We start from the raw sequence: 288,358 nt of genomic DNA, 5'->3' as shown, positions 1-288,358 counted from the left end.
ATGTTTCCTCCTCCAGATGCTCCAAAGCTTCCCTCTGTGTCAGTGAGTCCCTCTGCTGAGATAGTGGAGGGCAGTTCAGTGAATCTGACCTGTAGCAGTGATGCTAACCCAGCAGCTAACTACACCTGGTACAAGGAGGATGTCATCAACCCTCTCAGGTACCAAAAACAACATGTTTTCAGCTCCATCCTGCCCTCTGACTCTGGAAAGTATTACTGTACAGCTGATAATGACCTGGGACAAAAGAGATCTGAAAGCAGAAACATTGATGTGAAATGTGAGTAAAATAAATATATTTTTTAAGTACATTGTCTTAGTTTAACATGTGGTATGTTTTCTGTGTTCTGATGATTTGCAAAACAATATATTGTATTTGTATTTTATTTATATTTTACACAATTTTGTCACACTTTTTTGGACTAAAGGTTATTTAGGATTTTTTTTTGTTCTGTGAATGTCTTTTAATAAATATAACACATCAATGTACTCTTTTACGTATGTAACTTAGTTTTTTCATTAACAGTGTGTGTGTAAGACACTGATAATTTACATTAAACTCTTATATATTAACAGATGCTCCAAAGCTTCCCTCTGTGTCAGTGAGTCCCTCTGCTGAGATAGTGGAGGGCAGTTCAGTGAATCTGACCTGTAGCAGTGATGCTAACCCAGCAGCTAACTACACCTGGTACAAGGAGGATGTCATCAACCCTCTCAGGTACCAAAAACAACATGTTTTCAGCTCCATCCTGCCCTCTGACTCTGGAAAGTATTACTGTACAGCTGATAATGACCTGGGACAAAAGAGATCTGAAAGCAGAAACATTGATGTGAAATGTGAGTAAAATAAATATATTTTTTAAGTACATTGTCTTAGTTTAACATGTGGTATGTTTTCTGTGTTCTGATGATTTGCAAAACAATATATTGTATTTGTATTTTATTTATATTTTACACAATTTTGTCACACTTTTTTGGACTAAAGGTTATTTAGGATTTTTTTTTGTTCTGTGAATGTCTTTTAATAAATATAACACATCAATGTACTCTTTTACGTATGTAACTTAGTTTTTTCATTAACAGTGTGTGTGTAAGACACTGATAATTTACATTAAACTCTTATATATTAACAGATGCTCCAAAGCTTCCCTCTGTGTCAGTGAGTCCCTCTGCTGAGATAGTGGAGGGCAGTTCAGTGACTCTGACCTGTAGCAGTGATGCTAACCCAGCAGCTAACTACACCTGGTACAAGGAGGATGAAGACTCACCTAAAGCATCAGGACACAACTTCACCATCAGCAACATCAGACCTGAGCACAGTGGGAGTTATTACTGTGTGGCCCACAACAGCAGAGGACGTCATAATGTCACCTTACAGCTGACTGTCAGGGAAGGTACATTTTTTATTTCACTTACTCATTTGCTCATAGATGTCATAACCCACTATATACAATAATGTGTGTGGTAGTAATGAGCAGCTCATGGCATTGTTTATAATCAGTGCATGGACACACTAAACAATAATAGCAAACTATTCACAATCACTCGGAGTTTAACTTATACAAATCTATTAATATGGTGAGATAACAATAATGCTCACAAAACAAACAAACAAATCAAGCAGTCCATCAATTACAACTTAAAAACCAGCAACATTTATATAGAAGAGAAAACAAAGCAAGGATTATTGTCTGTAATCCGTAATCTGGCTGCATATAAATACATGTTTTTATTTTTTATATTTGTTTTTAAATCACAGATTTCCCGCAGGCGGCAAAACTAGCTGTCACTGGAATAACTCTTGTGGTTTTCCTAGTTATTATATGCCTCTTGGTCTTTTTCCTGCTTGCGTGAGTATCTGCTGCACATTAAAAATCACCTTTGTTGGTGCTCAGATTGCTTACTTTTAATTAAGTTTTTCATTCCTCCCCCTGACCTAGAAAAAAGAAGCCCTCAGCATTATTTCCTGTGCCTGGAAACAGACGGGACAACAACAACAAGGTGAGCATTTAATAACTGAGTGTGAAATCCTGTGAAACTGCATTCTGGTTAAAATTCAATTTGAACAGTCAAAGTGAAGTTTAAAATTCCAAAACACCTGCAGAAGAAAAGAGTTGAGCCACCCCAATTAGACTCATCCTTAACAATGTTTTTGATAAACTCAAATGTGGCTGTAGTTCTCACAATATTCTCTGTAAATCAGAGTTTTCTGCTAAAAATGTCATGAGCAACTGAGACATTAATAATGTCCATTCAGGTGACATCACGACTGATAAACCACCCAGTGGTATCAGACCCCCTGCTGTCTGTGGCCATAGACGCACACTGATTTAAAACTAGCTTGGAATCTCTGGATGTCTAATCTAGCTGGCTCCATAACATTTCCTTGAACATTTTCTTGAACAGGTTTCCTGCACATCTCCAAGTCAGCACACAGGGAAGACAGAGGTAAGACTGAAAACCAGATCTGAACTGCAAAAGAACTTTATACTGAGAGTCAGGGTTGTTGAGGGGGAGCTCTGGGCAACGTTACTTATCTTACTTTAAATATGAGTATGAGTATGCTTACAGTGGGGCAAAAAAGTATTTAGTCAGCCACCGATTGTGCAAGTTCCCCCACCTAAAATGATGACAGAGGTCAGTAATTTGCACCAGAGGTACACTTCAACTGTGAGAGACAGAATGTGAAAAAAAAATCCATGAATTCACATGGTAGGATTTGTAAAGAATTTATTCGTAAATTAGGGTGGAAAATAAGTATTTGGTCACCTCAAACATGGAAAATCTCTGGCTCTCACAGACCTGTAACGTCTTCTGTAAGAAGCTTTTCTGTCCCCCACTCGTTACCTGTATGAATGGCACCTGTTTGAACTCATCATCTGTATAAAAGACACCTGTCCACAGCCTCAAACAGTCAGACTCCAAACTCCGCCATGGCCAAGACCAAAGAGCTTTCGAAGGACACCAGGAAAAGTATTGTAGACCTGCACCAGACTGGGAAGAGTGAATCTACAATAGGCAACCAGCTTGGTGTGAAAAAATCAACTGTGGGAGCAATCATCAGAAAGTGGAAGACATACAAGACCACTGATAATCTCCCTCGATCTGGGGCTCCACGCAAGAGCTCATCCCATGGGGTCAAAATGATCATGAGAACGGTGAGCAAAGATCCCAGAACCACACGGGGGGACCTGGTGAATGACCTGCAGAGAGCTGGGACCAAAGTAACAAAGGTCACCATCAGTAACACACTACAACGGCAGGGAATCAAATCCCGCAGTGCCAGACGTGTTCCGCTGCTGAAGCCAGTGCATGTCCAGGCCCGTCTGAAGTTTGCCAGAGAGCACATGGATGATACAGCAGAGGATTGGGAGAATGTCATGTGGTCAGATGAAACCAAAGTAGAACTTTTTGGTATAAACTCAACTCGTCGTGTTTGGAGGAAGAAGAATACTGAGTTGCATCCCAAGAACACCATACCTACTGTGAAGCATGGGGGTGGAAACATCATGCTATGGGGCTGTTTTCCTGCCAAGGGGACAGGACGACTGATCCGTGTTAAGGACAGAATGAATGGGGCCATGTATCGTGAGATTTTGAGCCAAAACCTCCTTCCATCAGTGAGAACTTTGAAGATGAAACGAGGCTGGGTCTTCCAACATGACAATGATCCAAAACACACCGCCCGGGCAACAAAGGAGTGGCTCCGTAAGAAGCATTTGAAAGTCCTGGAGTGGCCTAGCCAGTCTCCAGACCTCAACCCCATAGAAAATCTGTGGCGGGAGTTGAAAGTCCGTGTTGCTCGGCGACAGCCCCAAAACATCACTGCTCTCGGGAAGATCTGCATGGAGGAATGGGCCAAAATACCAGCTACTGTGTGTGCAAACCTGGTAAAGACCTATAGTACACGTTTGACCTCTGTTATTGCCAACAAAGGTTATGTTACAAAGTATTGAGTTGTATTTTTGTTGTTGACCAAATACTTATTTTCCACCCTGATTTACGAATAAATTCTTTACAAATCCTACCATGTGGATTCATGGATTTTTTTTTTCACATTCTGTCTCTCACAGTTGAAGTGTACCTCTGGTGCAAATTACTGACCTCTGTCATCATTTTAGGTGGGGGAACTTGCACAATCGGTGGCTGACTAAATACTTTTTTGCCCCACTGTATTTATCCCTAAGTTGGTCAATCTTTATAACATGAATATTTATAAACATAAATAAGTAAAATGACTGTAAGTAGAGCAAATGAAGGAAATCAGCCAAAGTTCAACAGGTTTCTGAACTCTGTGTTTTTTCAGTCTCCACCCAGTCACTCAGAGGAAGATGAAGAGCTTAACTATGCTAGTGTCCGATTCTCAACGAACCAGACTGATCCCATTTATTACAACATCCGATCAGCTGGATCCCGCAGACAAAAGGTGAAAGAGGAGGATGAGCATGTAGAGTACGCTGCAGTCAACTTCAGTCCTGCCCTGAGGTAACCAGCACTATAGATGCATGCATCCATGTAAGGAAATCCAAGAACGTAACATTTACAGTGGGAAAAACATTTCATCCAACTGACTTCATAGCCTGAGGGTAACCGCTGTGGACTTTAGTGATTCTCTGACCGACCTGGCCTGCTGCTTTATACACTAGAAACATGAACTTGGGCACACATATTACAGCACGCCTCCTTCATCCATCCTATTTTTTTTTCTCCAGAACTGTACACCAGGACAGTGAGGAGGATCCGTCTGAATTGTACAGCACAGTCAAGAAAATCTGATAAAAGCAAAAGGAAGCCGAACTGTGGACCATTCTTTAATTGTCAGTTCCTAATAGAGCTACTGGACAGTAGATATGATTCTACAATATAATTTTGGTCAGGCGTTCATTGTCCCCTGAGGGTAACTGCTGTGGACTTGATTGTCTGATTTCATCTGAAGTTTTGTACTACACCTCTAGTTTTAACTTCAACTGATATTTCTTCAAAAGAGTGTCCAGATGTTTGGGGAGTAGAGGTTATTTTGTCATTTTCTTTGAAACTACTTGTTCAACACTGGAAAAAACAACAAGTCCATTCAAGATTTTTCAGGTTCTTAAAGTTTGGTACAAATATGCAGGTTATCTGTTGCTGTCTATTGCCAAGATTTAGTGCAAACCTTCATGTCCACCTTCTGATCCACCATCAGGCAAAAAATTCATCTCATACGTTTGTTGGAAGTCATGTATACTTGACTAAAATGTATATTTCTTTTAGTTTCATGAGACATAGGAAATGTTTTTGCACTGCAGCACTGTATGTAATAGCTAATACATGGTAAGCTTGTATTTATTAATATTATTAATATTATTGTTGTTGTAATACATCAGTATGCTGAGTTAAAGAGCACCGAGTTATTGGAAAAGAACATGCGTCCTGTTTCCACTCCATAGTAGTACAGAATAATATTTTACACATTTTCCACGATTCACTTTAGTTCTGTCTGTTTTATATTTTGTCTGCATCATTCCTGCTCTCAGTTGTTTAATTGTAATTTGCTTAAAGTAAAACCATCATTATTTAAAAGAACTCTTCTGTTTCCTGTTGTTAACTCTGATGGTGGTTTTGAATGTTGTTTTAAATGCATTCTTTTCACACTGATTGTTTATAACATGCTTTACAAATAGAATAATCTTTACATCTGAGTTCCCGAGTTCATGTTTTTGTGTCAGATATTTCTGTTTCAAAGCATTTCTTGTGTTATTTCTTGTATTATATTGTAACCATGTGCCTTTGTGTGCTCATGTTAGTTTTTACTTCATCTGTTAGCTTTTGTATTTTGTATATGGTGGTGCAGTGGTTAGCACTGTGTACTCTGGCTTCCTCCTACAGTCTAAACCATAGGCCGAGAGGCAGGGTACACCCTGAACAGGTCACCAGCAGGGCTAATACAGAGAGATAAACAACCACACAGCTAAAAAACCCATCTTTTTAAACTTGCTTTTAGTTGATTTTTATTTTTAGGTTTTAGCTTCTGTGAAGCACTTTGTGATTTTTATCTTGAAAGGTGCTATATAAATAAAGTTTTACTTACTTTTTACTTACTAAACACATGCAGTAAGCGGGGTTATGGTGATTTGAAATTGCTCCTAGGTGTGAATGGTTGTTTATCTCTCTGTATTAGCCCTGCTGGTGACCTGTTCAGGGTGTACCCTGCCTCTCGGCCTATGGTAGCTGGTATAGGTTTTAGTCCCCTTGTGACCCTGATAAGGGTAAGAGGATGGATGGATGTTAGTTTTCTGTCATTGTTGTTGACCGTCCTGAATAGTTTGTTGCTGAATACTCAGCTCCATCAGATCATCACTTACCCCAGTACTTCCTTGCCACCCTGTTTCTTAATTTGTCGTCATTTTTCATTTCTTATCTTCCATGTCTAGAGGTTGTTTTTGTGTCTGTGACTTAGGTTTTTTTTCTTTCTTTTTCTTTTGTTCATTGTTCTGCTGCATGATCACCAGTACGTGACCACTTCCTGGATTTGACTAAAGGTTTGGAACCACACCTGTTCAAGTAGATGGAACAGTAGATAAATAAGAAGTCGGGGGAAGTCTAATGTCAAACCCATGTGTTATGCAAATGAATAACAGATAGATTTCAGTACACCTATTAGTAATGCAGCACATTGTTAAAGGGCATAGGGCCAAGTATAGAGTCACAGATTCATTTTTTCTAGTTGTGAAACTATGTAAATACAAATCTAACAAGACGTTTCCTGTACAAAAAGGGCAGGAAAAGAAATGTTATGAAGCTTGCATCTCTTACCAAGTTGCCTTTTACTGGCACGTTGTTTATTCTGCAGAGAGGTAAAGAGGAAGGATTTAGCAACATCTTAATCTCTTTGAGTGTTTGAAGTGATTAATCATTTGTTCACTGTTTACTTTTAACTTCTTGTATTGTCACTAAAATCACAGAGAAAGCAGCTGTAAGTCTGACAGCAGCAGAGAGTGGATGTATTGTTCTTGTCCTCTTAGTGTCCCGTCAGTCCATCCATATTTACACTGAAGAGCACTTAGCCTTGTTATTCACAGCTGGTTTAATGTAGATTACAAAAATGAACCAGCCCCGTTCTATGATGACTGCTGAGCAGGTGTGTGTCTGTGCATTACTGCCTCGTTCATGTATCATTACAGATTATGTTTAATCAAATATTTCATTCAAACTGTTTATATATATCTGTGTGTGTGTGTGTGTGTGTGTGTGTGTGTGTGTGTGTGTGTGTGTGTGTGTGTGTGTGTGTGTGTGTTCACATGATGTGATGGCTCCTGACAGCAATCACAAATACAAATAAAAATGCAATCAGGTACATCCCACAGTGGATTTAGTTCTTGTATTATGAAGATAAAAGTATTAAAATAAGCGTCGGTGGAGAGTTTTCTACAGTCGCTGGTTTTACTGCAGGCCTGTGCATGTTATCATGTCTGTGGTCTTATTGAAAATTGCACAAACAAGTTACAAATCACTTCCTGTTGCTCTGCATGCATCACTTTTCTTCTTTCACCACAACGAACATGACATGTTTCTAAGTCACACATCAAGCATGTCTCATTACTATCTTGTTAATCTTCCCTTTCACTCTTGTTGTTATTCATCTGTCACAAATTACTCCACCCGGCCTGCACTCACTTCTTCATCTCTATTGGGCAGTGTTCATTTCATGGCTGACCCCAGGTGTTCATATTCATCCACCTTCACTATTGCTTTTGTGATTCTTGCACGTTCACCTTTCTACCCGTCTCCCTCTCATTTATACATGTATTTTGTCTTGTCTCCACTGACTTTGATTCCTTTTCTCAAACCACCAGCATTAGGGCAGGGATAGCTCAGTAGGTAGAATGGTCGTCCCTGTGATCGGAAAGTTGGGGGTTCGAATCCACTGAGCGGCTACCCTGAGGTACACCTGAGCAAGGTACCATCCCTACACACTGCTTATTGGCTGCCCACGGCTCCACTGAGTGACTGGGTCAAATGCAGAGAAAGTAATAATTCAAGCTGGTCCACTCGTTTCTCATGTGTTTATTTTCTATGTCATTAAAGATGTTTGCCGTACAAACATTCCACCGTTGAAAAAGAAAAGTTGGACCAGTACTCAACTTTGATCTCTCAAAGGACTTTTTACATTTTAAGTCTTATTCACACACACACACACACACACACACACACACACACACACACACACACACACACACATCTTCATTACACTGCACTTGCTTGTCCTTTAAGATAAATTGATCTTAATCTGTGTTAAACAGCGAGACAACTTTAGAGGTGAAAATAACATCATTCATGCGGTTATCTACCAAGTCAGAGCCAACAAGAAGAGCACTGAATCAAGAAATCATATAAATAGAATCTGTCAGACAAAGTGAAGTAGGCTACAAGATCAAAGAAGGTCAGAAACCATCTAAAGAAATTCAAGGACAGATTTAAAATACAATCATTCATATCTATCGGTTTGTTAAGCTTTACAAAGCCTAGGGCTTTGGGACTCAAGTGAACCACAGAGAAAACCATTATCTACACACAGAGGAAACTGGGAAGAGTGGTGAAACTTCCCAGGAGTTGCAGGCTAAAATGACTTCATGAGTGCACTGACTACTCATCCAGGAGATCATGAAAGAACCCAGAGAAACATCTGAAGAACTCCAGACATCATTTTTGACCAGGACATGTCCTTCAACGCACATATTAAACAAATATGTAAGACTGCGGTCTTCCATTTGCGCAACATCTCTAAAGTTAGAAATATCCTGTCTCAGAGTGACACTGAAAAACTAGTTCATGCATTTATTACTTCCAGGCTGGACGACTGCAAATCATTATTATCAGGATGTCCTAAAAACTCACTGAAAAGCCTTCAGCTAATCCAAAATGCTGCAGCAAGAGTCCTGACAGGGACTAGAAAGAGAGAGCAGATTTCTCCTGTTTTGGCTTCCCTTCATTGGCTTCCTGTTAAATCCAGAATTGAATTCAAAATCGTGCTCCTCACATACAAGGTCTTAAATAATCAGGCCCCATCTTATCTTAATGACCTTGTAGTACCATATCACCCTATTAGAGCACTTCACTCTCGCTCTGCAGGCCTACTTGTTGTTCCTAGAGTATTTAAAAGTAGAATGGGAGGCAGAGCCTTCAGTTTTCAGGCCCCTCTTCTGTGGAACCAGCTTCCAGTTTGGATTCGGGAGAGAGACACTATCTCTACTTTCAAGATTAGGCTTAAAACTTTCCTTTTTGCTAAAGCATATAGTTAGGGCAGGACCAGGTGACCCTGAATCCTCCCTTAGTTATGCTGCAATAGACGTAGGCTGCCGGGGATTCCCATGATGCATTGAGTTTTTCCTTTCCAGTCACCTTTCTCACTCACTATGTATTAACAGACCTCTCTGCATTCAATCATATCTGTTATTAACCTCTGTCTCTCTTCCACAACATGTCTTTATCCTGTCTTTCTTCGCAGCAGATGGCCCCGCCCCTCCCTGAGCCTGGTTCTGCCGGAGATTTCTTCCTGTTAAAAGGGAGTTTTTCCTTCCCACTGTCGCCAAAGTGCTTGCTCATAGGGGGTCATATGATTGTTGGGTTTTTCTCTGTATCTATGAAGCACCTTGAGGCGACTTTTGTTGTGATTTGGCGCTATATAAATAAAATTGAATTGAATTGAATTTTCCTCTGTTATGGTCAGATTTCGTGGTTCAACAATAAGAACGAGACTGAACAAAAATGGCATCCATGGCAGAGATCCAATAAGAAAACCACTGCCACAATAACTTGTCTCACATTTGCCACAAAACATCTGACTCCAGGGAAAATATTGTGTGGACTGACGAGACAAAAGTTAAACTTTTTGGAAGGTTTGAATCCTGTTACATCTGGTGTCAAATTAAAAGCATGTTATAAATCAACATCATAAAAACAGTCAAACATGGTGGTGTTAGTGTGACGGTCTGGGCTGCTCTGCTGCTTCAGCTTTCTACCAGAAAATCCAGCCATCATTTTGTGCCTGAAAACACAAGCTAAGTTTGGTCATGTAGCAATGACCCACAGCAGACCAGAAAGTGATGGCATAATGAAAGTCCAGACCTAAAGCCAATTAATATGCTTTGGATTGGACTTATTGGCCATTCATGATCGTAAAAACTTCCAGTGTGGCTAAATTAAACAATTCTGCAAAGAAGGGTAAGCAAAAGAATTCCTCCACAGTAATGTGAAAAACAGTTTATGGGGTTTTCAAATAGGGTCAGGTAGGTTTGAATAGCCTTTTACCCCTTAATAAAAAGATAATTTAAAAAAATGCATTTTATAATTACGTGTATTTTCTTTGTCCAGCATAAAAATTAAGTTGATCTCAAACATGTAAGTGTGACAAATATTCAAAACAAAGAATAATTACACATCTCTCTCTGCGGTTTATACTTCTTCATTCTTGTTCAAAGTTATGGTAACTGGCAAGACTCTCACTTCCCTTTTCACAGAGAAAACTAAATATAGATTGAAAGAATTTATCAGGAGTCCACAGTAAGTTGAGCATACAAAATGATTTCCTTTTTTTTTTTGCCACAAAATTGTGTGCGACAGCTGCCCTGACACCTCTACAGCCTGCAGGCGTTGACCGACAGTTCGTTGGCAGTGTCGCTTAGACTCCTGCATTTGGCTTGCAGGCTGGGATGGCTGGAGCACTCTGCGGGTGAAGGCCAGCGCTCCACCCAGGTGTCCTTCCCCAACACGTAGATGAACCTGACACACAAAATGAAAAAAGAAAGAAAGACAGATGGCAAGTTAACAAGTAAGAGCACCCAAGTGTCTCATAGTAAACTTGTCCTGTCATAGTTCCGTATTTGAATCAACACAAAATTATTTGTAAGCATTTATTTTTCCTGTTCTGCTCACTTGTTGGTTTCAGTATCAACATTCCACTGGTCGTCCTTGGGGCCAATGATGAGGTATTGGGAGCCCTGCTTCAAGTCTAGTCCATCTCTGCAACCTCCGTGAGACATGAAGATCCTCGTCTGACCCGCTCCAACTCCACCCTCCAGACCTGAGTGGGAGAAGAACAAATATAATAAGCCTTCATTTGTCTTTGAGTTACAAGAATGCACAAGCAGCACTTCATAAATGGGGTCACCAAATAATGAAAAAGTTAACTGGACCACATCATTCCTCCATTGCTCACACTGAAAAGACTGAGAGGTGAAAGCCAGTCACTACTAGGACTCACCCAGTTTGATAACTTGTGTGATCTCCATCTCATATTTGTCGTAGTAACTCTGGATGACATTCAGCACCTTCACCTGGAAAACTAAAACACAGTAGCAACCAAACCTGAGCATCATGAGCAAATTACTGTAAAATTAATCGGACTCTTAAATGGGTGAGGCACTGTTTCCATAAATTAATAGTAACTGTTTCCACGACAAAATAATAATAGCATTACTAACAAAAGGGGGAGGTGACAGTTTCCCACCCTTTTCCAGTAAGATACTAAACTGAAATTCTGTATGATGCCCTGGGGAGTTGCTATATGAGCGATTCATGGTCCACATGGTAAATGAGAGAAAAATAAAGCAGGAGAGCAATAGTGCCATCAGCTAAACTTTCTTTACAATGTTTTAAATATTACAGTTTCTGTGAATGCTCACATTATGCTTCCATTTATTACTCAAACAACATATTATTTGTTCCTACTCTAACAGCTGATTCGCTGCAGGGCTTATGTCATTGTTACTGCTTGAATAAGGGCATTTAATGTGGCTTCTTTTATTTCTATAAATATTAAAATCTTAATTTCTTCATCTAGCGGCAGTTTTGACAACGTACATCTGAATATTTTTAAATCATTTGAATGGCAGTCAGCCAATGAACATGCAAAAGTGTAAGCCTCCAGTGTGCAGGCATGCATGTTGAAGGCGCCGGAGTGTAAAAGCACATGTACCATGGTGTAAGCTCTTGCAGGCAAACGTCTCTCTTTCTTTGCTGGGGAAGTTTTCACTGTCCGCTTTGGAGATGCAGCAGTCACCTGGAGGTTTTGAAACCACGGGAGGTCAAATGTGCAGAGGTGGAAAAAAAATACACGCATCCTTTAATGCATTGTTGCAAATCCCATACTTTACCCTGTGTGCAGCGGCAGACGTTGTTTCTGCAGATCTGGCTGAGCTGCTCCTTGTTCTCACGGGGGGTGTAAGTACGACTGCAGCGGCGGTCTGTGACAAAGTGAGAGGGGAGAAATCTAAAAGCTTTAATGTTATTATTATTATTATTTATTTATCTTGGTTTTATGCGAAATATAAGGACGCAGTACAACTTGGCCACTTGGTTGGCTGCTCTTAGCCATGCAACATATGGTCACCTGCTCATCCCAGTGAGCTAAACTGCCGTTCCTTTTATAAGTATTTCTTATAATACTGTATCGCAGAATCTCTGATTTTTATGTCTACAGCTGTATTTCCCAACCTGGGTTGTAATACTCGTAAACAGTCACTGAGGATGGCTGCAGGAGGCCAACTTTGAAGGTCTGCTGGAGTCTGAATATTAGGATCTCAGGCTCTTTGTGAGAAACCTACAAAGAGAAACAATGCAGAGCAGGGGGAATGTTATAAGACATACTTCTTAAAAATGGTACATAAAACTGACTTAAACTGGACAGATTTTAACTCCTCATACTCTTTCTTCCTGTAATCCAATAAATGAGACAGTGGTCTACAGCACAGTTACCTTAAACAGGTGGATGATCAGGGATCCCCTGTCACTCAGGTTATCTACTATCTGGAAGTTGTTGATGTAATGATCCACTGAGTTGGACAACTAGAGACAAACATGTTCAGAATTTATTAGTTCAATTTAAACAGAAATAAAATGCTGCCGTGTAGAAAACATTCTATAGAATTGTATTTAAAGTGTAAATTCACAATGCAATGCTGTATTTATTACCGAAATATGTTAAACCCATTACAGCCTTAGGTGATGCAGGGGTCAAACAAGTGAGCTGAGGTGTGCTTTTTGGTGTGATACTGATAAATTACAGTAAAGAAAACTGAGCTTGCAGCTTAACTTTTTCACAACACGCACAGAAAAAAGTTTGAATAAAACAAAATAAAATAGATGTAAAATAAATTCAGGTTTACTCTGTGTAAGAAAGCTAAAACTAAACTTGGATCATTTCTTAGCCATGAAAGCTTTGTTTCAGATTTTTGAAGCACTGGCCTAGAGGCTGATTACCATCTCCAGGTCTGAGTTTTCTGGGGTGAAGCCAGTGGGCAAACTGATGTCAAGAACCACCATCCTGACGTCTCTGGGTCCTAAAGCCCTGCGAAAGAAAAGCAGAAAGCACTGGCAAAGGATATGAAATCTAAATCTGAAAGGACCCAAATGATCTGATTAACCTCATGAGAAATGTGAGCAGCTGTTCTGAATCGCTGGATCAATAACTCACATTCAGTGGACCAAATGTTCAAAGAAAATTTATTACGGTCAGACAGACTCACATTTGGCAGTTTTTGTTTAAAAATGTGGTCGTCCCATATTAAAAAGTTGACTGTTTTTGCTGTTTGCTACACTTTGTATGAAGTAAAAGATATAAAAATACACTTTTTTTTCTTATTCTCTAAAATTTAGCAAGTAATTGTATCTTACCTCACTTTGATGGTGATCTGATAGGACTTTTCTACATCTGCTGGAGGCTTTTCTGTTATGAGATGGAGGAAAAGTGTTATTAAATATGTAATCCATAAAGCTTGCTGAAGATACTTGGTGTGTATATGTATTGATAGTTTTTTTATGTATATGTTTGTCATATTGCAGTTGCTGTCTTTTCTACTGTTTTTAAAAAAAAAAAATCAGATGTTTGATTTCACACTACATGCCGTTCATGATTGAAACCTCCCATTTACTAGCACACTGGCTTTTACCTCCCAAGGTAGGGTTTGTGTCCCCTCCAGGTCTTGAACTGGGGATCTTTCATATAAGATAAGATAAGATAGAACTTTATTAATCCCTCGGGTGGGTTCCTCTGGGAAATTCGACTTCCAAAAAAAGCACAGCAACGACCGAAGAAAGTAGAAAGTTTTAAAATTATTTTTTAAAAAGCCACATAAATGGTCCTCCTTGGGGCCTATGATGTTTGTATTAATGTACATACATCAGTATTTTAAATGGTATTTCAGCCATTCCCAAAATTAAGAATAGAGAGATTTTCAAAAATCTTCTCCAGCCCACGTACACCTTAAAATCAAACTCTGACCACACACCAGCCTGAGAGGAGTTTCCTTCTTTGTTTTTATGTGAAACCTCGATCTGTTGATGACTGACTGTTTAAAGCTGATTCTCCAGTAACAGCTCTCTTTTCCCACCTAAAAGCTACTGTACAATTTGAATTCTTTCTGTACCAGTAATGACATATATAACATACACTCCAGATTCCATTAAAACATTAAACAAATAACATGTTTGTGTTACGGCAGGCTTGTAGTTTACAGTTATTTAAGAAAAGTTAAATTTGTATCTTTTGAACTAAGTCCTGTTTTATCTTATTTCAAAATATCAAGGAAATGAAACGTGCTGAAATGTGTTTCATCATTGTTTGACCCTTTCATTGACATGAAATTATCGCCACATGTCAGTAACATCCCAACACACCAACTGACATGTATTTAATGCCTCAAACAAAATTCTTTGTTGGTGATGAGAGCTTCAAGACGCCTCCCGAATGGACACGCTAGTCACATGCAGTGGTCAGGTGTGATTTGTTTCATTTTTCCACACAAACAGTCTTCAAATCCTGAGGTCTCTGTGGGCTCCTTCTCTGAACTCGTTCAGTAGATTTCTCAGCTGGATTCAGGTCAGGTGATTGGCTGAGAAACCAGCTGAGAGTTTCCTTGGCTGTGTTTGGGACGATTGCCTTGCTGAAACATCCACCCTCGTTTCATCATCATAATCCTGGTGGAGGGCTGCAGATTTTTATCAACAGTGTTATAGTACATGTTTCTGTAACATATTGGTCTAATGTTAGCTGTATAATTCATCTCATTGTTTGTTGTGTGAAGTTGGCACTGGTTTCGTGTGATTTTATGTGTCACATTTGCTGTGAGCCAATGGCTGTGATGGGGTTGGATTAATTGAAGGCCCACACTACAAACACTGCTGTGATATTTTGTCTCTGAGGTATGTTATATGGCCAGAACTAAGATGACTTGATTTAAATATGTTGATGGTGGATAGTGTGCTGCTCTGTGAATTGTATAATGAAGATGGGGTGATATTGTGTGTCTCTGTGCAGGCCAGGACCTACTATATGCCACAGCCTAAAGGCAGAGTTGGGTTGCTGAGGTTGGAGTAATTACCAGCCTTCTACTTACAGGGTGGGTCTTGAAGGACAACTACTAATCCCAGTTAAGTAGTTGGCATGTAAAGTGCAACTGACTTGTGCCATCGCAGGCTCGCGCCTTCAACTGGTGTGTTTTATACCTTTAGCAAGCGGGGCGCTGGACTGTGTATCTCTTCATTTTTTTGATCATTGTACTAATAAATTATGTCAGAATTGTATTAGTTGTCATCTTTTGCCCACAGCTGAGACAGCTGGTCAGACCCAGAATATGTCTGTGTTCGATTTCCATTCATCCTTCCTGAAATTACATGAAGTGTGCCAGTGCCGTATGCAGAAAAACAGCCCACACCATGATGTTCCCAATTCCAAGCTTCATTGTTGGTATGGTGCTTTTGGTGCTTTCTTTTTCCTCTGAAAATATGCAGTGCCCTTTGACCTCGTAACATTGTGTGTATTATGGTGTCAAAGGTCAGTTTTGACCACACTATAGTCTCCCAGTATATCACAGGCTTGTCTAAATGCTGTTCAGCAACTTTGAATTCAACATGCTTTTTCTTCAGAAATTGAGTGTTGCATGGTGAGTGTTCATGCAGGCCATGGTGGTTGACCGATTTTCTTTTTTCTGTAGGTCTCTGTAAGTCCTCCTTGGCTTTTAGACAACTCTTCTGAATACTTTTCACTCCTCTGTCTGAAATCTTGCAGGGAAGATCTGGTCCTGGCCGGTTTGTTGTGAAGTGGTGTTCTTCCCACTTCCACATTATGGCCCCAGCAGTGCTCACTGCATTCTTCAGTAGTTTAGAAACTCTTCTGTGACCAATGCCATCAGTATGTTTTCCAACAATAAGGTTGTGACAGCCTCATATTGTTTTAACCCATCATGAGATGTTTCTTGTGTGACACCTTGGTAACGAGACACCTTTTTATAGACCATCAGCCAGGACTGAACCAGCTGATATTAATTTGCAATAAGTGGCATGATTAGTTCCTAATTACTAACAGATTTCAGCTGGTGCCTTTTAGTACCTCCACTTTTTGTTCAGTATTTTTCCCCTGTGTCATTTCTCATTATAACGCGTAACATCATTTGATTTCTTTGCATGTGTAGATGTCAATTGCACCTTTAGAGATACATTTAGTTAAATTGGTGACACATTCAACACTTATTTTATCTGCTGTATTTGAGACATATAAATGGAGTTACCCTGGGACTCTTCAACAGCAACACTGAGCTCAAAGTGCTGGCAGGGCATTTTCTCATCCACCTCATGCAGCTGGTTATAATGGGTCACAACCTTGGGTCAAATTTCAGGAAGAGAAATCGATCAGTCAAAAACGATTGTACAGCCAAATATAGGTACTGTCCTACTATTTAATTTAATTATCTCTAATGAGTTTTATTAATAATCATTCAGTGCATTTATACCTCAAGTATTCCCTGTCCGTTTCCTTGAGCTCTGACTTCCAAATCAAGGTTAGCAGGCAACTGTGCAACAAAAGCACCGCAGAAGAAGAAAAATATTGGATAATGATGTTATTACACTCAGTGATGTTCTTAAATCCCAAATCATCACAGTTCAAAGTTACGAAACTCCGCTACAAGCCTGGATTCTGTTTATATTTCTTTTAATGTCTCTCACCTTGGATGAGCGAGCGCCATAGGCTGTCCTTGGGTCAAAATGGTAGCGGATGTCTCTGCGTCCAGTGATCCTGATGTCTACATTCAGACTGAGGTCATCAGGAGGTCTCTTGATCATATACTCTGACAATGCCTGAAGCACCACCATGGTGGACTGGAAGAGTAGAGAACGAAAAAACCTAACTGGCAGCCTTCTGACAATTAAATCTGGCATGAAATATAATATCAACAAGTGAAATAAATCTAAATATCCTTTAACTGACCTGAGTAGAGCCAAAGCCGCCTCCTCTTCTTCGCTGGCTGTTCAGCCATTTAAAGGCTGCTGCTGCTTCCTCCATGTGACCCAACTTAATAAGAGCCAGCAGGGCATAGCCGGTCGCCTCCAAGGTGAAGAAGTGGTTTTCCCTGTCAGGCCAGTGGCTGCCACCTGCAGCAGCGACAGAATTAGAGGGATGTTTTACACTTATCCTCAGTGGCTTTTTGATACTATTTGAATGCCGGCTTTAAGAGCACACAGCTTTAGTCCGTACAGCAAAAGTGCAGTGATTAGGGCTATGTCATACCATACTGTCTGCCATAACATCAGTACAAACTTTTACGTGATTGAAAAATAGTGTTATATGACAATATCAACGATATAGCAAGTAAACAGAATCCTGCTAGTAGACAGAAATTAGTTAAATTCAAATATATTGTATTTTATTTATGTAGCACTAAACCACAACAGTTCCTTTAAGGTGTGTTTTATTTTCAGGTGAATACCTTATAATAATACACAGAAAACAGCCAGATGACTCCCTAGGAGTGATTTGGCGACAGTGGGAAGGAAAACTCCCTTTTAACAGGCAGAAACCTCCAGCAGAACCAGGCTTTTTGTTTTACTGATGCTTTGCATGATGATAAACCAGGACTTTAAGCAAGTTTTAGTTGCTTAAGGTACACTTACTCTGGTAACTCAAATGAAAACAAGAAAACAAAACAAATCAAATTAAAAAACAGAACTATAATCATTCTGATTGAGGATACCTCGGGCTGCAGCTTCGAGTAACGGTTGATGAACATTGTGAGGTGCCCCCACAAGAGCCAGAGCATAAGAGGTGATGGCCACGGTGTACGGTCTCCTCCCATTTCTAGTCAGTGCATTGGTCAAGTACTGTGTCGTCTTACCCATGGCATTCTATACCACATGAGTGGGTAGATGATGGGTTAGTATAATTACAATTACAACAAGTGTTAAAGAGACATTGCTGCTTGTAACTTACCTCCATCTCCAAACCAGGAATGACACAGGTGATCCCTGCCTGCTTGGCCTCAGCTAGTGCGATGTGGACAAAGGCGGTAAGTGTTATCTCTGGGTCATCGCCACGGAGACCGCCCTAGAGGCGATGAGAGGGAGAAGGGCTTTATCGCAGTTATCAAAGATTTTGGGCAGAAAGCACCTAAAGTAAATTTCCTGGTTCCTTTATAGCACTTTTCTTTCCTACTGAGCACTCAAGGAGCTTAGACAACATTACCCAAAGAACTTCTATCTAATATTTGTCGATGATATAATCTAACAGTGATGATCCGATGAACGCATCAGAGGAACTCAGTATCTTTCCGAAGGATACTGTGCAAATTGCATGCAGACTGGAACAGTCCACCAACAACCATTCAGTTAGTACGGGACCTGCTCTACCTTCTGAACTAGAAACTTTTTAAGGGGTTATTCAGTATTTGAGACCTTCATCATCTCTTTCTCCCATGCCTTGTAATTTTGTATTACAGTTTTTTACAGACGCTAGGACACATTTCTCAATACTTAGGTCACGTTTGCAAAACTCCTCACACAGTGAGCACAACAGAAGTCTATGTGGGCTAAACTGAGGACCAGTTATCATTGTTTTGGCACAAAATGCATTCAATGACTACATCTCTCAAATTTAATGAATCATCTTCTCACTCAGACACAACAACTGCCAAAAAGCTTTGTACGGACAGGACATTTTGCATGTGCTTACATACTGTTTTCAAAACTGTTAAACTTATGGCCAAAACAATAACACAATGCAAAACTTGAAAAGACAGCAAAATTCAACAACAATATTTTATTGAAACATATTTTAAATCTAAAAATGCAGTTTAACCAGCCACAGCTTGTTCTCATTGTAGATGAACATCTACACAGGTGTTACTCCTTCAATTTTTCAACTCCTTCAATTCTGGCATGCCAGAAGATTCTTTCCTAGGTGTGTTGCCCTAGATGACATAAGATGTGATGTGGATGAGAACCTGTGGCCAAATGGAGAAGACCGAGTAGATTAGCATTACTATTGTATGTGTATCAGTGGATGGTGTGTATACAAATTCTTGTATTTTGGGATTACTTAGTGCAAAAAAATAAAAAATACATAAACAAATATTAACGAATTCTGCATGATGTCTGATTCATTCCAGTAACATATATTGAAATTATAAACAGAGATGTGTCCTTGTTTTACACAAGTAAACACTGTGTAATGCTACATGTTGTTAGTGTTTTTTAGGTCATTGTTTTGTGGGTGACAAAGTGTGTTTGTCGGCTGTCAACCTTTGCTAGTGTTCTGGAAGAATGAGTTTATTTGAGACCTGAATGAAGTGTTTTGGTAGTTGTAGTGCATTTTGAATGTGAAATGAACTGCTTTGCCAAGCTGACGGTCAGTTAGGAGGATTGTGTGAAGTGTTTTGCAAAAGTGACCTAAGTATTGAGAAATGTGTCCTAGCGTCTGTAAAAAACTGTAAAACCATCGGAATAATTCAAGTATTTGATTATTTAGAATTTTAATCACTGAATAAAGTGTCTAAAATAATGGAAACTATTTTAAATGAGTTAAATAAAGTTGTTTGTTAGATTTTAAAAATGTACAAATGCTTAAAGTTAAAGAAAGAAAATATGTCATCAGAAAATAGTGGCATGCTACATGACAGCGTGCTTTTTCTGTTGTTCATCAGCAGACAAAAGGATTATAAAGACTGGGCCTTTTTGTTGTATTTATATTCTACTTTCATAATAATCTCTTTCTTTTCAGTTTATTGATTTGATTTTGTTAGTCTTGGAAGTTGTGATTGAATAATAAAGCAATCATTTTGAAAGGTGTAGTTTTTACTTCATATTTGTATTTTATCCATCTATCCTTATGGGCTCAAATTGTGGTCATAAATATTTTGTACAATGTGAAAGGACCATAAAGCAGCTCTATAAAGCACCCCTCCAATAGCCAAACCCATCTGTTCTCCGATTGGATTGTTAAATTTGTGATTGACATGACATGGTGTCTCTCTCCCCTCCCTCCAGGACATTTACAGCACCCGTCTCACTAAAAAAGCCCTTTGCATAGCGGCTGATCCCACGCACCCAATGCAAAGCTTCTTCAAGCTGCTGCCGTTGGGGAGGAGACTGCGGAGTCTCCAGGCCAGGACCAGCAGGCTGAAGGACAGCTTCATCCATCAGGCTGTCAGGAAGCTTAACTCCCTCCCGATTCTGCCCCCTCTCCCCTCTCTCCTCCACGGTCTCACTGAACTCTGTCACACACACACAAACACACACACTCTCTGACTCACTCACTGGCCTGCACCAGTTACCAGTCACTTTGTGGAGCATTGGACTGCCATTACCTCATAAGACTTTGTTGTTACACTTTCTCTTACCGTACATTACTAAATCTCCATTTGCACTATTTGCCTATTTGCACTACTCTGCCTGGTTTACACTCAATGTCACTTACCCATTATATTGTATATTGTATAGCTTTCTTGTTATATGTAAAATTGTATTTATTTAAATTTTTACTTTTTAATTATTTTACTTGCATTTTTAATCACTTTTATATTTAAATATATTTAAATGTTCATTTGCTATTTATCTAGGGATTGAGAGTAACGCAATTTCTATTCTCTGTATGTCCTGTACATGTGGCAGAATCGACAAATAAAGTTGATATTTGACTTTGACATTGGCCAATCAGATGAAAGGAAGAAAAATAGGGTCAAAATTTGTACTTGTAACTTGAAACTTGAGTGCAGAGTTTCACACGTATTTTTTGGCTAAGTCCACACACAAATGTTTTTTACGCACACACAAATTCTTTTTACACATACAAATCCTGATTTACAAGTACAAAATATTTATGACCACAATCTGAGCCCATATATCCTACCGACAGTACAGATTCAGACAACAATTAACACTCACATTTACAGGTGTAAGCGATGGTACAACAGGCCATCTACCAATCAGAAGGTTGGTGGATTGACTCCCAGTTCTCCATAGGAGAGTCCACGCTGTGGTTGAATCTCAGATTCAGAGGGAACAATATAGTTTTTGCCTGGGTTATGGATCACAAGAACAGCTCTTTAATCTGTAAAGGATAAGGGATTCTGCCCAACCAGTCTACATCTTCTTGGAGAAGGCATCAACCGTGTCTCTTAGGGGATCATGTAGGGAGCACTGTGGGAGGATGGATATCTAACCTGTTGTGCCATCTGGTCATGAGCTCTGGGTCATGACTGAAAGAAAGAACGTCTGGGCTTCTCTGCTTAGACGACTGCCCACAAGACAGACGGACGGATGGACGGATCAATAGACTGATGTTTATTTTCCAAGTTACAGTTTGTCTGAATGGTTTAAATTTGATAAACTTAGCTGTAATAGCTATCATAATGAAACAGCTTATTTTGTTATTACACATTGTGGTGGGGCGTGGTTTGCGGTGCCGTGCGGACGCACCTGCACGGCATCCGCAATCACGCCGGCCGTGTTAAAACACTGGGACTCAGGGGTTGGTGTGTGTGTGGTGTGACGTGAATTAAATAAAGTTGGCTCTGAACGTTGCTCCGTGGTCCCGCCGTGCCTTATTCACGCCACATTGGTGCCGAAACCCAGGAGGCAGCACGGCGGGTCCGTATCGGAGTCAGGGAATGGAGGAGCTGGCCCGGAGGGTGGCCGAAATGGCGGCCGCCCAGCGGGAGCAGGCGGCGGAGGTGCGTCGCCAGCAGGAAGAGCTGCAGGACCGGTCCGAGCGCCACCTGGAAAGGATTGGGGAGCTGGTGGCGCTGCTCTGGGCCTGGGCGCCACCCCCACAAGTGTGTCCCGAGGACAGTGAAGCGGTGGAGGAGCCGTGTGGGGCACCTCGGCAGCCGGAGGTGGTGGACGAGTCACGCGGGGGTCCGAGCCTGCCGGAGGAGGAGGAGCAGCCGGGTGAAGGGCTGCTCCTGCCGGGAGCGGTGGAGGAGCCGCTCCAATCGGAGGCGGAGGACGAGGCGGGCGAGGGGCTACACCTGCCGGAGGAAGAGGAGTCGCTCCACCCAGAGGTGGACGAGGGGCTGTGCCTGCTGGAGGCGGAGGCGCAGTGCGGGGAGCCGCTCCAAACGGGAGTGGCGGAGGCGGAGCAGCCGTGCGAGGAGACGGAGGTCCCTGCTCCAGAGCAGCCTGCGCAGCCGGAGTTGGAGGCAGAGGAGCGGGATAGCCCCGCTAAGCCGGGGGTCGGCGGGCTGGCTAGTCCAGCCTCGCTGCCACCAGTCGATTCTGCGCGCCTGACGTCTGCCCAGCCGCCTGTGTACAGGAGCTCACAGCCATGCCTGTGGGGCCGTGTCCGTTTGCTACGCGGCCGACCTCCGGACCAGCTTCGCCGTTGCCGCTGGATGCGCGGGCGGCCACCAGAATGGACGCTTCCCCGTCGCTTGGGCTGGGGCGCCGATGTTTTGGGCCGAGTCTCGCCCCAGTTCGCGGGGGGGGGGAGTAGGTTCGGCCAGATTGCTCCCCGGCCTCAATCGGGCGATGGGGGTATGTGGTGGGGCGTGGTTTGCGGTGCCTTGCGGACGCACCTGCACGGCATCCGCAATCACGCCGGCCGTGTTAAAACACGGGGACTCAGGGGTTGGTGTGTGTGTGTGTGTGTGTGTGTGTGGTGTGGCGTGAATTAAATAAAGTTGGCTCTGAACGTTGCTCCGTGGTCCCGCCGTGCCTTATTCACGCCACATCACACACACACCAACCCCTGAGTCCCCGTGTTTTAACACGGCCGGCGTGATTGCGGATGCCGTGCAGGTGCGTCCGCAAGGCACCGCAAACCACGCCCCACCACACACATTTATTGCAATTAAAGTTTTTATTTATTCTGTCGCACTCCATAAATTCTACATTTCTGTGGCTGCACTGAATAAATTTGTCCTTTTTCACATCTGATTTTCAGTCGTGTGTTCAGGCTGAGAGGTTATGCTCGTGAAGACGTGTAGTTTACAAGAGAAACAATACAAGGACCAGGAAATGAAAACTTTTCTCTCTTTGAGTGGAAACCACATGGATTACCAACCTCACAGTGTGAGTGTGTGGCTGTATACGTGCATGTGTTTCTCACCGTCATGGTAGTGCTGTAAACTGGGTTGTCCTCTACATACATTCCTTTATTTTCTCTGAGTTTGTTCATCACCAGGTAGACCAGAGGGTCGCACACTTGTTGCTTCTCAATGCCCATGATGGAGTGAGCCATGGAGAACACCTTTACCACATATGCTGTGATCCTGTCAATCACAATCTATGTCATATATATGATTTATCTAACAGAATAAATTTTATCTATTTATGAATCTCAAACTGATTTTCCTCACTGACTCACTTCTGTACAGTTTAGCACAGTAAAACTGAAATAAACATGTATTGTTTTTGTTATGTGACACATGTAAGTTGGAAAATCACTACCGCAAAGACTAATAAAAATAATATTTTAGTGTTGTCAAAACTGAAATACTTGAAAGCTCTAAGAATGTAAGGATTCGTCAGTACCAGGTACTCGCTCCTTCCCTCCTGTAGGGCGGGTAAGAGCCGTCACGCCTTCTGTATGCCAGCTGATTGTCATAGCCTGAAAACACAAAAGAATTTCCTGTTTTAACCACAAAGACATAGACAATAACTAGGTGTTCATATTCCAGCCTTTTGTGCTTAGAAAGTTTTTTGCAAACTGGTTTTAGATTTCTTTTGCAAACCTCAGCTTTTATTGTAGAATTAAGCCATAGAAAATAATAAAAACAGTAAATCCCCCTTTCCTTCTTTTTTGTTCTTCGCTTTTTGCTTTCGTCTCACCTCTCTTGATGTACTGGAGAGCCTCTGCTCTGCGCTGCACGCCTACGCTCTCCCAGTTGTCAGTTCGGTCTAAGTAGAGGGTGGCAATGAGGGGCAGAGTAATGGAGGCTAGGTTCTGCTCCACACAGCCACCAGGCATCCTGATCAGAGATCCCAGAGAGTCCTCGTTGATGGAGTTCTCAATACTGTCTGCTAACACGCTGCCTAGTAGGGAAAAAGAAGTTTCATGAACAAGCCTCCTTCTTGGTTTCATTTTTGATCCTTCTCACCACTCTGACAGTTACTGACCTCTGACATTGATCAATGACTCAGGTTGAGAGTTTGGCACTACTGACTCCAGTTCAATCTTTCCAACACGGACTGTCTGCGTTCCTGTTTTGGATGCAAACATATTGACACCGAATTAAAAATGAAGAAACTCAAAGGGAGCAGATATAAATGTGAAACCTCATAACTTTGGTAAACTTTAGACCCAGTTCCATAAAATCTAAATAAAAACAGAATGCAAAGATTTGCAAATGTCACAAAACCACATTTTATTCATAATAGAAAATATCAAATGTGAAAATGCACCATTTTAAGAAAATTGTTATTTCATTTTGAATTTGATGGCTGCAACACAATACAGGACAGGGCTGTATTTATCGCTATGTAGCATCCCCTCTTCTTTTAACTACAGTCTGTAAAAGTCTGGTAACTGAGGAGACCAGTTGCTGAACTTTTGGGAGAGGAATGTTTTCCCGTTCTACATCCGAAATAACAGTCTGCAATGCTGGGATCCACATGGCCTGACCAACAACCCCAATGCCAAACGATGGCACCTCTCTTTGGAGAGTTTTTCAGTCTATCCCAGACCCTAGCTGTTCAACGGGTGTCCTGGGTGTTGGATTTTTTGTTTCACGTGTGGTTAAAAGTAGTTGTGGGTTTAAAGAATCGATTTTCCTGATTCAAATCGATTTTAGTTTTAGAAATCGCTCCCAAAACTATTTCAACAACCACCAAACAGCTAGTGTCAGCTTTGTTTTTATACATAGGCTAATTATAAAAACATGGATATGTCCTGATAAATGATCAGAATTATAACATTTCTGACTGTCTGAGTCAAATCAAATCGGGACCTTGTGAATCAGAATCAAAGCAGTTATAGAAATCGAGTCTCTTTTGAATGAGGTTTGGCACAGAGAAGATGAGGCAGGAACTAGTATGTGTGGATAGCTAAATGTATTCACAGACAGTGAGTTCGGGGACTGATCACATGCCAGTTATTACTGCAGTGCTGTCTGAGAGTCTAAAGATCAAGGGCACCCAATTTTTCAACCCTGCCCCCTTGCACGCAGAGAGATTCTTTTTTTAGATGATGTTATGTATGATAACTGATGATAAATAAATGAGGGATACTAGAGCAAAATTTTTCTGCAATTTTTAGACTCAGTTTGTGAACTCGGTGAGCCTCCGCCCTCCTAATCTGTTCGTTTTAGAACTATTCATGTTACTGAGCTGCTACCAATAAACCCAGTTAGTCTCCAGCTGTTCCTCCAGCTGTTTTGTTTAGTACCACATACTTTTCCCACTTTTTTTGAACTGTGCTTCTGCCATTAAATTCAAAATGAGCTAATTTTCCATGAAGTACTAAAGTGTGTCATTTTAAACATTCGATGTTCTTATTATAACTCTATTGTGAATATGCATCTATGAGATTTTCAAGTCATTACATTCTGTTATTATTTACATTTTACATATTTGTCACAACCTTTTGGGAACTGTGGTCATAAAATAGGGAATGACACATTATCATACCTCACTGCTTACTCATCTACTTACCCCCCTCAGCGGATGGGTTCAACACCACACTCCAAACTTCAGTCTTCTGCACTCCATCGAGCTGTTTGTATCAGGAAAAAAGGTTTTGATTCAAGAAGATATGTGTTACTTATTAATTATCTTCTAAGCACACAGAAAATGCCAGTTTCATCACACAGTCACTTACCACTACCCGTAAAAGCTTCTGGATACGGTCTCCTCCCGTCATGTCTCTCCCGAGCACCATCACCTCCAAGGGATGTTTTCCCACCACCAGCGGTACAATGGTGTAGGGCACAGCTATCGAAGAGCCAGCTGGCACTGTCACTTCCTGTGTGTGTCTGTCCTTGAAAGCAATGCTGCATATGCCTTCAGTCTTCATGAGCACCACCCTGACCTGAGCAGAAAGCGATCAGCCGTTACAGAAGAAGAAGCTGGTAATTTATGAGAAAGAGTAAAAGTAAGTCAATAATCTTACATGTAGTTCCTCAGAGCCGTAGTTATGGACCACAGCTTTTATTTCAACCTGTTCGTGTCTCGCCACTGAATATGGCAGCTTCAGCTCCACAAAGAAACGTTTCCACGCTCTGAAGTTGTAGGGCTCCGCAACACAGAAACCTGCAGATTCACAAGATGGTGAAAAACGTCTGTGAGGGATTAGGATTCTGACAATTTCTCTATCATTCGGGTTGATGATAGAAAACAGGATAGTTTGGAAACTTTTAATCGTGGAGCATTGTTTGCCACTGTTTGTTTTCACCTGGAGGTGATGGAGGTAGAGCACATTCACTCTGTTGCCAAGTGTGAAAGTATATTATTTTCTTTTGCTCTGAGAAATTGGTGGTTGACAGAATGTGAAAAACGTTGTCCTTAACTTTTAGTTAAACATAGAAAAGCAAAACGTATTTTTTTAAAATGGTTAATTTAAGAATTGGGTTAATTTTTGATTGTTGCCAGGACACGATATTTCTTATTAATATAAGACATCCCTACAAATCATGCTTTAATCTTACATGGTAGTGTAAAACTTGCTGTCATTTCCTCCTGATTAAACTACTGTAACTCCTTATACACTTGATTGAGCCAATAAAATACACACTGTCTGGAACAACCTCATAGAGGAAATCTGATCACAGTATCTTCCAAAACACTCTTAAGTTAACATTTGTATACATTTCTCACTGACTCTTGTTTTATGTTGTTTTTTTTTATAATATTTTATCATCTCTCCTCTCCAGATCTCTCCTGTCTCTCTCACTATGTCTATCTCACTTTGTAAAGTATTATGTCAATGTGTTTTGAAATACACTATATAAATATTGTGTATTATTACCACTATTACAAAAAAAGTGTTGTAACAGTATATCCATAATCAAACATAATGATAATTTTTAGATAACATCCTTTTTTGGGATTACACAAAATAACCGTTTTTTATCTGGAAGTTTAAACGTGTTTCCCATTAAAGCCAGACTGCATCAATTTCCAAAAACTGAGTCCCTAACCAGTTAAGCACTTTGATTCCCAGTTCGCTGTCATCTCACCTGTGTGGGGTGATGCACTGACAGCCAGAAGCCCCCATTCTGTGATGCTATCAGGTAAGGGGTCCCCCATTGTCAGCGAGGCCAGCCTGTTGATAAGATCCATGTTATTTTTTTTTTTTTATCTTACAATAGATCCAAGCTCAAAACTACAAGTAGACAATTGCTATACTATATTATACTATGTAGAAATTTTGCATACTCAACAGAAAATGTGTACAGTATAGATGTCTAAATATATATTTAAAGTAAGATTTTAAAAAAATAAACCTTTTACAGTTAATACACAGAACATTTAATTTTAAGTAAAGTTTTTCTTTTTTGTTTGTTTGTTTTTTGCTGTTAACAAACAACAAATCAGTGTTTAATCACTAACTCCATCCCATTAGTTTGAGTCTGATCTATCATGAAGTCTTTATTTCAGAAGAATAACATTTGGTAATGATTAACTAATGAATAATGGAGTACACTGAATTTTACTTTCCACTAATGTCATTAGACTTAAATTTATTTATGAACTTACCACCTATGACACCAAACATGCTGTATATAAAAAATAAAGCACTGACTAATAAATTAACATGAATTAGATATTACTAATCACCTGTGTATATTAGTTATCATTGTTAGCTGAAACATAACTAGCCAATAACAATTCATTAACTACCAGTTTACTGTAGTACGAGTTATGATTATGGCATAATAATGTGCAGTTTAAAAAATGACACTTCTCACTCTCTTTTATCTCTATTAAACTGCAGTGAAGGTTTCTGAAGTTTCAGCAAACAATCTATAAAACATTAACTTGGTTCTAGACACTAGCAGATGGTTTTCACAGAGCAAGCACGACACAGATACAGTGCAGGAATTTGTGTTGCTACATTGTGAGTGTACGCACACACACCGATGGTCACGATGGTGAAACACAGAATGATGTTGTGTTCATGTTTTCTGCACTTAGAACTGTTTGTTCTGCTGTTATCACTGACCGAACAGCACGATCCCGCTCGCTTAAAAAAATGTTTTTTTCTTTTATCAGACAGACAGATTGAGAGAAATCAGTGAGCGATGATCCTAATTAGTCCATTAATCTGTGGATGTTGACAGAAGGACAGCATTTCAAGCCAAGTCTTGTAAACTTTTCAAATACTGCGGACATTTAAGTGTTGCAGCAACACGTGTTTAAAAGTCTATTAGTTCAGTTCGATTTGATTTACTGTATCACACCAAAACACAACAGTATTCGCCTCAAGGACCTTTATATTGTGAGGTGCAATAAAAGTCTTTAAAGGTCAATGGATATAAAATACTGTGTTCCTGCTAACCCACAGAAACGCTGGTTTACTGTATATTTTTATCAGTGACGATGAATCATGATATTTTACAAACCGAGTTACACACTGCTAGTAGAGTGTACACCGCAGTCAAATCAACCCACTGAACTTGAGTTCAGTTTTTTCCCACTGGAGCCCACATGATATTAAAGCATCTGTAACTAATACTTTCAGTTTACCTGTTTCCTCCACCATGCTTTCACACTGTGATAAATTTGGTTTAATATGAATTACATGCAAGTGGGAACAATCACAAAGGCTACACTAAGGGCGGATATTTGCATTATTGTGATGCGGTAACTGTGGATTTGCCTAGAGCTGATACTGATCTGTGTTTGTCTCTGTGCTTGATTTTTAAGATTTCATTCAGGTGGTTTATCACTAAAGAAAAAGCTGTTACCAGTGTCCATGATGAAGGGGTGAGAAGTAAGTGTAGGAGAGAAAGGCAGTATATGACGATGCTTTAAATATCGGACTAGTGGAAAGTTAAAAGTATTAATGAACAGAGATGGGCAGTAACACATTACAAGTAACACGTTGCTTTTTTCAAAGAACAAGTAAAGTAAGGGATTACTATTGCAAAAAAGTAATTAGATTCCTATTACTTTCCGGTAAGCACGCTGCGTTATGGTTACTAAAACGTCATTGTGTTTGTGAGTATTGTTATGATATTTTGATACCACGGTTAGCATTTACAGAAGATTGTTTTATACAGAAAAGAGTTGCTCAATAAGGCCCATCTACTAGTTGTTTTTCTCTTTCTCTGTGACCCAAGAATTAATGTGTAGGACTCACAAGCTGGTACCCCAAGGTCGAAAACACCACAGAGATGAGACCACTTCCTTACTCCCATCCTCCCTTTTTCTTTATCTCCTGGAAAAGGCTCGTTAAAGGCTAGGTGGTTTGTTTCAGAATTCACTGATGAAAGAACTCTGTATTCTATGTCTAGGAGTGTATTTTGCTGGGATGATCATAAATTGTAGCTGAGCTGATAAACTACACACAGGATACTTCTTTGCTCACAAGGCAGGAAGACGTTTCCTTATTTGGTCTGTACCGGTTTGAACTGGGAAAGCTGACACACGAACCTTTTTTTCATCTATATAAACTGCTGTGTATCAAATAAACCTTTGAGTCGATTGGGAAGGCAACCTAAAGCAGTCTCTGTTTTCTTGTTCTCCCAAGCTGCTCCCGAGCTCGTACTAACACGCTGAATGGCATACCTGAGTGTTACTTTAAATAATTAGGAATCTTAGAAGGAAAGGACAAAACTCTGCTTATCGCTCACGCCACGGAGGAAACCCGGGATGGCAATTTCCTTCAATTTTGGTGTCAGAAGTGGGATTACTGACAGAAGGTAAATATGCGTCTTTCATATTTATATAGAGACCTATTATACCTCTCTCAGTGATCGATCCATAAAAAAACGGGATATGCTGACGAAGTTTCACTTAGTGATCCAGAGAGATACACTGACTGACTTCCTCAGTCCCCGAATAAAGTAAATTAACCCTTGTGTGGTGTTGGTGGACACAGGAAGTTGCCTGTTGTCTTGAATATTTTAATTTTGTTTAAGTTGCTCACTCAGAAAGAGTGACACAGGAAGTTGCCTGTTGTCTTAAATACTTCTCGTTAAGTGAGAAGTTGCTCACCAAAGAGTGACACAGGAAGTTGCCTGTTGTCTTAAATACTTCTCGTTAAGTGAGAAGTTGCTCACCAAAGAGTGACACAGGGAGAAGTTGAACGGGTCTCACAGACCCGATTACCATACAAGGGTTAAAAGCAGTAAATTAAAAGCAGAAAGACACAGGAAGTTGCCTGTTGTTTTACGAGAAGTTGCTCGTTAAGCGAGAAGTTGCTCGCTAAGTGAGAGTTGCTCACCCAAACAAAAATTGCTAGCAATAAATTTAAAGTGACCTCAGCTGTGCCGCAGCGAAAATACTAACATAAATCCTCCTAGCGTGTAAACCCCTCTGGAAATCACTGAACATGGGTCAGAATAATTCAAAGACCACAGACAGGTCCGATAAAAAATCTAAAGTACCTGTAAAACCAAAAATTAATAAAATACAAAATAAAGTCTCAAATAACGGCTCAGTATAACTCCCATTTCCGGTTACGTGTAACCTACGTCCGCGAATCGGTGAAGACGTCCATGATCACGTATCCAGAACATGCGGGAGTGCTTATGTGACTGACTTTGTTTACAACTTAAGAAGTTCAATGCATTCTAATTTCTTTTCGGAGCCTTATCCCGAACGATTATCGCCAGAAAACAGGTCAGTAGAAATGTTGAATATCATTTGTGATAAGAAAAGTAGTCTGCTTAAAAAGTCCTGTAGAAAATATATGATAGAATGCCGCGACGTGATGCATCAAATGTTACCGCTATGGACAAAAGGAGGGTAAATAATGACAAAGTCGCCGATTTCTTTAAGAATCTAAAGAAATTCCTGCTAACAATGTCCAGAGACAAAAGTGACTTAAATACAGTAACTATGTGTAAACAGAAGCCTGATGAATCTATCCTAGTATTCATGAAACGCTTTATGCACTGTTGGACAAGCTAGAGGTGCAAATTTAGCTCAGTTTTCCAGCAGCCGCAGACACCCAGAGCAAAAATGAATTTGTGTATTTAATTTAACACAAAGGGTGAAATGTTTGCTGACACTGATAACAGCTTATGTTTTCTCTGCCCTATGTACCGACATGATGGAGAAGGAACATCCTCTGTGTCAGCTGGACCCTCAGCAGAGAATGAACTCAACATCCTTTTTGTCCGGTACTCTATGTCACACACTGTGCCAAAAAAACGTGTACAGACGCCACTAACAGGTAATCCCATGACTGGGAGCCACACTTTTGTTTCTCTCACACTGTTCAACAACATGATAACTGCTCACACAAGTGAAGGTCAAACAGTGATTTTGTTACATAACTCAGACATAGGTTACGAAATATGTCGACACATAGATCTAACCTACCCTATCCACTGTACTATTTCTGCAGTTACATTGCCAGCTGAATACCAGAATATGACATTATGGTCTAAAAGTGAGAATGATATAGGATTTATTGACTGTACACTTTATCACGTACACCTATTAAAACACAACAAGCAGTATATGTCAAGCAACATCCCACTTCTGACACCAAAATTGAAGGAAATTGCCATCCCGGGTTTCCTCCGTGGCGTGAGCGATAAGCAGAGTTTTGTCCTTTCCTTCTAAGATTCCTAATTATTTAAAGTAACACTCAGGTATGCCATTCAGCGTGTTAGTACGAGCTCGGGAGCAGCTTGGGAGAACAAGAAAACAGAGACTGCTTTAGGTTGCCTTCCCAATCGACTCAAAGGTTTATTTGATACACAGCAGTTTATATAGATGAAAAAAAGGTTCGTGTGTCAGCTTTCCCAGTTCAAACCGGTACAGACCAAATAAGGAAACGTCTTCCTGCCTTGTGAGCAAAGAAGTATCCTGTGTGTAGTTTATCAGCTCAGCTACAATTTATGATCATCCCAGCAAAATACACTCCTAGACATAGAATACAGAGTTCTTTCATCAGTGAATTCTGAAACAAACCACCTAGCCTTTAACGAGCCTTTTCCAGGAGATAAAGAAAAAGGGAGGATGGGAGTAAGGAAGTGGTCTCATCTCTGTGGTGTTTTCGACCTTGGGGTACCAGCTTGTGAGTCCTACACATTAATTCTTGGGTCACAGAGAAAGAGAAAAACAACTAGTAGATGGGCCTTATTGAGCAACTCTTTTCTGTATAAAACAATCTTCTGTAAATGCTAACCGTGGTATCAAAATATCATAACAAGTATGTCTCATGACAATGACATGAGTACGTGCAACAACTGTGGCAGCAACAGACGTGTGTAGATCAACATGCAGCGTTTAAAGCTTGGAGGTACTGACATTACTTTTAGTTTGATTCCGTAAAAAGTGGCAAAAACATTAACGTCTGCTGCACACTATTTTCAAGTAATTTGACCAACATTGTTTATGACTCAAGTACTCAACAGTGGTTTAATTGCATGTCCCGCTTTGCAGCTGAAACAACCAAGTTACTAACTAACCAATCAGACTTGTCTTCATTAGATGTAACCTCTGGTCTAATCATTTACTCACCCGTCTCTGCTGTCTCTATCTGCCTGATTGGGCAGGTTAACATCCATCCACATCCAAGACTCATAGAACTTGGAACGCAGATATACGTCAGCCTCATCTGTATACTCTTCTTCCTCTTCGCCTTCCTCGATGATCTCTTTTGCAATTGAACTAAGCACATCATATTCGTCCTCTGCTTTCCTCGCATAATTCTCAAGGTACACTTCACGCCCAATTGGTCCAGGCTGGCCGGGAAATGAACGCAATACTTCAGTTTCAGGTCGTCCTGGTAGTCCAGGTTGTCCTTGTAGTCCAGGTTGTCCAGGTCGTCCTTGTAGTCCAGGTTGTCCAGGTGAAGGATATCTCCAGTCTGTAATATTTGAATATATTCACACAGTTATGCACATAGTGTTTTAGACAACACCCAGCAGATTGTTAATCAAACAATCAAGATGTGATTAAAGTATAAGCGTTTAGCTTTTACTGGTGTTGACTACATCCATAGTTATTATTGGAGAAATTAGTGAAATGTTTTTTTGTTTCTTTTTTTTACATAATAAATAAAATGTTTCTGTAGAACATGAGGTGCTCTTAAACTCCAAAAATCTATTGGCGATCTCAGTAGATGGAGCAGGAGATGCCTTCTGCCCTGATCAGAGAGTTTCAGTGCTGTGAGTAAAAGAGGACAAAATGCCGCAACTGGCGCTCCACAGGAAAACAGTAAATGTCAAGCAGACTGTTTTCCTAAGAAGCAGCTCCCAGTAAGCTAGCAGAGGTCAATGTCCTTAAACTGATTTGAGAGGACCCAAAGTTTTAGATTTGTGCCAAATCTAGAAATGTCTTTAAATAATAATATGAACTATTTTTGATTAACTATTTTATTGTTATACTGCTAAATTTTAAATTAAATGTAAAAAGCTTTGACATATCAAGCTAAAATCAAAGATATGAATGCCAAATTGATGAGAAAGAAGTATAGAAATTACTGAAGTTCTCTTGCGAGAGATGTATTCTCCGATGTGGCATAATAATGTGAGCAGCAGTGGTGGTGGGAACAGGTGTTGTAGTGGGTGATGGTGTCGTAGGAATCTCTGTATTAAACGGCTGGTCCCTCAATGTGGCGCAGCAATAGCGGAACGCCCGGATGCACTCCCATCCCTCAGTGATGTAGAGGGAGCGTCGTGTGCAAGAGTACGGCATCGGGATCTCCCGAAGGCCATCTTTACAGCAACGATACTGCAGCTTCTCCTTGTAGTGACTCTCTGGAGGCAGAGGGGTGGAAGAGAGGTAAGCAGCAGGGTCAGCACCAGTTGTATGATACTCTGTATTTTGCCATTTCTATGTTAATGAAATGCCAAATTCTAAATGTCTAAAAGTGCGTATAATAAAATTGTTGATAATGTTGCCCTGCATCTGCTGTTTAACCATAACATTTAATGAAATTCACCTTCTCTTAACTTAATTATTTATTTGATGCCATAAATTTCACACTAATGTTACAAGGTGGAAAAGCATAGAAAGCAGAGTTAAACTGCAGGCACAATTTATACGAGCTAATCTCAGCTGACTAAAAAAACAGACAGCACTCACCCAGCTGTGCTTTACGTCGCAGCAGTTCAGCAGAGCGCCGCCTTCTGGCATTGCCTGGACACTGCATGGCTGGGGGAAGAAGAGTAGAATAACACTATTAATCTTTGTATACATAATCAGGGTTTAAGGTGGGATTTGTGAAGTGTTGAGACATCTGGCATGGTGGTGTAACACAGGGAGAAGAATAAGATGCGCAACTGCACTGAGGTTTACTGCTTTGTATGGGTTTAATTCAATTCATCAAGACATATAAGGGGACAGATTGGCTTAAATATAAACGGATGCCTGCTACACTTAATGTAAAAAACTGAAACTACTTGCCAGTTATACCCTAATTTCAAAACAACTGTGACATTGTTTAAAATAAACATAAAAATGCAATGATTTGCATTTTTCATTGTGAATAAAATATGGGTTTATGTGATTTCCAAATCATTGCACTGAATTTTTATGTACATTTAGCTAAATGTCCAAGTTTTTATGGGACCGGATTTGTATAAATCTTAGTTTTAAGTCAGTTTTAGTATACTAACTTTTAGCTAAACCCATGCCTAATAGAAAGCACTGTAATATACAGCACTGTAATAGACAGCACTGTAATAGACAGCACTGTAATATACACCATGATGGCCCAAGTGATGAGCAGATTGTAGAAGAAATGGCCTTAGTAGATGTAGAAAGGTCTGATTTGCGGCAGAAACATGGTCTTCAGCTGCTATAAAGGTAAAGAGGGACTAAAAAGTTTAAACTTTCCACAGATGCTCCATGCTGATAGATACCTTTCCTATTTGGGGTTTGAAAGCCACGGCTGGAGGAGAAAAGCAGTCCTGCATCTTGAAATACCCCATTGGCATCTCGGCCTCCCCCTCGTGTGCAACCAATATCACCGTGCTCGACCACATCCCAAATCTGAGCAGAGGGTTCCATTAACAAAAGGTGAAAGGACTTCTGCATTGCAATTGTCTTTTTCAGTCTATTATCAATATTATAAAACAGAAATTTTCCAAATCCAAAAAAGCACACCTTCTTTTGCGTAAGTCTGTCCCTGCTGAGAAGATACACAGCGTTGTCCACGGCCACCAGGCTGACCTTTGCCCCCGGGTCACCTCTTATCTTAAAGCGAAACATCTTCCCAGGAAGGTAGTCTCTGGGTGCGCCGTCCACTGGCCCCACTGTGAGCTATAGCAGAGAATGAAAGCAAAAAAACCCAAAAACACACAAACAGAACCATAAAAGACTAAAGAAAAGAAAAAAAAAACTTTTGTTTGTTGGTTTTCTTGTTATCAGAAACATTTAAGAATGCAATAAAATCATAATTTAAGACTAGTTTAATAATGGTTAATGAACACACCCGGAGTAACTGGGGGTTCAGTGTCACGCCCAAGGATACTCTGACACGCAGACTGAAGGTGGCAGGGTTTAACCACCAACCCTCCAGCTGGTAAACACTGTACCTTCTGAGTGAGTGAGAGAGCTGAGGACTCACCCCTCCTCCAAGACAGGAATCCACCACATCTATCCAGAGGGAGTCGGACACCACCTCCTCTGTGTCCATCCAGGGAATAGTGTAATACGCCACAATACGAAACGATGGCATCATGTCTGGTGTTACCATCAGCCCGATGCTGGTGACCAGCTGACCAGTTATATCCATGCGCCCGGCTTGTATGATTTTTCCTTTACTGAGAATCTGAGAATCACACACACACACACACACACACACATATTTAGTGTATCGAGGAAGTATTCAAAGTGCTTCACTTTTCACTTTTATTTTGTCGTGTTATTTTAAAATGGATTACATTTATTTTTCACCTTAAACTTCTAAACACAACACTCTATTATTAAAAGATGAAAATATATATATATAAAACGTATACAAAGGTAATTCCAGCCTTCGCCATGCCATTTAGAATTGAGCTCAAGTGCATCCTGATTACACTCATCATCCGACAGATTGTCCTGTTGTAAATTTCTTAGATTTTTGCATATTTATCACACTTTTTTATTGCCTCTATCAGTTTGAATAGGGTTACAAAACCATTTCTAAGGCATTACGACTCCAGTGAACCACAATGAGAGCCATTATCCGTAAATGGATAAAACTTGAAACAGTAAAGAACCTTCCCAGGAGTGGTTGGCCTCAACAACTCAGCATCAACGGCTCATCTGTGAGGTTACAAACAAAGCTAGAACAACATATAAAGAACTGCAGGTCTCACTTACTTCAGTCATATTCAGTGTTGATTCATCAATAAGAAACACACTGAGCGATAATGGCATCCATGGGACAGTTCAAATGAGAAAACTACTGCTGACCAAAAAGAACACAAAGGTTCATCTCACATTTGGATTCACAAGACAAAATGTGAGTGCTGTTGCATCTGGTATAAAGCTAGCACAGCATCAAACAGTCATGGTGGTAGTGTGATGGTCTGGGCCTGCTTTGCTGCTTCAGGACCTGGATGACTTGATGGAGCCATGAATTATACAAGACTTTCCTGAAGGAAAATGTCTGACCATCAGTTTATTTCCTGAAGCTCACGAGCACTTGGGTTTTGCAAAAGGACTATAATATGAAACAGATGAAGTCCACCCCCAAAGACTCAAAAAAAAGAGGTTTTGGAATGGCTTCATCAAAGTACGACCTTGCCATTCATGCTTGAAAGCGGAAGAAGACGGCTGTAGTGATATATTTTTTCTTGATAGATAGATAGATAGATAGATAGATAGATAGATAGATATTTGTATTTGCTTTATCTTTGACTGTGTGTTTTATTTTTTATTTTTGTGGACAGCTGATTGTCCCACATTCTTTTTTATGTTCACGTGTATTAGAACATGTCAGCTCACCAGGTAGGTGATAAATTTGATGAATCCTCTGAACGACTCATCTGCAGGACTGACTGTGAGCTTCACGGACAGTCTTTCTCCTAAAGACACTGTGGTAGTTCCTGTGGAGACATGCAGGTAGTTCTTTTCATGGTCATGGGTGCTGTAGGAATAAACAGTGAACTGCTGCTTTGCCTGCTGCTCTGGTCTCAAGCCATCCTGTGCTGTTTCAGCCTGCAAAAGAGGAACAAACAAGTAGAAAAGAAAAAAGTATTAAACTAAGACCAATACCTGTAGCTAGAAATGTAACTAACTTATTAGCCTTCATGACTTTAAAAAAAAAATAGATCACACACACAGGTAGAATCAGTGAGGTAGAACAGTCATACTAACAATGATGGTTTGTGGTTGATCATTCTTGGGCATGTTGATGGCAGCTCTGGTGGTTCCGGAGGGCACGAATAATGGGGTGTCCAGCAAGTTCAGCTTAACCAGGACGTTACGAGCCATGGAACCATCATGGTGGCTCACCTGAATCTGGAAAAGATTGCTCTATCTTTTTAGATGCTCACTACAATATTTATTTGAACTTCAATAATTAATTCAAATAGAATGAAAATGCAGAGAATGACCCTTACTGTGAAGTCAAAAGGCAGGCCTGGCTTGAAGTACTTTGGTATGTTTTGGAACAATAAGACGTAGGGAGATTCCACAATTTTAATGCCAGACTTCTCGGCCTCAACCAGATCACTTCCTGTAATGATCATCAAACAATCCAAAATATATATATATATATAAATAACCACTGACGTAATTAATGTTGTGAACAGAGAATCTAGCCTGCATCAGACTAGTGACATGTCCAGGGTGTACCCCACCTCTCACTCTATGATAGCTGGTTCTAGCCCCCCTACGCCCCTGATAAGAATTAGTAAAAGAGAAAGGATAGATGCATGGTGGAACACAGAATCAAAAGGTTCTTGGAGAAAAGAGTTCTGTGCAGTGTGGAGGTGCACTAAAGGTGAACCATTTCATGTCCATTTTCAGTTATTGTTGCTTGAGCTGTTAGTTAGTACTGCAGCAGATAAACAGGATTTTGCTTTTCAGCATTTTAACTGTTTCCCCCCAGCAGCAGCAACATGACCTACATTTCCAAATAATATGATACTAAAGAGAGTCAAAGGTTTTGATTACTTTGGTTTATCCAGAATGCTAAAGGGCATGTTGATACAATTCAGAGCGTAAGTTGCGTCAGTTTGGAGTTTCACAGCAGACATTATTGATCCTGGCGAGCAGTGGTTAATTACAACACACCGGAGAGTTTGATCTTACTAGGCTATCAGAAAAGGAGCAAGGCAAAGTTGACAAGCTGATCATCAACTAATGTGAGTAGATAAAGCAGTTACAAAGCCAACTTAACACCATGTCCAAAATTCTGAGTTAGTTGCATTAGAAAGCACACGAAATTAATCTGCTCATTTACAGCACATTTTATCGTTGTGTTAGATTTGCAGGATTTTAAATGTGCTTATTTTATTTTATTTTTTTTATTTATTGTTTTATTTATTTGTGGTTCAAAATGTTGACTTTCTTTAGTTTGTCTGAAATTCTGGCTCACACTTCATGTTTACCTGTCTTGGTGAGCACAGAGGCCTTGACATACACAGAGTTCCCGATCAAAGATCGAATGTTGGGGTAAGCACTTTTGATCTCCTCCATGCTCAGTGTAACAGTTCCACCATCAAGCTGCATGAAGAGAAACAGTCATGACAACACATTTAGCAGCTATAAAGGCCATTTAGCCTACCCAGTATGTAAAATTATTAATATAAACTCTTGGCTCAAGCACCTCTTTACAGCCACTATGCTTTATGAAGACATTTGGCAAGGATGCTTCATCAGCAAGCTATTGTCTGTACACAGAGTACGCAAACTTCATACATCAAAGAAATATTTGAAATTTAGTTGAAGCAAAGACTTTGGTGGTTTCTTTGTTTGTTTGGGGGGGGTTATAAGAACTTTTTTAAGTTCTTATAAATTACTATTTTTGTTCTCCAGCTGCACTCACACCGTATGTTTGAGTCCCATGGCTCTCATCAACTTCCTTTTTAAAACTACTTGCAACTATTTTGCATATAGATAAAAATGACTTAAGCATTGCGGTTTATGGAATAAGCCGGTATGGTCTGAGTCACCCAGCCCTAGTGACCAGTATGTGACCCCACTGAGTTGTCTGCAAATACTTCCCATTTGCTTTCTGAGTCGTAGTAAAACTTGTAAAAGTGCAACACAAACCAAAGACAGAGAATGCTATCTTGAGAGCAGAAGTTGTGTCTTCCAGTTAGCATTACTCTGTTCAGAGTTTCACTACTGCTAGGTGAGTAGGTTTTTGCAGGTGAGCTATTGTCTTTCACATGACCTGCAAGCAACCAAAGCAGTCACACAGAGATTTTTCAAATAGCAGGCCCAGGGGTCACTGGCTGGTCTCCAGGCCCATGTTACTGGGGCTTTAACAACTGATTTCACAGTGAATGCCACCAACCACTCACACCTGATTAAAGCATAGATATGTTATCCTTGCAACAGGTGGTTGCCAGATATGATGCTGCAGGCCTGTGTGACTAAGGCCTAAGTGTTATTAACAGAAGTAGCTGCTAACAGTGTCTCTTTTTGTCACCTTTTTTTTTTTTTACTGTCCCAGTATGGTTGTTTAACACCAGAGCTAAACAAAAATAATAGATAAGTAAAAGGAAGCAAATAAGCACATTAATTTTGACATAGATCTGAAATACAGAGGCCAAAATCTACAGCCATAGTAATGTAAACGTTTAGAGTAAACTTACATCTGACACCTGCTTCACTGAAGGTAATCTTATCATTTCTTTATTGAGCTTGACTCCAAACACAACATAAGCTGTCCCCTGGACTGGCTCTCCATACAGGTACCTGAAACACAGTCCTCAAAACAGTTATCCACCAGTCAATGGTGTGTTTATAATACCTATCTAACAGTTCCCAAGCCAAATGAAGCCAACACAGAAAATGCAGTTGCTCTAATGACCTCTTGGACAGACAGTAAAAAACATGGACGTAACGTCTGGGTCAGAAAAACTAAGGCATTGCAGATGAGCCTTAAATATGTATTTTGAAGCCCCAACGTGCTGCTTCAGAGAAAATACAAAGTCCAGAAAATGATGACCATGAATGTTCTTATGGCTAAGAATGTCATTACATTTGTATTTTTAAATTCTAGAGTCTGTTTACAGGGTAGGACATCATTTCTAAGGAAGAGTTTAGAAGAGTTTATACTCAACTCAGCCCAAGATTAAATAAAATAACCTAAAATTCATTGTGATGGAAATAACATTTCATCATTATCATCATCATTTATTTATATAGCACTTTAAAACACACCTGGTAGACCAAAATGCTGTACAATACAAATATAAATATAATAATAGAAAGCAGAAACCAGACATAGCAATAAAATTAATAAAAATGTCAGTTATCCACAGAGTTAAAAGCCAGGGAATAAAAATAGGTTTTTAATAAGGACTTAAAAACTGGAACTGATGAAGCCTGTCTAATATGGAGAGGAAGGTTATTCCAAAGCATCGGCGCTGCGACAGACAACGCTTGGTCTCCTCTAAGTTTCAGCCGTGACTTTGGGACCGAAAGCAACAACTGCTCAGCTGTCCGAAGGGAACGAGTGGGGACACGGGGCTTCAACAAGTCAGACAAATAAACAGGTTTCAATAGCATTGAAAGGCTAGGATTTAGTTAGAGACTAAATATGACCAAAGGATGTCACAAGTAAGAGAGTTTGTTGGTGTGTTTAAGTGTAATAAACAAACCTGGCTGAGATTTCTACTACCAGTTCACTGTCATCCAAGCTAAGGAAGGTCTTCTTGGGTGTTAAGGTAACATTGAAGGCAGGAAGCACTAAAAAAGAAACATTACAATGAATGTGACATTCAGAAAACACAGGGAAAGATATTATTCATTTGATTAGCATAATAACTCCACCTACCATATTTCTTCACCTGAAACTGAGAGGTGAAAGTGTTCTCCTCCCAGTGGTCAAACCTTGCTTTAATAATCCATGTTCCTTCACTATAAGACATAAATGTTGCTCAACACCCAACGCACTGTTCATCCCAACAATGTAAAGGTCAAATAAAATGTCTTTGCTTTTGTTCTTCTCTTTCCTAACTGAGATTCTAACATTCTGCCATGTTGTTCGTCTTGCTGACTCGCTGCACATATTAAGCAGCAAACAGGTACTCTGTGTGCCACCCAGTCAGCATTTGTAAGATACTCTAAAATCTAAACTGGTGCAGGTGGTGGCCTAAAGTAACCATGTGCATGAGATAAAATCATACTGGAATGATGACTTCCTAAAAATTTGATAAGACGACTTAGAAGCCAAGAATCTATCAAACATCTGTGTTAAACTTTCACACAGCTTGTAATATAACGAAATAGTTACCAAATGAGTCGATACTTACTTGACGTATTCAGAGAGTGGAAATGTTTCTGAAAAGATCCCATCAACAGCCCTGGTCCTGGAGACCTGTTTAACCACCACACCATCTGGATTCTATAACACAGAAACTACGTCAGCATTTGAGCTGATACATTCAGTACATGACAGGGTTATCACCAAAATACTGCCAGAATCCAGTTTCTACAAAAGCTACCAAGTTATGTAGCTACAGGACAATCCCTCTTGTACTGTCACATGGATGGTTTTAACATCTTTTGGCACAACCATTTTATATTTCAGCATTCACAAAAAAAATTTTTATATTTGCAATCAATGGTTTGTTCACCTCAGTATCTATTTCGATGGAGTTGTTGAAGGCCCTAAAGGTTGGAGAAGACACAAAGGCTCGAAGTCGAACTGGAGACGAAAGGAAAAGAAAGTGGACATTTCTTTTAAATCAGTCAAACAAAATTATTATTTATGATCTTTGCTACTGGAAACGTTTTAGCAACCACTATCACTATCATCTCAAAATAGTCCTTAACAAATACGCTATTTAAGATTCAACCTGAAAACTATCTCGTCTAGTCATGTTATAGTTGTTTTAATTGTTCGCATCTTTATTTTGAAGTTTTCTTTGAAGTTTTAATGAATATCCTCTGTTCTCACCGGTATCTCCTGGGTTGTAGATGGGTTTGTCTGTCTGGATAAAGATGTACCCAGAGTGAAAGGTTACCATCAATAGCCTCTTCTCAACGTGGAAACCTCCAAAGGTCACTTTCAAATTCACCAATTTCTTCTTCTTTTCTTCGCGATTCAGTAAATCAGAGGAAAGCTGCGATGAGATGTGATTGTGATATAGAAGACAGTTACTCTCAAAAGCTGCTCTCAGTCAGTGAATTTTATCAGTATTTTATTTCTAATTTCTTTCATTCACTTTGACTTTAGCATTTATTTCAATTTGAAACAGTTTGGATTACATTCTGTCAACCAGAATGTCAAAGATGATTTTGCTCAGGATCCATTACAGTTGACAGGTTACTACAATGTGTGAAGTACAGAAAGACAGTTATGTTGGCACTGGTTGCCTGTACGGCACAAGGTAGTGAGAACCTAAATTAACTGAGAAGTCAAGGAAGTTCACAAACATTCATATCCAAGACAAGCTGTACAAATTAATCTCGTTCCACAACAAACTGACTCTCAGGGGGACAAATTCTTGGGAATTTTAGGAGGGGCAACGTCTTACCATCGCATTAGCTCACTGGTGCTTTGACTGGATGAGCTAACAATAAATAAATATGAGCGAAGGCGGCTGCATGCAACAATGAGAATGACTTCTTTTTATTTTAAGAAAAAACAATCAACATCTAAGATTTTGCACTTCTCCTTTTGTAACTGTTTGAGGCTATTTAGTGAACATCATATCACAAATAGTTCACACATTTTTCAGATGTAGGTTAGTAGCTTCCGATAAATGACACTTGTGCACGTATCCTCTGTTTGAGTTGAATGGGTAACCTTAAATATGAGCTTGCTGAGTCACCTGTATAGGCTTGAGGGTGCTGAATCCATTTGCCTGATTTAGTGTGACTGAGTCCTGTAATAACGTGACAGCCTCGTTGAAGTTCTGGATCACGATGGAGACAGCAATGGGGTCAGACACACTATCAGCCTGTAAGTAGATGTTCTCATCGCTGTCTGTCCTCAGCACATCTGGAGCCAGCAGAACGAACCTGGAGGAGAGCAACAAAACATGGATTTCAGTAATACTACTGTCACCAGTGGTTCAGTCTTTATTGTGGCTACTGCAGCACCACTGTTATACAATTTCAGCACTCCTATGTTACTCTGGTGAACAATTCTAGCAAAAAACCAATTTCATTTTGAACCGACAAGCCAAAGCATGAAATATGAATATCTAACAGAGTAATAAAATTAAAAAAAAACAAAACAAATAAAGATAGAACACACTTTGGTAAACATAATATACAATTTGGTTTGACTGATGTATTAAGAGAAGGCATTTGGTGAGCATCTGTACCTTGGTGAAGGATTAATTGTTTTCTGTGGTTTTTCTTTCCTACAAATGAAGAGGAAACGTATTAATTTCAGTCATCACATAGTGCTGCTAACTGAGACTCGGATAAAACATATTTTGCACATATAACAATGTACGGCTCATGACACTGCATTTTTCTATTCATCTTCAGTGTGGGAACATTTACTTATGTAATACCAAGTACCATATTTGTTGCATGAGATTTTGTGAGATTTTGAGACGTCTGCATCAGCAGCGGGATTTTTTTCTTAAATAAAAAACCTAATTAAAAATGAATTGTACAAAATTCATTTTAAGAAATAAGATAAGATAAGATAAGATAAGATAAGATAAGATAAGATAAGATAAGATAAGATAAACCTTTATTAGTCCCACAGGTGGGAAATTGTTTGGTCACGGCAGAAAGTACAAGTTTAAGATCAGTAAAAGTTAAGAAAAGCACAATAGAATAGGATAAGAAAAAATAGAATAACACACTATACAACAAGAATAAAATACTTTATACAATAGAATAAAGTGCTCTACAAAATAGAATAAAATTCTTTGTCATAGTAGGAAAAACTGTACTTGGTAATATTGCAAATCAGTTACAATTGTGTATGGGATGTGTGTGTGTGTGTGTGTCAGCACATGTGCTCATCTGCAGAAACCATGTTATAAATAAACTGCACAAAACATATGCCACATGCAGCAAATATGATACAAATTTAAACTGATATACAGTATTTCATTTCTTCTTCTTCTTTAAATGTCACCAGGTTCAATAAACTCTTTTCAAACAATGCAAATTTTTGGCAATTATTTCAGACTGGCTTAACAGGGTTACAATTAAAACGGAGAGGGGATAATGACATGCAAGTTGCAATAACAAATGTAAAAAACAAATGAATAAGAAACAGCATGCCTTAATGATATTTTTAAAAGGGACATAAGAAATTCTCAATCATTATAGCAGAAAAGGCCACACAAAACCATGATGAGAATATGTTTGATAAGGAAATGAGAGCAAATATCCAAAGATTGAGGGTAATAAATATGAATTGATATTTTAAAATACATGTTAAAGAAAAACAGTGAATCAACACATCTTAATTTCTTAACTTATTCCTTTTTTTAGTTTATGCATATTTTGCTTTCTGTTAGGCCGAATCCATCAAAGGTTACTTACTCATGAAGATGCCAGTATCGGTCAATTGGTACAAATCTGGGGATGAGATTCAAAAACAATAACTGAAGCTACCAGAGGCTTAACCTTGTCTGTACTATATGATTCTTGCTCACAGACCTCCTGTGTAAGCATGTTTGTGCACACACATACATACCTGTCCCTCCATGGATGCCTGTAAAGATCACAGCACGATTATTATACAAAACCTCAAAGATGTAATGTCCAACACACAGCAGGTACTGAGTAAGTAAAGCCTCTTACCTCCTAGAATGGTCAAATTGTCCATTTGAGTTGCAGAAAAGTACAAGGAATAAAATGTTGTGTAGCTTCAGTCGAACCATAACGATTGTCTTGGAGTTTCTGTGGACTATGGCTACCAGTCAGTCACCTAATTTGAGAGACCCAAAAACTACTGTAGTCAATAGAAAGGGGAGGGATGTAGCTGCTGATCAATAAAACAAACTATAGACTTGTTTGGCAAAGAATGATGGGGAGGTCTTAACCAGGGCAAAGGGTCATTTTGTTTTTAGTTCACTTATTTTACTTACTAACATGACGAATGAAGCTCAGCTGGAAGTTGCAGTAGCACAAACCGTGCATTTCATTGTCAACTGAATGTGCACGCAGCAGTCATGTGGTAATGAAGAAAATGTGTAAAGTTGTTGTATTATTTGTGACTGACACAGCACTGGCTTGGCTTTCTTGTTATCTGTGTCTGTTTTTTTCAAGCAACTGGTGGGTGGACCTGACCCAGTTTCAGATGTTGGCCCCATTGGGATCACCCATTTAAGCTGCATGCAGATGTCACATATCAACTCCTATCAGGTTTAAACTCAATGAAGAACCCAAATCACAGGCTCATCTGGTGGGCTTTCTTTCAGTCTGACAATTTGGACATTCAGCATATCAAAGATAATGTCATGGCAGATGCTTTGTCCCGTGTCCCTCAGGCATTTGTCACAGCTGTATCATTAATATGCTTTGTACTAGTTCCTCTTCAGTATTCCTTCCTCTGCTAGGATCCAAGACAGCTGAGTCTGGAGATGGAAGCGGTTTGAGCATATATCAACATGCTTGGCAGTGAGATTGATTATGAATAAAAAATCTGTAAAATGCATATGTTACATGTGTTAGGTTTATTTATAATGTCAATACAGGGAGTGCAGAATTATTAGGCAAATGAGTATTTTGTCCACATCATCCTCTCCATGCATGTTGTCTTACTCCAAGCTGTATAGGCTCGAAAGCCTACTACCAATTAAGCATATTAGGTGATGTGAATCTCTGTAATGAGAAGGGGTGTGGTCTAATGACATCAACACCCTATATCAGGTGTGCATAATTATTAGGCAACATCCTTTCCTTTGGCAAAATGGGTCAAAAGAAGGACTTGACAGGCTCAGAAAAGTCAAAAATAGTGAGATATCTTGCAGAGGGATGCAGCAGTCTCAAAATTGCAAAGCTTCTGAAGCATGATCATCGAACAATCAAGCGTTTCATTCAAAATAGTCAACAGGGTCGCAAGAAGCGTGTGGAAAAAACCAAGGAGCAAAATAACTGCCCATGAACTGAGAAAAGTCAAGCGTGCAGCTGCCAAGATGCCACTTGCCACCAGTTTGGCCATATTTCAGAGCTGCAACATCACTGGAGTGCCCAAAAGCACAAGGTGTGCAATACTCAGAGACATGGCCAAGGTAAGAAAGGCTGAAAGACGACCACCACTGAACAAGACACACAAGCTGAAACGTCAAGACTGGGCCAAGAAATATCTCAAGACTGGTTTTTCTAAGGTTTTATGGACTGATGAAATGAGAGTGAGTCTTGATGGGCCAGATGGATGGGCCCGTGGCTGGATTGGTAAAGGGCAGAGAGCTCCAGTCCGACTCAGACGCCAGCAAGGTGGAGGTGGAGTACTGGTTTGGGCTGGTATCATCAAAGATGAGCTTGTGGGGCCTTTTCGGGTTGAGGATGGAGTCAAGCTCAACTCCCAGTCCTACTGCCAGTTTCTGGAAGACACCTTCTTCAAGCAGTGGTACAGGAAGAAGTCTGCATCCTTCAAGAAAAACATGATTTTCATGCAGGACAATGCTCCATCACACGCGTCCAAGTACTCCACAGCGTGGCTGGCAAGAAAGGGTATAAAAGAAGAAAAACTAATGACATGGCCTCCTTGTTCACCTGATCTGAACCCCATTGAGAACCTGTGGTCCATCATCAAATGTGAGATTTACAAGGAGGGAAAACAGTACACCTCTCTGAACAGTGTCTGGGAGGCTGTGGTTGCTGCTGCACGCAATGTTGATGGTGAACAGATCAAAACACTGACAGAATCCATGGATGGCAGGCTTTTGAGTGTCCTTGCAAAGAAAGGTGGCTATATTGGTGGCTGATTTGTTTTTGTTTTGTTTTTGAATGTCAGAAATGTATATTTGTGAATGTGGAGATGTTATATTGGTTTCACTGGTAAAAATAAATAATTGAAATGGGTATATATTTGTTTTTTGTTAAGTTGCCTAATAATTATGCACAGTAATAGTCACCTGCACACACAGATATCCCCCTAAAATAGCTGAAACTAAAAACTACTTCCAAAAACATTCAGCTTTGATATTAATGAGTTTTTTGGGTTCATTGAGAACATGGTTGTTGTTCAATAATAGAATTATTCCTCAAAAATACAACTTGCCTAATAATTCTGCACTCCCTGTAGTTGTCCAGGTTTGTAGGAACTGTTTTATGGAAATGAGCAGGTCAGGCTAAGACGCTCTATAAAGAAGCCCTGCCAGGGCCTCCTTTCTTTTCCTAATGGGTGCTGCTTGGTTAACAAAGCATTTTGGTTTTTGGTGTTGGCACATGCTCACTCATACACCAACGCTTTCAGACATGGCATGTATATGCTGACAATTACTCAAGCTTTTTTTTTAAGTTTCTTTATTTCATGAAAGTATTTAACAACCTCCCAAGTCTACATATGGTCTCACACCTCATTGACATATACTTTGAATCTGCTGCTAAGGGGTTTTTTTACACTGCTGTAATTGCAGCTACTAGAGCAGCAAACTGATCTGGGTGTTTATCACCAAAGATAAATCAATAAAATTAATTGCTTTTCAATCTGGCAATAAACTACAGGGATTTCACCACAGCGCCTACATTAACCTTTAATGTTGAAATGTATCCACTTTAAAGCTTCAGAGCGCCAATGTGCAGCTGTCACTTTAAAAATAAACTCCAATACTGAGAATTAGCGATAAAATAATGATCTACAAATAATTACTTTCCACTTTGCAGGTTAAATCCTAAGAGCAATGATTTTCTGCAGTATTCATTTCCTATGTTATTGCAACAGTGTTCTGTTTCTTATATTCTTTATTCATTTGTAATCCCTGTTTCATCATCATCTGATAACATCAACGATTGGAGTAGGCAGCGCTCATAGAGATCATTTTGTGCCCCTTTTTGTGTGAGTGCACACAAAGTCTGAATCAGAAAACCTGGCTGGTAACCACACTTGTGACTGTGATTATCTTCAGCTGGGATTTGTAAAGCCAGCCGAAGTCAAAGGACCGGCTGTGTTGAAGCTCCTTTGCAGTAAACCCCTCAGGCCTGTGATAAAAATGAACTTTGCATCTGGTACAAGTTATTCTACTGTGGATGGATAATTTCAACACTTTGAGCCAACATACTGAACTAAAATTTAAACAAAAATGCAGCAATACTAGATGAAGCAGTTGACATTTAATTTTACAAGCTTTTTGGCTGTTTTATTACTGGGACACATGTTTGGGAATCTGAGGGATGTAGATTAGATAACCAAATACCATATGCTGGGTCAAGTTCTAAACATTTTTTCCAACACATTCACACATGACACTGTAATCTGCAGGCCACACAGATCTTAAAGATGAATGCAGCACTATTACTTCAGCAGATAAAAGAAGCATATGTTAGACGTCTGCAGCTGTGACAAATATCTACAGTTTGTTTTTATCTCCATTTTTCTTGTGACTCTTCACTGAAAACACAAAGTGTCCCATTTATCATTCAGTCTCACTGTCCAGACTCTGAATCCGAGTCACTGTAGTCTGCCACCAGAGATGTGACTCCTCCTGAGCATTTACTCCGGTCCTCCACCTTTCCATTTGTCAGTTTTTTGTCTGCTTCCTCTGTAGGTCTGATATGTACTTCCTTGAAACCATCACCATTTGTCTCATTCTGAACCATTTGTTCCGATACTATACATGGGGTTTCCACTGTGGGTGTGGCCAATGAAATGTCCCCATCGCTTGTGCTGACATCATGGTGTGACTTTCTGCGGGTGATGGTGGCACACTGTTCAGTCTTGTTTCCAGACTGTGATGTCCGTTTGCGGATTAAAGGACTGTGTGAGGAACCCAGGGCTTTGGCCACAGCTATTTCTTTCCCTTGGAGTCCAAGCTTATGGAGCAGGCTGCCTGCAGCACCACCTGGTGGTGTTGACGCAGAGTTAAACCATGAACGAGAGGCGATCTCCTTCCTTTTGCTCTGCTGTTTGTCCTCATATGCTAATCGGAAATGAGGAGAAAATGATGCAGAAATTGTAAAGGATTTCAGACATTTTCAAAGTGAGACGGTAAATAATTCACTATACGCTCTTTAAATTTATATACTTGTGACAAAATATGTTGCTTACAGTCAGGTGCCTGGTAGGTAAGTAGTGCTGCCAGTTTCTTATCCTCCTCCTTCTCTGGTAACAGTGGGATGGATAAGTTGGTTCTCATCCTCACCGCATTATCCTTCTCCTCCTGATCAGCCAGAACTTTCTTCTCTTCCTATACAGCCAAGCAACACGACAAGGAAGACATTGTATGAAACTTTTAATTTTGTCATTAAAATCCAGAGCTTGAAGGAAAATTTGAAAACAAAATCCAGTCACACAGGCCTAGAGACTAGGTAGTAGCTGCCTGGCAACCACCAAATACAGGAATGTGTATTCCCTGACCAGCTGAGAGTACTATAGGTTGACTCCTGTTGGTCTGTGCAACACCGTACACTTCAAACAAGTGTAAGCTGTTGCACTGAAAACCTGTCTGTGATTACTTCAGTCAGTAGCAGATTGCCACAGTCAGCCATGGTTTATAGGAAAGGCGCAGACTTATGTATAAGCATTCGCCAACTAGCAGTAGTAAAACACCCCAAAGTGTCATGCAAACTGGAAATGAAGCTTGTTTACCTTTACAGTAAAAGTTGTGTCCTTTGAAACATGCTGGCTTCAGCAGTGGGGCACAAATTTTGTTTTAACAATGAAAACTGTCAATTTTAAAGTTCTGTGGGACAGTGGGCAATCCTACAAACTATGAGCACTAAAGTTTGTACAGCACCCGCTTTCTGGACAACTTTACAGTGACAGCCAGAAACCCACAGCAACCAGCCAGAGAACGAACATTTTGGTCCTGATGTCCAGAGGCTGCCTGGTGGGGTCGCTGACAGACGTCTAGGCCCGTGATAACACAAAGGTATGTAAAAGGATGAGTAAAAGACTATTACAGAGAGTGTTGAGGAAAATGCAGTTACATGCATATTTTATTTTCACTAGCAGTAGTTTAGGTCTTTAATGTGAATATCAGTTCACAGACACGTGACTAAAATAAATGAAGAAAATGCTTGATTTTTTTGAAAACACACAAAAGAAAATATGAAAAGTGCCGCTGTAGGGGGCAACAAGATTTAGCTTTTCATTTGAAACATGCTATATTCTATGCATTATAAATTAACACAGCAGACATTAAAGTTTTACTGGCATGTGTTGTATTTTTCTTTTGAAATGTGTAATGACTGAGTGAAAATATAATAATAATTTACAATGGTGTACTTTATTTTATAATGTCTTAATGTTTTCTGCAAGCAAAGGGTGTCATTCCAGCCACCGACCTTAATTTTAGGCCTGAGTGAAACATTTAGAAAATGTTACTTCTGAATGTCTAAGCAAATGAGAAAAGTAGTATTACTGCAATGGCCAAAAGGATGTCAATATCTTACTCTGAATTTCCTACGGAGGGTGCTGTTGAGCTGGAAGTCATCCTTCTTCCCGGCCTGATAGTCCTGGATCTCTGACAGAGACGGCAGAGCCTTTTTTAGCTTCTCCTTGTCTTTCCCACCGTGGTCCAGTTTGTACATGGCATCCGTCTCCAGCTTCTCCTTCTCTGCCCGCTCTGTCCAAAGAGGAACAAGGAAAGTTACATTGTATCGAGTAGCAACAAACAAGCACTTTTTTTGTAAAAATGACATCAGATTACATCAAGTATTCAAACAACCATTTGTGGAGATGTCTTTTGATGTGATATGTGCTGTCTATATGATTCTGTCCAACACAGAAAAATGATTATTTTGTGCATAATATTTACACACAGTGCAGGTAAGAGCACTGACCAAACCATTTATTTGTTTGTAAAAGCCACAACTGTGTTACCTGTAGTGAGAATCTGTTCATTCTCAGCCATGTCCCAGCGCTCCTCCTTCCTGCGAGCCCCGCTTACTATGACATAGTCACAAGTGGCTGGGTCTGTCTGCATCTCAATGTAGTTCACACAGAGATGGCACTTCATCCGAAATCTGGTTAAGGAAACAAGATTTTAATTCGAGGACAGCTTCAAGATGAATTTTACTGTGATACTGTAAAGTGCAGCATACAAACACACACGTTTATAGTTCTGATTTAAAGTTTGCACAACAGCAAAAGCTTTTTCTTTTAACAGCTGACCTGATCCCCCGTTTACCTGTAAATTGGCGTGGTGTAATAGTTCCCCACTTTCTTCTTCTCCGCGTTGTACCGAACCCCTGTGCAAACAACACATCAGTGTTGTGGAAATGAAAAGCAGGACTGATTGTACCTCAAAAAAAAATGATACAATCTTATCATTCATTCATTCCAAACTTACCCATGCCAATGTGATTTTTGCAGCCATCACACCAGATGTTGTAAGGCATCTCAAACCTTGATGGAACCAAAATAGATCATTAAAACATGTAATTTGGGTGAGTTTTAAAGAAAAACCCTTATATACAAAAGCTCCAGGTTCTGTTCAATGTTTCTGCCATTAAAAGGAAACGCTTTATTTTAATAGATTCACCATTTGGCTATTTTCTGTAATTTAACACAAAAATGATAATAAGTTATTATAAAACAATAAAATTAAATCCATACAATTCTAGACAGAAAAAAGCTAAAGCTGGAGAAAAAGCCAAACAAAAATGAATACTAATCAAAAACACACAAAACTCTAATAACTATATAATACACATATACACGTACATGTATCATTTTTCTTATTTTTAATCATATGGTGATGGTGGTGGTAGAATATCATTCATGAAGCCACAGCTATACTGTGGCGTCTGTCATTTGAATGTACAAATATTTTTGTGGACGGTAACTCATACAAGACTGAAAATGTAATAATTTCCCATCTCCGGCCTCAGTTCATTACTACTCTACAAGTGTGCACTAACCTGATAATGAGGATGCCCTGGGACAGTTTCCGGGCTCTCTCACGCAGGGCGTGGGTCTTATGGTAGCCGTTGAGGGATCCATGCTAAAGATAACGAATGATAAAAATGTAAGCCGTGCAAAAAAGTAAAATTAAAACAACTGACACCCATAAAGTTTGTGTGATCTAACATACCTTGGCCGGATCAAAATCTGGAGGATAATACTTGTTTGTTCCCTTTCTTTCACCCTGTCAAGAAAACAATGCAGAAGACTTTATTAATAAAGAATACAAACTATTATTCTTTAGCTAGTATTTCCAATTGTGTGCATCCCTGGAAACAGCTGAATTAAAGCTTACCATTGTGACAACTGGAACGCTGCCCCAGGAGTGAACTCACTCCTTTTCACCTGACAAAAAAAGAAGGTCAGTCATTGACACCACACTGTAACAGTAAGGTTAATGTACCTTTCATTGTAGCAATTTAAGCGCCCTCCTTAATTATTTTTAAGAATATTTGAAAAGTATCCTGTAAGTTAGGAAACATACTGATTTCGCAAGGAACACATAGCTTTGCATATGTTATCGTAGTTTCACTCCCCGAGTATCTTCTAAACCACAGACAGCATAAAACACCGCACCTCGCTACCTAATATTTCAAAAGCTGGTGAAACTGATTTCATCTGAAAGCACGTTGAAACAAATAGCCCAGTAATCTTTTAACAAACAGCTAAAGACAAAATGAAGCTCTGATTCGGATGTATAACAAAAGAAACCAACTGTCTTCGAAGCGCAAAACGTCGAAATTAGTTTGTTAAAGAGCACGTGAACACTGAAAGCATTTCTGTTACACTAGTGTCGTGTACATTAAACACTATATCAAAGGGTATTTTGACAAATTGCTGGAGAGGATGAGCTATCGCAAGCTGGCCGAAGGCTACGTAGCCTTAGCAAAGCTAGCTTGCTACTTAATGTTAGCGCCTGCTACTAGCGTGAATGAGAAGAACGTGAACACAAAAACATCCATAAATAAAAAATCACTGCAGTGACATTTGAAAGATCCAACAGCTGTGATTACTCGTGGACGAAAATCTAAGGTATACTCACAAACAACCTTGGAACTGCCGTTTGTACTGCTGCTGCACAACAACAACATCAGAGGGTTGATGGGTAATGAAGACGTAATTTCCTGGCATCGGAAGTGGCGTCACGTCGAAAAGCCCTCTGGGAAGCGCCGGTATCGGGAGAAAAAACGTGTTTTTGAGCGAGCTAAAAACAATTCGCCTGTCAATGCCGCAGAAATGGAAGCGAAAGTGGACTCATACAAACGTTATATCTGTTCGTTTAGCGGCTGCTCGGCTGCCTACAACAAACAGTGGAAACTGGACGCTCACTTGTGTAAGCACACGGGGGTGAAGCCTTACTCGTGCGAGCGCGACGGCTGCAGTAAGGCGTTCTGTAGTAAGTACCACCTAGCGAGGCACGAGCTCAGTCACAGCGGAGAGAAGCCTTTCCGGTGCACCGTGGACGGCTGCGCGGAGGCCTTCACCACCAACGCAAACCGGGCCCGACACATCGGCCGCATCCACTGCCTGGAGCCGAGGAAATACGTCTGCAGGTTTGAGGGCTGCGGCCTCGAGTTCAAGAAGAACAAACAGCTCAAATCTCACATGTGTGAGCAGCACACTCAGCTGCCCCCTTATCAGTGCACTTATGAAGGCTGCCAGATGCGATTCAGCTTCCCCAGCAAACTGAAGCGTCACGAGAAGGTCCACAGAGGGTACCCCTGCAAAGAGGAGAGCTGTGTCTTCACGGGGAAGACCTGGACCGAGTACCTGAAGCACAGGAAGGAGCAGCATAGAGTCACCCTGAAGTGTGAGCAGTGTAGCCGAGTGTTCAGGGACACCTGGTTTCTGCAGCAGCATCAGCACATCCACTCTGAAATGAGAGTGGTCCTCAAATGTCCCAGGGATACCTGTGACAGGTCGTTCACCACTGCCTTCAACCTGCAGAGCCACATCAGCTCCTTCCACGAGGAGCACCGACCCTTCGTCTGCACCCATGCCGGCTGTGGGAAGACGTTCGCCATGAACCAGAGCCTCCAGCGTCACAGCGTCGTCCACGACCCACAGAGGAAGAAGCTGAAGAAGCCAAGAGCCAAAAGATCTCTTGCTTCGAGGTTAAGCGGTTACTGTGAAACAAAGAGAGTGGTCTACAAAATGCAACCCGAACATGCAGCGCATAGACAGTCTTCACAAGAGAAAGCTGACCAGCCTGGCCCTTTTGAGCTGGTGTCTCTCCTACAGGACGCATCCTTGCTGTGCAGCCCTGCTGTGGACAGGCAGGGACTTACAAACACCCTGGCTACACCATTATCAGTGTAGCGTCAAATGAAGAGGAGCACCCCAGTTTTGTGTGGACAGCAGGCACTTTTAACAGAGCATTTATAATATATATTATTTGTGACATGGTTGTTGGGAGTCTTGGTGTTGAACACTGGTCATTGGTTGATTCATTATAATTTACAGTCTTTCGGAAAGGGAATTCAGAATGAAGAAGTGGAACGTGATCCTGGTTGTCTGTCCTCTGGGTTATGTCCGCTGCAGTGTTTCATTGTAGAAAAACATTACACTGTTTTGTTTTTCCCCAGAGCCATTCAGTTATTTATGTTTGGTGTTTGTATTTAAGAAAATATTTTTTTTTACTGTATAAAACTTGAAAAAATGTGATGGGTGTTTTGTTACTACATAATGACAGTATTTCAATAAAACCTGTGGAATGTATTTGTTTTTCTTGAGTGCTCTTATATGTTCATTTAAATAAGTGGGTCATAATATAACCTGTCCAGGAGTTCAGTACAACTAAAATGCAGAGCTCGGTGTTGACATTTATCTGTTGGTAATTCAAGTCTTAAGACTAATAATAAAACAGTCTTCAAATCCTTTGAACTCAGGGTTCGTACGGGTGCTTGAAATCCTTGAAAATGCTTGAATTTCAATGTTGTCTTTTCAAGGTTTGAAAAGTGCTTGAATTTCAGATGTGGTGGAAAAATGTGCCGTGTTGACCAATCAAAAATGATATGGCAACATGTGGCATCTGGTTGTTTGGGAAGAGGGGGAAGTTTTAGGAGTGACCGGCGAGAGAGAGAGAGAGAGCAAGAGTTTTGAAACCTGAGAGATTTGTGACGTTTACCGTGTTTGGAGTCTCTTTTAGTGTGTTGTCTTGTGTGGTTAGTGTGTAGTGTAGTCGTCGTTTTGTTTTGTGTGTCAGTTCTACTAGTGAACGTCACAGTTGCTGCCTTAAAGCCACCAAAGGCAGATTGCAGTGTAAACGCTGAGTGACACACCTGCTGTCAGACCTGCAGGTTTATCCCTGTGCTGTTCTCATCTGTGTTATAGTGGACACAGACTATTTTTTGGAGTTGCATAAATAATTTGTGTGCCTTCTTCTTTGATGTAGAACACCTGATTGTTCTGTAAATAGTTTTAAATGGTTATATAAAAAACGTCTGAGCCTTGGCTGCATTTTTAGGTAAATAGTACCATATAACTTTGTTGTTTGCAAAACTTGTGCACATTTTTAAAAAATGTACAGTTTCTATTTGCATTTCAAGTTATGAAAATGATTCGTTAAACATGCTTGTGGTTTTTACAGTCAAAAATATCACTTTCTACTCATGTTTTATGCACAATATTTACATATTTACAGTATGTCAAAATGAGTAAATAACAGATTGGCAAGATAAACAGTTTTTAAAGGTGAAACATAGAGGCCAAAAGTAGTCAGAAACGGCCAATTATTCCCTGGACCCCAGAGGGTTAGACGCTAAAAGCAAAGTTGTCACCAAGTACTTTTTATATTTGTGTGTATTGCAGCTTTTTTGAGTATTAACTTGGTGCCTTTGGGTGAAATAATGGTAATATGAGGGACCGATCCATATGGTCACAAAGAATAGCCACTTGTTTCTGTGCTACCAAAGTTTCATTCAAACTGTTTATCGTCAGCACCGACACATTAAACTACTTAAACATTATAAATGTCTTCAAGCTCACACTGAGGCCTGTGGGGCACTATCAGCCGCTCAGACAGTTCACACATTTATGTGTGTTTGTATATGAATATTTCATACTTTAAGGCTGCCTGTTTATTTAAGGGAGATGAACAAAATACATTAGAATTCTACATAATAATATGACAGATGATAAATTCAATAGATTTTAAGTAGATGCTTGTGCATTCTTAAAGTCTTATATGTTGAATTGAACTATGTGATGTGTTCAAAGCCTCCCAGTCAGTGCTGTTCTCCATGCCTGTCTGACTGTACATGATGTTATTAGCACAAACACTTTAAAGGTGATCATTTAGGACTTCAGCAATAATACAGACAGCAATGTAGTTAGCAATAAAACAGTTTTATTGGGAATTAACTTAAAAAACAAACAAACATCTGTCTCCTATTTTCTGTCACACAGGAAAGAATTTCTCATCAATATCTGATGAGAAGACTTATTTATTTCTCTTTGGGGGGGTTTTCAACAGGAGAAGAATATCTAACAAGTTGATTTGTTCACATCTTAATTTTTAAGTGAAATGTGCATTTTGAGTTTATACACTATGTATATAAGGCGCCCGTCCTTTTGCAGTATTTTTGTGTGGTGTGTTTTTCTGTCTTAACAAAAGGGGATCAAAGGTATTTAAGTTCACCTGGGATGATTTGTTTTAATTTTCACATGGTCTTACAGAAGTGATGCGAATTGAAACATGCACTTTTTTGAAGGGGGGGGGGGGGGGGTGCTGGAAAAAAGCTTGAAAAGGGACCTTGAAAGTGCTTAAATATGTACTTGAATTTCACCCTGTGAACTGCAGCATAATCTAAAACACTAAATTTTTCACAGTGATGATAACAGTGGTATTTATTTGGAAATAATGTCTTGCTGTTTAGCATTTTTGTTCACATCCCAGTCTTTAAAGAGTTTAGGAATGAAAACGAAACTTTCACCCTGACACTACATGGCTAAACATAACAATAAAAACATCTGGACACGCCTGTCTATAAAATACAATAAATGAATTATATTCCGTTTTGCTTTAGAAGTGTTTCTAAGTTTCAGCTGTGTGCAGGTATCCCAGAAGTCTTAAAAATATATTAATTACATCTAATAATAAAAAGCCTTGAGTACTAATTTGTTTAAAAGGCTTTGCATCGTGATGCAACTTTGGTGCTCTACAGTTCCAGCTTTTTTTTCTATGTGAAAACCGATTACATTCTCTAACTTCAAAGTCTAAAAACCAGCTTAAAGATGGTAAAGTGCCACAGAAAAGGCCTTGAGGATGATGAAGATCTTGCTCACCGACCTGAATGTCAGTCTGCAGAAACAGAAGAAGCGAGATTAACAATAAATTGAGAAAATCTCTGAAGTCGGTCTCTGTATTTTTAAGGTGTTTTAGAGTCAGACTCAGACAACAGCATAATAATATGGACAACTTTGGTATGTTGGTATTCAAAGGGGTCTTCAGTTGAACTTTTGGCTACTAATAGACACCCTGAAAATGTTGAAAAACAGCAGTATCCTACACCCTGTGTTCAGTATGAACTTTATCTCACCCCATTCATCACGTTTGGGAAAACTGGATGAGTGTTTGGACAGGAGCAGATATCTGCAGCCAGGTTCCAAAATCTAAGAGCAGATTAATGCCAATGATAATGGAACTGCCTGCCTGTCTTATCACGTACAGGTGAAATGTCACTGTGTCATCATGGTCTAGGAGTTTTCAGCTGATGCCAACAACCTTGCACAGCCTCAATCACAGGAGAGGTGTGTGTGTGTGTGTGTGTGTGTGTGTGTGTGTGTGTGTGTGTGTGTGTGTGTGTGTGTGTGAAATCACCTGCTGCTCAGATTAGCTGGAATGAAGCCCTGTGCATTCTTGTGCCTTGATGACAAACGATAGAGCGTCTCCGCTTGGACCAACAGATTTACGGCATGAATAGGAGAAGCTCCGTGCAAGTTTGACATTCCAAGGCTAAATCCTCTCTGAATATTTCCAGTTACAGGAAGGCTGCTCCCTTCATTCCTGACCCGCTCAGCTCAGACGAGCCCTATATGGACTGACTGTCTGACCAGCTCCTCCAGGAATGCACCAGAGACTGCAGCCAATTAGTATTCATAGAATTCTTGGGGGTAACTGTGACCGAGGACCTGTCCTGGGGCAACCATATCACCTCAGTTGTACGGAAGGCCCAACAGCGCCTCTACTACCTGAGGAGACTGCGGAGCGCACACATTCCCAGATCTCTGATGTTGAACTTCTACAACTGTGCCATCAGCAGCGTTCTGACGTATGGATTTCTAGTGTGGTTCCCCAGCTGCACCAAGGCCGATCAGCAAGCACTCCAGCGGGTGGTGAAAGAAGCTGGCAGAATTATTGGAACAAGTCTGCCAGAGATTAGTAATATCTTCCCCACTCGCTGTCTGAGGAGGGTGCACAGTATCCTGCGGGACCAACATCACCCTGCGCGCCACCTTTTCCATCTGCTGCCCTCAGGGAGAAGGTACAGGTCTATACAGGCCAGAACATCCAGACTGGCCAACAGCCTGTATCCACAGGCTGTGAGGCTCCTGAACTCTCTGCCCCCCTCTCACGGACAATAGCCATATCAAACTTCTTAATAGCAATGAACTGGTCTGCATTGGTGCATCATATCTTTATTCTCTTCCCCCTCCTGCCCCCCCCCCCCCCCCTTTCTTAAATAGATAACTATCATATCTGATATCATATCTCACAGTACAATAATATTGAATGGGTTGCATTGTTGTATTTTGTCATGTTTCTCAGGTCTTTGTCTGAATTTCTACGAACATTATTGCTAAGGATTGTCTTATTGCATTGGAGTCACACTGGGTTAAATATGTACACTTGGGTTTTAAGGGGTATTTATTATTTTCTTCTTTTTTTTGGGTTGTATGGAAGCCCCAAACGCAATTTCATTGTCCTTGACAATGACAATAAATAAATAAATACTAAAAATATGAGTGTAACATGTCCTGTTATCAGTTCCTATTTTAAGAGCTTCCTACATGACTATTAGAGTGATAAAAGCCAAATTCATCATGTAGAACTAATTCTTCTTGGATGACACAACTGCAAAACCCTGTGATAGCTCTGCAGTCATCAACACACAGATGCAATATAATACACACGCTCTTACTTTGAAATGGAATCACACTCTTTTTCTTTGATGAACATTAGTTTCTCTGTTTTGGGGGCAGGGGTTGTTGTGTTTGTAGGTTTTGAAACCTACACTGCACACTGTGTATTAAAAAACTTTCCCCATTACATGTATGATGGTGAACTTCATCAAATCAGTTTTTGCAAGGCCACAGTTATCCCAGTTTCTGTCTGAACATGATTATAGGCTGATGGCACTGGTTTAAAGGTAACTGCTATACAAACTTGTATTTGTAACTCAACACTTCACTGATACTTGAAAATGTAGTTAGATTGTGGATAATTATATATTAGAAGCACACTATGTGAGTATATTCAGTCAGTTGATACAAAAAGCACAAAAAAAGTATAATTTGTATAATTTAAGAAGTGTTACAATTTAAAAAAACCTTGGTGACTAAACTCGCTTTGGTACTAACAATTGGTTTAGGCTAAAAAACTAATAACCACATAAAAGCATCTCTGAGTCCATCCTTTAACCTGCTACAGCATGGAGTGTATTGTAGGGCAATGAGGTGTCTTTCTTCGTGTTGGACTGTACAACATTTTCCCACATACTGAGACAATTTCTCACAATTTGACTTGTTCTAGTTTTTCTAAAAGCCCACTTGCATATAAAATTAACAGGTAACAGCAATTTCAAGTGTCATTAGGAGAAAATGTAGAATATATGACAGGAAGAAGACTTTAGGTCCACTGCACTTGCTTAGTGAAGGAGGTAGGAGTATCACAATCAAATGTTTAATGCCTCTCCTTACCCAGGTAGGATAATTTTCCTCATTGTTGAATGGACAGACACTAAGGAACCAGTACACTCTAAAGGAAATATATCTTTGATTGTATGCATGTGCTTCACAAGATACAAAAAACAAGGTGCTCAGCATGTAGGAATGCAGAGGCAAAGTGTTATGGAGGGCAGTGATTTTCACTTTAAGGATTTACAATGCTTTGCAAATGTAAAAGTAGGCCAGGAACCAGACAGTTTATTAAAAACCTAGAAGTCAAAGAAGCTGTAATGTGGCCTCTGCAAAATTAGGCCAGTCTAAAGAAAATAGAAAAATACAGGCAAGCATTGTTTTTGGATTTGAAGAGGCCACCAGTACATGACCAGTGGCCATGGCTTATTGGAAAGATGTAGATTGTAGATTTCCTGTGTTTAGGATTGTTGTCATGCTGCATGCAGGACAATGACAACTTGACCAAGTTTTACCTGTCATACAGATGGCCTTACATTTGATTCTACAATACTCTGGCATACAGAGGAGTTCATGGTTGACTCGATGAGTGCAAGGTTCCCAGGTCCTGTGTCTGCAAAATAAACCCAACTGACCATGCCACTGTGCTGACAGTTTGTATGAGGTGTTTGTGCTGATCTGTTGTGTTTGGTTTTCACCAAACGTGGGAATGTGCATTATCTCCAGACATCTTCATTTTGGCCTCGTCTGTCCAAAGGACATTGTTCAAGAAGTCTTTTAGTTAGTTCAGATGAAACTCTCCAAAACAAAGCTATGCTGACATATTCATTTTAAAAAGGATTTGTCTGAATAAGGCATACTTGTTCAGTCTTGTTCTAATTGTACTCTCATGAACCTTCATGAACTGAGATGAAGCTCTTGGGGTTTATTTTGCAGTTTCTTCGGATATTGCACATCTTGGGGTGAATTTGCTGGGGCGTCCACTCCTGAGAATATTGTGGCATTGTGTTAGAACGCACCTGAATGCTCCAGGACAGCAAACGGACAAAAACTGCTAACACTGCTGAAGATCATTTAATCGAGTAAATGTGATTATCAGCACATGACTTACCATCTTATTTCCTATGTAAGCAGTAAGTGTACTCAGTTTTCCAGGACTCCATAGAGCCTGCCTACAAAGTAGAAAAAGACCTTAATGGCAAGAGGTGTTTGCAGTGGGATGAAAACAAGCAAACAAAAAAGAAAAAAACTATTCAAGGTTTGCCTTCGTTTTTAAGTGGGGCGTAACAGTTTGCACAGTGCAGGGCTCCGTTTTATTCAACCAAATAAGAAAGAGATGTTTCAAGCACCTCTGCTCTACATCAGGTCATTGGTTCTCTGTGGTGCATTAAAAACAGCTAGAGACATTGACTCATTTCTTTTGAAATTTTTCTAAATTAGAAACCATGTGTAAACATCAGCAATTGGATCCACAAAATTATATATATATATAAAAAAGCACAGTACTTACAGTGATATCAACCTACTTTGTTTTATTTTGACATACAGGTTTTGATACTGCTTTAAATGCTGGGTTTCTAACTTTAGAACAATATCAGTCAGTGTGCTTGATGATGTCTGATAAATAGCATCAGATTTCTATCTTTTCTGTTTTTGTTCATTTACAGAAACTGATGCCACGTTCTTTCCATTCCTGTCTTTTGACAACAGTGGAATTCCAGACGGGCTCGTCACCCTGTAATCCAAAAGGATTGCTCTTGCTCCACTGTATTTCTCCCACCACCTTCTCCCCTTTCCCTGTCTCTTCCTGTCTCTTTAAGAAGTGGAAGGAATGTGTTGGGTCCTTTGCCCTTTTGTTTTCTGGTTTTCTATGCAAATAGCTGGGAAATGGAAGCTTTCTGTAATAAAGGTCTTAATATTCTGAGGACAGCCAACTGAAAGTTTTGTCCAGGCTACATATACATTTACAATAAGACCAAAAAAGATAAGCAAGAATGGCTGGACACATTTAAGTGGTGTCTAGCTGTGGTATTGTGGTGTTTTTCTCTACTTGACTGGTCCTGTTCCAAGTCCTGAATCCATATGGCAATTTAGTCATATGAGAAAGATTTAACCTTTCACCTTTGGTTTTAAAAGAAATTGTTTGTTTTTCAATCGCATTCAATGGTTTTCATCAGAAGATGGAAGCAGCAAGTGTTATTATGTAACTAAAAAGTGGAACATCACTTACCACGTGTGACAAATATGGTCATAATGAGGGGGAGAGGGTCTGCGTACAAATAAGACTCCTGGTGTCAGATGTGAGCGAGCCTGTTGATTTATCCACATCAGTTCAGTGATTGTTGGTCATACACTCTCTTCTCCAGATCAGGAATTCATTTTAATGCCCAAATCCAGTTTCTGAACTTTGCAGACATTTTCATGTTTAAATTTAAATTCCACATACCAAAATACATAAAGAATAAGAGCTAAAGAATTACAAAAGATAAGACGTGCAAATCGTGCTGTGCTGATAGCAAGAATTACAACACAGCAATCACCAGAAAGAACATTAGTTTTACTGAGTCTTCTTAATATTAGAGGTCTGGCTTCAATCCTTTGGACAAAATGAGTGTGTCCAAAGAGATTTTAAGTGTATTTATTACTGCATTAAACAGCACCAGTTCTCATCTATTATACCACTGTTGATATGAATTACTGAGGACTCATCCGTAAGTCTTGAACTAATAATGGCCCACAAAAATTATTGCCAGGAATTTCAATAATTCTTTCAAGGATCAGGCTTTGAAGCCTGAGTAAATTTCTCGATTGAATGAAAAATGAGTATATTTTTAAATAAGCTCTTTAATGGTAAAAGCCTTGTCTATTCATCGAAGACTCAGGCAAATGTAATAATATATAATATAAAATAATATCATATTTTTTGCTCCTCCTGAACTGACTGTTACAAGTTTACCACTAATCATTTTGTCTTCTTCTCGTTTAATTTCTCTATAGGTAGAAGTCGCCACATTTAAACTAGATTTGGTTTAATTCCGTTTTTAAACATTTAAACGCTCACATAAAAACAGAGAGTACAGACTGTCCTGCGGGAAGTAATAAAATCGAAACACAAGGACATTATGTAAACTCCTCGTCTGCTAATTCTGTGTAAAAGCACTTAAAATGTTTCCTCCTGACCTGCTCACAATAACTTTAGTGCATTGGGTCTGTGCACATTTTTACTGCCGTGCAATGAAAACTTACAGGCCTTTTTCTTCGCCTTATATTTTTCAGAGCATTTCTGAATGCTCACAACTTCCGTAGTGCATGTTCAATATTTTGAATATAATGTTGTCATTCATTTGGGATTTTCATGGCATTAACTCTCTTAATCTCATATTAAACATTTACCAAGTGTATAAAATATGACCATGTTCATATTAGAAAACAATTTGGATACAATATGAGCCTTGTGTCATAAAAAGGAGACCTTTTTATAAGATGTTGCTGTTTAGACCAGCCACTTATCCCAAAAGGTGATATGACCCTTCAAAGTTTAGTCAAAAAATTTGCAGAATTAGGAGAAAACATCCAAATTAACAACGCCTGTCTCTGTTACTCTATGTCACGGATACTAGGTTTGCAGTGAAACTACAACATATCCAATCCCCAAGTTATCTCCAATGCATCCATTCGAGTATCAAAGTCTATGAATAATAGATAGAAAGCACTTAAAAGCATAGCAGAAGGTGCTTGTATGAGTGGGTGTAAATGAGGCAAGATGTATAAAGTGCTTTGAGTCTTCAGGTAGAGTAAAAAGTGCTGTATAAGAACCAGTTTATTTACTATTTGTTTTTCAGTGCTGGATTTTTGAGATAATGAGGACTCAAAAATGCAGGACTGAACAAGGCAACTTCAAAGTGGCACATCTAAACATACTCCTATATACTGTACTGTATGTAAATAATCATTGTATTTAGATACATTTTTTTAGGGTTCATTAAATTCGCTAAATTTGCTTTAGCCCAGAGAATATGATATATATACTTTCCGAAAGGAATTTTGAAGCGTTAGAGCACAGGCTTTCCACATCACCTCAGTCCATCTCTAATAATGGATGTCCCAAGCAGAATATCTTTAGTGGGAAGCACAGAGAAAGGCCAAAATAAATGCACAAAGTTTGGTAACTTACAAATGAATTTGAGCTGATTGCATATCTTCAGAATGATAAAGATCATTTGCTAAATAAGGACCAATCGGGCGTTCGCCCTGCATGCGGCTGGCAGAAACTGCCCCCAAATACGAACTTTGATGAAAACGTGAAATTCCAATAGCACTGCCTGTTTGGGCCCTATAACTGTTACATAATCCACATTCTACATATTCCACTTGTCAGCCACACATTGCTGGTGAAATCCCTCAATTTACAGACCAGCTCAAGAGAAGTCACCCAATGTGGAATGTCTGTTGAAGCAGCCCTGTTATGTTCTAATTATAGCCTCCTCTTGTTATTCTTAATGTGTTTCACATTTTCACGTCTCTTGCATTTAATCAAGAAGCAGAACATAAGAGGGCCCAAATATGAGACATTCCACAATGACTCAGTAGGTCTTTTTTATTTCTCAGCCCGTAACACTTCTCATGCATTTCCTCCATTGGTTATTCCCTGTATTTATGTTTGGATAAATTACTATCTATGAATGTTTGACTATTTGCTTGTCTGCATATCTACTGATTCACACAGTCGCACATACCTCTCAGCATTACCAAAGTGACATCACTGTCCACCACTGAGGAGCTTTTAAGAAGCCCTGAGCCTTTGGGAATCCATATTGCTAGGGGCCAGCATCCTCTGGAAAAACATCTGGGAGAATCTCAACAATAAACCAGTGATTTACATCAATTAGATAATCCCAACAGGACAAATTCTGGGTCAAGCGCCCGCCTGCCCTCCTACGCTCCCTGTCAGGCTCAGGTGAGTAGGATAGTCTGTTGGCAAGTAACGGGTTAGTGTCTGTCTCCCCGCTACACCTCCTTGCCTCATCCCTTCACCCCCCCTTATCTCCTGGGGCTATATATTGGAGGTCGCGACTCGTCTGCATCTTAGGCATCACTCGCAGACATACAAACCCACCCCACTTTGATCGACAGCGAAAAACGAAGACCAGAACATAGAGATGAGGTCCCTGTTGAAGTTTGTGGTGATTCTTTTCTGCGTCGAGAGGGGACAAGGCCACTTGCTGAGATCGCTGATTGGTAAGTGAAGACTCAAGTGACGGTTGGAACCGATGACTTTTCGCTTTGAGAATGTGAAAATGAAAGTAAATATAGTTGTAAGTGGGTTTATCAGTTGTATAAATGACTTTGTCTTTTCCAGATCTGAAACGACAGACAGCATCTGCACACATTTCTCCAGATGAGGACAAAAGGAGCAGTTATTCAGCTGTGGAAAACAGCCACATGGAAGCTTCTGGAGTCGGACCATCTTTGAATCCCATCGTACCGATCCCAGTTCGATCACGCCGCTCAGCTCTGGACTCCCAGTGCGGCCTCCACTCCATCCTGCTGCAGGTTCGGGACCTGGGGCTGGGCTACGACTCAGATGAGACTATTTTATTCAAGTATTGCAGCGGCACGTGTCCCCGTGTGCGCTCCAACCACGACCTCACCCTCACCAACCTGCTGCTCACTGGACTTCTCCCCAGCCCAGTGCTCGGGGAGCTGTGGCACAATGCACCGTGCTGCAGGCCCACCCACCACGAGGACGTGGCCTTTCTTGATAACTCGCACCGATGGCACAAGGTGGAAAAGCTGTCAGCTGCCGGCTGCAGCTGCGTGGGCTAGATGGCTGAGAGTAAACGGGTACTGTAAAAGGGGGACATGAACTTGGCGAACCTTCTCTTGTAATCTCTGTAAATGAATGAACTTTTGTTCTTTCGTGGTGTGCAGTTAATGAAGCGGAAATCAGTTCTTATGAAATGAGAAACTCAATAAGCTGAAAATAAGCTGTTTTCTTTATGACTTCTGGGTGAAAATATCAAAACTACTTAAATGTTTGATTGCAGTTGCTGTTCTCATTGACTCAGTTTTAATGGCATGTCCGCTAATAATATGTGTTTATGGGGCATTAGAAGTTATCTGTTCAAAAGTGCATTGATCGTTTTTTGTCTTTTAATGAAAGCTTTACTATTTTATTATTGCTAACTGATTTTTGTTGTAAATATTTTCTGATCTAAAAGGGTAAACTAAGCTTACGTGTCAACGCAATTCTTCAACAACAACGTGACCATTTTGTAAATACACTCATATGTATTTATTTAAACTCTTTGGTGCGATGTTGGGGTTGAATAACAGAACTGACATGTACAAAGCTGCGTAGACACGCCCAGTGGTTCGACAATCACTGCGGATTGCAGTGGACAGTTTTTTGTATGTAAGATAAAATGTATGTATGTAAGATAAGTTATTTATTTATTTGATACTTTTTTGTCATTCTCATTATATTTATTTTACAATTACAAATTACATTGCAAATCTACGATGTCCACAATCTCTGATAAAAATAAACTCTTGCTGACCACATCTGTATTTATGGGAGTTTTCTTAGTTGAAAAAGACACATGCAGTAAATGCGTTTGTGTAATTTACACAATGTTTATTATTGAAGGATTTTATATATATAAAAAAGAATGGCACAAATACAAAAATCACTCATTTTGCAAGCTTGTCTGTTTAACTTGTGGATTTGAAGTGGATTCACAATCACAATGTTTATGTCTGTGAACCAAAGCCAAGTATTTTTCTTTCTTTACTTTTTGCCTCTATATGAGTTGGCTGGTTTGTTAAGGATTCACTTGTCTTCTCGTCAGACTGATTACAAATTAAGAATTTAGTTTACTGATGTAACTCAGCTTCAAACAAAAACAACTCTAATACTTGGAACTTTTTAAGAATTAAACAGTTTCTTTTTAAGATTTTATTCAAGCTGAACCTTTTTCACTTTATTTATTTTTGAGTGGAACACAGAAATAAAATTAAATGGAGGAACATTTCTATTTAGCTCTGATAAAAAGCTTGGTTTCTCAGGCATGTCCATTATCACTGGGTGCACACCTAATCCCATTTGATTAGTATGCCAGAGAACAGGTTCTCCTGGTAAGACTCACATAACAAACACTGGTAAGACTCACATAACAAACACTATAGTGATAACTCCAGCACCAAATCCAGTGTTTCCAGGCACAACATCTGGCTGTGGGAGGAACAGGTTTGTGCGCTTCTCTAAGGTCCGTAAGATAGACTGTATGTACAGACAGCAGGTTCTTGTTTTCACCCTCTACGTGGCTATCACATCCTCCTCCATCTCCTCTTGCTCTGCGCCCCACACTTGGACACGCCCCTCCATAGCTGTGAGGAGACGGGTCTCTGTAGGGTGGAAGGACAGGGACTGGACAACTGCTTTCCCCACCGGCAGCTTCAACGACAAAGACCCCTGAAAGTAAAACAAGCAAAAATGTTAGTTTGGATGCTAGACTGTATGCTTTTAGTAAAGAATTTTTGTGTGGGTTTGACAAATAACCTCCACTATTCATTATTTTGTCACAAAAAATCACACAGGTTCTACATGATAATGATCTGCTGGGGGTTTGCACTGAGAACGCTCTATTTCCACCCACTGTGGTTCTGACTAACTCTTGCATTTCACCTATTATTTGAACAAGACATGCAATGTTTTTCATGTATTAGACGTTTCTGAAGACGACATTTTCAGACCATTGGTTGCCATCATTTTCTGTGAAAATCCAAAAGATGTGTTTCTTATTCAGTACTTCAGTGCTTCAATCCATCCCTGTGCTCTCATTTCCAAAAGTGGGCAACATTTTGGTGGCAATCAGATTAGCAAATTAGCTGAGATTAGCCAGCCTGCTGCTAAATTTATAATCCCAAAATATATCTGCATTAGCAGTAAGGCTAAAATAAGACACTTGAATGACCAAGTGGGAACTTAACCATCAGTGGAAATGCACAGTCAGGATTAGCAAGGCTAGTTGTGCATATTAAATCCACCTCTACGCAGTCTTTTTCCAGTAAAAAGTTAGTATACCAGCTAAAAAAATATTGTTTTTGAGCCTTTAAACTCACAGAGCTGATCTGGTAACTTAGCGGGCTATTTTGAAATTCAATTCATCAGCTAATGCTATAAGCTAACCATCACTAGATTTGTGTAGCAAAGCTAGTTTACACTCTGGATCTTGCCTGCTTAAGATATCATTTATAAAATGATACATGTGTCTGGAAATGCTACTTGATTATCTTCCCTGGTTACTACACCTAACTGTGATACTAACAAATGATTACAGATGTAAAACCACATTGATGCAAAAGTGACTGACAGAATGCAGATGTTGTTCACTTCATTTAATAACAGTTGTTTTCTGCAGAGGCCCTTTAAGTACCCTTTGAAAATCAAATTGATAGTTACCTCCACCAGGTCCCAACAGTAAACGTGTCCGTCCTCTGAGCAGCTCAGGACGTGCGTGTCTTTACTGGACAGGCAGCAATCCAATTTGTAGCCCTTCATCTTGTGTCCGGTATACCTATAAAAACAAGTATATGATAAAAACACGAGTTAAAAAACGTATTTATATCAGTAAACCGTACCATTTAGAATCTTGTAATGATTCACTATAATTTAACTGCGCTCTGTGGTAAATTTCTAAATTTCATTTTATGTCATTTGGACCTGAGGTTATGTTAAATGTTGAGGTATCTCGAGTGATGTCATTCGGACATTATTCAAGAGCACAACCAACGGTCGCGAGGGACAAATGTATGTTCTCTGACAAGCTGATGGGTGGTTCCTGGCTGCTGCTGAGCGAAACTTGTTGCAAAGAAAATATTGCAACCAGTCAGCTTGTCAGGGAACAAGTTTTCAGATTTCAGTTAGTAACAAAAAGGTAACAAAAAAACAATACTTCTTGTATTGCTTTTACTTTATGAAGCCATATTGGCAGCACATCACACTCTAAGTGAAAACAATCAGCACTCACTCTCCCAGCATTTCACCGGTGCTCTTGTCTAGAAGTCTGAGTGTTGAATCCAAGCTGGAGCTCAGGGTGCACTGACCATCTTGACTGAAACACACACAGGTAATAGGACCTGGAACGCAAGGATAAAAACACTTCAGTGGTTTTATATTTTCAGTGAAACTGTTTTGCTACAAAAATCAGTTTAAAACAGTAATATCTGCTGAGATTAAACTTTAGAGTTAGATTACTAACTGCTGATGAAGTCAACATGTAGCTGTCCCATTCTCAGGTCGTAGCGCCTCACTCTGCCGTCCACCGACCTAAAACACAAGATCATTATTATTATAAGCTGCCATAGCAAAAATGAACAAAACAGTTGAATAAACGAATCAAATCTCTGTTTTTAAATTGTGAAACTTTTAACATGCAGGTTGTTTTTTTTTTCAACTATGTCTGAAGTGCTGACCCGGTGAGCAGCTCGTGTTGTGCCACCTTGAGGCTGCTGATGCCGTCCCGAGCTTCGTCTAGAACCTGGATTGGCTCATATCTTCTGGATCTGGTGTCCCAGCACCGAACCGTCCCGTCTATGGACCCTGAATGACGAGAATACATAAAAATGAAATGCAGTAAATACAAATGTAATAGTTTACACATTTGCTAGGCAAATACGAGAAATACTAAAAAGAGTTCCATTAAAGCATGGAAACTTTGAGAATTTACAGATAACTGACTTTGACATAAAGCAGACACCGGTTAAAACATCCACATTCCATAAATAATTTAATGTCATTATGACTCACCAGACAATATGACTGTTGCCTCCTCATTAAACTGCACGCAGTTAACTTTCTGCAAAGGAAAATTTGAAAAGGAGACAGACAGTAAATATTACATAAAACAAGTACACAGGCACAAACAACAGTGCAGCCGCCATGAAAACATGCAGATGTTTTTCAAATGAAATACCACGATGCCCAAAGTGAAACAGAGCTAAAAAGAGAAGGACCCACCCCGGCATGACCCCTGAGTTTGCGTGTGACCTGGCCAGTGGCAACGTCCCACAGAATCACCGTCTTATCTGAGCTACATGAGCAAATCTGGCTGTTGTCATAGGACCTGTGCAAAGAGCCAACGAGAAAAGGTCATTCATTTATATTACTTCTGATCCTATATTCCTGAGACTAAAACCCTGTGGACAACCCAATGGTAATTCTCTCACCCATCTGCATCCAAAACCTCATATCCATGACCACTGTACGTCTTCAACAAGGTGCCTCGGCTCGTACTCCACAGTTTTAAAGACTTGTCACTGCCACAAGACAGCAGGTAGTTCCCATCAACTTAAAAGACATGGCACAGAGACAAGCTGATATAAGTGGATAACTCAGAACTGAGGAATAGAGCTTACATACTTTGAACTAATGAAATAAAGAACATATTTTATTGAGTTGACCTGAACTTGTAATATTTTATTATGCATATATACATTACAACCAGATTTAGCAATTGAGTCTGTTCAGTCTGTTCAGCCAGCAGCTGAACAGACTGAACAGATAATTTTGGTGGGGCCTTTTCTTACTGTTGAAGCGAACAGCCCTGACAGCTCCTTGCTGACAGTCTATGGTCCTGAGAAGATGTTGAGGAATTTGAGGAGCCTGAGGTCTGGGCTGAGGAAATGCCATCACTTAACCTCTGTTTAAAACACACACATACACACAAACATTTTAGCTACCCACATTAACATCTCCTTCTAAAATGAAAGTCAGAAGCAAGACAGAATACATGTGTATGAATGGGAGAGAGGCGGGTGTTATGGTGATGATGCAAAGAGTAGTAGTGGCACTGCAACACTGGGGGAGATTAGAATTAGATTAGATCAGAGAGACAGCTCAGGTCGAGCAGTTTGGAGACAAAGTCAAAGAGCCAAAGCTGAGGTGGTTTAGACCATAGTATTGAACAAAGGATGTGGAGGTGCCACGTGTGAGGGAAAAGACGAAGACCACAGAGAAGACAAACTGATGATATGAAGGACATGCTGTGGCGATCCCAAACTGTTAAATTCTTCTGAAAGTAGTAGTGTGCTGTAGATTTAAGACAAGAGGTTTACACGGCTACAAAAATTTAAGCTGGTTACGAGTATGATATTACGGAGTATATGATATTCATACAGAAAGGACAGGTTTTTTATTAGCTTTCACAAAAGCACTACATACCAACAGAAGTATTTAAACTATTTAAGTTACATCACGGATACATTTTGTCAATTTCTCCTTATTCCATGGATGACTTAAAAGACCTCTTGACTAAAAGCAGTCAATTTTATTTACTTCTATGTAACTTATTTCGCTCACTTACTTTTACTAAGACACAGTTTCAGGGACGTGTCATGTTTGCATTCTTGATTAAAAGCAACGTTTCTGCTCAGTTTGTAGCTACAACCGGCTCCTTTAAATCATTTCTTCCATGTTTGTAGCACAGACACGCAATGCATCATGGGAACACTTATTCCCGTCAAAATAAAAGCTCAAATAGCATTTACCGCTTTGATATTGGCCTATGGATTGGGTTAAGCTTTTATTGTTAAATACACCGGAAACGACTCTCTCTGTCGACGCTTTTCCTGAAGTGGCTGGTCAGCTGTCTGTCGGTTTTCGGTGTTTAAACTTATTTTCATTTGCTTACAGTAGGAACACCTTGAAACATACTATGTCATCCAACAATATGGCAGACCCGAGGAGGCAAAATAAAATCTTAAGGTGGGCGTTTAAATCAGTAAACAAGTTTCTACGTTATAGAATAGAGCTAACAGCTAGCTAACCTATATCATTTATAATGAGTGAAGCCTGAAAGGATTAACTGGGCGAATTAGCTGTAGGACTTAATATATACTGCTCTTGGTTGTTTAATTTTTTCCATGACACAAAATCGTCGTGACTAACCCAACCTGTTCCCATTTTGGTTTAACCGTTATTTACCATTGTGATTGTCAATGGGTCTCTTTTGAGTTAGCTGTCAGTCAGTAGCAGTTTTCATAAAGATGTACAATGGTTAACTAAGAGGTTGTTGTAGGGAAAATGTTAACAGCTGCAAATCAAAAACAACCAGTACCAATAAATTAGGCAATAACTTGTAAAATGTGTGTTTATTTATATAAACTTAAGACCAGAGATTTTAACAGTGACCAAGAAACAGTAAGTTTCCCTTTTAGTTGTCTTTGGTTAAAATACGTTTGTGTTGTGACAGGTACAAACCTCCCAGCACAGAGACCAACCCGACACTGGAGGACCCCACGCCTGACTACATGAACCTGCTCGGCATGATCTTCAGCATGTGTGGACTTATGCTCAAGGTGACCTACACACACACAGCCCTCCTCACACCAAAACTCTGACTTCCATCTCCTTTGTTCTCTGCATGTTTGTGTGTCCACATAAACATGTGTTGCCCAGGAAGGATAGACCTTAGTCCCATTCATTCCATTTAGAAGATTAAAAGTAAACCTGCCTTTTTAGATGAAAGGATGAACAGCAGCTATTGACGTGACCACAAAGGACACGATGAGTGGGGGGGAAAAAAGACGATAGAGCTGAAGTCATTCATTCAAGGTCCAAGGAGAACATTTTTATAACTGACTTTCTTTCAATCACCAACGGGTCATTTTTACTCATTTTTGATTCAAGTCAAAAATTTTAGAAAGAGCATCTTAAATTTTAGGCAAATGCTGGGAATTATTGCATTTGGTGTTTTTAAAGATGGTGTACAAACAGTGGCAACACCTAAAAATGTACTCTCTTGCTGTTTTCACATTTGCACTTAAGCTCTGAACTTTTGTACACATTACTCAAAGGATCCCTGTGTGAGAATGCAGCTTTCTGAATCAGTTGGAGCAGGCATTAAACACACTTTACTCTCTTCCAGCTCCTCAGTATATAAAACCTGTGGTCTTATTTTGAGCCCATGTGATTCATGTTCTTTCTGTTCCATTCTCTACTCAATACTGTAACTAAGGATTTAGTGATTTAGAGGCTTGTTTGAAAACAGATTTCAGGACCACCCTTGGCTTCAGACTAGATTTTTCCTGGAATGCTGTTATCCTATTTGGACCTCTGTCCAAATGGGATAACAGATGCTCAACACAGCATAACCCCCACACGGGTTATGCTGTGTTAAGCATCTCTGTATGCTTTCTGTGATACGAGCACTTCCAGACCACATAATTGTTCCTCATGTACTTCATGTACCAGTTAAGAGCAATTTAGGAGCTGTGCTGTTAGATGCCCCTCTATTTCTTTAGCAGATTTCAGCCTTGCAACTTTTTCACCTTTTTTTTTTTTAAAAAGGTGAAAAAGCTAATAAGCTCGTCAGAACATAAAGACAGTCTAAAGCTGACTCATGTGTTTGTGTTTCAGCTTAAGTGGTGCGCATGGATTGCAGTCTACTGCTCGTTCATCAGCTTTGCAAACTCCCGAAGCTCAGAAGACACCAAACAGATGATGAGCAGCTTCATGTGAGTGTACCATCCCATCTGTGGATGCACTATAAACACACTACGCAATGCATGTGTGGCAGTCCTTCGTAGATTGTTTAATATTTATCGATGTTGAAGGCATTTGATATAAAAGTAAAATTTTTTGGCTCGAACTGGAACAAACTTAAACTATTTTTGTTAGTTCTTAGTTATAATGGCAAGTAAAATGAACAAATGTTTAGATTATAGGAGAGGATTTTGCATTTTTGAAATTGGAGTTTAGACCTATTGTCTTGCTGCAACTGCAAGTCCAGACAAGCCAGCTTTAATGTCCAAAAGCTTTTAAATGTGTGACCTGTGATGGACTGAGCAGTGAAGGAAACTTAGGCACAGGTTAAAGTCCAAAAAAATGATTTTTTTTATTTAACCCAAAAAACGTAATTGGTTAACTCATGCAAAAAGAATCAAAATCTTGGGCCCATAAAAGAGGTCAAAATAACAAAACTCTACTCAAAGTTGACAACACAACTGATAACTCAAACAAACTGACCTAACTTAACGAGACAAAGGGGAAACTTAAATAGTGGCTGATCAGCCCACAAAAACAGGAGAAGGGGTAAAAACACACAAAACCTAACAAAACCAAACATAATGAACTCCAATCCCCCCCCTGGTCCTGAGTTATGGCGTGAACCAATTTGTAGTCTTCCTTTAAAGCTCGCTCCGCCCCTTTTCCACCTCTTGGCTCCTTAATCAAGGGACTGGAACAGCTGCAACTAAGGTAACTCAGAAAACAAAAAGTTAATCATACATAACAGTGTAAACTAAAATGTGCGCACTTATTTTAGAATGCAGTGTTATGTGGATATGTGAATTAACTCTAAACCAAAACCAGTTATTTATTGTCCTGTAAATTAATTCCTATATTTAAAGAAAGAAATGTGAATGCAATGTTACTAATAAGCCTCTACACTAACATGGTGGGTATTACCACTGTGTGGCTGTAAGTGCAGCCGTCACAGACCCCTCTAGGTGGTATGTTCGCCTATAAAAGAGCACTACAGTAGGGCACCTGTCCAGGCTTCACAGACAGATTTGCAATGAGGAAAACCTTGTCCATTGTCTGAATGACGTCGTATTAAAAATTAACCTAATGCACTCAAAGATTAGTAATGCAAAATGTTTGGCTCGGCAAATAATGTCGGACGACGAGTTAAAGGCACCAGCCTTGTGTGTGTAGAAGCTGGTTCAAGGCCAAATTTAGGACACTGGTATCCTTGTGTTATTAAACAACGGAAAGTGGCTATGCAGGATAAATGGACAGTGGAGAGCAAATATGACATTGAGGTTATCAGATGAAAATGGTCCCACGTTTGTGGGTGAATTTATGCCATAGAAGCTTCAAAAGGTTCAGGCACAAATTCTACTCTTAGCTGTGCTCAACTGCAGTATTTCATAATACCCAAAGTATTCAGCAAAATAATACAATTAAAAGCAACAAGGAGTGTGTTTTTGTTTTGTAAGCAGTGTAACAATGAGTCATTTTAAAGAGCTCCCCTTTGCAGAAAAAGGTGCTACAAAGCAAAATTTTAACATGCCTTTAAAAACCCAAATTTCACAGTTTTCATGATGGTTTGAGCCCATTTTCTGTGCTGTCTTCAGGCTGTCCATCTCAGCAGTTGTGATGTCCTACCTCCAGAACCCACAGCCAATGTCACCGCCATGGTAACCAAGGGCCAATCTCAGGAGAGAGCAGAAGTTAATTGTGGATGCAGGAGTGGGTGACGGCACATCTGACTGAATCCCCCGGCCATCTATGAGCATAAACAGAGACGAAGAAGAGCATAATGTAATAGAGAGAAAACAGACGAGCAGGAGAGGTAGACAGCAAGGACAGCTCTACGTCAAGATAGAAAGATAAAATATCTTGGACTTCTGTTATATCTTGGGTTGGTAAATATCTTGGTTTCTCTGTTTTTTCTGTTTATAACCTTTTCTAAGTCTTTTGCTTGTTCATGAACTGATGTTGTCAATAAAGTTGTACGGTTTTAAAAGGATCTGCTGGCTTTTATTACTCTGGAGGAAAAGTGTTAAGGATTTGCTTATATGACATTTAAATTGTTTACTTGGCCTTAAATAAATATTTTAACATCTCATTTTTGTGACGCTCGGGTACATTTGACAGGTCACAAAATAAATAACAGACTTTGACACCTCCTATCAAGTTAATCTCTCCCCTATTTACAGTTTGGTTTATTCCACAAAGCTTCACCATCATAGTGAATTACACTAAGTCCTACTGAATCCTCCTGCGAATACTTGGATGTTACTGTATGTCAGTGTTTTGATGCGTGCTTAATTAACCAGGTATGCAAATCCCAGAAAGTTAATTCTGTACGTTTGGATGTAGAGTTTCCAGTGGGAGATACAAACGCTTCACCCAAAACTAAATCTGTCTGAACAGAGTCAACATTCTTGGATCTGCATGTCTCTCACCCTTTCCACAACTGCTAACCGCATCTGCTTTAAACTTGTCAGGTACACAAGTGTTTGTTTGCATGCCTTTCTGAACTCTCAGCCCTCTTAACCAAAAGTCTAACCATCATCAATAAGTTCTAAAACCCATCCTTAAGCTGTTGTTGGTCCCCAGATACTTCAAGGAATCCACCATCACTCCTGTCTCCAAGAAACCGGTGGATTCATGTCTTAAGGACTACCATCCTGCACCAGACAACACGAAGAACATGTCTGCTCTTCCATCCCTGACATGTTGGACCCTCTTCAATTTGCCTTACCAAAAAAACAGACCCATCAACCATGCCATCGTGTTGGCAATATACACTGTGCTCACCCATCTGAACAAGGGGAATACGTATATAAGAATGCTCTTCACTGATTACAGCTCTGCATTCATCACCATCATTGCTCTGAAATTGCTTCCAAACATCAGAGGTGTTAAGGTTGAAAGGGTCAGCAACTTCAAGTTCCTTGACATGAACACTACCAGGGGTCTCTCCTGGAACCTTTACAGACACTGTGGTCAGAAAAGCATGTCGTTGTTTAAACTTTCTAAGGAGGCTTAGGAAGTTTGGTATGAACCCCCAATATTTCCTCAACCTTCTACAGGAGCACTATCGAGAGCCTGTTGAAGGCCTGTGTGACAGGTTGGTATGGGAGTTGATTTGCCAACAGTCAGAAATCACTGCAGAGTGGTGCAGGTGGCAGACAACATCACTGGCAAGTGATGTAGCCATTACGGGCATTTATCTCCAGCCGAGTGAGCGTGAGGCCCACAGCATTATCAAGTATCATAGTCACCCAACACATAAGGACTTTTTAAAATTTTATTTTTCTATGCTTTTTTCATGGTTTTTAAACTTACATTGCTATTTATCTGGTGACATTTTTAGATGCTGAGTGACTTGTTTTGTCTTGTCATACACATTTCATTATAATGTTGACCCAATGTTAACTTACATAGGACAAATAAAAATGAAACTGAAAATAGTAAGGTAGATTACTACATTTTAGCACTCATACAATTATATTAAAAACTGGAATTCATGGAACAGTTATATTCCTCCCACCAGCAAATGCATTTGCACCCAAGTCTTATGTAATATACACGTACAGACGTGTGTGACCAAAGAAGTATGCTCACAATTCTCTTTATGAGGTATGGTGTTGAACAATTACCAAAAAATGTGGTAATGGTATTAAGGCTGCATTCATTTTTTAAATTATTGCCAAAAATATATTTTCTGAAGGTGGTGAAAGTGATCTTGATTTTTGAACTATTGGACCATAAAATTCTAATCAGTCCTTCATAAACTGGAAAAAAACTCCCCCGAGCCTCTCAAGACCTATCACATTACTATTAATAAGGCAGACAACCCAAAGGTATTCTCCTGCATATATATGCAGGAGAATATATATGTGTTCGTTTGTTACCTTGGTTATGTTCTTGACAGCATTTGCTTCCATGTCATTCTATCTGTAAATATCATAGCTTGAAATCTTTTGAAGGAATTCTGATCAAGCTTTGTAGGGCTGTGGAGTCAGGTCATGTTAACAATTCATTAAGATTTTGATGATTTATTGGTCAAAAATGGACAAACAGCCTTATAATTCAGAATGTAGATTCTTGTGTGGTGTGTCAACATATAAAAGTACCATATAAAGATTTAAAATATCATGTCACAACTGACCTTTGACCTCTCCATCTATGTCCGTAGATTTATCTGAATCTCAAACTGATAATAATGCTATATAGAGCTGTTTAACACTATGTTTCTTACTGACATTGTTTGTACTGACAACATTTATGCATATACGGAATGATATATGGAGATTCTAAATATCACATTACAGTTTGCATCTAAATATCATGTCAGATTTGACTTCTGATCTCACTTTTACATTTCACATCTGCCTTTCTTTCAAGTTCACCCCAAAATGTGTTACATCTTTAAAAAAGTATTTCCTAGTTAGTTAGAAATATACTTAAGTACCATTAAATAATAAGCTCAAGTTATTCATGTCCACTTCTTTACAAATCAATACCTTTTATCCATTACCCACTGCTACATAATGATTGTATATTTGAAGTAAACATCATTTACTGCACTATAAACTTGTTAAATAAGGTTTTAAAAGAGTAAAGATACTTATACTTAAATGCTGCCCTGAGAGTGAGCTGCCTTGGTCGAGGTTTGCACCATCTGTGTGCTTCTTGTTCAACTCAGTTTTCTTCCTCTGGTGATCCACAAATCTCCTACATTAACTCTACTCTCCACAGTTTAGATGCACTAGTTAAAACAGTCCACAGCTTATAAAGATCTTTTACATTACCTCAGAGTATACTTCAAAGTTTTCCGTTTCTGATTGTACACTTTTCCTTCTTTGTTGAGGAGCAGTAATCGCCGCCACACAAACACACACTCACCCTTTAGTCTTTGCTTCTCCAGTGTCTCATTCAGCAAGGGCACTGAGCACAACTCATGCAGACACCTACACTTTGTGTGCTGATGACAGACAAGAAGCTGGAGAGTCAGCTGGATGTGAGACTGATTTAGTGGCTTATAACTCATGTCCCCCCAGGCCTGGTTCCACCACAGCCATGCCAAGTGGGCACTTGAGCTGCTTGGCTTGCTGCCACATTTACAGCAGAATCCATTGGATTTTCCCCTGATTCTGTCCTGAGTCAAACTGCTAACTGAATTGTTTTTGAAGCCCTTAAAGAAGCCAGTTTTGTAGTTTTTCCTTTCCATCTGCTCCAGTTGTTTGTGATCGATGGGGAGGATATTGAATTTGGCTGAGTTAGCAGTTATCGTCAGCGCCCGATCAATGGGCTGCATAATTTGGATATTGAAAACTGCCACACTTAACTGAATGGAGATCTTAAGTTCATTGGATGACTGGCTGGAGGCAACTGTAATTAAATCTAATCTCACTGTTTTGCTCTGCCTCATCTGATCCGAGGACTGTAAAAAGACTGCTGGACAGGTGTGTGTCTAACACTAGAGGGCACAGTGGCATCACAAATGAATAAATCTCTGATGAAATAATAACACAAGTTTAGGTGAGTGTTATTAAATTCACAGTAACTTTATACATGAAATAGTTAAATATTTGGCATTTTCCCTAAAATGATTTAAAGATCAAATAACAGAATAATCACTATATTTTTTAATGACGCACAAAAAGTGGAAGATGGCCTACCCTGATTTTTTTTTTACCACTGCAAAAAAAATTGTCTCACTATTATTATCATAAGGATAAAACATAGTCCATAAAATGACGTGTTGATGATATTAAAATTTCTGCATGTCCTGCTGGACTGCTTTTATATCAGTGAGTCAGTACATTACCCTTTCTTCTGCTTAGTTAAGCAGCTATTCCCCTGACAAACACAGGAAGACATGGGCTAATCCTGCATTCCACCTTAGAAACCTGTGTCATAAAGCAGGTCATTTCCAATAACTGTTTGCTTTCAAGAATGAAGAATGTGAAGTAAATTGCAGGGAAAAGATTGGATGACTTCCAAAATTATAAACAGCTCTGAAGTTATTACTTGAATATACTTTGCCTGCATTTCTTTTCTCTGTTACTGAAGGGCAAATTTTAACGATTATAGGGAGATGTGGAACCAGTCCGCTCTGCCAAAGTAAGTATTTCCTTAATCAGCTGAAGAAAACCCAGTGCTTAATTTGTCCTGAACACAGAGAGGTTGCTGGTAAAACAAATAGAGTGAAGAGAAAATTTTTGTGAATTTTGTTGAAATATTAGCACTACCTGGAATATGCTGAACAACGCATGGATGCAGCTGTTACAGCTAAGCAAAAAATGTGATCATTTTTGAAACTGCACAGCAAGTGCAGTTTTTCTGCACTTGCTGTGAGTGACAGCAAAATGCAGCAGGCAAGAGATGGTAAAGTGTCTTATGTTTGACTACAGTATGAGCCAGTTAATTATGTGCTGCTGCTGCATGTTGACAAGTCCCAACTGAATGTGGTTTTTGAGCCCGTCATTTGCATGCTGCAGTTCCAACGTGCCATGCTGAGCCAAGACATAGACTCCATACGTCACTGATACGTCTTCCAGCACATAAAAGATAATACTGACATGTTAACAAGGTTAAAGACTTGATTTTCAAATGGGATAATGGTTAAAATTTATCAACAGTTTACGACTGTATATAAACCAATAAATAAGAAAGATTATGAAGTTTGAACAGTGCACACTCTCTTAATGACACGTAATGAGGGGCTACATTTAAAATTGGTCATTATTTTCATATGTTGAATGATATGATTACAGTGATAACATGGGGTGATAAAGTTAAGTACTATGAAGCCATCAAAGACTAAAATTTTTATTGTGAGGGTAATTCTAACATTCCAACCTGGAGTTTTACCCCTGGCTGTCAGACTGTGTCCCTATTTGCCCGGTATATATTTATTTACTGTATTAGATCGCATCCTTTGCAGATTCTATAGTGCAGCAGTCTCTGTACCACAGCCCATGTGAGCTGTGATCAGGCATTAAAGTGCATGTGTGTTAACGCGTGTAAAGCTCATTGAAACCCCACCGAGTCTCTGTTACTCTGGCAGCTTTCTGCGTCCTCAAATGAGGTTAAACTGCATTTATGGCTGTTAGATGGGAACACCAGCACAGTGGGTGAGAAGATGCTGAGTTGGTATTCTGCGTCACCAGCCTGTCACGCACTCACTCTTTGTGCATGGAATAATGCCAAGACTCGGGGGGCAAGCATGCACAGAAAACTCAAATGGTAGGCTGCACAGTGTTACCGGTGCAATGGCACGGGTTTTCCATGTGCAGCACAGTTTGACACCGAATTCTAAAAAAAGAGAAACTAAGTCAACATAGGTCCTGTAGCTTTAACCTATAAATCTGCCTGAAAATGATCTCCTTTGTGATCTCCGTTGTCTCTATTTTAAGGAGACACACTGGGGAATGGACCATAAAACATAAAAATAGAGACAGAGGTGAAATACTCTAACATGGCAAATAATAGTTTTCATATATCTGAAATTTGTATCTTTATAGCCTATAATCATAAACAATCATAAAATGAAATAAAGCCAGTTCCTCATAGGTTTTAACCATGTACAGCCCTGTGCACAGATACTCTATCTGCTTCGACTCTCAGCAAAGCAAATATGAGAAAAAGCTGATGGGGGAATTACATAAACACCTCGATCAGAGCATCAAGGGGATAGTCTGAAGAGTGTGGATGAAGAAAATGAAAGAATTTATAACATCAAATTACACAACGACAGTCCTGGTTAGAAAAAAATACAATATAAAAGTAATTTAATTTAAATAGACAAATTAAAATAAAAAATAAGTAAAAGTCAATCAGATTTGAAGATCATGCAAGACAAATAAAGTGTCTGTACTTACAGATCACAGGCTATTATAGCCATGCTCAGTGCGTCAAAACACTACAACCTATAAATGAAGTCGATCTGAATAGTAGGAGAGAGGACAGAGAGAGAGAAGGGGGGGGGAGTAGTGGATGAGGAGCATCAACCCACTGACCGAAACGTCCTTTTAAGAAGAGCAGACCACAACTGACTGGAAAAACATATCCTCCATAGCTCTCCAGTTTCCCTGGTGACTGTTCGTCCTCAAACAACATTATCGCATCTGGGCTCTTTAGTGCGCGTTGCACTGACTTTCACTGCCCGGCGGACGTCACTTTAGTCGGGATGTTCTGGATGTGAACATGGAGTTTTCCTCCCCTCCGTTGGTGGATACGTTACTGCTTCTTTTCCCCTGGTCCACCGCTCCCAGCACCGCCGACTGGTTTCCAGCCGCCTCCGCCCGAGAGGTGAACAGGTCGGGACCACCGGACACCCGGTGGGAGGGTCTGGAGTCCCAGAAGTCCGCAGGTTTAGTATTCCCTGGAGAGCAGAGCACCTGACAGGTAGGTCAGCCGCTTTACACTCGCGCTGAACAGCTGCATTAACTCAGGGTGGACATTAACAAAACATTTTGATTCCGGGAAAATCAGGTCACTTTAAACATCGAGTAAATGATGCGTGTGATTAACTTCACGCATCACTTGCCAGAACAAAAAACATCTTAAATGAAAGTTGACATATTTCAATTATACCGAAATCTAGAATATTAATTAGCATAAATTAATTAGAATAGTATAAAATCTGCCCTGTTTGGACGAGTTTGTTTCTGTTCCATGTTTTAATTGGAGAATGTTTCATTTAACTGAACAATGAATAGTAATTGCTGAAAATGTGGGCTGAGTGATTAATAGCCTACAGTGTTAAAATTTCATGTAAATTATTAAGTGACAGTTCAGCCTTTGGAAGGTTTCTGCGTGTATTTTTTGATTTATTGACTTCTATATGTCAAGCATATCTCCTTACACATAAGTAATTTGGTGAAATGACAGCATCTAAAATTAGATTCAAATTATGTCAGTAATATTTTCCAAATAAAGCTTCATATAGTATTAAAAAACTAAGATTGAATATATCCTTCACACAGAACAATGCTTCCCTTTGTTTAGATTCTGTGTGAGACACTGCAGTGTGAGTTAAAAGAAATCAGGACCAGCTTTTAAAGACTACTGAGCAAATTTTTAAGCATAAGGGTAATAATATCAAAATGTACTAAGATAATTTTCAAATCATAAAAAGATATAGGTGTGAAAGATTCCATGTTTTTTTTTCTCTCCTCACAATCACTCCACCACTTTTGGCTAAAATCCAACCTGCAGATGTCTGTCAGAGTCCCACATGAGATATGACAAGTGATTGGCAGACAAGGCTCAAAGGAGGGCAGCGAGGAGAGCTGCACCGGCCCGGGAGCATCTTCATCTCACTGCAATAATAACTGTTTGCCTTTTGCTCACTCACTGTTGATAAAAGACACACAGAGGAGGGAAAGCAGTTTATTTACAGTCCGCTGTGGCTGACACCCTTGCATTTTTCATTGCTTCTGAGTTCCATGGATCGTACTTAATAAAGCCTGTTTTATGGGTAAGCTGCTCATGACAGAGTAAACACTAATTCAAGTCAATTCAATTTAATTCAGTTTTATTTATACAGCGCCAAATCACAACAACATTCGCCTCAAGGTGCTTTATATTGTAAGGTAGACCCCACAATAATACATACAGAGAAAAACCCAACAATCATATGACCCCCTATGAGCAAGCACTTTGGCGACAGTGGGAAGGAAAAACTCCGGCTCGGACAGTCTCGGTCGTTGTGTCCTTGGGCAAGACACTTCACCTACCGCCTACTGGTGATAGCCAGAGGGGCCGATGGCGCAATATGGCAGCCTCGCTTCTGTCAGTCCGCCCCAGGGCAGCAGTGGCTACAACTGTAGCTGCCTCCACCAGTGTGTGGAATTGTACAGCGCTTTGAGGGCCCCAAAAAGTGCTATATAAATGCAATCCATTATTATTATTATTTCAAGATTTCACACAAACAAAGCACCAGAAGGGGCTGGAAGCCTTTCGCAGCAATATACGGAGAACAAACAGCTCACTTACTGATGCTGAAGAAAAAAATTACAACCTACAGATTCCTCAGTCCTCTATCTAAAGGAGTCGAGCTCATGATAGACATTGACTTTTTCTTTCCAGGCTATTATTGAACATACTGAGTCAAATCTGCTTCCGCTTGAGTGAGTTATGTAAAATCTCTACTTTCGGATCACTCCAAAGTACTACTGTAGCCAAACATAGTCCCTCTTCTCTGCTTTTCCTTACTATTTTGGCATGTGTTGGCTCAAACTTTACATCAGAGTAACATAATCAGATTTAAGTGTTATTGAACATTCACACAGAGCAGGGCTTCTCAGCGCTCACAGATATGGAAGTTGTTTTTGTAGTAATGAAATGGATTCTGACAGATGTGTGAATGTGTGATTTTTGCATTCTTGTTTACCAGATCTAATGCCACACCTGCACACCTGCCTGTTGCTTCTGGGTCATGTCTGCTTGACCCTCTGTCTCTTTAGCTATCAGTCCATCTCAGTGTTTTCCATCTGTCTGTCTGTCAGTTTTATTTAACTGAATGGAGCTTTATTGCTTTATTACCATTAGACAAAACTGGGGTGATGTTAGAGTCTGTTGCTGTCAAATTAAAGTAACAATAAACAGAAGCTGGCCAGGCAGAAAAGGCAACATTGGTAACACACCACATAATGAATATGCAGTTTATGCAGTAAACGAAGATAAACAAGAATGTACAAAATATGAACTGGTGTATTCAAATTCAAATTCAAATTCAAATTCAAATTCAAATTCAAATTTTATTTGTCACACACACACAACCATACACAGTATGACACGGGGGTGAAATGCTTGTAGCTGTACAATGCCTGACCATTAAATGACAGAAGAAAAGTTTTACAATATTTACAATTTACAGTTTACTACAAAAATTTACAAATTAACTTAGGAATTTACAGTAAAGAATGTGCAAATAACAGAAGAGATTATAAAGATAAGGATTATAAATTATAGGATTATAGGATTATAGGAAATGTGTGGTGGTGCGTGTGGTGACGTGTGTGAGAGTCCAGCCTTATAGTGACGTGTTTGGGAGAGTCCAGTCCTACACCTGGTTCAGGCCCCGAATAGCCTGGGGGAAGAAGCTCCTCCTCATTCTCTCTGTTTTGGCCTTAAGGGAGCAGAAGCGCTTCCCAGACCTCAACAGTGAGAAGAGTCCATTGTTGGGATGGGAGAGATCCATCATAATCTTCCTGGCTTTGGACTTGCACCGCTTGGTGTAGATGGACAGCAGGTCAGGGAGCTCTGATTGAATGATGCGTTCGGCTGAGCGCACCACCCTTTGCAGATCTTGTCTGTCCTGCTTGGTGCTGTTCCCAAACCAGATAGAAAGGTCATACGTATTTCAACCAATAAACGTCTCATCCGCTTCAAAACAGTTCGTATGGATGATGAACAAAAGATTCCATGGCTGTAGTCGTCTACAGTGGTAAAAGTACATTATATGGATACAAGAATTGGGGAAATGCTTAATCTTTGAATTCAGTTGTTTTCATCCCATTGCCAAAGGTGTGTAAAACCTTTGCAGTCTGCAGGATGCCACTGTTGAGGCAAGTCAGCTCATTAAATTTCTTAGAAAGTGGTATTATTGCAAAGTGGATGTGTTTAAGGACCACTGCAACTCTGCCATGAGGTTGCAGACCATGTGAAGTTACAGTGTTGTTGAACTGGAGCTTCAGTTTCTATGTCTGAGCAGCTACTGTAGATGTGATGTAGGTAGCCCAGTACTTTTATTTATATGGTGTAAGTGCACACATATTGACCTCATATTTGCTTTAGCGGGAAGTATTGGACAAGTATTTAGGAGAAACAACTTGAGTAGAAACAACCCTGATATTAGTTTGACAATGGTTTCAACCCCTCTTTCAAGTAAATGTTCTCAATGGATGAGAAATGGATGGATGCATTTTTTTTCTTTTTGTGCTCAAACATGTCCACTGTCCTTGTTTGTCCGGAGAACATTGTTCCAAAAGGCTTGATCTTTGCTTGTATGTTAATTGTCAAACAGGTTTTTTGGGGTGGACAGCAGACTTTTTCTGACATACACACCAGTCAAAAGTTTGGACACACCTTCTCATTCATGTTTTTTCTTTATTTTTATAATTTTCTACATTGTAGATACATTCTGAAGACATCAAATATATGAAGAAAGATATTTGGAATTATGCAGCAAACAAAATATTGATAAATAACTCTAAATATCTCTTATAGTTTAGATTCCTGAAAGTAGCCACCCTCTGCGTTGTTGACAGCGCTGCAAACCCTTGGCCTTCTCTCACTGAGCTTCATGATGTCGTCACCTGAAATTGTTTTCACGTCACAAGTGCGCTTGTTCACTTGTGGAATTTCTCGCCTTCTTAATGAGGTTAAAGGTCAGATAAATGCCACACAGAGTTCCAGTAGCAGACTCATCTCTACATCAACTGTTCAGAGTAGACTGTGTGAATCAGGCCTTTATGGTCAAACAGCTGCTAAGAAACCATGACTAAGGAAACGCAACAAACAGAAGAGATTTGTTTGGGCCATGAAACACAAAGAGTGGACATTAGACCAGTGGAAATCTGTGCTTTGGTCTGATGAGCCCAAATTTGAGATCTCTGGTCCACCTGCCGTGTCTTTGTGCGATGCAGAAAAGGTGAATGGATGGTCTCTACATGCATGGTTCTCACTGTGAAGCATGGCAGAGGAGGTGTGATGCTGTGGGGGTGCTTTGCTGGTGACACTGTTGGGGATTTATTCAAAATTGAAGGCACACTGAACCAGCATGGCTACCACAGCATCCTGCAGCCACATCCAGGCTGTGTAAGGGCTACTTGAATAACAAGGAGAGTGATGGAGTGCTGCACCAGATGGCCTGGCCTCCACCGTCACCTGACCTAAACCCAGTGGAGATGGTTTGGGATGAGATGGACCGTTGGAAAACCATTTCAGGTGCCGACCAGCACATATTGAGAGAATGCCAAAAGTGTGCAAAGCAGTAATCAAAGCTATTTAAAAGAATCTAAAATATAAAACGTGTTTTATTTCCCACTTTTTTGTTTACTACATAATTACCCATATGGAAAAGAAATAGTAAAAACTTATATGATTTACTCATGAAAGTGGCCACTTTCTCATTACTTTCATATATTGTTTTAGTAAGTATCCAAAACATACAAGTTTCATTATATAATTTTTCTTATATCTGTTTTCACTCTTGTATGCTTTTCATACAAGTTTCACACAAGACAGATACAAACTTTATAAGATTTATATATATCTTTTCCATATGGGAACATATGTGCTCATTCGTAGTTTTCATGCTTCTGTAAGAATCTACAATGTAAATAGTCATGATAAAGAAAACCATAATATAAGAAGGTGTGTCCAAGTGTTTGACTGGTAGTGTATCCCTGTTGCAGGGCAACTTTGCTCACTTATGCACTAAAGTGTTCAAGGATTCTTAGAGACATCTTTTGCTGAAATTGGTGGACACTGGTTTAAATTATTAATTTCAAATAATGCATGTTTATGCATCCACAACCTTTTTTTTCTTGAAAGCCTTGAAGAGGTCTTTAGATCTCACTGTGACACTACACTTAATTATCAAAGAAAACACCTGATCCTAGAGGTCTGTTAGTGGCTGAATAAGATTTGACTAACAGCTAGAAAGGGTTGATTGCATGTGTTATTTGTTTGTCAATGTCACGCTTATCTGTAAGCTGTATTACCATACAAGTACAGGTTCACAATTATCTCCATAATGCTCACAATTCAATGCAAAATGCCCAGTGATTGTTTGGGATTTAATTTGTCTGCATGTTCTCCCTTCCAGGTAGGTCCTCTTAATAATAGTATGACGTAAATAAAATGCTGTTGTCATGGGTGTGCTGGGTTTCAGGAAAGCAAACAAGATACTATGCTCTGGATCTTATGTAGTAGTTCGTATGACAGCTGAAATTAAACCCAAAGTAAATATGGGCAGGTTTCAGAGGAGCAGTTGTGAAAAGCAACCATATTCCATATCTGTATTTTGATTAAAAAAAATATTTACTTTAATGTATTTTCTGTTTGTCTTTATATGAATTCAACTATTCAAATTTATAAGCTGAACTAAAACCTCCACCACCAGAATAATGGCTCTCAGCACGTTGCCAGGGGGTTTTATTCATGTCCAGAACTAGTGTGGTGACTCACTGGGACAGTTTACAACTTAATTGAGCTTTCTCTAGCCAAATGATTCCATCTAAGCTTTTGTTTTCTGTAGCGCCATGCTGGTGGGCTGATTGGCATGCAAGTCAGTGTGATGTATTCAATCCAAAAAAATGGGGGCATCATAGGATTTGGTTTCTAAATAAAACACAGTTGATGAAAGATATTTGTTTCCTTGTATAACTACCATAGAATATTGCTAATGTCATTTTTGTATGCCCGGTGTGTTTGGCACTTAGGCAAACCCCCACCCCCTTCTGTTATCCAGGTGTCTGGATAAGAGACGCATGCTCTGTGAATGTACACTGACTCTTTAACAGTCCAGCGACCAAAAAGAAATAGCCAAACTTCATTCAGCTCGGCGCTTTTACTTCTCTGCGTTTCCACCTGGGAGATTTCTGCAGCTGAGAAGACAGAATTTTATTGCACACCAGAGTTGTTTGTTTGCATTTTCATGACTTTTTTTCTTTTTATTTCAGTTGACTAAAATGCTATTTCACAGTGAATTGTTTTGTTTTGTCTTGGTACACTATTATAACCATATTGCATGCATGGCGACCGTTACCTCTGCAGAGGCTCACATACAGATGCAATTGCCACAATTCATATATCAGTAGTAGTACCTTTTCTTGACATTGAATCATGGTTAAAAAGAATTTCAAAATAAAAGTTGAACCAACATCACAAATGTTACTACAATGCTGGTTTGATGTACGTCTTCACTGTCTTCGAGATATCTTTGTCAGACTTTTCTAGCAAGAGAAATTTTGATAGAATAAACAAAACAACTTAATGGGTTTGAAATGCAAACACTGGGGAGAGATAAATGATATTTGTAATGCTCTGAGATGACGGTGTGTGTTTGTTTTTGGGTAACGTGTCCGTTCTTCCTCTGAAACACATAGTCAGCTAAGTTGAGAACACAGTTCCTTTTGTTTTTTAAGTTTCTTTCCCAAATAACCAACATGTCAGTATTAATGATTCTAATTTTTTGTTTTGTGGTGTTTTGTTTTAACGCAGACTCAGCAAGGCTACCCATTCGGGTAATTAATCTTAGTTAAAGGAACTGAATGTGTATGCTCAGTTTCCGATTTGTAATAGCCTCATATAGCTGATGCGAGAGGAGGAAGAGTCGGGCGTGTTAGCATTCACCTGCGCCTTAATGGATGCAACAGTCAGGAAGCTGTGACCTCAGAGGTCAGTTTTTTGTTTTGTTTTTTGTTTTTTTGATGGGGGAGCAGAAGCAGGTCAGCAGCAGTCAGGCTCTGTAAGCTGTGTTAGGCTGCTAAATGGCAAGTTGCATCACTTTTATCCCCACTGAATGAGTGATGGACTGAACAATGGGGCTTTCTGGTCTATTTATGACTGACAAATGTTGTTAACCAAATAAGAATTTTGTCATACATTTTTATGGGCATATGATAAATGATGATATTAAATTATTGCCCTGCCCTAGCCTTTGTTAAACTGAATGGCCTTTCAATTCAATGTGACTCTACCTTCTTGCTGTTATTTAATTTCCTGTGGTGGGACAATTTAATTTTGCAATAATTAATCACTTGGGGTTTATTTAGCTGCTCTGACGTCATGTTTTTTTTTTAAGTTTCTATGGAGGGTGTGTAATATAAATATATACATGCACTGTTACTGACACTCACTAATGTCAGTAGACTGAATGCATCCCATGCAGAGATTATCTGTTTTATGTACAATGATAATATAAAAGCATGGTGGTTCTATAGTTTGCACTTTTAGCTCAAAGCAAGAAGGGTTCAAATCCAGGCTGTGGCCTTTCTATTTGGCTGTAGGTGTGAATTGGTTGGATGCACCTCACCTCCCCCCCTACATTATAAAAGACTGGATAGGCTCCTGCAACCCTGAAGTGAATAAGAGTAGAATGAATAGACATTGGTCCTGTTGTGAAATAAACACCCCCATGTTGTAAATATCACTTTACACACTAGATAAACTGTTCTTCATCTAAGTCTCTAAAAATGTGGATATAAATCTGGTTGAAAATCTGCACCATGTTTATAGATTTAAACCAGATGTAAAGTATTCACACAAATGCTGTACTTTGCCTTTCCAGAGCCAGAGACAGTCCTGAGATTCAGGTAAACAGCTTTCCCAAGACTCTGAGGCATTGTTTTCTCCTCTATTCTTCTCAAATCCACCAAATCTATGCCTCTTTAAGTTTTACTCAGTTTCTGCAGGAGCTTTGTGCCTGCTTACGTGGCAAGGCAAAGCAAACTGTGTTCTAATCAGTAATACTTTCGCTCCCTAAAGGAGGAGACAAAATACTGAAAAACATGACAGCTGACTTTGAATTAAACCACGTAAACAAGTTGTTTGCAGGGTGAGTCATGTTTAATTGAGTGAGATAAGTCTTGCTGCTCATTTGACTGTTGCTTTTTGTTGGAAACTAAAGTTCTAACGTCAGCATATCAGCAGTGAGCAGGATGGATGAACGTATTCAGTTAGCTGTGTGATAACAGCTAGCTGAATACCTTCATCCAAACGAACCGTTTCATTTCTGAGAAACTGAACAGCTTCATTATTTAATTTATTAGGCATTCAGAAAAGTCACTGTGCGTGTTCACACGACAGTGGACTGTCACATGAGGAGGCTTTGCTCAAACTGCAACAAACCATGTAATAGAAAAGATGGTGTTTACTTTATAGAAGTCACATTTATCAGACATATTTCAAATCTCCATGTTTTGTTTTGTTTTTTATGCATAAGTGATAATTAATCTGCACAGTGAAAGAAGGTAGTTATAATACTCTCAAATGACATTTGATCTGGAGGTCCTCGCTTGTCATTGTGCTGATTGTGAGATTCGAGGCTATTGTTAGACCTGGTTATTATACTCAGGTGAGAGTGGGAGCTGATTTCTTGCAATCCAGCCTAAGCTTTCACTGAAATTCACTCAAATGGTAGAAAAGGTTGCCCAAATTACCACAATCAACCAAAGATGCCTTTTGCCTAAAGAAAAAGGAGGTCCGTTTTGCAGAAAAATGCCTAATCTTAGATAACTGGTCCCCAGTCTGATTCGGAGTTAAGTGCCAGGATTGTAGCTTTAGAGTATAAGACCTGCACTTCTTTGATTTTTACCACATCTTTACCACATTAAAGGCTATCTGTAAAAGATCACATCAGTTGAGTGCGGTTGTAGCTTCCAGCTCCTTCTAGAAGTCCTTTAGCAATGTTATTTTTCCCATGTGGGTAAACGGCTTGTAACTGTTAGGCAGTGTAGACTGGCCCTCTGTACTAGATATGTACAGTATGGAGAGTTGGAGTAGTTCCCCGCTAAGACCAGAAATGCAAAACCTTCCGACTCTTTGCTTGTCAATCCCTGAGGGAGGAAGAGAGGGACACGGCGAGTGAAAGTGAGAAAGAGTTTTGCTTCATCTGCATGGCTCTGTCTTTCCCTCTCAGCAATTAGTCATTCCTCCACTCGTCTGTCATGTCCACTAATCTCTCCCACTCCCCACTCTGTTTTGCTGCCTCTGTACCTTTCATTAAAGCGCACTCTCCACCACAGTCACCACAGTGCCTTTGGGTGACTTCTGGTTTCCTGTTTTCGCTTCTGTCACACTGTTTTCTGTCCTTTTTTGCCCCCCTCCCCCCAACACACACACACACACTTTGTTTCTCATCTTCCCCCTTCTTTACCTGTCCATCACCCTCTCTGTCTCCCTCTATAATGGCTTCTTGTACCTCATGTCTTTGTGAATCCTCAGTGTCCTTGTTAGTTCTAGGTTGCCCTTGCTCTGTGGTATGTGCATGGTCCTCAGTTTTGTGTGTTCTCTGCTGCTGCCCCTAATATTACTAGACCTGTGTTATTCAAGCCCTGCAGCATACACACACACACACACACACACACACACACACACACACACACACACACACACACACACACACACAGAGAGAGAGAGAGAAACACACCCGTCCTCAATCACCAAACAAACTCCTTACCATTGCAGTATGTCTCATCTTTGTACCTGCAGCGTGTGAACGTAAATCTGTGTGTGTGTGTTGCTGTCTCTGTGAATTAGTTTTCGCTTTACACCATGTCAGGGAGAAATAATGCGTAATGCACTGTCAGCAGGTAATGGGTAAGGGAAAACGCTGTTTCCATTATCCACACAGTTATAGACTCACATAAACACAAAAACAGGGGGATTTTTTTCTCTTTTTTGCAACTGTGTAGTAAAAAATGAAAATGCCAAATTAGCGCCATTGCAGGCGTTGCATTAAGAGAGTTTCTGCTTAAACCGCTCACCCACCCTTATTGCTCCCCATCCCTTCATCCCTCTCACTTTTGGTTTGGCCTCTGCACTTTTATTGATCACCTGCTTTATTAATGCTCTCCTCTAACTCTGTAGATTTGTATTCTTCATTTTTTCCTCACTTTTTTTCCTTTTTCCTTTCTTCTTTGCTGAGGGTAACAAACATTATTTTACTTCCCCCTGGCTGAACCTTAATATTAGAAACAAGCACTAGAGTGTGAAGAACAGAGCTGCAAAACCAAAGCCAGTTGCAGTTTTGCCAAGCACACTGGAACACAGAAATGAAGTCCAATCACAAACAGTCATCTGAAAATGTGGAGTCCCAGGACTTTTTGCAGTACTGTCAAAAATTAAGTACATGTAATGATTCAGCATCTTGCAAAACCACCTAGCAGCAATAACTTCACACAATCCTTTTCTGTGTCACTTTGTCAGACTCTCAGTTCATTGCAAAGGAGCTTTGGCTCATTTATACTCATTTATAAAACTGTGCAAGGTCCTTGCACAGTTTTTCAGTCAAGTTGAACAACACCTGCATGTTTTTTCAGCCATTCTGTTGTAGATTTGCTAATGTGTTCGGGATCATTGTCTTAACGTATGACCAAGTTTGGGTCAAGCCGTAGCTGATAGGCAGATGTCCTCACATTTGACTCTAGAATACTTTGGGATACAGATGTCATCATTAGGTGCCCAGCTCATCTTTACAACCTGCTAATTGCTATTGGGCCTTAATGTAGGTGTCGTAACTGCTGTCTGCAGACTAAACAATACAACTTTTGTATTTGTCATTAAATAAAAACGTTCTGTTTCTAAATTACTGACTGCGTTCTACTCTGTTGTTGCCCTCATGCTTCATAGTTGTTGTGCAAAGTACTCTCCAACCCAAGTGTTCTTTTCTCAAACCTCTGAAATTGTTTTGCTCATTTTTGCTGTTAGAGCTGTACCCTCTTAACTGTTCCCTTACACCTCTGGGTTCAGGACTAATGTAAGCTGATGAGCACAGTTACAAAAAAAGCAGCTGCAAATGTATTCGGTGGAGCCTGCAGCAGAGCAGCAGATTGTTTATCATGATTTAAAGAATGATTGTAGAGCTTTGTTACAGCTCGTAGAGTCAGCTAAAGAAGAACTAACTTGACTTAGAAAAAGATATCAAGAAATATTCAATGTTTGATTTTGATGTTGCTTTCTTAATTAATTCTTTTTATGGCTCTGAAGATAAGAAGGCTGTACCACAAGCAATATTTAAAAAGGCCACAACTGCTAGTTCTTCTGTTTTCTATTAATTCTATCAAATTTAGCCTTTGTTTGAAAAATGCCTGGACATGTGACATGTTGTCTGACCAAGAAATACAAGTTTCTACCCATTTTGAATGGCTACATGAAAAGCAAGATTTAAAAAAAGAAAGTGATCATATCCCAGTAGTCGATTGTGTGTGCGTCTTTGTTCTCTCTGCACAGTGAATTGCATAGCAGGTACAAACAGCTCTCAATTTTGGACGTTTTTTTGTCCTTGAAGGGTTCATGATTTTGCAATCAGTTTTGTTCATGGTAAGTGACAGTGATAATGACAAGTAGTATACTGCCTACTTTCACGCCTCCACACAGCTGGCCAGTCTCTGCATGAAGTGCTTTTGCTTGTCTAATTATTGGTTTTGAAAAGTAGCAAAACAAAAACCCCAAACAGTTTCCTGTGATATTCAAATCACGTAATAGCTGCAAATCACACGTATTTGTTGAAAGTGAAACAGTTACTTAGCAATGCTGTTAATCAGCTTTAACTACTCCTTTTTAAGTGTTCACAGTATATTCTCATAGTGCCAGATGCCTACATTCACAGACATCATAATTCTCTTGAGACTCTTTGTTTTGAGCAATCTCTTAATATCGTACTCTTACTGAACTCAGTGCAGGTCAGGAATGTAGTGCGTGATAATTAGTGGTAATTATGTTTGTTTCCTTAAATAATCAAAAAATCATTTGTTTTGATATTGTTTCATTTATTGTTTATTGTTCTGCTATTGCTTATGTACCTTATAGATATATAATATATATAATAGATTTTTTTAACCTCCACAAAGTTCATTGCTTGTTACTTTTAAGATGGACTGCCTTATTATCAGGTTACCCTAAAAACAGAGTAATAAAGACCATATTTCTCCCACATTAGCTTCTCTTTGTTGGCTCCACAACACACATAAATTCTTCTATTTATATGTAAAATCTTGAACTCTAAGGACCTTTCATATCTTCTCCCTCATCTCTTTAATCTCATAGCAACATCCTGTCCCAGTAGAGTTCAGACTGAAGGTCTACTTGTATTTACTAGAGTGAATGGGAGGATAAAGCCTTCAAGGTATTGGGGTCCTCAATTGGAACCAGCAGTTGGGTTTGGGACACAGACACATTTCTGGTTTTAAATTTGGCTTCCCTTTTTGATGCAGGTTACAGGTAAGGCTGGATCAAGTGGCCCTGAGCCATGCCTTAGTTATGCTGCTGTGGACTCCAGCTGCTGTGGGACGAGATCTCCTCAGATGCACTGTGCATTTCTCCTCCACTCCCCTCCACTGCATTTGTTGTCTGTAGTTTGTGACAGCACCAGGGTCAGGCTTGCCCATACAAGATTTTCTGATCAATGGAGTTTCTCCTCTAATTTGGCATTTTTGGAAAGATTTTAATTTTTCTTTGAACAATGAAAAATGATGGAATAAATATATTGCATTCAATTTTCTGGGTTGACTGTTGCAGCTTTATAGTGAAGGTTCTTTTGATTATTGAATGTCTCTCTTCTGTCTCTCTTTTCCTTTTCTTTCGACCCTTTTCCTCCAGCTCCATGCTGTCCCCCCTCTATCAGGACCATGGCGGTTCGGGGTTGTGGCCTCAGACTTCATCCTGTTCCTCTTCCTCTCAGGGCCTTCACCGGCCACTACGCTGCCACCCGCCACCAATCAGCGGGAGCAGCGTGGGCCCCAACCCCACATACTATCATACTGTGTATGACGTTCAGGTGGAGCATTACAGCGAAGTGCCCTTCAGTGGTGGAGGTGACAGCTACGGGCGTCTCTCCAGCCGGGACTCCATGTCCCTCGTTACCAGCAACAATGATCCCACAGTTCCACTGATTCGGCGGAGGGGAGGACTGGTGGATCACCGGGATGTTATCTTGGCACACCAGGCGCACAAGCTGCACAACACACCACAGGCCAGGAGGAAACAATGGGAGTGAGTAAAGCTTGTGTTCTGAGATCAAAATAGGTTGTGAACTGGGAGGACATTTTTCTTCGTTTAAGTTAATCTTGAACTTTTCTCAGGGTTCCTCCTGGGAAAACAAACTATATTTTTCCATATATAAGTAATTTTCTTATGTGTCTAAAAATAATCATTTTTTCTGTCATTCTGGTGTGACAAGCTTTAAAAACCACTTTACCCATCAGTCTTGGCTGGCCTGTGTTTCACTGAATTACAAACTCAAATATGACAACACTGAACTCAGAGCTGCGGGTTCTGTTAAAAAGAACATTTTAAGAATAGTAACTAAAATTGCTTTTTGGGACTTATATTATTTACTTTTTTAGTGTCCAAAGGTTAAGACCTTTGACTTTTGATTGAAAATACACCTTGTTTTTTGCATTTGGCACTAATGTTTCAGCCATAATTAGAGTATTCTATCCGAGTATCCTGCTGTTCACGCTGTCAAACCGTAAGTTAATATGCCATAATTTATTATGTTGACTGACTAAAGCATTAATTTAAGAGCCCAGTGTTTTATGTCCTGTTTCCGGGAACAAATGTAAAGCTTAAAACATAATGTAGCTAATAACACTGATGGTAACTGAGGTGTGGAATCAGTTAATCAGCTTCAGTCAACATTAGTACGGTTTCCCTCTGTTCATGTCTTTCCATGCCTTCCTGCCACCCTCATCCTGCTTTCCATAGAGACATTTTTTTAATATTCTGCACACCTGCACGTGAAAAACACAGCTTATCTATTACCTGCCTAACACAGAACTCTGCACATGTTATCTAGAGAGATGGAAAATCCAGAATACATATTTACTATTCTCAGTGCTGACTGCATTAATCATATTGAGGATCTGTCTTATGAAGGTCCCAGTTCTATAATTATTTATAATTATGTGTGTGGTTAATAACTTCTGGGTGGTGAGGCACTTTAATTAGTTTTTCACCATGAGATTAGCATTCATACAATCCTTCAATCTCTTTCAGTTCTAAGGTTTCATATATCTGGACATAATAAAAAATCATCAGGTCATTAATAGGTCATAAAATTGGGTAAATATGAGCTCAGATGAACAACAACACACGATATTGTGTATCAGTCCTGATTCTTTCCTCATTTCTTTATATTTTGCTGGGAAAATTGGAAATAGTTCCAGCGATTTATTGAAATATGTGCAATCATAGATGGAAACAACATGCAAGGCAACAACAGTTTGCACAATTCTAATGAGTTTGAACGTCAATATTCATCTGGTTTGGTCTTATTTTAAATAGTTTTAGTTATTGTTTTAATTCTTTTATTGGCCTATTATTGTTCTATATTGTTATTATTGTATTACATTGTTGCTTTTAATGCCATTTCTATATTGTTAAGCACTTCGTGCAGCATCGGCTGTTTGATATGTGCTATATAAATAAATTTGACCTTTGACCTTGACCTTAATAGGACCACCTTTATTCTTTAACACAGTCTGAGCTCAATTAGACAAGTTTTCTTGTAATTTCTTTAAGTAATCTTCAGTTCTTCGTGCTTCTTTTGATGTTGGCTACCTTCTGTGCTGTTCTCTGTCAAAATGATCCCACAGTAGTTCAATGATATTCGTGTCTTGGCTATGGGGAGTTCAGTCCATGACTGATAGTTTTCCACTGTGTGTTTTTCAGTCCAGATATGGTTTAGTTGAGATCACTGTCATAGTGAAAATGAAGCTGATCTGTAAACACTCACTGTTGTACCTCTCTCCTGACCTCCACTGTACACGTCGACTAAGATTTGAACCAGAAATTCCACATTAGGATTCATCACTCCATAAGACTTGTTGCCACCGATTTTTAGTCCAGCTCTTGTGTAATTTGGAATACATTAGCCTTTTCTTCCTTTTTCTCTTCCTTAAAAAAAGGCTTCTTGACGTTTTCCTTCCACTGATACCATTAAAAATCAGGCTTCAATGAACAGTGATCAACTGAATGGTCAGAGACATCAATAAAGGTCCTGTGTCAGGTCTTTAGTGGATCTGTCTTCCCATTTCTTAAGGACATGTAGGTAGTTTCTTTCAGACCTCCCACTTCTTTTGTTGTCCACTTGTCCAGATTCCTCAAATTTCTAATGATGTATGCTGCCACCATGGTGAGCTACGCCAGCACTTTGGAAATCATCTTGTTGGTGAAAAAATACTATTCATGCCTGTCAGACTGTCTGATCTTTGGTAGTTGTTGTAGACTCAACTAAAGAAATGTGAACAAACTATCTGTTTTTGCAACAGACTGCTAAAAACAAACTTCCTAACGATACAGTTTAAAATGTGTTCTTTCCTAAATTGTCTGTCATGTCTGCCACAACACCAAATCATCCTTTGGGCTAGGAGGCTATTTAATGCTTGAATGATTCATGTGTCAGTGTTAAATGACTAAACAAACAAAGAAACAACCAAAGATTTCTGGTCAGGTATAAGGACTGGATATTATCATTGTTTATTTATTGGGAACTTAATCAAATGCAAAAGCAGGATGTGGAAATACTGAGTACACCTCACGTCTCAGCAGATTGTAGAAACCACCTTTAGCAGCAATAACTTGAAGTAATCATGAGGTTGTATTTACACTTTTCATTTTAAAACACATGATTCTATTAATGCGATTAGCACTGACAATACTATAATAAAAAAGACGTGTAAAACCTTAGAATTGAGATATTTTACACTAAGGATAGAGAAGACTAGTAAACCTGGGAATGCATTAAATGGTCATTCGGCCAACAAGAAAGAATGTAAACATCTGTTACCAGATGGACACATAGCTCTTAGTCCAACATACAAGCTGAGGGGATTGTTTTTACTGTTTATATAAAAATGTCTACAGTTTGAAAGGAAAGTCTTAAGCAAGATATGAAGAATATCTTGTCTGTCCCAGTATAGCCTGACCATGTACCAAAACATCTAAATGTTTATTTCATATTCTTTACAAAGTTGTGCATATTAATTTTTGCATTTCTTTCTAGAAATAAATTAAGAGGTTTATGTTTATTTTATTCACCCTTTTAAAATAGAAATAGAAACCAGTTATATGATTTTCGGGGTTACGCTAAATCTGGCACTTTGGCACTACAATTTTGCTACTTGTGCCGTATCTCTCACTTGCAGTCACTGGCAAAAAAAAAAAGAGTCTGCAGGTTTTACTTGCAATCAAATCCTGCAGCAGCTGATTTGACTGAGTAACACCTTCAGAGAAGAAGCAATCAGTGAAATGAAAGCGAGTGCAGACTCTTTCGTCACAATGGTTAGAACGTGTTTATGGATTGGTGAAAGGATGACACTCAAATCAGAAAAAAAGATCTTTAATGAGAATTTAGAGGTAACAAAAAGTACTGCCCAGCTGTAACATGAAATTAATCTCAATACGAGGGAAACATGGGGAAAGACACCTAAAAACGTCTGAGGAACGACAGGAGTAACAAGGCACAAGTGAGCTCAATCAAGATAATTACACAGATGGGAAAAGGAACAAGGGAGTGAAGTGAAAACACCAAATACCCATGATCGCCAGGACAAAGGAAGAGCTAAAAATATAACACAAACCAAAGATCATACAAGTAGCAAAATTACAAAGATCTTTACTCGCAGTACCACATGGCAGATAATAATTCAAAGCAGTTACTCTAATCATTACCTGACCTGACCTTCTTACCACCCATAAGGCAAAAGTTTCCTTTTTCCATCACATGTCCTTGAGCCAACCAAGTACTGAGATCTGTAATAGAGGCAGAGAGCGGTGACAGACAGGGTCTTATTCTGCCTTTTTGTTTTTTTTTGTTTTTTTGACAGACAAACAGGCAGAACGATGGGCAGGCAGACAGCTGCTGACCCAGTTGCAGATCAGACCAGGTGTGTCAGCGAAGCCTGAGGGGGCGAAGCTGATTTTTATTAGACATGACAGGTTAAAGCCCCACTTACCCTGTCACGCAGTAGATCTGTGGATGGAAAGATTGCCGATGGGCAGGATAGATTTTGTTACCCTCTGGTGCTGTGTGTCTGTCACTCCATCTCTTTTAATGCCAGTCTCAGAGGTAGCGCACGTCTACTAGCTGATCACACCCAAATGGCAAGTAATGCAACAGCTGTATCATCTCGTCTATCCTCTGCCATTACTCCCCTCTAATTGTGACTGAGAGCATGTTTACTGCTTCTGGTGCATCACCTGTCTGCTGGCTCGCTGTCTTTGGCATCAGTTCAGTTAAGTGAGTTCATTATTGGCACAATACCGAGTTCCATGTGTTGCCAAAAAAAGATAAAGTCATTCAAATGACACTCCTCAACTGAATAAAAACCAGCAACAGCAAGAGAACCAGAGAAATAGACAGAAAAATAGATGTGAGCTCTGAATAGAAACAGACATGGTTGAATTTTAACACAGCTGTGTCAGTCTACAGCTGTGTCACACACACAGAGCAGAAACTGCAATTCCTGGAATAGTCACTTGGGCCTGGCCCCAAAAGCCTATTGATCCCAAGGGGCTGAAAGATGAATTCAACATTCAGGCAAAAACTGTAGGGGTCAGTCCCAATAGACTCCCATGTTAAAATGTCCAGCTTTACAATGTTAAAAACCACATTTAGAGCCTGATACACTTTTGATCTCTATGGATAGTTATTATAATTATTGATAAGTAATACATCTAACCAATTTTACCAACCAAGCTATTTTACCCATGTAAGGTTTATATATATGCCACATATTTGTATTTTTTGGTCTTAATTTGCAATTTTATCAAATGTTTAGTGGACATTGATGAGCTAAATGAGCTAAATCCTGACCTATATTATGGTGACTAAGGAAAAACTTAGTGGGTCAACAAAACATAGGGTAATGACAAATCATGAGGCCTTAAAGTTATTCATATGGCTAAGTTTAGCTAATTATCCATTATATTTCATGATATGCTAGTTTAATTAAATTTTTCCAGCATAATAAAGGATTGTTTTTTCTCCAAAGCCAGCTTTGAACGTCAGCTGAGACACTGCCCTGGCCAGACCCCTCTTACTGTTTGCTGTCACTAGCACTCAGTTACTGTACATGTTTTTTAGGCTCTGACATTGTTTAAGGTCACGGCTTGTTGAGAATGTCTGTGGTTTGAAAACACAAGGCAAAAAGACACAAGGGCAGGGCCCAAAGGAAGAGTTGACAGTTGTATATTCTGACCTATCAAGAAAAACTAAAACATCAGATAAGCTTTTATTTTTGGAATTTAAAAAAATGTATTTTTTCTTATTTCCGTTGTGTTTTGTGTGCTTTTGCAGGGTTTTTCTTATTGCTGGTGTTTTCTTAAGTTGCAGTCCATTTGGCCTCTCAGGGCCACCATATTGATAGTGTATATCCTGGATGAATATACAGCTTTCAAGCAGGAGAAAAAGAGGAACCACGGACAAGGACATGCAGAAGATCAGTGTGACAGAAAAGGGTGCTAGATATAGGGTGAGATGGAGGAGGATACATCCACTATGATGACCCCCAAAATGACTGCTTTCGGCACAAAGGCACTGAGACATGGACTTCCAAAATCAGAACCGACCAAGATGGAGATTATAAAGATGTGGGACATTTAGAGTTAAGATTATGTGTAGAAAGAAATTTGAATTACAGTTTATTACTGTTTCATGAGAAACGGTACACAATGAATGATTACTCAGCAGGCAGTTTGTGAGTTTTTAGTCTACAACTGTGACCTAGGTGAAGATCAGACCACATATCACGAGTGTTTCCTTTTCATAGCTGATGGATATGCGACAGTGAATTGGAATTCAGGTCACAGGAATCCAGAGTTTTAACCACTACACCAATAATCATTACTCAGAACAATCATAATTTGCTCTGATTAGCTCTCTGTCTATTAATCAGAAAACTGTTGTTATTCAGAATTTCTACATCTTCAAGCACTCCTTGTTGGTCCTTCCAACAGGATGAGAGGGACGTGACGAAGAGTAGTCTGTAGTGTTCCTCATTAGTATAGGAGACAGGATTTCTGGCTATCATGATCATGATCAGTGTTTGATAAGGAGTGAGTTTTTGCTTTGACCATCATAAAAAGCAGACATCTAAGCAAAAGTATCCGCACTGTTGTTTGGTTCACATGCATTAATCAATAAATAGGAAAGAAAACATTTAGATGAATATGTAAACTAATTATTAGAAAAGACCTCAACATTAGACTTATAGCATTGTATAACCTTTTCAGTCCATTTCTGCTGTTTTGTTAACTTTGAAAACAAAGTCTAGAAACTTACTTACACAGATTATTATATCTTTGAAAAACATCCTTTACACACACAACTCTGTTTGTTTTAATTCCATGTAGGAATATCATGTTTGTTTATCTCTTAAGAAGCAGTCGTTTAATCGATTAATCAAACAGGCATTCAGCCCAGGAAAGTTCATTGCAGCAGCACATCTCAACATGAAAATAATATTTTTAGCAATTCTGTAACCAGATACCTGTGGTGCTGCATTTTCTGTAGGTGACATTAATTATGGCTAATTAAATTCATCTGCCTGCTGCTGTGTAAAGACAGCAGACCGTTCGAGGATAACACGAGAGACTTGTCCCAAAATCGGATACAGTGAAACGTCTATCACCTATAAATCAACATAGGGTACGTTAATAATGCAATGAGTTTTATCTCCATAGACAACTTTAACTTAGATTATCTTGATTATGTGAAGCATCAGTTTAGAACAGATAAGTCTCTCTGTAGCCATGTAACCATGGCTACGGTGTTTGTATCCATTTGTCATTTGCCAATACTTAGCTTTGCCAGATTCTGTGATTTTTCTAGTGAGTTTGTGTTTAAAAGGAAATGACAACAAATGGGAGAGCTAATCCAAGTGATTTAACAGTGAAGCTCAAAGCACCAAAATTAAAGTATAATTAAGCACAGAGATGTTTCCAGCCCCGTCTCTCTCCTCCTAGATTTCTTCTTATTTCTCTTCTCTGCCTTTTCCTTAGTGGCAGCTATTTGCAGTGCCCTCACGCCAAAGCTGCAACACCATGCCAAAATCTGTCACCCCAACACCACAAACACATACTCATAAATCATTTCGTGTATGTGTGTGTGTGTGTGTGTGAGATGGTGTGCTCAGGCGGAACACTCTTCTTTCAGGAGCATACTAATAATCTGCCTGCATTTCGATGTAGCTGAGGCCTCGGTCACACAGGCCTAGAGACTCCTGGCACTCTGCAGTCGCTAGGGAAAATGTGTATTCACCATTGGCAAATGGTTGCTGGAGGTTGCTGGTTGTAACTGGATGAAAATTGGTCACAAAGAGGATGCTGCACTAAAAACCTTCTTGCCATTGGTCCAATCACTTGGAAGTTGCTTCTCCTGGAAATGGACAACATTCACTTTCAATGTAAAAGCCTTTTGAAATGTGATAGCTGCAGCGCTAAGGCGTAACTTGTACTTTGAAAATCAACAGTTTGGCATCCTCACCTTTCACAGATACGCCACCTGCTTAATGATTAGTTTGTAGATAATTTGCCATGTGCACACAAATGAGGAAGGACTGTGGAAACCTGCTAGTAACCAAGGCAATGACACAACTTTTTTGGAGCACCTCTTGGCCAGTTTTGCAGTTGTTACATAAGAAATGTATTAAATATCACATTACTGGCTATTCTTAAAAGTAATGCAGTACATTACTTAATTATTTGCCAGAAAAAGAAATTCATTACACTACTCATTAGATTATTCTTGCTGTATTCTATCAAATTACCTGAAACAATATAAACCTATAGGCTGCAGTCCCACATACTATAACGAATCTCTATCCTAATGAGGAAACACATACAATATGAAAGCCTGACTACAAACCTGACTGCTCCTGCTGAAGTTCAGGGTCTGGCTGCTGAGCTGAGGTTGGTTGATTGTAGGATGCCAGGAGGTCACTGACAGATCTCTACGTCTGTGTCATTGAGGCTTTAAGAAGTGTCTTTCATCCCAGCCGGTTCTGCTCTGTGTTGGCTCTTGCTGTTGCTCTCTCTACATTATGAGTTCTTCATATGTGCTTGGAAGCACCAGGAAGTCCCAGAACATTGAACACAATGAATGAAGCTTGAGCAATCAGTTTCACAGTGACAGCCAGCATCTTCTCACAACCAGTCAGGGAGTACATGCTATTCCATGATGACTGGTGGTTGCCAAGGAGTAGCTGACTGGTCTCTAGCTCAATTTCCTTTTGTTCATTCACTTTTAAATGTAATTTAGAGAAGCAATTCAGCAGTGAGAAAACAAGCTTAAAATTCAAGATAGAATATGTGTGCAACATTCACATGTAAAAAAATCCAGTTTGTTTAAAATTCAAACTAGGGCTAAGTGAAAAAGAGCAATATGTAACAAGTTTTTGTCGATTACACAACATCTTGAGTTTTATCGCTCGTTGGAGTATGCTATGATAGTTGATCGTCATGTATGAAAGCTACAGACATACCACAGCCAAAGCTCTTCTTGATCCTCGCTGCATTCATGTTGCAGATAAAAGAAGGACATAAGATATTAATTTACACCAGCGCAGATTTTTGGATTAGCAAAACTGAGTTGTTTGTTGCAACTAAGACCTCCGTGCGACTTCTTTAATGCCATAAAAATCAAACACATTATAACCTGAATCCTTCCAATGCCACCAGTGAGTATGATCAGGACGATGATTCCTCCAAAACATATTTGATAAAACAGCAAAGAGCAGCGGTTGGATGTTTTGGAGACGGGGTTATTTGAGGGGCAGATTGTGGATGGATTTTATAAAGAAGGGAAAAAGTCAAATGTACTTGCCCATCCCTGTCTCTCCTTCAGCGGCTGGCTTTCTGTTGAGTTGTATTAGTGCCAACATCAGTCAGTTTGTTACGCTGGCTTGACGACACCACTCTGCTGCCAGCTGCACTTCTGACTGGAGAGTGCACATCATTCATTTTAATTTTTACCCCTATTTTTTTCTTCTACGTCACCTTTTTCCATTCATCCATCCGTCCTTCTCTATCCAGTCTTTTGCTCCTTTTTCCTTCCTTCCCTCCCCTTTGACATTTCATCTGATTTATCACTTCTCAGTGCTCATTTTTCTAACAGTTTTTCTCTATTTCTTTCCTCTCCCCTTACTATCAGTTTGTGGATTTGTGTTCTGATTTGATCTGATGGTTTTTGGTGCTCATGGATGTCACTGAATCTATAAAATACATTAATGACATTTGTCTTCAACCAAGGTTATTATTAGTACTTTCCACAGTTCCGCAGCTACTTCTAATGAAACAAGCTGTGTGAGCTGTATTTTAATCATTACTTTAAAGCGTTTTCACAATTCAGTACACTGACTGCCTGCATCCCTTTCAGCTGTAAAAAGGCCGGACAATTCCCAAGTTGGAAATTCTGTTTATTTGTAAATTACTTTAGTGTTTTTCTGTGTCTCTTAGGAAGTGTTTAAGACTACAGACTACATAAAATCTCTTATCTGACCAACATCAATTTTTCACACATGTAAAAATTGTGTGAATTTTAATTGTGTTAGATTTTAACAAAAGAGGGCTTAGTCCACTCACAGTTGCAAAACTTCACTTTTGCAACTGTAAAGCAGCTGCTTCTGACTTTGTCATGTTTCGGCTGTGTGCAAGCAGGAATCGGACCCAAACGCAAACGGACTACAAACAGGATTGAACTTAAAATGGCAGCTTTAATTGCTGAACAAAGAACGTCTACAAAACCTAATCTGAGAAGAATCTAACAAAACACACACACACACACACAGGGAGAACCACACAGCATGAGGGACAACACGACACTAACTCAGAGAAACACAGGGTTTAAATACACTGGGAAGTAACGAGGGGAATGAGACACAGAAGGAAGGCGCAGCTGGGAGAAATCAGGACTGACGAGACAAGGAAGCAAAGTAGGATACACTCACATGAGACCTTCAAAGTAAAACAGGAAGTAGCACAGGCGCAAACTAGACTAGGGGAGACAGAGCAACTAAGAAACACAGAGAACAACAACAAAGAGACACAGAGGGCAGCTACTAAATACTCAGAGAACTAAACAGAATACAAGAAGGCCAAACTAAGACACTAGACTATAGAATAAACTGGGGCAACAAAGAACTAAGAGCATAATACAAAAACTCAGAGACACAAGAAACTCAAAACACTGGGTCACCGACCCAGGACCGTGACAGACTTAAGCTTCAGTCACACAGGCCTAGAGATCAGCTGGTAAGCCCCTGGCAACCCGAGTTGCTTGGGTGGTGAGTGATTACTGAAGGTTAAAGGCTGTCCCTGAACAAAATCGGTCACGAGCTTGCTGCACCAAAAACCTAATGGTGATTGCTTTGACCGTTAGCAGATTGCTACAATTATATGACCCCCTATGAGACAGGCACTTTGGCAACGTTGGAAAGGAAAAACTCCTTTTTAACAGGAAGAAACCTCCAGCAGAACCAGGCTCAGGGAGGGGCGGCCATCTGCCGTAAGCGGTTGGGGTGAGAGAAGGAAGACAAGACAAAAGACATGCTGGGGAACAGAGCCAGAGATTAATAACAAGTGTGATTCAGTGCAGAGAGAGTGTATTAAGAAATACTGAGTGAGAAAAGTGACTGAAGATGCATCATGGGAATCCCCCAGCAACATATACCTATTGCAGCATAACTAAGGGAGGATTCAGGGTCACCTGGTCCAGCCAGAACTATATGCTTTAGCAAAAAGGAAAGTTTTAAGGCTAATGTTGAAAGTAGAGATAGTGTCTGTCTCCCAAATCCAAATTAGCAGCTGGTTCCACAGAAGAGGAGCCTGAAAACTGAAGGCTCTGCCTCCCATTCTACTTTTAAATACTCTAGAAACCAGAGAGTGAAGTGCTCTCAGACTGTGACACAACCCAAAACCCAAAAACATTTGTCTTCAGAATAAAAACTGTCTCCATTTCCAGTTTGCATCACAGTGTCATTATGTCTTTACTGAGTAGTTAGCAAGTGTTTGCAGACAAGCCAGGATCTTCAGGAAAAATTACTGGCAACTACTGCAATCTGTGACCAAAGCAATCCCAAGGACATTTTGGTGCAGCACCATATACCTGTTGCTAACTAGTTTCACACATTGACTAGATGGATGCAAAGAACACACCCAGGTGGTTATCAGTCACTGACAGGTATCTGGACCTCTGTGACTGGAAGCAGCGTTATATCTTTTGTCCCTGCCTGTTCTATTCTGTGCTGATTCTTGCTACTTCTTTCTCCACTTCATGCCTCCTAACAAATGCATATTCAGGGGTCAGCATGTCCCGGAACAGCAAACCGAGCTATTTCACCAATTACTTAAATAGCTTGTATCCTTCTTTAACCATCCGCTTGTTTACTGAAAAGGTTTTCTTTTGAATCTTAAAAAATATTAAAATTTAAAAAAAAAACATGAAGAAATAAAAGACTAACCATAAACACCATACATAAAAGACTGCTTTAGAAATCTGAAAAGACAGTCTGGTTGTGCTACTGTACACAGTTGTTGCAAACAATGAAAAAATGATTGCACTCCCAGATTTCACAGCTTCGGCCTCACAAGACCTCCAGCTCACGCTGGGCATATAATCTCTAGAGCTCTCGCAGTCTACAAGCAAAACAGCATGTCTGCAGTGTAGGTAAAAAATTTTTTTAGGTAATTGTATTTTTTTTTGTGTGTGTGTGTGTGTGCATTGAATCAGGTTTCCCCAAAAAACTTCCCCTTCCCCAGGGAAAGGTCCAATAGTGGAATGGGACTCATACATGCCTTCACCTCTCTGTCTCAGTCTGCCCCTCTCCTTCTGTTTCTGTTTACATAACCAACATCCAAACCCTCAGTGACTCACCCCACTGTCTATCCTTCACTCTACCTCGACCTGCCAATGTTCACAGACACACGCAGCCTGAACCGCACTAGCAAGTCAGTTTGATCAAAGGGCTGATGTTCCTTTGACTGACAGCCACTCAGAAACACAAGAGGGAGTGTACTCTGGCATGAGGAGTAGGTAATGGAGCACTCAAGTGGGAAGCTGCTGCCCTCTTGTGCCCATGGTGGTGAAGTGTGAAGTCGTTATCAGTGATGTGTGTTTGATTTTATGTATCCAGAAGAATAAATCACAGCTCTCGTGTGTGTGTGTGTGTGTGTGTGTGTGTGTGTGTGTGTGTGTGTGTGTGTGTGAGTGCGCGCACGCGCGCACGCTGACACATACTCTGACGTAGATGGGCTCCATGCCCACACAATGGACACGATTTAGGGAAGAGAAAACCTTCTCAGGGTTCAGAGCTGTTGCAGTGGGCTGTGTCTGGATGTGCTGAGGGAGGCAGCAAAGTCAGGGCTTGTGGCGACCCACTAGAGGGCTCTACTCACACCCAATCTTGGAGGAGGGGTTCTAGAGCTCCTGTGTCGTGTGCCCCATGCCTCCACAGGCTCATGTTACAGTCGTGTGAGATTATAATTCTGACTTGAATGTGTGTGATTAATGTTTTTTAATATCACATTTAATACAGAAGCAAACAGTACCCAGTTAAACACAAAATAATGTTCTAGTGAGTTTAAAGCTTCTTATCTCTCACAACACACCGTAGCGCAAAGTTATATGTTTACATATTTTATGCCATAAAAAAATCCAAATGTTTTCATGAAGATGAAATTCTCAGTCAAAAGTGTGAAAGCTGTCACAGCACAGAAAACATGTTGCAGCACTGTTACACATGAAAAGATGAAAAGAAAGAAGAAGAAAGATGGTGATGTAGTAAAAGGAAAAGGAGAAATGCAAACAACAGCAGCAGAGAAACCAGAGAAAAGGAAATTCATTACATGTGAAACAGAGCTGATTGCTCTCTACACTAGCTGGACCATGTTTTTAGGTTTTTGCACCTATTTGCAAAACCTTATGCAACCACAAAGTGTCAGCAGAGGACCATCACAGTATCATCCGTGCTGAATCAACACAAACTCTCACTGTCATTCACTCTGTCATTAGATGCAAACACAGCAACTTCAGACTTCATGTACTGCACATGCTAAAGCTGATAACACTTTTAAAAATCTTAATTATTAGCAGCTTATCATTCATGCTGTAAATGGTACAGCTGCAAAAATAAAACATAAAATAAAATAAAAGCTCCGTATTTTCACCATCAGTCCAAGATAAATCAGTTCCATCAATCACATTTGGCTGCTACAATAAGAAGAGTTCAGGTGTAAGATCTAAGGTTTGTAATCTGCAGCAGAGGCTTTATAGTTTTTCTGCAGAGAAAGCATGAAATCTCAGCAATTTCCTTCCCCGAATAAATAGAAGGTTTGGAAATCATTGATTCGTCCTTTATTTTAATGAGGAGAAGTCCACTGGGAGGGCGTACACGCTCTCTGAGGATTAAACAGTGCACAAGACAGCAGTTTAAACAAATATCCTCTTTCAAAACACACAGAGGAAAATACATGTACTTCACGCATTAATACCCGCCGTCCTACAATATGGAAACAACAAACCGTGTCATGTGACGCCATCTGTCTCGCATTTTTGATCCAAAATTGATAGTTTTTCCACAGTTGCTTTGGCTCACTTCTCACGTTGTTTTTGAAGGTCTCAGCTCTGCCTGCTGTAAAAAAAAACATAAAAAGCTGAAACTGTCACTTTATTAGGTACGCTTGTTCAACTTCTCTGATCAGCCAATCACGGGGCAGCAATTTAATGCCTTTAGGCAAATAGTCATGGTCAAGATGACTTGATGAAATTCAAACTGAAGGTGATTTAAGTGAGTTTGCTCCCCAGGAAACATGTCTGTGTGGCCACACTGTGGATCACTTCAAGTGAACTGTGGGGATGTGTGGCCAGGGAAAACCCACAGTGGGCTTCAGAGCTCCTTTCTGTGGGCAACCCATAGTTGGCTCCTCAATAGCAATCCCATATAGGGGCCCAAAAGGACAAAACTCCTGTGGGTTCTGTGTGAGCGCATCCATTTGGGGCCCACATCACACAAGTGTGGATTTGCCCCCTCACACAGGTGGTGTTTTTGGTTTTTTGTTCAACATTCTGACCCAAACATCATACAAGCTGTGGCGGTAATGGACCTTGGGGCACACCTGGGCACCACACTGTTGGGCATGCTGTGAATACACTGCAGCAATAGACCCCACTGTGGGCCTCTCTCTGTGTGGGCAGCTCACAGTGCTACATTTCTTACCAGTACTGTACAACTCACTGTGGCCCATGTAGATCTGCCTATAGTGACCCACTGTAGTAGTTTCTATTTCTGCTAAATCCTACAGGCTGGTCCTTTAAGACAGTGGCCTGCCTCCTACGTTGTTACCTGTATAAACAACTTTCCACTTCCACTTTTTATACTATTACAGTGGTGGTGCTGTAAATCAAACTGGGGACTCAAAGGTGGAGGATTTTGGCTCTATCCCAGCAGAGGTCAGTGGGAGGATGGTTTATTTGGCTATTTCATCTGCACTGTTTCCATTAGAGCACACTCACATTTTAGCTTGTGAAAACAGGTTTGCCTTTTCAGCAATATTTTTTGTCCACTGAGCTTTAAGTTTAGATGTACTCTCAGAATCATTGTGCTACACATAAATATTATAAAATGATATCCTCTTTGAGGTGATTTTTTTTCTTTTTTTTCTGCAGAGGAAAAAAAAGGCCCACTTTTTTTTTTGTTGTTGTTGCTGGAAGTCTCCACGTCTGAAATGATTATTGCAGATGCCGGATGTGTGGGTTTTGTTGTGTCAGCCTGGATGGACAGCTACAGCCAACACAGTCAGCCTATCAATTAGCTAATAGTCTTAGTCACAGCTATCTTCCTGTAATGACACAGCCATTTCTCTGCCTGCAGAGAAGGAATTGGAGGGGGTGTGTTTAGTTTTGGGCTACTCTGCATGCCGACATTTGGCATTTGTTTCCTTAGCGAAATTGATGAATTTGCTTTTATCTGCAATCTAAAAGAGCAAAGTGTTAATCTATATAGGGCTTAATTATGGCTCTGTTGCTGACCTGCATTTAGTCATCTCATATGTAAAAAAAAAATGGCTTAGATGCTGAGTGTGAAATCTGAGATGTCAGAATTTTTTAAAAGTTGTGTTTTGACCACAAGATAATTTGAATTAACTGGGCAGCACAGTGGTGCAGTGGTTAGCATGGTTAGCACCTCACTCAATAAGGTTCTGGGCTCAAATCTATCAGCCAGCTGGGGCCTTGCTGTGTGGAGATTTTATGCTCTTTGCCTTCATCCCACAGTTACAATATACAATATAATATACACCCTATACATATTAGGTTCATATGTGACTCAATGGATAGAGTCACACCAATCACAGCTGGGAAAAACTTAACAGGAAGAAACCTCCGACAGAATGGATATTCAATATGTAAAACCTTGAATGCAAGTTTGTAAGAGACATTTAATCTTTTTGGTGACATTGCATGGATTGCCTTGTGATTCCAGTTTGTCCAGTTTTCTTTAAACTATTCAGAATTGACCATGAAACACACTTTTTTGACTTGATTTTGTTCCGCTTGAAAAGCATGCTGTAACAAGGATTTTGAAAACTGGTCTGTAGTAGAAATAGTAGCAGTTGTAGCTTTCATTACTGTGTCTCCTTACTGATTTTAACGATCAGATGTTACTGAATTCTGTGACAGTTGAATCCAGTTAAAACTGCAATCATTGACCCAAAACAAGTTTCTGTGAGTACTGGTCTGTATAAATCCATCTGTTAGACATCTTGGTGTTTGGTTTGATTGTACTCTGAACCTTGACCATCCCATTATGCTGTTGTGATTGATCATATTACTTTTGTGGACTGACAGATGCTTCGGCGGCCTGGTTGTCCTGGAAAAATGAATGTTGATTGCACATGAAAGGCCCGAGGTTAAACAAACATTATTACACAAGAATGATGAACCAAAAAGAGACAAACCGCCCTGTGCCTTATTTTTAATTAATTAATTTGAGTGTTGCGTTAAAGTTTATAGTTTATGGCCTCTTTCATCGCCTGCAAAACTGAATGTTGCTGACGGTGAATGCTGAATGAACGTCGCTGTCAGTTTCACAGCCGTCTTTTGTCATATTACCAATGAAGCCCTCAGATATGAACCTGTTGTTGCATTGAAAAGGTTAACAGAAAAATGACTTTGTACGGCCTCCTCAAAGAAACCCAACGCCTCGGCCGCCAGATCTGCTTTTTACAGTTGAACGACTGCCAGCTACCCTCATTTAGTGAGGCCACCTCCCTACCCTTCATGCCTCAGCTTTTTCTCAATGAAACCTTTATACTAAGGACATTCATAACACACATACATATGGCTGCATTCACTTTAGGCTTGATAGATTGATGTGGTAAATAACTTATACTTCCAGTGGCCTGCCAAGCTTGAAGCAGCTGCACTTAAGCAAGATTTTCATTATTTTTTTAAAATTATAAAAAAGGTCTGCCTGTGTTCTTATATAAACATCATTACTCAGGTCGCGTTATAGTGACGAGCCAAGAGTCATGGGCAAAACTGACTCCCAAACAACAAACAAAGCCAGCAGGTTTCCAGCATTCACTGCTTTCATTGATCAATAAGCATTTTTTCACTGCTATAGTTCATGATTCCTTCTGGTTTCTGAAGCAAACCTCCTTTTCTTTCTGTGTTTCATGTTTGAACTCAATCGAATTATTTCCTGTTTTATTTGGTAATTATACTTTGCACTTTTGCACACTTTATTTACTTCTACTTCTTTTCGTCTTTTTTCCCTTGTGTCAAAAGTGCATTTTTGACTTTTATCTGCTTCTGAACATGATAGTGCTTACCCACTATCCCAATGAACACCAGCATGTACAGAAACCAAGAGCTGAGGAGAGCCAGTTAAAGACAATTAAAGAAGACAAAAAGCAGACAGCAATGAGGCCCAATGAGAAAAAAAATGGATGACAGTTTATGGAGGTATGTTAGAGTGAAGAGGAGGAAGACTTCCAAAGAGAAGGAATGGAAACGAGGTATGATAGTAAACGGGAGGAGAGGGGACATAGAGCTTAATTCAGTAGTTAGGAATGAAGGAGGAAATGAAAAAAAGGAGAAAAATGTTAGAAAGCAGGAAGCAAAAGAATGGAGGCTAAAAAGATAAGAAAATAGAAAGATGAGGGGGGAGGAATGGAGAGAAGGGAAACAGAAACACAAGGAGAAATGTGAGGATACAAGAAGGGGAGGGAGGGCAGTGCAACAGAAGGAATAAAGGATAACGGAAAGATCTGGTTTACCTCTGTGTCCTGCTCTACTTACTGCAAACACACACATTTGTACTTTTCTACTTATGAGGACCACATTTTATCACAAACTATAGGAACTACTCTGCCCTTCAGCATAACCTAGGAATCACCCATTTAAAATCAAAGATTGTGAAGGGTGTAACTGGAAACCTGAGCAATCAGACATTCAGATAAGTTATAAATGTGACTGCAACATTTGTTTTCTTGCAGCAGATGCAACTCTGAAACTCTAATAGTTTCTAATAGCCAAACTAACAGTCCTAACCCTCTAACAGACCTCTGCATAACTAAGAACCAAATAAAATGTCCTCTTGTTCCTTGAAGCCTTCACTGTGAAGGTCTCAGAGAGACAGAAGTACAAGACACACATACTGTGCAAGAGTTTCAGGAGCTAAAAATAAGCGAGCTAGCTTGTTCTTGGAGAAAACCAGACTGGTTCAGTGATGTTGGCTCTTTTGGGGCCACACCATCTGTTACAGGACTCTGTGTTCTTCTTGTCGTTTCATGACTCTGGGGAAACTGTCTTAAAATGTGGGACCAATGGTACTGTATGATGGATAACAACGGAAAAATATCAGTCCCTGAAACCTTTACACAGTGCTTTTGATAAGGCAAAAATGGCATGGCATCACAAAGTGTATCGCTCGCTATTCTCCCTTAAGGCTGGTGCGTATGACCAAATGAGAGGATGTAAGCATCAATGGCATCACCCTTTGCTGGTCTGGATGTACAGTTCTCTTGATTGGCAGTTTCCTAAATAACAGTGATCACTATGAGGTTTGTAGATTTGTCATAATTTCTGAAAGGAGAGATTAGAGTGTGCGTTTCAATACTTTGAGCGCCACAAACCGAGCGCCATCTGCAAACACACATGTATCAGCTGTTGATGTCTGCCTTCTCTTGAAGACGCTGGAGGCAAACTGTTAGAAAATAATCTAGATGGATGAATAACACTTAAATTTGATTTCAGAGTCAAATGTCCCTTTCGCACACAGATAACAGCATGCTGCTTTGGAGACATGGAAATGTAGAAATGTCACCACACATCATGTCAGCACAGGCCACGCTCACTGTGATTGGTCAGTCCTGTTATGCGTTTCTGGATACTTCTTCTTCTGCTCCTGTTTTATTTATTTTTTAATCAGCTGGAAGAGAACGGAGAGATTCCCCACCACCAGTTTGTGTTTTGAAGGCAAAATATCAAATCAACACAGGAACAGACATGCAGGTATAACTGTGGTTTTTGTCCTGTTTGACGCACATCGAAGCTTCATTTTCTCCATCATTTAGTCAAGCTGTTGCATTCCAGCTCTACACACACTCATGGCAATATACTGAAAAAGTATCAGGCCTTTTTTTCCTACTCAGGCCACCTCCAGATTCACAGAGCACCTGAAGCAGGACACAGGAACAGCATTTTATTTTTTTTAATAAAAGCTCTCGTGCAAAGCTCTCAGGCTGATTTCTGGTCTCACTATTGCCACGTCATATGCATCACATCAAGTGCACCTTACTCAGAGCTACTCATTTATCAAAAGGCAGTAATTCACGTGAATGAAATAGAATCACTGGTCAGTTATGAAACCTTTATTTCAAAACAACAAGCGTATCCAGTTATCATTAACAAAGACACGGAGGATGCAAACTGTCCATGGTAAATGGCCTGTATTTGTATAGCGCTTTACTAGTCCCTAAGGACCCCAAAGCACTTTACACATCCAGTCATCCACCCATTCACACACACATGATGGCAAGCTACATTGTAGCCACAGCCACCCTGGGACGCACTGACAGAGGTGAGGCTGCCGGACACTGGCGCCACCGGGCCCTCTGACCACCACCAGTAGGCAACGGGTGACGCGTCTTGCCGAAGGACACAACGACCGGGATTGTCTGAGCCGGGGCTCGAACCGGCAACCTGATTACAAGACAAACTGCCAACTCTTGAGCCACGATCGCCTCCATGAATCTTCTCTGTGCTCTTTCTCTTTTCTTCCTGCCCGGTAGCTCCATCTATACCACATCCATGGTCCAATATATCCACATTTTGTAAACCTTCCTTTTCACTCTTGCTGCTGCCCTTCTGTAACAAATCAGCCCAACACTCAGTTCCACCCTGACTCTCGGATTAATAAATATAATGATGTAACGATAATTAGTAAACAGTTAAAACAATTAACTTGCCTTTAGTAAACAATAGTTATTATGGTCTGCAATTGAGAATATAACAGCAGGATGCAAAGCGCATACCATCACACAACATAATAATCATACACACACACACAAATACACACCATATAGTGATGGTACAGTGAAAACAGGCTGTTCTTTCCCCCTCCCTCCCTGCCCTCATATCTCCTCTCCTCCTCCTTCCCACCTTCGCACTATCTCACTTTGTCCCTGTTTTCCTCTTTTTCACCTTCGTCCACCTCCTTATCGTACCCACTCAATCGCTCGCTTTCTCCTCTCCTCCCCTCGTCTCCATTTTGTCATTTCACTATCTCTCCTCTCTCAGGTCCTATCTGGTCCTATTTCCTGCTTCCTCCGTGCCTCTCCTTACCTTCCACTCACCTTCTTTTCATCTCATTTTTAGCGCCTTACTTTTGGTTTTGCCCTCCACATCTTTCCTGCTTTCTTTATGTTGCTTTTGTTTTTTCTTCTATCATATACTTTTCCCCTCTTCTATAGTCTTTTCTCATACCCTCTCTCTCTTTTACCATCTTCTCTTCTGTTTTCTCTGGTTTTAATTCCCCAATCTTGACTTTCTGTCAGTTTCTCTCCTCGTTTTGTTTTCGCTCTGACTCTGGAGGCATTCGATGAGTGAAGAAAAATTGTTCACATGGATATGCTTTTTTTTAGTGTTTTATAATTATACTTGTCTTCCTATCTGCCAGGCTTTGGTGATGACACCTATAACAACTGGAAACCATCCGGAAAGTGGAAGGTTTATTCCACCACACGGTGCCATAAATAGACTAAAACTCAGCAGAGTGCTGCAGTACTGCTCTTGAACCTACTACCCACTGAGACATGGATGATTCAGATTGTGAATAAAGTTTGAAGAACAACTAATTGGGCCCTGGTATGGGGTTTCATCCATCCACCACTGGGTCTCTGGCAGCTGCCCAGTACAAACTGTACTGCAAAAAAAAAATCACATCACAGCCGCAGACTGTGTGAAAAGGATGAATGCAGCCACCATGACGTCTAACACTGGTTTGTGGACTACAGTTTTGAAGCCTCAAATTTAGTGCCACTCCTGTTGCTAGCTTGGCTTCCTTGAAGTTAGCATGGGCGATATTTCAACGATACCTTGTAAGTTGTCAGCAAATGTAGCGTTAGCTGGCTTGGTTAGCAAGAAAAATTCATACTTTTACCACAATGATAATTAAGGGGAATTTAATGTTTAAGTAAAAAGCAAACTTAAAGCAGAATAAACTTATTTGAGCACATCACCATGCATACAGGCAGCATGGTGGCATGGTGGTTAGCACTGTTGCCGCACAGCAAGAAGGTCCTGAGTTCAATTCCACCATCAGGCCGGGGTCTTTCTGTGTGGAGTTTGCATGTTCTCCCCTTGTTTGCGTGAGTTCCCTCTGGGTACTCCGGCTTCCTCCCAGAGACATGCAACTTGTGGGGATAGGTTAATTGGATAATTCAAATTGCCACTAGGTGTGAATGGTTGTCTGTCTCTGTGTGTTGGCCCTGCGACAAACTGGCGACCTGTCCAGGGTGTACCCCGCCTCTCGCCCTATGACAGCTGGGATAGGCTCAAGCTCCCCCCGCGACCCTGAAAAGGATAAGCGGATGGATGGACCATGCATACAATGAGCAAGATAAAACAGCACACTTTGTCAAGTATAACTTAAAACCTTAACACAGATGAAATTGATGAGTTTTTAAAAAATAAGTAGCTTGATAAAGAAATTCTCCCTCTGTGGAATTAATTGTATTTATCTATTTATTTACTTTTGAGGATAAAATATGTCCTACTTGTTGGGAGATTTGGGATTGCTGTTGATATGTCAGTCCTCAACCTTCTCATGGCAACAAACATGCTCCATATAAAGGCACCAAAATATCACAGTTTCCTGACTTTTGGAGTACTAAAGCATCCCGGTGCCTTAAATCTCCCTTCATAAGGTCTTCTCCATGCTCCCAACACACACCCACACAGACCTGTACTCACGTTATCACCATTATCACTATTCCTTGTCCAAACATATCAAATATATCTGAGCCCAAACTGACCCTTGACCTCCTGACTGCTCCTCAGACCTGATTCTGAGATCTACTCTTACTCACTGTCACTCTCATCAAGTTCACTGTGAGGGTGTCCTGCCATAAAAATGTGTCGATTTCCTGTAGGTTTGTACAAGTTCATCTTAGTGCATGGTTTGACTACTTATATATGGCTTATATATCACTAAGCATGGTCAAAAATGTTAATAAAGAGGTTCTTCTGAGGATCCCGATCCCGCACATCTGAGTCGGATGATCAGCTAGGTATAAAATCCTCCAAGTGCCTGATAACAAATGTCTTGGAGCAAGGAAGAACCCCAAACAGTCCCCAGAACAAGAGCAGAGAACCACAGCTTTAGCTATTGCCCCCAGGAAAAGTGGCTTCACTGCAGTTTTGTCCTGAGGCAACAAACCAAAATGATGTTGTTTTAGTAAATAAATGAAATCAAAACCCGTCTTTAAACAGACAAATATATTTCTTTGCATAGTAATGCATGAGCACATATATTTTAATATGGTTACTTCAATTTAAACATATACAAAACTGCAGTTTTCTGCCACAGAGGGTTAGGATTATTACACAGAGTTTCTCAGTGACTTTATATCAGAGGTGCCGGGAAATAGCCAATTACATGTATGCATGAAATTAGGAGTAGCTGTCTGCAGCAGACTTTGTAGTTAAGTGGATTCTTGCCGTCTCTCAGCGTCAGTCTTTCATTCTGGACTGTATAAACATGTCCCATTAGCGTGTGGTAAGATATTAAATTCACACTGAACTCTGAGCTGACCCACTTTGGTTATCTAACTCCATCCATCTACCTTTTCATCTTGCTCTGTCTTCCCCTGCTTCATCACCTTCTGTGTTACAAAATACATACAGTGGCTTGCAAAAGTATTCAGCCCCCTTAAACTTTCCCACATTTTGTCACATTACAGCCACAAACATGAATCAATTTTATTGGAATTCCACATTAAAGACCAATACTTTGCAATAATAACAGTGTGCAATACACATACACTTCTTCTTCTTTTTTTTTATATTACTAAGTTAATATACTGTGTTGTGTTGTGTTGTTTGTGTTGCGTTGTGTCATATCGTGTCGTGTTGTGTTATATGTAGTGCCGACGTAGGACAGTTTTCCAATCTCATTGTACTATTGTACTATGTATGACTGTGCAATGACAATAAAGAGTTATCTTATCTTATCTTAATACAAAGTGGTGCACACGTGAGAAGTGGAACGAAAATCATACATGATTCCAAACATTCTTTACAAAGAAATAACTGCAAAGTGGGGTGTGCGTAATTATTCAGCCCACTTTGGTCTGAGTGCAGTCAGTTGCCCATAGACATTGCCTGATGAGCGCTAATGACTAAATAGAGTGCACCTGTGTGTAATCTAATGTCAGTACAAGTACAGCTGCTCTGTGACGGCCTCAGAGGTTGTCTAAGAGAATATTGGGAGCAACAACACCATGAAGGGATAAAGTTATTGAAAAATTTAAATCAGGCTTAGGCTACAAAAAGATTTCCCAAGCCTTGAACATCCCACGGAGCACTGTTCAAGCAATCATTCAGAAATGGAAGGAGTATGGCACAACTGTAAACCTGCCAAGACAAGGCCGTCCACCTAAACTCACAGGCCGAACAAGGAGAACGCTGATCAGAAATGCAGCCAAGAGGCCCATGGTGACTCTGGACGAGCTGCAGAGATCTATAGCTCAGGTGGGGGAATCTGTCCATAGGACAACTATTAGTCGTGCACTGCACAAAGTTGGCCTTTATGGAAGAGTGGCAAGAAGAAAGCCATTGTTAACAGATAACCATAAGAAGTCCCGTTTGTACTTTGCCACAAGCCATGTGGGGGACACAGCAAACATGTGGAAGAAGGTGCTCTGGTCAGATGAGACCAAAATGGAACTTTTTGGCCAAAATGCAAAACGCTATGTGTGGCGGAAAACTAACACTGCACATCACTCTGAACACACCATCCCCACTGTCAAATATGGTGGTGGCAGCATCATGCTCTGGGGGTGCTTCTCTTCAGCAGGGACAGGGAAGGTGGTCAGAGTTGATGGGAAGATGGATGGAGTCAAATACAGGGCAACCTTGGAAGAAAACCTCTTGGAGTCTGCAAAAGACTTGAGACTGAGGCGGAGGTTCACCTTCCAGCATGACAAGGACCCTAAACATAAAGCCAGGGCAACAATGGAGTGGGTTAAAACAAAACATATCCATGTGTTAGAATGGCCCAGTCAAAGTCCAGATCTAAATCCAATCGAGAATCTGTGGCGAAAACTGCTGTTCACAAACGCTGTCCATCTAATCTGACTGAGCTGGAGCTGTTTTGCAAAGAAGAATGGGCAAAGATTTCAGTCTCTAGATGTGCAAAGCTGGTAGAGACAAACCCTAAAAGACTGGCAGCTGTAATTGCAGCAAAAGGTGGTTCTACAAAGTATTGACTCAGGGGGCTGAATAATTACGCACACCCCACTTTGCAGTTATTTATTTGTAAAAAATGTTTGGAATCATGTATGATTTTCGTTCCACTTCTCACGTGTACACCACTTTGTTGGTCTTTCACGTCGAATTCCAATAAAATTGATTCATGTTTGTGGCTGTAATGTGACAAAATGTGGGAAAGTTCAAGGGGGCCGAATACTTTTGCAAGCCACTGTATGTCATGGCAGATTATCAACATGCGTTTTGTGCATTTTTTTTCTTTCTATGCGCCCATCCCTTCTCCTCTTCACTGCCCCACTCTCCTTTCTAATGAAACAAACTCAAAAACCCTCCCTGTCACCCAAATTGCACAGTTGCCTTTGGACATGAGCAAGATGCATGAGGGGAGAGCAGCACTGGATATTATCACTGTCCTGGATGTGTTCTTCTTCTTCTTCTTATCAGTCAGTGTATTGGGAGTCATAATTTACTCACTCACTCACAGCGAGGAGCAGCGGATCTCACATGACAGCCTCTTTGAAATGATTAATCGCATTTCCTCCACTTATACATCATCTAAAGTAACAGAATAAACTCAAAGAACACTGACGGGATGTTACGCATGACGATGGACTGCAATTCCATTTCAAATGGCATGAGTTCAGGGTAAATTCTGTATTTACTCTTTCTCCAAACTATTTCTTGTCTTCATCTGTGTGAGCTATGTGTGGCCATTTCTCTAATGAAGCATATTTATTGGAGTGATTTGACATTTATCCAACTTGATATTATAGCCCCTTGGTGGATATTGGATATTGTGGCCATATGGACCTGACATCCTTGACTTGCTTTTCCTTTGGCCATCACTCAGTTTCAACATATTGTGCTGCACTAAAATTAGGACTGTTTGTTTGTTTTTACCCGAAAGCTTTGTGAAAATGCAGAAGTAGTGTGTGAGTGTAAGCCTATGATTGTAGCTTATAGAACCACTTTTAGCAGCAGTGATTTAAAGCAACTGTTTTCTGTGTGACTTTATCAGACTCTCAGGTCACTGTGGAGGAGTTCTGGTCCACTGAGTCACTGAGGTTTGCAGGCTCTTCTGGTCTCACCTCAGGGTTGCAGTCACGTTGAGGTCCATTGTAACATCTTGAGTCTTTTTAAAGCAATTCTGTTGTAGATTTGCTGGTGGATGGTATGGGGTCTTTGTGTTTATCTGCTGTGTTGTGCATTATAAACAAGCATCTCCACTTTGGTCTCAGCTGTCCAACGGACATTTTTCCAGAAATCTTGTGGTTTGTTTAGATGCAACTTTGCAAACCTAAGGCATGCTATGTTCTTTTAGAGAGAAGATGCTTTGTCCTGGTGGGATTTCCAAACAATCCAAGTCATGAACTTCAACATTTACGATCCTAACCGAGGCTTGTTGAGTCTTGGATGCAGCTTTTGCACTTTCTCAGAGCACTGCACGGTCTTACTTTGGGGGATATGTGCTGTGATGTAATATATCTAAAGGGATTAGCAAGCATGTTGAATGCTTCCTATCTTGTGAATAGTCTGTCTAGCTGTAGAATGATGGACTTTGGATTGTTTAGAAATGCCCTTATAACCCTTCCTTGATTGGTGGACAGCAACAGTTGCTTCTCTACGATCATTGCAGATGTTTTTGCTCCTTGGCTTTGTGTTGCCTGAATGCACCAAACCAGCAAACTGCCAACATTTCTGCTTTTATACAGGTGTGTTTGATTAGCAGCACCTGGTACTTATGTAAGCAGTAAGGGTGTATTTCTGGAAATGCATTTTTGCTTCTTTTGTTTTTTTGGATAAACAATGACAGTGGTGTATATTACATGTTTTTGTTCATCTGTGGTTGAATTAACCTAATTTTAAGACAAGGACAAAATTAATTTCATTTTATTAGCACCTTGAGGCGAATGTTGTTGTGATTCGGTGCTATATAGATAAACTGAACTGAATTATATCCTGATAAAACCTTTGAACTCAAGGAGGGTTTGCTTTCATTTTCACATGACTGCGTGAGTAAGGATTGATTGTTCTCGTGGAATATGTTATTATATTTGAAAAGGCTTTTACATCATAAACCTGCAGTATTCAAACACCTGCCAACAAAAGATACAAAGACTTAAACAAAAATAGGCTTTAAATGTTACATTTAAAAAGACAGAGAGACAGAGATTAATGATTATGGTATTGATTTTTTTATGCCAGACATTATTTTTAACTGACAACAACCAAAGTAATAAGAATAAATATATGCCAGCAAGAAAATGAAGTAAATAGGAAGAATGCAATACACAGAATATTTATTTACAGGGAAAAAATGTAAGTTTAAGCATCAAAAACATCATTTTGTTTTGATCTAGTTATGAAGAAGAGTTTTTATAACTAGATTTTACAAACAAAAACAAAGACTTTTAGATTTTTAAAACCTGCCTTTGATTCAAGGTAAAACAAGAAAAAATTGCAGGTTTTTTTCTTTGTTTAACCAGATAACGGTTAAAAAAAAGTTTATACTAGATCATATAAAGAGTTTTGTAAAAGTCTTTCTGTAGTTGTTTTGGAGAATATGCCCTTTGTTTTGTTAAATTAATATAATTTTATATTTTCCTTGCTGATTTCTTTTAAGACTTCTGTGTTCCCAGTATTTTGGCTTTTTTTTTTTTTTGTTTGGTTTTTTACTCTTCAGACGTGTTTGCTGTACCTGAGTCTTATTATCATTATTTGTTTGGTATATTGCCTCCTGTCCTGCATTTGGAAGCAATGCAAAGTGAGAAACATCTTAGCTGGGTATGTTGAGCCTAACATCACAAAGGTGGCTAGATCACCATGATTACCACTAAGCCTGGTTCATGTTCACTCACTAATTCTTTCTTTATTCTGAACTATTCTCTCTTAAGTCAGAGAATATTTGCAAACATACTGAGCTGTGCATAATAGCACTGAATGAACCGATGATGTAAAATCTCATTAGTGTAAACTGTATGCCTTACAACGACATGGGAATTGATGTGCATTCAGGTAATGATGCAGAAAATGTAGAATTATGCTCATGTTGAGTCCTGATGGTCTGTTTTACACTGCATTTAATTATAAAATGTAAAAAAAACGCTGCTCACAGTCAGGTCCTTCTGATCTCAGGCATCTCTTTTCTGCTGCTTTCACTCCCTCACTTTATTTCTTTGTACTTGTCTCATAGTGCTGATTCCTAGACTGGAATGCTTACTCCACACGCCAGAGTCGGGTCCATTAGCTGAGACTAGCACACTCATCTTCCTCCTCACTTCCATTAACCAGCCAATCAGTTAATACAGGTTGAGTCGCCATGAGAACGAGCCAAAAAACAAGAGCAATCATCTAATTAGCTTGGACGCTACATCAGCTCTCTAGATCTCTCTCTGCCTATCTCTCTGCAGAAGCCCCTACCAACGCCACATGCACACACAGACATGCACACACACATGCGCAATCACTATTCTTTCTTTCATGCACACACACTTTCACATTCACAGTAATCCAGAGCACTGAGAGCTGACATGTCCTTAGACAGGCTCTTAAATTATGTAGCACCATGTGACCAAATGTTACAAAACGCTTCTCTTTATCACCTGACACGTTGTGTGAAGCCTTTTCATTTTTGTTCTGTTTGGCTTTGTGTGTGTGTGTGTGTGTGTGTGTGTGTGTGTGTGTGTGTGTGTGTGTGTGTGTGTGTGTGTGTGTGTGTGTGTCCATGGTTAAGTCTGCAGAACAAAATCAGTGCAGAAGAATCCCTTTTGTTGCTTCCTGACATGCAGACATACAAGTTTGCAACAAAACAACTGCTCTGAGCTATCATCCTGTTTTATCTCTGTGTTTGGTCTCCACCACATCCTATAAGACATATTATTATATTATATATATCAAAGTTCTTCTGCTGGTCTCAATCTTTGTTCATAATTTGAGTACTGCTATACAGTAGGAAGCAAAATAAACAGGCTTTCTGTGCTGTAGTTATTTCTTTTTAAAAGTGTGCTTATCATCTAAAACGGGATGATTTAAAAACAACACAACAACCCAACCCTGTTGTTTCCCATCTACATGATACCAATAATTGAGTAGATCTTTATTTCCAGACGTACCAGCCATATTTGATAGCATTTCAGAAGCTTTTCACAGCACACCAGTTTTAACTGTGTTTCAGGTTTCCTGCCAGAGTAAAAAGGCAAAGTATACTTCAGGACTATTGCATTTCAGAATCTCCTCCAGTGGGTGAACGTGTGCAGATTATCAGTTAAAGGTCAAAGAAGGATTATTGGAAATGATGCCAATAACTGCTTTCACATGTAGATGGGTGTCTGTGTGTGACAGAGCAGGTTTCTTAGCCCTTTATCGTGTGCTGGGATGGTACTCTGAGTTCACAAATACACACAATAAATGATTAAACTAAACCTACATTCTTGCTGGTTAGAGACCCCGTTGTCAGGTTTCTCTTTTCTCTGTAAATGTTGCTTCATTTTTCAAAGCTTTCAGTATCCAGGGCAGAGGTTTGCTGATTGTGCAGGTTGTTTTTATCACCAGCCTGCCTGATGGTCCCATAACAGTGCACTCACACCTGGAAGTTTCGAGTCACAATCATTAATGATGTACTAGGATAAGAGCTGCTTTGAGGTTTTTGTCACTAAATCTATGTTTGGAAACCAAAGTTATGATACTATGGAAAAAAAATTATAAATAATCTAATTATTTACTATACTTTAAAAAAAACAATCATTTAAATGGACCACCATGGATATATATGAGGCATGTTACTGCATATGACACCAAGCAGCTCAAAGCAGCTGAATTCATTTACAGGCTCTGCTTTAATTTTTAAAAGTAAACGTTCTCACATTTTGGTGGGTGATAAAAAATTTTCCTGTTCAGTTTGGAACCTTTTTTTTTTTCATTGCCTGGCAAGTTTGGACTGCAGGCTGGCCAGTTTAGCAACTCGACTCTTTTAACACGCAGCAATGCTGGGGGAAAAAAGCATGTGAGTAGGAGTGCTTCCTGCATTCAAAATAGTTTTCATTTGAGGTGCTCTTTGGAAGTGATATCAAACTCCTATTCCAAAAAAAGTTGGAAATCTCTATTACAGCGCTCATAAATCCATGTTTTATTCACAATAGAACACAGAAAACCTATCAGATGCTTAAACAGACACATTTTATTTAAATATAATAATAATAAAACTATAAGCTGGGACTGAAAAAGAGTCTCTCAGAGAGGCAGAGTTTCTCAGAAGTAAAGATAAGCAGAGGTTCACCAAGAAGAGAGGTAACGATCAGTGAGCAGCAGTATGCGTTCATGCTGTGAAAGAGAACTGTAGATATGATTTTTGCTTTGGGAGTGTTGATGGAGTAGTACAGAGGAGAAGATAAAAAAAAACTGTGTTTTTGTGGATCTAGAGAATAGGATGGGCTTACAGATGAGGTCAGGCAGCATTCTCTGTGGACTATGATTTTTGCAGAAGGCATTGTGATCTGCAGAAGGTGGAACAGAGTCTGTAGAGGTGGAGGTATGCTCTGAAGAGAAGAGGAATGACAAACAGCATGTGTGTGACTGAGAGGGAGACAGACGGAAAGGTGATCGTGCAAAAAGAAGAAATAGTGAAGATATTAATTTATATACCAGGAACTGACCATCCAAAGTAACAAACAGTCCATAGGAGAGGGGAAGAGGAGAGTTACAGGATAGCAGTGAGACCTGCTATGATATATAATTTGAAGACAGTGGCACTGACAAAAAGACAGGAAACAGAGCTGGTACTGTTAAAGATACTATAGGCATCATGGACGAGAAGTCAGTGAGCCAGAATTGGGCGTTGAAGAAGGAGCTGCCAGGCAGGAGGTACAAAAGAGGAAGACCTCAGAGCAGGTTGATGGATGCAGTGAAGAAAGATATGCGGAGGGTTGGATCCACTGTGATCAAGCAGCCAAAGGAGAAGAAATATGTCATATTATAAAAGCTGAGATGATTCTGTTTTTAATATGATTTCTGTGTTTGATTGTGAATAAAATATGGGTTCATGAGATTGACACATCATTGCATTCTGTTTTTATTTATATTTTACCACGTGACTACACCTGCAGCTACAGCAGTCAATGAATAGAATGAACTGCTGCTGGCTCCAGAGGCCTGACACTCAACTTTTACTTTAGTCAATGATGGAGGACATCTTTTCAGTCCAGCCTGTCTGGATTGCCATCATTTAGAATGAAAATTCCAGTCTGCATTCAAGAGAACCACTTCATATTCAGATTCAGTTGAATGAATCATTTATAAAGCAGAATTGTTTGTTTTTTTCTCAAGTACCTCGCTCGGACAAGTTGTCACGATGTCTGCTCCAAAGTAAATCTAATTTTAGTGTAAAACTCTCACTGCCCGCGCTCTCAGTTAATTATACCCTGTTTTCATTTTTTCTGATCAGAACGTGAACGGGCCCTGATCCCTCGCTGTTGTTTTCTCTCTACTTCTTCTCACACAGCTCTGTTGCCTTGGCCTGCTGAGTGAGATCAAAGAACGGGCGCGCGGGGGGGGGGGGGGGGGGGGGTCGTCATTTCAAGGGGGAGGTGCCAGGGCTTCCTGCGGGGGTTGCCTGTGTGAACGCTCCCTGAATGACAATGCTGCGCATCAGGGCCTCGCTCCCTCAGCAGCGCGTACACACTCACACACACACTTGCAGGAGTACAGCCTGGAAAGGCTGTATGGCCATGCAGCAGCAGCAGTAACCGAGACATGCCAGAGTGCAGAAAGATTTAAAAAAAAGTGTCCAGCCGTAACCTTCCGCTCCGTCTGTCCTCATCATGAATAAGTGATAGGCCAGCGTGTCATGTGTCTTCTGACCCACGGCGTTGTTTCCGTGATTTCGCAAAATCACAGTCAAGCTTGTCCACCAGCCCCAACCCCACCCGAGCATTTCTCCACCGCCACCCACCTCTTCCCGACACACACTCTCTCGCGCGCTGTTAGTAGCCGCCAGTCTGCGGGAAGCAGATGACGAGCAAATCCAGTCATGCAGACATTATGACGTTGAAAAGGCATCTTGGAAATACTAGCATAACTCGGAGCCTACAGCTGGTGGCGTGTACATACATTATATGACCTCAGGTTAAGACTGCAATCAAGCTAGAAGTAAAATAAATAACTTAATAATCTTTAGGGACTATGATAAAAACACATAAATTAGTTTTATGTGTAGCATTTTATTTATTCACGAGATTTATTTTTGTCTGATCCATACTTTCATGTGAACGGCCGAACAAGTCCACCGACTCGCTGCTCCTCTTTTTGCTTTATGTTTCGCAGTGTTTCCATTTGATTAGAACATGGCTGCATTAAACTGTAGCACCAATCATTTCTGCCTTTCTCGATAACATAATTGGCTAGTTTGTCTTACCTAATATCACCAGTCTGTGAAAATCTCCAACTCAAGCGAGAGTGCTGACACTCAGTTCTTTTCGTGCACTTTTCATATGATGACCAGTCCTGCATTTGCACACACGGGAGAAAATTAAACTCCACTGTGTTGCATTCCCTTCCCTGAAGTTTGGTGAGACTTTTTTGGCTTTCACCGTTTGCCTTCATAATCTTCCCCAAAGTACACCATATGGCCCACTTTCAGTTCTGCGCGGACTGTTTTGTTGTTGTTGTTATTGTTGTTGTTGTTGTTGTTTTGTTTGTTGTTTTGTTTGTTTTTAGAAGAGATTCAGACCTCCTAATGATGGGTGGTTACCAGCCAAAGAAGCTGTTAGAGGAGACAAACAACAAGCAGAACTTGCAAATAGTTCTCAGTATTTAACAGATGGCAGCAGGTACAGTAACTAACCCACCCTGAGCAGTAATCTCCTTCCAAAGGAGTTGGGCTGGAGTCTGGTGCTTTGTAGTGTTGTTTCAGCACTTTGGACAGCGCCAATAGGCCTTTGGAAGCTTGTCAGTGCCTATTTCAGGACCAAGGATAGCATCAAATTGCTTAAGTGACCAAACACCTTATTTTCTTTACAGACCTATAAATAAAAAATACCTTTAAAAATTACTTTGAATGGAATTCCTTCTTTTTCCTGCTCTGGAGAGGTGACAGCTTGGTTGGTTTAGCCCAAGCAAACAGATTGCTGAATCGTTTCAAAGACAACTCAGATGCCAGAGCCAGACTGACAGACGGCCTGGAGGAAGGGAGGATTGAAGGGAGATAAAAACTCTTTCAAATTGTCCTTAAAATAACTGTACGTTCACAAAAAGCAAACACTAAATTCCCAGCTCTCCCCCTGGCAATCAACATGAGAGGTATTATGCCCACAAAAAGCATAATCACGGTAGATTTTTTTGCTGTTGTTGTCCGCGGAAGTCCATTTGAGTTTAAATTTATTGTTAGACTTGGCTTAGTACAGGATTACATAATTGTTTGTACAGTTGGATGGGTGGGGTGTGGAGGGGGGTAAAAAGTAGTTGCATAAGAATTTTTTTGATAATGAAATAAATAATAATCATCCTTGTACATACTGAAAGACTCCTGCTTTTATTTGCTGGAAGGCTAGACTGAAATTGTCTGGAGATAAATTCCTTGTATGTGCCCCAAGCTCGTCTGTGCCCATGGCAAAACCTTGTGCTCAGCCGGGTGGGTTTGAGTAAACAGTGAACGAGGCGAATTGGACTGCGCCGTTGGTGCTTTTGACACTTGGCTACTGACAATGGAAGCCTTCCGCATGTGTAAATTCCAGTGATCCTAACACCGGTGGTTTCATGATTATCATGTGCTCGTGGGAAATCAGTCTTCCAGAAGTCTGTCTTTTGGCCTTCCTGATTTTATCTTCACACACTTAAAAGTTTTTCACTCACTGTGCTGAAAGTTAAGGCGAGAGATGCCGTACCTAAAAGTGTCGCCCGTACATCTCCGTCGTGCGCTATGGGGAGTGGGCTGGAGAGGGGGAGGCTCCGGGGAGGCGCCGTGCGTCGTGCGCTGCAAGGCTTGGCCTCCGATATGTGCGCGGCGCTCGGTTCCCGTTTGACTGATCAGATGCTCAGCGCGCGGCTAAACACCGACGGCTGACTAAACTCAGGAGAGCCACTGAAGCGCTCGGCTGGTCGTGTTTCTTCGTTTCCACGACTGTTCTCCACGGAAATACAGCCTCCGGACCCACTGCGCGTTGCCTCACGTCCCCCTTGGGGGTCGAGGGAGGAAAGAAGTAAAAAAAAAAAAAAAAAAAAAAAGAACGATAGGGAGAGACTCCTAGAGAGAGAGAGAGAGAGAGAGAGAGAGAGAGAGAACAGACGCTGGGCTCTGGCTCTGCGGGGCTGGCCGCTTCTCTGTGGTTCGGGGAGGCTCGAGGGCGATGCTGCTGGGCGGGGATCTTACACAGTTTCTGCCCGGTGGCGGAGGAGAAGATGCGAACTGCAGCTACAGAACACCCGCAACGCCACCGTCGTGTTTTCAGACCAAGAATTGATGATGGTGATGATGCTGCCTCCCCCAGCGCTCTTTTTCTGCTCCTCCGGATCCCTTTCGCCCGGGATTCTTGTTCTCCCGACACTGGATTATAGATGATTGCTGTGGACACTATTTTTTTCTTTTAATTTACATCAACTCTTTTTATTTTCCGAAGCGAGGCGCAGGGAAAAGACATAAATTGGCGGGCTGAGGACCGGTGTATTTTAAAAGCGGTTTTTTATATATAATTGTTTTTTGTTTTTTATTTTTTGCCTCTCCAAGTGCGTGCAATCACGCCCAAAATCGGCGACCGACGCCTTGGCGGTGAGGAGGAGGGGGGGAGAAGAAGAAGACGGAGGAGGAGGGGGAGGAGGGATGCCGCACCGTCCATCACCAAATATCAACAAATGTCACCAGGCTCGGATTTTGGGGAAGCCCCCCTCGGCTGGCGTTTGCGTGTAACCCGAGCAGCAGTGTGGTGGCAGTGAGAGGCTGCAGCGGGACTTTCTGCCGCGACATATCAAACGTTGCAGATCTATGGAACAAAATTAAATGAATTATTAAAAATTTCATTCGTATCTATTTCTATTTTTATCACCGCCGGGAAAAAAGGAGGTGGAGGAGGACTTGGGAAGGGGGGAAGACAACTGCAGATCCTGTCAAGATGCACTAGGCTGGTGAGAGAGGGGGGGAAAAGACGCAGTCTCAAACTAGGATAGCCTACTTAGTGGAGATGATCGCAATATTTACTCAAACGCACAGCTATGCATCTTTATGGCATTATTCTAGGATGATCGGTGTTTTGTTTGCCCGATGAAAAAAAGCAAGAAGCCATTCGCTCTTGGTGAGGGTTTTAACCAAAAAAATAAATAAAAATAAACACACACAAACAAACAAACAAAAAACAACATCAACAAAAAACGGGAAAACGCCGATTGTGTGACAAGATTTTCCCTTTTTTCTCACAAATTTCTGGCCACCACTTAAAACCAATCAGGTTTTTTTTCTTTTTCTACAAGAGAACTGATTTTCCAGAAATTCCAGAAATACATCCCTCCGTTTCCATTCATATTCCAAACACACGATCACAGACACCGTGCGCTCTCCCTCTCCTCTTCACCCTCCCCTCTCCTCCTCCTCCTCCCCCTCCTCCCTCCCTCTCCAATCACAAATGGAGGTATCTTCTCGGCGCTGAAGATCTGGGAAGGAGACAGAGATAGAAGGAGAAAAGAGACTCGAGATAAGCCAGAGAAAGCCCATCTCCATTCTGCATGTGTGTTTGGAGCCGAAGCTGATGGGGTGGTGGCATGTGGAGGTGTCACTCTGAGGTTCCCCCCCAGCACCTTCCTAACCTCTGGCGTTTGGTGTCTGCAGAATGGCGCGTTTTGGAGACGAGCTACCCAACAGGTATGGAGGAGGAGGAGGAGGTGGTGGTGGCGGTGGTGGCGGGGGTGCCGGCGGACAAGGGGGCCCCGGCCGTGGCGGCAGCAGGCAAGGGGGGCCCCCCGGAGCGCAGCGGATGTACAAGCAGTCGATGGCCCAGAGAGCCCGGACCATGGCCCTGTACAACCCCATACCCGTCCGGCAGAGCTGCCTAACGGTCAACCGCTCCCTCTTCCTCTTCAGCGAAGACAACGTGGTGAGGAAGTACGCCAAAAAGATCACCGAATGGCCATATCCTTTCATAGCAATGCCAAGCAGACTGCCAAGGTATCGCCGCTGCTATGTTGTGTGGTGTGTTGGAATGATTGGCTAGGTGTGGCCTAGTGTGGTGTGGAGTGGATTGGTGCTGAACTAGCCAATGGAGGATGGATGCCAGAGCCGGTGTGGTGATTTGCAGTACGATGTACAGTGTGTGTGTGAGTGTAATATGTGATGGTTTCTGTTTTCTCTTTGCAGTACTGTGAAGTGTTACATGCTGTGTTGATCTCCAGTGTGTGCGGTGTGTGTTTTGCGGTACTTCACGGAACACATGATTCCATCTCGTTCTCTCTTTTCGTTTTCGCTGCTGTTTCCTAACCTGCTGGCCGCAGGCTTATCTGAGTCCACTGATGGAATGAAAGATGATCTTGATGATGATGGCGGTTGTCATGACACCCGCAGTCGCAATCATGTTGATGCTGCTGCTGATTAAGGTGCATCTTGAATAGAGCATTTAGCTCAAACCTGTTACTGAACTCGTGTGTGTGTGTGTGTGTGTGTGTGTGTGTGTGTGTGTGTGTGTGTGTGTGTGTGTGTGTGTGTTTTCGGTCGTTGTAGTCAGAGCTGAGTGCTGATGTCAGCATTTTGAAGGCTTAAGCACCATGCAACCAGAAGGGAGAGGAAATGACTCTCTCCTACTCTCCCTCTCTAATTACTATTGACCATATATGGGTGGCCTATGGCTCATCCAACAGGACAGCAAAGGAAAAAGCTGTAATTGTCAGGACAGGTCGGTCTGCTACTGATGGAACACTCTCATGTAGCCCACTATTATATCTTGTGTATAAAAAAAGAAAGAAGATGAAACATACAGTACAAGTTTGAGACTTTAGGTAACTGACAGGAAATGAGTGGACTGAGTCTTTTTGAAGTGGACCAGCTATGCTTTTTCTTATTTTTTTACATATATTTTTCCTATAGGAGTAAAGATATCAGCACTAGCAGCATGTCCAGAGTGCGTAGCGCATGTTAGTTGGAAAAGCGGTTCAGAAAGTGGATGGATGGATGCTGTAATAACGGTGGATAGTTTCAGGCAATGTGATCGGCACATGTGCAAGTATTCTCGATGAGCCGAAACCTCAAGTTTCGGACGGTCTTTGCACTCTTGGCCCTTTTTGATGTCAGAGAGAGCAGAGCATCTCTAATCTAGCACCTCTGGCTGTTAAATAAGCCCCGCCCACCTGCTGTTCACATCTTAGTGTTGCAAGAGCCAAATGACCAGAGCAAAATAAATAAATAAATCAGCTGTGAGGGGAGTGGGAAACTGAGCTAAAAGCGCTTGTTTCAGACAGAGCTGAACTGAGGGGCTGCAGGAAGGCCTAGTATAACATAAATAACGACTATTTTTAAACTGTGACTCATGCAGAGCTACTCATGTCAAAGAATAACAATTAGCAAAATGGAGCTCCTTTAAATCGAAACTGATATAGCATCAGTGACGTCACGATACAGCATTTTCAGCAGCTGCAAAGATTTTAAAGACAGAAAATAGAAACACGCATCCAGGCTGACTCACTGTACTATTTTCTTTCTGACCTGGAGAGGCTTATTTTTCTTATTCATTAGTCCACCACTTGTTTTCTTAATAAAACAATAAATTATTTAAAAACAATGTTAGCTAATATTGGGGGGTTGGGGGGGGGGGGGGGGGGGCTCTTTGCATGCTTGAATTGCTCATAGTACGATTTCCTAGTTTTGAGTATGTTGTTACTTAGACCACCTGCCTAAATTCCATATTCAAATCATAAAATCGTAGAATACATTTAACAGTACATATAAAAACGTCTTGGAGATCAGCTGTTTAATTAAACTGCCAAGGCTTTTGCCTTTATTTGATAAAGCACTGCGGGAGTGAATAGGACATTCAACAAAGATCCCAAATTGTATTAGAATCAGTGATTTAGTAATTATATGGGATGAAGACCACTAATCCATACAGATGCATAAGTTATGGCTCAAACCTGTCCAGTAGTCCTGCACTGAAACAGCCTAGACACAGGGTTCATTTGAACAAATCTTTTTTTCAACTCCTCTGTTGTTTCTCACTTTGCTGTTAGTCACTTTTAGTTGGAGGCAAGATCTGCAAATCTGCCATTCACCAGTTTTTGAAGTGGTATAGTTGGAGTTTTGGCGTAGTTGCTTCACTCCAAGTGTAAAATGCAGTTTAGACAGAAGGCACAGGAATGTTTTAGAAGCTTTAATGTAACATTTTAATAACATTTGTTATGCTTTTATGCAGAATTAATTTTTTTTCACTATGTTAACATTTTGGAGACCAGATAAAATGGTTGGTTGGTTGATTCAGTGGTTCTGAAACCTCTCCTGCAGAGTTCTCATTCAGAAATGAGATTATTTTCAATCCTCTGATCCCAGCTTCCATAGACTCACTTTTAGGCACATCCTTTCCTTACTAAAACTTGTTGTGAAAGATGGGAAGTCTCCAAGATGTTTGTTTTTTTAACTTATTTGCTTTCTCACAGTCAGTTGTTAAAATTTTGAGTAGAATTCAACCTATATAGGAATTTTAAGACTTATACCAATATTTGGTGGTTTTAAAAGCCAATATTCTGAAATATTGTCTGCTATTTTTTTCTTTCAGACACATGAATCATAACCAGATTTCCCTAACATTCGTTATACGTACTTATTTATGTTCCCGTTTACACTCTGTTGCTGTTTATGATGTTCCAAAATCATGTTGCCACCAGGGATGTTGCAGAGAAACTATATATGCAACATCAACACCCGGCACATAGCTAAAAGTAACATAAGCCTATCAATACGTCAGTCAGGCTCTGATTTTAAGGAACACGCTGAATTTTGATCTGTCCTGTTTGTGGTTTCTTTTTTTTTTTTGTAATTGTTTTTTGTGGTCACTACCTTTACCTGGCATTTCTTTTCCAAACTTGTCCATGCCTTAGTAGTGATGCAGAACCATGATTCATTTGTATTCAGCCCACAAGTTCGGGAACCACTTCGCAAATTAATCCATGAAAAAAAAAACATTAGTTTCAGCCCCTGTAATGAATAAGCCTTACCATAACAGCATAAAGTTCCCTCCTAGTTTGTTTTAAATGCTTTGATGGAAAGACGGTTTGCGTGGAGAAATGACATCAAGTGTCAAATTTAGTCAAAGAGGCTGGCTGATGGTGGGAAAGGGTGACTTACCCCAAACACATCACCTACCTTGCCCCTAACACCACAGGTCTTTTATGGTGAGCTTAGAGTATGACATCACTCATGGGAATTCTTGCAAATAGTTTTTAGTGTTGTTTTTAATAGGTTTTGCAGTACTTTTTACAGCATGATTGTAACTGTTAGAGGGGAATGAGTGTTTCAGCTCATTTAAAAGAAATAAAGAAAGGAAATAGTAATTTTCATACTAACTGAGAGGATACAGAGTAACTACTCTCACAGGGCTTTACTCGCTCAGCTAGTCTATTTTTAGTAGGTAAATGATGTGAGAGCCAGGTCACATGAGAATGTGCCTGTATGAGAGAAACAATTCATTTGTGGTAGTGATGCCTGTGGTGTGTGTGGTATCTGTGTGTGTCTGTCTGTGCGCAAGTTTTATTATCGTGCTTTTATGTTTTCAAAAAAGTCTGATCACTAATATTCTGCAACAGAAATGGTGAAAGAGCTGTTTGGTTTTTTTTATTAGAGTCTAAAATTAGCCAAGTTAGAATCTGTTAAAAAAAGAATCTGATGAGATGATGAGCAGTAACACTCCCTTCACCTGTTAGCAGTTTAAATGTTGTGTACATTTCCTATAATCTGGTCTCACACTAAGCAATTAGCGAAAATAAAATGACATATAAGATACCGAGTGGAGAGCGGTGCGTGTTCAGAGGGTGAGGGGGGATTTATTAGACGAGAGAGGAAATGCTGTGTTTTGGCAGAGTGCCTTCATAAAAGTTCTTCATATTTCTGCCAAAATGTTTTGGCTGTTCTGCTGGAATGAAAACATTTTATTTATTTATTTTTAGGAAATCCATCATCCTACAAAAATAGCTGAGTTTGCTCTCACTTTACAGCCTTTGTTTCACCTAATGTGTCCTGGTTTCAAGTGGAAAATGTTTTTACCATTAAATAAGGCATTTTTAATGGTGTTACTGTGAGACGAACACGGGAATCATGTCCAGGATAATGGCAATAAAGTTTCATTGTATATCCAAAATTATTAAAACCTTTTAAAATGTAAATTTTAAAAAAGGGGGAACAAATGATAAGCAAAGGATTAAAAATACAGCTTTTAGAAATAACAGTTAATGTCCAGGCACCATGAATGGGGGCAGTACCACAGGACTCAGGACTCTTCTTCTTTCTTTCACACACACGAATCATAACCGGATTTCTCTAACATTTGTAGGAACAATCAGACTACATTGGTTTCACCACAAGAATCAGCACAATAGATATGTTAGTTTTTAAAATATAACCATAATTAAAATCATACCATTAAAAAAACATATGTCTTTCTTTAGCATGAACAATTGTGAGGCTATTTCACTGATTGAATTTATTTTAAGTTGTAATAGCTAAAGTCACCTGAATCATTGGTAGATTGTTTGTTAGATATAGGGATTCAATACATTTCTAACTACATAGGAGGTGTCTGTATGCTCTTAGCTTTTGTTCCAGTTTTGGTATATAAACATATACTTTACTTTGTAAAGTAACTCTGTCTTTCACAGTTCCTCTCCAGTCAACTGTAACCTTGTTTTCCAACTAAATGTAAGATTTTTATTCCTCAAAGATGTTATATGGATGCTGTGATGGAGGTGTAGTGTTACATGCAAAAGGACTATAATTCAAGCAATTGAGGTTTTCAGTAATGAATCCCACATGAGTGGGTTTAGTTTTATAAAGAATGTTAAATATCAGGGTTAGGGGTATGTAATCTCAATGTAATTTTTGAATTTTTTTGGTAACTCAGCAAAGATGTAGTTGCGATTCAAAGCTTTGCAGATGACTGCATCTTGTCACCAGGGGGCAGCATCAAAAATACGTGAAACAACTGGCAAGAAGGGCTGATGTTTTTTGTTTGTTTGTTGGTCCTCTGGCTAAGCCTCTGTTGTGGACAAGACAGAAGTCATAACAGACAAAGAACTTCTTGTAGTGGAGTGAAACCAAGTGTTAAAAACAATACAGACTCTTCACCACAGATATTTGTCTGCGGTTCCCACATCTGCCAAGGATGCTTTTGTTTACCTGAAACAGTGAGAAACAATAGCCTTTCCATATTTAAGTCTCTAAAAATAGAAATACACCATTAAGTGAAAATTTGTTTTGACCCCTGTGAAGCTATCAGCAAATGAGATCACAATGGCATTGATAAATGCCGTTGGCATTGATAAGTCCTGGTATGGGCCCATCATTAAGTTTACTTAAGTTACTTACCTACATTTCTAGGTTACCAGTGTCCTGTCCCATTCAAGGGTGATGACAGCAGTACATTTTATATGCACTTATTCACATTTTCACTAGCGGTAACTTAACTGTGCACAGTTAACAGTGCACAAATTACTCATGGGGTCGATTTCAGTGCACTTTCACCTGCTCAAATGTGACAAATAAACATGCTCATTTGAGTTTTCTATCCAAACATGCACCATGTGGAAGCATCTTTGTCTGTTTTTACTTTATATCAGTTGCTTTTCTTTCCACTGGAAAACATTTTCAAATGCAAAGAACATCCACTTCCTGATTTAAAAGTGCAGTGAGCATATCCCAGCATGCTGCCATCTGTACAGAGCCAGGCTGTGTTGGCTGGCAGGCGCTGTGGCTTCTTCCACCAGAGACCCAGAGGACTTCATTATACCTCCCTCCCTTTCCTTTGCCTGCATTTCCCCATTCCCTCTCGCCCTCCCTCCCTCTCCACACTCCTTTCATCTCCTCTTCTCCACTGCACTTCTCTGCCTGAAATCCAGTTTTAAATCTTCTGTCCTCCATCTTCTCTCTTTTTTGCCTTTTTTTCCCCATTTTATCTTTACACAGCTGTCACTCTGAGTCTAATTTAGTTTAATGTAGGGCCAATATCACCAGAGTGTACAAAAATACATATTAAGTGTCATATATAAGTGTCATATGTTTTTGACCCAAATGTAGCACAGACTTAACAGAATTTGTGTTTAACAGTATAAATTAAATGCAAATGAATGCATATTCAGGAGTTGGGCATCACATCAAGAAAAAACAATCGGTGTTGTGAATTCCCTTGTGCGCTGTCGTTAAACCGCCGCAGACAAATAGGGTGCTACAAGATGATGTAATCTAATAGTGCCAGTAAACAAACCAAAACTCCGTGGGAAACATGATGCAAATATGGCATTTCTGTCCTTTCATGTAATCATTTGGGGGAGTCACTGCAGACAGCATCCCCATAGATCCATCTAGTCAGATCTGTGCATGGTGTTTTTTTCCATCTGTTTCATTTCATTATTTTTAATCAGTACCTTTACTAAGGTGACTGGTTTGTTTGGCATCATGACACAAAACAGGAGTTTCTCTGTTGAAACGTGATCTGTCTAATAAATGCCGTAGGAGAGCTAATAATTAGCTAACCAATGTCATGGGCGGGATTAAAAGTATTGTTAAGCACTCCTTAAACTGTTTAGAAAAGATGGATGTGGTTTCTGGGTCTAAAAAAGTGAAGCCAGTGTAGAAGTTACAGCGTGTAAAATTTCATTTCTCGATGTCAGTAAATTGAACTCAGCTGAATCTTACCATCCCAATTCAAGTTCATGGTCCTAATGAGGCTAGTTGCTGTAGGACAAAAATGTTTTAGTCAGCCTAGAGAGAGAGAAAATATTAACTGTAGACTGTATTCTATAATGTCCACAGACATCTAATGTGTTTCTTAAAGAAAACAAATATATACACAATATATTTTTACCAGATTTTTATGTCAACACTTAAATCAAGAAATAAAAGACAGATATTTTTTGGTATTCTATGTTTTACTGCTCAGTAAACTTAAAAACTCTGGGTAGTTATCTGCTAGTTAGGTGCTATCTGTGCTGTCAGTCCGCTGCTTACTTCAGGTGTCAATGGCCAGTGAGAAGAATCCATATCTATTTACTCTAGAGGAGGCTATAAAACTTTGTCAAAGAAATCCAAAAAGAGTCAATGAATCAGTGAATCTCACTTCTATGTGATGGCAGCAACACTGTGGTGAGTTTTTGAGGACATGCTCAACTTTTCTGTCGGTAAGTGCTGCTCTGTTAGCCTATGTTAGCCGCTAATAGCCTGTGTTAGCCGCCCTTAACCTATGACAGCTGAGGTTAGCCTCTATTATCTACTGTTAGCCAGTGCTAGTGAAACTTTCTTTGAAGTGGCTGTAACATTGTGGGACTCGGACATTTAGTGAATGAATTCTCATATAATGTTTGAATATAATCAAGCTGTTCATTAGATTCAAAGTGTGATTTGTAGAACACTAAAGCCTAATGTTAGCTGCTATAATGTTATCTTATAACCAGCTGTTGTTATTTAGCCAGCTCATTGTCAGCTGTTTAACGTGCTGACAGTCAGGAATAAATACATGTTTGTGCACATTTGCATGTGTTAGAGCAATGACTTCAATTGAGGACATGAGGCTTGACGTGAAAATACAGAGGATAACATTTTATTAAGATACCAGTCATTTTGTCACTGCTTTGGTGGATGATAAAATTTGCCTCTGCACGCAAACACCTATGAGTGTGTCTTGTCCTCTGCCTTTGACATACAGGCTATGTGATTAGTCAGTGATATCCTTCATGGGCACTGTATCTGAGATGTAAGGGCAGTATGCCGACTTCCAGAACCCGGCATCCACTCATACCTGTTTTTAATGGCTTTCCAAGAGAACATCCATTTGTTGGAAAACATAATTACACACTAATCAATGTATATTTGTTACAATATGCTTTTTTCTATTAAATGAACTCAAAAAGGGACTGACTGTACCTTTAAAGTTACATTCTTTCTAATAGTCAGCAAGGAGCAACTAAGTATAAGAGAACAGCCTGGGTTCCCTTTAACCATGCCATCAGTATCCATGCCATGAGTTTCTGAGTTAACCATCTCAATTGCTATTTAAATTTCTTATTTATGATAACATATTTATCACTTTGTAATTTATGGCTTCTATTGGAGTCAGAAAGACAAAATAACAAGAAATGCTTTAGTCTGGTCCTACTTTGTGACTGACAAGTCACTACTTCAAGTGTGCACTCACAAATTTCATCGGCAAGACATGATGGCAAAAACGCATAGCTCGAGGCTTCACGTCAGGATTTCACTAACAAATGGGTGATGGGACAGTTTAAATCTAATATTAAAAAAGAAAAAGCAGAAGTGAAGTTGGGTTGGAGGAAACTTATTTTCTTGTAAGCCCCAGACTATGGAAGCGTAGAGCTGCCACCCAGGTAAAAAAAAAAATAGAGCTATATCACGTTATAACGTGAAAACGTTATTGTTCTAACAGTATACTTTTCATGTTTGTACAATATAATATAACGTCATTACAATATACATTACTATCACATTATAACAAAAAAATTCACGTTCTTACAATATCAATACTATTTTGTACGAACGTGATAATTATATATTATTTGAACAATAACGTTTTCAAGTTATATGTTTTATTTTTCAAACATGATCTATATGTTTGCCTTAAAACATAGTGGAAGACAGTGCAGATCAGAGTTCGAGAAAATGGCTTGTTTATCGGAATTAGTTAAGTTCTATTTTGTGCTTGGATTGAGGCATGGGGAGATTTTGTTATAACGTGATAGTTATGTTTATTGTAATAACGTGATATTATGGCGGTCAGCATGAAAAGTATATTGTTAGAACAATAAAGTTTTCCCATTATAACGGGATATACTTCTATTTTTGGCTGGGTGGCAGCTCTACGCTTCTGTACCAGACTGCATTTTTTAAAATCTTATTTTATTTACTTTTTATTCTAAAGCTTGCCTCATAAGGGCAACTGCAGGCACCCACCACCTGTCTTCACCACAGGATGTCTGCAGAAGTAGACATAGGCATAAAGAGGCTCAGGCCACAATTTACATGTGCACATCAGGAGAACTGCACATTAGCCACATTAAGAAAAGGACAACCGACGACAAAAGCAGATCCTTCTACAGGGTCAGTAGGAAACCTTGTTACGACTTTTATTTCTTATAGAAAGATCTTTTTGGTCATTTTTATGATCTTGGCTTAAGCTGGCCTAAATTGGGCCTCAGTCTTGCTCTTTAGTGAGTTGTGAACAGGGCTGGCTGTAAACAAAGGTAAAGGCGCACTAGATTTACCTTGCAAAACAAATCTAGAGCTTTCTACTGAAAAGTGACTACAAAAAGTAATTATCATTATTATCTTGTTTTCATAGTGGTTTAAAGCTCAAATCATAATCGAAATTAAAACCAGATCAGTCGTGTCTTTTTCACTCCTAGATCTGGATTGAATGGTCTCCTTTTTTAATATTCAAGAAAGCAACTGAAGCTTTTTTTTAGCTACTGTTTGGTTTGTTACATTTTCCTTTTCTTTATATCACATTTAATGCTTCAGTCACACATGTTATTCCTGATATTACGACAGCCAGTGACATTTATATTGGAGTGACCCATTTAGTTTTTCCTAAACTTGGCAAGTAAGAAAATGTGTCTCTATATGTTGTCAAAGCAGCATACCATCAGACAAGGTGACAGTGTTGGAATCTCTCTCTCTCTGTCTGCCTCTCTCTCTCTCTATCTTACCATCTGTCCAGGGCATTTGTTGTCTGTGTGGGTTTCACACTTTCCCAGCTGGGTCCTGGCCACACTGCCCGGTATCATGTGAGGCAAAGACATGTGGGGAGAGGTAGCAAGTGTGAGGCCTTGAGAGAGATTAAAGAAGATTAAAGAAAATATTAAAGACAGCCCCCCCCCCCCCCCCCCCTCAGCTCCCCTACCTCCACCCCCACCCCCCGCCAAAAAAATATAAAACAGCGATCAGTCAGTTCACCTGTTCACCATATTTTTTAATGAAATATCAGAACATGGTTAAAATTGCCCTGAAGAAATCTCATGTAGATAAATAACACAATGTTCCCAAGGACTGTCTGTCTTTTTGTTGTTCCACTCTAGTTGATCAACAACTAGTGATCTAGTGATTAAACATTCATCTGAGATTGCAGAATCTGTGTGTAAATGAGCATCTTCGTGTGCAAACGTTTTCATCCATAGGATCAAAAGCATATAAAATGCTTGTCTCAGTCAATAATATTGTCCCAGGTGGAAGGGAAAAGCTCAAGCTTTTTCAAGCACTGTCACTTTTGCCAATCAAGACAAATAAGATATAATAATGTAGATGGATTACTGTAAAAGTGTGAAAATGAGTGAAAATACTGTCATTTAGGAAATTATTATATCTCGGCTTAAAGAAAGCTAGGGTGGCTGTGGCCCAGGTGGTAGACTGCTAATTAGGTCTATGGATTGATAGGCAGGTCCTCCAGCCCGCATGTCAAAGTGTCCATGGGGAAGTTGCTGAACCATCAGAGTGTGTGTGTGTGTGTGTGTGTGTGTGTGTGTGTGTGTGTGTGTGTGTGCGTGTGTGTGTGTGTGTGTGTGTGTGTGTGTGTGTGTGTGTGTGTGTGAGTGTGTGTGTGTGTGTCTGGGTAAATTAGAATGTTAATAAGAAGTGCTATATGTAGAAAGGATGCAAATTGTCATGATCCTGGGTCCTTTCAACCCAGCGTTTTGTGTTTTTTATTATTGTGATTTTGGTTCTGTTCTTCCTCAGTTTAGTGTTTATTCTTTTCTGCCCGTGTATTCCTGTGTCAAGTCCGCGTTTCTTAGTCTGTGTCCTTGCATGTGTAAGTTCCTGTTTTATTGTGAAGGTCTGCGTCTTATGTGAGTGTTTTCAGTTTGCCTCCCTTGTCTCATCACGTTAATCACTCCCAGCTGTGTCCCCCACCTGTGTGTAATCTCCCTGTGTTTCTCTGAGTGTATTTAAGTCGTGTCTTCTGTCATAGTAGCTGCTGGTTTGTCTGCGTTTCTCCCTCCGTCGGCCTGTGTGGTTTTCCCCCTATGTTTTCTTCGTCTCCCTGCATCTCGGTTTCTTATCTCAAGATTTCAGGTTTGTTTTCCTTAGTTATTCCCAGTTTAGGTTTTCTTAGTTTCAAGCTCACCCTCGCCATCTCTGTTTGTATTTACATTGTTAAATAAACTCACTTGCACCAGAGCTGCCGCATTTTGGGTCCTAATGTAGTCTCACACGGCTTGCCCCGGCTACCCATGACACAAATACATGCACATTTAACTTGTGTTGTTGAGACCTTAGCATCTCTATGTACTCTTTGACATGATACCAGATTGCCATATGAGTATGCACAATCTGTAAGAAAGGGATTCTGGGTCCCTGAAGCTTTCTTAGTTCTGTTTGTAGTTCTGTTTGATTGCATTCAGATAACCAGTAAAGAAGGATAGCATTTTATGACTGTTTAGCTATTTATTTTTTTCCTTATTTATCCCCATTCATAAACCTTGTCAGGCAGTTGGAGGCAGAATTGGCCTAGAGGCTAAGTAAACACACGGGCTTCCCAAAGATCTTCTCTGCCTGAGAGGTTGACATGTTTACATTGCTACTGTGTTATTATACAGAAATAAACAGGAAGTCTGTAACATGTACACTATTTGGCTGAAATCATTTTGGTTAAACACTTACACGTGCAGAAATAAACATGATCTACACACACACACACACACACACACACACACACACACTGATGCATCAGCTTGTGGTTTGGCTTCATCTTTCTGGCATGGACCAAGCAGATCTGTTCAGATCAGTCACGGGTGATGGAGGCTCGCATGGCTGTGTGTGTGTGTGTGTGTGTGTGTGTGTGTGTGTGTGTGTGTGTGTGTGTATGCGCGTGTATGGGTGGGGGCAGGTGATACTGTAGCACCTGTTCAGCAGGATCACTTACCTCAGGGGGGTTTGCTGCATCCCACTACACACACACACACACACACACACACACACACACAGTCACAGTCAGTGCAGCCCAGTGGTTGGCAGAAAAAAAGCACCATTTGGGACATTCACGCTCCAGTGTGCAATCTCTCTTTCACTGTCTGCCTTTCTCTCCCTTGTTTGCCATAACACTGCCTGGTGACATAATGGCACATTTGATAATGCTGACACTATTACATTACAATAAAAAAATAAGGTACCAAAAAGGAAATATGCTTGAACAACAAAGGTAAAAAAAAAAGGGTGCGTCTTTTAAGAAAAATGCAAAAATGAAGCTAAAAAAAGAGAAACTTTTACTCTTGATACCATATATAGTGCAGCCCTCCATGCAAGTTCATCTTTACTAGATACAGCATCCTGACAGACAAGCACCATAGTAATAGATGTTTTGACAGAACTCTACTCAAGATATGTGATCCTCACAGTCAATTCTCTCAGAGTGTGAGTGTGTGTCTGTCTGGATCTCACTGTGGTGAAATGTGATGCCCCTGCTGTCCTCTCCTCAACTCTGCGTGTGGGCTCTCTCTCATCTATTTGTGCGTGTGTGTGTGTACATGCATGTGTTTGATATCTGTTGCATGTCATGGACAGATGTGCGCTTTAAGAAGTCAAGATATAGAAACTAAACAAAATGCAAAAAGCGAAAGAGAGACACTCAATCACTGAGTAGCCTGTAGAGAGGGACAGTGGGACAGTGGGCTAGAGATAAAGAGAGGGGGTTGTGTGAAGTAGGAGGAAAATGGTGAAGAGAGGAAAGAAACCAATTGAATGAGGGGAAAGAAGTGCATACAGTGATGGGTGAGAGAAGAGGAAACAACAGCAAGTGCAGAAAAGCAGTGACAGAAATGTGAACACAAGGAGAAGAAAGAGTTTAGTGAAGACAAATATTACTGAGTAACACACTGACCTCACTGGAAAAACAACAGCTGTGTGTTTTTCAGAGGTGTTTTATATGCACTGCTTAAAAATGAAGAGAACACTTAAATTGCACATCAGATCTTGATGAATGAAATGTTCAAGTTGAAAATCTTTACTGACATCATTGCGTAATTTTCTGAGAACAAAATCATGTAACATTGGTCTGTTGGAAACCGTAATCATCAACTCTTTTATGGGCGGATTGAAAATCCCACCCAAAAAATCTTAGATGATTACAATGTCATTGAAAGCAGACATCTCAGCTGTGCATCTGTCTTTGAGAACAGAAACCCAACCCAGCTGCTGTTCAGACCACCGTTCTATGGGGGGCATCCAATCAGAGAAAGATTGGTGTAAAGGAAGGAAGAAGAGAGGTAAAAATGGTTGTTACACAAACTGGATAAACACAGTGGATGCACCAAGGTCCAGTATAAGATAAATAAACATTATTACAATTGTAAATCAAAATAAAATGCACAAAAGCTGTGTAATGTCACTCCTTGTATTTTGGCTTTTTGCCATTAATGAACAGTAGAATGAGAGGAAAGTATGTAGAGTGAGTAGTGGATCAGATGCAGTAAATAGTCTGGGTCAAAATCGAACCCAGGTATCTGCAGTGACGTCACAGCTGTTAATATAATCAAGACCTAAACCTTTAACCTCCAAAACTATTGGTTAGGCTTTAAATATCTCAATAGCTGATGTAAAATATCTTTTTAGAAAGTACTTTGATGCCTAAACTTAAGCAAACAACATTGTAAATGTGAAAACACTTGTCTGTTGTTCTGGAAGCGACAGGCAATCAAACTATCATGTAGGTGTGAGAATGTGCTGAACAACTGATATGATGCATTATTAGCTGAAAAACACAGAAATCGACACGATTCATTGGAATCAATCAGATTGTTGCTGCAGTGACGGCTCAGTCCTTTCATGATCCTGTTGGAATTAAAAAGTCCACTTGCTGTTTCAGCCTGGTCTCTACAAATATCTGACAAAAGAAATAAACCGCAGCTTGTATTAAGATCATTAATCAAAACCATTTCAGCTTTTCATCAAGCAACTTGGCTACAACTGATATGATCTACTGCTTGTCATTTACCACCAGTGAAAATGATGGTTGAGAAAAAAACTGCATGAAGAGAGGCTGAGAGAGGCAGAAAAGGAGAAGACAAAACAGAGGTAGACAAAAAAGATAAGTGAAGGTGGAAAGTAGGTGGCGGGTGGTAAAAAGACGAAGAAAGGGCGAGAGAAACACAGAAATCTGGAGAAAGAAGGACAATTGGGGAGCTATAGTGTTTCCCCCCATGTTGAGTCACTGATCTACATTCAATCTGCACTATGTGAATTATTGATTGGCCTTTAGCCAGCCTGCGTGTGTGTGTGTTTGTGTGCGTGAGAGAGAGAGGGATGTGCTTGCTGAAAAGCACAGTGGTGTTTTCTTTTTTTGCGTTTTTATTCTATTGATGCAGAACGGGGGACAGGTAGAAGAGGGACAATGGAGCAGACTGATGGACACACCCGTGCTTGTTCACACCCCATCTCATTCATCCAACACAGAAAACATATACACACATACGCACACCGGCAGATGCGTAGAACAAACCAAGGAGGCCGCACTGATATATAAATACGAAGCGAGGCGCTCGCGTTGAGGGAGACTGGGACTCTTTAAGCCAACCCTCTACATGCTGTCTTCTCAGGCCAGATGAACCCGACATATCCTCGGTCTACCTAACAAGAGGGGTTTCAGTTTTTACATTTTCTGAATGTTTGGATTCAGCATTTCTTTAGTACACCTGCACAATGTCTGAACTTGCACATCAGGAAATAGATGTTATTACTAGGCAGTTTCTCAGTGTGGGTGGCGTTTCTATATTTGTAGGCTGTTTCATCTCCCGTTCTGTAGTCTGCATCTCAGGTGTCCAAATGATGTCTTAGTCATCTTCTGAAAAATCCATTATTTATTTGTTTATGGGAGGCGGTTAAAATTGGCGGTTTGTTGTTGATTTGGGTAAAGTGATTACCCTGCGTTAGTGAGAAGCAGCTTGGTGGACTGTGATACGTATAGCACAGAGAGGGAGAGAGGGAGAGAGAGATGAAGGATGTAAAGAAGATGGTGTGGAGGAACTGTAAAGTGAAATAGAACATGATGTCCCTGAAAGGTTTTTCATCTGCTCCATGCACAAAACCTGAGAGAAATCAATTTCCACGGCAGAAAAGGGTCACGTGGAGGGCATGTAAATCTAAATAGGGAGTAGATGAATACTTCAGTGTTAAGGCAAAGTTTGTTGGAGCCTAGGGAAAAGAATGTTTGATAATATTGTTGCTTCATATTTGTATTTTTTTCTATTTAGTTTGTTCAAGCAGTCGGACAGACTGGTATTACTGGACAGTATTATGAATTTTGAGTCCTGCCATATTACTTTTTAAAAAATATGAAGTATTGAAGAAGAAATTTCTTCACTTCAACTGTGAGCAATAATGTTGCAGAGTGGAAGGATTTAGGAACCACGGCAACTCTGCTACAAAGTACAGGATAACATAAAGATACAGAGCGAGGTCGTCAAGTTAAGTGCGCGCTGCTGACTCTTTATCTGCAGAGTCAAACCATTAACATCTGAATAAAAACTGTGTGCCGGCGTTCTGAGAAACCGTCGTACTTTGGCAAATCATCCTACCCGTATTACAATTTGATGGTGACTTCTGACTAACCCTAAACCTAATCATAACAAATATTTACAATGGGTTAAAAAAAAAAACGAAGCAAATTTGGGTTTTGTGTTGTGTGCATGTGCAACGTATGCGAAACAACGGGTGGATGGTTTGTGAGGTAGAATGGATTCCAAGAACACCAGGAGCTTGGTAACATGGGTTTCCATTGCAAAGCAGCTCCTGTAAGTGTAATGTAAAATTTTCCAGGTATTTCTATCAATACAGTGCATATATAAATTAAGTCTCTCATAAGCAGAAGAGGATGGATGGATGGAGTTATGTCTCATTGTGTGTTATGAGCTTGTTTGTAAGAGTCTGGTTGTTGCTGGTTACTAGTATGGCGATTAATGTTGCCTCATCCAGATTTGAAGGGATCACCTGTTCTAGACATCATTTTTAAAAGAAGCTTTTCACCCTTCTTTTTTTGGACAAACATTCATTATTATGGATGCTTGTGCACAACTTTACAATTGTTTTATTTCATGCCATTATAAACCAGCTAAATGAACCATATTGTTTTCTAATGAGTCATTTTTATGTCTGAAACATGATAGTAAGTCTAAGATGGTAATGTGACCAATAGAAAATAATAAATAAGAACATTTTTGAGCAGTTCTCTTGTTTGCCTTCAGAGTTGTGCTTACTTATTGTTTCTTCCTGTCTATTGAGGCGGCACACTGAATTAAGAAGTAAGCAGTTTATTTACTTTTGGCTTCAGGAGATTGTAATGGCATCTTTCAGCTGTCATTTCTGGAATTTTCTAGAATATTTTTTGTGTGTAAGACCAATAATGAAAAAAACTCAAAAGCATTCCACAAATGCAATATGGGCTCATGTTGTAAAAGAAGACCATCCCTCCCTCCATTCCTGCCAGTCTGCTACTAATAGTTATTTTGCCAAATTAATGAATGGTGGTGTCAGGAAATGATCACCTTAATGATTCTAATTATTGTAATTGCGCTGCAATTGAACATTATTCGAGGTTTCAGATAGATAATGGGACGAATGGTGTGCTGTGAGTTTGATATGGGAGGGCTGTGTGGGGACAGAACTACAGAGTGAGGATATTACATAAAAAGAAAAAGCACTGCCAAAGCTCTCAGCTGCTTCTCTTCCTCTTACTCCATCTCCTTTTCCTCTCCAGTCCTTCCTGGCCAGTCTCCCCTCCTCCCTCTTCCTCCTCTATCTCTTCCTCCACTTACACCCCTCACGGCTCTCCTCAGTTTTGCTCTCCTCATGTCCCTCCTCCACCACACCCCTCCGACCCTCTTCCATTTTCTCTTTGGCTGCTGTCAACTGCAGTGTGGAGAGCAGATTGGAGCAGTGAGAGACAGTGAGGGATAGAGAGAGAGCCGCGGAAGAAGATATGCAGAGAGAAAGTGAGGAATGTGCAGTAAAGGGTGTGTGTGTGTGTCTGTGTGTGCTTTAAGAAAAAATAAATAAAAAGTAAAAAGGGAATGAAAGAGTAGTGACGGGCTCATCGTGTTTGATCTGAGCTGGTTTCCACCCTCCTGCAGCCCAGGGCACCTCTCCCCAGAAACAGGGCCAAATGTGGGCAAATGTGTGCATGTGTGTGTAGCCTACAGTTCACGTGGGCAAGTGTTTGATCTATCTATCTATCTATCTATCTATCTATCTATCTATCTATCTATCTATCTATCTATCCATCCATCCATCCATCCATCCATCCATCCTATTTGTGGCAAATGAGAAGCAAGTCATTGTTTGTTTTTGGCCAGCAGCGGTTTTTCGCCTTGGAATTCTACCATGGATGCCATTTTTGTCCAGTGTCTTTCTTACTGTTGCATTATGAACACTGACCAGTTCGCTCCTGGGAATATTCACCACTGTTCCAAATCAATAATGTGTCTCAAAGTGGTTCACTGGAGTTCCAAAGCCTTAGAAATGTCTTTGTAGCATCTCCACACTGATGGATGTCAGTAACTTTGTTTTTCAGCTGTTCTTGAGGTTTTTTAGATTTCTCGATTCAACACGTCTTGCAGTAATGAGGTCTGGGTGTGGTTAGTGAAATTGAACTTGGCTTTCCAACTCAGGTTGCTTTGTGCTTTGCATAAGTGTGCAGTCGTCGGAATTAGTACGTCCAAAGCTGAGGCCATGGTTTTCAAGCAGAATGAGTTTCTGATTCAACTGAAGGATGGAGGAAAAGTAAGGGATTTCAGCTGATACATTTTTTGAGCATCTGCACTGATGGAGACATTGTGCTGGTCTGCTGTGGTGAAGAGAAAACTGAGCATTGAGAGTGCTGAGAGCTGAGAATAAGATCGCATTTTCAAGTGGCGTAAATGAGCTTTCTCTGAAGGGAGTCTGAGCTCTCCCTTAGAGATAGGGTGGGAAGTGCGGTCACTTGGGATTAGCTCATAGTAGAGTCACTGCTCCTTTGTAAGGAGCCAGATGACATGGTTCAGGCCTAGGACAAGTAGGTAAGGTCATTGAAACGAATCCAACTAGAAGGAGACTCCAGTGCAGACCCAGGACACACGGGTCTGCACTGGAGCCTGCTTTGGAGCTCTTTGGAAGAGCTAGGAAGAGGGAGGCAAGGGCATCTATGCTAAAGTGCTGCCTCCAGAAGCAGAAAACAGACAGTTCTTTCATCACATGAATGCAATTTGAAATATTCCTTTAATGGTCATCAGAATCTTTCACTGAAATTGTTTTTTGTTTTGTTCTTTCATCACCAAGTGACCCTTAGATTAGATCACTAAAATAGGAAGAATCTTGGTTTAAGGGTTTAAATCAAATTCACATTACATTTTTTTTATTTGTCACAACCATGCACAGTACGACATGTGGTGAAATGCTTATTGCTGTGCAATGCCTGACCATTAAATCACAGTAAGAATTGACAGTAAGATTTACAGATTACTACAGAATTTACAGATTTTAACTCATAAATTTACAGTAAAAAGAACGAATAACGAATTATGAAAGAAATTATAAGAAGTGTGCAAATAGTGTGAAAATAAACAGAATGTGTGTGATGTGTGTGAGAGAGTCCAGTTCTACACCTGGTTCAGGGCCCGAATAGCCTGGGGGAAGAAGCTCCTCCTCATTCTCTCTGTTTTGGCCTTAAGGGAGCAGAAGCGCTTCCCAGACCTCAACAGTGAGAAGAGTCCATTGTTGCGATGGGAGAGGTCCATCATAATCTTCCTGGCTTTGGTCTTGCATTGCTTGGTGTAGATGGGCAGCAGGTCAGGGAGCTCTGATTAAATGATGTATTCGGCTGAGCGCACCACTCTTTGCAGATCTCGTCTGTCCTGCTTGGTGCTGTTCCCAAACCAGGTGCAGGCGTTTCCCTCCAGGACGCTCTCGATGGTGCAGGAGTAGAAGTTCTTAGGTCTCTAAGTCTTCTGAGGAAGAAGAGACGCTGGCGGTCTTTCTTAACCAGGGTGTTAATGTGACAGGACCATGACAGGTTCTGAGTGATGGGGACACCCAAGTACCGGAAAATGTCCACTCTCTCCACTGGCATGCCACTGATGATCAGGGCTCCTAATTCCTCCCACACTGATTGAAGTCTTTCTGTGAGGAAGTTGAAGATCCACTGACACAGTGATGAGCTGAGTCCTAGATCCTTCAACTTGGTGAAAAGCTTGAAGGGAATTATTGTGTGGAATCCTGAACTGTAGTCCACGAACAGCACTCTAACATAATTCCCTGTGCCAGTGTCCAGGTGACTCAGGGACTTGTGGAGCAGGTGAGCTGTGGCATCGTCTGTGGAACGATTAGTCCGATATGCACTAAAGTGGGTCAATGGTGGCAGGAAGTGAAGAAGTGATGTGATCTCTTATCAGTCTCTCAAAAAGGCTCCATAAAAGTTTTGAAGAAAACAGTAACTCCTGTTGTTTTACTGCAAAAACAATAAAAGTGAGGAAAAATCCCTCCATTAACTTTTTCACATTGATCTTTAAACTTTGGAAAATGTGGAGAAAACAAACGTAAAGGTTATGTCTTTACAGTAGGTGTTAGCATTTGTGAAATCCAAACATAGTGCCAGGCAGTGAAGCAGGCTGGCACACTGCAACATCAGCAGGCCTGCCCATCAGACTGACAACCAATCTGCCACATTAGTGTGTCATTTGGCCAAGCCAGGGGGATTGGCCCTGTCATTCTGAGAGGGTGGTCCCTGGGTTCAGCATGGCTGTCAATCAGCAGGCCCCGAGGCAAAGATGCTGAGGAGGATGAGTGGATAACAGAGAGGAGAGTCACACTGTGTCAGAAGGGGACAAATGAATAAGTGACATGATGCTTTCTTTAAGTAGTGAGGGAGGATTTAATGGCCTCTGAGTGTTTTGGAAGGGTATAACAGTTTGCCAATATAGTGAGTGATTTGTGATTAGTTTGTGTTTTCTTTCCACAACGAACCTCAACTGTAAAACCTGAAATTCAAATATATTTTTTATGGGTTTTAAAGAATGAACCTGTAAATTGTAGTCTTTCTGAGTTAGGTTAGCTTGTTTTTATTGTTTGTGTGGCCCAGGATGGAGGGAACTTGGAAGGAAAGGAACTGAAGAAGCAGCAGCATGATAGCCGCACCCCACTGACAGAGGCTAATAACCTCTGAGGTCGCTCTGGGGCAAAAGAGGTCAAACAAACTGACCTTGTCTTTATTAGCTACAGCACTTCAATGTAACAACTCACTCTGCCTCTTCTCTTTTCTGTGGATTTTCTGCTCAAACTGTTACCATTACAGGACTTGAAGATTATTTAAAAAAAATGAAATAACAGAAAAATTAAATCTAACATCTGATTATTGTGGGCTAAAATAATATGACAAACTTAATTTTTGTTTTTAGAGAACTGAGTTCAATTCTTCATACTGTGTGACTGAAACTCTGTCACAATGTTCTTTGTAAAGGATTGTAGTTACTTTAATTGAACTGGTGGGCTGGATTGTCTCATCAGTGTCTGCACACAAAGTCACTTATCTCAGTCTATCAGCAGGCCTGCTACATTAGCTGAGGTCACAACGTCAATACCAGCCTCAGATCCGCAGGTCAAAGGTCATCTGTTTGAAACGGGGAGGATGAGACATCGATGTCATTAAGTCTTCCAGGGTACTCTCCAGTCACAAAGCTGTGGAGCGCTGGTACGGTGGAAGGGACGGAGAGGGAAGAAGACCGATAGTGAAAGTGACTGAAGGTATTTATATTCATTTGCCTTTGAATTAAAAGAGCAGTGATGCATTTCTAATAAATTTACTGAAGCTGTTTCGGGAGAAAGTACATAACATTTTGCAACACTTGAATCAGGTTACACATAACTGGGATGTAACATTTCATCATGCACCCTGGCCCTAAATTGATTTTTCCAGACCAGAGCTATCCTATTTTTGGTTATGACGCTTAAACCCTCTTCTCTTTTACCAAGTGACATTTGTGAAAATTATAAGCAATCAGATGCAGATTTTTATAGAGACCAGTGTCTCTCCAGAAACATCCCAGAGTGTCCTTGTATGGCATTATTATTATTATTATTATTATTATTATTATTATTAGATGTCATTCTTTAAGTTATATAAACTAAAATGTTTCTGCAGATTGGTGGGGGAAAAACTACTTTTTTCATTCTATTACAGTGAAGAGATTATGTGTTAGGAAAAGGTGGAAAAGAGACAGAGAGGAGAGGACATAATTATAATTACAGCCTTTAATCCTCTGGATACACACATACACACACTCCTATACCCACACTGGGCAAGCTTTTAATTAACTATTTGGCGACAGGGGACTCTGGTATTGGGCTAATTATTTGAACCACACATCCCTGCACTTGTCTTCTCCTCTAAAATGCTTCCAGAGAGGCAGACAGGTATATTTTTTTGATTTTTTTTACTCTGAGCTCACCTGGTAATTGAAAGGTTTTGTGTGTAGATCAGTATGCCCTGAAATCCCTTGAAGCTGAAGTCAAAATCATCGGGGACAACAAGCGAGCTAAAGTTAGGCTTCTTTTCTGCTGCAGACTTATCCACAGTGTAATAAGGATTTAGTGTAAAAGGAGGACAAGGAGGCAGAATAACCGTCTCTCGTCTCCTTATTAAAGGTTTTAAAGGCTCCCCAACTTTATCTGTGGACACAATTCAGCTCAGTTTTAATACAGTCATACTCTAAGAGGGATTGTGTTTGCTGCTGGAGTTTACAGCAGAAACACAATGTGAAACATGGTAGAACACAATGAACACTAGATAAACAGACAATCCCAGGCAAAATGTTCAGTGTTACTGCCTTTACTCATCTATTATCTGTTACTATATTTTTCATTAAATATTTTGACAAAATTGAGTGGAAACATGAAAATATGCAACTTCCTGAATAATAAATAGTATTAGTCTGCAAATGTGTTTTTAATAGCTGGATTAATATACCAAGCTTGTGCTGTATTTTGTTAGTCCTGTGTATCAGTGTTTCCAGACCTTCTTTTAATAGCCTAGATTTGTGCTTTCTTTATTGAGCCTAGAGCTGGGCGATATGAGATTTTTTCATATCACGATATGTTTTTTTCATTTCAGGCGATAACGATATCTATCACGATATAAGCCAAATAACTATATTTGTAAGATTTAAATGTGCCGTTGCTCACAAGTAAAATGTGAAATAATCAGCAGCTTGTTTTGATTTAAATATTTATTTCCCATAATAAGTTCAACAGGGTAGATGTACTTAAGGAACATGAGACTTTTTCAGATAAATAAAGGCAAATATTGCAAACTACACAAAAGGCAGCCGCTAAAGTGTTTAAGTTTCAAAATAGAACAAACGAAACAGACTAAATTGTCAATTCCACTTAGAAACAAAATATTAATTCTAAAAATAAATCTTAGTTTGTTTTACAGAAGAACAGACAAAACTGACTAACTTTTGTCAATATCAAATAAACTGAGAACTAAAAGGAAATTCTCAATCTCTCCTTGTTGTATAGCTTAGCTTTTCAAACAGTTTTAACAGTTACTTTAGTCTGACAAAAGCCGAATGACGAATTAGCGCTTCCAGTCAGAGACTGAGGCTACGTCCACACGTACACGGGTGTTTTTGAAAACGGAGATTTTCCGTTTTCGTTTTAAAAAATAATCCCGTCCACACATAAAGGCAGAAATGAAGGAAAACGCTGCTATGAACATGCCAAAGCAGCAGGTGGCGCTAGATTCCTAACCGTGCAGAAATGTTGGCCAATCAGAAGTCTAGAAGCCTTGGTGGGAAAAAGTAAACAAAGCTGGGGCATAGAAGCAGAACCGAGTCGTATGTGTGGAGGGACTAACTGTGTGTATATGTAAGCATTTAAACACTGCAGAGAGTAGAATTAACAGTAACAGTATTGTAGAAATTCATTTCACCGAAACAATAATGTGGCGCACAGTGTGACGCATGCACCAGTTTATTGTATTTCCAGACTTGCTTTCGGCACAATTTACAGTGCACGCTACTCTGTTTTTTGTCAGACTTGAAATAGCTGAAATACCTTCACACTACGGAACTTCTATGGCTCTTCCGTTCGACAATCTCTCCGGCATTGGAACCATCATCTGTTTTCTCTTCGGTCACGCTCGGTTGATTTTTCTAGTCGGCACACTCATTTCCTCCATTACGCGCTGGCTCCATTACCCGCTGGCTGCTTCCCAAACAAACACACGTGTGGCTTGGCACTTGTGCTGTACGTAACAAGTCACGCGACGTGACGCTGCGGCTGTGATTGGTTCGGCTCTGCGCTACTTAATTTGGATTGGCTGACTTTTTTTTTTTTTTTTAAAGAGGACAAGAGCGGCGAAGTCTATTGCGATAGCTTAATTTCTCTATCGAGTAAAAGTTATATCGCGATACATATCGTTATCGTTCTATCGCCCAGCTCTAATTGAGCCCTACTTGTTTTTTTTTCCTTTTTCTTTTTAGTTCACTAACCAATGTGATTTAATAGAATGTCTACTGAATCAAATGCACGCCACTTGCTAACAGTTTTATGCATTAATATTATATACAGACAATTAAGCCATATACAGATGGCCGTTTAAACCTTTGTTAGTAAAAGACTAAAGATGTGTTAAATGATTTTTGAAACAAACTCTCAGAAACACCTCTGTCGCATGCCTTTCTGTTTACACATTGTATCCTTTCTAAGCGTTAATTGTCAGGGTTAATTATATTGTTTGGAATGTTTTTTTGCTCTCAGACACATCTATAAATGTGCATTTGCTCAGTTAAACACTACTGCAATACACCAAATAAACAAATAATTAACTTATCTTCTGACACTGCGCATCCATACAGAGCAGTACTGTGTTTGAAAAGGTAAAAACCTGTGACTGAACTCTTTGTGTACCAAGTAATGTAACCATTGAATGTATAAACACACTGGCTTCTTAAATATTGCTGTGATAGGGTTCCAGTGTAACATTCACATTGATTTGCTTTGCACGCTGACTGTGACTTCACTATATCTCTGTAGCATTTATACCAGCACTTGATTTATGCTTTAGCTGGAAATTTACACCATAGCTACATCAAACCCACAAACACCCCCGAAACCCGACGCCGTAACCTGACATGCACCTCCGAGGAAATATGACTACACGACAACTTGACGCAGCTATTGTGATTGACCTGTTGAGTGCCAGCGATTCCAGCGACAGAATAATCATCATCATCTCAGTAAAAGGAATGATAATAATAGCGTCAATATAAGGATTCACAAATGTCAGCAAATTCCTGGAGGTAGATTGCTGAGTGTATTTGAGGTATAAGTATGTGAGGAAATGTTCACAGGAGTGGAAAAGCTTGAAAGACAAAACTTTTTGTTCCCAAACCAAAATATACGCAAAAAAAAAAGATGCGGAAAAAAGAACCCATCACACCTCCTCGCAAATCGCAAGGAGGTGTTTGGTTCAGCACTGTGTAACTGTTAATAAACTATTTAAACTAGAGACAGCAAGCAATTGCCTGCAACTGCTTACCAATCAGTCTGGGAATATACATTTTCCCCTAGCGACAAGTGGTTGCCAGGGAACTGGATGCAGACCGATCTCTAGGATTGTGTGACTTGGGCCTTACATGTTGCTAGGCAAGGGCCTTGAAGACATTCAGTTGCGCAATAAATATAATAAATTAAAAATGACATCCCGTACTTCCTTTAGATAAAAAAGTATAAATGTGTCACATTAACTCATTACTATGCTGTGGATTTGATGTTTTGTGAGATGGCAGGGGCTGACTAGCTGGAAGTAATATTTACCTTGTTCACAGGTTTAAATAGAAATATTTCATGGCTGATACTGCTCACACCACATCTCATCTCAGTTACACGAACGCCTCTTTGGACTGTTGACTGGTGGTGGTCAGCTGACCTTAAAAGCACTGTTAGAAATTGTTTAAGTAATCTGACTAGAATAAGAATTCATCACGTTTGTGTGATGATTGCGTGATGTTAGTTCAAGAACAAATGTGATTCCAGTCTAGTAAGCATCAAATATCTGTGTCCATCAGTGTATGTGGATAAGTGTCTGTGGGAGGATTTGCTACACGTCTGACTGTGAGTGTGCATAAATGTGTCTGTGTAGGTGTGTGTATGCATATGTGTGTGCGTGTGCATTAGTGTGTCTCCATGCATGTGTGTGTGTTTGCCAGTGGAAGCGGCAGTCAGGTGGATGCAGTCTGTTTCTAAATCAAATCTCTATGTGATTCACTGGGTTGATGAGTCACCACAGCAGCACGAGCTCAACCAGCCTTGTCTTCCAGTACATCCCCCCAACCGCACACACAGTTCTGTGTATCCTGTTCTATGTTTGTTCCCAGCTGTACATTTCTTCATATGTACTCGCTTGTGTGTCTGGTTGAGTGTACACCTGTATGTGTGTTTAACTGTGCTAAATAATGAGATAGTGCTCTATTCTGCGGATACAATTTGGTGACTAATGTAGAAGCTGCTGATGTCATGTGTTTGCTTCTCCTCATTTCCTGGACATTCATGATTTATCAGCCAATCACCTTCGGCACACAAAGACAGACGCAAAGACATATGCATGTGTGCACTCATTATCCATACACCAGTGAAATGGTGCTGGTGGTAAAATGTACCGGACATAAGCTGATGATGTGATGCTGCAAGTTGCTTTTATTCAACGAACCATGAGTAATAAGGAAGGGCAGAAAGTGGAGTGGTGTGTGGAGAAGTGGGATAGTGTGTGGTTCGAGGATGCAGTGTACAAGAGCGACTGAGAAGGTGTGAAATTAAACTAGTAACAGTAGTAGTTGTACTACTGGAGCCGAGCAGTAGCATGCAGCCTCTGTATCAGCAGACAGCCGAGCTAAATGCATCAATCAGAGTATAATATATACATGGAACCTCCAGTAAGCAGTTTACACATGGAGCTTTCTTGAATGTGCATCAAAAGTAAGCGTGTAATGGAAGAATTTTCAGGGATGTACACTTCGTTATTTTCCCTACTCATGACTACTTGGATAAATAAAGTTTTAATAAAATTCAAAAAATGTAAAAAAGAAACAAAAAGGAATTCAGAGCAACCACCACAGTGAAAAGAAGATTGTCATTTCCTTCCACTGCAATTAGAGTTTGGCAGCATCGTTCTGTAGTGTAAAGTAAAGTGTGCGTGTTAGTCCCCATAGGGAAATAGTTCCTCTGCATTTAACCCATTCACCCAGTGAAGCAGTGGGCAGCCACCAATGCAGCGCCCGGGGAGCAGTGTGTAGGGACGGTACCTTGCTCAGGGGTACCTCAGGGTAACCGTTCAGTGGAGTCGAACCCCCGACCTTCCAATCATGGGGCCACCACTCTACCTACTGAGCTATCCCCACCTCCCTGTAGAGGTGGGGAGGCCCTAGCATAGAACCAGGCAGGCATCAGAGGCAGATGATATGATTTTGCAGCAAGAAAGCAGAAGCTGGGTTGCAAAGAGGGTTGCAGGGGAACAGCACCGTTCCAGTTAGATGATTAGAAGATATCAGTTGAACCTTCAACTGATATAGGCTGGATTCAAGATCAGCTCATCTTCTGGGATTATGGCTCGGTTTAACTTCCTAGCCTGCTTGAGCTGACGCTATGCTCGATTTGTTGCACTGTTTCATTTTTATTCTGCAGTGTAGTCATTCAAGACCATGATCTCTGTAGTGCACATAATATGGAGAAAAATAGATGTGCAAAGCTTGTAATGGTGTGTAGCTCTTATGGGAAGTTAGTCTGAGGAGTAATAGCCATTACACTGCCTGTGTAGACACTTTCTGTAAGACACACTAGAACAGATATATAGAATTTAAAATGGTTTCTAAAGTTCAACTTATATATATATATATATATATATATATATATATATATATATATATATATATATATATATATATATAGCGGTTTATATTACCGCTAACCATTTTCTAAGATTATAAAGGAAACATTTTAGTTGCTACAAAGGTTTCTTGAGACTTTTTAACAAATATCTCACCAAAAAGCACTTGATATTGAATGACTCTGAAAAGGCATTTTTATTTATTTATTTATAAATGAATTATTCCTACTGTATAATCTTTGTGAAGGTTATCACACTACAGCTAAAATATATACACATTAGGGAAAGGGAATTAGGAAAACATCAGGGAAAGACTGTTGGAAGTATACAAGGAAGCATGTTAGACACTTGTACATGATGGGACACCAGCCAATCTCAGCTGTTAAAGGAGACTTAAGCTGCCATTATACCCGCCACACCGTCATAACACAGATCCAGCCATTTATAGCTGTCGTTAAGGTGCAAGAAGCCGCTGCAGTTTTCTTCTAAATGATAGATGTTGCCACTAATATGCGCGCTGATAAAGAGAAGAGAAGAAAGTTCTTTCCACAAACTGAAGTTTTCAAACAGTTGTAACATCTCCGTCTGTGTGTTGGTATATCTCTGAGCTTCTGTGCAGGATTATTAAAACTTCGGTAAAAACCGACACGATCGTACACTTGCGTCCTCTACCCAGCTGCGACAGCCACGGCACAACACGCCAAGTTAAATTAAGAGGTGCACGACCGGACGGAGCACCACAAAGATTGTGTCTCGGCACACAATGATGTAATGTGAAAAAGGTCGTGAGACACCCACAACACAAGTAATGCGGCAAGCACAAAAATGTCCTTATGTGGCCATCCAACAGCAGAAATTTCAAATCTGGCATTGGATAGAATGGATTCCTTTCTTTTGTCAGATTGACTGTATCTTGAAAGTAAGCCTTGCTGGGGCTGATGTTGTAAGAGAAAGTGGCATCCACCACACCATGGTGTATGAAAAGAAAAGTGGCATGTTCATCAAGCAAGCATGTCATATGTGGATCACATTTTAAGCCTTTGTATCTTTTCAATTATACATCTTTTAATTGCCAGTTCGGCACAAATTATGGGCTGTTAAATTAGCCGTGAAGACCAGAGAGTAGTTGGATTTTTTTAAACTGATGACAGCAGACATGATCATTTTTTTAGAGACCGCCAGCTAGGCTACAAATGCCACCGTGGTGGTTTTTCCATGTATTTCTGCCCTCGTAGAGAACATCATCTTCTGTAGTATTTATATAAAATCTTACAGCAGGTATGAGTGCATATTTATGTGAGTGTCCACAGGTGCGGAGCAAGTGACAGTGAAGGAAGGGCTGTTGAATGATTTGTGGTGAAGGTGAATGGTGTGTATTTGTGTGAGGCTGTAAGTGTGTGTGAGAAAGAGAAGACAGACTAGTCGCTCATCGCTTCTCTTGACAGGTTTATGACTGCTGAGCTTGCAGGATGCTCTTTACACATCAGATCTGTATGTGTGTGCGCACGAGTACTTTATGTGCCTGTGTGTGTGTGTGTGTGTGTGTGTGTGTGTGTGTGTGTGTGTGTGTGTGTGTGTGTGTGTGTGTGTGTGTGTGTTTTTCACTGGCTTTGACCCTGCCCAGTCTACCTGTAGTTCTGATGGAGGAAAAAAGCTCAATTTTAATCTATATTTTACATGGTTCATGAAAGGAGGCAGTTAGCTAACTGTTTTACAATCTCAGGAAGGAGGTGGATGCACAATAGATTTTCTCCACTTGCTCTTATAAACACTTGGAGATTCATTTTATGACAAGCTGGTATAGCCTATATATTAATAATCTATCATAAGCTATACTAGCATCATGTGTTCTTTCACTTTCTGTACCATTGTAGGTCTTCCTGTTACATTCTTTTCAATGCCTGAAACACACTCATAGCCCTTAAAGCAACAAAGGCTGAACAAACTTATCCATAATGTGCCGTTATATTATGCTCAAATTCTTGCTAACCTTACAGAGAACCAGCAAATAAAGATCTTTTGCATCTTTGGCATGGGTCTGGACACCACTCCCCGTGAAAAATGTAATCCTGTAACAATGTATGCAGTGCCTTCCCTTTTAAACAACCACATATATTTCATGTTTGAGCATGCACTCTATTGTTGGTACTGACTGCGCTTCAACTGGCTGGCAATGGAGCTTTGTTAGTGTGCACATTCATCACTTGAAAGGTTTATGAAGCAGCATTGCCAGGATTGTTATGTCAGGAATATGGAGTGGTCATGTGATCAAAAGATCAGTATTTCTGCAGTGTTCACTTTGTATGTAAAATTGGTACCAAGTGCTTTATTGTGTGATGCAGAGGCCTCCTGGCCAAGTATACCAGTTGAGAATGTATTGTTTCCTACACATAGATATTTAGTGCTCTGAGATATCGCAACTTTTGGTATCAATCTGATACCAAGTAAATACAGGACCAGTATTGCAGTGTCAGTACTTAACTGGCACCTGCTTTTCTTTTAAAGGCAACGTATGCTGGGGAGAGCAGTGTGTCATGACCTATGAGGTGAATCATCATCAATCTGAAAATTGTGATCACATTTTAATGACCACTAAATCATGCCTTTTAGTTTTTTGTGTATTTTGAAACTTTGGGTTTTGTCTCAGAATCACTTTGGGTCAGCGTCTGTTGTGTAAATGTACTATAGTCTATAAATAAAACAGTTAACACATAAAGGACCAGACATTTTTCATGGTGCATATTTGAGGGATATTTTTTCAATGTTGACATCCATTGAAAACAACAATGCAATTGATTTAGCAGTGGATAATCCCCTCACTTCTGTTTTGAAAGTTCAGTTGCTGACATGCGAATGGTTCCTGTCCCTCCATCTAAGGTTTCCCTTAGATTAGATTAGATTGCTGATATCACTGAGCTATAGTGAATCTCTTGTCCAGCGGTTGGATGAACTCCGTCTCCACTGTCTTGGTCTGCATCTGGCGAGTGTAATCCTTGTTCTGGTTTGGGAGCTTCTGCTAGCTGTAAGGCCAGTGCAAGCAGAACCTCAACCTCCAGCAGGTTGCTGTGAGGCTGAGCTCACCAAGGGAGCAGAGCAGAACAGGGACTCAAGTTACATACATGAGCTCAGGAATTTACTGAACAGGATAGCTGATTATTGCTCCATTACAAAGTATTAAATGATATTATTTATTTGTGTATGTAAAACAGCATGACTGCTCTTCCTTTAGTGCACAAATGCTCATGCAAGGGCACATGCACAAGCACTCTCTGCTTAACTAATGCCACAAATGTACTCTATTGGAAACACTAAAGTGAGAATGTGCATTTGTCTGACTGCAGAGCTAATGGAAAGGGACAATGAACCTTCTCCAATAGCCTAGCAATAGACAGGAACACCAGCAGTGGCCATGGTAACCACAGCCAGAGATGGCAATGGCTGTATTCATAGCTAACGCAGTGCTGATGCTAATTTCAGTGTGACTTCATCACGTGAATGCCTTTAAGGTGGATATGTTCTGGTCCTTTGGGGTTTTTCTTGCTGCTGAAATATCTGCTGCTGCCATTTAGACAGTCCATTGGTATTTTTTTGCTGGAACCAACAGTTTAGCTGGTGGCTCAGTGAGCATGCTCAGGGCTCTCGCTCTCACACATACACACACGTTTATGCACACATACTGCAGCTGCTTCAGCAGAAGTAAAATGGAGAGGCTACATGTAGCAGTGTGTGTGTGTGTGTGTCTGTCTGCTGACAGTAACCTACTTTAATGGAGCCCACTCACTCAGAATGATAAAAATACTGCAATTCTTCCTCCTTCTCTGTTTTCTTCCTCCTTTCAATCTATCTTTAACTCCATCTCCTCTTTCCTCCTCTCTCCATCCTTCGTCCCATCACTCCTTCCAAGTCTCCTATTTTCTAATCCCTCTTCTTTTTCCTGTATCACATTTTTATCTCCGTCTTAGTCTAGGTCTTTCAGTCTCTTTGCACATTTCACCCTCATATTTTTCACTTCCCTTTCTCCTTAACTCTAAGGAAAGGAAGCAAAAGATGGAAAGAAAGGAGGCAATGTAGGTATAAACGCGTCTTCTGGCACTAGTAATCAAGATTAAAAGGGAAAAGATAGAGACCTTAAATCAGACAGGATGGTGTGAGACTGGCAGGGAGGATTAAGAGAGGATGATGGTGGAGAGATGTGATCTAGGTTGTTGGTCATTATATGTTGATGCTGAGTCTAAACTACTATTTAACACTGATGAAAGGAAGTTAGATTGTAGCTAAAATTTCAGAAGAAAATTAAAACTAGAAAAACGACGGAATGCTTGGTTGTTGATTTGTAGCTTCTTACGCCTATAAATTGAACCAATACACTAGAACAACGAAACCCTCCAGTCACTCATTTCAGTGTTCTTGTTCCGGTTAAATCCTCACTAGAGCATTGTTAAAACTGCTGTAACCAATGCCAACCAGTGGGTTTTGTGTGCTTCTTAGCTTTTTATTGCACATTGTTGGATTGTTAAAGCTGCATCATAATTTTGGTGGAAATGCTTAAATGGCCTAAAAAATGTTCTTGCTTAGTAGAACAAATGGCTAAAAAGAACATGAAAGTGTTTTTGTCCTCTGCAGCCGGTAAATTTACGAGCCACTACATTTAATAATTCAGAAGATGACTAGATTGTTAAAATAGAACAGGACTCCAGATGATGGTTGACCTACAAAAGAAGCCGCTCAAGCAAACACACCTGCCAACGTTGCAATCGTCAAAGAAAGTCGGACTGCTTCTTCCGAGTCTCGTATTGCAAATAGTTTTGTTTTGTTTTTGTTTTTTTAAGAAAAGATCAACTGATTTAGCTTTTAAAATTAGCTTTGAAAAGTGTCATCTACTTTTTTTCTTGATTTTCATCGGTCGATACATTTGTTTTCTTTTATTAAATTATTGGCCGCTTTCATTTAATTCCCATGGCAATAATTAAAATCAAATCTACTCTAATCTAATCTAGCATAATCTAATGTAGTTTCCGTTTCTGTTTGTGTGAGTAAACTAAACAGGGGAGAAATCTGATTGAAGATGATTTCACTGGGTTAAGATCATATTTGAGTGTGCGCTGTTGTGACATTTTGTCATTTTAAAGTGGGTGTTTTCAACCAGAAGCCCAGCTAAAGCAACAATCAGAGCTGGTTCAGCAGTTGTGTGTGCTATAAGATCTCTATGCATGTGTGTGTGTGTGTGTGTCACAGTTCTCGCTCCCTGGAGAGGAGACTCTTTCCTTCAGTTGCATCATGGGAGATGCTGCAAGTGTAACTGTGTGTTTGTTTGTGAATGTGGTCTGTGTGAATAATTTGTGTGTTTATGCATGCTTGTGTGCGTGTGACATTTTATTTGTGTGTGTGGTTCACATTCTGTGTGGAAGCGGTGGGTACAATGGCTCCGCTTGGGCCAGAAAGAAACGAGAGAGTGACGGGCAGCAGACGTCGTCTGTGAGCGTGTGCGAGAGGCTGCAGAGAGCGAGAATCTATGCAGTTCTCATTACCAGCCTGCAAAGTGGCACAGCGTATATTCTGCAAAAAAAAAAAAAAAATCCAGAACGGCACACACACACAAACAAACACACACATAGATACACACACAAGCTTTTTCCACAAATCAAAAAGAGCTAGGGTCAGGCAAGAGAGAGAGAGAGAGACGCACCCTTTTATCTTTCACATGTCTATATATAGCGATTCATGGTGGAGAAGAGTGGAGCAGCATGGGAGGGAGGGGACGTTGAGGTAGAGGAGGAGAGGATGGAGAGAAGGCAAGATGGCTGAATTAGAGTGGAGCATAAGGAAAGAAATAGAGTGATTTTTTTTCGTGTGTGTATCTGTGTGTGTGATTTAAAAAAGGAAAAGGAGGAGAATGCTTTCAACCTGCTGGTACCATCTTCAGGGAACAGAGACAAGGAAAAGTCAGGTGGGGGGACAGACACACGAGGAAAGTGAGAGGCCTGCCGGTAAAACTGGACTTCAGTGGAAAATCTGCAGGTTAGAGCGAACCAAATAAATAAATCATAGTAAGGCAGGCAGGGAGCTGAGGTCACTATTGTAATGGCAGACTGGATGATCGCCACAAACATACCACAGCTCCCCCCATCACCATCATGACACTCTCTGTGGTATTTTAATATTTTTGATTTAGCTTTTGCTAGTGGTGCAACGGATGAAAAAACTCACGGTTCCGATCGGATCACGGTTTTCAAATCATCGGATCAATTTTCGGATCAGCAAAAAAAAAAAGACAAGAAAAATTTAACTTGCCATTTATTTATTTAAGTATTTTTTGCCCATTATAAAACATTCAACTCAAGACTCATTTCACACAATTATGTAAAAACAAATTAAGGTGCAATATAGGGCAGTACACAGCTGTGTATCTACCACTCCACTGTAATATAATGAGTGGTCATGGTCACGTAGCTTTACGTTGCCCTGGAGGTCCACCCATCTGTAGGTAGAGCAACAAAAGATGCCTGTGACAGTTCAGCCATAACTTTAGACTTTTCCTGCTCATACATGCTTGGAACGATCTCGTCTCTGAAGTGGATGTGCAACGGGATAACATAGCATGGCTCAAGCACGTTCATTATATGTTTAAACTCCTTGTTTCACGCATGTCTGTAGCTTTTGTAATAGCTTTAGCCCGATTGGGCAGCAAAGGGCTGCTTAACCCTTGTGTGGTGTTCGTATTTTTGTTACTCAGCCAGTGTTCATGGGTCTGGTGGACCCGCTAGAGTTTTGGCTTTCCAAATTAACACTATCAAACAATTTTATGTTAAATTACTCAACAGATGTTTACTTCATCCCAATTACAAGACATATGAACAGCAAACATGGTTAATTTTTTCCCTTTACCTTTGTTAGATCACATTTATGAATTAATGTGCTTCTCGTTTTTCTTTTATATAAAATGTTATAAATAAATCAGTTATAATCAAGTGGAGTGAGTGGAAAGACACAACACATTTACACGTGAAAAAATAATTAATTGTTTAATTTTTCTTTTGACATAAACTGAACACGGGTCTCACAGACCCGAACACCATACAAGGGTTAAATGCCACAAACTCCTCTGCTCCTCCACTTGGTCTGCTAGTGCTGGCCATGACTATCGCTTGACAGACTGACCACGCACACCATACACATACTTTTCTTTTCTTTTTCAAATCTTCGGATCACGTGCGTGCCAAGAAGTGGGATCGGTTCGGATCATGGATCAACAGAGATCCCTTGGACCACTAGCTTTCCCCATTTAAGATTTTTGGATTGGCTTGTGGTTTTGTGAAATTAGAGCAAAAAGAGGACAGCAATTTCCTTGCAACAAATATAAATTGGTTGCATTGAAGTTTTTGGAATTTTGCAACTAATTGCCGCAGCAATGACTAGCTCTTCTCCCAGTGGTTGAGTGTTTAACACCCTCAACTTCTGGGAGGCCACTTTTGTGGTAGAAGTCAACCTGTCTCCAATCAATCACAGTCAACGCACATTGACCTCTGTCACAAAGATCGGGACATGTTTGCAAATAGTTTCCGTCTATTTTCTAAACGTACACATGTTGAAATTAATCTGAGTTGCTCTGCACCAGTGGGCACAATCATGTGCCATGTATCTGTCTTCAATAGGAGACTCGACTCAAATATTCCAACTTGCTGTACTTTGGTTACGCTGTAAAATATAAAAGGTTGCTGAGGATTTTGTCATGTTTCACTGACTCTCTGTTTCAACTCCAGGACTGACTGGACTCTGAATGTAAGTAGCTAATGTGAATTCTTGTTTAATGTGAATTTCTGTGTATGTATACAGCAAAAGTCTCTTCAGAGATGGCTACTGACTGCGAGTGGTTGTAGACGTTGCCCCCATCTCAGTCTCATTTAACAAGCACTTATTTATGTGCTCTGGTGATACCTACCTAAGTGTTTTTACATTTTCCGTTTAGGCTCTTGGATTTATGTCTTCTCTAATTTTCACTTTGCCTCCCTGCAATTTCGCCTGCAAGTTGCATTCAGGTTCACTCCACTTGAAAAATGTGACAAAAGTGCAGAAGAGACTCTTCTAACCTTAAGTGGAGTTAAAAAATTAGAAGATGTGTGTCTTTGCATGAAATTGTTAAATGCTCTTTATAAACTCTAAAGCGTTTTTCAAGGAGGATGGAGAGAGACAAAGTGAGAGAGAGAGAGAGTGCTTGCGTCACTCCCATAAAGGGACTGACTCTTGCTGAGTTGGGTGCTACACTGTTTCATTTATTTGATAAAGCTTCATTTGGTGTGATTTAAAATCTCCCCCTCATCAGGCTCGGCTCCCCTAAAGCACAGCCTCAGCGCCACGCCAAAATGCCTCATCAGCTGAAAACACACACAGCCTCCCGCGCGGGTGTGGGCATGGATGTGTGTCTGTGTGTGTGTACAATGCAAGCTGGTACTCTGGGACATTTTTCACTGGATGACTGAGACGGAGGAATTTAAATAGGTGTGGGCAGTTTTATGGAGGTTTGGGGTCATGGTGTGTGGACAGATGAAGAATTTTGAGCAGGTTAATAGTTTATTGTCTACATGGACAAATTTCTTTACTACAGTGGGTACATGCATCCATCACGTAGCTGTGAAGGTTCCTTTTCAAAAGCATAATGCAAGTTTGTGTATGTAAAAAAGTAACTGTGACCAGAATGCATGTATCGCCAACTTTTTGTGGAGTCAGCCACCATGACCTACAGTGACAGGGTGTAACAAATGTCAGGGAAATACGTTTTTTGTTTTTTGAGTGTGAAAAAGAAAAATATCAGCTGATTTATCAGAGTATCACACTTTTAACCTTCTTATAAATTAAAAGAAAATACAAAAGATGTTTTAATTTGTGTTATTTTTGCCACATGCAGCAAAAAGTGACATTGATAATGCAGCGGTCTAAAAAACTCACAAAATCTGTTTCAAATACAATACATTTGGTATTACAGAGTTAAAAATCCTGTTATTGTCAGCCTTTAAATTAACCAGACTGAATGAACTGGTTAGTGGTCTTTGGGTGTAAAACATATGCCATAAAATGACTAATGTGATATTTATCTCATTAGGGCCCAGTTGTCAGGTTGAGTGAAGGAATTTAAAATGACTTAAAACTTTGCATTAAATTATAATGTCAATAAAACTGGGAGATACTTTTCCATAATTTAGTTTAATTTAGTTTCCATAATGTAAATGTCTCATCAAATTGTCTACAGTGTTTTGTGCACATAAACTTAAACATAGTCGTAGGTCATCAGGGTATATTACTGGCTGTACAAGTGTATTTAGAAATGTGTGTTTGGGGGATAGTTTCCTTTAAGAAGTTCAACGATTCTTTAGAGGTTAACAATCTGCTCATTCTTATTTTGAAAGACCTGCAGGTGAGATAGTCCAGACCACTTCCTGTCTGATGTTTTCCTACCAGCACACTTACCATGGCTGGGCTGTTGATTTCATGGCCCTTAGCATCATTAACCTTACACTTACAATTTCTTTTTAACTTTTCACTGAATTTATTTATGACATTGTTATTATATGATTTTTGTTCTAATGTAGCAAAGAGATGGCTATTGTAAACTTCATTGATTACTTCTATGTGATTGTTTTCTGCAAACTTATTTCATATAGTTTTTTATTTATTATGTAATTTGTTTGTTTGATAATTGAAGCGACTCACTGACGATAATACAACTGCTCAATCTATGGCTCTTTTTTTAAAATGACTTAAATTATTAATGAACTATCCAAATTGTTGCCTTCTTTCTGCAAATTGACTGCAGTACCTGCCAGTCCTCTTTGTGTCTGTTGTCTAACAGTTTGCTGAGAGCTTTTACTGTACAAAAGTCCAAGCTTCACTGCCTAAGAGTGCTACAGTAGTAGCAGCTTTTGTTATACCCACACTGCAATTGCATTGTGAGTATAGTAAAAGCTCCTACTGTAGTAGCAGTATTAGGGAATAATGCATACTATAGTACAGCAGCAGGACAACATGATATATTCAGATTGTGTAGGTTTAGAAATGCTAAAGAAACCTTTTTTGCAATAACTGTGTGTGTGTGCGTGTGAGTGTGTGGATGTGCACGCGCGGTCAGTGTATTTGGCAGGGTAGAGCTTGTTTGTGGCCATCAGAAAGCCATTTTAATTAACAAGAGAGGAGCACACACACTCATTTTTGCAGTGCTCACCAATAATACCCTTGCCAGAAATTTCAGCTCCTTAATTGCTTCCGATTCACCTCTTTTTTTTTTTCTCAAAAGATGAATAGAGTGATGTGTCAGACGAAAGAGGTAAAGTAAGACAAAAACAAGGAATGGTCACATTTGGAGGAGACTAAGGAAAGAAGGAAATGGAAAGAGAAACATTGAGGATAAAATGAAAAACACACAGAAAGAAATAAAGATCTGAAGGAATGGGAGGAAATGAAAGAGAAAGACACACACACACAGGCAGAGTGTTACCTCCTGCTTTCAGCAGGTTGTTAGGCCAGTAGAGTGTCTGTCTGCTGAATAATAGATGGTGTGGCAGGCTAGCATGTAGTCATCAAGCACATACGCATGCACTCTCTGCACTGCGGCCTGAATTAGATTATTCAAATGAAATACATTTTAAGGTTATCCTAAAAGTGAAGGAATAACTTAAATATGAAGTAACCATGTAAAAACACTTACACACTGTGAAGTGCTGTAAATCCTGCACTTAGATCAACAAAAAGCTCTTTCTACAGATATGGAACCAGTTCTGTCTTCAGCACCTTTAATAACCAGAGTAGTCATTTGAGTGGTTAGGACATCATGGCAGACAGAATCTGTGGGTACATCTGGACATCGTCTGGTTTTAACATCACGCTCCAACTCTGCGACTCTTTTTTGCTTTTTTGCTTCAACACCTGTGAGCAGAACTGTTTCTGCATTAGATACTGGCCTCTCCTTTGTGATATAGTGGCAAAAGTGGTCTCTCACATGGCGCACCAAGCACAGCACAGAAACGCAGAGTGTAAGCGCAGTGTTCCTGTGACAGGGGAGCGAAATGTTGCAAAGCAGCAGGATACCATCCATACATTTTGGATAAGGTAAAGTTAAATGAAAAGTGGCTAAACCTATTTAACAAGTGTCTAGGTTTGTGACAGTTGAAAGGATGATTGGTACTGAGATGGTTTATACTGCCACACACACAAAAAAAATCTTTGGTGGAAGAATCTGAAGTCATCTCTACATTCTCCATCTGTCTTTCCAGTAGCGCTGCCATTCTCCGCTGTAATTTGGCCAGTGGACTATTATTAAATTGACTACTCATAGGATGGTTTTCATGTAGAAGAGAGAGATTTGTGGACTATTGCTGGTGATATTATTTTGATTTTTGCATCATATAATTAGAACTATGACCAAGAAGAATGCAGCTCCTCTACTGCTCAATAGTGCTCCCGGAGGCTAATAATATAATAGGTGTGAACCCCTTAAAGAGCCATAGTGGGTGTTTTGTCTTTGACCAATATAGCTTTATTTAAATTACAGCCAGGATACCAGTTCATCAGGTATACTACCTAGCACTACTACCACAGCTACCCAGTGGCTAAATAACGGAACATCTGGACAAAGCACTTTTTCACCAGTAATAAGATTCAACTTTGGAAATTGTAGTCTGCCTCTTACCACTGCACCTTTCACAAGTATAGGTGTGTGTGTTGTGTCAGCCAGCCAGCATGTGCCATGGAGTTCAGTGCCGTCTTGTTAGTGTGTACTCCGTAGACCGACCTGTCTCATCCTCTCACGTCAGCCGTTCGCCTCTTATCCTTCACACACACACACACTCGCACACTGATGCACAGAGGCTGTCCTGCAGGCCATAGTGTCAGTGTCAATGTTGCATCTGGTAAACACGACAATGGGCGCATACTAGCGCGCGCACAGAGAGACAGACACACACATGCAAGCTAACAGGATAATGACTGGACAATTAGGCACAGGCTTGATCTGTCTAGATGTATCCGGTCATCTTAGCCCCTCCAGCAGCCATTACTCAGGCATGGACACACACACAAAGCGCAACACATTCAAACACACTTGACTGGATGGAGCACTGTGAAAAGCTGGCTGCCCCACCAGGCAACCTTTGTGAGTCAGGCTGTGTGTCTGTGTGTTGTGGTGGGAGTTGGAATTTAACTCTCATGTACTGCTGTAATAAAGTGACCGTTTTCGGTTTGAATTTCATAATGTCAGTCACTGTTTCTCTGGCGTTTTCTTCTGCAGAAACAAAACTGTGCAACGTGGTGTGCTGACAAAGCAAATCAATCTTCCCTCGGGCTTTATTGGTTTTCTCTTTCGTCAAACTGATGGGTCTGAGTTTGAAAATGGAATATCGAGAATCGTACACGGAAGTACTGCAGTATTCTTGAGGCATACGCAATATTATTTGGCTTTTTTGTTGTTGTTGTCTCGCGTTCATTGCTGTTCGGTAAAATTAAAGGTTGTTGAAGGTAAAGTTCATGGTGGTGGCACTAGGGTTGTCTTGTTTAAATAAAGTTTAAGTACAATAAATAATATAATAACAGCGTAATGTGCTGCAGTGGCACCTATAAAGACATGGTAAAATCAACATTAACTGAAGTTCATGTCCAGTTAAGTGTATTTACAAAGACGGTAAACAAGCAGATGAGTCACACGGTGCTTTACAGAAATGGTATCAGACATAAAAATGGACACAAACAAAGGGGGAAAAGCTACAGTGAAGAAAAGCCCTGCCTTCTATACGATATGTAGCAAAATTCCTATGTATTTGTACTTTATTTATCATAATGTTTTAAACTGTTTTGAGCACCATCTCCCCTTTTATTGTCATTGCTGTTCTTGTTATTAGTCTTTATTTATTATTTGAACTATTGCTCCAATCTTTATATTTATTTCTAAATGTTCTTAAATACTACATCTTCTGTTGTAGTATTTAAGAACATTGCAGGACCAAAGAATTCTACTTGTTTTACTTGTTCCAATAAAGCACTGAGATTTGCAGATTTACATTTCCTTGGCTGTGTGACATTACAAAGAATAGTAAATATGTAAACAGACATTCAGAGCAACAGAAAGAAAAATGTCACCTGGTAGGCTGGACTTCTTTTCAAATCCATTGTAAAAATGTTTGCATGTGTCGGTGGCTGGATCTTTGTGGTGTGAATGGCTGCAGTGTTGTGTACTGTATATGAGGTGCTTCTTCCTGGTGCTATTGGCTTTAACCCCAGCTGTACTCCATTTGAATGGATGATTCTCACCACCATCATTGCAAACTGCATCGTCCTGGCTCTGGAACAGCACCTTCCCGATGGAGACAAGACGCCTCTGTCCGAACGACTGGTAACACACATTTTACACACACACACACACATACACACACATTTAAATGTGGTTCATGTACATGTGCAACATATTCATACATATTCAGTGTGCGCACAGATGGAAGTACATACACATGGAGACCGTTGAGGTACACTGGACACACTGATATCAAATATGCAGAGCTCACTCACACAGGCTAAAATAAGAAAAGAAAAACAATACGTTCTCATCATTTTTATCACATCATTATTTCTGATGTGATCAGGCCTGTGAATTGAACTTTGGAGCAAATTGGTACATTTCTAACCATGTTGACTGATATTGTTCTCAGCACTTCATAGGTTTACACCGATTAAGTATAACATTATGACTTCCTGCCTAATATTGTTTTGGTCCCTTTTGCTGCCAAAGCAGCCCTGACCTGGACTCCACATGACCCTTGAAGGTGTGCTGTGGTATCTGCACCAAGATCTCAGCAACAGATATTTTAAGTCCTTTAAGATGCGAGAAGGGGCCTCCATGGATCAGACTTCTTTGTCCAGCACATCCCACGAATTTAGATCTAGCGAATTTGGAGGCCAAGTCAATACCTCAAACTCGTTGTTACGCTCCTCAAACCATTCCTGAAGCATTTTTGGCAAGGTGCATTGTCCTGTTGAATGAGGCCACAGCTATCAGGGAATATCTTTTCCATGAAAAGGTGTACATGGTTTGCAACAATGCTTAGGTAGGTGGTATGTGTCAAAGTAACGTCCATATGGATGACAGGGCCCAGCATGCACAGCAGCCTCTGCTGACATCTTACCAGGTAAGCAACACACACCCGGCCATCCATGTGATTTGAAAGACAAAATGATTAATCAGACCAGGCCACCTTCTTCCATTGCTCTGTGGCCCAGTTCTAATCTTTGGTGGTGCTTTCGTCAGTGGATAGGTGTCTGCATATGCAGCCCCATACACAACAAACTGTGATGCTCTGTGTATTCTGACACCGTTCTGTCAGGACCAGCATTCACTTTTTGGGGCAATTTAAGCTACAGTAGCTAATCTGTTGTATCTGACAACACTGGCCTTCACTTCCCACATGCATCGATGAGTCTTGGCCACCCATGAGCCTGTTGCTGGTTCACCACTGTTCCTTCCTTGGACTTACTGACCACTGCAGACCAGGAGCACCCCGCAAGAGCTACAGTTTTGGAGACGCTCTAACCCAGTCTAGTTTGGCCCTTTTCAAACTGGCTCAAATTCTTATGCTTGCCCATTTTCCTGTTTCTAAGCTCTCCTCAATTTTGAGGACCACATGTTCACTTACTCCCTGATATATCCCACCACTAACAGATGGCATGATGACGAGATAATCTCTGTTATTCACTTTACCTAACATTAGGGATAATGTTATGCCCGATTTGTGTAAAGAAGTTTTAGGCTGCCATTAAAAACAAAAACCCTAAAGAAAAAATCTCCTTGACCCTTTTTCTTTTTCTCTCTTACATTTCACTTTTCTATCTGCTCTTCCCTTCTCTTTGTGTTTCTACTCACATAACTACCCATAACTTCACTTTTTATATTCCTTCTCCCATTTTTCCCTTTCCATCCTTTTCCTCTCCCCTGCAGGAGGAGACAGAGCCCTACTTCATAGCCATCTTCTGTTTCGAGTCTGGAATAAAGATCCTGGCTCTCGGTTTTGCGTTACATAAGGGCTCCTACCTGAGGAACGGCTGGAACGTCATGGACTTTGTAGTTGTCCTCACCGGGTGAGTCCACAGCTCTCGTTTTAGTTTTGGATTTATTTTAGCGATGTTCTTCTAAGTGGGGTTAAGATGAGGTTTTATTTTCTTGTCTGTGTTTGTGCCTGTTTGTGTTTATAGTGGTTAGTGGTTCCTAATGTGTACATGCTTTTGGACACTGAAATGTGTAGGCTGTGTTTCCATGGCTACCCATTTCACTCGAGTTCCAAGTTTGGTGGGGTAATCGCATGGTGAGGCTTTGTTAAAATTTGTTCCTCTGGAGTGAATAATTTGGGATATTTGTGTGGGGATTCATACATCTGTAATTAGCCTAAAGTGGACATTTGTCCTGCTGTAATTTTCCTTCAGTTTAATTTCTGCTTGGGCATTTATCACAAACATAAACATTTCAGCTTTAAAAAAACAGCAGTGGGTCCACATAACGACACTAGTGTCAGCCAATTTCTCTTCATTTTCTAACCTGATGGCTGAGGCTAGATTTACAGTTAGGACAGAAAATGTTGAAATATTGTCTCTGCCAAGCGTTATAACTGAATTTCCAGGTTGTTACATTCAGCTTCCATCTTGAGTCTGACACTCCTCTGCTCTAACTGATTTCATTCAGGCAGGAATTCGATTTTCCCAAATCAATCACTAGAGACCAATATATGCTCTTAAATCTCTTAAGGTTCACCACGTTTTTCCATTTATGTATTGTAGCCATTCCTCAGGAGTGCCAGAATAAACAGTCGTGCATCATTAGATAATTGCTTTAGTCATACCCATGGCGCTGACTGACTAGTCATTGATCCTTCTGCAGCGGTCAATGGACAGGTTGTTCCTCAGCTGAGAAACTGGAGTTTCATGTCACAGTGCGAGATGAATCAGTCCGCCCAGTCAGATGGAATATGTCAAAGGTCTGGACCTAGACAGGTTTCTGCAAAAGGAAGCTGTGAGCAGCTCATTTAACTCCATTGGAGTCCACATAGAAAATGCATTTTTTTTATGGATAGTCAAACTCAAGGAGAACTAGAACCAATGACATGCCAGCTTACTACCCGACTTGGACTTAATTGTAAGCTGTTCATATGACTGCGTATTTTAGTGTCCTGCAATGGTATGCATGTTTAATAGGGGACACGAATGGAGGCAAACAAAATATATCAAAGAGGGTCCATCACACTTACCTCTAGCTCCATATTGTTATTCTTGGACTCTATGAATGGAGTCATTCTGTATGGTTTATAGTTTATGGTTCAAAAGAATACTATTTGATTTTATAATGGATCTTCGAGCAGCCCTTCAGTTCATCTTCTCTCCACAACAAGATGTTTTAGCTTTTTTCTCAATTCCCTTAAAGAAACTTTCTTCTGATTTGATCCCCCTCCCCACAAAAAATATTCAGACATGTGAATGGGTGGACCTTGTTTGCTCATAGCCAGAGCTCAGTGCCTGAGATGACCATATTTGTGATATTCTATGACATCATAAATATCCAAGAGTAAAGAAGCCTGAATACTGGCTCTTAACCACGGATGACAAAAATACAAGGCGAGGCACAAGGAGACAAACTTTGAACAAGGTAGAGCAGGAGCTGGTAAAGAGACTATCAGACTAAGTAATGAGGGGTATAAGTACAGAAGGAGTTAACAAAGTGAAATCATAGATTGTTGAGCAGACAAAGGTGGGAAATTAAACAACAGAAGTTTACCACAATGAAACAGGATGTGTCTAAAGCCACAGTTACAACTAATGTGGTGGTTAGTACTCCCTCAATCTGTGACATCAACACACTCCCATTAACCATTTATACTGGCACTTGAGGTGTGCTGGACTCACTGCAATCTTCTAAATAAAACAACAAAACAAAAACCACTGTATCGGTGCTGATATGGGAATAGATGTTGAAACAGGAAACACCAATCACAGTATTGTTTTACGTAACATTTCATCTTTACTGACTGTAACATGTCAGAATCTCTGCTCCTGCAGCAGTATATCATTGAAATGCCAGTGAACAGCCCTGCTCATATTGTCATGTCTCCAACCCAGCTGCATTGTCTTTACATATATGCCAGCAGGTGGCATGAGTAGTCATGTGGTTGCCAGGTGATCTAAATATGGCTGCCTAAACCATAGTGGGTGGGTGGGGGGTACAGATGATAAGAAGATGTCGAGAGGAGAAATAGGCAAATAACAGATACGCATATACATACACACAATTATTTCGGTGATAGTGTAACAATATTACAGACAACACATCATCAGTAATTTTTAGATGAATCCTTACTCAGTCTGTTTGTGTGTTTGCATCAAGTAGCTTGACTTTGTGTCTTTTCTAATCTCAAACACACTCACACAGACTCAGCAGAGGTCTGGTTTGACAAGGTGTGTGTGTGTGTGTGTTTGTGATCAGGGCCACTCCTCCTCAGTCACTCTTCCTTTAATGAGGACACATACACACATACACGTACACAGGCTGGATCAGAGCGTCCCTGCAGGGAGCAGCAACCAGGGCAAAGTGAAATGTCACTTCTGCAAGAGATGGGGGAGCTGGTTTGTTGTTATGGCAATAGCCAACAGAGTGGTAGCATAGTTTTCTGCATCCTTCTTTCTCTTTTCTTCTGCTATTCTATCTGTATTTAGTTAGCTGAAAGCGCTAGTTGCTGAAGCTAAAACAAGAAGTAGAGAAAATCCCAGCTGGATTTAACTAGAGCTTTAAACTGGTGGCCTTTTACTGCTTGAGGTAGTGTTGTTAGCCCTTCCGCTTTACCCCCATCATCATGTCACTCAGCTTTACAAGATGTTAACTGATGCCATGGGAGCTAAACAGGCAAGCATAAATCGCAGCCAGTCCTCAAGTAAGGTGTGTTCACATGTAGTGATGTTTTTATCACCTCTGCTACCACATAGTGTCTCCAGAGAACTGATGACAAGCCACGCACAATGCAATACTTTTTCAGAAAGTAGCATACTGTAGTTTCTTTTGTTTATCTTTGGCAGATCACAACCAAACTGTCCTGCTGTAGAGCACCATATTAGAGGTCTCTGGGTTTGTAAGGGAATGGAAATACAGGTCCCATCTAATGGGTTCCCTAAATTTTCTTTTCTTAGAGGAAAAAAAGAGAATTCTAAAAAAGCAGTAAGGAAAATTATAACATTTATTGGGTTTAAGGGGTATTATAGATATGCTGGAATAACACAGGGGATTTACAGCGTAGTGGATTCACCTACTGATGAGCAGCACATCAGGTTGTTCTTCAACTGTATTCCCTGAAAAAAAAAAATTAAATGGTTTCGGACTGGGAATACACTCAGTGTGATTTGCTGGGGGGCAGTCTACATGTTCTTGCCTCTGCTGAATTATTTTTACCCCTGGTGGAGATAAATTTCTCCCCAAGTGATTTTTTCTAGAGTGTGAACAACAATAACATCACAAATGGACTTTCACTGACTTTCCTTTGACAGTTAAGCTCAAATGGCAAATGGGAGCTAGCTTGAGCCATACCTAACTTTTCATTATGCCACTGAGCACAAATAGATTGTCCCACCATAGAAATTGCAGCTAGATGATTGAAAGAAAACAACAAATGTTCATATTTTACAGCACCATCAAAATCCTAGAAATATAATTACTGAGTCTTAGTCTTAACCAGACACCTGATAGTCATCATCAGTCAATTATTTCCCCATGAAGGTGATACGTAAAAGATGGACATCATGTAGGGCTGCTACTTATGACATTCTGCTAAGCCTTATATGAAGAGCATTTCAGTAGTACTGTACTGTATTGATGGCTTATTGGCCTTGCCACTGATGGCGAAGCTTTACAGAAGAGCAACCACCCTGGTAACTTTCATTTAAAGCATGAGTCACAAGTTAGAACTTTTTGTCTGGGATGATCTAAAAAACAGTAAAAGGCAGGAGTCATTTTACGATACAGTCTAATGATTTACTTTGTGTAGTTGTTTTGTTTTTTTCAAATTCCAAAAGCTTGCTGTTTTTCTCAGTATATGGACTAGGGGTTGCTTCCTTCCCTGTTCAGTCTTTTGTTCAAGATTTGCACAGATGAACCCTTCACAGAGGTCTGTCACTAAAATAGATAATTTTGTTAGTGTGACAAGGATCCATCCATCCATCCATTTGATACTGCTCATCCAGGCAGCAGGCTAAGCAGAGAAGCCCAGACCTGCCTCTCCCCAGCCACCTCTTCCAGTTGATTCAGCGAAACACTGAAGCCTTCCTAGGCCAGTGGAGAGACATAATCTCTCCAGCATGTCCTGAGTCTGCCCCAGGGTATCCTCCTAATAGGCCATACCCAGAACCCCTAACCCAGGAGGCACCTTGGTGGCATCCTAATCAGATGTTCGAACCACCTCAACTGTCTCCTTTTGATGTGCAGGGAGTAGCAGCTCTACTCTGAGTTCCTTCCTAATAACTGAACGTCTCATCGTATCGCTAAGGCTGAGTCCAGCCAACCTTCAGAGAAAACAAATTTCTCTTGATTTATCCACAACAGTATTCTTTTGGTCATTACCCAAACCATGTGACCGTAGGTAAGGGTAGGGACATAGATCGACCAGTAAATCACCAGCTTTCCTTATATGATCAGCTCTCTCTTCACCATGACAGCCTGGTACAGTGTCAGCATCATTCCAGATGCTGCACTAATCCAACTGTCAATCCCCCAATCCACTTGCCCGTCATTTTTGAACAAGACTCCGAGATACATGGAGTCCTCCACTTTGGTAAGCAACAGCAACTCATCCCTGACCCGGAGTGGGGTACACCACATTTTCCAGCTGAGGATGATGGCCTCGGACAGATTCTCATTCCTGCTGCTTCACACTTGGCTGCAAAACACTCCAGTGTAAGCTGAAAGCCACCATCTGATGAAGCCAACAGAATTATGTTATCTGCAAAAATCTGAGACAAAATCCTTAGGCCACTAAAGTGGAAGCCTTCTGCCACCTGGCTGCGCCTAGAAATGAACACAATTTTTGGGCAGCCCTGGCAAAGTCCAACACCCACCAGAACTGAGTCTTACTATGGCCAGCAATATAGATCGGAAACACCACCCCAGTCTGCCAGTCCAAAGGCACCATGTCATTGTTATGTTGCTGAGGTGTGTCAACCAAGACAGCTCTACAACATCCATAACTTTAAAGAATTCAGGGGAAACCTCATCCACCCCTACCACCAAAGGATTGTTGAAATACCTCAGTGACCTCAACCCAAGTGATGGATGGGTCGTGCCAGTCGTCCCCAGAGTCTGCTTCCTCTACTAAAGCAGAATTTTGTGGAGAATTGTGGAGATCCTTGCTCCTTCCACCAGAGTCACCTGACAGTTTGCTAGATTCTCTTGTTCTGTGGTCTCAGTGCCCTCCCACACATGTTTTTACTTCAGCTACCATACCCACACTCTGCTTGACCTGTCAGTACCTGTAAGTCCCACAAAATAACCAAGCTGATAGGACTCCTTCAGCTTGATGGCTCCCTTCACCTCCGATGTCTACCATTTGGTTCAGAAATTACCACTGCAACAGGCATCAATCACCTTGCAGCCAAAGCCGATAAATATTTAGGTTAAGTTTCAAGCCTGGTCAAACTGTTTTTTAGAGGGTTTTTTTATTTTGTTTTCACAAATCACAACCTGATCGCAGGTGACATCAGTAGCTTCAGTAATTTGTGAAAACATTTTGCCCTTTTTATAACACCTTTTAATATGCTAAGAGGATAAATATTTTAATAATTGTAAAGTTGTAGCACTAAGTGGGTGGGGAACAACACAATGTAAAAGAAAGTGATTTTTTGGCTTGTTTTGGATTACTTTGAATTGTTGTCACGTTAGTGAAATGAGCAATTTGAGATCCAGGGAAAACATAGAGCAACCGTGTGCCTGCCTATCTTTTAATGTGATTGCATACATTCAGAATTGTGTTGTGTTGAAAGTGATACATAAATGAACCTGCTGTTCCATTTATGAAAAGGTTACCAGGGTGCCCATTCAGACATGAAGCTGACACATTCAGATGTCTCAGATTAATCAAAGAAGGGTTTTACTTTAAAATCATTAGCTGAGTATGCACATAATCGCTTTTTACATCCAAGTGCCATCTCACATCATAACGGAACCAACGGCTAGTGCTTCATAGCTGCCATGTTTACATTCAACTTTAAATACAGCTTTAAACTGCAGTCACTGAAATTCAACACGTCCTGCAGCATTCTGTGTGGATGGATGGATAGATGCAGTAAATGGATAGATGTAGATATGGGTAGAGCGAGAGAAGCAGAGTGAGTCCTCTGAGAGCAATGAAGCCCCTTGCCAGAGTAGCAGTAGAGTACTACTGCAGCTAGAGAGCAGAGGGAGGGAAAAAGGAGGAGGAGGTGGAAGTAGAAGACACGTGACATTGTTTCTCTATTCCCCTGGGCTCTGGATAACAGGACAGAAAAAGAATACAAGATGGGCTTGGCTGTTAAAGAACGCGTGAGAAGGATGGAGAGCAGAGAAGAGTTTAGAGCAAGAGGAGGGAGACCACAGGAAGCAAGGAAAAGTGATGGCTGGGGGGACAGCGGCAGTGAAAGTGATGTATGGAGAATGAGAGAGAGGTTTGGAAGAGAAATGGGAGGAGGAGGGAAGTCAAAGATGGAGATGGAACAAGGGGGGAGGGGGGAGAAAGAGAGAGGGAAAGGAGAAATGCCAAGAGGAGCGCGCTGAGAGAGGGAATGAATGTGTGTGTGTAAGCGCTGCAGTAACCTGCTTTTCCCTGCTCCCTACGATCAATCACTCGCCACAGCCTATATAACACACTCTGCTTGTAGCTTATGGTGCATACACACACATAGACACTGTATGTAGACACACACAATTACGCACAATTACTATGCTTGGCCTATATTGCCAAGTGCAATCATACTTCAAACCACTATGTATATTTTACTCTGAAATCAACCTTCTGTAGTCTTCCTATGTGTGAACGCTATATCTGTGCGATTTTAGGGTTAAGATGTGGTCTTCCCTTTTGTACAGTGTATCAGTGCTACCTCAGGAGTTCTGACCACTGTCTTATTTTCAATTTATTGCAAAACACGTAAATTTGTCATTGAATCACGAGTAATACACCGCAGCAAAGTCTTGAATTTCTATTTTCTCTAGCTACTGGTCACCACCTGGTTTCTAGGCCTGTGTGACTGAGGCCTGGTACTACCATTGCTGATATCTGGACCAACAAAGATGCCAGTGAGATATCAAAGAAGTCACATGTCTGTGATCAAAAATAACATCAGATCTACAAGAGGATCTACAAGGTTTTACAATGTTTAACACTGCACCATGCACCTCTTTGTGACTGATTTCCCCAACCGCCAAAAGCCACCTACAACCACTGACCAGCCAGTTGGGGAATACTAATTTTTCCCTAGCAACTAATAGTTGCCAGGTAGTCATTAAGCAGCCTCCAGGCTGATCTGACTGGTCTTAGATGAACTAAGATTAAATGTCCTATTCTGTGAATATTGATATTTAAGAATATAGATGCATATTGAATATTATCCATCCATCCATCTTCTTCCGCTTATCCGAGGCCGGGTTGCGGGGGCAGCAGCCCAAGCAGAGAAGCCCAGACCTCCCTCTCCCCAGCCACCTCCTCCAGCTTATCCGGGGGAATACCAAGGCGTTCCCAGGCCAGCCGAGAGATATAATCTCTCCAGCGTGTCCTGGGTCTGCCCCGGGGCCTCCTCCCGGTGGGACATGCCCGGAAAACCTCGCCCAGGAGGCGCCCTTGTCAGATGTCCGAACCACCTCAACTAGCTCCTTTCGATGTGGAGGAACAGCGGCTCTATACTGAGCCCCTCCCGAATGGCCGAACTTCTCACCCTATCTCTAAGGGAGAGGCTTGCCATCTGTCAGAGGAAGCTCATTTCCGCCACTTGTATTCGTGATCTCATTCTTTCGGTCACTACCCACAGCTCGTGACCATAGGTGAGGGTAGGGACGTAGATCGACCGGTAAATTGAGAGCTTCGCTTTTACGCTCAGCTCTCTCTTCACCACAACGGACCGGTACAGCATCACTGCAGACTTCTCCCATCATCAAGACCCCGAGATACTTAAACTCCTCCACTTGGGGCAGGGTCTCGTCTCTGACCCGGAGTGGGCACTCCACCCTTTTCCGGCTGAGGACCATGGCCTCAGATTTGGAGGTGCTGAATATTGAATATTATATTTGACAAAAGTAATTATTAAAAGAAAAATCAAAGTGTCTATACGCTGTATTGGACAGTTGTTTTCAATCATTCAGGTGAGGTCACTTAGCCTTACATAAGAAACCTCACAGCAGTACATGTAAGTCTCTCACAGGTAGCAGTTCCCCTTTATACATGAAGGTCTAGTTGTCCCTCGCTATAACGCGGTTCACATTTCGCAGCCTCACTGTTTTGCTGATTTCTTTTATATGCAATTTTTTTAATATGCAATTTTGCATGCTTTTTTTTTTGGGATGCAGAACACAGCGCATTGTGTTCTGCATCCTGATTGGCTGTAGACCACTTTCAATCAATGCCGTGCTGTGTCTCCTGTACAGTACAGAATGCATCCAGCTTGTCAAATTTACATAAATCTTCGATCACTAGCAGTGTGACTCTGAAGTGCTGCACTGTGTGTTTGTAAGTTTTCTTCCCAACAAACACAACAATGTCGACAAAACGTTTTGCAGTGTGTGAAAGTGAAAATGTCGATGCATGTCTGAGAAAAGTGTATAAAGTGTGTAGTGAGGGATTTTACAGCCTTAACCTCCTAGGACCTGGCGTCCACATATGTGGACATCACATTTTGGGTTATTTAGACCAAAATACTCAATTTTGCTCTACAAGGGCCTGATATCCACTTACGAGGACATTATACTGCTACTGTTCTATCAAAATTTTAAACGAATATTTTTCTTAAAAACAAAAATAAGGTTAAAAAAAAATCTGGTAATTCTTTGTTTTTACATTCATTGGGCCCCAGTATGCCCAAATATCAAAGAGAAATTAAAAATGCATACTGTGGAAGAGTTCGGGTCTTAGGAGGTTAAAGCATCTATAATAATTTTAAAAAATAAAGTTGGCTACTTCGCAGATTTCACCTGTCGCAGGTTATTTTTGGAACATAACTCCCACGATAAATGAGGGAACACTGTACATGAAGAATATTCATATTATTGTCTAAAATAAAGCATGTATATCACTATAAATACACAAAATGTAAATACAGTAAACCATATAAACTACTAAATGTCTAAAAGTGTCTCTCATCGTGCCCAGAAGATGAACCCTGTCCATTTTACATCATTTTCTTCACTTTTTCTTCAGTGCTCATCAATGCCAGGCCAATATTGAAATTTTGCAGGAAAGATAACTAGTAAGTTGTTCTAACATTATGGCGGTTACCTTCACTGTGCAGTGGCCAGTATTTTTGGCTTTAATAAATCCAGCTCATCCAACAATGCAATATTAACTCATGTAACACACAGTGCAGCATCTGGGGTACACAAATAAGGCTTCAGACTTTTACAGGGAGTGCAGAATTATTAGGCAAGTTGTATTTCTGAGGAATAATTTTATTATTGAACAACAACCATGTTCTCAATGAACCCAAAAAACTCATTAATATCAAAGCTGAATGTTTTTGGAAGTAGTTTTTAGTTTGTTTTTAGTTTTAGCTATTTTAGGGGGATATCTGTGTGTGCAGGTGACTATTACTGTGCATAATTATTAGGCAACTTAACAAAAAACAAATATATACCCATTTCAATTATTTATTTTTACCAGTGAAACCAATATAACATCTCCACATTCACAAATATACATTTCTGACATTCAAAAACAAAACAAAAACAAATCAGCGACCAATATAGCCACCTTTCTTTGCAAGGACACTCAAAAGCCTGCCATCCATGGATTCTGTCAGTGTTTTGATCTGTTCACCATCAACATTGCGTGCAGCAGCAACCACAGCCTCCCAGACACTGTTCAGAGAGGTGTACTGTTTTCCCTCCTTGTAAATCTCACATTTGATGATGGACCACAGGTTCTCAATGGGGTTCAGATCAGGTGAACAAGGAGGCCATGTCATTAGTTTTTCTTCTTTTATACCCTTTCTTGCCAGCCACGCTGTGGAGTACTTGGACGCGTGTGATGGAGCATTGTCCTGCATGAAAATCATGTTTTTCTTGAAAGATGCAGACTTCTTCCTGTACCACTGCTTGAAGAAGGTGTCTTCCAGAAACTGGCAGTAGGACTGGGAGTTGAGCTTGACTCCATCCTCAACCCGAAAAGGCCCCACAAGCTCATCTTTGATGATACCAGCCCAAACCAGTACTCCACCTCCACCTTGCTGGCGTCTGAGTCGGACTGGAGCTCTCTGCCCTTTACCAATCCAGCCACGGGCCCATCCATCTGGCCCATCAAGACTCACTCTCATTTCATCAGTCCATAAAACCTTAGAAAAACCAGTCTTGAGATATTTCTTGGCCCAGTCTTGACGTTTCAGCTTGTGTGTCTTGTTCAGTGGTGGTTGTCTTTCAGCCTTTCTTACCTTGGCCATGTCTCTGAGTATTGCACACCTTGTGCTTTTGGGCACTCCAGTGATGTTGCAGCTCTGAAATATGGCCAAACTGGTGGCAAGTGGCATCTTGGCAGCTGCACGCTTGACTTTTCTCAGTTCATGGGCAGTTATTTTGCACCTTGGTTTTTCCACACGCTTCTTGCGACCCTGTTGATGTTTGAATGAAACGCTTGATTGTTCGATGATCACGCTTCAGAAGCTTTGCAATTTTGAGACTGCTGCATCCCTCTGCAAGATATCTCACTATTTTTGACTTTTCTGAGCCTGTCAAGTCCTTCTTTTGACCCATTTTGCCAAAGGAAAGGATGTTGCCTAATAATTATGCACACCTTCTCATTACAGAGATGCACATCACTTAATATGCTTAATTGGTAGTAGGCTTTCGAGCCTATACAGCTTGGAGTAAGACAACATGCATGAAGAGGATGATGTGGACAAAACACTCATTTGCCTAATAACTCTGCACTCCCTGTAGTTTAGTTTCAATTTTTAGTGTTACTACTGTCACTCTCTTTCTTTCTCACTTTTTATCTCCTCTATTGGTTTCTGGGAGAGTGTGTGCTTGTGCTGTGTGAGTCGTGACTGAGAAGGCTTCTGCCACTGTGTCGTGAAGTGTGTGTGTCTGCCTGTGTTCATGCACGTGTGCTGACTTCATTCTTGGCGAACACACTGGTGAGACAGATACTTGATGAGGACAAGAATTAATGAGAGGAAGAAAAGAGGAGCAGGAGCGCGCACACACACACACACACACACACACACACACACACACACACACACACACAGTGACTAGTGTATTTAGTATTCAAGGATGACAGTCCATTGATTTTTAGTACTGTGACGTCACAAAGTAATTTAATCATTTATAGTAGAGTCTGGGCCAGTCAGTCAATGAGAGGACACCATATATGCCCCTGTGATTCTCCTAATGGATGGTCACAGAGACAGTGTTAAATATAAACCTCGCTCATTCTTCAGCCAGGTATATTTTTTTGCATGTGCAGTCTCATTGGCTTTCATTATAAGGCAAAGTTATTGTTACGGATTTATCTTTTATTAAATTGCATACGTCATAGCTTATACCTCTTTTTACAAGGACAGGGCACCGACTCTAGAACTAGCTGGCATTCCCACTGATAAAACAACTGGCACTGGTACGTCACAAAAGGGACAAAACTTGACACCACTAACATCTGTAGCCATGGAAGGGGCTAGCATAAGAAAACAACATTTTCTTTTGTTTCTTTTTCCTACAGAACCTCTTTCTGTAATTTGTTGCAATTTTGGCTGGATTTAGAAAAACACTAAGAACTAGAACTAGAACCTGATGTTGCAGCAGCACAGGTACTAATACCTGGTTTACAGTGTACTACTGACAGTTGTAGAGATCAGCGAGTTACTGTACAGAGCTTTTACATTCTGTTGCTGTCTAGTGCCACCTGAGGCATTGTTAAGCATTTGTGGAATAACTGGTAATGTCTTGTTCATGTTTGTGGTCTTGCTGGTTCTTTAACTTTACCACAAAGAAGACAGAAACCGTAATATGCAAAGAACTTATTTACACCAAAATGAAGCGATTGGGTGATGACAAAGACAAAACTATCCCCTGTTTGTGATTCTCAGCTGCTCAACTGTGCTTCTTTGATCTTTTTTTGAATGATGTGAACTTCGTTCTCTTCTTTGTGAAGTGAGCTATGACCATTCCCTTTCCTGCTTAAGCAGTACCCAGTCAACTAGGCATTTGTTAAATTCCCATAATCCTTTTCTCTGTCAGAGAAATAGACAAATAGACACCAGTGCAGAAATGTACAATCATGCTAATGATGCTATACTGTTATCATGACAAACAGAGAGTTAAATGAGTTTACCTATCTACAGCGTAAACATATGATTAAAACCACAAAATAGACATGAACATTTTGGAAAAACATCACATCTCAATGGTGTAAAACAAATCGTGCATTACCTGACCCATATCTATATTGATATGGGTCAGGTAATGCAATGAAAGGATGCCACATCATTTGATTGACCTACAAAAGGCTGAATTCAAAGACAGAAGTGATGAAATGAGCAGCAAGCTAGTCCATTTTGCCAAAATTTTATTGCAGGAACTGAAAATGGTACTCAGTACTTTGTATGACCTCCACGTGTTTGATGTCTGACAACATCGGGGCATTCTCCTAATGAGATGACGGATGGTGTCCTGGGGGATCTCCTTCCAGATATGGACCAGGGAATCACTGAGCTCCTGGAGAGTATGAGATGCAATCTGGTGGTATCAGATGGACTGAAACGCATTGCCTATTGGATTTAGGTCAGGCAAGTGTGCGGGCTAGTCAATGGTATCAATTAATTTATCATCCGGCAATTGCCTGCATTGTTACCAGGAGGAACCCAGGACCCAGTGCGCCAGTGTAGAGTTTGACAATGAGTCCAAGGACTTCATCCTGATGCCTGCTGTTGCCTAGCCTGTAGATGTCTGTGTGTCCCCAGACCATCACTGACCTACCACCAAACCATACATGCTGAACGATGTTACAGGCAGCATGACATTCTCCACGGCTTCTCCAGACTCTTTCACGTCTGTCACATGTGCTCAGGGTGAACCTGTTCTTATCTGTGAAAAGCACGGTGCCAGTGGTGGAGCTGCCAATCAAGCTCCGCTGTGCCAGGCAGTGAGCACAGAGCCCACTAGAGGATGTAAGATGCTCAAGCCACCCTCATGAAGTCTGTTTCTGATTGTTTTATCAGAGACATTAACAATAATGGCCTGCTGGTGGTCATTTTGTAGCTTTGGCAGTGCTCATCCTGTTCCTCCTTGGTTCTGGTCTCTGTCCTGCTCTCCTCTATGGAATCTCCTCCATGCTCTTGAGACTGTGCTGGGAGACAACAGACCTTCTGGCAATGGCACTGTGGTGTGATTGAGATATGCGGGTGTGTTGTTTTGAGCCATTTTATTTACTGCGGCTGCAGCTCACAAGCTACCAGCCGCACATGCAGGTGCGTCCGCACGGCACCGCCGACCACACCTCAACACAGGGACCCATTGATGTGCCATTTTGAAGGAGCTGAACTACCTGTGCAACCTATGTAGGATCCAAGTATCACCTCATGTTACCAGCAGTGACATTGACCCTAACCAAATGCAAAATTAGTGAAAGGAAGTCAGAAGATGAGAAGAGAGAAAATCTCAGTGTCCTCCACCTGTGAAACCATTCCTGTTTTGGGGGTTGTCTCATTGTTGCCCCTTTAGTGCAGCTGTTGTTAACTTCATGAACCTCAAAACAGCTGAAACTGATTAACAATCCCCTCTGCTACTTAACTGACCAGATCAAGTTTAGCCCACAAGTTTAACTGACTTGATGCTATGCTGGATGTTCTTTTATTTATTTATTTATTTATTCTTTTTTGAGCAGTGTATGTTGGATCTACAAATCACTGAAAAGGCTATGTGCTGCTCTTGAATACAGCAAAATTAAACATCATTAAGTAAACTATAAACGATTGTCCCTGCTATTAAAGCTCCCAATTTAGCATACCATGCTTAAGATTAAAACCGTCTTGCTCTTTCTCTTAAAAATGTGCAAGAACACACTGTACATTTGAGAAATAGAATCTGAGAGGTTTGGAGCATTTCTCCCCATCTCAGTAGGTAAAGATGCTCTATTGAGTCACTGGTGTATTTGGCAGTGACACCAAATTACCTCAGAACCCAAGACGGAGAGTAACAGAAAACTCTGACTCACTGCAGGGAAAGCTGAGCTCACTTTTGTGTCAGAAACAGGACAGATGAGATGAAACCAGTCTTCATAAAAATGGTTCTCGGCCGTATCGACTCAGGCCCTACGAGTTATGAATAGCTCCTTCTGTGTGCATGTAATGCTGGCTAACTTTGATGTGAAGCATGCCACATTACAGTAACATTACAGCAGCAAATCAAAATGTAATCAAATATTAAGAAGCGGTACACAGGGGTGTCACAGTGGGTACAGAACAACTGCATTAACAACTGAGAGAGGAATTTAAGTCCAACAAGGAGAGAAAAACGAGGTCAGAGACGGAGCGCGTACTTTTTGAAAGTTGTCTTGTTGCCACCACTTCCATTATCATTATTGGTCTGCAGTCATTTACAGGCTCATCTCTCCCCTATACGTTCTCCCATACCCTCAAGCTCTGTCCCCTGCAGCTTATCTGCCGCAACCCACAGAACAAGAAGGACAAAAAATAGATGTAAGGTTGTACAGTGATTGTAGTGGCCACATATCTGATGATACTCACTCAGCTGTTCTTGTTCAAAAGTAATGGCATTGAGTTACATTATGAGCTTGACTGTATTCACTGGAAAAACAGCAGCATTGGCTTCTGGTTTAAAGCAATAAATAAACCAATATTGAAGTAGGTGGAAGAAAATAGGGTGGACAGGTGGTTCTTAAGGGACGTGCTATTGGGGTGGAGAAACAATCTTATTTTAAGTGCCACTCTGGAGAGCAGTTTTGGGTCTGCCTTCTTGGTAAATGCACAATAGAGCTGTATTAAAATCTGTTTTTGTGGTTTGAGGAAAACACTACTGATCAGCCTGCCATTTACCATACAACTGCACAATGAAGTAGTCTTTCAAACAAAGCTGCTGCTTCAGTGTGCAGTGCTTTGTGTTCACCCACACACCCTCGTGAACAAAAATAGAGTTACAGACAGAAACACACACCCACAGACACACAATGTGAGGGCAGCAGAGTGTTAAAGGTAAGCCAGTAATTGTCGTTTATCATACACACAGAGTTAACAAGCATGTCTGTCCCGAATTCTTTAGCCTTAAAGTGTCCTTTTCCAAGATATGCAATCACTCTCTCTGACCTCTGACCTCTGATCACACTGAGATTTTCTCCATCACAGTATCAAATATTTTAGGTGACCTCTTATGGCAATCGTTCTCACACCTTTGCAGCAATTTGTGTACAGTAATTCTTAACAGCGTGTTTTTTATCATTTCCTTACTCTGATGTGATTTAATCATATTAAAACTGAAAGGTTCTTCTTTATTTTCATGACTATTTACATTGTAGATTCTCAGTGAAGGCATCAAAACTATGACTGAACTCATATGGAATTATGTAGTAAACAAAGTGTGAAATAACTCAAAACATCTTTTATATTTTAGATTCTTCTTTGCTTTGATCACTGCTTTGCACACTCTTGATGAGCTTCATGAGGTAGTCACCTGAAATGGTTTTCCAACAGTCTTGAAGGAGTTCGCAGAGACGCTGAGCACTTGTTGGCCCTTTTGTCTTCACTCTGCATCCATTTCTTCCAAAATCGTCTGGATTGGGTTTAGGTCAGGTGACTGTGGAGGCCAGGCCATCTGACGCAGCACACCATCACTCTCCTTCTTTGTCAAGTAGCCCTTACACAGCCTGGAGGTGTGTTTGGGGTCATTGTCCTGTTGAAAAATAAATCATGGTCCAACTAAACGCAAACCAGATGGGATGGCATGTGGCTGCAGGATGCTGTGGTAGCCATGCTGGTTCAGTGTGCCTTGAGCTTTGAATAAATCCCCAACATGTCACCAGCAAAGCACCCCCACACCATCACACCTCCTTCCCCATGCTTTACGGTGAGAACCATGCATGTAGAGACCATCCATTCACCTTTTCTGCATCGCACAAAGACACAGGTGGAACCAAAGATCTCAAATTTGGACTCATCAGACCAAAGCACAGATTCCACTGGTCTAATGTCCACTCCTTGTGTTTCTTGGCCCAAACAAATCTCTTCTGCTTGTTGTGTTTCCTTAGATTTCTTAGCAGCTTTTTGACCATAAAGTCCTGATTCACACAGTCTCCTCTGAACAGCTGATGTAGAGATGTGTCTGTTACTGGAACTGTGTGGCATTTATTTTGGCTCTAATCTGAGTGGCTGTTAACTTGCAATTTCTGAGGCTGGTGATTCAGATGAATTTATCCTGAGCAGCAGAGGTGACTCTTGGTCTTCCTTTCCTGGGGCGGTCCTCATGCTCACCAGTTTTGTTGTAGCACAACATTTTTTGCAACTGCACTTGTGGACACAATCAAAGTTTTAGCAATTTTCTGGACTGACTGACCTTCAGTTCTTAAAATAATGATGGACTGTTGTTTCTCTTTGCTTAGCTGGTTCTTACCATGATATGAATTCTAACAGTTGTTAAACACGGCTGTCAGCTGTGTACCAACTTGCAGTTGCCTCTGATCTCCACTGCTGCTTCAAGATGATAACCCTTCAACTTGAACTTTATTTTGGACTAGACTGGCCAATTGTAGGGCAATAACCAGAGATGGATTAGGGTGAATGGTGAATAACGATTGTGTTGATGTACCAATATCAGGCTAATGGCTTTTTGAACAGATAATGTTATCCTCACTAAAAGCTGTCAGCTGCACAGTTAGCTTAGACATTGTATTCTCAAAGAAACAGAAAGTTTTTTGTATTTGACAGAATTTGATGTAAGTTTCAAAAACTAAACGCTCTTCCTCAGATGTCCTACAGTAGAACTTCCTGTTAGTTGTCTAACCTTCTGGGATGACTCCACGTGCACAACCTGGTGAATGTTCAAAATTCAAGGGACATGCTCCCTGCAGGACTTCTGGGTGCTATCTGGGCAACTGTCATTGGATCTAGTTCGGACTCCTAGCCAGCGACGCAGTTTTGCATCTCTGTACGTTGTTTATGCATTGGCAGTGTCATATTATAAGTTCTAATATTGATGTCATTTTGAGTGGATAATTTGCTGGTTTTGTCTGACAGACTTGCTGCAAAACTGTGATACTTTTTTTCTTTCTTTGCAACTTGGTTACAACCCATCCTTTCACACTGTATATAGTCATGCAAATGCAATGATATTGATGAACCTTGATGGATGGAGTGAATTAGAGTCAGGCAATTCACAGTGGGCAGCATGATTATACATGTTGGGAATTTTGGCTGCAAAAACTCCAGAAATCAAACATGCTGTAAACACAAACGTTCAAGAACATTACATGCACACAAGTGTCCAACAACACACTGAAAGGAAAGACACACGCTAACAAGGACAGAGAAGTCCAGACGTCGTGTCCTTGTGAAGTCCAGCAGTCATGCTGGCAAGAGACGGAGGAACAGGTGGGCAAATCAGCCGGTCCGGCAGAGATCGAGGGAACAAGGGAGAGAGGTGAATGGAAAAACCGAAGATTAGAGCCATGGGAAAGATTGTGTGAGGAGGAGAAAGGCAACAGGCATGTCCCAATATAATTAAAGGACAGAGGAATGAAATGAAGGTTGCAGAAGAACTGACAACCAGTGACTCTACTTGACAATTAGATTACACAGAAAATTAGAAAATTTAAAAATACAACATATCGGAAAGTTAAACTTCTAGTGACACAACTACTCCTGGAAATGGAAGCACCTTTTGTACCTACTAAAGAAAATATTCTGCAAATGTTCAAAGTATTCATTAAAAGAATACTGCCCACCGATATAAGAAAATTGCCTCTCCTAATTACTTGAAAACCAGCCATTAAGTTGGCCAGACGGGTCAGAAAAGCACAGCATACATTTTAATAAAACACAGGTGACCAGGGGAAAGAATGATTCATTCCTCTTTATGACCTCCTCAATTTGTCCTTTTCCTTCCTATATACGTGAAGTTAAAGTAGAAAAAAGGAGGAGAGAGGAAAAAAAAACTGAAGAGAACGGAGGAAAGGTGGTGGGAAGGAGTGAGTTTGGGTGGGGATAGAAGGATGGACAGAGAGTCCATCAGCTGAGTGTTAGTAGTCTGCTGAGATCAGCAATAACGCTAGAGTGAGAAAATTAACCGAGGGAAAGCAAGAGGAAGGGGGTGATGAGGGTGGAGAATGTGGTGAGAATGAGTGCTTCTGTCCTGCTGCTGCCAATGAAAGCTTCAGCTATGAGGAGACGGAGAGGAGTGGACAAACACAGAGAAGAATGAAATGAGTAAAAAACAAACCAGTTGTTTGATTGAAAATATAAATGCTGTACTGCATCATGACTGTTCCACAAACAAATTTGAAATGAACAGCACGCTACAAAACATGCTCAGTCATCTCATTGTTTATTCTTCATTATCTGTTGGAATTCATTGGAAGCACTGGCTAACCCTTAGGTTGTAATGCAGCATTATTATTGTATATTGTGATATTGCTTCTACTTACAAAAAGCTTGTGTCCATTCAGCCAATCTGGATTGTATTTTCCTAAATATGAGGCCACATTTCTAGCTTCTAAACATAAAGTAATTGCAGAAAACTAATTAATTATAAACAACCAGAGCACAAGTTATTGTTTGTCCCTAAAAGTACACTGAGGAAATGTATTATTTGTAATAATGCATTTGGCCCACATACAGTACTGTGCAAAAGCTTTAGGATAATTAAGATGTTTGGCTTCATGCTATCATAACCCAGTTAGGTAGGAATCATGATGATCATGACAGCACCACCAATCACTTCAGCCGAAAACATTGAATCATTCTGGGTTTAAATGAAGCCATTGAAACAATTAAGATGGCTTTAATTCACAGAAGAACTGAGGAAAACTCTCTGACATGTCTTTTTAAAGAATCTTTCTTTACTACTAAATACATTAGAAAAGCTTTTAAAAGAAAAACAAAGAATTAGCGCTCTAAGTTTAGATTAGTATCAATGAAAGCAGCATTTATTGGATTTATGAGACACATGATGCAATTTGAATATCTGTTACATTAGGTTCAAACACATCCCTTAAATATGTATATGTGTATATTGTCCAGTACATGTGTGAATATGTGTGGAGGGTTTAATGGTTGAGGGCTCAGTGGGAGACACTAAGGGGACAGGAGTTCACACTGTGATGACACATGGCACTCCTACACTATTTCCACACAAGGCACACATGGGCTATGTGGAATTCATTTACATAGAAATACACATGCACACAAACACAGCACAGCTAATGCACGTGTGACTGGCTGGAACCTGTCCAAGGCTCTTTCATGTTGTCTGTGTGTGTTTAAACACGCAGCACACGTGGCTTTTGCACACAGACCGTGTTGTGTATACGCTGATAACATTTAACATTGTATGCTTCTACATACAGATAACTGTATGAGCCTGCATCACATACACACATGTATTGACACTGTAAGTTTTCAGTAAAACTGTGCACTGTGGTCAACACATTTCAGAAGGCACAACCTTTATTTTGAAGGCAGTCTCCATTTCCAGTTTGTGTTGCACTTTTCAGCTTCACTATTGACATTTCGCAATACTCAAGTCTGTACTTGCATTCTTGGTAGTTTGTATTTCACATGGCAGTCTGGACTCAAGATGATTATTGGATAAAAAAAATCAAGTCTGATGTGAGAATGCTTTTATTTTCATTTTAGTCGACACCCAAAACAGTAGACAGCTGGTGTTTGGGGGAAAAAAAGAAAAGAATAAATGTTAAAAACACAAGTTAATCATTTCGGGAGCAGTCTTCAAGATGTCCACGTATCAACATGCTGCTCCAGATGTTTCTGCTTTTTCCTCCTGGATTAAAATATCTTTAATGTTAGATTTGATGCAGAATAAGCTGTTAAAATAAGAACAGCACATTTGTACATCAGGGAATAAAGTGAGACATTCAATTCCAAATATACTGACACCTCTCCAGTGAGACATTAAAGTTAAATAAAACAATGCAGTTATGAAACTTAACTTTAATCTCAGCCTAACTGATTTGATCGGGAACAAATAAAACACTAAAATAAGCCAAACAAACCGTTAGAAATTATCTTTATAAATCGTGTTTTGTGTTTAACCTCTACTGAGTAGCAAAAGCACACAGGGTTTTTGAAAACGATGAGTCTCAACCTCCCTGATCTCTGGAAACCTCGGAGCACTTTCACTAATAGGCAATAAATCGAGCAGATATTTGAAGTTTACACATCTACATTCTTCCCTGAAAATATTTAAAAAATATATTTCTGTGTCACAGAAACAGTAATATTTAAAACTTTGCTTACAGCCTTAGCTGCTCTCTTCCATTATTTCTTCTGTGGGGTTTCAGATGAAATGCATTCTGGGATACTTGACTTCACCAAGTCAATGCAAGTCACCACCAGTGAACACTCAATAGAATAAGTGACTGGGGCAACTGGCTAATGGCCTAATCAATTGCAAGAATGTTTTTTAATGTTTTTTGTTTTTTTAACCTGTGACCGTTGGTTACAAACTGGTCGCCAACTCGTCTCTGCCTCTATGACTTTTGACCCTAAACTTCCACTGGTCCAAAATGGCAGACAAGTTAGGATAATTTTTTTAATTATTCAGTTAAAATAAGCTTGGTTGTTAAAGTAATATCATATTTATCTTTATTAATTACTGTATGATTTCATTCTGTAGAACTCAGCTAATCAGGTACTGCTTTGTACTGATGCAAAGTTTGGCATGGCAGGCTGTGGCAGGTCACCTTTGAAACCAGCCTCAAGTAGCCATTAAAGGAACTGAAGTTTTTGTCATGTCCATGTTACAGTGGCTTAATTTTAATGTGAATCACATTATTTTATGTGTGCAACTTACAGTTATATCGCAGCCCAATCGAGAAGAAACATCATACACATACTAGTCTGTTGATATGGCAACTACCACTTTAGGTTATCACGCCCCATTTGCTAGTTAACTGCTTGCCTAGCTAAATTCTTAAGAAGGTGGATCCAATTGAAACAGTAGAAACCACACAGAGAACCTCTGTATAAGTACAAGTAGGGTCTTATTTTTTAAATTTTGGTAATTAGATGTATTTTGTAAAAACCTCAAACACTTAAGACAAAGACATGATCAGAGAAAGTCCTGTGCTCAAACTGCAGCTTGGGGTTTTGCCAGTTCTGGCCAAGACTGGTACACATCCAAGGTAATTAGTAAAGGCTTGAATTCAACTGCAAGACCTATAAGTAACCATTGAAAATTCTAAAATACGTGCACAAAATATCAGAAGTAATGGATGTATGGATAATTTTTCCTGTTTTATCTCATGGAAATAATAGTTGCTTCTTAGCTGTGTCTAACAAAAAGGTTAAGAATTGTTCACAGGAAGACCAATTAGTGAAATCAAGATCCAAGTCTACAAAGAGGTTTGGCCGGTTTTCATTTGCATAAATAATAACATCTATGTTATGTGTGCGTGTGTGGGATGTCTGATGTTTGTACAATACAGCCATTTCAGAATAAACCAGAAGCAGAGAAAGTGGATCATCCATTCTACCTGGGCTTCATTCATCACTGTCATCTGATCATGCATTGTGTATGCACACACACGTGTCTAATATGTGTGTCTGTGTTTCCATGCAGTAAAACAATGCGCTGGTAAGCATCAGTCTGCATGCAAAGAAGCTGCTCTTGCATTGTGTGCTGTGTTCCTGTCAGCAGGCTCAGGATCTGTGGTTAGAACAGGGGAGCTGCAGGGGCAGCAGGGTAGGTGAGGGTTATGTGTGTAAGTGTATGTGGGTGGGAGATGCGGGTGTTTGGAGGGGTTGGAAAATCAATCGCTGGGAGACCCACTTCCCATCCCTGTTTCTGCGGCAATGCCAAGATTCCATCAATGAGCATGGGCTGCGTTTCCCTGGCAACGCTTATGAATGAGAGCAGGTCGGTAACTGTGGAGACTAAGTGAAGAGAGGAATTGCCAGTTGCCATGGCAATGCCATGAACAGGGATAGACCGAGCAGAGTGAAGGTGGCGAGTGACCTCTGAGATCTTAATCAGTGCCATCAATCATCATCATCAAAGCGCTGTTCCTCGGCGGGACAGCAGCAAACAGAAGCCTCATGTTGCAGCAGGTCTTGGACCTTGATTTGATACTTTGATACTTAGGATAGTTCGCATGTTATTCTCTGAACAGTACCTGTGAATTGTAAAGAAATTTGGGGAAATGAATTCAATCTTTAACATGCAAGTTATAATTACATGATTAAAATAATGTTGAAACAACAGCACACCAGGCTTACAATACTTATACAGGACATTCCAGTTAACCTCTAAACCTGCTGCCATCAAAATAATGACTAAACGCTGGAAGGGATACTCGTGACGTTTAGTGTTTATCTTATTTACGTCCACCTTTTATGAAAGGCGCATGTAGCTACTGTTCATTTGAAAAGGCCTATTTTGAAACCTCAGTTTGAGCACCCTACAGGGTGTTTTTTAAGCTAAAGGTATATTTAGATAAAAGGGTGGAGTGGTAAGTTATCACGTGACCGTAGAGCTTGGTTAGGCGCATCTTTAGATTCTGTAGGTGCAATGCATAGATTCAGTGCTACGTAAATGATTACTAAAATACTTTTAAATGATTTTTAATTATTAAACTAAAGCACAGACTTGATAGAAATAACAATACACAGCCAACATTAACAACAAAAACATGAATGAGAGGTCTAATTCAGCGATTTGAGTTAAATAAGGTGAAGGCTAGGAGATAGTGATTAGGCTGATTACAGTTAAACCTGTCCAAAGATCTGACTAATGTTTGGACCTAGGCCATTGTTTAACACTTCATTCATTTGCATCTGTTACACAGATGTCTTGTGTTTTTTTGCGTCCTATCATTTCTATCATATATTGTACAAGACAATAGAGTTCAGGTGAACTTAGGCAAAGCTAACACACTGTTAGCATATGTAATTGTATATGTGTGTGCGTGTATGTGTATGCATGTGTGTGTGCGTGTGTGCATCTTTGCAGGTTGATAGCTAGGTGTTTCCCAGCAGTGAGATCCTCTGTCATCACTGTCCAAACACCTCCTCCCTCTGCAGCTGAAACACTCTGTCTTTCTCTCTGGAGTCTCTTCAGCTCTCTCTTTGGGGGTTCATTGACTCTCTGCTTGTCTCTACTGCTGAATCTCACACTTTTGACACACAGGACTATCACTCTTTTTCAATCCGCTCACTCTATCTCACACTTACTCTCTCTTAAGGGATACCTCGTCTCCCTCTTCCCAGTCTGTATTTCATTAGGGAGCGTCTAGTTTAAGATAAATCTCCCTTGTAATACCCTGTGTTTGTAGCCTATATTCCCAGTTTATTTGAATTAATTTGGATTTTAGGGCAATAGAGATATAGAGCTTGTTTCTTTAAGCCTAATTAAGGGCCATGACCTTTTTTTCTTTTTCTTTTTTTTAGTGGAGAGCTTTTTTTTTCTTTTTGTATGCTACTAAGTGTAATCCATGTCTGAGAAAACATACTAATTGTGTATGGTTATTAGCATTTAAACAAATTCAGAGACAGAAATATGTCAGTTAGCATTAGCAAACAATACCAAAATGCCAACGTGCCACAGGCTTCACTGAGGAGCTAGTTAAATCACTTTCTAATCCCAATCTTGACTAAAGAATAAATCTAACGTCAAAGACGCCAGCCTAGTTTAGGTATATACAATGGACCCTACTGTTGGTGGTCCATTCAGGTGCTATTCTTTTATTATTTTGAGTATTGGTTTTAACTTTTTCTTCAAAATAGTTTTGGTTTTAGTCCTATCTTTGCATTCACCTACTAAAGATTTTAATAACTGTCTTGACTATTAAAATATTCAGATTTTCAATCGTAAATTAATATTGTGGCATCAAAGCTTTGTTTAACTGGTGCCTTTTTTCATGAAAGATTTAAGCAAAAGTTGTGATACTAATTAAAAAGATCATAATGGTCATGTATAACATGATTACACAGCCTTCTGCTCCTCACGTTTGCCTCCTCTCCTTCAACTTAACTCTTAGGGATTTGTCACCCATAGCTGTTCCTCTGTGTCTTCTCGCAATCTTCCATGCACTTCGCTTTCCACTTCATCCATCTATCACCACCAGCAGCATACTCTCTGCTCCCTCTACTGGCCACATCAATACACTGTGGGCAGGTTCATCCTTTGACAGTGGCGACTGCATCCTCAGTGTTAGAATTGTCTTCAAAAGCGGTAGATGCCGTCTCACATGAATGAATTTTGGAGCTCTAGATTCACCTTAAATTGATTGTCACAGGAGAAAAAAAGTGGGACAAAAATAAACAGAGGGCGAAAGGCAAGGCAATAAATGACAGACACAGTGAGACGGAACAGCAGAAAAGTCAGATTAATGATATCAAAACAGACCCTTTGTTCTCTTACCTCATCCATTTGTTTATCCAGGCATAAACCCAACTGCCCAGAAAAATGTCCCCTAAGCTTTAATGCTCCAAGTGAGTAAGCAGTAATTTGTGCAGGCCAAAAAAGAAAACGATATGATCATAAAACCAACAGAAAGTCATCCACAATAGATTAAATCATGAACAACAAACCTATTCAGTGGATGTGGTGTATGTCAGGTTTACAGTGTTATATAATATCATGCTGTGGGAAAGTGTATGAGAAAAATGAATTAAGCAAGGCAGAAAAAAGGGCAAACGGAAGTTCAGTTTACACTGATTATAATGATCTGGTTTAAATTCATTTAGGTTACTATTAAACTACCTAACTATCTCAGTGTAGACTCCCTTAAACAAGCTGCTCTGAGCTGTTTGTTTTCACTAGAACCTCGTCGTGATGTTCTCATCGAGAACATTTGTTCATTTATTATTGACAAAATCTGTTTTGTCCATGAAACTTGATAATGTTTAAGTATGCTTTAAAAGTAGATGTTAACTTATTAAACTGCCACTAGCAGCAGCCATGCAGCGTGTGCACATTCCTAAAACAATTGTTCTGATCACCTGTAGTTAAACATCAGCTCAAGCCACCGGTAAACGTCATGCTGTTTCACTTGCTTCATGTTCTGAGTGCTCTCATGAACGCGGTGATTGAAGACTGAAGCCGTTTGCTTATTTTGCTGAGGTCAGGTATTTTCAAATCTGCAGCATTGCCTTTAGCTGTGGCAGTTAAAAAGCCATTGAGAGAATGAGGGGATTGGCTGCTGTCCCTGTGTCTGTTAATAAATGACCTCTTACTGGAATTAGCAACCAACCTGTGGAGAAGTGGAGGAGGGAGTGAGATTAAGAAGGTAGTGGCTGGAACAGGAAAAGCAATGGATGGATGGATGGCAGGGTGGCAGATGCCAACATTTAGCAAGTTTTAGATTTGATTTGTGCAGCCCTTTTGTCATTGTTTCAGTCCACTTCCTGTTTCTTAGAAAGGGTGGTACGACTGACTGCTAAATGCTACTCCTATTGTTAAATCTCATGCCTTTCTCACACATGGTTAAAAAAATACAATATTGCTTTTTTTCTAATTTAGGGCATACATTTATACGGCACATAAAGATGGGACAAAATAGCGTGTGAGCACCTCCATTTCCACATAGTGCTGATAGGTGGGGTTAGGTTTGCGTGTGATTTGCAAAAGTTGTGCTGTTCTAATGATAGGCACAATCTGTTCATTTCAACATGGCATGCATAGTCTTCCAAGAGTCGTGCAGTTAAGCACAATTAGGCAAACTGAGAGATGATATTCAGCTGCAAGTCATTTACTAACAGGACAGGCGCTGCTCGTTAATTGTAATCAGAAAACCATATAAATGTGTATGCTAAACGTAGGCAGTGTGGCAGACAGAGTCATAAAAATAGAAACGGGGTTCAGTAACTGACAGGTGCCCAAAGTAGGACTGTGAACTGTGCTACAGTATTTTGACATCACGCTCTGTTCTTGTATTAAGACAACTTACATCTCGTCCATCTTCAGAACAAACCGTAAATGTCTGACTGACAAAGGTTCATTTCTATACTCTCAGACTGGTTGTGTTAACAGTGCCACCACAACTTTACTATGGTGGATTTGTTTAGGAAAAAAATTAAGTAAATTAAATTAAAAAAAATATGCAGGTTTTTTTTTGTATCTGTGATCTATATCTCACGTTTTGAATTTGTGTAGGTCAACCACTACAAACAGCCATGTATGCACAGCTCATGAGATCACAGTGAAAACCGTATGAGCTGTCCATGGTCCTGAAATTATAACGGTTTCCTTTAAATGCAATCTTTAAAAATGTAAAGTTATTAACGTATATGCATGGATCAGACGTGCTGATGTTCATGTATGGCCTGATTATTTTCAGGATAAGGTCCGATTTCATCATCATGATCCCCCTGTTCTCTCTTTTCTTCTGTGATTTCATTCTGAATGTCTTTGCATAGGCTGTGAAATCATGGCCCATATATGAAATAACGCAAACATTAGTATATCAGTTTGTGACAAATACAAGAGGGTCAGAACCACCAAACCCACCAACCACAGTTTGTGTTAGCAAATCCGGTCCACGGTGTCATGTATTATGGTGCTATAGGAAAGCTTGCTTACAACTACAGGCAATGTAAAAGCTGATTTATGAGAAAGCAGCTAATAAATGAGTCCAGATATGAATTATGAGGTTTTTTCAGTGGTCAAAGGATAGTCATACAAATGCACAAAAATGCCAGCTAGTGAATGAGAATGATGCTGAGGCTGTGCGACAGCTGGGCTTCTCTTTCTTGTCATTGGTAGCTAATGTGTGGACAGTTACAGTAAGCAAATCATTTCAAAGTATCCTTGTTTGAACTAACTGAGCTTTAAAGAAGAAAGTGAAACTTTTAAGCATCAGATGTCTGCCAATGCAGTGCGCTCCTTCCCTCTATCTCACTCCTCTTCCTCAGTACATCCCCTGTCTACGCCCCCACACTTCCTCCCTCCCCCTCCTATAGGACCTACCCTGCCTTCCGCCTACGTTCAAGACAGGTTGGAAAATTCCATGCTCCTTCTCCAGCTGACTTTGTGCCAGAGCTCTCTCTCTCTCACACACACACACCTACACATTAAAGACACACAGAGCAGTCAGAACAGATACAGAATGTGTCAGCAGTTTCCAACAGCAAACATATTGTTACTGAAGTAACACATCACACACATAGATATTGGTTTAAGGTGAACATATAGTTGTCTTTATGTTTTCTGATTGTTATTTTTGCTTTCAACTGAGACGTTTTCTGTTATTTAGCCCTTAGCCTAGCATTGATGGGTAAAATAGTTGAAGTACCTTGTCAGTATAGCACAACAGAGCACAACAACACATCGTAACTGCATCTTTAAATTTCACTACAAACCTCTGTGAATATTCAGAATGCAAAATCGGTTTTGAGACCTGCACAAAGAGAGGATTCATTGAAGCTGCCTTGAGCAGAACTGGTTTAAGCTAGGTGTACCTAAAAAAGTGGTGAGAGTGTAAATGATAGTGTTGACTGCTTTCAGAGACGATCTCATGTATTTTGTTTCTTTCTCTGTAGTATTTTGTCGTCAGTGGGGTCTACGTTTGACCTGAGGACACTGCGAGCCGTCAGGGTGCTGCGACCCTTAAAACTGGTGTCTGGAATTCCAAGTAAGTGTTTTTGCTTCGATGCTAATTTCAGATCCTTCCATACCAACCATGTCACATTCAAGTCCAATGAATAAAATCTGAACAAATCTAAATTTTACTGCAAGTTGCAATGTTTTTTGATATTCTATATATTCTTTGTCATTACAACGTGGTTGCCAATCGAGGAGCTACTAGACAAGCTAACCTCACTGCTCTTAATTTACTGACTGACATTTAACAACATCGACCTTACATTTATCACTTAGTATCATACTGTCTACTTTATTTTTGATTTGTTCTAAAAAGCACCCAAGCTATTCCATGTCTATTATTTATTTGCGTGTCTTGCACTGAATCCTCCAGGCCTGCAGGTGGTGCTCAAGTCCATTATGAAGGCTATGATCCCCCTGCTGCAGATTGGTCTCCTCTTATTTGTGGCCATCCTCATGTTTGCAATCATCGGCCTGGAGTTTTACATGGGACAGTTCCACAAGACTTGCTATGATGATGTTACAAGTAAGTAGAAAGTGGTAAAAAACCAATGTGTGGTGAGCCTTTGTGACTTGTTCCAACAGAAAGGGTGGTGGCCCCATCCCATTTCAGGTGTACATAGGTTTTCTGTTCATTAGGAAAATAACAAATAAATAATAAAATGAATGATGGAGGCTTTGGTTTTTTGGGTCCTGGTATTTTTATGCTATCCTTGTGGCTTGTTTTAATACTTGAATAGGACAGGACCGGGTTCATAGACTCAAAATACATGATGTGTGTAACTCACTGAAAAAAGCGTGTTACTTTGTCAGAATTTGTTAGCCTCTTGAACAGATGAACACAGCCAGTCACTGCATTTTTTTTCTTTCTGACACCCAAAATGGGGGTTATTTAGTTATTTTATAGTGAAGCTGTATCTTTCTCTCTGTGATCAGATGAGACTGCAGATGACAGGCCGTGTGGTACTGCATCGCCATCCCGGCTGTGCTCCAATGGCACGCACTGTGGGGAAGGGTGGATTGGACCCAACTACGGGATCACCCAATTCGACAACATTCTGTTCGCCGTGCTCACCGTCTTCCAGTGCATCACCATGGAGGGATGGACAAACATGCTGTACCACGTATGTCTGACTAGCCACCCGAGACCCTTTTTCTTTTAACTGAACATCAGGCGATTGGGGAGAACCATCATGCTTTCACTGTGGAAAGCAGTTACCTGTACCCACTGGTTTGTGCATTGCACCAACACCAATATTTACTAATTCGTGATACCATAAATAAAATCCTCTAGGCATAATGAAAATTTGCTGAAACGTGACCATTGACTAAACCATGTTATTTGTCAGATAAATGCATTAAAACGGCTCCAATGTATTAACATAGAAGCCGGTAGAGACTGACTCACTTTTAAGCCTCTGGTCATTCAAGGAACTGCAGTTTGAGGTTTAAATTTGGTGAAAGCAGTAAAGTGATTTTTACTCTTTTTTTGTATTTAGGCACACTGGACTTGCCACATTGGTTGGAGGTTAGAGTTGAGCTGAATTTCAATTATCCAAACGAAGCATAAAGTATTTAAAGATCTGATTCAAAATGCCATTTATTTGCCCAAAAGACATATCCCGTATACTCTGTCATTATCTCTTTGACTTCCTTTATCCATCATCTGTCCTTTTCCTGCTTTTGGAGCTGCTCTCTTTTTCTTCTCCTCCGCTCACTATTCTGGTCCGTCTTGCTCTATATTTAACATCTTTTCTGATGGATGAAGGCTGACTTCCACTCTCACACGAGCAGTTGGGAGGAAACCAATGAAAATTTAATAGAGGATGGACTGAGCATTGTAGCAGCAGTACAAAATCCAGTGCATAGATGCAGCCCTCCAACAGTGGATTATAATCATAGCTTATTAGCTCATAGTTTATCAAAAAGAAATACAATATCCTCCAGCAGCCGGGTTCATGTTATTGTGAGTTGAGTGAAAGAAGTAAGTCACACAGTGTCTGAGGATTACAGGGAGACCCAAAAACCTTTGGACATACTTTCTAAATGTTTCTTAGTTTTGCCTCCGTACACCACCCACAGTGGATTTTAAATTAAACAATCAGCATGTGAGTAAAGTGTTGGCTTTCATTTTAGAAAAAAGAATGAAAATAAAATGTACTCTTTAGGTATAAAGACATTTTCTATACAGTCCTCTGTTTTCAGAGGTTCAAAGGTAATGGGACAAGCAAACATTTTTAAAATATTAGTATAGTTTATAATACTCAGAGGACAATCGTTTCCACTTTACTTTCAATTGCTGCTTGTTTGTGGCTCTCGCTGCCTTCAGTTTTGATTTTAGTAACTGAAAAGCATACATTGTTGCAGTGATGCCCAAACTGCGGTGTTGAGCATTGAAGGTAGTTCAGGTACAATTTTTCTGTATGAATTTATTCATTTATATGAAAAGTGAATTATAGCTGGTAATAGGAGGGGGTTAGTTTGAGATATTACTTTGACCTGCATTTACTGTTCTTGCATCAAAGTTTTGGTAATAACACTTTGCATAAGACTGGGTTGCATTAGCAATTTATAGACAACAACCTGTGTTGTTTAGGTTTCTTGAATAAAAATTTTAAGGAAGTGCATCACTTCATCTTGTAGTTTGATTAGAGTGAAGATTTAAGATTGGGATGTTTTAAATGGGCCACAGCACTCTTGACTTTTGGAATGACTGCTGTGTTAGGTTCTATCTATGAGATACATCTAATCTATTAGATCAGATTGGGGTCAGATCAGTGATTTAACTACTGAAGAATACCCCTTTCTTTGCCTTGAGAAGCTTTAGGGTTGGTTTAGAAGTGGTCATTATCCATCTCTGTGTTTTGCAGCATCTGACTGAGTTTAAGCAAAGAGTTTAGCCTCAAATATTTCAAAATTCAATGTGCTACTTGTATGAACAGTCACACTGGCATTGGCATTACATAAATGCCCACGCCACCATGTTTGACAGATGATGTGGTGCACTTTCTCTCATCATTCTGGTACATGTTAACCTTGATCTCATCTCTCCGAAGCATTCCACAAAAATGAACAAAGGAATCAAATCTGACAGTTGTGTGCTAGAGTGACTAAAGTGTTGAAAGGCTTATTAGAACAAACGTAGTTGACATTCTCTGCAGAAGAAAAGCAAAGGAAAGTTAAACCAACAGTGCATGACCGATGTGTGGCCGTGTGTTTCTTGCAGAGTAACGATGTAAGTGGCAGTTACTTTAATTGGATGTACTACGTCCCCCTCATCATCATCGGCTCCTTCTTCATGCTCAACCTGGTGCTGGGTGTACTCTCAGGGTAAAAGCCTGCCATTTGTCTTACAAAAACAATTGAGCTTTGTTTTTTTTCCCACAATAATTTATGTTTTGCACTTTCGTTCCATGAATAGTAAAAAAAATAAATGACAAATGTTCCCACAGTGAATTTGCCAAAGAGAGGGAGCGAGTGGAGAACAGGAGCGAGTTCCTCAAGCTGAGGAGACAGCAGCAGATTGAGAGGGAGCTCAACGGATACCTTGAGTGGATCTGTAAAGCAGGTCAGTGCGCACTCGCATTCACACCAGTGCTGACACATGCTGCTCAAGCTCCTACTAGAGAATTAAAAAAAACACACACACACACAACCAAATCCTGATATAATGCTCCAAAATCTCATTTCATTGAATTCTACAGAGGAGGTGATTCTGGCTGAGGAAGATACTACAGGGAACTTTGATGGTAACTAAACTTCATTTGCTGTGTTAATGTTTTTGTATGACAGTGAGAAAGGCACTGCCCATAGAGTATAAATAAAGGTACAGCAAATAAAAGTCTAGTACAATTTTTTTTTTTATCTTAAATGCTTTAGCGGTTTTTAGAGCTGCTCATTTAAATGTGCAAATAAATGTGGGATTTAGCGCGGTACAGCAGCAAGTGACAGATTCTGTGGGAAGGGTGAGAGAGTGACATCTGAGAGACAGACTGAAGACGAGACAATTCGTTTCTCTCTCTCTAGGTTCGAGGCGTAGGCCAACCATCAAAACCAAAAACAACAAGACAGAGCTGCTGAACCCTGAGGAAGGAGAGGACAACATTGGAGATGCAGTAGGTAAGACAAACACAGGGATGACACGCAAAGGACGAATAAGGACCAAGAACAGAGTCGTGTTTTGAATTCTACACTATCGTCATCATTGTAAAGATAGAGGAAACTGAACTGGAGATATAAATCTGTTAAATCTTAAATATAGACTTTTATGTCTCCCTTATATCCCCTTCGTCCCCGTTTTCTCCTTCTTCTTCTTAGGTTTTGCACGCTCCAGCATAAAGAGCGGTAAGGAGGGCTCCAATTACAGCAAGAAAGAGCGACGGCTGCGATTCTTCATCCGTAAGATAGTGAAGACGCAGGCTTTCTACTGGATAGTGCTCTTTCTGGTGGGCCTCAACACCATCTGTGTGGCCGTGGTGCACTACGACCAGCCTGAGATGCTCACTGACTTTCTCTGTGAGTAAAAGCCAGAGACTGTACAGAAAAGATGGATGCACTGTGATGACAAACACTTGTTTGTGGACCCCAATTTTTAAGTTTTGATACTAGATGCCCTCTGTACAAAGGTACATTCATGGATTCTATAGACACATCACACACACACAGGTCGCTGCTAATTACTGCTAGCATTTTAATAAATTAACACAGGAATTTCCCCCACTAGTTCAGTTTGCCTTTATATTTTGCTAGAGCCAGATTTTCTGATTATTTTTAAAGTGCTCTTGAGAAATAATTCAATGTTTTTCTTTGGACATTGGCTGCTTTTTCTCTTTGTTTTCAGTCTAGTGTTTTTTAAGTGACCATTTTCATGTTTTTCTGTTTGTTGAGCACCTAAGTCAAATAAACATAAGGTATGTGTTTCAAATAACACATGCCTTAGCAAAGAGCTAATTTTAAATTGTATCTGAAAGCACGTTTTTACTAGCAGCCTGTCACAAAAATACATAATTTGTTCCCATTTCTTTAATATATGAAAAAATGTCAAAGATAACAAAGTTTAACTGGCATAAAGTAGTATTTTTGTACATAAAATAGTATTTTTGTACCAACAAGGTGATTCCCAATGAGCTATTATTTTACAACTTGGGGTATCTCGGCATGGTGTGCAGTGTCCTTGAAAAATTTGAGGAAATCGGGTGAAAGTAGAAGTGCTTGAAGTAAAAAAAAAACCTCATCTATGGTAAATGAATAGTATCTGAAAGTTGTGGCAAAAGTCCAGCAAAGACTTGACACAGGACCTAAGAAATGCCCTTAAGTTGATCCATCCATTGTTTGAGGAAGCGTAATCAGAAATGGTCTCAGTGGAAGGCTGTCCATCAAGACGCCATTCTTAAGGAAGAGAAACGGGAAGAGAAGGCTCAGGTATCATCATCGTTGTCGTCTTTATTTATAAAGCACTTTAAAACAACCACAGCTGCCGCAAAACGCTGTACATTGGAACTGAATAATAATAATTAGGTAAACCTAATTACACAAGAACTGGATTGAATATCAGGGCCAACAGTTCTCACAGAGTGATGAATCAAACTCTTTAGCTGAAATCACGATCAGTATGTTCAGAGGAGGTCGGGTGTTGACTTTCAAGCTCGTCTGTTTTTGGTTTATATACCCAGGTTTATGTTTGCATATGCTTCAATAAATTACTGCACATATTTCCCATTTCCCTAGTAAAATACAAACAAAAGGTGGCTCAAAACATTTACTCAATATAGAATGTACTCTTGCCTTTATGCTGTGAGTCATGTAACTTAAAAAGAAAATACTACCCCAGCTCTTTATCACGTGTTATTGTGTGAGCAGCATGTTAAATGCTAATGATTAAGAATTATTACGATTAAAAACAGGAGAAATTAAAACTAGTGATTACTTCAGTATTTATACACTACTTTATATACTAATGCTGCATGTTTTATTTGGGTCACAGGAATGTCTGTTTGGCACTGATGTGCATTAACAGTACACCATGTGCAGGGACCGTTGGTGGACTACATGCAAATAAGAGTACAGGATGCAAAATGCAACACTAAGGCAAACATCTGACACTACGTGTGATGTGCTTCACTGTTTCCAGTTTAATCTCCACCGCTGCCCACTCTCACCTCGTCCCAACCTGAGTCATCTTTTTTACACTTCAGATCTGCCGTTTCCTCCTACACATGCAAACAAGCCTTTACAAATTTAACTACACCAAACAGCAGAAACAGAGTGTGTTCTCTATTTCTCAAGTGTTATCCCCATTCTGTAGTTACACGTATCCTTGATCTGCACTATCATGCTCGGAAGAGTTTTGTTTGCTGAGTTCCACTTGACACACGTTGTGTAACTCTTTAGTTTTAGTTGCTGGCTTGCTGCTGCTGATGTGACCACACACATAAATACTTACTTATACATGTGTACACACAGGCCGTGATGGAGTCAGCTTGTTGTCCCTGGCTGGTGTTCAGCTGCATTAGCATACAAAGTTGTCGTTGCTGATGAAGTCCCTTCATCACCACAATCTCATACAACACTTGCTAGTGGCTCGCACCTCTATTATCATTCACTCAACTGAGTCTTTCTCTCACTCTGTCATGCTCCCATCTGGTTTTCACTACTACCTTCTTTTTACCTGATTTTGATTTTTGTCTTTTTATCTCATTTGGTTTTTCTCTCCGTGGCCTCACTTTCTTTCGTTTTCACCTTCCTTTCTCCACATCCTTATGTCGCCCTCTTGTTCTAACTCACATTCCTCGCCTTCTGTTTCTAACAAAATCCCTTCTCTTTGCTTCATTCGTGCCCCAAATCATTCTTTTCTCCTTTGTTCTCTCTCCAGTCTATGCAGAGTTTGTCTTCCTCGGTTTGTTCATGTCTGAGATGCTGATCAAGATGTACGGTCTGGGCATCCAGCCCTACTTCCATTCCTCATTCAACTGCTTCGACTGTGTGGTGAGTGCACAAACTCACACACTGAAACTAAGTGCAAAAAAAAAAAAAGTACTGATTATAAAATCCAACACTGCATTTAATCTCTCACTGAATTTATTAGTGTGGTGGTCTGCTTCTGTAGTAAGTTTTGTTTTTATTGGGGGTTTTTCTTATCAGTTTATTAATTCCTCAGCAAATGTGATCAGAAGCAAAGACTCTAACTCCAACACAGAGACATTTCCATTTAAATTCCAGTTTTTTGTTTCAAATTAAGCCATCTCAGGATTAAATGTTTAGTGATAGGTATTAGTAAACATGGGTGTTTTCTCTGTTTTGTGATCATTCAAAAACTAAAAGTGCAAAATGTGCCTGGTCAAATTTCTTTTAAAGTTATAACCTATGACTCCTTTTTAGCTTCAGTCTAATACTAGACTAATCTTCTTCTTATGACTTCTTCTTTATATAAGTAATGTTTACTGACAAAGCCGGTGGTCCCCTGGAAAGGACCCGACAATTCAAAGTAAAATAATAATAAAGAAAAATATGCATTTACCTCGGCTTCTTGGATAACTAAGCAGCATCCTAATAATGTCTATGGTATAAACAAGGGTTCTTGTGCCTTGGCAGAGGAAAAATTCTGTTTTCGGGGCTTCAGAGATTTTTTTTTGATAAATAAATACAAGCTTAAACTTCTAATAGCTGCTGATTGAACTCAGCATTCTGACTGTATTGAATTGTGTGTGCGTGCAGGTAATAGTCGGCAGTATCTTCGAGGTTGTGTGGGCCACCATAAAACCAGGCACGTCCTTCGGGATCAGCGTGTTACGAGCTCTGCGATTGCTCCGCATCTTTAAAGTCACAAAGTAAGTGTCTCTCGCTCTTCCTCTGACTTCTCTTAGACTTGCATGCTCTTCCATCAGTACACAAATGAGACGATGATGATAATGAAGCACATGATAAGAGGCTGAGCTTATGGTACATGTAATGAAAGAGAGTTGGATGTTTTTACTAGTGCACGTCATTCTATTTGGGACACCTGTTGGTTACTGGAGAAGCTCAGAGGTGGTAAAAACAGGAGGGTATACATGAAAAGGAGCAAAACAGCTCAGACACAATTTCATGTTAAAATTTCAAATTAACAAAATAAAGGCTGAATTTGGCTTAAAAACATGTACCTGTTCAGAGTTTACGTAAATGGTTTCAATCCTCTTCTTTATCGCTGCCCTCTTTCCTTCCTCCTCTCTCTTTTCTTCTATTGCTTACTTTTTTTGTTGTCTCATTTATCCTCATCATGTGTCCTTCTCCTTGCACACGTCCTCCTTTTCCTCAGGTACTGGGCACCACTTCGAAACCTGGTGGTTTCTCTGCTGAACTCCATGAAGTCCATCGTCAGCTTGCTGTTCCTCCTCTTCCTCTTCATCGTGGTATTTGCCTTGTTGGGGATGCAGCTGTTTGGAGGACAGTCAGTATCACCACTAACTTAAGAAGAAGCTCAACTGCCAGTATTAAATTTGAGCATCTATTTTCTTACTGTACATTTTCCTTTCTTCTCCTTAGATTTAACTTTGACGACGGAACGCCTCCTACTAACTTTGACACTTTTGCTGCAGCAATCATGACAGTGTTTCAGGTGGGGAAGAAAGCTTTGTGCCTGGTTTCTTAGAGAACGAAGCAAATATTAAAATGAGAGTAACTCGGTTTTCCAGACTCATTTCTACACTTCACATGACTGAATATTAACAAAGCCTATTGTTGTGCTGTCATCAGTCTTGTTCAGTTCTGACTGCAGGTCCAATGTTTCTGTGTTGTCTTGCAGTGATTTAGAAAGCTGTCTTTTGTTAGGAGCAGTTTTTGCTTTATTTTCTTTGAGTGACTTTGTCAGAGCTGTGTCACTCAAATGTACCAGCGGTATGTGTGTATCAGAGTGTGTAGAGGTATCTAAAGGGCTGAGGGCATTTAAAGTAACACAACTTCATGTCTAATTAGGGATATCTGATATTTGGATTGGACAGTGGTCCGATCCTTACTCGTAAAGCTTGATTGGACAATGTATGTATGGCTGATAAATTCAGTTTACTTGTTGTTTACTACAAAGCACATCAACAGCAGATTAAGCATGACGGTTATCGTAGCATGGAGGAATTTCACAGCAAAGCCGCTGCAGCTTGGAGACGTTGCAGTCCAGCAACTCCCAAAACCTTTTAACTAGAAATGGTGTTCAAGTGAGTTGACGCAAAAAAACCACCAGAATACGTAAAATCTCTGTGAATATTTTGCGTGTCGTGTATTTCGTTGAACTCCAGTGCTCTAAAGGCAGCCGTGCACACCAACTGTGTAATTTTGCTGAAAGAATTTGCGACATTTCTTTTTTCTAACCAAGCTCCAGTTTTCCAGTTTGTCAGATCTGAATAAACAGATCTGACCAATCAGATTATTGCATTTCGCAATACGTGCACTTGTAGCTCAAAACGCGCAGTACTAATATAGTAAAATAATACAGTTTTTAGCTCAGACACACAACTAGATGCTGCTCTGGGTCAATCAGATCTCCGAAATTATTTCTCTGGAAATATCGAGCGAAATATGTGCAAACCATGAAGTTCTCCCAGCTGCTGTGTTCTCTTTATTATGTGATTTTTGAGGATGAATATTCCACAAAAATGCAACACTTTCAGTGCGCATATACATTACACCACAAGCTCGGATCCAAATGTTATTGGTTAGGTTATTATTACTGCTTGATTACTTATTGTTAACAGATAAGTGGTCAAGCAGTGAAGCGACTAAAGGCTTTCACAGCAAACTCACTCCTTTTATATCAGACCAATGAAACTAAAACTCTCTCGACAGATCCTGACAGGAGAAGACTGGAATGAGGTGATGTACTATGGCATTGAGTCCCAGGGTGGAGTGAAAGACAAGGGGATGATCTTCTCCATCTTCTTTATTGTCCTGACACTCTTTGGCAACTGTATCCTGCCTTCACGCTTACCTGTGCATGTACTCAAATGTGCTGTATCTATATGTTCTAAGAAAAGTTATACAGATGCATATATTTTGTCATATACATAAAATTCAACTTGTTTTGCTTCTTCTGTCATTTGCTTATCTACAACATGTCGTATCTTTTTTGTCTCCACTTGCTTTTCATGAAAAACACTCAGCTTCCTGTCAGCATTTCTCCCTAACCTCTGCCACCACAGACACTCTGCTTAACGTCTTCTTGGCCATCGCTGTTGACAATCTGGCCAATGCCCAGGAGCTTACAAAGGTACAGGTCTACGTGTTATGCTATGTGTTACCAAGCTGTTGTCGTTAGCTAAAGCACTTGCAAGCATAATGATCTTCCTGACAGCTTTCACTGTGAGAATGCTTTGGGCCAGTTTATAGAAATATACACGGCTGATAAAAATTAAACAAACACTTTTTAATCAGAGTATAACATCAAGTTATACTCTGTTAAACTGATTTGGTCAGTTAAGTAGCAGAGGGAATTTTTCACCAGTTTCAGCTGCTTTGGTGTTAATAAAAACAACAGGTGCACTAGAGGGGTAGCAGTGAGACAACCCCCAAAACAGGAACGGTTTCACAGACACTGAGATTTTTTCCTCCTCATCTTTTGACGTTTTTTTTTTCTTTTTCACTAGTTTTGCATTTGGCTACAGTCAGTGTTACTACTGGTAGCATGAGGCGATACCTGGATCCTGCAGAGGTTGCACAGATAGTCTTCCAGGATGGCACATCAATTTGTGCCACTGCCAGAACATTTCTCGGCATAGTCTCAAAAGCATGAAGGAGATTCCAGGAGAGCTGGACAGGGCTGTAGAAGGTCCTTAACACATGAGCAGGACCGGTATCTGCTCATTTGTGCAAGGAGGGCCAGCATGACCTCTAGCAGGTTACTGGTGTGAATGTCTCTGACCAAACAATCAAAAACAGGGTCTGGCATCCTCTAGTGGACTCTGTGCTCACCCAAAATTTAGACCAGATTACTGTTCTTCTTTAACAGGATGAAGAAGAACAGGAAGAGGCAGCCAATCAGAAGACAGCACTACAGAAGGCAAAGGAGGTGGCAGAGGTCAGCCCTCTGTCAGCTGCCAACCTGTCTATTGCTGCGTGAGTTGACACATTTACACAGATAACCCTCAAAGATGTGAGTACATTCAAAACACTGCACATAAAATCCATCATGTGGCTGCAGTGACAAAGAGGCACAATCCCACGTGCAATGTTTGTTTTTTTTCTTCCAGGACTGTCTTTCGTAACATTTATGATTGGCAGGCATTCATTTGCACACAACACACACACACACAGTCACCATCACACTCTCACTGTTCTCTAAAACACGATAAAGCGATTGTTCTGAGAGTGAAAGGAACAGATTCAGGGCTTTGTGAAGGGAAGAAGAGCGAGAGGCGGACAGCCTGTAGAATCTTCTCCTGGCAGCAGAAACACTGACAATGGTATACATGAGAATGTTGCTCAAATAAACTCACTGCTCCTTTGGAAGCCACTAGAATTTTTAGTCGCTGTGGCTAACTGAGCCTGTGCTGAGAAGATTTGGTGCTGGTAAATTTGTGTTGGAGAGATGGTCCTCAGTCACAGGTGAAGATAATTTTTTCATAAAACTGCTCACAACATGGTCTGATTAATTTCTGAAAAAACTCCAATCTAATTTTATTTGTTGTTTTCAGTAATAATAAGGCAAGTAAGATGCATTTCTTTTATTCAAACCAGTATCAGCCAAACTGCAAAGCTCTTACCTAAACAGTCTACATGGATAAATAAGAACATACCTAAAGTCATACATATAATTGGATTTTCCCTTTAAGGATGAACCGTTTTTACATTACTGCTACTGATGTGTGGCTAAATTTCAGTGGGTTTGTCCTCAAGTGTCTAATCCTTCTTTTCCTTTTTCTTTCTCACTTACTCATTACCATCTCTTTCCCCATAACACCTCTGACAACAATACAATGACACCAATTTCCTTGCTTATTCATTCTTCAACATCTTCACTTTATCTCCACCTCGTCCTCCTGCCTTACCTGAAATCACTCACGTCTGCCTTTCTTTTATTTTACTACACCCTCTTGTGTTTCCCCTCCATCTTCGCTGTAACTAAAACTCCTTTTCTCCTGCCTAACATCCCCTAATTTCCCCCAACAGTAAGGAGCAGCAAAAGAACCACACCAAGGGAAATAAGTCGGTGTGGGAGCAGAGAACAAGTGAGATTCGCCGACAGAACCTAATGACGAGCCGCGAGGCGCTCTACAATGAGCTGGAGCAGGAAGACTGGAAGGCGGGAGTGGAGGGAGAAGAGGTGAGGTGTTTCCCCCCCTAAGAAAAAAACACATATACACATATGTATACAGTCTACTCCTGATATATATGGTAAATATTTGTTGTAATGTGTGTAAAGCAATCTGTAAACACCTTAAAGGGATATTAACACCACTTCTTTTTGAATGGATGACTCTTGGAGGACACTTGTGACACATGTATTAATATGTAACATGACATTGAAAATCATCTATTGTAAGGTCAAAAACATTGTATCAGAACGTTTGTGTCCATTGTTCTCCAAGAGTTGGAGATCCTGCTCAATTGCAAGTAATTTTAAAGCTAATCTATAATTCTGAGATTGAGTTTATCTTAACCCTCTTAGGTCCAAGTCATCATTGGTTATAACCCCAACAGCTGCTCCAAACCTTATGCATGTGTGCCTTTTTTGTCCCCTGATTACCAAGATTTTGGAAAACAGCTTAAAAAGAATTACATATTCTGATTGCATAGAGTTAGAGTTATGGTTTCCACTGATGATGACTTAGACCATAGATGGGTATTGAATGTAAAGTCTATTTAAGATCGGTAAACTTTATCTCACAGTAATATCCAATGTCCAGTCAATGTGACAGTCATTGCTTGGTGTCTTGATGCATGCTCAATCATCCAGGTAAGGAAATCCCAAAAAGTTGATTCTGTTCATCTGGACGTTGCATTTTCGTCCAGCTGAAAATGTCAAGATGAACAGGATCAACTTTTTGGGAGTCATGGCTCAGTGTTTGTCTTCTTTTCCATAATTAGATTTCATATATAAAACTAATAACTGCTGTGTATTCTGGGTCATAACGTAATCTACATGTTTTGATGCCAGAGTGTAATATCCCTTTAAGCCTGTGAAGGAGTGTTATTTTTGCAATGCTATATGGGACGGCTTGAAGCTGCGTGCTTGGGAGCAATGCAATATTAAAGTGGGGCATGCAGAGAAAGCAGTGGACTCAAAACTGGAATGGGGCAAAGTGCAAATCAGGAGTTGGCTGGATATGACTCAGCAAACTGTATGTTCACAGCTGGTTCTGTTTTAGCATTTTGTGGCTTTACAAATTAAAAAAAAAGTTTAAAAACTTGTTCACATGGAGCCAAAAATGGTGGTCTGTTTGCTGAACTGTGTATCTGTGACCCAGGGGAGGGAATGGGACCGGCACGAGTGCTGTAAATCCTACTTGTTTATTTCTGGGTTAACATATGTATATATAAAATATGATACCAAAGAAGGTTAAAATACTCCGGACTATATCTGATTTGCCAGCTTAGAAGCAATTGCTACTGCAACCCAAAATACATGAAAAGCTGATGTATTTTGCTTGGCTTGATGAGCATTTGCTTCTTTAAAACAGCAATTTAAAAGGTTTCAAGCATGCATGGATGGCAGTGTCATTGCTGTGGTTTTATTCTAGAGCAGCTGTTTTCTTTCCGTTTGCAGTATTGTTTTTTTTACTCATTATTACATGATTTACTGTCTTTTATTAATATACCATGGAAAACAACCACTAATGTTTAAATTTGCTACTTGCTACGTGAAAAAAAATTCCAAATGACAATTTAGATTTAAAAAATATACATCTTAACATAAATGATCACCTAGACAAGAGATTCATGTTTGCAAATGATAAAGAAAGATTTTAAGTCAGTCTCTAGGATTCAATTAAATTCAAGTAAATGTATTTGATTGAAATGTATTATAAGTGGTGTACTGAGACCTGCTTAGAAAAACATGATCATACATGGCTAGCTACTCCAGGGCTAACATTTGGCTGATGTTTGCATATAACCTCGTAATGTCATCTGCTACCCTGTCACCCTAACTCAGGCGTCTTACCCACGGAAAGGACGTGGTGACATGAAAACCCACTTGGACAGGCCGTTGGTGGTGAACCCACAGGACAACCGCAATAATAACACCAACAAGACCCAACCTGGAGAACTGCCACTTGACCAGGAGTACCGGCGCCAGGACATAGATCACTGCCGCCGTGCCGCCCACTGCTATCACTACGACCGCGATCACCATCAGAAACCCTTTGGGCCAGACAGCAGAGAGACAAGCCAGCTATCAGAGACCCGTATGGAGCACGGCTTCAGCTGCACATCTCTGGGTAATGTGGAGGCGAGCATAGAGGGCCGTCCAGGGGAGGAGAGGCACAGCCACCGGAGCCACCGGAGCCATCGAGGCCATCGGCACCGGAACAGGGAAGGCTGTGAAGCTCGCAGTGTTTCCCCCCACCAGAGTGAGGCAGGAGAAGGACATAATGAGAACAGGAGGGCCAGGCAGCACCGCAGGGCAGCAAGAGAAGGAGAGGAAGGCAGGCGACACCGATCCAGGGGGAAAGAAGGAGAGGGGGGGAAAATCGTGGAAGGAGAAGGGCGGAGAGCAAGACGACATCGACATGGCAACCATGATAAGAGCAAAGGGCATTGCAGAAGGTAAGGAAAGTCTCGAATTAATCCTGTCAGTCAGTATAGGTTGTTGTACTGGTGAATACAGTGGTTAGAAATGACCTAACAACCAAAATTATTGCAAACGTTTTCAATGAACTTGCTATCACTGTGCCTTTGAAGTAGTCACTTCCATCCTACATACAGTCTTAGATGGCTAATGGGTACAACCTACAGCCATTAAAGATACTATTTAAAACGCTGTCTGTAAATGGCCTGTATTTGTATAGCGCTTTACTAGTCCCTAAGGACCCCAAAGCGCTTTACACAACCAGTCATCCACCCATTCACACACTGGTGATGGCAAGCTACATTGTAGCCACAGCCACCCTGGCGCACACTGACAGAGGCGAGGCTGCCGGACACTGGCGCCACCAGTAGGCAGTGGGTGAAGTGTCTTGCCCAAGGACACAACGACCGAGCCTGTCGAAGCCGGGGCTCGAACCGGCAACCTTACGATTACAAGACAAACTGCCAACTCTTGAGCCACGATCATAAATGTCTCCTCAGTCCAGCTGTCATAACTTTATGATAGTTAAGAGTTAAAAGACCTGAGATAGAATGATTAAAGACTAGTGAGGACACCATTGATTGAAGTTCATTTGTGTTATTCACAACATTTCAAATCCATTTAAAATCTGATTGTCGAATCTAAACAATAAAAAGTATTAAGCAGCACAATTAGCCACCAAAACTTTGGTAAAGTAACATGAGTACTGTACAATTTTGTAGGTTCTAGTTAAAATCACACAATTATCACACAGCGTATACAGGGAGTGCAGAATTATTAGGCAAGTTGTATTTTTGAGGAATAATTTTATTATTGAACAACAACCATGTTCTCAATGAACCCAAAAAACTCATTAATATCAAAGCTGAATGTTTTTGGAAGTAATTTTTAGTTTGTTTTTAGTTTTAGCTATTTTAGGGGGATATCTGTGTGTGCAGGTGACTATTACTGTGCATAATTATTAGGCAACTTAACAAAAAACAAATATATACCCATTTCAATTATTTATTTTTACCAGTGAAACCAATATAACATCTCCACATTCACAAATATACATTTCTGACATTCAAAAACAAAACAAAAACAAATCAGCCACCAATATAGCCACCTTTCTTTGCAAGGACACTCAAAAGCCTGCCATCCATGGGTTCTGTCAGTGTTTTGATCTGTTCACCATCAACATTGCGTGCAGCAGCAACCACAGCCTCCCAGACACTGTTCAGAGAGGTGTACTGTTTTCCCTCCTTGTAAATCTCACATTTGATGATGGACCACAGGTTCTCAATGGGGTTCAGATCAGGTGAACAAGGAGGTCATGTCATTAGTTTTTCTTCTTTTATACCCTTTCTTGCCAGCCACGCTGTGGAGTACTTGGACGCGTGTGATGGAGCATTGTCCTGCATGAAAATCATGTTTTTCTTGAAGGATGCAGACTTCTTCCTGTACCACTGCTTGAAGAAGGTGTCTTCCAGAAACTGGCAGTAGGACTGGGAGTTGAGCTTGACTCCATCCTCAACCCGAAAAGGCCCCACAAGCTCATCTTTGATGATACCAGCCCAAACCAGTACTCCACCTCCACCTTGCTGGCGTCTGAGTCGGACTGGAGCTCTCTGCCCTTTACCAATCCAGCCACGGGCCCATCCATCTGGCCCATCAAGACTCACTCTCATTTCATCAGTCCATAAAACCTTAGAAAAACCAGTCTTGAGATATTTCTTGGCCCAGTCTTGACGTTTCAGCTTGTGTGTCTTGTTCAGTGGTGGTCGTCTTTCAGCCTTTCTTACCTTGGCCATGTCTCTGAGTATTGCACACCTTGTGCTTTTGGGCACTCCAGTGATGTTGCAGCTCTGAAATATGGCCAAACTGGTGGCAAGTGGCATCTTGGCAGCTGCACGCTTGACTTTTCTCAGTTCATGGGCAGTTATTTTGCTCCTTGGGTTTTTCCACATGCTTCTTGCGACCCTGTTGATGTTTGAATGAAACGCTTGATTGTTCGATGATCACGCTTCAGAAGCTTTGCAATTTTGAGACTGCTGCATCCCTCTGCAAGATATCTCACTATTTTTGACTTCTCTGAACCTGTCAAGTCCTTCTTTTGACCCATTTTGCCAAAGGAAAGGATGTTGCCTAATAATTATGCACACCTGATATAGGGTGTTGATGTCATTAGACCACACCCCTTCTCATTACAGAGATGCACATCACCTAATATGCTTAATTGGTAGTAGGCTTTCGAGCCTATACAGCTTGGAGTAAGACAACATGCATGAAGAGGATGATGTGGACAAAATACTCATTTGCCTAATAATTCTGCACTCCCTGTATACAGTGGTCCCTCGTTTATCACAGTAGTTACGTTCTAAAAATAACCTGCAATAAGTGAAATCCCCGAAGTAGCTTTATTTTTTACAATTATTATAGATGTTTTAAGGCTGTAAAACCCCTCACTACACACTTTATACACTTTTTTCAGACAGGCATGAACATGTTCACACTTTTCTCTCTTGTTTAAACACTCTTAACGTTCAAACCCTTGTAGAAAAACAAGTCCAGTATTATAGAATAAAACCAAAGTCACCCGCGGTTGCCTTTGACGGTGCAAAACATTTCATTGACATTGTTGTGTTTGTTGGGGAGAAAACGTACAAACATGCAGTGCAGCACTTCAGAGTCACGCTGCTAGCGATCAAAGATTTATGTAAATTTGACAAGCTGAACGCAATCTGTGCTGTACAGGAGACACGGCACGGGATTGATTGACAGTGGTGTACAGCCAATCAGGATGCAGAACACAATGAGCTGTAAAAAAAAAAAAAAAGCATGCAAAATTGCACAAAAAATAATCCACGAAACAGCGAGGCCTTGAGAGGTGAACCGCGTTATAGCGAGTGACCACTGTATGTAGTTAATTTATTTATTGTACACTGAAAAAAATGAAATAAAAGGTTAAAGTTACTTAGTATTTATTTTTATTTAAGTATTTATTGTCATTGTCAGAGAACAATGAAATTGTGTTTGGGGCTTCCGTACAACCCGTAAATAAAATAATGAAGAAAATAATAAATACCCCTTAAAACCCAAGTGTAAATATTTAACCCAGTGTGACTCCAGTGCAATAAGACAATCCTTAGCAACAACATGAGAACATGACAAGTAATGTTCATAAGAAATTCAGACAAAGACCTGAGAAACATGACAAAGTACAACAATGCAACCCATTCAATATTTTTGTACTGTGAGATATGATGTCAGATATGATAGTTATCTATTTAAGAAAGGGGGGGGGCAGGGGGGGAAAGAGAATAAAGATATGATGCACCAATGCAGACCAGTTCAGTGCTATTAAGAAGTTGGATATGGTTATTGTCCGTGAGAGGGGGGCAGAGAGTTCAGGAGCCTCACAGCCTGTGGATACAGGCTGTTGGCCAGTCTGGATGTTCTGGCCTGTATAGACCTGTACCTTCTCCCTGAGGGCAGCAGGTGGAAAAGGTGGCGCGCAGGGTGATGTTGGTCCCGCAGGATACTGTGGATACTGAGCGAGAGGGGAAGATATTACTAATCTCTGGCAGACTTGTTCCAATAATTCTGCCAGCTTCTTTCACCACCCGCTGGAGTGCTTGCTGATCGGCCTTGGTGCAGCTGGGGAACCACACTAGAAATCCATACGTCAGAACGCTGCTGATGGCACAGTTGTAGAAGTTCAACATCAGAGATCTGGGAATGTGTGCGCTCCGCAGTCTCCTCAGGTAGTAGAGGCGCTGTTGGGCCTTCCGTGCAACTGAGGTGATATGGTTGCCCCAGGACAGGTCCTCGGTCACAGTTACCCCCAAGAATTTAAAACTGCTCACCCTCTCCACCGCCTCACTGCCAATGAAGAGAGGCAGATGGTTGTTATGACCCTTCCTCCGGAAATCTACAATGATCTCCTTGGTCTTTTTGGTGTTTAAGACCAAGTTATTGTCGTGGCACCATGACTCTAGTTGTTGCACCTCTGTCCTGTAGTTTGTCTCATCGTTGTTGGATATAAGTCCGAGCACTGTAGTGTCATCGGCAAACTTAACAATGAGATTGGACGCGCAGGAGGAAATACAGTCATGGGTGAAGAGAGTGTATAGCAGAGGGCTCAGGACACACCCCTGAGGGGCACCGGTGTTGACCACAAGGGTGGAAGAGGTGTTCTTACCCACTCTGACACTCTGTCTACGGTTAGTGAGGAAGTCCACAATCCAGTTGCACAGAGAGGAGTTAAGTCCCAGTTGGTGGAGTTTGGGACGGAGTTTGTATGGCCGGATGGTATTAAAAGCCGAGCTGTAGTCTACAAAGAGGAGCGGTGCATAGGTGTTCCTGTGTTCCAAGTGCTTCAGTAATGTGTGCAGCACTGTGGCGATGGCATCCTCGGTTGACCGGTTCTTCCTGTATGCAAACTGGTGCGAGTCCAGGGATGGTGGAAAAGCAGCTCTGATGTGTTTAATGACCAGTCTCTCCAGGCATTTGGCGGGAATGGGGGTGAGTGCCACAGGTCTGAAATCGTTCAGACATGTGACATTTGACTGTTTTGGGATGGGAACGATGGTTGCTGCTTTGAAACAGGATGGTACCAGTGAACAGGACAACGAGGTGTTATATATAGAGGTGAAGACATCCGCCAGGTCCGCAGCACAGTCTTTTAGCACCCGGCCCAGCACTCCATCTGGCCCGGCCACCTTCCTGGTGTTAATGCTCCGGAACACACGCCTCAGCTCATGAGTGCTCAGGACTGGAGCAGGGTCGGTTGAGGGGAGAGGGGACAGGACAGGGTCGGTGTTCTCCCTATCAAAACGGGCATAAAAGAGATTTAGATCCTCAGCCAGAGTAGAACTGTCGGCTGAGGGTGATGGTGTTCTCCTTTTGTAGTCCGTGATAGCCCTGATGCCCTCCCAGACCTGCCTTGGGTTTGTGTTGTTCTCAAACCTGGCCTCGATACGCCTCCTGTGCTGCTGCTTGGCAGTCTTGATGCCTCTTCTCAGGTTGGCCCTGGCAGCACTGTATGCCTCCTGGTCCCCGGATTTGAAAGCGTTGTTCCTCGTTCGAATAAGTTGTTGAACTCCGTGTGTCATCCAGGGTGGATTATTAGGGAACACACGGAGTCGTTTCCAAGTTGTTACATTGTCCACACAGAAACAGATGTAGTCCAAGACAGTGGAGGTATAACTGTCCAATGCGACACGATTGTCAGTGTCCTGCACCTTGAATACATCCCAGTCTGTGCAGTGGAAACAGTCCTGAAGCATCGGAATAGCATCCTGCGGCCATGTTCTCACGGTTTTGGTTGTAATCCCAGTGCTCTTGATCTTTTGTGTGTATATTGGGTGTAGCAGAAGGGAGAGATGGTCTGATTTACCCAGGCGGGGATAAGCCTGGGCTCTGTATGCATTCGCCATTTTGGTGTACACCTGGTCCAACGTTCTATCTCCTTTGGTAGGTTCAAGGTTCTTTATTATTTGTCACATGCATAGTTATACAAGTATAACACACAGTGAAATGTAGCCTGACACGCTCCTCGACATGTGCAAAAATTGGGGGGGGGGGGGGTAGAGGAAGAACATTATATATATATATATATATATATATATATATATATATATATATATATATATATATATATATATATATATATATATATATATATATATATATATATATATATGTGTGTGTGTGTGTGTATATATATATATATATATATATATATATATATACACATATAGTATATACACTGGGTGAATGTGCAGTAGTAGCAGCAAGCAGGTGAATTCTGTACATTAATATGAATATGAATATGGTAGCACACTTCAGTTTGATGATCTTTAATCAGTTATGTAACTAAAACTTGTAAAAGTGGTCAATTAGTTTAACTCACCTGGTCATTTTGTTCAGTATGACTTTAGTGATTTGATCTATTCAACAGCCTGCAGTCCTGTTCATATTATATACAAAACGTAATGCAAAATGAAAGAAGACATTCATTTGTTTTAATAGATTTACTGTTCAGTAATGTAATTCCCGGAACAAGTAAAAGTACAAATGTGTTCACGCTAGATGTCCTTCTTAATATTTTTACCCAGCTCTTTGGGACTGATTTTAGTTGTGGGTTAAATGAGAGAGCAATTAGTAGAATCAAACACCAGAAAGGTAGAATTTACTGCATGAAGTCCAAGTTGCTGTTTTGCTATGAGGGTCCCTGGTGCCAAAAAGCTGACTCAAAGTGCTGAGAGGTCATCGTCTGTCAATGTTGTAACATCCTCCATGAACATGGTTTAGGACAGATGAGGGTGTGACCTCATCTCCCAGAGCTAGTTGTCATTCACTAACAAACAGATCCATTTAAAATCTGAAATTCAACCAAATTGTTCACTGATTAAATCTACTGCACACTTAGTTGATCAGGGCTCCATTTCATCGCAGTGTTCCTTAACATTCTTCATATATCTGCGTTGCACATTTTAAGACAGTGAACATCTAGGCTAAATGTCCTTGAACAGTGCAAAGCTATAAATGCAAATTGCAGTGTCTTTGTAACCAATCAGATAGCTCCTTACATTGCTCCACATGGCTAATTTGTATTGCATTGTCTACAAGGATCAAAGGAGTTAGGGAAATTTTAAGTGAAATAGCTAATACAATAGTTAATCTATTAGCTAATTTCACAGCTAATTCCATAGTTACTCCCATTGCTAATTTTGTAGGTAATCCCAAAGAAAGCAGGAAAAGGAAATGCAATGAAATAATAGAATGGAAAAGAAATGAAAAGGCCATTTTAAATGTTAGTTCTGAATTTAGAATTTTGTAAAGACTGTTTATTGAGAGGTTAAGACTTTTAAATTAAAACTACCAGGCTATGTATTACAACCATATAAAGACACATATCAAGTGCATCATAGGATATTGGCCTTGGTAGAGAATCTGCCCTTCTGTGTGCTCTGCGTTGCTCTTGTGACATCTCCCCCATCTCTTTTTCCTTCATCAGGGAACACCACAGTACTGGACCAAGCCTCTCTACCACCCGTCCTATACAGCAGTATAATGAGGACCTGGACAACTTCCGCAACAACAGCAAGCTGGCCAATGCCCACGAGCACCCTTACACCCTACCACCAGATCACCCTGACCATCCTGACCATGTCAATAACCTGCTCAACTGCCGCGATGCTGATACCCACACGCTGCTTCACAGCATGGACAGCTTGATTCTCACTAGCATGGTTAAACCTGACTACACAGCCATAGAAATGCCCCCTGTCTACCCTTACCCCTCGACCAACGCCATCTTACAAGGTGAATCTTGGAGGCTCGTATGACTATAAAACTAAAGATGGCTTTTTGGGGTCTATAATTTGTTTGATAGGCATCTTCTAGTTTAGACAGAGAGACATTAATGCAGTACAAACTGTACTTCTGACTGGTTGTACTGACTTTAACGTTAGAAGACTCTTCGAGAAACACGTCAAAGATACTTTCAAAAATGTATAAAAGAGTGTGTTTTTTTTTTATGGGTCAGATTGCAAAAACATTATACTCTAAAATATTATTTATTTCTGATGCCATTATACCTTCATGGTATTTCAGAGTATTTTTCAACAATAAAATGTAGTGCTAATGCAACGAGAGCTAACGCAGTAACGAAAAACCTTTCTGGCAGGTACCCAACTATAATAATATGCACTCCTTACGCTCCAATAATGCCTGATAATTTCTGCTGCAGCAGCTACCTGCGCTTACTGAAAGGACATAGGATTGTGGACAATGTGGTCAATAAACTGCATTTGTATACACTTAGATATGGCAATAGACGAATGTCTGGCCTCCACCTTTTTTTATTAATACTAAACTGCATGGCTGCAGTTTTATTTTTACCTTAAACCAAATGTTCACAGTCACCATTGCTTCCAGACTGCTGCCTGTTCAACCAATAAAGAGCGCCCTCCAGTGGTCCCTCATGAGCAGTTCACTACAATACTGCACCCCAGTCTAACTTTTTTTATCAGTTTAATTTATTTTTAAAACATGTTTTTGACTGTACTATAATACTGTGCATAATATCACTGCAGTGACACCTAAATTAAAATTGTTGGCTTTCCTCTTGAACTTAACAACAGTGCAATATCAGTCTTTATGTGTCAAACGTTGTCTCTTTGTGTTTGTCGATTCTGAGTTCTCCCTGTTTTCTTTGCTGGATTTTCTTAGTGAACAAGAACGCCAACACCGACCAGAAGAAAAGTGAGGAGAAGAAAGAGGAGGAGAGCGAGGGCGGAGATGAAGATGGCCCCAAACCCATGCCTCCTTATAGCTCTTGCTTCATATTGTCCACCACTAACCCGTGAGTATATACTCTGTGTGTGTGTCTGTGTTTATACACAAACACAAGCTCCAAGCTTTGTACCATGCTGTTTTCTAGAATATGGAAAAGTTATTGTAAAGGAAAGTTTTTCTTTACAGCCTAAGACATATTTCATATTTAATGTGTTGTGGGGTTTTTTGTTTATTATTTCTTAACATGCACACGCGTCTGTGTGTCTGCGCCAGGTTTCGGAAGTGCTGTCACTATATCCTGACTCTGAAGTATTTTGAGTTCACCATCCTTTCTGTCATCGCTATGAGCAGCATCGCTCTTGCTGCAGAGGACCCTGTCAACCCTAAGTCACCGCAAAACGATGTGAGACACGACTATGTGTTTGTGTTTTTCTGTCTGCATCGTTCTTCTTTTTTGATGGGATGTGTACAACAGATATAAAAATGAATATTTTGAGAACTTTTAGCAAGATCTGGGAATAGTATATGGTTTTAAAGTAAAGTTATTAGTTGTTAATAAATCCTGTCAGTGAAGAGGTCAGCAGTGGTGATATAAATAGCTTGTGCTAGGACTAGAAGGATTTGGCTACAGCTAAATTGTTCATAATACATATTAATCATAGGTATCACATCATCCTAATTAATATTTCCTTTTTACATACCTATTGATAACACCCACATGTGATAACAAGGAGTGATTGCAAGGCAGATATTTTGCAGTTTTGCAACCGACAGTTCATATCCGGCACACAAGATTTCCTGTTCCATCGATGGATTTCCTTGCATCCAACCAAAGCTTACTCAAACAGGATTGGTCGGTAGCAATGCAAACCAGAAAGCTTCTATTACCAATGTAGGCCCTTGGCTATAGATCACATGCAAATATCTCTTTGCGGATTCTGTTCATCAACCCAGGTTTCCCCAACCTTATAAACAGTACGTTTGCATAATGACTGAAACTAACACCACCAACAAAAAATAAGCTGTGGGGTCAATTTCTTGATCATTAACCATGATGATTCTTGATCATCGTCACTGGTGCTCGTCTTAGTCATTATGTAAATGGAGGGTTGGGAAAACCTGCCATCAGCTGAGACTGAAGAAGTCACCTCCCACTGAAAATGCTACATCACGATGAACAGAATCAACTTTTTGGGATTTCCATAAAGACGTATTTCCTTACCTGGATGACTGATCATGCATCAACACATGTCTTTATGGAGATTGGATATTTAGTAGCTTTTTTTTCTCTGTTATTACATTAAATCAAGATTTAGAGAATGTGGAGGATAGGTTAACACCGCAAAGAAATATTATGACAAAAGAGAAGAAATTATGAATAATCTCACTCACGGCAAGTGGATTTTGTGATTGAGCTGTTTGAAAATGGAAACCTAAAATAGGTTTAGAACTAGGATCATTGTCTTTCTAGTGTGTACTTTTTTTTCTTTGCTAATCTCTCCTCCGTTTGTCGCATCTTTTCTCACTCTGATTCATCTGCTCTCTCTAATATGTTAATTTATCTCATGGTGTTGTGTCCCTCCGCAGGTGCTGCGTAATTTTGACTACGTTTTCACAGCAGTCTTCACATTTGAAATGTTGATCAAGGTAACAAAGTATCACAGTGCGACTGTGTGTGACTCTCTACTTTGAGCCCTTTTTTGTGCAGTTGTATGAGGCGTCCTCTGTTTGTGTGTGTGTTTCTGTATTTGTTAAGGCCAGCGTGCTTTAGAGGGTAAAGTCAGTGTCCCTGTGTATGTGTGTATATGAGTATATATCATGCTGAGCACACTCCTTGTCTTCCAGATGGTGGTGCTGGGCTTGTTTCTCCACGAGGGATCCTACTTCCGTGACTTGTGGAACATTCTGGACTTTATAGTGGTTAGTGGTGCTCTGGTGGCCTTCGCCTTCACGTAAGTTCCCCTCCCCATCCTCCTCTTCATCTACTCCACTATCCTTCCACACCCACACACACATTTAACCATTGACAGAAAGACCTTTGTCAGTCAGCCGTGTACGTCCAATACACTAGGCGAGGCCTGGCTTCCACCCTCCTGTTGTCTCAGTCTGCTCTGCGTCAGAGCTCATCATCCCCTCTTGTCTAGTATCCCCTTCGCTCTGTTCCCGTTTCTGCTTCTGTCCATCTTTTTTCCCAGTCTTTTCTGTTTTCTGTAGGCTGACTCCTTTCCATTTTCATCTCTATTTCTGTATTGGCCGCCATCACATGTGTCATCATATCAGCAGGTCTTTCTCGATGTTCAGTCGCCACCTTCATCCCGACAACTGACGGCGATCCATAACTAAAATGTATCCCTGATATTTCACACTTAAAAGATCATCACCATCTTTTATTTAAAGAGGCTTTTTGTTATACTGTCATCTTCATTTCAACCACTGTAAGAGTTTCCCAAATCATTTCCCACACAACTGTCTATAAGCTATAAAGTGCAACCTGCTCCTTATCAACATTTTCTCCTCCCAAATCTTCCTTGCTCCCGATCCCTTTTTTCCCTGTTTGCCAATCCATGCCACTCTGATTTCCTTCTAACCAGGCCGTGAGTCATCTCTTTCGTCCTTCCTTCCCTTTTCTTGCATCTCAGTCCCTGACTTAGATCCCCCAAGCCCTGCTTACCAACACTCCCCCCAGGTCCTCTTCAGCCCATGTCCCTGCTGATGCCTTCTCGTCAAACACCTTTCAACTCCCTCTCTCATATCAGCACCTCCCCCTCTCTATATTCACCTACCCGTTTTCTCAGTGTCATCGCCTACACCTCTGTTGTTCCTAACATATGGCAGAGAGAGTAACCTAGCAAGGGAGTGCTGTACTGCTCTCTATGATCTTAGTTGGCCTCTCCGTACTGAACCACAGCCCCTGGGTGTATGCCATGAGAACTCCCACAGGAAAAGTTGGGAGATCATCAAAATTAGTAAGATTCATCCTCTGTCGGCCATGAGTGTCAGTTTTTGAGATATCTAAGGGTGGACTACAGAGGAACATTATTAGGAACTAAGTAATAATACTAGAATGTGCTATATATTTAAAATACATTTGGCACAAAGATACAGTGGAAGAAATGTAAGAAAATCTGATGGTATTCAATTTAGAAATGAACACCATCAGATTAAATGCAGATTTATTCAACGTTGTTGAAACAGTGCAAAGTTGCTCGCCGTATGGTTCACATCTGGCTGTGGAGTACTCCTGCTTTGAATTTTCATGCTGTATGTTAAGAAGAGGTGTTGCCCATTGCTCCCTAATTTACCATTAATCCCACAAACCACAACCTCCAATCTTTGTTGAGTACAACTCCTATTATCCGCTCCTGATTATTCAGATTCCACCAAATGCACCATTCAAGCTTCCACTCTCCAAAACCCATTGTATCCAACATCCTCCACCTCGTCATTCTTCCCCATGCCCCTGTCCGGAGGTCAAAATTAGTCATTCCGTGGGGGTGAGGGCGCCCCAGACACCTTTAACCCTTTAATTGCCCAGGCTCTACATCCGCCACTTGGAAGAACACTTGTCCCAGGAAGGACTCATCTCCTCAGCGTCCCTCCTTACTTCTCTTTTGCCAGCACACACTCAAATGTACACACATACTCCTCCACCATTCTGACCATGTTAATGAAACTGGAGGCACAGGTATTTAACTCTCCTTTTTCTGCACGACCCAGTAAAGTACATGGGAGGGTAATAAGCAAGGCATGCTGGGGCAGGGTGTAGTGGATGGAATGATTTAGTAGACGTTATTGCGATGGATACAGCTGAAGGGATCATTTGTGTGTTTGTGTTTGGTAGAAAATAAAAACATGCATTCTCCTCAGCTCTCTGGATGCCTATTGCATGTCTTACTTAGTGTCTACATGAACACTTGCTGTGATGGACAGTAGACAGCATCACTAAGAGCTATGTTCATGATGTTTTAAGCAAAGGATTATCTCCTAAATATGGCATCTGTATCTGAGCAAATAGCTACTGTAAGGGAGTGTTCAGATTAAATATGAAGCGTGTTTTAGAGACAGCACCACTGCATGAAAACTTAAGGGGTAAGAAATCGGAATGTGACGTGAAGTGAAGCTTCTTGTTTTTCTTATTTTATTTTTTTTTAGAAAATCACAACAGCAATCCAACCATTTATTTTTGTTATGAAGAACATTTTTTAAAACAGGTTATATGAAGAAAAACAATAACGTAAGGAGAAAAGAACATTTACTCATTTCTTTACTGCAGAGGTACCGAAAATAGTATCAAGTATTAAACTGGGATTGGTATTAAATCAGCATCCTGACAACCATAAAATGATACTTGATGAGAGTACTAAAGCTTTTTTGTTTTATCAAATTATTATTTTGTGGATTTAGGTCATCAATACAGATTACACAGATTAGACAGATCGAGCGCATTGTTAGATTAAATCAAATGCTAGCTGTTACCATATCCTTCGATTCTTTGATTAATTCTTGACACTTAATCACATTTGATCTTAATGCCACAACTTGTGACACTTTGTACTGAGTCCAAAGACACAGAGTATACCAAATTATATTCGTGATATAAGGCCAGAAAGTGGAATTCTCACCCAATGTGAACAATTACTTGCTTCTTTTCTAAATCATCACAAAATCAGCTCAGCTCAACTATGTACAATCATTCATACATATCAATCAGCCACAAAATGTAACGAACTAATAGGTGAAGTGAATAAGGTAGGAAAGAACTGCCCAGAAGTGTGTCTGTAAGAAGCCAGAAGCACTGATCTGGCTTCCAAATTCCCAACAAACCAACAAAAGATCCATAGCTAACAAACATCCCAGGCTCCCCGAAGTCCCGTATCCTTCCCTTATTTTAGGAGGACAAAGAAAGGGCAACATAGTATTAGTTATGGTGTAGCTGAAGGGTGAATGAACACATATGCGCTGGTCAGTATTTGAGTAGATGTTAGCTGACCAGGGAAGCTGCAGATGCAGGCAAATACAGCATAGAGAAAATAGGGTATCAAATTATAATACTCTACAAATTGAACTTGTCACACTGTTGGTGAAGCACTGCAGATAATATTAATAGTAATAAAAATAGTAACTTTTTTATACCTAATTGATTATAAGGTCTTAATTGGTTTTACCTTTAAAAGCACCAATCCAGCACCACCTATGGTAAATGGCCTGTATTTGTATAGCGCTTTACTAGTCCCCAAGGACCCCAAAGCACTTTACACATGCAGTCATCCACCCATTCACACACCCATTCACACACTTATAGTACCCGGGTTTTAGATTATTTTGGTTAGGCAAGGAAAATGTCAAACACACACAAGTATAAATAGCAAAATATATAAATAGTAAAAGGTGACAATTTTCCACCACTTTAGAAAGAAACACAAACAATTGTTTCAGATGGATGATAAATTTGTAATGGCAAGTTAAAAATCAGTCCACTGCTGCACCCTCCCCAGCATGACTCGCCACTGAAAAGAAGATGCCTCCTGCCCCCCTGCACTGGTGTTCCTCCCCTCTCCTCTCCCCTTATTTACTTCTTGAATCACCCTTCCCGTTTCTCTTTAGGATGCTCTCGCACCATTTCCCCTCACACCTTCGCCTCCTCTCTCCGCCCTCTTTGTAGTTTTCTCCTTTGCCTCCCCAATCCTACCATCCGCTTCAGGGCTGAGCTACCAGACATTTTTACTTAAGGGGGCGAAGGCTTCACTCCCACCTGTGTAATTCCACTTTGACGCATGACATTCTTTAAAAGCAGGTACATCACAGAACCATTGTACAGAGGGTTTTTTAGCATGGTCGCAGTACAATGGCTTCGTATTTTTATGGGTTTTGAACACAACAACCACGCTTTTGGCACCTTTCATTCTCCAAAATAAATGCTGAATGATACAGTGTCATTAGTGAAATTTGCATGCACTCACAGTACACTGTGAAAGTGTCTTTCCTCTCCCGTTGACGGTGTGTGTGTATGGGAAAGTGCACACAAATCCTGGTTTCTTGAGTGTCCGCTCGTGATGGATGTCCTGTGTATATATCTATGCGCTCTAACGTGTCAAGAAAACCTGGAACCGGCCACTTGGAAAGATTTAACGCCTTTCTCTTCTCCTGTGTAGATGTGCATGCAAAGCAAGCTTTGATAAAATCCCGCTAGATTTGATTGCAGATCTAATGAGGGCAATTTGTGCTGTAGGCCTTGTCTAATTGATCATTATGGTGTGATAAGATAAGAATTGGTGTAAATGGATGCAGCAATTGAGTTTCCTCCTCCAGCCGTGAAGGTAATTCTTCATAGAGATGGTAGCACAGCAGGCCGCAGCAAAAGACAGCCAGGAGGGAGGGAAGATTTGCACGTCTAGAGTCTCAGCAGGGGGCCTGATTCACAGAAGTGCTCTTATTATAACTGCAGAGCTCAATAAGGTACCTGAGAGTAAAGCAGCACTGATGGAATAAAAGGTACATTGCTGCAACGTAAGGAGGCACGAAGAGGCTCAACAAAACTATATTATTATATTTTATTTTAAAGTGTAAATCTTTTACATTATATGTCATGTTACAGAATCTACTCTAAAGAGTTGTAGTGTTATTTAATAAATTACACAGCCCCCGTTTTTATTGCATTCGATTGATTTGAGCCAAAATGTTCTAAAAAATATAAAAGCATTACATTATGTGCTTATATTATATTAGCATAATATATTACTATGATCCCAGACTGCTTCGATGAAGTCGATGTCTGAATTCAGATTTATGACTCCATAAGATGTGTCGCCGCTGATTTTCAGTCCAGTTCTTGTGTAATTTAGCACACCTCAGCATTTTCTCCCTGTTTCCATGTCAAACTGTGTTATCTTTGGCTTTTTTAGTAGCTTCAGCTACAGAAATGTGAACAAATGATTTTAAAATTGTGTAGCCACAACACTGGTTTATTCCTTGAGTTAGGTGCTGTTTTTATCTGTGAATAACTCACAGTCAGTGTTAAGTGGTTTTACAAAGAAACAACACAAACCCCAAAACGTTCCTCTGAGAAAGCTCAGGTACAAGGACTGGACTTAAAATTGAGTATTAAAAAAGGAGCCGATGTTAAATAAAAACTTTATGAAATCTGCAGAAAGCCTGGAAAGGTATTTCTTAAGACCACTTGATAAACAGTTAAGTATAAAATGTGAGGTTGTTCATGTGTGTTACCATGAATCATTTATCATTTTTAAGGGAATATCTACATAAAGCGATACAGCCCATTTTAAAAGACTCATTCCAGCACTGTTCCAGTGTGTTCCCTGGACAAAAACATAGCTCAGGAAGCTCAGAAAAGGAGCTCAGTTAAACAGAAAATATTAAGCTAAATCAAGTAAAGCAGCTTAAGGATAAATATCAGTACAATCCTTTCAAAGGAACCGATGATTAGAAATCATTTTCCAGTTTGGTCAGCACTGAAAACTGTTGTGCTGATCTAAAAAGAAAAAGAAAAAGAACACTTGCTAGTTGGTTTGGAGAATATGTGTTTAATTATTGTCTCAAAATGACAAAAAATGAAAAATATGAAAGTATTATTTTTTCAAAGGAATGAACGGTATCATGTGACAGCCTGTAGTGCGTCCTTCACAGAACACCACCAGTTTTTCTCAAAGGAGTCGTACACCCTGTTGCAAACTGTCTTTTTAAATCTTTTTTTAAACTAGAAATTGTTTTTTTTTCAAGGTGAAAATTTAAGACTGTAATTAAGCCAACATTGCCTAATGCTACAGAGCCCCAACGAGCCAAATGTAAAGTGGTTTTTGGCTCAATAAATATTCAGATCAATAATCATTTTAATATAATAAGCTTACATTAGGGTTGGACACATCGATAAGAAAATAGATGGATGGAATTTGCATTAGGTAATGCGATGTGTTGCTGGAAAAACAGAGTGGTGGTTACTGAAAATGGGCTTCTGTGTACCTATGTACATATTCCATTAAGAATCATAAGTAATATATGATTAGTGATTCCTTTAGTCATTAAGTATAGTGTATTTCTGATAAGTTACACTAAACTTTTGAGTGATATTCTAGCTGACAGGTATTTCGGTATCCCACTCAGTGTTTTTTATGGAGACGAGGTGGGCATGGAAAGGAATAATCTGTGTGCATGCGTGTGTGTGTTGATGGGTGGAGGGTGTGTATTTGTAATCGGGTATGCAGGTATGCCCATCTTGCTGTCCTTTTTTGTCTGTCTCTCATGTGAATGTATTTTTTCCTGTTTCTACCAAACCCCCTCTCTCTTGTGTCTGTCTTTGTTGGCCTCTTTGTGTATGTGTGTGTATCTGTGTGTGCGCGTGTGCTTGTGTCTTTCTATGTCTTTTTTCCCTTCCCTCCCCCTCTTCCTTTCTTTCTCGTCTTCTTTCTCGGTCTTTCTTTCTGTCGCTGTCCCTGACTCTTGCTGTCTCCATCTTCGGGGAAACTCAACAGGAGCGTCAGCGGGTAAAGTCCTTCCTCTGCCCTGCTCTATCCTGCTGTCTTCTTTTCTCCATCACCGGGTCAAATTGGCTTCTCTCTCTTTCTTTCTTTACTGTTCTTGTCATCCATACTCATTCTCGCCGTATCATTTCCACTTGTTCTCGTTTCCACCGCTGTGTCCACAAACCACAGGAAACCATCTAAACACCTCAGTAGATTTGACTTAAAGGCTTTGATTTGTAATAATACCTTGTTTAATGAACGCACAACTTAAAATTACCAGAACAATAGTATCAAAGTGACACCCCACCCCCACTGTCGTTTTGTAAGCTCTTTCTAAAGGAGGCTATAAACCTTTTCTGCGCGTGTGTCCCTCCCTGTTATTGGCCTGTATTCTAACCTAATTTCCTAGAATTTATGTTTTTGTTTTGGCTAAATTGCAACAGCAAATGTTTTTTGTTTTTTTTACCTTAGACATAGCCATCATGCTGTCATCCGTAGCGTTTTGAATTTGCACTTTGAAGCCTTGCTATGTCTTTCTCCAAAATCTTGTTTTTCAGTCCCAGAAGTGACCAAATTTAGACAAAAGCATGGAGTGTAATTCTATTAAATAAGGCTATGAAATTTTCATTACAAGGTACATCTACAAACCATGTGACAGGAATGTCAAACTCATTTTACATCATGGGCCACATGGAGCCCGCTTTCATCTCAAGTAGACCGGACTGATGAAACTCTTCCTGTTAGTGTAAATAAGTTGAATCCCTAAGATATCTTAATATAAAAAACTAAGTGCATGGCTCTTTGGGCTTAAATTGTAAGAAATAAATGTGCAAAATCACATAAAAACCTCTGGTGGCTCATTGGCCAGACTGTTCTGTAATTATAAATCAGAAAGCTTTTTGTTAATTCACAGAAAATAGCCTTTTTTAACTGTGGAAACATATAAAAATAATATATAAAACTTAACTTTCTATACTAGTGAAAAAAATGGGTGTGTATCCTAGAAACACTGATACCTGCTGGAATTTCATCCAAAACAAATTTTTGGTGCAATCATAAATACTCAGCTCAACAGTTAGACATTTTAGCACGCAACTCACTTTAGGAGCCAGCCCCAAGTGGTGGGTTAAGGAAATGCAGAGCCTAACCAGTAAATTAAATCTATAAAAGATGCATGTAGCTACAATTACACCGGCCATTGTTTTGAAGCCTCAAGATGAGCGTTTTTGCCATCAGCAGGAAAGCCTGTAGAGCGATCAGTAGTCCTTCTGTAGGACTAGAGAGTCCCAGATATATCTGGGACTCTCCACCATTTGACCATTTGACCATTGACCATTGACCATTTGACGCTTTTCTTTGCAAGCTCCTTTGACGACTAGAAGTCTTTTGCGTCCTGGTGGCCTTCAGATTAAATGTCACATTGGCTTTTTTTTTTTGCACCTGATCGAGGCAAAGTCATGTGGTTTTGCAAAATTTGCAACTCCCACGGGAAAACTTATTGTTCTACACCTTACAAACACCGCTGCAAAGCTTCTGAGCAAGTGCATTCTGTGGCTGTTACACATCTGGTGGTCAGGAAAACCCATTGTGTTGAGTCTGGTATCTTTTGTTTTGTCACCCAGAAAATGTAGAATATTTGCAAGACTCTACTGGTGTGGTTGTGTTGCTACACAGATGAAGGTGAAATACAGGCTATTACTATAGATGTGCCTTTGGGCTAAATTAGGCAACTTTCTATCAATAGATAATGTCATAGATAATCCCACATTGAAATGCAAGACAAAGTATTTTGTGATATTTTTACATGAGAGTCGTCGGCCTCAAGAAGAGACTTTATAGTCCTTCACAGATCACAGGTGTTTAACTATATTTAACTTTATTCCGCTTTTTAACGAGCTCCCCTTTCTGTCATACATCATTTTACTTGGCAGAATACCAAAAACATTTAATCATATGTCAGTCATTAAACTAAAAGGACTGCTGCCTTTGCTATTATGCTAGTGTGCATGTGTGAGATCTTGTGCGTGTCTGTATGTGCAGGGATATTGTTAATTCCCAACACCTTTGGCCTTACTTGGCTTTACTCTAATACTCTAAGCTGCCTGGAGTCAACTTCAAAGGGGAATTCCTATTGATTATCGATTTAGTCCCACTCCCTCACACACACACGCACCAACACAAACCCTGTTGTGCAGACACGAAGAACTGCCAAGGCTCCGACTCAGTCAATCAGCAAAGAATTGAATTGTCTTATGTTTTCTGTCACAGGAACTGAGTTCATAGTTAAAGAGCTCCTTCTTGATGGACAACCTCTTTTCTGCACTGGCTTTGGCAAGCCTCCAGTGCCTCCGGCCTCTGGTTTTTGTCACCCAAAGTGGCCCATCCACTTACTGTTAAGATCAACTGAGCTATTTAGTTCCTTGGCACCTCAATTTTTTCTTCACTGATATTGGTATATGGGTACACAAATCACAAATAAATGTTTAGCTATAGATTTCAGGCATAAACAAGCATTTAAAAACACAGGACTGAGAACGCTTGATTTTCAGCCCAAGATAATTTCCTCTGGTCACTTTCATGGCTCATTTAACACTCCTGGTGTTTGCTTGTGTTACAACATGTAATATTGTGTTCTGCTAGCAATGTCACATGTCCAAAGTGTCTCACATAGCCTCTGTCTACTGCCCTCGTCTCTTTCAAGAAATCCAAAACGTGACAGCTGATTTTAACAAAAACGAAGCTATGTGAAACGTATCGGAGACACGTCCATTAAACTTTAACAAATTCAGGATTATATCAAAAATAATCCTAGCCATGTAATACTTAAAGTTCACGTTTCATGCTGCCAAATCGAAACATCCATTTCTCCTGGAGAACCTAACAGCGCATGACTGAAAAAGAAAGAAAGAGGTTTGGCTGGGCACTCTGCCGGGAGATGCCTGTCAGTATGGAATGAGTGAATGTCTTGTTGTGTGATAGTGAAGATTTTAAGAAAAGGTCGCGATGCTTCTCGATGTCCATGAAACCAAACGGTCAGACAACCGAACACGTTCTCTCCCACCGGTTTCATGTTTGACGTGCAGTTCAAAGTTTCTCTTTTCCTGCAGAAGAAGCGACTGTCCGCACAAATGTTATGTGTATGATTTTTATACAAGGCCGTATCATATGTTTTTGTTTTAGTTTTCCACACAGAAGTTATGTTTAAAAGATAAATTAAAGTTAATGAAAATGTCCCTCACCCCACCTCATCCCTTTATCAAATATAATTGTTGAATAATTTCAAAGGGTTTGGTAAGAGCTCTTTGTTTCATCCCATCAGTTCTCCACTTGGTGCTGAGATGTTTTTCTAACGTTGTGTTTTTTTTGTCATTCCTTGGATCAACTCTAGGGGGAATAACAAAAGTAAAGACATCAGTACAATCAAATCCCTTCGTGTGCTGAGGGTGCTGCGACCTCTTAAGACCATCAAACGTCTCCCCAAGTTAAAGGTAGAGCCATTTGCCCATCACTTTTATTTTCCCAGGTAACATTATACTCACTGAATACTCACTGAATTCCTCGACTGTGACAAAATTGCTGAAAATGTGTCCAAAAGAGGGAAAAACAACATCTGTCTGGGGATCATAATCCTACAGGTTGTAAACTAGCTGAAATGTGTTACCCCAAAGTGCAAAAACACTGTGATGATTTACAGACTTCCTGGTTTTAATTAACTATAGTTAATCACCCTTAACCGTGGGGCACATGGCTCCCCTGAGCCCGGTTCTTGTTAAAAGGGACTTTCTCCTTCCCACAGTTGCCATGTACAGTTGCTCAGACGGGGTCATTTGATTGTTGGAAATTTCTGTCTATTACTGTATCATCTTTATCTTACAATATAAAACCACTTCAAAACTGTTGTTTTGATTTGGCGCTATATAAATACAAACAAATTTAATTACATTTTAAAAATCTTTTCTAAAAGTTGTCTCTGCCATCTCCTAAGAATTTTCAGACGGCTTCATTACATTTGTAAATGTCTCCATCTCTGCCCTGCAGGCTGTCTTCGACTGCGTGGTCAACTCTCTGAAGAATGTGTTGAACATCCTGATTGTCTACATGCTCTTTATGTTCATCTTTGCTGTGGTGGCCGTTCAGCTCTTCAAAGGTCACTTCTTCCATTGCACAGATGAATCCAAGGAGTTTGAGCGCGACTGCAGGTGGGTTCAGATGTTCTCTGGGGAGGCGGTCTTTGGTTACCAAGAAATAAATGTTACAGTCTTTATGGCTATACTGCCACCTAGAGGAGCTTGCTCGGCATCATAATACATTCTGCTTTTTTCAATAGGAAAATGCCATTACTGAACACTGGGCCAACCAACCAACTTATTATTATGTCAAATATAAACAAAGCAGAAATATACCTTTAAGTATGAGTATACATATAGCTATGGTGCTTTTGTGAACGTACATTTTTACATATTGGCTAATGTTTTTCATGTGTTTGTATTATTTAAAAAAACATGTGCCATCTCACCAGGGGCGAGTACTTGGTATATGAGAAAGATGAAGTTAAAGCTGAAAAGCGGGAGTGGAAGAAGTACGATTTCCACTACGACAACGTGGCTTGGGCCTTGCTCACCCTCTTCACCGTCTCAACTGGAGAGGGTTGGCCACAGTGAGTGGATTATAAACACACACAGAAACCCACACACAAATAATAAACTCATTTTTTGATCAAATTTGTTACTGATATACAAATTTTACTTTGTGACAGCGAGAGTTTTACTTCAGCACACAAAAAGTTTCTTTTCTCTTAAGCAACGATCGTTAATATATGCATTTCACTGCATATCGTACTCTGTATGACTGTGTACGTGACAAATAAAATTTGAATTTGAATTTTTGAATTTGGTGCTGCTGTATGTAAATAAAATGTAAAACTGAACTGAATGAGTGAAACTGAGCCACTGGGGATGATAATATATGTATCAGTACATTTTTATTTAGCCTTTTTCCTCCATCTCTCCCTTTTTTTAGGGTGTTGAAGCACTCAGTGGACTCCACCTCTGAGAATCAGGGCCCGAGCCCAGGTTACAGGATGGAAATGTCCATCTTTTACGTGGTGTACTTCGTTGTCTTCCCCTTCTTCTTTGTAAACATCTTTGTGGCTCTCATCATCATCACCTTCCAGGAACAGGGGGATAAGATGATGGAGGACTACAGCTTAGAAAAAAATGAGGTGTGGAGAGAGATTAAAGTTGCTTTGTGCTTTTTCAGATGTCTTGTCCCAAAAGTAAATTAACCGTAACACGCCTCCCCTCTGTTCTCCTCATCCAGCGAGCCTGTATAGATTTTGCCATCAATGCCAGGCCTCTGACTCGCCACATGCCAAAGAACAAACTGAGCTTCCAGTATCGTATGTGGCAGTTTGTGGTATCTCCGCCCTTTGAGTACAGCATCATGGCTCTAATCGCGCTCAACACCATCGTCCTCATGATGAAGGTAGAAGTCGCCCTCTGAGTGAAGTATAATGCATCATATGTCACTAATGCCGTTCTCATTGCTTTCCTGTCTATGTGTGTGTCTGCAGTTCGAAGGTGCATCGATGGTCTACAATAATGTCCTGAAGAACCTCAACATTGTGTTTACCACCTTCTTTTTCTTGGAATCAGTGCTCAAGATCATAGCATTCGGCCCTCTGGTGAGACTTTAAATGAAAACGACCTGCACACAAAAACACACTTTCCTTATGTAGGCTGACCCAGTCTATATGCACCAATATTTCATCCTATTATTCATTAATAAAGCAGGTTATTTTGGGAGGCAGATCTAGATCATGTTTTTCTGGAGAAACCCAGAGTGCACCGTGTGGAGCAGTAGTCATGCTAGCAGCCTCCTTTCGCCCTGTCTCTACTGTAACATCAGCACTATTGGATGGGGGCTCCTTACCTCCTTCTGGCTTTAGGTTGTGAAAGATGCAGATCTTTAAACATCTCTCGTTTTGTTGTCTTTCTTACCTGACAGAATTTCTTCAGAGATGCCTGGAACATTTTTGATTTTGTGTCTGTCCTTGGAAGCATCACTGACATATTAGTGACAGAATTTGGGGTAAGTGCTGTACGGTGTTTGGCCCAAATGAACAATAAAGAATGATTTGTCGAATATAAAAGAGGCTCAGAGGAAAAGCCAGCTTTTTTGCACATGTGGTGACTGGCCTTTGGAGACGTCTGTGAAGTCCTTAAAATGAGGCAATCACTACCCAAGGCCTCACTGAAACCACTAACAGACAGAATTATTAAGTCATGGCCTGTATTAAAGCAATTTATTCATGAGATATTAAACTATTTTAGATGCAAGAGATATTCAATATTAAGGCTTCAGCAAGACTATGAGGAATCCTTCCATAAATCTTGCTTAGCCTTCTGAAGTCATCAGTCCATCATAGATAAATAATAGCTTCGGACTGATTTTTGGACTTGTCAGAGATCATTTATTAAAAGTAATCTGGATCAGTAGGTTGCAACCCAAAAAAGTGTCCTCACATTATATAGATGCACATTTGCAAAAGTGGGACTTAAAGAAAAGAAGGCAGTCACTGGCTGCTCCTCCTATTATGGAAGCTACGGTAGATGGTGAACATTGTATCACGGTGCAGCTGTTGTTTCTAGCTCATTTTGAACCTGTCTTCAGTGAGCAGTCTCTCGATGTTACCTGTGAGTTTGTTGGTACTTGTATGTGTAATAGTATGTACATATGAGTTAATATAAGTGTGGATATGAGACCAGTACTTCAGTAGAAGTTTCAGCCTCTCTTCACTGTCCAGCTGTTGTATCATTTTTGCTTGGTGTGTTTTGAATTTGGCATCAGGCTTTCTTCTACTAAGTCTTCCTCTCATTCACACTGACTAGATTAGCAGTAACTGTGCTAAGTACTGCCGTCTAGCAGTGTTTGCAGATGATTAAAAACACCCTCTGGCCGTGTTGGAGGGGCCACATTTGTATGTGAACAGGCCTTAATTGACACCTATGCTGCTTCAAACAGTGAACTGATTGTTTCAGACAGCTGATTGATTTCTTGTCAGGATGCTGCCAGGTGGTAGCAGTTGAACTGCTGGTTACTGGCTTCGCAAGTAAATTTGAGTGTTCATACTAGCTAACACTTACTTTTGTTGTGAATTTTCATACATAGCCAAAAACAGCTTTTGGTTAAAGTTAACTGAGCTGGCTGTATATTTACAGAAAGAAAAAAACCCAATAAGATTATTATTTTTCTCTTTAACATCTTGGCTTGCTTTGTGTCTGGTTCATTGTTAAAGATTTGACATATCTGCTAAACAGAATGGCACGAAACACCAGTCAACTCAAGAGCATCCCAGACATTTTCAAGTTAATGACTAAACACTAATGTATGTAGAGGTCGATTCATTTTTGTCTAGTTTTAGGATCTGGACAAATAATAACACTTCAAGCAAATATCCGGATTCTTCCGTTTAGTGTTTTAAAAGGAAGCTGTTGTTTCTTTTTTTCTTTCTTTTGTACAACACCAATACCAAAAAAGTTGGGTCCCTGTGTAACATGTAAATAAAAACAGGGTGCAATGTTTCGCAAATCTCACAAACCCATATTCTAGCTGCTTTGTCTGCTTTGTCATAGTTTCATCTTGCACCCATGTTGTAGTCACAGCCCTGGCTTTGCTCACCTGAAGATAGTTGGCTTCAAAAGGGAGAGGAGTTCTTGTAGCTTATCTCTGTCAGTGAGGGCTTGTATAAGTTGTGAATCATGCACACCTACTCCACTAGTGTCAAAGAATAAAAAATATGGAGCAGCAAATTGCCTTTGACTTCAAATAAATGAACTTTGGTTAATGAAAGCTGGAAAAGAAGAGAGGCTGAACTTACTCTTTCCCAAATGAACTGCTGTTGTCTTGAAGTGTTTCAGTGCTTTTGTGATGACGCCCATATTGATTCTGTCTTCCTCTTCTATCTCTTCACATGCTTTCTTTAAACCTCTCTACTTTGTTGGCGCCCTACGCCCCTCCCACTCCCTCCTCCTCTGATAAAATCCATCCAATCAAAATGCACTATGAAATCCTTCATCGTGTTCTCCATCCATGCTGCACCATGACATGTGGTGGTGGTCCTGTGATGATGATGATGATGATGATGGTGATGGTGTGTGTTCCATGTCCAAATAAAACACACAACCAACACCCGCCAACCCACCCACTTACCTTCTCCCCTCCTCCCCCAAAAAATATCTTTCACCCACTCACATTTTACTACAAATGAAAACAAAAATCCTCCCATTCCTCTTTCTACATATTGGCATATGTAGAATCCGGTTGGTTTGTAATTTATCTCTCAAAAACTTTCTCCTGCATCTTCATTGACTGTGCACACCCTCGATTCATTTGTTGCTCCCCAGTCACCTGCTCTCTCATGGCCAGTCTTAACCCTGAACCCAGTGCATGCGCTTTCTGGATGTTGGACTTTTAAACTCTCTGAACTTCCTGGTCACAGTACTTCACTCATCCGTGGACTGAATGTAAAATAGTTCAGGTGGCTCCTGGGATGAAATTGATCTGTGAGGTCGATGGACATTTGTCCTCCAAAAAATTAAAGGAACACTTTAAAAACACATCAGATCTAGGTGGGGTGGGGGGGTGGGGGGGCATGCTGGATATCTACACTTATAAGGACTAATGTGTTTGGGGGGGGAAGGATACCACATTAATATATGGAAATGAAAATTATCAGGCTAAAGAGGGTTGAATTAAAAGACACTATAAAAATAAATAATGAGGCACGCTAGTCTATTTTAGTCAATTTTGCCAAAATTTTATTGCAGCAGCTCGAAATAGTACTCAGTAGTTTGTTTGGCCCCCACATGCTTGTATCCATGCCTGACAATGGTGGGGCTTGCTCCTGATAACAAAATGTCCTGGGGGATCTTCCCCCAGATCTGGACCAGGTCTGCGACCACTAATCACAGTCAGTTGCCGTCTTCGAAGCAAGTTAGGTGAGTCAAGATGGACTCAGTCAACTATCATTTTACGATTAAATGAGGTCACGTTAGCAAATTCATGCAGACTATTTTTAATAATACACCATGAAAATCACAAATCTGTTAATATCTACATACAGTGCTGTAAAAACATATTTGCCTCCTTCTTGATTTCTTATTTTTTGCATATTGGTCCCACTTAAATGTTTCAGATCATCAAACTAATTTTAATATTATACAAAAATATAAAATGCAGCTTTTAAATGATTATTTCATTCACTAAAAAACATTATTCAGACCTATCCTGCCCTGTAAAAAAACGAATTACCCCACTAAACCACACTAGACACATTATTTCTGTATTATTACAAATAGATTACATGTATTTGCTAACTTGACCCCAATAAATAGTGAAAAATGATTGCACAGTGACTCCATCCTATTGCCGTTCTGTTAACATCTTGATGCACCAAAGTTGCTCCAAAAACAGCAGCTGACCATCAGTCTAGTAACCATTTTACAGGCAACAAGCTCATAGCACATGGCCACCGTGTCATTACACCTGGGCCAAGATTACCAGGTGTTATCTTTTATATAGTCTATAGATTCATCCATAAAAGTTCCAGTAGTTTGGTAAATTTCTTGCCAGGGTTACTGATTAAGAACACGAGGTGGACAGTTTAAAAAAAATATTGCTTACAAGGCAAAGCCAAACTTTTTTATATTTGAATTCTGTAGTTTGAGATGTCTGTGTTCCTCACAAGAATGTATCACACACAAATGTATCAGAGTATTAAATCTTCAAATACAGTTAAAAGTACAATCTGCACCAGTGGCCCTCTCTGGACTGCATGTCGGCCAGCTCCTTTCTCCTAAAGTATGCTGCCTGAACTGAGGCTGCTCTCTGGTCCTTCTCCCACGCCTTCCTCTATACCACTTCTTCCTCATCCTCCTCTTTTTGCCTTGCCTTTGAACGACAAAATGCCAGAGCCTCACCAGAGTTTGGCTGTTGTGTGTGAAATATTTTCTCTGTGTGACATGCCAAAAAAGCAGAAATAGGCTCAGTACAAATTCCCAAGGGCATTGGCAAAGATCCCGGCAGTAAGAATCACATATTTTACATTTAACTTATCAGTTCTTTTCAAAAGGGAACAAAAAATACCAAAATCTTTAGGACATACAGGCATCTATATCGTAATGTCACTCTAAATTAAGGTTTGTCAAATACTGATTGGTTGTTCTCCTCTAGAGACAACAGAGAGCAACCTAGCTTCCTCTAGATGGGAGCAAACTCAAGCCATGCTCTGTTAGGGTTTGTCATTATGTGTGTGTGTGTGTGTGTGTGTGTGTGTGTGTGTGTGTGTGTGTGTGTGTGTGTGTGTGTGTGTGTGTGTGGTTGACAGGCACATTGCACTATGCTCCATCTGATGTGGCCTGCTTGCCCCCACCCTCCCCAGAGATCAGTGCATTTTTTTTCTCTTAAAAAAACTGTTTTGTTGTATCAGATTGGATGATGACCTTTAAACTCGTACAACTCTTCTTCTTCTTTTTTTTCCTTCCTCCTTTTTCCTTTCTGTCTTTTTTCCCCTTCAGCCTTTTTACTGAGAGCCGTTATGTTTGCAGTTGCATTCATTTAGTTGGTTTTGACTTCCCTTCTCTCTTTTTCTTTGTCCTCTCTTTCTTCAAGTGTTGATTTTGTTTTTTCTGTTTGTTAGAGGAATGCTGTGCAGGTGCGGCATACTCGGTGAAACTCACTGTGTTCTCCCTTTGTGCTCTAGAATAATGCCTTCAGTTTGAGCTTCCTGAGGCTCTTCAGAGCAGCTCGCCTTATAAAGCTGCTGAGACAGGGAGAGACCATTCGCATCTTGCTGTGGACCTTCGTCCAGTCCTTCAAGGTATTCAGTCAATAAATGACACAATCAAAAGGTATGCACATGTCACAATACACTTAATGGGACTAAAAAGTGTTTCCTATCTGCCATGCTAGGCTTTGCCATACGTGTGCCTCCTTATTGCCATGCTGTTCTTCATCTATGCCATCATTGGCATGCAGGTGAGTACTGCTTACAGAGTCCTGAGATTTTTACATTTGATGGGTTGGGACAGTTAAATGCTTCAGCAACTGTGAACAACACAGAATTTGTTCACAAAGGATAGAAGTGTCTATCCTGTATCCAAAGGTTTACTTACATTACACATCATAGAAGTGCAAGTAAGATAAAAAGAGGTTAAATTAAAGATCTTCTTGTGCAGTCACAGTGCGTCTCATAAAACATGTCATATACATATACTCAGAACCGCTAAGGGAACACTCCATCATCACAGTGTGACACAAGTCAGTTAAACTTGGGGGATATCAGGCTGTCCGCAACTCAGCGGAGTGGAATAAAATGAATGGATGGAACTGCCAAAAATATTGTTGCATCATAACTAACTAGACAGATTCATATAGCTGATGTTTGACTTTGTGTTTAACTGTGATGACCACGTGTTCCTTTAAGTTTTTTAAACATCATAGTATAAATTGCACTGCAAAGTATACATACTAATCTCAAATCAAAGGCAGGGTGAGGTAATGAGCTGCTTTAAGCTTCAAAAAGTCATCACAAGGGTTTCATTATAGGTTTTGTATATAGACGTAAAATCTGCAAAATAAGCTGGCAAATAAATACTGCAGTACAATATTAAAAATGCAAGGTGTGATCAAAATGTTTGCTGTAAGGTTGTCTGCTTCCAGCGGTGCTGCTGTTTCTGGATGCCACTGTGGGAGTGTCACTTTTGCATCTACTTTTTTGGGTCGAAATCGTCACATCTCAACTTAAATTTGCTTTTGAGAAAGAGGATAAAGTTGCAAGGGGGGAAATCAAAAATCTCCTGCCTGTTTAAAGTGCTGTATACCAGTGCGGTTCAGTTCTTTTATGGCTAATCTTCTCCCTCACATGTCTCTGGACAGTAGAAATCTGCACTGACATTCTGACCCTGTAGGATGAATTAACAGTGCACAGCCCCATGCATGTTGAACAAGCATCCATATTGTTGTACCTCTAACTTGAAGAGATCCAATCCAAATGAAGCAGGAGCGGCTGGTCCTGGCTCAGCTTCGGCACCTGGTGAGCTCATCACTGGACCCACTTCAGTTTGCCTACCAGCCTGGCATTGGAGCGGATGATGCCGTCATTCACTTCCTACATCGTTCCCTCGCTCACCTGGAGACCGCTGGAAGCACTGTGAGAGTCATGCTCTTTGATTTCTCCAGTGCCTTCAACACTATTTTTCCCTCGGTCTTGAAGGACAAGCTGGAGAACTCAGGAGGGGACCATCACCTCACTACCTGGATTTTGGACTACCTCACTGACCGACCACAGTATGTGAGAACCTCTGCAGTACGGGGGCCCCACGGGGAACGGTTCTGGCTCCGTTCCTCTTCACCATCTACACTGCAGACTTCTCCCACAACTCCACCCAGTGCTTCCTGCAGAAGTTCTCTGTTGACTCTGCAATAGTCGGCCTCATCACTGATGCAGACGACAAGGAGTACAGAGGACTGACCCAAGACTTTGTGGACTGGTGCCAGCTGAACTACCTCCAGGTCAACACCAGTAAAACCAAGGAACTGGTGGTAGACTTCCGCAGACACAAGCATCCTCCACTGCAACCACTGAACATCCAGGGTATGGACATTGAGACTGTGGACAGCTACAGGTACCTTGGTGTTCATCTGAACAACAAACTGGACTGGACTCATAACTCAGACGCCCTCTACAGGAAAGGGAAGAGCAGGCTGTACCTGCTGCGGAGACTCAGGTCGTTTGGCGTGGAGGGCCCACTGCTGAAGACCTTCTATGACTCTGTGGTGGCGTCAGCCATCTTTTACGGTGTGGTCTGCTGGGCTGGCAACATCTCTGCCGGGGACAGGAAGAGACTGAACAGGCTGATCTGGAGAGCCAGCTCTGTTCTAGGATGCCCTCTGGACCCAGTGGAGGTGGTGAGTGACAGGACAATGGTAGCTAAGCTGTCATCCCTGTTGGACAACATCTCCCACCCCATGGAGGAGACTCTGACAGCACTGAGCAGCTCCTTCAGTGTCAGGCTGCAGCACCCACGGTGTGGGACGGAGAGATTTCGCGGGTCTTTCCTCCCCATTGCTGTCAGACTCCACAACAAAGACTCCAACTGACCAAACACACACATCCACACATGTGCAATAACACTAAGTGCAATACTCTTTTTCTGACAAAGTTGTATTTTTACTCAGTTGTATTAAGCATTTGTATTCTATTTTTATCCTATTGTATATTTTATTCTATTTATTCATTCTACTGTATATAGTATTTTATTTTTTTTGTATTCTATTCTGTACAGTTGTGTACAGTATTTTATTCTTATTGTATTCTAATTTTTGCTATATAACTTTTGCACTGTCCACTTCCTGCTGTGACAAAACAAATTTGGGACTAATAAAGGTTATCTTATCTTATCCCTGGAGTCTGTCCACAGATGCAACAGATGATAACGAAGGGGGGATCATCCAAATTAAACCTTGTGTATTATTTGTTTGCTTATTTGTTTCCTTTTAACGGTTTAGTCATAATGCAATACATATGAATAAAGAAAATGTTTTTAAAAATGGAAATATTTAGTAGGAATAAAACTTAAACGACGAAAATGATGTGCAAATTGACAATTAAAAGTCGAGTGCTGCAGAATATCTATTGTTGATGTGTTAATGTGCTGAAAACGCTGCAACAAGGCAGTTCCTGTTGTAACGACGTTGCCTAAACTTCTTGATTTTTCCTTGTTTGACTGCTGTTTGTGTGTAGTTGTTTGGGAACTTAAAACTAACTGAGGATGATGGAATCAATGAGCACAATAACTTCAGAACCTTCTTCATGGCCCTAATGCTGCTGTTCAGGTAAGACTTTACTTCCTCTCTTCTTCTCCTGTTGACGCTCAGTCTTTTTCTCCTTAGAAGCAGGACAGTAGCACTGATGTGCTATTGTATATGTTATCATATCTTCTATATTAATAATCTTCTTTGTTCATATCAAGTCGTGTACAATGCCCTCTTTTTTTAATGTCTCTCATAGGAGTGCTACGGGTGAAGCGTGGCAAGAGATCATGTTGGCTTGCCTGGATAGGAAGGAGTGTGATCCTGAATCAGGGAATGATAAAAAAGAATGTGGCAGCACCTTCGCTTACACATACTTTGTCTCCTTTATCTTCTTGTGCTCTTTTCTGGTGAGAAAACCCACTGGATACACTTTTACGCAGTTGATCAAAATATGGGTGATAGAGCAGGTCGCCAATCACAAGGTCGGTGGCTGCTTCAGTCGATGCGTCAAAGCATTCTTGGGCTAAATACTGAAACCCGAAAAACTCCTATGCATCCACCAGAGTGTGAATGTTAGTTCAAAGTGCTTAGGTATAGATAAAAGCATTGTATGAATGTGTTTGATTAGGTGAAATTTGTACTAGAAAGTGCTTTAAGTAGGGCAAGAAGGCCACTATGTAAGCATTTCAGTCCATTCCACTCACCCGCCACTTTGTTAGGTACACCTATTCAACTGTTTGATAAAGCAAATATCTAATCAACTAATCAAATCACAGAGATTGAATGCATTTAGGCATTCAGACGTGGTCAAGAAAATCTGCTTAATGTGTCAGACACTTTGTTTTTGCCAGATTGGCTGGACGGGGTATTTCAGAAACCTCTGATCTACCGTGATTTCCCCATACAGCCATCTTTAATATCTCTAATATATATAATAAATATTCAGTGCGTTGCAGTTCCCTGGGTACAAATGCCTTGCTGATGTCAGACATCAGAGGAGAATCACCAGTCAGCTTCGATCTGATTGGAAGGCAAGAGTAACTCAAATAACCAGTCATTACAACCATGGTGTGTATGAATATCTGTGAGTGTACAATACTTCAAATCTTTGAAGCAGAAGGCCACAACAAGTAGCACTCCTGTCAACAGGAAACAGGAAACTGAGGCTATAACAGGCTCAACAGAAGTGAATAAAATGTTGCCTGGACTGTTGATTTCTGCTGTAACAATAAAATGGAACATAAAAGCATGGATCCATCCAGCCTCGTATCACCAGCCACTTTGCTGCTTCCAGCAGTATAACATGCTCAGATCATCTCAAACTGGTTTCTTGAAATGAAATCAGTACATAAATGGCCTCTGCATTCCTCAAGCATACGCTAGAAATAGAGATTTGTTTAATGAATGTGCAGCTGATAGATCTGCAGCATCCGTGTGATGCTGTCGTGTCAATATGGACCAAAATCTCTGAAGAATATTTCCAGCACCTTGTTGAATCTGTGCCAGATCTGAAGGCAAAACATGGGTCCAGCCCAGGGCTAACATGTACCTAATAAAGTGGCCAGTGAGGGTATGTTATTGTTTGAAGAAATTCTTTACATCACTGTGTTTGCGACATACTTGTTCCAGATGCTGAATCTGTTTGTGGCTGTCATCATGGACAATTTTGAGTACCTGACTAGAGACTCTTCCATCCTGGGGCCTCATCACCTGGATGAGTATGTAAGGATATGGGCCGAGTACGACCCTGCCGCCTGGTGAGTGACACACAGGTGGACTCAAATCCACACAAAAATACAACTAAAACACACACTGCACACTGTTGGAAAGTTCTCTGATTTTACAGCGATATACTATTATTTTACCGTGTACCTACACTAACCTCCAAAAATGGCTTCTTAGTGTAAAAAACCCCTTATAGTACTGTATTATATTAAAGTCTTACAAAATAATACTGTCAACTTTTTGAATACCATTGTACTGTTACCATTATAATGCTTCCAGGGTAACGTCCATATAAACAGGGGTGCACATAAGTGGTCCGCAGCTGAGCATTCTATGTCAAAATAAAAGACGCGCACCAGATAAGAAGTTGCAGCGCGTGTTTGCATACATAAGATTTTCTGGAGGAGGACAGACATTTGTTTAGTATGCAAACACAACAATATTTCTCAGTTTTTCCACATGATAAAAAAAACATGGTGCTGTTGTAAATGAAAGCAATCTTTCAGCATGACTCCAAAATTTAAAGTCCAAAATTTATGCCTCCTTCACATTTTCCAAAGTTGTCCAGTGGGTCAGATTGGTGTGTTTGCCAGGCCAATTCTGGCCCCCGGGCCTTATGTTTGACACCCCTGATCTACACAAATGTATAAATAGTCTTTTGCTGAATGCAAAATAACATCTTAACCCCTGACTTTCTCTCCTGCCCTGAAATGGGTAAAGACTGCTGTCGTGCCGATGTCTTATCCAAGAAGCGTGCAGATCAAATGGGATCTACAACGTGTGATGATAGTTCAGAGTGGGACAGTTAAGGCTGGCCTGCTTGAGCAGTTTCCAAGCATCTATTTCTCTTTTTCCTCTCTCTCTCTCATAACTTTAAATGCCTTCTCTTCCAAAGTTGAGATGAATGTGACCCTCCCTTCTCCCCTGTGAATTTTGAGCGTGCATGCTAAAGATGATTTTCTGAATCTTTCTGCTTTTTTTTTCTTTTTCTTCTTTCTGCTCCCTTTGTATTTCTTTTCTCTCTCTCTCTCTGTATTTTGTGTGTTCCCTCACCTAACCTCCCCTCCTTGTATTTTTCTTGCAGCGGGCGCATACATTATAAGGATATGTACAGTTTATTGCGAGTTATCTCCCCTCCTCTGGGCCTTGGCAAGAAGTGCCCACATAGGGTGGCCTGCAAGGTTTGGACCAAACCCCTAAAGCACAAACTTAAACGCAACCTGCTCGCCTTTAAGAGACTGGAATGAATGTTGCTCTCTATCACTCTTAAAACCAATTTGTTCTTACTTCAACTTTTTGATTTCCATTGGTTTGAGTTTTTTTTTTGGGTTTGCTTTAAGCTCATTTCACCATTTAACCATTTTTTTGGTGGGGGGGGTTCTGTTGTATATGCATTCTGACATGACAATGAGAATGTTTGGGACAATGCAGAAATGCACACACACACACTCACTCTCTTGTACACACTCACACACACACACTGATACCAGTGTGTGAAGCATGAGGTGGTGCACTGCACTTGCTATTGTCTTCTGACTGAAAGCTGGGGAAAATTACACTGACATGTTTACTTTGAATTCAGGATTGTGTAAACATTAGACTTTAGACTCCAGTCAGCCATTGTGTTTTATTTCTGCTTGCTGTCTAATTTTGCCTGGGCAGAAAATGGTTGAGCGATGTGCATTGTTCTTGTTTGAGTTGGGGTTCGGGTGCGGGAGGCAGGGGTTATTACAGAGCCATACAAAGAGAGTTTGGTCTGAGCTTAACAGCCAGTGTTTTCCAGCCATGTGCCACAGGAAGTCAAACGTGTGCAGACTTTGATTGTACTCACTGAAGCAGCTCATTCAGGTGACAGACACTAGTTAAACTAGCAAGTACGAGCTCTTGTTGCTAGCTGAAATGAAAAGTTGCTACATCTTTAACTTCCATGGCACATGTTTGGGAACAGCTGTCTTAACCTGTTTGTAATATTACATTTTAAAGCCACTATGTGTAGTCTTTTGTGCATTTATACTGATAGATTACTCACACAAAAATCGAATATATTTCTTTAAAATAGATCACAGAAACACTAAAACATTGTGTTTTATGTCACTAGGAAAAAACGCCATAATTCAGCCAAAATCTGTATATAAAAGATGGACAAAACCACCAAGTCTTGTTATTACGCCTCAATTATAGAAATATGGCCATCTTGGCTTTTTGAAATCATTGCTACATTATAACCTAGTGTTAACAAGGTGTGACCAAACATTATATGGCTATATTACATACACAAATACCTGCCCATTAACAGTAATTCCACAAAGCAAAACTGGAGCCAGGACCGCTTAGAAAGTTTTATGTACAATTAGTCATATAGAGAGGCATATTATTTATCAGGTAGTTGCATTAACCCTCTGAGGTCAAAGTCATCGTGTATAGCAAATCTAACCCTAAACCCATACTTTGAAGAAAGGCAAAACAGTCTTTTTGATATATTTTTGATTGTCTAGCCTTAGCGTTATGGTCATCACCAATGATGAAGGTTAAAAGTGTGCCAACAAATCTACAAACATTTCCCTTCAGCAACTCCAACTAGTTTATCATAACTTGGTCGGTATCTCTAGAAATGTAGCAGCATGTCACATCAGCTCAGGTCACAAGGCTGTGAATGGCCCATTCTGATCAGCATTTGTTTATATGGATTTCCAGTTACTAATTTTTTAGTAACTGGAAATTAATTTGGTGATTGAGAATGGAAGAGAGGAAACTTCACTGCCACCTGGTGTTGGTGGTAAAATTGCAGAGCACGGGGATAAATGCTAACAGCATTGTCTACTTGTATAGTGTGTATGGTAGGCTCTACATTTATTCAAAGTCGAAGTATAAACTAAGATGGATTTTCTCAATAATGGACTGGAGTCAGCCTCAAGTGTCCAGTTGAGGAATTGCAGTTTTTCTTCACTTCCTTATTGGGTTGTCCTTGTAGCACAAAAGGTTGTTTCAGATATAATGGTAAATGATAAATATAATGATTGAAAGGGTTTTTTTTTTTTGAGTAGCTTCTTTTCTAAACCCTTCTTAACTTGTATGGACTTTCAAACCAGTACACGTAGTGGCTTTAAAAATTAGACACACCAAAACCAGTATTTAGCCTGTTACATTACCTTTATATAAAATGCACCCTGTACTTTTAGCACAGTAATATCGAAGTTAAACATACTTTTGCAATACTTTTCCTAAAGCTAAAAGGACTAGCTACTATTAACTAGTTTCATAAGACAACAAATCAGCTATCAAACGACCTCCTATAGTTCTTTAAGTATAATTTTCATGTAAAATCAATCTGCAGGAGTTGGGTAACTGTTATCTGAAGTACTGTGATGAGATGGCCAAACTTGCTCTGTTTGTGGCTCTGGTGTGTGGGGGACAAAAAAGAAAGGGGCAGGGTGTGTGTGTGGTTTGGGGCGAGGACTCTTGACATTAAAAATAGTCTTGTGTCCACCAGGTACCTCTTAGTAACTGCTTGTGTCGGCAGAGGTTCGTGGGAAGATTTGTTAGTCATACCGTTTACATTTGCTTTTTGAAGCTACTGCTAAGTAGCCAGTTGAAGTGAACTTACAATTTATTTTTAATTCACATTGTAGTATTTAACAGTTAAAAAACCCAAACAATCTGCATCAGGCTGCAGATATGTGTGTTCACAATGTTACACCTTTCCATTTGTTAAGTTGTTCTTGTCCTCTATTGACTTAGTTATATTTGAGTTGTGAGACGTCTAATATGTCTGTAGTATGAGACCTGTTGTATACAGGGTGTATCGGAAGAACCACCCAATTTCAAAAGGCTATATTTGTTTAAGTAATAGACATAGAACTTTGTAGTAAAGTTTTAAATACATGGCTGAATAAAAAGCTTTACTTACGATGTTCACAAGTGCTCGATGTGTCTCCCTCCGGATGCATAACATACATCCATATGATAATCAAACTCATCCTATACTTTTGCGAGCATGTCTGGAGGCATGGCAGCCTCTAGCAATTACGCAAAACTCTCAAATCCACTCTTTCTAACAGTACGTCTTTTGATTATTACTGCTGAACAGCTGCGAAATTGAAGTACTTTGAAACTGAATGGTTCTTTTTGAGGTGCTTTGTACCCTTCAGTAGATATTCCACTTCATTCAACCTAAACTAATAGGTACAAGCTATCTGGACAGGCTAATTCAGTTGCATTTTATTGTATTATAAACAACTAATGGTTCTCAAACAACCAAAACTTTTTGAATACCTTCTACTCAGCTGCTACCCTTGTTGTAAATGTGTCGTGACCTTTCCCATCTTGAGGGAGGGCTCCCCTGAACATCTAAAGGCACAGCTGTGAGTGGAGGTTCCTGGTGGAGACTAAGCCTCAATAATGGACTGCATTGACTTGTCACTGTGACTCACTCCGATCTCTGCAGCGGTGCTTTCTTTGCCTGCTAGAAGCCCCGCTGCCAGTTCTATCCGAGCGGCGAAAGAGGGCACCGACTTTTAACGAAAAAAAATACCCACTCAAATCCCCTTTTCGACTCGCATAGAACGGTATCTTAATAGCAAGTAACTAAACTAAATAACACCTCCTCCAACCCTCCCCTTCCCTAACCTTTCTCCCTGCCTTCCTCCCTTCCCTCCTCTTCTCTCCACTAACGTTACAATATATCAAACTAGAAGCCACGTAACACACCCCCTCTTTCTCTCTCGTTCTCTTTCCTTCTCTTTTTCTCTCACCACAGCAACCACATATCCACAGTGATCAAAACAATAACCTCTGTGTATTTGTTTCCCCCCCTCTTCCTTTCCTTTGTCGGTTTCTTTTTATTTCTCCTCATGTCTCCCCCGAACACACCTCTGTCTGTCTGTCTCCGTCCTTCCCTCTTAATCCTCCTCTTCCTCCCTCCCCCCATTGTTTTTCTTTCTTACGTTTTTACGTCGTCCGTCTTTGTTTTGTCTGGTGTGGGTGTGTTGGCGTATGGGGTGTTGGATGCATGTGCATATATGGTGCACGTGTGTGTGTTTGTGTGTGCGTGTGTGTATGTGTGTTCGTGGCCACTCCAGCGGCCGGATCAGTTACACAGACATGTATCAGATGCTAAGACACATGTGTCCGCCGCTAGGCCTCGGGAAGAGGTGTCCCGCCCGGGTCGCCTATAAGGTAGACTCGCCCCCCACCTTACCCCTCCACCCCCCTCAGCCACCACCCTCACCTCCTCCTCTCCCTCCCCTCTCCCATCATTCATTTCTTCCTCCTTTTCCCCATCCATAAAGTCTCCGTTCTTCAGCCTCCCCATCGCTGGGGAAGAGAACCTCTTCTCTTTCATTTGCTCAAGCCTCCCTGTCCCTTTTCCTCCTCCTCCTTCTTACCCACTCTCCTCCACCTCCCTCCCTTCTTCCCTCCCTCCTCCCAGCGGTGTTCTCCTCATTGTCTGTTAGTGGTGGTTGTGGTGGTGGTGAGCGCTGTCCTCTCTTCTTTCTCTCCGACCGCGGGGATGGAGGGATGGGCTTTTGTCGTGAAGTGCAGTGATAGTGGATTGGTAGTCAGTCCTCTTTCTTTGATTTCCTCCCGTCAAGCCACAGGAGTAAGGGAACGGAGGAGGCTTTGCCAGTCCTTCTGCAACCTGCACGGACGCAAGCAAAACACAGTTAAAGCACAGGTGTAACTTAGAAAGTAAGAAAACTTTCAGACGTCCATGTGTTTTTAGATTGGTGTAAGTAAGTCCACTAAATATTAATGACTACTTTCAGTTTTCATTTATTTATAGCCTATTTTGTTCTGAAATATTCAAACTTAAGAAAAAAAATTGTTTTAAAATATATACATCTACTTAATCTACATTTATTCATTATTTATTGCAGGTTTGCATTTTAAAATTATGTCCTATAAAATGCTTATAGAAATTTTTAGTGCAGTGAAATCATGCTTGAAAATTTGTGAAAAATACATAATTTCCACACGCCATTGATTTATTTCAGGAAACATATACAAGCAACACTTAAATTGAGATAATTTTATTAAGGGTTTTGTTCACGATGCGGGTACAGAAGGACCGGCAGTGGTTTCTGTCTTCAAACCTCTGTGCCTCTTATTCCTGTGGATGGCTCTATTATTCTGTGTATTATATACACGCACACACACATTACCATACACATATACAATGCTTATACAACCATGTTCTGGCCCTTGTAGTTTTTTTCCTCATTTTTCAAGATGATTTTTTGACATTCAAGCATCTCTGGCTTCTTTGTTCCTCAGACCACCAGTGTAGAGATTTGGATTGAGCATTTCAGCATTCACTGTCTCTTCGTCTTATTGTCTACTCTCTCTTTACACCTCAGCTGAGTCCTTCTCAACCTGTCCTTCTTCTTATTGCCATCCAGATTCACTAAAACACTGTTGACAAGATGGTTTGGTGCTTTTTGTGCTTCAACCAGGAGGGAAGTGATTTCTCTGATTATTTATTTTTTTAAATGACATCTAATTAAGCTTTTTTTTTTAATTAAAATCAGGAAATATGTTACTTACACCTAGAAATTCAGCAGCAGCTTAAAGGGTTTTGTGGTTCACTTTTCACAGAAAATTCATGTCAATTTTTTATTCAGTTTTATTCAATTTATTTGTCGCGAGGACTGAGAAGAAGGGAGACGAAACAAAGCTACTCACAAGTGAGTAGGTTGTAAAATACACTACTGGAAAATTATTAATAATGACTGTGTTCCCTTTTTGGTGAACCACACTATAGTTATTGAAATGTTATACTCTTTAAAAAATAGTAATATTTATGGTCACGGTCTTCTTTGTAGGGTTGGCGTGAAAGGATCTAATCTCTCACATGCGATGGTGTTGGTTGAAAAAAGAAATTAGAAACATGCTGCTTACCTGAAGCAGGAGCTCAGAAATAGTAGCTCAGAAAGTTGGGAATCGATAGCTACAGTGTATCCAGAAAGTACTGACCGTACTTCACTATTTCCAGCTTTTGTAATGTTACAACTTTATTCCAAAATGGTTTAAATGTCTTTTATTACCTCAAAATTTTACTTTACTTTAAATTTTTGCAAAGTTATTACAAATATGTTAATTATTTGAAGAATTCACAGCAAAAAAAAAAGTCCCTTAAAATTATTTCCCAAGAAACAACAGTCACTAATTCACGCAAATACTTAATGAATTGGCCAACTCTGTTTAGCCAGCACCAAATTAGATAAGATAAGATAAGATAAGATAAGATAAGATAACCTTTATTAGTCCCACACGTGGGAAATTTGTTTTGTCACAGCAGGAAGTGGACAGTGCAAAAGTTATGACGCAAAAATTAGAATACAATAAGAATAAATACAGTACAGTCATCTGCAGCAGATCTGCCTGCTCCTGTAATGAGCTACACCTGATATGACTCCTAAAGTCAATTATCTGTACGTGCAGTCGATCCACTTATCTCCAAATATCTGTGTGTACAGTAGCCTCCCATTTATTATATGTGGTGAGTGAAAAGCAGTAATTTTAACAATTATTAGAAAATCTCCAGCGTTACTCATTTCTTTTGAATCTGGATGTCAGTAATCTTTGTACTATCCATTTGCCTCTCTCATTCTTCCTTTTCCTCTGTTTTCCTCTTCTCTCCACTGACCTTCTGCCTGCCAGCCATCCTTTCCCTCACATTCTTCTGTCTTTCTACTTCTACATCCACTTGTCTGTCACCAATTAGGAGCCATCTTCACTCCTTCATTACATCCCTCTGTCAAGCCCACTCTGTCTCCACTTTACCTCTCCTTCCTGTTCTTTCTCTTGGTTTCCTCTCCAGTATGTCAAACTGTCTTGGCACTAGCACCCATCACATACTTCAGCCATCAGAACCTTCCAGTATTCATTTACACAAATCCGACAAAAAGAAGTCAATTAAAGAACCTTGTGATATGAGAAACAGTTAATGAATAAAGAGGGGAAGGTTTACATTGCCCTTAATATTTAGGCAAAGTTCTTGATCTTCACTTTAGTGGACACAAAGCCCTTTACTCAAAGTAAAAAAAGAAAAAGCTGTTAAATGTGTATTGCTACGACAGATTGTCTCTTTTGAACTGACCTCTGTCAGTGTTGTTTTTAGTCTTCGTCTTTATCTTTTGTCGTGTTCTGTAATTTTCAGCCTCTCTTTTCTCTTTTCTATCTACACACACACTCTCAGTTCTCCTCTCAGTTTAAATCACACTGACTCACGTTCTCCTGATTCCTCTTTTACTCTTTCAGTGTTTTCACAACCCTCCTCTCCCTGCTCATTCTCACCTTTACCTTTTTATCTGTAACTACATCTCATGACCAAGCTTAGAGTTGACTAGTTTAGCCCGACTAACTGTTATCCCTGCCATGTGTCCCCTTTGATACGCCCCGGTCCCCTTACCCTACAGCTCTATTACCACAAAGTCTGGTTGGTCCAAAACCAAAAAAATAAATAAAATAAACAGAAAAAACAGAACTTCAATCATCTGTTTTTTAAACTTCTATATGATTTTTTTCTTCTTTCAGGGAATGCCACAACTCTAATCCTCTCTAACTCTTACACCCCCTTAAAACACTGCACCCGTCTGGCATTGAGAGAGATCTTGACTTGATACGAAGTAACACCTCGCTGTCCAATTTGACTTTAGGGCAGCCATGAATGTAAAAAGTAGAAGGAGAAAACAAAAGAAGAATCCAAAAAGTGTGAAATTACCTGTCAATCAGTAGGATCAATCCGATTGGATTGAGGATACTCTCTTTGCGCGGATGCACGGCTGCTTGTATTGTAAAAGTGGGTTTTAAGGGAAGTAATGGGGAGTAGTGGGCTGGGTGGGAAGAGTTTGGGCTTAGATAGTGGGAGTGAAGTAAATGCATGTTGCATGCTGTGTCCGGGTTTGTTGGATTTTTTGATGGGGTGTTGCATGAAATCCTCTTTGTCGCATGGCTATGGGCGACATCGAGCCTGCCTGCCTGTTGCCTGTCGAGCGCTGTGGATGTTGGCCGATGCCCTCTGCCTGCTGCACACTTGGCTTTGGGCATGCCCAACACTTGCACACACTCAGGAACACAAGAGCACGTACACAACTCCACCGCCATCGTACTACCGTGCTTGCCATCGTGAGTGCCCAACGCTCATGTTCGTAGGTAAATCTGATGGATGTTAACTGGTCAAGATAGGAACGGCAAGCGACCCCAGCTGGCCTAGCTTGTTCAGTTCTATCTGCAGGTTTCTCCATTGGTTTTACCTGGTATAGACATGTAAAGACAGGGAACCTCTTTAGAGGTAGGGGGAGCTCTATAGCAGTTGCCTCAGTTAAACAAAACCACAGCAGTCTCCTGAAAAATAGCAGAATTACACCAGTGATACTGTTATTGTTCTTCAGTCAACTTATTTTGTCTCTAAAGGACTCCAATTAAGCACTCTTAATTGGAGTCTGTGCAAATAATTGTGTGTAAGTGTAGAGGGAAGGGATGATTGTTGGGGTAGGGTGGGGGGTGGGGGGGTCGGGTCTGTGTATGTGTACTGTTATATCTATCTATATGTGTGTAACAACAGAGATGTGTAAATGCACCCATGCATTCACACATTTAGGGAACATGGGCACAGGTTGGGTCGGAGGCCATTTCGGCTCCGATTGTTCTTCCTTGTGGTTCTCAGCTCTCACAGTTGCTTAGCAGCAGATGGCCCTCATTGGATATAGCTGTGCTGTTTCGTAGAGTATCACTGGAAAAAAAAAGAAACAGGAGACACTGGAACTCGACTATTCAACATTCTGTCATCACGTAAATGCTCTTGCACTTGCCAATGCAAAAAATTAGCAAAGCTGTGCAACAGACTTAACCCACGAATTCTCAAGAGTCACTCTATATGGCACACCTTTATCAGAGGATTCACTGACTCTACACCCAGGCATCTGTGCCTTAATTCTAATCTCTCTCAGGGAATATTGACTAAAACCTGGGCAAATCCGGTCCAGCTGGAATTGGCTGTAGTCTATGGAGCTCTCTCAACCCTGCCCCCAACCCCTCATCCCCTCCCCTTCCTGGAGGTTCAGGCACACCACAGTTCAGCAGGGACACATCCCTTTCTCATCCTCTCATCCCTGACTGGCTTTCCACAGAGGCTGCTGCGCATGGATCTACCGGTTGCTGATGACAGCACGGTGCATTTTAACTCCACGCTCATGGCTCTGATAAGGACAGCACTGGACATAAAGATTGCTAAGGGTATGGTATGAAGTACTGTGACACTTTGAGTCTCTTTCTTCACAGTTTCTGTCTCTTTCTCTTGAGAAGTATGTTTTAGATTATTGTAGCAAATATGACAAATTGCTAACAAATTACTTTTTTGTTTTTGGGTGAATGTTTGGATGCCTGAATGGATAAATATATTTCTTTTTGGATTTCATGCCATTGTGCCTCTCTTTTGGTCGGTACCTTGCTCTTTTTGTGTCTGGGGGCTCTTCACATGTGGTCGGACGTCTCCATGTGTCTACAAATGTTCAATGTGTGTGCATGGACGCTTTTGGTACATGCTACCCAGGTGGTGCAGATAAGCACCAGATGGATGCAGAGCTTAGAAAGGAGATGATGGCTATCTGGCCCAACCTATCGCAGAAGACACTGGACTTGCTGGTTACCCCTCACAAGGGTAAGTTGTAGGAAAACAGCACAAAGTGGTGTGTGTGTGTCCGATCACCAACTCACCAAGAGGAAAGCTTCTACCAGCCAGTGTCATTCACTGCTTTGCATCTCCTGATCGGGGAACAACAACAAAAAACACACACATTAACAGTACTTACACACATGCATAGATTTACAAATGTAAATTCTTTGCAAATGTTGCTCCAATACTTTGGGCCAGAGCAAAATAGTACATGCATAAAGCCAGACTAATATCATCAATTGGGCGGTAAATTTAGATGGATGATGCCTCTTTGTCACACCGTGTCATTTGTGTTCAAGGTCAGTTATTTAATGAATCCAAATCCAGTTAACTTTACACTTTAGAAGTTTTCAAAGTTACTTCAAAGCCTTCACTGTACATGAGGTTGGGTCAAAATTTAGCACTTAATCAATTTGAATAATTTTAACTCCAGGTCCAGGAGAGAATAATTTGTGGCACTAAATCATTTGGTAACTGGGAAGTTTTACTTGTTTTCTGATCATTCACTGGGGAAAACTTCAAAATTGGGCATTTTGGATAAACTTGGTTAAAATGTTAATACAAAAGGTCTCTTTTTACCTCCTTGTAGGATTCTGTGTACATTTTCTACAGGACAACCAAAGTAAAAGTGTTGGACTATAATGACTAGCTCCAAAAAATTAGTATGTCGTCATCAACAACACCTCATACTAGCTGTCAAGCACGGTGGTGGAGTGATGATTTGGGATTTTTTTTACAGCAATGGGACCTGGGCACCTTGCACTCATTCAGTCCACCATGAACTCATTCAAATGTGAGGCTGTGTCTCCCACAGCTAAAGCTTGGCCCAACATACAGCAGGTCAGTGATTCCAAGCACAGAAACAAATCTACAATAGAAAAAGAAAAAGATCAAGGTGCTGCAATGAAGTCCAGACTGCAACCTGATTAAAATGCTGTGGAGAGTTAAATGAATGCCTGCAGACTTCAGTGAACAAAAGCAACAGTGGGCCAAAATTCCTCCACAACAATGTGAAAAACTGATTACTTGTACTTCGTCCTTGTGTTTTGGTATCAGGCTCAGCTTCTAGCTGTAACTCCTGTGTCACTGTAATCTGCTAATATAGCTTATGGCTCTGAAATGGAAGAGCATCATTAGTGCTCACATGTTCCATAATATAGTCTGGGCATATCACATTGATCAGATAAATTTAGTCCTGAAGATGGCTTTTGTTGTAAGTTGAATATGCAGAGGTTATCTCATAAAGACACAAGGGCTCAAATTCAGCAAACTAAGGGACCAACGTTTTGACTCACCCTCATGTAGTTGAAAAAGTGTTTATAGTAAAGTAAAATTTGATATGCCTTCACTAACTATACTTAAGTGATTGTACATAAAAAAGGTGGGAACTTTATTCAGCTTTCATTGATTTTAAATGGGATTACCCTTCAGATAACATGTACAGATACAGCATACCATACTTAGATTCACATGGGCACACAGACACATCACATAAGAGTAGAAACAGCAGGACACAAACCCACACCATGAAACTATCCACCCATTCAGTCATTCCTGTTATCAGGAGGTGCCTACTATAGAAGATCCTCTATAGAAGTCTTTTCACTACAGGAAGACTTTAGGATTAAACCTTTATACAAATGTAATGAATGTAAAGCCTGATTGGTTAAAAATAAGTTTATGAAAATGCATATAGTGCATGTTTACTTCTTAGTACTTGCATGGAATTGATTGAGATATAAGATATGTGTGGTCATATCTTATCACACATTAATATCAGTTTTAATGCTCGAAGACTTTTAGCCACGCCACTTTGAAAAGGGCGCCACAAGTATGCGGTGTAATCTAGTAATTCACAATGTTCACAGACAGTCGAAACAAAGCTCAATATTTTTCTGATTTTAAATATTTATGTGTTTCACCCAAACTCTGGGGATATGTATCCGGAGTTTTTGGAAAAAAATTGAGCTCCTTTTTTTCTCAGGGATCACTTGGCTGTGGTGTCCACGTTTCTTAATGAGGTGGCTGCCTAGTCCTAAGCCTTCATATTAATCTATAAGGAATTTCTTTTCCTTGTATGATAAGATGATAGCGAAATAATAAGAGCATGTCCTTTGAAAAGATATAAGAACAGCATCTGCCTGTGAAAAGACTACCAGCTTTGTTACTGTACTGTGTTGTGATATCGTATATGCCTGTAGTACACCAGCAAGTGAGCTTAACCTTGTTTCAGTTAAGGCTTCATTCGGGAATGTTTGCACAGTGGTTACTGATATTCTTCAAAAAAACAAAAAAATTTATTCGTTTGTTGAATGTTAAGTATTTTGATGAAGTAATACAGGTTCTTATTTGCCCTTAGAAAGTGCAATATAATTTTTTTTTAAAACATGACAAGCTACAGTGTTCATGAGCAAGATATAATTTAAGAACTGCCAGAAATGCTCCTTTAACATTTAAAGGTATTTGCTATGTGAACTTTCAGACTGTGTGCTTGCTCATAAATTTCTCCCAAGAATTCATTTGTTTTCATATTTGCCGGGATGGCTTTGTTCTGGGATCCTCCCACCCTGTAAAACGCATATGTGGAAATCCTAAGGTGGGAAGAACGCCAATAAAATCGAGAGCAGACATCATTGATAACAAACATTAGATAGGGTCAACATGACATTGATTAAGTCATAATGGAATGAAATGTAGAAGCTGGGGTGGAGGTGGGTTGCAAATCGGCTTGCAGTGGCAGCAGTAACTGTGTGCAGACTGAAGCAGTTTAAATAGATTTGGTCCCTATTCTCCCAACAAGAGCTCAAACTGTCCCACTGACATTCTGAAATGTATGAAAGCGGTCATGATACAACTCTTGGCTCAAACCATGAAATTGTCCCTGCTGCTGCCTTCTTGAGAAAAACGTCATCGCTCGATGATACGGGGACGTGCCCATCAGTCTAGAACAGGGTAAATCTGGGCTCATCAGACCACATTACCTTCTTTTATTGGTCCAGAGTCAAGTGTTTATGCTTCCTAGCAACACCCAAAGCTTTCCAGTTGCTTAAATGGTTGGTAAACTTTTAATGTATTTAATTTATATATTTGATTTATTTATCCACATACCAAAACTGCTGAAACTAAAGTTTTTCTTTGCTCAGAAGTATCAGTAACCTCTGATCAAATATTCTCGGCGTGTACCTCTGTCAGCTAAAGCTAGGAGCTCCTCAGCTCAGAAAAAGCAAATGCTGAGTATTTTGTTGACGTTACAGTTTTATTTATTTTTTAATGCTAAGCTAGGATGTCCAGCTGCTGGTGGATTATGCATGTTGTGTATTTCTCTGTCAGTGTTTGTGTCTTGTCCCCCACTCCCATCCCTCCCCCATGGCTCAGGGTCCCATCACACTCGGGTCTAATCTTGCAGGGTAACTTGTCATTTTCTCAGCAGCCACAGACTTGACGGTGGGCAAAATCTACGCTGCCATGATGATCATGGAGTACTACCGGCAGAGCAAGACGAAAAAGCTGCAGGCCCTGCGAGAGGAACAGGTAGACTCCAAGCCAGAGAAATATTCCAAATACCGAAAGACTTTTTTCTTTTTGTGTTCCTCCTCCTGGTCGTCTCTTGTTTGCCGTTCTTCTGCCAGATATGGATTTAAAAGAATAAGAAACATGTCTTATACATTTAAATCCTGTGCTGACTCCCAGCTACACTTCTGAGCACAGGTTACCTCCCTCTTGCACTGTACCGTCTCTTTAGCATGCTTCTAAAAATCTGCATACTTTTTCTAGTACCTTCTTGCTTTCTTGGCTAACCAAGAGATCAAGAAGCCTATTATTTTACAAAGCTTGCTAAAAGGGTTATTTTATATAATCTTTTCCAGACAGTTAGCAACTTGACCCTCCCCCACACTTTCACTTGTTTTGTTTGTTTTGTATCATGGATAATTTGAGCATGGTAAGGAGGATAAAGCATAACCAAAGGTTAAACTAAGGATTTTGTTGCTTGTAATCTTCTGAACAGTGATGATGATGATGATGATGATGATACCACATGGCCTTACCTTTGTTCCTTGTCAGTGCTCGTCCCCTTGTGTCAATGAATGCCTTTAAGATGCACTCGCTTGTGTGGAAACATCTCTCCACTTGTGCAATCGCTCCTAGATTTGCCCATGAAATGGTGTCAGGCTCATTCTTACTGACTCAGATGCATGTCTTGTCTCCAGATTTCCATTTTGTCGAATGAAGGAGTGCATTGGTGAATGGAGAGTATGTTGTTCCTTTCTCTTACCAACACTACATCATGTCAAAAACAGCGTGTGTCCTGAATGCAGGCTATCCCATCGGACTGAACGGACAGTTCGACACCAGCTCTCTCAACATCAGCAGTGCACGATGACTTTAACCATCTCGTCATCTCTACTTTATCTCGCCACTGCTTTCCTCTTTTCTGCTGCAGTCTTTGTTTTCATATTACCGTGCTGCTTTGAAGGAAGAATCCACCCACAATCTTCACGTGTATATTTAGAGAAGTCTTTTTTTTTTCTGTAGCATCAGGTTTGGATACCCAGTAGGGTTGGGCATTTGGTTTCACTTTTCAGTCATCCTATCATCCCCCTGCGGCATTACCCATAGCATTGCCACTGGGATCCTGCCGTTAAAGTAACACTATCCACCCTCTGTAATGTGCAATGTGTGGCCAATGCACACACAATAAAGGCACACAAGTGAAAAAGAAACACACGTGCCAGAAGTTAATTTTTCACATCCAGCATGATGGAACATTTTCACATTTACATAGAACGCTGATTTCTTCAGCAAACAGTAATTAGTGAACAGAACTGCCTGGATGTGGCTTTTCAGATTTAAGTGCTCCCTAGTGAAAGCTGCTTTCCTTAGTTTCTGAGCCAACAAGCCCACTTTTGGTTAACCCTCTAAGGCAGAGGTATAGAACTCCAGGCCTCTAGAGCTGGTGTTCTGCAGGTTTTAGACGTGTCCTTGATCCAACACAGCTGATTTAAATGGCTAAATTATCTCCTCAACATGTCTTGAAGTTCTCCAGAGGCTGGTAATGAACTAATCATTTGATTCAGGTGTTTTGACCCAGACTGAGATGTAAAACCTGCAGGACACCCGCTCTCGAGGCCTGGAGTTCCCTACCTCTGCTCTAAGGTCTAGCAGCACTGTACAATGAAAATGTGTGATCTTTGGGCTTTTGCAAAATGTTCTCCAAAGTCTTGAGGGGTTTTTTCTTCAAAACATATGGTTAATGGATAAGGTTACTTAACGTCAGTGATATCTTTGACCTCATCTAGATGCTGTACCTGTCGATCTATGTTCCCACCCTCACTTATGGCCACAAGCTGTGGTTAGTGACCCTGAAGAATGAGGTTGCACACACAGGCAGAGTACAGGTGCTGCTCCTCCACATTGAAAGGAGGCAGTTGAGGCAGAATGCTTCCTGATGGGTCCTCAGTGAGGCGTTCGGGTCGTGACGGCTTCCTGTTGTTGCTCAGACCCCAAATCAGAAAGAGAAAATAAGTAAAATTGACAAATATTTATTTTAGACCTAAAATGACTAATAAAAGAAGCTAAGGGTGGCTCCTTTCTTTAACAACTCATCTGTTTACCTCTTTGCCTCCATTCATTCCTGCTGTGCACATGTCAAGTGTGAAATGTCTTAGTCATTGTTTGTTATCGTTGTCTGTCAGTATTTTGTTGTTTTGTCTTTGTTGGCTACTTTGTTTCCTTGGCATGGATGTTGTCTGATGTCCCTTGTGCCCATCCTCCATGCCATCTGTGTCCTTCTGTCTTCTATTTATCCTTCCAGGAAGCTAGAGACTTTGACCTGTCAAGCTCTCCCTATTTGGTCAATCCAGGTTGATTGCCACCACGTTTCTCTAACCGAGACCCATTCTCTTCAGCCTGTGTTTCTTTGAATCTGCCTGCTCCCTTCTCTGTCTGCGGGGACGTTGAGGGAAGATTCCTGAGACCAGTGTCTCCCTGTGTAATCATTCTGTCATGGAAGCATTCATTCATACACACACAACTGCAGAAACATACTCAGTTGGAGCCAGAGGTGTTCAGTGTTTCTCTGTTTGTCATTATCCTATCCATCTAAACATTTCTACCATGAGTTTTGTCAGGATCCATCAGTGGCTCTGGTGCTAGAACAAAACTGTTCAGAGACAAACTTAAACAGTTTTTCTCCTTGACACTGGAAAAGACAGTTGGACAGGATCAAAAAACTTATGGCTTTTTTTTAAAGTGATATCTTTGTGACTTCATTCGTGAGAACAAACAGAAGTCATATCGGTTGTCTCTGTGTCTGACACAATCAGTATGACGTGTGTCCTGTGGCGAGCTTAGATAATGTCAGCATTTTTAAGCAGCTAACCAAAGCTGGCCATTATTAATGGTGCACATTGTAGCCGGACTTCCTGTCCAACAGATCAGCCTGATGTGTCTGAAGAGGTTTGAATTTGTTTCTGAGCAGCTCTTCAGTCATTTATCCTCCAGCCTTTAGCTTCCAGACCATGGAGGGACATGACATGGGCTCTCGCAGTCATGAACCATCAACGCTAAGCCACTCCAGAGAGGACTCTGTTGAAACAGGATCTCCTGAGAGTAAAACGGCTTGACCTTTGACCTGTCTGATGGAAGCAGAAGTTGCTTTTTAATACTGCTGGTTTAGGATCAGATTACTACTTCTCTTGAAATGGCATGTTACTCAAAACAACTTGGCAGATCAGTATATGATTTTTGAGTAAAATGTCTCTATATAGATATACTTTGTGAGTATGAGAACCTGGTCCAAGACCTGAGATTTAAGAGCAATCTTACCTCAAGGTAAAAGCTCCCCTCTGACACAGATCTGAGATCAGTTTTGCTACCCTGAATCTCTACCCAACATATCAGAGTTAACAGTGTCCCTTTAACACTTTCTGGGTAGCAAGCAGACTCCAGATCAAGTAGTCTTTGGGGAAACTTTACCTTGGATACCCACAGCCATGTGCTTGCTGATGGCGCCCCCGTGTGGGTGCATGCTGCGAGTGCATCCTGTGTTTGTGTCCTGTGTCTGCCCCCCTGAGTGTGCCTGATGCAAGCCTGCAGGCCATGTCGTGTATCTCACACAGAACCGAACGCCATTAATGTTTCAGCGCATGGAGCCGCCCTCTGAGGGAGGCGGCACGGACGGCCAGGGAGGCCAGGGCCAGAACGGCCTCTCCAGCACGCAGCTAGACAACATCAACAGCATGTGAGTAGAAAACGGGGGAAGCCCATACACACTGCAATGAGGTGCTTCAGACAGAAACGTCCAGTACAAATACATTAAGCATACAGTCGCATCCACACTGTAGATCAATTCAAAAAATCTGTTTGTTTGTTTTTTATTTTCCCCCCTTTTGTGCCAGTTCCATTCCAGCTAATGCCTTTAACACTGATTGTGAGCTATAGTGAGCTGAAAGGAAAGGTTTGAAAGTAAAAACAAGCAAAATGTGCTTCTTCTTTTTTTTTTTGACCAGACCTTTTATGCCTTATTACAGTTTTTGTACATTTTTCACTGTAATATTTTAGGAGCCATATTTAGAATATAAGGCATCATGTGACTTCTTGAAGGTTATCAAAACTCTTATTTAGTTTGGTCTCCTTATTTAAACTTTGAAAGATATTGATTATAAAACATGCCACAGTTAGGATGCTTCAAAGTTTGCTGGAATTCTGATAACTTTATCATTATTCTCTTATTAAAGACTTATTAAAGTCTTTGCAGAGAAAGATGGTGCCACTAGCTCGCACCAGCTCATCCACAGCACCTCAGCTGAATCTCATGCTTCTCTTTTTTTAAATCATATCATCACATCAAACAAAATAATATACTGATGTTTTACTGTGATTGAGAAGTTTGAGGTAAAGAAACCCTAATCCTTAAAACAAACCTCTGACAAATATACACTGTGATCTCTGTAACATAGTTATTTTTCAGTTAATTATGATATTAGTTTTTCCTCAAGTGTAGATTAAAATGTAATTTTGTTTTCATTTTCATTTCCAAACCTTGGATTTTAAATGTAGTGTAAACATAAATCAGATCAGATACAGAAAAAGTACAAGCGCTGTTTATCAAGACATGAGTATAAGGTCTTGATGCCAGGTCTCTCTTGGAAATGAGATTTTTAATCTCAATGAGATTTTTTACCTGGATAAATAAAGGATTAATAAATAAGCAACAATATGATAATTATAGTATCTGTAATCATGTTACCATGCTAAGATTAAAATTAAGCTTGAAGTACAGCTCCTGTTTAGACGGACTCTATAAATCAGTAAACAGGTCAATAGTAGCCGACATATTGATCCCACTCTAAATTAATTCCTTGGTCTTCTGCAAATTCGGTGTTGTTGCATTAAGGATTACTGAAAAATTACAGTATCCCTAGCATTCCAATAATATTCATATTTATGTTTGTGTGTGTGTGTGTGTGTGGGTGCCAGACCTCCTGAGGGTGGCATGACTGAGAGCCAGTCATGGGTGACGGCCAAAGCCCAGGAAATGTTCCAAAAGACGGGTAACTGGAGCCCGGACAGACCCTACCCCGACGACCTCCACGACAACCGTCACAACCCCCAGGTATAATGACACCGAACATGCATGTTGTCACCGTGGTAACATCAGTCTAAACCCAACCAGTCCCTGCTTCCACACTGGTCTAGTAATATCTGTGGACATAATAGAGAAGGGAAGAAACTGCAATCCCAACTCAACAACCTACTTCTGCAGGGTTTTTCAGTTTGTGTAGCTACTCAGTGACCCTACTTGCTATTACGTTTTTCTAAAGCATCTAACATGTAAAACTTCCTGCTAAATAAATACAGTTCAAAACATTTCAGAGGGTTTTTCTCCACTTCAGTGTCCGCTGCTAATTCAAAGCTGAAACGATCTTATATTAACCTGTAAAAATGTTCAGAGCTCTACATTGTAAAGTGAAAAGCGCAGCTTTCTAAAGAGAGCAGTTAAAGACAGGTAAGGTGTGTCATTAACCTCCTGGTTTCCTTTGCTCCTTGGCGAGCATTTTATTTAGAAATGTCTTTTTGTAATTATCTAAGCACACAAGTGGATGGATAGGCATCTAAGCCATGGAAGACACCTTTACAGACCTGGACTTTTGCACTTAATCAGCTCCTTCATTCCTGCCGTTTTGATGTTGCTGCTGTTACTCCGCAGGCACAACAGCAGTCTTTTTCTTTTTCCAGATGTGCCCACTTTTCTCCTTTCATTCTCTTTCTCCATCTTCCTCCCCCTAGTCCATGTTCCCCCGGCCTTATTCTCTCAGTCTGACCATCTTCCTCTCCCTTGAGTTTTCCTGTTTCCTCTCCAACCTCCTCTCGAGTCAGTGGCTTAAAGTTTACAGATGTGTTTTGTGACCTACACCTTTTCCTCCCCACTATTCCTTTACTTCCGCTTGTCTGTTGGGGTGCTCCTACTCCCCAGTGCCTCGTCTCCCTTCTGAATCCCATGACGGCTGCACAAAGACGAAATGTGAATTACAAGTTGTGTAAGTTGGCTGTTGAGCTCTTGAGAGGCTCCAGTTTTCAGAGGGTTGGCAGCTTGATATTAAAATAGTTTTCCAGTGATTCCAAAGAAGTATTTCCTTGTTGGATTTTGGATCTAAATATATTATGGTTATGTGGTTTTATAGTTTATAAGCTGACCTAATCCATCCCCACACTAAATTTATGCAGCTTGTTGCATAAATTGTCCTATTATTCGTCCTGCAATTGAAAAAAAAGAAAACTAATATCATATGAATAATCCTATCCTTGTAACTCATTAACATCATGTCATGCCCCTCGCTCGATTGGTCAGTGAGTCTCCCCCTCAGCAGACAGTGGTCACGCCCCCTCTCATTGTGTTTTACAGACGGTAGAGATGAGGGAGATGGGGCGGGACGGGTACTCCGACACTGAGCCCTATCACCCAATGGATGGGCATGGGCGGACCCTCTCCATGCCCCGCCTCTCGGCAGACAACCAAGTGAGCACCTTCATCTCACCATCACTCACTGTCATCCTCACTCTCTCACATTATGCCTGACAGCTGAAGTGAATTGGAAAAGCTTCTCTCTGCATCCTAAAACAAATAAAAAGGAACGAGTCTGACATCATCTAAAACCTTCTCGTTCGAATAATAATTTTTCATATTTCTTAAAGCATTTCAGGTAACTCTGGGTCTCTGAATGAGACGTGCCACTTAGGATGCAATGTCAGGACAGGAGACTGCTGTAAATTCACTTCCCTCTGTCTCGTTTCCCTTCCCTCCTCTTTTTCCACCCATCCTCTAACCAGCACTGCCTCCCTTTCACCCTTCACTCCTCCAGCAGCTGACCCATCACTGCTCATCTCCAAGCTCCATCTCTGAGCAGCACTGCAGAATGTAAAACTGGGTCTGAAGGCTGGATCAGTGTCCTAGATATGTATATTAATATACATCTAGAAGACCTGTGTGTAGAGAATATTTAACCCCTCCCCTGTCACTGCTCCCCGCTCCATTTCCATTGAATCCTTGGTGTGTCTGTCCCGTGTGAACTGTGGCCAGAGTCACTCTTCAGCTGCGAAATAAATAAAACTCAGCGTCTGCAACACTTAAAGGGAAACAAAGCACACGGTTGTTGACGTGAAAGTTACACATAAAGTGGGTCATCCGTTCATTATACTGGGCCATGACTGACAGGATGAAGAGCATGATCTCAGCTACCCACGCTGTCACTGAAGTGAAGCTGTGGCGTGTATGATGATGGGTGCACGCATGTAAGGCATGCCTTTTTTTAACTGACAAAACTTTGACAAAAAGAAAAAAGATTCGATACATCTGCAGATCAGGTTTGTGTATCCTCACTTAACTGTGGCACACAAATCCATTCCAACAGAGAGCTTTTCCAGCACTCCACAGTCGGAGGTGTGTTAGCTAAACCTGTCACGCCAAGGCAGGTGTTGCAATAGTTCAGTAAGGATCTAATTAAATAACGCAATAAATCTGCTTTTTACTTTAAAGAAGGATTATTGAAACTCAGTTAATCAAACATTTCAGCACATGTCACATACAGCACTTGTGGACCTACGTACTTACTTTGAAGCCTCTGGCTGCAGTTACACACACACCAACACATTCATGTCCACAGCATTTCACTGCATCACGTCATGTTGCTCTCACTTTGGTATGTTGGTTCCTTCATAAGGCTTTTCTGTCCGAGCAGTTGGAGTAAACAGCAGGATTGTGTACATAATAAAAAATCAGCTTATACCTTTTTACTTACGTTTTTGTGGAAGCACTTATTAAATGTAACGTTACAATAAAGCTAACGGTTATCACCTTACCCTCACATTGTTGTACAGTTATCCAATGGCTGTGATTTATTGTACTGTATTGTCTTAGATGCTTTTCATATTTAGTATCTGCGCACCAGTATGCACTCATTAAAGCAAACACTGCCTGACCCAGGTCTGTTACCTATACATTTGAACATTGCTAAGTCTTCAACTCTGAAAAATAGAGTTGAGGTTTAGTGTAGTTTAATATGACGCTGCTTTGAAACGAAAAATGTCTCTATAATCGTAAAGTATCCAGAAACTACGGAAAGCTAGCTCGTTCTGTAGAAAATATCCTGTGCGTGTATCTGTGAGTGTGTATCTGTGTTTAAGCGTGTGTGTTGTGTAAACAGTATACATGTGCGTCTGTACACTGTTACTTACTGTATTCTAACACTGCTCTGCCTTCCAGAGTGCTCGTGCTATTTCGGTAAGTGTGTGTGTGTGTTTGTGTGTGTGTGTGTGTGTGTGTGGGGGGGGGGGGGGGGATGTCCTCTGTCTCCTCTTGCTCGCCCGCAGATCTCTTGGCTCTGATGTGTGCTGCGCGCTAGACATCCTGAAATTAACTGAACTCTCTCTTTCTCTCTTTCTCCTGTCTCTGCACCCCAACTCCTCCTTCATTTCTTCCTTTATATCATTTTATTGTATTTCATTTTTCATCCTCCTGTGTTTTTGTCCGACATCCTCATCTGTCCTCTTCAAAAAACAAATCCTCTCTTTCTCTCCTCCACAAATCACTGTCTTATCCTGTTATCGATTTCTCTCTCTCTCCATCCTTTTTTCTCCTCGGGTCCTGGTGGCTATGCTACGTCGGGCCTGTGCTCTGTGTGCGTGTGTGTGTACGTGCGTGTGCGTGCTACACTGCTCTGCTATACGTTATCATCTCTGTGTTCGCCTGCTCTGCAGCGGAGGAGACACAGGCCTCGCGGAAATAACCTCAGTGTATGTACCTCTTGCTCTATCTCCATCTGCCCTCTCCCCCGCTCGTTTCCTCTGTCTCTCTCTGACGGTCTGTCTTTCCAAACTGGATCTGCAGCAGATTGTAGTTTTGCTGGTCATTTCGCCCCACATCAGGTGCCATATGGGTGGAGCTGAACAGCAGTGAAACAGTTCGACTCGCCATTCGGTGTCAAAGAAACTGCCCCTGCCCTGGTATTCAGGGCAGTTTGCATTTCCAAATCCTTTTCATTTTAGCAAAATTTTCAGCACTCTGTGTGGCCGACATTTGTTCTTCAACAGCCATTCAGAGTGTTCACGGGCCATGATTGAGTTTTCAATCAAACACTGAGATGGAACCAAGTGGGTCAGTCGGTTGAATGGAAATTCAAAACCTCTTCTGCTCATTCACCAAATATTCCAGTGTTTCCAGAGTGGCTGCACACTCAAGTGTTCTGAGCAAAGGGTATTCATCTCTTGGACAGAAACTCAGCGATTTTCCCAAATTTCAGATAAATCAAACGTCTATCTAGTTTTCAAAAGCCACCATTTTAAGTGCTGTGCCACACTTTTGTGTTCATGTCTGTAGACACAATATGAAAGTCAGCATCAAGCAGGAATTTTATGCCTTTTTAAAAGAAATCTCTGTGTTGTCTGCATATAGTCTTTTGTGGTAATGGGTTGTGTTCTCCTTCATTGATGCACCTTTAGAAAAAGTCAACCTCTATTACATTAATGCAGTGAACCCCACCCATCTGGCACTCGAGCCTCTTTGATTCAGCTTTGACCTAATTGTCACTGTTCAGATCTACTTTGATCAGGCCTTCTCCTCTGTCTTCCTCTTCTGTCGGCTTTTCTTTGAGCTATCTGAGTCTCTCTTTTTCTTCTTCCTTTTTCTCTCTCGAGTTTGCTCATGTTGAGCTCGCTCTGCGCTCCATTGTTTTCACTCCCTGTGAGAGTTTCACAGGAGTTCAGCTCGTACGCAGCGTCTGTGTGTGCTCGTCTGTGTGTGTCTATTACCTGTGCATTTGAATCCTTTGCATCACTGCAGACCGGGTCAACAGTGTATGATGAAAAGCATGGACTGCCCTGATATGTGACTGTTGGCCAGTACCGGGGATAGGCAGGGTGCCGGCATGTCATTACTCATGCATGACGTGGCAAAGTCTCACTGTGGATGCGAGAGAAAGTGGTGTGCCAATGAGGCAAGGCGTTGCTTTAGTCAAAGCCTGATGTTCAGTAGCATAAAAGGTGGCATGAAAGGCAGAGTGTGATGCTCATGATGTAGCTGCGTTGTGTTCAGCACCTTACATTAAGTTGCTTTCAATTCAAAATTAACAGTATAACTAGGGATGAAACAAAAATGAAAAACTGAAAGAAACCTGCCTGATGAGGCGTTAATGGACTAGTTTACTGAGAGCTTGGATGTCTACAAGAATGTGAGTCAACTGCTCTCAAAAGGTATACAATAAGACCACAAAAGAGACTGATAAACTAACTAAAAACCAGGGAAGACTAGTCAAATCTGGCAAGTCGGATCGGTAGTGACTAAATATTGTTATTCTAGCCAAAAAAGTACCATCTCACAAAAACACACTCCAGTGCTGATTGTTCTCAGTCAGAATTTTCAGAACATTCCCTAAAACTCTGCTTTGACAGTCTGACTCTTGGGACATATTCTTGGGGAACAACCTTTTAAATTAAAAGAAAAAAGACAGATATACTCCTGATCATGCTCCTCACCTAATGTGCCGTCTTCAGATTTGGACACAGCTGGACTCTTCCACTCAAAAGTTCTGTTTGGTCTCTGGATTATAGCCAGAAATCTTGCTCTCACAAAGGGTGGAGCTCCTCTACGTCGAGGGTGGGTCAGTTTGACACAGAGTTTGATCCTCTCTGTGAAACTTGAAGATCCATGTTGAAAACAATGAAAGTGGCAGCAGGTAAAGTTTCTGCGATTTATGGGTGTAGCAATGCAACTTTTTGATATTAGCTTTGGCCTTTGTAGTGTCCAAATAATGGGGGAAAAGAATATAACTTTGTAAATATCTAATGGTTTTTAATGATATTTATTTATTCTTCAATAAAACATTACTTTACAAAATGCTGTTTTGTCAAACTCATCAATTTAAAATGGAGAAATGAGGCTTTTTGTCAAAATAAACTATTCGAAGTCCGACACAAGTTTTTCTCTGTGTGTGTGTGTGTGTGTGTGTGTGTGTGTGTGTGTGTGTGTGTGTGTGTGTGTGTGTGTGTGTGTGTGTGTGGGTGGATTAAGGGTGTACACATTTCTGTACTGCCAGCTACTCAGAGAACATGCATGGCTTGTGTACAGACTGCTGTAAGTGGTGACATTCGTCTCAGGGCGGAGAATCCTCCTGTGTTTGTCTTTGTCTGGCCTGCTGCTTGCAGACTGACCTGCTTTATCATCGAGTTAATGTGAGGCTTTGTGGGGGTTCACAGTGTGGGCAGGGTCTTTTTCCTGATCAGAGAAGCCTGACAATGAACCCAGCAGGAAAATCATGTAGAACTGGTCCCAGTATATATGTTGTAGGTCACATTTCAGCTGTGAGTAGATGAGATGAGTAGATGAGCCTTCATGGTGAGCAGGAAGTAAATCACATCACCAGCTCACTTTTGATATTTGTTTATTATTTTGTTTATTCAAACAGACAGTGGACAGTGAAACATTTTGTCTCGTAGTTTTTTTAGTGTAGGATTTTCCTGTTGAGTTCTTGAAGAGCTTTTGCTCTGGCTCAGAGCGCCTAGAATGATGGATTGTCTTATCCGCAGAGTGTCCATATTTGATTTATATTCGATCATACTTAGAAAGAAAGTATGCATGTAGTGAGAAACAAGATCAGTCTTTGAATAAGATGTAACCCTTGCTGCTCTATTGTCAGATTGGCGTAATGTTTTCTTCCCACACCATCTTTGCATCATTCTCATTAATGATGAGGACTAAGGCTCTCCTTACCATGTGTTTCATACCTCTGGCATGACATTTATGTCATCCAGCTAATTATAATATGCCAGTTTGAAAAGCAAAAGTTACATAAAATCTGTTCTTTTTCATGGCTATAAATATATACACATTTTTTAAGAAATGCCAAGTAATGTGGAATTTTCAGTTTTGCATTTTGTGTTTTTAATTATAAATCAAACCATAAAAAGACTGTCTGGTATCTCAACCCGAGTTTCATGTAAATGAAATATGGCTGCTGTGGGGAAAAGCAATATAGCTCCTCTGTGCATGTGAGGCATGGTTTCTAAAGCTCAACCTCATGCTTGTTCTCTGTCGCGCTACCCTTTTCTCCTCTCCCTGTGAGTTCCCTGTTTATATCTGTGCGTTTCATATCACCATATTTTGGTGAAGAGGCATGGTGTCACATGTTGTTTCATACTTAGACTTAATACTAAGGGATTTCAGGTCCTTTCCTTCAAGTTACATGAATGCTAATGCCGTTAGCTGGGGTCAGATTAGGCTATTCAGAAATCATATTTAGATCTGTATAGGTCACCACACACTACAGCACACAAGCCAAATATTCATATTATCAAATCAAACTGCACCTTCTGAAATCCTGAATTGCCGTCTTGTTCTGAACCACCACGCATCTAAATCAAGAGTTGGCATTGGATCATAAAGCACTTATACGCCCAATACCATAATGTTATATACTCAGCAAAAGTCACTGAAGTGACTGGTGTCCTTCTCAGACATGAGGACGGACTCCACTCCAGCAGTCCAAGGCCTTAAATCTCACTTCTTTTTATCTTTCTCTCCCCTACCTTATGATTTCTCTATCTGCCTCTATCTCCCTCTTCTGTATTTTCTTCTACTCTGCCTCCTTTATCCTTGCAGACCATTACTGACACAAGTCCGATGCGTCGCTCCACGTCCAGCCTAGTTCATGGGCGTACAGGCAGGGGCGTGAGGCTGGACGACTACTCGCTGGAGAGGGTGGTGTCTGAGGAGGGGAGACATGGAGGACGCAGGGACAGAAGCCACCGCACCTCGCAGCGCTCCCTGACCAGATACACCGACGCGGACACGGGTGAGTAACTCAGAATGGTTATTTCCTTTGAAATCAGACCAACATCTGCACCAGTGTTCAGTTCACCAAAGAAAGATGAGCCATAAATCTCAGTGTGAGAGCAGTGCATCGTCTGCGTACAGATGGTGTGGCTAAGCTGACTGGTGTTTTGATTGCTGTGGTCAGACTGTCATGTTTAACACCATGAGAAGATCCCTAAAACTGTAACTTTCCATATTTGAGGGCTAGTGTTAAAATTAAATAATGTAAATTGGTTGTACAATTGGCATCACGGACAATCACAAATATAGGGCAAGTTTGTTGTGGCTGTTCATGAGCATTTGACTTATTTGTTGATTTAACTTTGCTTTTATATGAAAAATAAACTGTGGCTTGGAAATAAGTAGACAAAATCATAAGACTTCACAGTTAATTTGGAAAATATGTTATTGTCATTTCATTCAAGCACAGGTTGTGCTTTGGAAGAAAGGAGTTTTCTCATGTCACCAAGTCTCTTTACACAAGGAGAAACTTAAGTCTTGATAACAGGCTACCATTTGTATTAGTATGTGGCATTTTATGCTAAGCTATACTACATCATAGATGGTTTAGCTGAAAAATAGAAAATTCTACCTCGCATGCTAAACTTTAGCATGTTAGCCATGTTAGCATAAGAAACGTTTGTTTGACCAGTAGACTGAATAAAAAAAAATACCCATTGGTTTGTGATTTGTGACACTATGAGAAATCAATTATTATTTAAGGCTGTCATTGATGTAACAATATTTGTTAGTAACATTAGCTTGGTTAGCAAGATGTATTCAGAGACTAGGTGCTTATTAATGTTGAAATACAAATAATGTATTAGAATATCTACTCAAAAAAATTGTAACATAGACTTCTTGTAATATATATGCTAGTACACATAACCCCAACTGCAAAATAAGTGAGTTAAAAATGCTACAAAAGACACATAAGCAGTCAAAGCTCAGTTCAGCTAAGCTAGCTGCCTATCACTTAGAAGAATACTTTAGGACTCACGGCAACCTTAACATAGTTGTGGTCAAGGGGAAGTAGCTATAGAAATCAAAAGTGGGGTTTTTTTGTACCAGGCTATAAACATGCTTCTTCCTTCTCTAAAGTTAAGGACTGGAAGGTCATAGGAATTGATTTAGATTCAAATGGATATTTTAAAATTAAACATTAGCCTCAAGTTCGATGTTGTCTTCATCTAACTTATTACGTTTTTAAGGACCAAAACATGTCCAAAAATTTATTGCAACTGTGTGCAATGGATTTGTAATCTTGCTGCCTTTGACTTCAACAAGGGTGACCATGTCTGCAACTACCTGCCATCTTCAAATTAATATTTTTGCATCAGAAAGCTGTTGCCTTCTACATGCACAGAAATTCACATTAACTGCTTACATTCAGAGCCAAACCTCATAGATTTGAAGCAGAAATTCAGAAATTCTTCCACAAATAGTGACCTAGTTGCTAGGTCCATTATTGGGCAATGGTTTAATTGCAAATTGACTCCGCAACCTTGCTTTTATAAAGGAATAGAACCGAAATACAATCAGCTGAGTCTCCTATTGCAAAGATCATGTGACAGATGTGTTTTGCACATAATTGCGATCCGTTAACACTGCATTTATGCATTAGATGGTAATGGTTTACAAACCTTCACCAATCAGTGGTTCTAGTTAGTCCTAGAAGGACCATAATTGTTTGGAGACAGGTTGTCTCCCACCATGCAACCTGTATAATCACCTCGTGATCGAAAGTGGTCACTGAGCGATTCAGAGTAAAGCCCAATGAACCTCTGGGTGACCAGATGGTGACTGCAACTACTTGCAATTGCTTTCTGACAAAATAGTACCTTGATAGTACCTTTTAAGATTGCAACATATGGACATTTAGAAACTTCTACATATAGTACTGCGTGCAGTGTTGTTTGCAGCCAGGTCAAGAGTAATTCAGCAGCAGTTACTCCATTTACCTAAGTCAACATACATTTACAGATCATCATATTCACAAATATTAGTGCAATTCAAATCTTGGCACAGAGAAGTCCTTAAAAAGAACATTGCACAAAGCAGACAGCCCACTTCATCATTAATTGCGAGTCCAAATTGCATGCTTCAGCTGTAAAACTAATGCAACAACGCTGACAGAGTTAACCTCTAAAACCCTTTTATAATTGAAGAGCTCTCTAATCTAATGGAGAATCCTCTGCTCTGCCACATCGATTCTGGAGTGGAGATGTTCTGCATTTGACTGCACAACTGGAGTAGATTTTCTTCTTGCATGTTTTTGCAGTTTTAAGAACTTTAGCTTTACAGTAAACATGGAAAGTTTATTGTGTTAATCAAGTGGATAAAGACTTCTTGAGAATTAAGAATATCTTTGAGTAGAATTTTTGTTAATATGTTCTCAAGGATAATAAAATTATTGGTTTAAATGTAAACTGAGACGTCTCTTTGCCAGGCCTGGGCACAGACCTCAGCACCACCACACAGTCAGGTGATCTGCCGCCCAAGGAGCGCGAGCGGGACCGTGGCCGGACCAAGGACCGTCGTCACCACCATCACCATCACCATCATCACGGCTCCATGGACAAGGAGCGGTACGGCCACGACCGCCACGACTACTCCCACAGGCATCCCCACGACCGTCACTGGTCCCGGTCACCCAGCGAGGGGCCTGACGGACGAGGTCACAGACAGGTGGGCTCCAAAAGCAAAGATTATTGTCAAGGTTCAGCTGTTTAATTTCTTTATAGAATGTCTCATCGGGAGCATTTTGGATTGTTTGAGATTTTCTCTATTTCTGCATAAGCACGAGACACTTTCTCTTGAGCTTCAGTTCACAGACAGATGACTTGATCTGTTGATTTTTATTTTGGTGGCATTAATAGGACATCAGAAAAGGCCTACTACATGATCCTGTCAGCACCCGGTTTCACAGATAGGATAAGGTCCTTATGCTGGAATGCAGTAATGTCGGGATGGCTTTTTACTGCTTAAAAGTTACCCAGTCTTCTTTTGTGAGCTCCCAGCCGATCCCTTTGGCCGACCACTCCTGGGGAGGATAATAGTGGTCCTGAAATTCATTCTTTAAAGACAGTGTGTCTAACTGTGGGTTGATGAAATCCAATATCTTCAGAAATAGTTCTGTAACATTTCCAGCCTAATGAACATCAACAACTCACCCTCTTTTGCCCTGAACGATGTACTTCTGCAAATACTTTGAGATGATCAGTTTAAAAAAATAATTACTGGCTAACAGGTTCAGGTACTATTTATTGACAGCCAAGTAACATTGGGAAGAGTCAAAGTAGAATACTTCACATTTGCAGGATCTGCTTTTAGGGCTGATATTAAAAACAAAAAGTTTTAATTTCATTTTTGCAGAAATATAGAAAAGAGTACACAAAGTCTCAAGCACCAGTGTAAACATGCAATTATAGTATGGTATGACCTGTTTTTGTCTTAGATCTATATTTTGATGTACTTGGATCTTCTTATTATGATTTGAGGACAGTAGTTAATCATTTCACATATATTGTGACCCTTAATCTCCAGTAAGAGTTCACAAAAGGTTATTTCCACACTTCTATTTATGGATATCAATCTCTCTTTTTTCTGTTATGCTTTTTTTTCTTTGTCACCATTTCTCTGTCCATTTTTCTTCAATGTGACATGTGGCTTCTTGATGTCAATTTTTTGCTTCATCACTATGTTTTTGGATGATTTTTAATGGTGTCTATGTATCCATCTTTCTATCCATCTATCTCTCTTTCTTTCTGTCTATCTATCTCACCTCCGTTCTGCTCTATTCTGGTCTCTGTTGTTATTGTTGTGGTGCGTTTTGATTTTCCTTGTTTACATTTTGCTGTAGGGCAGTAGTTCGGTGAGCGGCAGCCCGGTTCCCTCTACCTCGGGGACCAGCACTCCAAGGAGAGGCCGCCGCCAGTTGCCTCAGACCCCTGCAGTCCCACGCCCACATGTCACCTACTCCCCCGCGGTCCGCAAGCCTGGCTATGGCCCCCCAGGGCCAGGTCGCCTGCGTTCACCCTCTCCACGACACTTCTCCCCTCCAGACCATGACAGAGGCTACCACCACCGACCCCCGTCACGCCACGCCTCTCCCCACCACGGGGGCTCTTCATCCCGGCATGGTTCGCCACGCTCCCCTAGGCACCAGTCCCCACGCTCGCCCCTCCACGGCTCACCCAGGTCGCCTCACCGAAGCCGCTGGAGCGGGCCTCCACCCGGGGACAGCCTGGAGTGTGACGGGCCCTTCTACGAGAGAGATTATGAGTATGAGCGTCACCACGAGCCTCCCGCCTACGAGCAGAGCCTCTCCCACGGCAACCCTCACCCACATGGAGGAAATCCTCACCCACACCCACGTTCACCTAGGACTGCCCGCCACGGGCCTCCTCCACCCCCTCAACCGCATCCACGCAGGGTACCCAATGGTTACCGCTCATCTTCACCTTCCCCACACCGACGGGGAACACCAGGGGTGCCACCCCACCCACACCACCGGCCTGCCCATGCCAGAGGGCCCCGCAAGGGCCTGCATGAACCTTATAGTGAGACGGATGAGGATGACTGGTGCTAGCAACCATAAAGAGCTTGGGATATGGCAGGAGAGGAGAAGAAGAACAGCAGTCTCCAGTGCTCTGGCCTTGGATATGTAGACTAAAAGAAAAAACAAACAAAAACAAAAAACAAAACGGAGTGGTGGGAGGGGTTGATACCCTCAAAACCCTCTACCTTCAGCTCTCAGACTATGAACGAGTGGAAGGGGTGGAGGGGAGGGGGGGGGGGGGCAGCAGAAAAGCCTTTTACACATTTTGTGTAATACTCAAATGAGTGGCAGAGCAGCATATGGGTAAAAAAGAAAAAGGGACCGCCAAGGCCTGGACACAGTTTACCTCTGCTTCTTTCAATCTCAGAACTACACTTCCCAGAATCAGCCTTGATCATCAAGACCTGGCTGCAGGAGGAAAAGAGAGGTGTGGGAGTGCAAGCAAGGGAGGAGCACGAGGTTATTCAAGTGCGATGTTATGAGGCCTAAAAGCACTTCTCTCAGACTGATGCCTGATTGCTTAGATTTGCTAGACGTGTGCTATTTGTCTCTGGCCAGACTGCTACTGTAAAAGCCTGAAAATGAGCTGGAACACAGAGTCCGCCGCTTAGACTCTGCTCCTAGACTGATATGTTTAAAGATACATCAATTAATAAAAAGCCAGGACCCCCCCAACCCTTACATGCCAAGCTATGCCTCCAGAAAATCAAACTTGAACAATGAAGAACACAGTGAAACTTTACATGACAAACACTGAAAAGAAAAAAAAGGGAGAACAACCACTTTATCTAGAACCTTTTTCCTGTCCAACTGACAGAACCAGGAAGCTCCGCCTATACTGCAAAAACCAGCCAATCACAGCGCTGGCTGATATTTGATGAGTTTTATCATCTCTGTTTACTGTTAAGGACTCGCATAGTGCTGATGGAACTGATGTGACATCACTTCCTGTCCAGCAGATGGTGGTGATAGTAGTAGTAGTAGTAGTAATAGTGGTGGCAGGGGGGAGAGCCACAGTGTGGGCTCACTTCCTGTTCACTTGCACTTGTGGGCTGGGCTCAGGTAACTAGAGAAAGGGAGTCGGACACTTTGTCAAGCCCCTTCCCTCTCTGTTACTCAACAGAGGATGACCCGACAGGAAATGACATCACACAGTTGAATAGGGCGGAGGAGAGGAAAGGAGGGATGGGAAAAAAAGACTAATTTCTTCAGTATTTCTTCTGTCGTTTACTTCTTGTTCTTCTTAGGACATTGGAGCTTGGTTCTTCTGTTGCATTCGCTCAGCCTCCTTTGATCTTTTTCAGAGCTCAAAATTTGATGGAAACCTGCATGACTGATTAAATACATATTAGAGTGGAAATCTAACTGGTGTGGGTGGGACCTGGGGGGCTTTGTAGGAAACTTTGCATTTAGGTTTACAAAAGAAGCTCCCTTCTTTCCAGCTCTTTCTTTCTCTCTCAGATCTCAGCAGAAATGTTGTTTTGTGGTTTCTTTGTACCTGAAGCAGGTTTTGACAGTTGGGTATTTTATTTGTCTCCGTTTCTGCCCAAAGCTCTGTTACTGCAACCTGTTAGAAGACAAGGAGCACCTTAAAGTTTCTGTCTGCACTTGAGAAACAAGAGGGAGAAAGGGCATGGAGAAGCGAACCTCTAACACACTTTATTTATTATTGTTAATGATGACACTTTTATGAATAATGATATCAATGTCAATGCAAAATGATGGTGACAATGATGATGATAATGGTGATGATTGGTTGAATTGTTGCTGTAGATTTGTTGTCATGTTATTTGGAGTTATGCTGTGTATGCTATGTTCATCCTGTTTACATCCATTATGTTATTATTCCCCCGTTCAATGATGTTTATCGGGTTCCTGATGCCTTGCTGCAATGTTTCAAGTCAACTGCGGCTTGGGAACTCTTCCTGAGCAGCATTGTGTGCTATAATGCAAATCTTTAAAGACACACTTTTTTCTCTCTGGAATGGTGGATTTGGAGGTCAGATGGACTCTCAGTTATCTGACCTGAAGTGGTTCAAAAGGGGTCAGAACTCTGTCAAGCCAACCCAAAGATCAGTAATTTAGGTTCAGAGTCAGAGGTAGGACAATTTATTGAGAGCCGTGAAAACTTTGTCTTCTCTTCACGCTTAAGAGGTGCTCAGAAAAGGTCATTAAAAGTTAAAAGTTCTACTGAGATTGAATTCTCCCACTTGCTGCCAAAAAAAGCTTTTCAATCTGTTGGGCTCTGCAGTTTTGTAGTGAGAACAGCACAGTATTAGTGGTACAGTGTTGGTGTCGGTCAGTATTTTTGCCACCAGGGGGCAGTGATAAACATATTATGTTATTGGCCCTACCTTTCCTGTCTACAGGACAGTCTCTGAGCCACATCCTAGTTTCAAGATCAGGAGTCAAAGCTGATCTTTACCTTATATCTTTGCAAGATATATATGTTAAGTCCTTGTGTTTCGCAGGAAACATGGATGCAGCCCGAGAGACAATATCTGTTTGTCAGTCCGCCCTTCCGCTTGCTTGTCTGCGCCAATGCTGACCATCCACCCCACCCTACAACCCCTTCTCTCAGGTCTGGCTAACCAGAGTCAACTAGTCATCCCAGTTCAGTCACATACGGTTGTAGCAAACCATTCCCTGCCAAAACCAACCTCAGTATCCACCGACCTTCTTTTCCCTAATTTATCCTTCTTTTGCTGTCCATTTGACGTCTGTTCTTTCAGCTTGGTAGAGAGTGATGCTGAAGGTTCAGGACAGAAACACTTAGGACTAATAATATTTCATCCTTATTGTTATGAGGGATAACACTTATTGAATATTCAATAACTCTAGGACAAAATGATAAAGTATAGATAAATATAGTTGATTACCTACAGATAAACCTAGATATGATATCGTAGATGTAGTTATAGACAACAGAGTATAATTAGAGTTTCAGATAAATATTTATTTTGCATACCGATCATGCTCACAAAGAAGTCAAAGAATCGAGCTACTCTTAAAACCTCGCGCTGTTTGCAAAAGCCAGAAAACAAACCCCAGTCCACGTGTTGACTCTATGCAGACCTCATAGGCATCCTCATCATATTACTTCAAAAAGGTGAACCTACGACGCAGTGGTTCTGTAAAACAGGCCGAGGAAACGGGAACATGCAGATCTGAGAAAATGTGAACACTGGCACCGATGTTTTTTTCCCCAGACTTCACATGACATCACACCCCCACAGTTCATGTACCTCTGTAGCTGTCTTTTTCCCTCCCTCCTCCTGATGACGATTCCCTTTTTTCCTCCACAAATTTCTATTCTCTCCAAAAGATGTGTTGCCTCCAGGCCTAGTAGTTGAGAGCATTGCGTAGGAAAGATGTGGATTGGGGGGGTGGTTGTTTTTTGTTAACTGTTCATTTGCTTGGTGGGCATGAAGGGGCGCATAACACGAAACCCCCTTTCTGTCCTCACCTACAATCAAGAGGTTACGGCAGGTGGGGAATGTTCCCCAAAGCCCCCTACAGAGCCACAGTGCCTTCTGTATCCGAGTCAAATTTGTCATGCCCCATCTTGTCCATCGCTCACCCCCCTCAACCCTTAACCCACTGTAGTAGATGAGATCATCCACACTACGCCTTAAAAGTTGAGTCCCACTGGCGCCCATACTAGCATAGAAATGGGGAGAGTGGTGACTTTAAAACTGGGCCACAGTGAGGAAACGGTCAAAAGGCTAGACTCGAAGCAGGAAAGCCACATCGCATCCAGAGTGGGACGGACGACTTTAAAACTCCCATTCAGACATACAGATTTTTGTAAAAGTTGCCAAAATCCTAAGAGATCCACACAGTTGGAATCAAAGCCTTGAGGTTTTGGCCTCTACAGACTAAAATGACCATCATTTCAGGATCCTGCTAACTGGCTAGCCCTCTTGGCTATGGTGTGGCACCATCTCGTGTCCATCCCGGAGATGTCCTGGGTCCAGTTTCAGGCGGTGTAGTGAGAGTTTCACAGAGGTGCACGGCAGTTTGCTTACTTCTCAGGTCCCTCTAGAGTTAGGTAGCTAGATAGAAAACATAACAAAGAGTCAGCTACACGACAACACGCAGGCGTCAGATTGAGTTATTGTATGGTTTTACCTGGTGTGGTGTCAGAGGTTGGAACGGTAACCCCACCTTTCTGCTTTCACTAGCACATTATACACCGACTCCTCTCCGTCAACAGCCTGCCGACATGCCACACTGTTGACAGGCAGGCATTAAAAAGCCACCTCCATTTTGGCTCCATGACACCACTCGCTTGTCCAGAATTGTAACAGCAGATCCAAAATGGCCGACACACAACACTGCCCTTTTGTGAAAGCATGTTGTGTGTGAGCATTTCCAAAAACAAACACCGTTCTCTTTGACGATAAAAGATCAGTGAGCATTTGATCTTTATTAGTTTTTGTGGGTGTTTCTCTTTGTTTTGCACAGGATTGGGGAGGGAGGGGAGGGTCTGCAAGGTTTTTTGCTCAGTCATCACTTCTCTCCACATCTCCTTCGCATCTTCACCTCTGGCTTCTGTCACCTTTCTAAATGTGTGACTAATCATTTCTGGATTTTCTTCTTCCTTGTGGGATAAAGGAAAACCGAACAGATGCACCAACCCATCCGCTCAGTTGGCTGTGAAATTGTGTCAGCGGGTCAGTCGTGAGGCAACGTTTCGAAAACACAGAAATAAGGGCTCTCTTTAAAAAAAAAAGAAGAAGAAGAAGAAACAGTACACCGTGGGGTTTAATGTACAGTAGTGCTGCCAAAAGTTGTGCTTATGTAGCTGAAGCCACTCTGTGGTCTCCCCTTTGTACAGCACTAAATGTGTGCATGCGTGTGTGTGTGTAAGGGGGGTCAAGAGCAAGGCAGGGGAGGGACGGGTGGGAGGGGCCGAAGGCAATTTCTTAGAGGTTTTGGTGACTCCAGGGGATGGAGGGGGGAGTTTGGGGGAGGGGAGGACAGGGAGCAGCAGCAGCAGAGGTCATAGAGATGTTTTACACAATTTCACAATGGCACTGGACCACTTTTCAGACTCATCCTCAGAAGCCATGTTTTCCACCGTCAACCCATCCACGCTTTGTCCCGCTGTGAGGAAGGCGGGGCTACTGCTGCCATAAGGAGACATTTCCTCTGTTTGTGATGTCTGTGACAGTGTGTGAGTGTATATGACTGAGCAGGTGTTTCGAGTGGCGTCCAAGTGTGTTTAGTGCTGAAATCGATTTGTGTGATTAATCGCTAAGCCTTGTCATTATTATACATATACGTATCAGGTTTGTCACGATACTAGAATTTAAAAGTCAATACTGACACCATGGAAAATCCTCAGAACCAATGTCAATACCACAGGGAAAAGTGAGAGAATATTTTAAAAAAGAAACATCAACAGCAAAAGTACTTTTAAGTTGTGCGAACGTGTGCAAAAAATACGACATTGTTGTTCAGAGTTATGAGCGTTATCTCCTTCAGCTGTTGAGTTGTCTGCTAGTGTGTGAAGTTCAGTGTCAGCTGGGGGAGGCCAACACGGCACCGCTGGTATCAATACTGTTGCCAGTGAATATCTGATTGACTAATAGCTTTTTTCTAATAAAAATCACTTCAAGCTTCTAAGATTTTTGGCAATGGCTTAAGAGTTCCTGTTAAAGTGCAGGTTTGTTGTTATGTGGATTACAAGCATTGAAAACACATTTTCCCATTAGTGTTCATTAATGAGCCCGGTCTTTATTTGAAAGGAATAAAATAACAGTCAAGTTTGGTTCAAGTTAAATAAGTAAGTCTAAAGTAGTAAATGGTTTTGGAAGGTTGCGTTGGCTGTCTCTATAATCGACTAATCGTTTCAGCACTAACTGTGTGTGTGTGTACATGTGAGAAGATACGGGACTGGGTTTGCATGCATTCGTCCGTTTATTAGTGTGTGTGTGAGTGTGTGTGTGTCCTGGCACCATCGGCTACAGAAGGTAATCCTCAGTGCCTTACACTGTACAGGACACTAAGATGATTTCTTCATCTGAGATATTCACAGCGCACACACATTACGTTTTAACGTCCTCATTGCCCATTGGTAAGGATGGTGTGGAGGGTGTGTGTGTGCGTGTTTGTATTTGTAAGGGGTGGGTGGGGATGGGGTGGGGCTCGGTAGATCATCATGTCACATGTGTCACCCATCGTCTCTCTCTCCGATGCCATCTAATGTGTATATTGCCTCTGTAATTCTTGTGTATACAATCCATAAAGTTTGTGGAAAAACTCTCTGTGTTCATCAGATCTCCATTCATTCTACACTCGTGTCGCTTCTCTTCTCCCTCCGTCCCCTCGCCCTCCCTCATCGTGTCATACCACCCGTGAACGCAAGGTGGTGGGATTGAGCTTTCACAGTCATCGCTCATTGTGAAACGCCCGTGTGGATCGGTTGAGTGAGTTGATGCTTGTGTGCGCATTTTTGGTTTGGAGGCGTCTGTCTGCCGCGTGTGCGCCTTGCTCAGTTCCTCGTGGAGCCTGGCAGGTGTTGGGGCTGAATTTATTCACTTAGATGAATAATTTGTAACTCAGATGAGCTCATCTGATCAGCAGTGAGAAAAGAAACCATTCTCAGTGATCAGTTTCTCACCTCAAGGAAACAGAAGAACAGCAAATACAGCCCGGCAAACCCTTACATTGTATGTTAGCAGATTAAACTGCATTTAACGTATCGATAATCTCTTTAGCAGATAAGGTCTTTACATTTACACTGAAGGAGAGAGTTATTAATGCAAAAGCATGACACCTGCCTGGTTCCCTAATCCAATCAGTAAATCGATTCTTCAGAAACACGGGTGAAATGCCTCTTGCTGTAGCCGCTGCAACCCTCAAGCAAGCTCCCCACTGTTTCCATCCATGTCCTTCATTCTTCCCTCACCATCTCTGTGCTCTCTGTTTGTTTGCATCGCCATCAGCTCACCAGAGAAGAGTTGCCTCCAGAAGATTCGATTTCTTTTTTGCTTTTTGCTCTCAACGTCAGACACTGCAGGCTGATAGATCCCAAAACTGGACTGTTTTGTAGGTTTGAAAATACTGTTAAATATGTTCTTGTGAAGAAGACTCTGAATCCCTTTAACCAGTTTAGGGAATATTAGTGATGCAGCAAATGAGCTATTACGTCATGTTCAAGCCACTAGAGATGTTTAATCTGCTGCTTTGTGACAGTTAGGCAACAGCTGGTGGAACAGTCACACCGAGCCAAACAGAAGGAGTTAAAGGTGTCAGAGTGACCTTCTCCAGTTACACAGCCCTCCATCAACTGTTAAAAAACAAAGGGTTCAATCTGACTTCAAGGGATCCGAATACCAGCCGATTAAAACGCTTTGTCAGCGCTGAGATGCAAAGCTGGGAATCTCTCTGGAGCAGCCACCAGCCATCCATCGCCACGCACGCCATCCGACCCTCGACCCAGTAGAACCAAAACCAGTGCCACAGTAGAAAACCATACAGCAAGTCGGGGTGGAAAAAAAAGATAAAAATATAATCATACATGGCAATTTAAGATAAAAGAGAAGTATTTAATTACAGATTTGCATGTGCAATGTGCATGCCACTATGTTGGGTAACAAGTCAACTTCAGGAATTAAAAAAAATATATTAAATATAAAGAAAAAGTATATATATGTAAAATATATATATATAGATAGATAGATGTTTTTAAGAGCAATGTGTTTCTTTTTTCTTCTATTTTTAAAAACAAAAATAAAAAAAAACACAAATAAAAAAACGGAAAAACAAAATCATGCTAACAAAAAAAATGGAAATGACTTTGATGATAAAATCAAAGAATGTTTGTTTCTTATATTTGCCAGTTATTTCACGGGGAGGGAGGGAGGGTATCCATGGGGTAAGAAGGATAGATAACACTTAAAATAACATTACAAGAAAAAAGAGAGAGAAAAAAGATTTTAAAAAGGGGGGAGAAGGAATACTAAACTTTTCCTGGATGATAAACAATCCCTTTGAGAGTAAAGAGCTGCCTGAACCTGAATCTGGTGATGTTATTCCCGTTTATGAATTCCCTTCTTTCTCTCTTCCTCTCTCTTTCTCACTTTCTCTGACCATCTCTTTCTCTCCCTGTTTCTTTCTCTATCTCTGCTGTTTCTACCAGTGCATTTTGTAATTTCAAACAGAACTCTTCCTAAAGAACCTGAATAAACCAGAGAGAATGCATTCTAACCATCCTCCTGTCTGCTTCATTGATGCCACACACCGTGACACCGCTGACGAATCAGAGTACACATAATCTAATCACAGTTGGTGTGATAACAGATGTGAAATAGCTTGTTTTAGCTCCACAAAGAACTGTAGGTGGACTCACTGAAATCAATACAAGACTGAACAAACTCTCATTGGAATTGATCACATGGAAAATGCATGTAAATAGATTTCGGTTGTTCGGAGAAGCTTATTGTGATGTTCTGCAAACTTGAACGCAAATCCAAATGCTACAGTCACAAACTGGAAATAAAGGATGACCATTACTTACATTTTACTCTGCAGTATTTCTAATGGCCTGCAGGGTGCCTCTTCTTGTGTTAAAATAAAAGTCAACTTGCAAAGAAGTCTGTAAAAAACAACTTTCTGCCTTCCCTGATTCATGAGTGCAATAAATACTTTCTGGATGAGTTCATAGTGTCTGCTAGTTAAAAGTCTTGATAAATATTTGTGCCACTTTTATTTATTTATTTATTCTTGTTGCTAGCTGCTGTAGACTCCACCTAACCTTGCCCAGACATCCTCCCAAAACACTTGCCTGCCTTCTTTTACTTTGTCATCTCAAAGTGAATTGTTAAGATCTCATTAAGATAAGAAAAAATCACCCATCTGTTTACGAGGAGGTGCTGGTACCATATGACCAATGAGAAACATGAGCAGGCGTGCTGGGAGCAGAGTCATTTACACTGCTCAAAAACAAAAAAAAAGCTGTTGTCACTTTGATTTTCAGGTT

General features: G+C 40.6%; 7 protein-coding genes and 1 long non-coding RNA gene across 9 annotated transcripts in view; 5 read left to right on the top strand and 3 right to left on the bottom strand.

Moving 5' to 3' along the window:
• The window catches only part of LOC309708860 (B-cell receptor CD22-like), a 12,997-nt gene extending 7,322 nt beyond the window's left edge, over positions 1-5,675 (top strand). Inside the window, exons 5-12 of the mRNA XM_082537181.1 lie at positions 17-277; positions 574-834; positions 1,131-1,391; positions 1,757-1,847; positions 1,938-1,998; positions 2,404-2,445; positions 4,304-4,482; positions 4,710-5,675. Coding sequence (XP_082393307.1) covers positions 17-277; positions 574-834; positions 1,131-1,391; positions 1,757-1,847; positions 1,938-1,998; positions 2,404-2,445; positions 4,304-4,482; positions 4,710-4,773 — 1,220 coding nt within the window. The 3' untranslated portion in view covers positions 4,774-5,675. The remainder of the gene's footprint in view (positions 1-16; positions 278-573; positions 835-1,130; positions 1,392-1,756; positions 1,848-1,937; positions 1,999-2,403; positions 2,446-4,303; positions 4,483-4,709) is intronic.
• A 2,437-nt stretch (positions 5,676-8,112) lies between these two features.
• Positions 8,113-45,335, bottom strand: LOC309708510 (venom factor-like; the record flags this gene model as incomplete). Its single annotated transcript, XM_082536619.1, has 44 exons — positions 8,113-10,755; positions 10,909-11,056; positions 11,237-11,317; positions 11,951-12,034; positions 12,129-12,218; positions 12,469-12,574; positions 12,730-12,819; positions 13,234-13,321; positions 13,648-13,699; positions 16,539-16,629; positions 16,761-16,820; positions 16,975-17,127; positions 17,237-17,400; positions 18,000-18,150; positions 18,236-18,349; positions 23,348-23,510; positions 23,773-23,848; positions 24,070-24,273; positions 24,358-24,441; positions 25,891-25,951; positions 26,057-26,266; positions 26,348-26,487; positions 27,414-27,499; positions 32,878-33,226; positions 33,843-34,118; positions 34,447-34,515; positions 35,226-35,355; positions 35,470-35,625; positions 35,933-36,136; positions 37,300-37,512; positions 37,672-37,815; positions 37,917-38,032; positions 38,910-39,024; positions 40,122-40,224; positions 41,133-41,220; positions 41,309-41,391; positions 41,787-41,878; positions 42,111-42,181; positions 42,434-42,599; positions 43,311-43,500; positions 43,809-43,847; positions 44,995-45,030; positions 45,149-45,166; positions 45,256-45,335. The coding sequence occupies 44 exons, from the start codon at positions 45,333-45,335 to the stop codon at positions 10,611-10,613; spliced, it is 5,379 nt and encodes a 1,792-aa protein (XP_082392745.1). The 3' UTR covers positions 8,113-10,610.
• Positions 29,420-31,207, top strand: LOC309708511. The gene is made up of 2 exons (XR_014277287.1): positions 29,420-30,270; positions 30,337-31,207. It is a non-coding gene; the product is annotated as an uncharacterized lncRNA (long non-coding RNA).
• A 3,010-nt stretch (positions 45,336-48,345) lies between the features above and the next one.
• Positions 48,346-53,672, bottom strand: yju2b (YJU2 splicing factor homolog B). 2 transcript variants are annotated; one of them, XM_082537405.1, is made up of 10 exons: positions 53,568-53,672; positions 52,821-52,870; positions 52,656-52,709; positions 52,483-52,565; positions 51,912-51,967; positions 51,750-51,810; positions 51,443-51,585; positions 51,013-51,185; positions 49,667-49,805; positions 48,346-49,538 (listed from the first exon to the last, which is right to left on the bottom strand). In XM_082537405.1, exons 2-10 carry the CDS (start codon positions 52,821-52,823, stop codon positions 49,045-49,047), a joined length of 1,206 nt encoding a protein of 401 aa, XP_082393531.1. In that variant the 5' UTR covers positions 52,824-52,870; positions 53,568-53,672; the 3' UTR covers positions 48,346-49,044. The 2 variants fall into 2 exon arrangements, with proteins under 2 accessions (XP_082393531.1, XP_082393532.1); XM_082537406.1 differs by having other exon boundaries at positions 53,575-53,630.
• Positions 53,627-55,261, top strand: LOC309708987 (transcription factor IIIA-like; the record flags this gene model as incomplete). Its single annotated transcript, XM_082537404.1, has 1 exon — positions 53,627-55,261. One exon carries the CDS (start codon positions 53,627-53,629, stop codon positions 54,842-54,844), a length of 1,218 nt encoding a protein of 405 aa, XP_082393530.1. The 3' UTR covers positions 54,845-55,261.
• An 11,747-nt stretch (positions 55,262-67,008) lies between these two features.
• On the bottom strand, positions 67,009-71,881 carry wdr83 (WD repeat domain containing 83). The gene is made up of 10 exons (XM_082535927.1): positions 71,749-71,881; positions 70,973-71,085; positions 70,613-70,733; positions 70,404-70,509; positions 70,194-70,242; positions 69,860-69,986; positions 69,646-69,713; positions 69,415-69,523; positions 68,847-68,961; positions 67,009-67,856 (listed from the first exon to the last, which is right to left on the bottom strand). The coding sequence occupies exons 2-10, from the start codon at positions 71,073-71,075 to the stop codon at positions 67,701-67,703; spliced, it is 954 nt and encodes a 317-aa protein (XP_082392053.1). The 5' UTR covers positions 71,076-71,085; positions 71,749-71,881; the 3' UTR covers positions 67,009-67,700.
• Positions 71,882-71,982: 101 nt separating this feature from the next.
• Positions 71,983-75,918, top strand: wdr83os (WD repeat domain 83 opposite strand). The gene is made up of 4 exons (XM_082535928.1): positions 71,983-72,149; positions 72,637-72,742; positions 73,803-73,900; positions 75,524-75,918. Exons 1-4 carry the CDS (start codon positions 72,100-72,102, stop codon positions 75,588-75,590), a joined length of 321 nt encoding a protein of 106 aa, XP_082392054.1. The 5' UTR covers positions 71,983-72,099; the 3' UTR covers positions 75,591-75,918.
• A 61,875-nt stretch (positions 75,919-137,793) lies between these two features.
• On the top strand, positions 137,794-285,487 carry cacna1ab (calcium channel, voltage-dependent, P/Q type, alpha 1A subunit, b). Its single transcript, XM_082535931.1, has 48 exons — positions 137,794-137,973; positions 170,912-171,078; positions 172,675-172,814; positions 200,655-200,746; positions 201,089-201,241; positions 201,652-201,839; positions 203,942-204,045; positions 204,168-204,283; positions 204,420-204,464; positions 204,742-204,834; positions 205,033-205,230; positions 207,587-207,699; positions 208,429-208,541; positions 209,009-209,140; positions 209,236-209,308; positions 210,529-210,649; positions 210,882-210,949; positions 211,688-211,794; positions 212,848-213,001; positions 214,832-215,445; positions 222,471-222,778; positions 223,688-223,820; positions 224,027-224,156; positions 225,341-225,400; positions 225,599-225,705; positions 235,619-235,718; positions 236,269-236,429; positions 236,750-236,887; positions 237,250-237,451; positions 237,550-237,714; positions 237,803-237,913; positions 238,237-238,320; positions 242,993-243,109; positions 243,202-243,267; positions 246,035-246,126; positions 246,302-246,452; positions 247,675-247,802; positions 248,855-248,951; positions 257,901-258,006; positions 258,323-258,430; positions 261,873-261,976; positions 265,564-265,685; positions 266,924-267,059; positions 268,350-268,463; positions 270,701-270,736; positions 274,596-274,788; positions 277,258-277,496; positions 278,671-285,487. Exons 1-48 carry the CDS (start codon positions 137,955-137,957, stop codon positions 279,397-279,399), a joined length of 7,047 nt encoding a protein of 2,348 aa, XP_082392057.1. The 5' UTR covers positions 137,794-137,954; the 3' UTR covers positions 279,400-285,487.
• The last annotated feature ends 2,871 nt before the right edge of the window (positions 285,488-288,358 follow it).

The sequence above is a fragment of the Aulonocara stuartgranti genome (assembly GCF_965226115.1).
Source record: "Aulonocara stuartgranti genome assembly, chromosome: 6".
NCBI lineage: Eukaryota > Metazoa > Chordata > Actinopteri > Cichliformes > Cichlidae > Aulonocara > Aulonocara stuartgranti.
The sequence above is the reverse complement of the archived record's forward strand: the minus strand, read 5'-3'. Positions and strand labels throughout refer to the sequence as shown.

Bases quoted from the DNA above. Each gene is read 5' to 3' on its own strand.
- wdr83os (XM_082535928.1), top strand. From the start codon at position 72,100: ATGTCATCCAACAATATGGCAGACCCGAGGAGGCAAAATAAAATCTTA. The intron at 72,743-73,802 runs GTGACCTACACA...TTTGTGTTTCAG, and splicing joins TGTGTGGACTTATGCTCAAG to CTTAAGTGGTGCGCATGGAT. The intron at 73,901-75,523 runs GTGAGTGTACCA...TGCTGTCTTCAG, and splicing joins CAGATGATGAGCAGCTTCAT to GCTGTCCATCTCAGCAGTTG.
- yju2b (XM_082537405.1), bottom strand. The intron at 51,811-51,911 runs GTAAGTTTGGAA...TTGTTTGCACAG, and splicing joins CAAAAATCACATTGGCATGG to GGGTTCGGTACAACGCGGAG. The intron at 51,186-51,442 runs GTAACACAGTTG...CTCTTTGGACAG, and splicing joins TGAACAGATTCTCACTACAG to AGCGGGCAGAGAAGGAGAAG.
- cacna1ab (XM_082535931.1), top strand. The intron at 222,779-223,687 runs GTGAATCTTGGA...GGATTTTCTTAG, and splicing joins GACCAACGCCATCTTACAAG to TGAACAAGAACGCCAACACC. The intron at 248,952-257,900 runs GTTTGGACCAAA...GGCTTTCCACAG, and splicing joins CACATAGGGTGGCCTGCAAG to AGGCTGCTGCGCATGGATCT.
- wdr83 (XM_082535927.1), bottom strand. From the start codon at position 71,075: ATGGCATTTCCTCAGCCCAGACCTCAGGCTCCTCAAATTCCTCAACAT. The intron at 70,510-70,612 runs GTGAGAGAATTA...CTCTTTGCACAG, and splicing joins GAGGTTTTGGATGCAGATGG to GTCCTATGACAACAGCCAGA. The intron at 69,714-69,859 runs GTCAGCACTTCA...CTTGTGTTTTAG, and splicing joins CAACACGAGCTGCTCACCGG to GTCGGTGGACGGCAGAGTGA.